Source organism: Heterocephalus glaber, unplaced genomic scaffold, assembly GCF_053883595.1.
Source record: "Heterocephalus glaber isolate CG9 unplaced genomic scaffold, H.glaber_assembly_v1.0 deba00001606, whole genome shotgun sequence".
Lineage (NCBI taxonomy): Eukaryota > Metazoa > Chordata > Mammalia > Rodentia > Bathyergidae > Heterocephalus > Heterocephalus glaber.
This window is the reverse complement of record NW_028258377.1, coordinates 36670397-36902659: the sequence shown is the minus strand read 5'-3', so window position 1 is coordinate 36902659 and position 232263 is coordinate 36670397. Positions and strand designations below refer to the sequence as shown.

The 232263-nt window shown below is 48.9% G+C and overlaps 3 protein-coding genes, 1 long non-coding RNA gene and 1 pseudogene across 15 annotated transcripts; 2 read left to right on the top strand and 3 right to left on the bottom strand.

The window, feature by feature from the left end:
- Window positions 1-8692: 8692 nt before the first annotated feature.
- On the top strand, window positions 8693-11013 carry LOC101699971 (interferon-gamma-inducible GTPase 10-like; annotated as a pseudogene).
- A 9709-nt stretch (window positions 11014-20722) lies between these two features.
- LOC101699614 (SRSF protein kinase 2-like) lies at window positions 20723-22878 on the bottom strand. The gene is given in 3 exon segments (XM_021243207.2): window positions 20723-20969; window positions 20971-21415; window positions 21536-22878. Coding segments are annotated over 3 exon segments (1935 nt in total). The 5' UTR covers window positions 22794-22878; the 3' UTR covers window positions 20723-20737.
- An 18237-nt stretch (window positions 22879-41115) lies between these two features.
- Window positions 41116-127158, top strand: Slc36a1 (solute carrier family 36 member 1). Of its 8 annotated transcripts, XM_021240987.2 has the most exons (12): window positions 41134-41263; window positions 49183-49324; window positions 53320-53464; window positions 58948-59038; window positions 59794-59882; window positions 60300-60395; window positions 62665-62749; window positions 63139-63357; window positions 65623-65721; window positions 68082-68248; window positions 70729-70898; window positions 78319-82220. In XM_021240987.2, the coding sequence occupies exons 2-12, from the start codon at window positions 49261-49263 to the stop codon at window positions 78591-78593; spliced, it is 1500 nt and encodes a 499-aa protein (XP_021096646.2). In that variant the 5' UTR covers window positions 41134-41263; window positions 49183-49260; the 3' UTR covers window positions 78594-82220. The 8 variants fall into 8 exon arrangements, with proteins under 8 accessions (XP_087051064.1, XP_012934285.2, XP_021096646.2 ...); XM_087194938.1 differs by lacking the exons at window positions 49183-49324; window positions 78319-82220 and adding an exon at window positions 125907-127158 and having other exon boundaries at window positions 41116-41263; XM_013078831.3 differs by lacking the exon at window positions 49183-49324 and having other exon boundaries at window positions 41116-41263.
- LOC110345061 (uncharacterized) lies at window positions 62095-63143 on the bottom strand. Its single transcript, XR_002388103.2, has 2 exons — window positions 62854-63143; window positions 62095-62757 (listed from the first exon to the last, which is right to left on the bottom strand). It is a non-coding gene; the product is annotated as an uncharacterized LOC110345061 (long non-coding RNA).
- On the bottom strand, window positions 88511-230764 carry Fat2 (FAT atypical cadherin 2). 5 transcript variants are annotated; one of them, XM_087194932.1, is made up of 26 exons: window positions 230625-230764; window positions 216683-216816; window positions 183754-183860; window positions 154681-157944; window positions 152733-153047; window positions 148482-148540; window positions 146849-147160; window positions 144959-145169; window positions 142904-143043; window positions 142074-142355; window positions 140415-140625; window positions 133092-137153; window positions 131092-131288; window positions 129199-129352; window positions 127155-127388; window positions 124157-124540; window positions 122962-123176; window positions 121789-121926; window positions 121113-121256; window positions 119378-119575; window positions 115232-116042; window positions 112409-112545; window positions 102245-102686; window positions 101714-101864; window positions 93467-93924; window positions 88511-92344 (listed from the first exon to the last, which is right to left on the bottom strand). In XM_087194932.1, the coding sequence occupies exons 3-26, from the start codon at window positions 183767-183769 to the stop codon at window positions 91812-91814; spliced, it is 13068 nt and encodes a 4355-aa protein (XP_087051058.1). In that variant the 5' UTR covers window positions 183770-183860; window positions 216683-216816; window positions 230625-230764; the 3' UTR covers window positions 88511-91811. The 5 variants fall into 5 exon arrangements, with proteins under 5 accessions (XP_087051058.1, XP_021096635.2, XP_004836609.2 ...); XM_021240976.2 differs by lacking the exons at window positions 216683-216816; window positions 230625-230764 and adding an exon at window positions 213410-213858; XM_004836552.4 differs by lacking the exons at window positions 183754-183860; window positions 216683-216816; window positions 230625-230764 and adding an exon at window positions 177627-177937.
- Window positions 230765-232263: the final 1499 nt, after the last annotated feature.

The window sequence follows — 232263 nt, the reverse complement described above, 5'->3', positions numbered from 1 at the left end:
TAACAGGAACTTGTGGGTTCACATAAATCCAGACTGTGCTGGATGTTGTCTGTGGCTGGTTCTGATCCTGGGAGTCTGTCCCTACGGGAAAAGTCGGGAGATTCCAGTTTAGAGTCCAGAAGACTTGGGTGGCACATCCTCCCCTCTTTCTCCAAACTCGACTCCCTCCTGAGACCTCACAATGCCAGGAATATGTAGATGAGAGCCAATCACGTTGCCTTCACGGTGGTGGGTTGGATGGGCTTGGTTTATCAATAATATTGGTGTGCTGTGAGGTTCCTGAAGATTGACAGAGAGGCACCATTAGGAATGCTCCATCAGTGGAAGAGGTCAGAACTTGAATTTCCCTGCCCTGATGTCCGGAGTTCACCTCGGAAGGCTTTATATAAGCAGAGATACTAGCCACGGTGCACCTAGGAGTTATATTTCCTTGCTTCAGAGGGTAAATGTGATCACATATCAGTGACCCCCCCTTGGAAGTCACCTTCTCTCTGCAGAAGGGTCACAGCCCACAGGCAAGGGACAACCCCTCTATAATGGACCCAGACCAGAATATAAGCCCAATACCCTCAGGAAGGACAGGCGGGAGGCTTGGAGGGCTGGCGTCCTCTTTGGAAAAACCAAGAAGCAGGGATTGAATTTCCTTCCAGTCCTTGGTCCATGGCATAGCTCTTGCTAATTCCTCTGCTATTTCTGGATCTGAATGCTGGGGGAAGGACTCTGGTGAGACCAGCTTTCAGTTTCTGCTTCGTGGAAGCCACCGGTTTCCTGCCTTCTCCTTCAGGAGGGGTGACAGAGTTGCACTGCTGGCGGGAGCCCAGCTCCAAGGCTTCTAAAGTCTGCTCATGGACCAGGAGAACCCACCAAAGGTGGCATCTGAGCCCACCTTCTGGCATCTGAGCCCGCCACTCCCCACCTGGAGCCCCCAGGCTCAGATGATAGATCCCCAGCCCCTCCCAGAACTGCAGACACAACTGCTCCTTGTGGTTGTTGTTTCTGCTGACTGCTCCCTCCCTGGGGGGCACCTCTGCTCTGTCCGCAGAGCTATTTGCCTCTCAAGGTACTTGCTCCCTCCAGAATATGCTAATTGCTGTCACTGACCTCAAGTTCTTCTGAATTCAGAAAACATTCACTGTAAGGGCCGGGGATTTAGCTCAGTGGTTTCGCCGCCTGCTACGCAAGCGCAAGGACCTGAGTTTGATCCCCGGTACCTACAAAAAGAAAACATTCACTGTACCTGGCTCACCCTCTTGCTGACTGCATAACTCATGGGCCCTGTCCTGGGCCGTGTGTGTTCAGAGAACCCCCGGGACCACCGACAGGCTGGGTATGGGGGCGTGTCTGCCTTCCCCGAGTCACTGCCTCTCTCTGTGGGTACAGCGATGCATAGCTGCTGGGGTGAGCAGCAGGGCAAGGGGAGAGGTCCTGAGCAGGGCCTGTGGGCCCAGAGTGGTCTGGCTGCCTCCTTGCTGGCCTTGGAACTTCTCTCCCATCTCCACCCCAGCCTCTGGCCTGGGCTTCTGACGGGATCAGGGATCATGTATCCTAAACTTGGTACAGTGGACCCTTGACTTATGAACTCAATTTGTTCCCGAGGGCTGGTTGTAACCCAGGTTGGTCAGTGAAGGCTCAGGCTCCTCTACACAGCCTTCAAAGCCTCTCTTCTGTGTACAGGTAGATCTCAGTGTCCTCAGAGAGACACTGGCCCAGGATTTCTCAGTGAACCCCACACAGGAAAGGATGCTGTTATGCTCCTTCCAGAACTCTTTAAGGGTTAAATCTGTATCTGAGACCATCTGGGAGCACAAGCGGCCGGCATTCAGTTGTAACTCAAGACTTTGTCATAAGTTAATACTAAAATTCCAGTCATAACCCAAGTTGTCTATAGGTCAGGCCGCTCATAACTCAACGGTCCACTGTATACAGTAGCGATATTTGTGTCATCTTTTCACCAAGGAGAAAGGAAAGAGACTCTCCTAGCAAAGGGTGCTGAAGGGGGCTAGAAAGAGAAAGAACATCTGCTCTCAGAGTGTCCAGGGCAGCTCTGCAGCTCCCTTCACCGTCCCGCTAGTGCCTAGTGACAAGTGCTCCTAGGAAATCTGGGTGAAGAGGGCCAGGGGCAGAGAAGAGCTCAGAGCATCCCTCACTCACTGCAGTGGACTCACAGGGGTGGACAGTGAGGGACAAAGGAGTCTCCCACTGGAGAACCTGCTCCAGGGTCCTGAGCACCGGTTGGTTCTTCCTGCTGAGGCTCTGGCCCTGCCCGGAAGTTTGGCAGTGCCGGTGGTCAGTCTCGGAGCCAGTGCCGCCCAGTGGCCAGTCAGTCAGTCCTCTGTTAGGAGCAATAGCCTGAAACCTTGGAACCCCTGCTGCCTTTCACTTTCTCCCTCCTGAAAAGACTGAGCTGTTGAGAAGGGAACAAAAGGAAGCTGTTTTCACTTCCCGGTCTGTGTGAATTATGGATGCTTTGAGTGAAGGCCAGAGCCTCTCTGACTGGTTCCCTTTTTTCTAAGAAGTCAGATTCGCTTTGAAGCTTTAGGAAAAATTAAGCCGCTGTAGATATCCTGCTCATGTCAGGCCCTGCCTTGTGAGACCAGCGAGCCCTCACCTGTGACCCTCCTGATATTTTCTTTTCCTGTTCCTGTTTAACTGGGCATTTGCATTTCCTCGGTAAATCTGCAACCACACTCACCTGGGGCTCGGGGCAATTGGAGGAAGGGCCAGCGCCTCACTCCCGCCTTGTGTGTGTACACGTGCATTTCCCTCCACCTGGACCTGGCTTGTCCCCTGGCGCGTCACCGCCAATTTCTTAGGTGAAGGTGCAGGCGATCACTGTCTTAGCAGAGTAGGAAAGGGCAAGAGCAGGATGTATCAGATTTATTTCCTACCCGGAGGGAGTTTGGCCTTCTTGCTGCAGTTTTGCAAGCCATAATCTCCCTCTCTACACATGCGTACATGCACACGTGCACACTCACACATCTGTGCAGACACGAGGACAAGAGTTGGCCTCGTGCTTCCCCTGCATTTCTGCTCCTGCACACTGCTGGACAAGTGGGAATAATCAGTAACTACCGAGTATGTGGCACGGGGAGAACCTGCTAGTAGCACTCTCTCTGCAGGCCCATAAGGGATGCAGACTTCCCAAGCACCTGTTTCAAACTTACAGCTTCTTCTCTGTTTAAATTTTAAACCATTATACAAAGAAGGGGAAAAACGAAATGAATGCCACTGTGTTCCTGTCTCCCTAACTACAATGTAGGCATGACAATGGTCCCTTCATCATTTTCCACAGAGCCAACAGAAGTGTCAGGCCTCCGTCACACACTGGACCAGGATCGGTGACGGGGTGACTCTTGGGCCAAGTTCCCGGGTGGTGCATCTGCTGATGGTATAAGTCACCCTGCCTGCCTTAGTCACCCTCCTTGTCGCTGGGACACAATACCCAACAGCCACAGTTTATGCCACCTTTTTTTTTTGGTACCGGGGATCGAACTCGGGTCCTCGTACTTGCGCAGCAGGCGGCGAAACCACTGAGCTAAATCCCCGGTCCGAGCCACAGAGTAGAAGAGACTTATTGGGGCTCACATCTCCCTCCAGTTAGCTGGCTCGAAGGCGCCACAGAGCGACCTGGTGCACTGGACGCAGCAGGAAACGAGGAGCTATGGAGGCAGGCCACGCCCATAGCGACTCACCTCTTCCGGTCTCCTGCTAAAGCTCCGCCTAGGGGCGCGTGAGCTTTTGAGTTTATACTCCCTCCGCACAAAAACCCTAATCTAGGCCTTCTGGTTCCTGCCCGAGTACCAGGGAGCTTCGCGGCCCTGAGGCACAGGCAGAGATTAGCTTTCAGGCCTTGGGCTTCTTCCAGGCTCTGCCCTCTCTGCGGGCACTGCCCTTAGCTTCCGGAGTGCACAGTGTGTCTCGGTTTATGAACTTAATTTGTTTTACCATTTTGGGGGAAGATGGCCGCAGTCAGGTTTGTCACCGGATGCGGAAGCAAAATTTTGCTGAATGCTTTTGCTTGCGAACCATGCGGGGCTGTTAGGCCCAGGTGCACTCTGCCTTTGCCTTTTAGGCCCAAAGCCTGTTTCTCAACTTCTGCAGGGCACACAGCTGAGCCACTCACCCCCTAGGTTATAATCAAGACCCACTTTTCACCTACAGCTGAGACTTCAGGGAACGGTCCAGGGAAACCTGAAGAATTTTTGATAGTTCCTCTGCCTGATGTTAATTATATTTGTATTTCTATTAGAAGAAATTATGTCCTTTCGTAGCTCTTGAATTGTTGGGAATTTTCCTATTGCTTTTGCCAAACTCACAAAGGCCAGAAGCTGACTCGGGGCCTGTTGGAAGACAGCTTGGTCAGCCCTTGAGCTGGGTGCTTTGGTGCGCCTGCGCGAGGCTGCCCCACTGTGTCTGCAGCTGCCCTGGGGGTGTCGGGCGGAGGCCTGCAGGTCCACAGCGTTTCCTAAGACCACACGCGGCGGCTGAAAGGCACTGCCCCGCCGTCCACTGCCCCAGGTCAGCATCTGCAGAAGAGGCATCAGCCCCAGTTCCTTCCCCTTTCCTCTCCAGGTCTCCTCCCTAGTGTCTTGCCGCGTTTCCCCAGAGCCCCTCTGAGCAGCCTGACTCCCTTATCATGCATGATGAACTCCCTGGTCGAGGGGTCCCCAGTGACGTGCCAGGGCTGGTAAAGTGGGTGGTCAGCACAGCACTCCTACAGGGGAATCACAACGGGACAGTCCCTGGAGTCCTTTTCCTGCTGGGAAATGCTTCTCCTCTCTTGGAAGGGTTGGAAACTTGCCCACGTGTCCCCCGGGCCCCTCTGGCCCTGGAAACCCATCCCCCGGGGTCCTGGCTGTGACCTCCCGGAGGTCCTGACGAACCTGCCTGTTCTGGTATGAACTTGTCCCTGACATTCTGTCAAGCTCTGAGCGTCTTGAAGTTACATAATGTTTTCTTTTCTTTTCCTGGAAGTGCTTTAGTGACCAGAAATGTTACTGTGGTGAGTTAGTTTTGCTTTCCTTTTGTATAAATACATGTGGAGCCCCAGAATCCCTGCAGCACACAGGGCTGAAGGCAGAGACTCCCTCCTGGCTCACTCAGCCTTCCCCCTTGGACAGCGGCGGCCAGCACTTCAGCGGCTCAGCGTTTCTCCTCCTCCAGTGGCAACTGAATCTGTTCCTCTCCGCCCATCTCTTTGGATCTGGTGAGTGAGAAAACTCCCTGGATCTGCAGTGACTGTGACAGCAAAACATTTGTGAAAGGAAAGGGAGAATTTATCATAAAGAAAACACAGTGCAAGGACAAAGCGTACCCTTAGGTGAAAGCATAGGCAAAAGCCGAGGTGGCAGTTGTACAGAGTAACGGTTTGGGTTTCTCCTTATACCCGGGACAGTAAACCTCCGGGCCTTGGGAACCATAGTGATTAGCATTGCTCTATTTCCATGGTGATAATGCTTATCAGTATTTCATCTTGGAAGTACCTTAGAATGTGTGTGTATGACTTACTGCAAAATGTCTCTTTTGTTCTTTTCACATGGTGAGGTCAGTCTCTGAAGTGCACTGTTATCCCAGGGGATTTAGTCCTATAAGATATTTTCAAAAGAAACTTAGGGAATAAAGTTTCAACCTAAGTCAAGTCCCAGTATAATGTAGGTGCAGTGGCCAGGTCTTATAATGGCACTTCTGTTCTTGTGGGTGTTGTCAGTGGACCAATGGCAGAGGTGCCAGATGTGCGGCTGCCTGGTTTTGAGAACAAACGACCCTGCAGTTTTGGGTGGCCCGAGAGGGTAGCTGTGCACAGTGTCTGACCTTAACGTTCTTTATGCTGTGCAGGGACAATTTTAACCTGAGACCTAATAGTTAGAAATGTATTCCATGGTTCTTTCTTTGCGCAACTGTAACTGGCAAAGCATGCTGCTTTGACATCTTTGTCCCTCAGGCAATGTCCAACTACCTGCCTGTCAATCTGGCTCTGGCTTTGTGCTTGGAGGCCAGAGGGCAGGACAGTGTGGTGACAGCAGCAAGCAGATCGTCATCTTCACTCAGCAGAGAAATTGTGTCTGAAGATGTCCTCCCCCGTTCTCCTCCTCCTTCTCTCTCTCCCTCCCCCTCCCCACCTCTCTCCCCCTCTTCCTCCTCCTCCTCCTCCTCCTCCTCTCCTTTTGAGAAACTGAGATTTAAACTAAGCAAAACATTGGCTGGGTATCCCCCACTGGAAACTGCTGTGTTCATTGAGAAATATCTGGGTTTTCTGACTCTAGCATTTCACTGCAATTGAAATATTTACAACTGTTTTTCATAATAAATAATGCAGCTGATTCTGCTCTGTTGACACATAAATAAAATCTGGTGAGGTTCAGATGACTGCTAGTCTTCCCCACAGGAGACAGCACTTTTGCCTAATTTTTATAATCATGGGAATATACTTGAGCATAAATGTGTTCCTTCTTTAATATTCTCAAAGTACCCTGCCAGTTGTAGCACCTGACATGTTATTTCATTAATAACCAGTTTGAAAATCTTCATGGTGTTCATCTTAGATATATATTTTTTCACTTTTCTTTTTTGGTACTGGGATTTGAACCCAGGGCCTCACACTTGCGGGGCAGGCACTGTGCTACTGAGCTACATCCCCGGGCCTCATCTTATATTTGAAAGTCATGGTTTTTCTTCTTTTGAAAACTGTCTTTGAAGGAATTGTAGGATGTGGAAGACACTGAACATTCCATGTTAGAAAAGGCCTCCCTTCATCGCTGAGCCAATACCATGGGATATAAACTTCCTTAATACAGGGGATGAGTAGGAGGGCCCCCACTAGCACAGTGATAATTACCTGGAGTTGCCTTGGTTTAATCAAAGTTTATGTTTCAAAATTGTGCTGTATTTTACAGGGGAAATCAGATGTATAATTCCCAGTGACCTGGTGTCATGTGTCTAATATTCACTCAAAACTCCTGTGAGTTGTGAGGAAAACCAACATTAATTAAGCATTCTGACCACAGTGATTTATGTGAGTGTTTATTGCTCTTCTCAAACACGAGCAGGCAGGATGCCTGGTGCCCTTGTCCTCAAGACAGATCCTGCCCTGATTTCCCTTAGGGCTTGGCAGGCCATCTGAAGTCTTCCGTACTCATGCAGGGGCTGCTCGGGTGGCTCCTTCTGCAGGACAGAAGTCTGCCGAGCTTTATACGGAAGGCTCAGGAAAAGCAGGAACTGGTCATTGGTTCCCATCGCCGCTGTAGCAATTTGCCACAAACTTTGTGACTTCAAACAACACAGCTTCAGGTGTAGCAGCACCCGGAAGGGGTAATGGAGCCAAGATATGGAGTCAGGTGTACGTATCCACCAACAAATGAGCGACAAAATACAATGCCATCTATATGTGATGGACTGTCACTCACCTGAGTGATGTCCTGTCGTTTGTGGCCACATGAATGAGAACGGAGGGCATTATGAATAAGCCAAAAGACAGATATGTGTGTGGATGCTAAAAAGATGATGTAGGAGAAGTAGAGAACAGAATTCTGGTGTCCGCAGGCCGGAAAGGAGAGAGGGGAGGGACAGTGTGTCAGTCAGCTTCTCAGTGTGACAGGATCCGAAATTACTGTGGCTCGTGTTTCAGAGGCTACAGCTTCGGGGCTGTGGTGTGGAGCCTCTCGAGGCAGGGAGTGCGGGTGCAGCTGCCTGCTCCTCTTATGTTGGCTCAGAAGCAAAGACAAGCAAGAAGGGACTGCCCCAGTTTCCCTGCAGGACACACGCAGTGACCTGACTTCCTTCCGCAGCCCCTCCTCCCGCAGGGCCACCACCTCCCTGCGTCACCGGCCACCGCCGGCACTCGGGCTTGGGGGACACTCAAGAGCCAGCGGGGTGGAGGGTAGAGGGGGTGCTCTTGGGTACAAAACCCAGTTAGACAGGGACTTGAGTGCTAATGTTCGTTACCACAGAGGGCGACTGCCACTAACTCACTGTGCTTTGAAAATAGCTGAAGAGAGGATTTTCAGTGTTTCCAGTGCAGAGATGCCACACGTCTGAGGTGATGGGTGTGCTGACTGCTTTGATTCCGTCACTGACATTATGCATGCGCATGGAAATACACACTGTGAATCATAAATATGATGGGGACTTAGCTCAGTGGCACCACACCTGCCTTACAAGTGCAAGATCCTGAGTTTGATCCCTGGTCCAGAAAAAGAAAAAAGCAAGCAAGCAAGCAGCGCCTCTGGCTTCCCCACATCCTCAGCCCCAGCCCTCTCCCCACAGCTTCCCCACTCCCCCTGTGCCTCATCCTCCTGCCTCCTCCTTCTGTCCTGGCCCTTCTTGCCTTAAATCCTGTCAGGATTCTCTCGTGTTATTGAGCCACCTGGGGACCCTGGAGCGTTGTCACGCCCGAAGAACCTTGACACAGGTTACACAATCACAGGTTCCGGGGCAGGATGCCGCTGCCTTTATAGGCCATCACTCTGTCCAAACTCCTGGGAGACAGACGCCAGCAGCGTGGAGAGTAGGTAGGCCCTTCTGCGGCGGTGGACCCTAAACTCACAGGAGAAACAAACTGGTTAGACTGACAGGAATCAGTGTGAGGGAGTGGAAGGACCAGAGAGCCCCGCATGGCTCCTCAGCTGACCCTGTCTCTCTGTCTGGATGCTTCATTCTCTGTAACTTAGTTCTGTCTCTCCTTTCCACAGACCTCGCCTAATCCACTGCCATGGATGAGTTCATCTCGGCCTTCCCGACAAATTTGTCGCAAAGGAATTTTCAGCAATTGGCTGCCGATTTCGTGCCTTAGTATGCTACCTTAATCAGTGAGACCGGAGGCATCTTCCCTCCAGAAGCCCTGGCCAGAATCCAAGCGGCTTTCAAGGAGGGGAATCTACAGGCTGTGGTGGACCTGATCCAAGAAATACTCGGTGCGGCAGAAAATGCGGTCCTGGAGCTGGCTGTGATCGGGGAGTCCGGGACCGGCAAGTCCAGCTTCATCAACGCCCTGAGAGGGCTTGCTCACGGCGAGGAGGGGGCAGCCGATGTGGGGGTCGTGGAGACCACCATGAAGAAGACCCCCTATCAACACCCAAAATATCCCAACGTGACCTTCTGGGACCTGCCTGGAACCGGGACGGCCAGATTCGCCCCGGACACCTACCTGGAGACAGTGGGGTTCGCCAGCTTTGACTTCTTCATCATCATCTCCTCCTCCCGCTTCAGCCTCAGTGATGCTCTCCTGGCCTAGAAAATCAAGGAATTGGGGAAGAAATTCTACTTTGTTAGAACCAAGGTGGACAGCGATTTAGATAACGAACAGGAAGCCAAACCCCAGTTCTTCAAGAGGGAGAGAGTTCTCCAGCACATCCAAGACTACTGCCTGGCTAACCTCAGCGACATCAGATTGCCTGATGCCCGCGTCTTCTTGGTCTCCAACTTTGATCTGTGTGACTTCGACTTCCCCCTCCTGGAGACGACTCTGCTGGCGGAGCTTCCTGCTCACAAACGCCAAGCCTTCGCACTCATGTTGCCCACGCTGTCTGATGCTTCTGTCGAGCTGAAGAGAGGTTTCCTCAGGGAGAAGATCTGGCTGGATACTGTGAAGTCCTCGGCTTTGGCCTTCATCCCCTTCGTGCCCATCATCAGAGGCTTTGATTTGCCTGAGCAGGAAGCGTGCCTGAAGCTCTACCGAAGCTATTTCGGTCTGGATGATGAGTCGATTGAAGAGATTGCTGAGAAGCTGGGCACTTCTGTGCAGGATATCAAGGGCTACACCAAGTGCTTGGATTTCTGGCCCCTTGTGAAGGATGACAGTATAGTAGCAAAGGCCACGCACTGTGTCGAAACCTTCTGCTCAGTGAATGGAGGTCTCGCATCTGTTGCATGCCAGTTTCTGAAAAACTACTTTCTACGTTTGAAATTCCTCGATACAGTGGCTGATGATGCTAAACTTCTCTTGCGCAAGATTATAAGTGCTCAAGCCTGAGTGAATGAGGTAGAAGAACTGCGCCTGGCCTCAAGGAGCTGGAAATGGACCGCAGGCCTTGCATTGCAAGGGATGGTGGGCTTCCTGCCAATCCCGGGTCAGTGACCCCGAGGGTAGAAGAAGTGCCTGTCTAGTAGAGGAAGTCAAGGGCTTTCACATGATAACACATGTTGTGCATTGGTGATTTGACTGTAGCTGCCTTCAGCATGGATTGATTTTTTTTTTTTTGGTACCGGGGATCGAACTGGGGACCTTGCGCTTGCTAGGGAGGCAGCTGAACCACTGAGCTAAATCCCCTGGCCCCTGGATTGATCTGTTTTGATTGAACCCTGACAGTAACATAACATCTGTTTCAGTTAATCTCCAAGTGTTTTGAGGTAGTCTGCATTTCCATGATTTCCTCAGATAATAATCGCTTTGTAACAATCACAGGGAGGGTTATATATTGTCGTTTAATGATTTTTTTCTCAATGGCCATGTCAATACTCTCCTAACTAAATAAGGGAAGATCCACAATAAGGAAACATCGTTAGGTGTTCAGTAAAATGTGTGTCATTGGAAAACATAGCAAAGCGGGTGGCGGGAGGCCGAGATCTTTCTTCCTGATTTGTTTTTCTTTCATTTTGCTATTTATTTGTACTTTGCATGAGAGAAACCCTAAGGTATTTAAGCTTGTGTGAAGATCTTTTGCAAATGAGAAGGGCCCCAAGAGAGTGAGGGTGAGGTAAGTGGTGGGTAGCGGAAGGGGAGTTAAACAGATTTAAGATGTGTCGTGTGCGTGTACTAAATACCCACAATGTATGCAATCATTATATGTTGCAGACATGATCTAAAGATAACAACAACAATAAATAACAGTAACAATAATAATGACAATGGGGAAATGGGATCTAGAGATGGAGGGAGGGAGCTGGGTAGGGAGTAGAAGGGAATAAGAAGCACTGTGTGTCACACACATGTAGCCGCTCCCTAAGCTGAATATGTAAACTTTGTGTACTGGGAATATGTACTAATAAACTTGAAAAACAGAGAAATGGTCTTGGCTATCATACTTCCAGGCCCTACGTTTTATTTCTGGAAATTTCTCGGCACTGGGTGGGGTGAGCATCCCGTGAATGTAGCAAAATGAAGGTCAGCAGTTAGGAGGGAGAGGTGCCTTAGCAGGGAGTTTGGAAAGCAAAAGTGAATTCAACTGGCAGAAGAGGGAAAATGGCATGTTTCTGCTCTTGCTCAAATGCTTTTTTTTGGTACCAGGGATCGAACTCAGGACCTTGTGCGTCCGAGGCAGGTGCCGGAACCACTGAGCTAAATCCCCGGCCCCTTGCTCAAATTCTTTATCTCAAACCTCGGCAGTGGGACATGGCAAAAATCAAACGGACCTGCCTCAGTGCTCGGGGACTCTTACTGCTGCTGTTACAGTTACCGTGCACGCGGCTTTCTTTCCTCCTTTCCCTGGTGGACGCTGTTCAGTGTCACAGCTGTAAATGCTAGACAGGGTGCCTCAGATCCACCTTCCTCCGCAAGCGTCTCCAGAGTGCAGGGGCCCTGACACATGGAAGAGGGCACAGAGTTGGCCACGGTCAGCCCGACCCCTCCCCGCACCACCACCGTACAGAAGCAGACCCTGTATAAACAGAAGCGGCTCTCAGCACGAGTGTGCAGAGCTCAGTTGTTCTGCACGTTGCCACATGTTTCACAGATGTGTAAAATAGGGAGAGATCTCAAATCAGAGGCAAACCATGTATTGCATTTTTATAAGAGGTCAGTTTCGTTCCCTTACAAACAGTATAAATACAAGGGATCTGCTCATTTGGGTGGTGACATCACAGAACGATTTTGTTGTCTGATTCTCTGAGCTCTTCCTCCTCTCAGTTGTTTTTCTGTTCTGGCCGCAGGAGTCGAGTGTGGCTGGTGTTTAGACAATAGCGATATGGCTATTTGGTATGATTGATTGGATTGCTTTTCAATCCTCTCTAATCCCTCCTAATATCACAGGGTAGAGCAGAGTCCTTTCTTCAGCGATGACAGTAATAAAACCTGGGCAAATCAGCACAAATTTCCAGGGAAATATTTCAGTTGGGAAGTAACAGTGAATTGCAATGGACTTCAGCTTGCGGGGCTGACAAAGATGAAGCTGGACCCTCAACAAAGGAAAGCAAGAGAAAATCGGGAAAGGACTTCAGCCAAGGAGCTGAACGGGGCACGGATCTGACAAAGTAGATCAGACTGACCTGTGAATAAAAGAGTGGGTACCAGTTTTATGGGGTGCTGTGGCGGGCTGGGGTCAAGTTGATCATAATCTCAGTCCTGGTTTTGTAGCTTCAAAATATCCTTTTCGCATGAGGAACAGTGCAGTTCCCATGAGGTGATGGTTTGGCTTGGAGGGCTTGGGGACCATCGTGGAGCAATTGTTCTGGCTTGGGCAGGTGGCCTCAGCAATGGGTAGACTGCATGGCTCTGCATTTCTTGGAATACGAGGTGATTGCAGATTTAGGACAATGACTGGAGATTTCTACATTCCTGTTGCACTAGCACACAATTGAAGTTTGAGATTTGAGCCCTGTAGCCAGTAGGGTGCAGGATCAGCTTTTTCAGAATGGGCATTGCTAGGGATCTGAGCAGGAGACTGGGATGGGTGGGAACAGGAGCCCAAAACTTCCAAATCACTGCTTAAAGAAAAGACAAGAGAGGGAGCCTCTGTGCAGTCCACTGGCAGATTTATCCAGCGCTGGTTTCGGGCATTTTGGTCAGCTGTGCAGATGTCCTTTAGGCTGGATTCTAGAGAATCACTTCTAGTTTTAAATCAGTAAAAGCTCTTGACAAAAAAAAAAAGATCATTAATGATCTTGTAGAAAGAACATCTTATAGCCTTTTGCTTTTGAAATGTTAATTAATTTGTGCTATCTTGCTGACATTGTGGTTTATACACATGGCCCTGTACTGAACAGCGTTTACAGAATTTATAAAGTAGAAAAATTACAGTTATTGAAAAATGTGATTTCTGGCTTCAAAAGTAAAATCATTCCATGAAAATATAGCTTGTACTCCACCTGCCCCAAAACCCCATAACACTTAAATTAATCCACATATTGTAAGCTAAGAGGAATAGGTTTTTAGCATCCACACTTGAAGTGTTCATCCAGGTTTTGCAGTTAGATTAAAAAAAATCCCACTGTCTGACAATATCTGGCAATGAAGGGCAGAGAGACTAATGCAATGCAGATTTTCATGGATGCAAACAGCTTGTTGCAGTTCATAGGCCACCGCAAAATGCTTCCGTATGCTGCTGTTTGTGACTGTTCTAAGTGGTTACAAAATCCAAGTGTAGGGTCGGGGATTTAGCTCAGTGGTTCAGGTGCCTGCCTCACAAGCGCAAGGTCCCAAGTTCGATCCCTGGTACCAAAAAACCCCCCAGCAACTTCAATTACTTGAATAGGTGTAAGACTCCTTCCTCCTCTTCTCATTCTGAGTGACTTTGGTAGTTTGTATATTTCTCAGAATTAGTTCATTTCTTCTAAGTTGTTGAATTTGTGAGCATGGAATCATTACAATTCCCTTATTATCCATTTAATATCCATGAGATGGCTGTTGATGTTCTCACCATTGTTCCTTCTCTTGTAATTTTTGTCTTCTTTCTTTGTTTTTGGTCAGCCAGATTTGAGCCTTATCACTTTTTTTTTGGTTTTGGTTTTTTTGGTACCAGGGATCGAATTCAGGTCCTTGCGCTTGCAAGGCAGGCAGTGGAACCACTGAGCTAAATGCCCAGCCCAAGCCTTATCAGTTTTATTGACTGTTCCAAAGAAATAATGGTTTCACTGATTTTTTTTGTGTGGTTATTTTTCTTTTTTCTCTTTTTGTACTGGGGATTGAACTTGGGACCTTGCACTTGCAAGGGTTTTCCTTTTAACTTGATTGATTTTTGGTAGTCTTTATTTTATTTATTTATTTAATTAAATTCTTTTATTGGTACATTTTAGGTATACAACACAATTACATTTCTCATTGGGAATTGTACCTTTACCTGATGCATCTTGGTTCTTATTTTTTCCCCATTCCTAGCCCTCCCTTCACCCCCACCACCCTTCCCTATTTTCAAAGACTTTGTTTCCATTTTTTCCATTTCTCAGCATTTTTCCTTTTTCACGGGACTGGGGATCAAACTTAGGATCTTGCTCTTGTGAGGCAGGCTCAGTGCCACTGAACTAAATTCCCGGCCCATGGTAGTCTTCATTTCTGTCCATTTATCTGCTTTCACCTTAAGGTACTCCCCATTGAGTCTAAAAGTAGAATGTTAGCTTTCTGATTTTTTTTGTTTTCTAAAACCAACTTTTTTTTTTTTTTTGGTACTGGGGATCGAACTTGGGTCCTTGCGCTTGTGAGGCAGGCGATGGAACCACTGGGCTAAATCCCCAGCCTATAACATAGGTCTTTAATGTACTCTCTCGTTTCTAGTTTTAAAATGGGATAAAGTTTTTTAATACTCATGCATATGTTGTTCTTGTTAAATATACCATCACACTTCGGAAGAATGTGCTTTCCAGTACTGTTGGGTGCAATGTTCTATGAATTTCAGTTGTTTTAGGGTATCTCTTAATATTCTTCAGCGTATCCCCAACCTTAAGGATGTTTCTGCCTACCAGCCTATCTGTCACTGGTGGCACCTGAATCTAAGCAACACTCATGTTCTCTTAGGTTCTCAATGTCCTCACTCCAGGCCCTCAGTCTCGGGCTCTGTCTATGGGATGTTGCTGTCCTCGGGTTGTCCCTGACCTGCCCAGAGCCTCTCTCAGCGCTTACAGTCTGTGGCTTGGTTTTCTGTGTTGAGCCCAGACAAATCTCAGTTCCTGAAACACTGACGGTCTGAGAAATTTCATGAGGCTTGAAAATATGCTTCTCCTAAAGAAAAATAAAATATGCTTCTCCTAGCCCAATTGGAAACAAAGAATTCTTTGAACTTCAATCGAAGGCATCCAAACTGCTTGGGGTGATGGCCAGACAGACTCGCCTGCCAGATGGCAGCAGCAGTGAGCAGCCCCTTCTAGACTGCAGCGGTGTGCGGAGTCTGAAACCTAGATCACTGCACAGCATGAGTGCTGCCTCTCATGTTGGCTCACCTAACAGGAAGCAGTGAGTTTTATCCACTGCAAAATACAGACTCCCCTAAAACAGGGATTCAGGCTGAGGCGGACAAAGCTCTGGGTCCTGTCAGCAAGAAGCCACTGCAGACTCGGGCTCCCCCTGTTCTCTCAGACAAAGCACTGGATAGCTGGAACATTTCAGTTACTGGGATTCATGATTCTAGGACGGTCACCCCACAAATCGTCATGTGGGTATATGACAAACAAGACACCCCACATTCTGCTACTTCCACACAATGTCTAACATGGTCTTCTCCACATTATGGGTGTATTTCTTCTTTCTATTAACTTGGGATCATGTCGGAAAAGGAGAAATAAATGGAATATTTCTCTGTTTTAAAAGTCACGGAATTCCCTTCCGTCCCTTCTTTTGGGTAAGAGATCAACCTCTGCGTTTGTGTTCTTGAGGGTGGTGGAGTTGTGCAGACCCCAGAGGGCACCATCTCCACAGAGAAGGGAGGAGCAGCACTGCTGTGCATTGCAGGGCAAGCTGAGCCCTGAGACAGGGAGGCACAGCAGACCCGTGACACGTGTCCCAAGGCCACAGGAAGATGCTCCTGTCTTTACTCCATCCTTCTTGACATTTCACCAGGAATGTCGAGAGCCCTCCTTATTTTCTAAGTGCTATGATCACTCTGTGGTTGCAGAAGCTGAGGTGTCTGGACAGTGTCACCTTATCAGAGTACACGGGGCTAGGTCATGGATGGCAAACCTTCTAGAGACCGAGGGCCCAAACTGCAGCCCAAAGCCCACTTACTTATTGCAAAGTGCCAACAGTGCAATTAAACCTGAGCACTGAGGTTTTAATTTAGAAAAAACAACTGTTAACTGATGCTCAGTTTCTGGGGCGACTTGGCTCATGTGCCAGCAGAGAGGGTTCTGTGTGCCCGCTGTGGCACGCATGCCATAGGTTCGCCACTCCTGGGCTAGGTTATCCAGTAACAGTAAACAGCTGTCAAATCCAGAAGCTTGAAACAATGCTGCTGTGATTCGTGTTCATTTTCCAGGTGTGTTTGGGGTCAGCCATGAGTTCTGCTCTATCTAATCCTCAGATTTGGGCTGATGGGAAATGCACCACTCCAACAACATAGGTGACAGTGGCAGAAGGAAAGGGGCATTCTGGGCGGTTTGGAACTGACAGTGCAGTACCCCATCCTGGGAGGGCCATATCTACTCCTTAGAAATCATCCAAAGGCAAGAGGGAATGGAATTCGAGCATTCGCTGAGAAGACAGAGGGCCTGGGGGTTTTGGTGACCAGTGTCGGGAGCCATTCTACATAATTTTTGGGAAAAATCATTTCACAATTAAATTATGATCAGGCTTACTTCTCCTGCCTACAGGCTGGCTATGGCATGTTGAGACATAACTCCATTTTTGTCTCCAGTAATAGCTGAGTCCTCAGTGGTCCTGAGATGCCGTGATGCTCCTGGGGAGGATTACATCAGCTAAAGACATCTTGGTTCCTTGAGAAATGAGTAGTAAGAGAAAGGTTTCACCTGGGGAGGGACAGATTCCTTGTCAGCTTAACTCATCCCACCTACTACTGTAAGAACATTTTTGTTCATCTTACCATCCTAATCAACATAAGCTTCTCCTCAACCTATGATCCTCATCAGCATAAGATCCTCATCAGTATAAGATCCTCATGCTCATAGGATTACAGCCACCTTCCAAGTCATCTGATGCTTCCTCTGATTATAAGATTCTTATCAATTTTTGATTATCATTGCCCTCTGGGTCATCTGTTACTCTCGGTGAACCCAATAAATAGTGGCAAGCTTGGGGTGCCTTTGTCTTTGTTGCCCAGAGCAGCACTGATTAGTCCCAGAACCCAATTTCTTCTCTAAGTCTCATCTTCTGTCTTTATTCTCTAGTTCACCTTGTGCTCTTGTGGCTCACAGGAGACCAGGGCCCATTGCAGGGGTTCTGGTAATGTCTCCTTTCCCTGTTCCCTACAGAGGAGCAGTAATAGTGACTAAAATGAGATGTAAAGGAAAAGACATCACTGAGAGATTTAATTCTCATTGCTCTCTGAGGGAGAAATAACTTTCTGAAAGGCAGTAACAGTCTCCATGGGAGGCTGATGAAGTAGAACAGGGTCTTGTCTTCCTTCTGGTCACCAAGGGGGACAACTCCTCACTCCCTGAGAGGCCCTGTTCTCCAGGCCAGTGCCGTCAACTCCTTCTTTGTCTTTCCACAGAGCTCGCTCTTTCCATTCCTCTCATAATTGCTTTTAAACTTTTAACTTCTGTATCATTAGGTATTTGGTGAGGAAAATAGAGCCATTTGAGTTTTTCCAAACACAGAAATTATGATGCTGGTGGTGGAAGGACTGAGTAAGCCAAAAAGGAAGTAGAAGGCATCCAGAAATTAGAAAATCAGGAAGCTATTGGTTCTATTGTGCTTTTCCAAGAATGTTTTGGTTTTATTGATTTCCTCTACTTGGTTTCTATTTCATTGATGACAATTCTCATTTTTCTTTCCTTTTTATCTTGTACTTATTCTTTCACTCATCAGTTTTTGCTTCAAGTGGTCTGAGGGTCTGTATTTGTTGTACCTGTGTATGAAATCACATTATCTTTTTGCTCAGTTGGTTCTCTTGTCATTAGGAGACGTCCTTCTTTATTGGTGGTGGTGCTGGATTCCAAGCCAGGGGCTCACATATGCTAAGCACACACTGTGTCCCTGAACTACATTCCCATCTGGAAAATGTCCCTCTTTGTCCCAAATAATATTATATTTTAAAATTAAATTTGCCTGATATTATTATAGCTACTATAATTTATTTTGATTAAGCTTTACATCTCATATATTTTCCATCATGTTATTTTCATCTTATTCCTGTTAGATGGATTTCTTTTTTTAAAAATTAATTTTATTGGTACATTTTACATATATAATATAATGATGTTCATCATTGGAAATTTGCACCTTTACATAATCTCTCTTGGTTCTTATTTTTTCCCTATTCCCTTGCCCTCCCTTCAACCCCTCCACACCTCCCTCTTTACAAAGACTTTGTTTCCATGTTTTCATTTTCTCATATTAATTCCATTCCCTTCTTTCCTTTTCCCTACCCCTCCCACTTCCCCTTCCCCTTTGCCCCTTTTCTTCCTGGTTCACATTATCTATTATACCTTTTAGCCCTTATTTACACTTTCAGTTTCTCACACTAAAGAAACTATTTGGTATTTATACATGTGTGTCCTATTTATTTCACTTAAGAGTATCGCCTCAATGTGCATCCATTTAGCTATAAATGTCTCTAATTTCTCACTTTTTATGGCTGAGTAGTACTCCATTTTATAAAAAATTCCACATTTTCTTTATCCAGTCTCCAGTTGATATGCAATTAGGCTGCTTCCAAGTTTTAGCTATTACAAATTGTGCTGCTATGAACATGGGTGCACATATATCACTGTGGTATGATTCTTTTAATTCTTTTGGGAAGATGCCCAGCAGGGGAATAGCTAGGTCTAATGGGACCTCTAATCCTAGTTCTTTGAGGTATCTCCATACTGATTTCCACAGTGGTTGCACCAGTCTACACTCCCACCAGCAGTGGAGCAATGTTCCTCTTTCCCCACAGCCCTGCCAGCATTTGTTATTGGTTAATTTCATAATAGCAGGCATTCTTTCTGGGTTGAGGTGGAATCTCAGCATTGTTTTCATTTGCATCTCTCAAATGACCAGTGATATTGAACATTTTTTCATATCTTTATGTGTTATTTCTACTTCTTCGTCTGAGAAATGTCTGTTCATTTCAGATGCCCATTTTTGGATTGGATCTTTAAATTTGGGAGGTCTGACTTTTTAAAGTTCTTTATAGATTCTAGATAGTAGACCTTTGTCTGAGGAACAGCAGGTGAAGATTTTTTCCCACATTGTGGGTTGTCTCTTCACACTGTTGGAGGTTTCTCTTGCTGTGCAGAAGCTTTTTTTTTTTATTTTATTTTATTTTAACAGAAGCTTTTCAATAGGAAGAGATTCCACTTGTTTGTTTGTGCTAGTTCACGGGCAACTGAGGTTTTGTTCATAAACTCTTTTCCTACACCAATGTCAAGAGTTCTACCTAACCTCTGTTGCAGCCGGTTCAGCATTTCTATGTTAATATTTTGATCTTTAATCCATTGTGATTTTAGTTTAGTGCGTGGCAAGAAATATAGGTCTAGTTTTTTTTTTTCTAGGGAAAAAAACCAAAACACTTTAATTTTTCAGACAACTGCAAGCACCTCAAACAATAGATTATTGTTACAACACTTGTTAGCTTTTCACAATCTAATTATTGTAAAGGCATATGGATAAATGTTAATGGACACAGTCAAGGAAAATAAGTAACCTTAATGACTGTAAAATTTAAAATAAAAAGACATTCAATCCACTGACTTCTGAAAGAGGCTAAATATACCTCTATATATTACATTTTAAAATTGTATTGCCTACTAATAATGGTTTGTGTCCTGGATTCTACAGTTAATTTTGGGGAAATGCGTAAACAAAAACTGTGTGCAACCCACAGAGGAAAATCATTTTTCTCATTCATGGAAAGACGATGAGAAAGCTGGTAAAGTCCATGTGGCCGCCATCGAGCTGCCTACGGAATGGATGCGATCGATGTCACCTTGGGGCTGGAGGAGGGGTCTGCCCACCGCACTGCCCCTGCATATACCAACCTCGGGTTTAGACAAACATGATCATGCTTCTCCAAACATATATATATTGTCATTCCACACACTGAACACGTTTCTGTTGTCCAATTTAATCTACGGATTTAACTTACAGCGCTTTGAGGAGGCAACGCCACATGGTACCAGGCCATCGCATTTTTTAAGGGAAATCACTTTTTTTCTTTAAAAGTACTCTTAAAAATATGCAAAAATACAAATGGGACTGCTAAATTACAATGCATGTTAGAACAAGCATGGCTTTTCTTCCTTTAAAGTGCCATATAGGGAATGATGTCTGGTGAGCCAGAGCCACTTCATTTAAAATCCAATGTGAATGGATTCTGAGGGAATGAAAAGTCTGCACAAGTCCTTGGAGCCGTGAGTCTGCTATGAGCAACTTAGCTACAAAGCACTCAGGCCTTGGTAGCTTTTCTGAAACTTGAGTCCCCATCCCATATTTAATGGAAATTAACATTTACAAGGGTGCATTTACATACACTATAATACAGGAATGATGTCCCTTTGCTGGAAGATAAAATTGTACATTTCCTTGCTATTTCTTGGTTCCAACTCGATAATTTCTTAAGATTGTAAATTATATAGTACTCAGTTAAACTATTTCTTCATAAATAGTTACAAATCCTGCCAAAACACAAAGGGGAAAGAATTTTTCATTCAAAATAAAAATGACGTTTGAATGCCACGCAAGAAACAATGCTTTAGAGACATGTTATTGTTTCCAGAAGAAAAATGATTAACTACTTAGCTGAAGACAAAAGACTACCCTTTCCCAGGATCACAGTACACAAAAAGCAAAATATCAAACAACAGTACCTCAAAGCAAAATAAAGGTCTGAGGATGAAGCCAGCTCACTTGTAATCCTGTTAAAGAATGAGAGTCAACGTTTAGGTCCAATGTACTGGAAAACACTTGCTAGCTCAGAATAGTGTATTTGTAGCTTTGCTAAGAATTCAACCATGGATGCCGAAGGCATTGGCCAGCAGACGCTCGATTTTCTGGAACCATTTCTAACATCGGGATGAGGAAATCTGTAAACTGTGCAGCATCTTCATGCTGCCAGCCATACTTTTCCACAAGTACATCGGAGAGGCTCCAGGGCTTCAGCTTGGTGATGTGCTGCAGTTCTCCTCTGTGATTGAAGAATTCCTGAGAATATTTTCCAGATAGAGCAGTGCCTTGGGATATTGCCTAGCAGCTCTATGATGTGGGCTATGTGGTCTTCATCCCTGGAATAGTCTTCCCCGGAATGTGGTTCAAACAAATAGTCTCTGGTTGCAAGCTCAAATGCCATGGATGCTGTGCTCCAAATGTCTGCAGGCGTGCTGTAGCCTGCTCCTATCAGCACCTCTATGGATCTATACTGACACATCTGGATGTCCTCGGTGAAGTGTTTATGCACCCAACAAGCATTTCCCAGGTCAGCAATTTTTACTCTAATTTTATCTGCGTTCCAAGGATCCAGGGGGTTCACCAACAAGTCAGCCGCCCAGGTCTTTGTTTTTGGCAAATCCCCAGTACTGGAGGCTGAAACCGTCCTGCTTCTGTCATGGGAAGGACTGCTTTCTTCCTGCTTGGTAAGTGGCGATCCCTCAGAAAGCACAGAGCCACAGGCCACAGGTTCTAAAGGCCCGGAAAGCAATGCGGTGGAAAACTCTGGATACTGGGACTCTGAAATCTTATGTTGTCCGTTTGGCAATTCACCATTGAATTGTTCATAGGAGCTGCTCTATGTGTAATCACTTTCTGCATTTGGCTCATCAGGGTTATACTCCTCGGGATTTGGGCAGTCATCTTCATCATCCTCTTCATCTTCCAGCTGCTGTTCCAGTAAGAACGGCCCATTCTCAATATGGCCATTTGCTTTGGGTGACTCAATCCATGTAGGGTCTATGTTCCCAAGTTCTTGATCGACATCGTCTTCATCCTTCTCAACATTTTCTTCCTCAGCCTCTTCTTTCTCTTCCTGGTCTTCAGCTTCACCATTGTCCTTTGTGGTCTCTTCCTCGGCCGTCTCCTCTAATACGGCTTTTAGTTTCACCTCCGGGCGGAATTCATCATCTTGCTCGTCGGAAGGTAGAGAAGACCTGATGTTTTCCTCTATTATTTTCCTTTCAGCTTCTTGCTCCAATCCTTCTAGCTCCTGCAGGCGTTTTTCCGATAACTCAGCCTGGCTCTTCTGTTTCTTTTTCAGCTTTTTCTTCTTATTTTTAGATACTTTTCCTATAGGTTTTTGCTGTGGAGCCGTACTCACTTCAGACCCTGAAGGAGGAGGAGCACCTGCTTTCCGCCACTCAGTCGCCTCTGCTGCCATTCTTCTCACATATGCATCATCCACACACATCAGGATGTTTTCTGGCTTTGTGTCAGTATGAATAATCTTGCACTTACTGTGTAGACAATCTAAACCTTGGAGGACCTGTCGAACGATACTCTTCATACAACGTACTGGGAGGCCCTGATAGCTGGACTTGATGATCCACTTGAGGAGATGGTGGCCAAGCACTTTGAAGACCACGCACACATGTATTACATTCATGCCTGAAATCTTGAAATTATCAATGAGCTGTACCACCATGTCTTTGTTTGGGTCATTGGGATCACTTTCTTGAACACATTTGAGCAATTTTATTTCATCCAAGGCTGTCTCTCTGTAATGCTGGGCACTTTTTACAACTTTCATTGCAACAAATCTTTTGCCCTGCATATCCCAGCACAGCCAGACAGTAAAGTTCCCCCATCCTAGCTTTCTAATGACATGATATCGACCATTGAAGAGGTCTCCAATTTTCACTGGATGATAGCCACCTTTACAGTAATCCGCAGGGTCCTCCTGTTCCTCATCGTCTGATCTCAGGATCTCCTCCTCTGGCTCTGGGGGAGTAGGGTCTGGTAGTGGTGGTGGTGGTGGTGGAGGAGGTGGAGCAGGAGGAACTAAAGGAGCTTTCTGTTGAGGCTCAGGCCTTTCTGAAGAGGACGACTTCTTGGAGTTAACTGACATCAGCAGCTCAATCTTCTGCTTGAATTTTTTCCGGATGTTTCTCTCTTTTTGGCCTCCGCTTTCGGGCCTGAATGGCCAGCACTTTCTGGGAGCTCATCTGGCCGGCGGGGCGGGGGTGGGGGTGGGGGGTGGGGGGTGGTGCTTCGCACAGTGGCCACGACGCGGGAGCCCAGCCGAGCAGGGTTGCAGCCTCCAGTCCCTCCGCCTGCCGGCCGGGAGGTGGCAGGAACCGCGCCTGCGCCGCCGCCTCTCCTTTATAGGTCTAGTTTTAATGTTTGGCAAGTTGAAACCCAATTTTTCCAGCACCATTTATTAAAGAGGCTATCTTTCCTCCAGTGAGGATGGTTGGCTCCTTTGTCAAAGAGGAGGTGGCTGAATGTGTCTGGAGTTGTTTCTGCATCTTCTAATCTGTTCCACTGGTCCTCAGGTCTGTTTCTTTGCCAGTACCATGGTGTTTTTATCACAGTAGCTTTGTAGTATAGTTTCAAGTTGGGGGTTGTGATACCCCAGGCCGTGTCTCTGTTACTAGAATTGCTTTTGCTATTCTAGGTCTCTTCTTGTTCCAAATGAATTTTTGGATTGTTTTCTCAAGGTCCGTGAAGTATGCTGCTGGGATTTCAATTGGGATTGCATTGAATGTATATATAGCAGTTTTGGAAGTATGGCCATTTTCACTATATTAATCCTTCCTACCCAGGAGCAGGGCATGTCTTTCCATTTTCTGATATCATCTTCCATCTCTCTTTTCAGAGTGCTATAGTTTTCAGAGAAGAGGTCTTTGATTTCTTTTGTTAGGTTGATTCCTAGGTATTTCAGTTTTTTGGATGCTATTGTGAAAGGAATTGTTTGCCCTATTTCTCTCTCAGTGAGTCTGTCATTGGTGTAGAGGAAAGCTATTGATTTTTGTGTGTTCACCTTGTCTCCAGCTACTTGACTGAATTTGGTGATTAAGTCTAGAAGACTTTTGGTGGAGTTCTTGGGGTCTTCTATATAGAGTATCATGTCATCTGCAAATAATGACAGTTTGACTTCTTCATTTCCTATCTTTATTCCTTTTATTTCTTTCTCTTGTCTAATTGCCGTGGCTAATGTTTCCAAGACTGTATTGAACAGGAGTGGTGCTAGTGGACATCCTTGTCTTGTTCCTGATTTTAGGGTGAAGGATTTCAGTTTTTGGCCATTTAGTATGATATTGGCTGTTGGTTTTCCATAGATGGCTTTTATCAGATTGAGGTAGAGACCATCGATTCGAATTTTTTGTAGGGTTTTTATCATAATTGCATGTTGGATTTTGTCGAATGCTTTTTCTGCATCTATTGAGATGATCATATGGTTTTTGTCCTTGGGTCTATTGATATAGTGTATTACATTGATTGATTTGCGTATGTTGAACCATCCCTGCATCATTTGGGATGAATCCCACTTGATCAGGGTGTATGATCTTCTTGATGATCTTCTGCATTCTGTTTGCCAGTATCTTATTAAGGATTTTTGCACCTATGTTCATTAGTGAGATTGGCCTATAATTGTCCTTTTCGGTTGGGTCTTTCTCTGCTTTGGGGTTCAAGGTGATGCTTGCTTCCAGGAATGAATTTGGGAGTATTGCTTCCATTTCAATTTCATTGGAGAGTTTAAACAGTAGTGGCAGTAGTTCCTCTCTAAATGTCTTGTAGAATTCAGCAGTGAAGCCATCAGGACCCGGGCTTTTCTTGGTAAGTTTTTAATTACATTTTCAATTTCATTGATTGATATTGGGTTGTTTAGAATTTTTAGGTCTTCTTCATTCAACTTTGGTAATTCATACTTATCTAGGAGTCTGTCCATTTCTTCTGTGTTTTCTATCTTATTGGCCTATAGGTTCTCAAAGTAGGTATTGATGATCCTCTGGATTTCTGCTCAGTCCATTGTAATTTCACCCTTTTCATTCCAAATTGTATGGATTTAGGCCTTTTCTTTCCTTTTTTAGATAAAGTTGGCTAAGGGTTTGTCAATTTTGTTGATTCTTTCAAAGAACCAACTCTTGGCTTCATTGATTTTTTTTTTTGTACCAGGAATCGAACTCAGGTCTTTGCGCTTGTGCAGCAGGAGGCAAAACCACTGGGCTAAATCCTTGGCCCTTCATTGATTTTTTTGTATTGTTCTCTTAGTCTCCATTGCATTGATTTCTGCTCTGATCTTTACAATTTCCTTCCTTGTATGAGCTTTGGGTTTGTCCTGGTCTTCTTTTTCTTTTTTTTTGGTACCGGGGATTGAACTCTGGACCTTGCACTTGTGAGGCAGGTGGCAGAACCACTGAGCTAAATCCCCGGCCATGGTCTTCTTTTTCTAGAAGCTTGAGGTTCAGCATCAGGTTGTTTAATTGGGCTCACTGTTTTCCCAATATGAGTATTCACTGCTATGAATTTCCCTCATAAGACTGCTTTGTGTCGCATAGATTCCGATATGTTGTATTGTCACTGTCATTTAATTGTAGGAACTGTCTGATTTCTGAAATCTGTTTGCATCTGTTTTATGGATTCCATTTCTTTCCTATGTTAGGACTCCATCATGTTCCTCAGCTCCTCTATTTTTTTTTTCATCTGTGTCCTCTCTAGATTTATTAATCATGTCTTGCACTATGGGTACAATCTCCACTGTTATCTGAGAAATTATTTGTGATTTCATTTTTTCCAGCTCCTCTTTCATTTCCAGTTCAAGGAATCCAGGTGGTTGAGTATCAGAGTGTTTCATCTAATTTCCCTTTCGGGTTGCTTTAGGTGATCTGGAAGTCTGGTTTTGAGACTTGTTTATGTGTCTTCTCATTTCACTGGGGGGCAGGGGTGTGTGTGTGCTGTTGGCGCCTGCGCAGCTCACCTCCTTTGCACTGGGGGCAGTGGTATGGCAGCCTGAAAGGTTCACCTCCTCTGCACTGGGGGCAGCTCTGCTCCTCACAGATTTCTTATAATTACCTAGTTATGCCTTGATTACTATAACCATTCAGGTGATCTCATCCTCTTTTTAAATCAAAGAGTTGTATCATTGAGCACTTGTTGCAGGTTGTAACTTGTATCTAGATGTCCCCTAAAGCCTCATGAGGCCATAAGTGGGGCTTTTAGGTTGTGGCTGGATCTATGGTGTGTGATGCTGAGATTAACAGTGCCTTCCTCACCGTGGGTGTGAGTGCTAGGGACAGAAAGAGGGCTAGTGTTGCTGTGTTGCTTGTCATAGGCTTGCTGCCTTCTGCCTGCCCTGCTTTGCCATGGACTGTTTCTCCTCTACCATGCCACCCTGCCTTGAAGCCAGCCGACTGTAGACTGAAATCTCTATGAACTGTGATCCAATTGAACCTTTCTTCTTTTAACTTTGAGTGTTGGGTATTTTGTCTCACCAATGAGAAAAGTAACTAAGACAATATACATATCTTTCTCTTTTCTTTTTGTTTTAAAACAGGCCATGCCTGGCATGGTGGCACATGCCTGTAATCTCAGCACTCAGGAGACTGAGACAGGAGGATCACCACAAGTTTGAGGCCAGCCTAGACTACCTAGTGAGTTCAAGGCCAGCCTAACCTACATAGAAAGACTCTGTGCCCCCTCCCTCCAAAAAACCTTAGGCCAACTGGGTTGGGTCTTCAGTTAGTTGTACATGAAAGATACCACCTAATATATCAGTCAGAGATAGAGAACACTTGGAAATCATTTGGTCTAATCCCTTGATACAGAAATAACTCAGGCATAGAGAGGAAAACTCCATTGTCTAGAATGCTGCAGGGCTTTTGGCCATGTTGGATGAGTCTGAGTCTCTTGGTTTATCCAGTCTACCTCTTTCCAGTGTGCAGTGGTGACCTGTCTTCCATTTCCAGGACTTGATCCTCATGCCCAACCTTGTTCCTGAACCCTGACAGGGAATAAGCCAGCCCTGCTCTGGAGCTGAGGGCTGAGGTGTCGGGGACTTCACACTTGAGGTGTGGGGCAGGTCCATGTCTGGTTCCCATAGTCAGACTTGAGAACAGAGGGGCCACAAGCAAGCACAAAGTGGTCCTTCTGTATGTAAACAGCCAGCTTACCCACTGTCTTCTATTCTAAATTCATGTACCTCAGCCATCAAAACCCCAAAGAGAGAATGGAAATGCTCTCCAAGATGTGGCACTAGCCTCAGATCTAATAGGTATAATGAACTACTGATTTAGGACATCAGTTATTAAGAAGACTCAATCATCATACTTGAGTTTCCTCTTTGATGCTTAGAAATATCTTTGCCTCTGAGCAGCGTTGTAGCCCTGGGACGCCCACAATTGTCATTACTGTGGTTGGTTGAGAAAATCCGCAGTTAGAATGTGGAAGCTGGTTTCTTTGCAGGACTTGTAGTTCTGCGATTATCCCACCAGAGGGCGCACCATGCCAATTTGAGGTGGAAAATGACCTTCAGTAGGCAGGTGTGTGGATTTTGGATTCTTTTACTTGCAGGTAGAGAGGAGAATATCTTACATACCAGGACGTACAACTGCTCCGATCAGAGGATGGAAAGCAGTAGAGATTGTATTGGCACTGGCACTGAAGAAACCTCAGTTTCCTTCTTTGTGGCGTGAGTTAGTGTCTAGAAGAACCCCAACCTGTTCCTCTTTTATTTCAGTCCTAGATGCCAGGCATCTAGGGACAGCTGTCCTAAAAGAGCAGAACTAGTTCTGGATTGCATCCGGGGGCATGCTGCTGGGGACTGGGACATCTTGATAGAAGAGACCCAGGAGAAGCGATTACCATGAAACGGGACTCGAGAAAACACAGCAGGAACATAGCAGATGGCAAAGGGGAGCTAGCAGGGTGGTCCCCATGTGCTCAGCTTTCTGCTGACCTTCAGAGGGCAGAGGCAGCAGGAAACCCCCAGACTTGACAAACTGAGAGTGAGCAGGGCCGAGTCCTAGGCGGAAATCACCCAGTCTGTGTGCGTGGGGTTGTTCTGTCCTCTGCCACTCTCTGGGGCCGCACCTGGGGTCAGCTAGAGGATGAGCTACTGGATGACCACCAGGAAGGCTCAGGAAAGGAGGGAGGGCCCTAGGAGCCCTCCGATCAGACACCTGCATGTCATGCAGCAGTGAGTCCTCCACCCAGTGTAGATAACACAAGCCGCTAATATTTCTTAGGTTCTCAGGATGGGCCAAGCCCTGCTCGGAGTAGGTGTTTTGAATGCGTCATTTAATTTAATTCCCACCACAACCCTACAAAATCCTCAGCAATACTGGGGATTGAACCCACAGGACCCTGAGCTACATCTCAGGCCCCTTTAAAATTTATTTTCAGTCAGGGTCTCATTAAATTCTCAGGTTGAGGGCCGGGGATTTAATTCAGTGGTTCTGTCACTTGCCTCGCAAGCGCAAGGACACGAGTTCGATACCTGGTACCAAAAAAAAAAAAATTCTCAGGTTGGCCTCAGACTTGGATCTTCTGTCTTGGCCTCCTGAGCAGCTGGAGTTACAGGTGAGTACAACCACACCTGCCTTATCAACTTCGTCATAGGGCAAAGGAAACAGGCTCAGTTTCCCTCTTCCTTCAAGTTACTCTTTTTTGTTGTTGTTGTTACCTGGGATCAAACTCGGGACCTTGCACTTTTTGAGGCAGGCATCGGAACCACTGAGCTAAATCCCCAGCCCTCAAGTTATTCTTCCTTAAAGTGAAGAAATTGAACTTGGGCAAGTTTATGCAGCTTTCATCACTTACCGTATTTGTGTTTCACCTACATTATTTTTCTCATCAAATCACTGTTTAAAAGTGAAATTGATTTTATAAAGAAACATTATCATCTAATTCTAAGTTGCCATGAAGAGGAGAGAATGTATTAATACAAACACATTGTTAAGAAAAACAGTAAATTCATGACAGGCTCTGCCAGAGGGATGGAGACCCAGAATGAAGATGACTGAAGTCCAGTCCTCTCTCTGATTCTGTGAGAACTGAGGATCCTACAGCCTGGGGAGGCCTGGCGGCTGGAGAACAATGCTCCGAAAGCCACGCAAGCCACAGAACAGTCATTGATAATGATCCACAGGCAAACAAGACCTGCACAAGCTCGGCAAGGCTCCCCGGGTGCTCGGGAGGCTCTGCAGTCCGTCCGGATGCCAGAGTACCTGCCGAGCCAGCGCAGTGGGGTGGGGCGACCCTGTGCTATGGGTGTTTGGTGGGAGGAGACCTCGTGAAGGGCTGCATCTGGCCTCCCCTTCCTCGCCTTGCCTTTCGTGATTTGGAAGAAGAAACAACGGCAGCCATTTCAGCTCAGCTCTTGAGAGGACAGCAGCGTTTGGTCCACTAGCACCACGGTGGGCTTGGAAGCCTCAGCCTATGGGTGGCGGGCGCTTTGTGGAGCTTTGTGGCTCGGTGTGTTCTCTGCAGCACGCAGAACTTTGTCAGGAATGTGTACTTTTCTGCCTAAAATATGACATTTCTGACCCTGACTGCCGCCCGAGAGGAGGCGGGGGCGACAGAGCAGGACACCTCCAAGGTGTCACCTGTCTTTCTGTCCATGACCTTGCGATGATGCTGTCCCACAACAGAAGAAGCAGTTTTCCCCAACCCATTTTATTTTGTTGTTAAACTGAAGGAATGAAGCGACCTGGAGGGGCAAGAGGTGGCCTAGCTCCCAGTCGGCCCCCTGGCTGCGTCTCCCAGCTCTGCTGTCCGGCCGTGGCTCTCAGATACCCAGGGTTTGGGGGCAGCAGGCCAGACTTCAGCTGGTGGGACCATTTCCTCTCGCTGCTTTTTGTGAGCTCTTGAAGAAAAAGCTCATGAAATGGGAAAGGTTGTGACTCCCCTGGGACAGGCACAAAATCCCCAGGACACCCGTACCAGACTCAGAGCCTGCCTCGCCCAGGATGCCGGGGAAACAGAAATCCCAGGCATCAGTGCCTTCTCCACAACACTCAACACCGAGGCCTCTTTTCACCTTTCCAGCTCTAAGCTAATGACCCATGAAAACCCGTGTGGAAATTCAGTCCCCCCTGCAAGGTATTAAGAGGGGGGACCACATGAGACCATTAAGAGGTGATTGGGTCCTGAGGCTCTGCCCTCATAAATAGATCAATCCTTGTGCGGGTTGCTGGGATAATTTGAGAGAGTTTGCTTGCCTCCTGTGTATACATGGTGCGGTTCAGATCAAGGACGGCCCTCCAAAACTCTCCTGCGTTCAGAGGCGGGGCCTTGGGGAGGTGATTGGCTGGAGCGGGGCCTGGGCGGGGCCTGGGCGGAAGAGGGGTCCCGCCTACCGGAAGGTGCACGTCTGTGCTGCTCCTCTGTTGGCTCTGCTTCCTGGTCCCGGTGACGGAGCAGCTTTCCTTAGAAGCCAGCCCTTCACCGTGCTGTTTCTGCGCTGTGCCTGCCAGGCATGGACGGAAACCTCCTAGAACCCTGAGCCCGAGTAAACCTCTCCTGCTCTCATACCGGGAGTCAGATACTGTGTCTCAGTGATGAGGAAGTGGCCACAACAGCCCCCCTCTTTCCATGGGGTGCCCTGTGCTGTCTGGGGCCTCTGCAGACCCCCCCACCAACGAGAGCGCCTTTTCCAGAGGCAGCACCTTGACCTTGGATCTCCAGAACCGTGAAGGGAACAAACCTTCAGTCTTCATAAATTACCCCTTCTGTGGGATTCAGTCATAGCAACAGAAAATAAACCAAGACTGTCTTGTCTGTGTTTTTACAAAGCTCTGAGTCACAGCTTTTCCCCATATTGACAGCCAATTTGACATTCCTGCAACTAGGTTGTTAGATGAATTGGTCACTAAATGAGGAATTGTATATGGTATGTACCTTACAGTATTCAGAACAAAGAAAAGGTCCAAGGAAACTGACAACATGAAACTACAGTACTGTGGTGTGCAGTACAATCAGCAAAAATGACAGCACTGTATAAACGAGGTGTGCTGTACAAAAAAGACATTGAAGCTCTATAAACAAGACGTACAAAGCTGCATGGAAAAGAAAGATGGGCTGTAAGTCTGAACAGTTGACAAAGTCTTCAAACAGGCAGGGTTAACGGAGGAACATCTGTAGCTAAACTGGGTGGTTTTTGGCGTCTTAGCCTCAGGTTATCCTGTAAACTCAAGAGCCACCAGTTCAGCATTCCCTCCCCTCTCACAAAACGCTTGACTTTCCTGTTACAGCCAAGTGCCTGAATACTTCTACAACCTCTGAGCAGATTTAAACCTTAAAACTTCCAGGACAGATGAGAGTTTATCTTCTTGAAAGACCTTTGGGAGTAACACGGGGTTCTTTGGAAATCCCTCCTGAGGTTTAAGTGCGCTCATGCTCAAAAAGCCTTCCCTTGTGTGTGATTTAGGAGATTGACAAAGGAGATCCCTCCTTTGTTTGCAAACCTGGGTGCAGCTCCTTGGGCTCAGGCTCTGTGAGGCTTCCAGACCGACAGAAGGAAATAAGACATGGTCGTCGGCCTCAGGCTGCGAGATCATGCTGGAGTTGGCTAACCTTTTACTGGAGAATTACTATACACTGTGTCTTGCATGGGTTTCCTCAACCGATCCTTATGTCTGAGACAGACACTGCTATCATCCTGTCCTGGCTCAGGCTTGCCCTGTCTTCAGGAAGGAAGCTAGTGCTTGTGGTGCCCCCTACTGGTAAAGGACCAGCTTGGCCTTTGCCATTCTAACTCCAAGTGTTGCTTATTTTTATCATCTGGAGATAACACCTTCCTTTTCTGCATCCAGCTACACCCTTGACTTCACTCTGTGTGGAATTTCGGCTCTGTGTGTACATGTCTTCCCCCAGGCTGTGAGATTCTTGGCTGCAGGGACATGAACAGGTGCTCAGTGTGTGGAGTGCATGGACTTGTCAGGGGGATGTTTAGGATTCAGAGCCTGAATGTCAAGAATGGAAAACAGTCAAGTTTAGTTCTATGAGTTCCTGGAAAGAAAGAGGGAGAAAATAACCACAAAAGTTTCCAGGCACGAGATATCAGGCCTAGAGGGTCCTGTGGGGGAGGAAAAGACCTTCTCAGATGCGCTGACCCACGAAAGCAGGTGTCTAGGGATAGGGGTTTCTGGGCCCTCCCTGGGGGCAGCCGTGGCTTTAGCCTCAGGAGCTGCAAAACAAAGCCCTCAGCTCTTCAGGCTTGGTGGGGTCCAGGAGTTTAAATACATCTCCACCCCACACCCGCCTGGAGTGGCAGACTCTTCCCTTGGGTGGAAGGAGGAGCCAAAAGCACCAGGGGGTGGATAAAAAAGCCTTCTCCACCCACACAGAGAGGAGTGACCGTTTGTTCTTTCCCTTCTCCCTTCCTGCCAGAACACCCATGCAGCACCCAGGGGCCGGGCGCTTTGCAGGGCACTGGGAACCCAGCTGGTCCAGGCAGTGTCGTCCTTGGCTTTGATGAGCTCAGTTGGAAATCATGAATATTCACTGTAACTTTCTATAAACAAGTAAAGAATCAGCTCTGATGAGCAATCCAGAGAAAACGCAGTGGCTGGGGGTGTAGAAAAAGCAGGTGCTCTTGTACAGGTGGCCAGGGAAGGCCTCCTGGGGGAGAACAACCCTCGGGTTGAAACGTCCTCTTCCTCTTCCCGCTCCCACTTAAAATGTGTCTCCCCTGAGCTCATTGTTTTCTCTACTCGCCTCAGAAAGAGGGCTGGGTTTCTCTCGCCTCCCCATACCCCATGCCCCATACCCCGTACCTCCCAGGGCACGGAGAGGGAAGAAGCCTTTTCCTTCGCTGCCTGCAGATCATTCATTATTCCTCTCTCCCCTAAAAACGCCAGTTCCTTTGCAACACAGGTCAGCCGGCCACGCCGCCTCTCCTTGCTGTAGGTGTGCACGGCCCTCGGGGGTACGCGCCTTTCCCCCAAGAGTGTAACACCTGGCTCTCTCCCCACCCAACTCCCCCCCCCCCCCGCTTCCTCCTCCCTCCCCTCCCCCTCTTCCCCCTTCTCCCCCTCCTGCTTCTTCTCCTCCTCTTTAGGGGACCAGCCATGCTATGCCTAGATTGGTGGGGGCCAGATCACAGGCCCTGCCGTCCCGGGGCCCAGTGTTAACTTGTGTTAATTTGCCTGGGGAACAGAGAAGAATGGCTTCCTGGCGGTGTGGAAAGTCATGAACGCAGCACTCCTGAGCCAAGATAACGTTCTGCTGAAGGCAGTATCAAATGCAGACCTCCTGGTGTGTGGAGGGCCCTTAGCTTTTCCCTTTGAGATGCTAAACTTGGTCCCTATTTTGCTACCCTAATCTTCCTAATCTTACTGCAGTAGCTGTTCCTGGGGTAGCGCACTACCCCCTCCCCTGCGGTCCTTACAGACTAAATAGAAGTGGGCCCACCATGGAGTTCGCCGAAGCCTGTGTACTAGAGATAGATTCCTCCCGTCCCCCACTGCACACTGAATATTGTTTCTGTCTCTTTCTTTTATTCCCTGCCATTCTCCCAGCAGGTATTCAGGGGTCTGAAAAGGTCCGGATTCTCCTCCCTCTCTTTCTCTCTCTCCCTCCCCATCTCCCTGCCTCTCTCCCTTGTTTTACTATGGTCTCTTTGATAACTGCAGCAACCATAAGTGAATCATCTGTACTCCAACCTTGACTTTTCAGGGTTTGCTGTTTTTGTTGTTATACTGTTGTTGAATCCGGGACCTTTGCACTGAGCTACATCCTCGGCCCTCTTTTTTCGTTTGTCTTTTGAGACAGAGTCTCACTATGTAGTTCAGGCTTGCCTTGAACTCATGGCAATCCTCCTGCCTCAGTCTCCCAAGTGCTCGGATCACAGGTGTGCACCACCACACCTGGCCAATCCTTAGCCCTCTTATAATTTTTTATTTTCAGAAAGTCTTGTTGAATTGCCCTGGCTGGGCTTGAACCTGTGATCCTCCTGCTTCAGCCTCCCAGAGCACTGGAATTACAAGTGTGGGCCGCCACTCCTGGCCCTCCAGCCTTTTATGTCCTCTGTCACCTTTGCTGCCAAGTTCATTTGTCCATCCTCTGTCTGACACGCCCAGCTCCACCCTTACACGGCAGTCCCTGCCATTACCCCAAACTGCCTCTCATACCTCCCATTTGAGCGTCTGTTCTCTGGGAGGCTCATTAACCCTCTTGACCCAGCTCCAATCCACTAGTTTGACCTCTCCAACAATTCTCTGATTTCATCAAACCCTTCAGTCTACCGATTTCCTCTGCTGCCTGTTCGCTGCTCTTTATCTGCTCATCTTCACTTCTCTATCCAGCAATCGCTCCCTCCAGACTCTCTCAGCCTCCTTGTTCCTGTCCTTGCATGGCTCCCTGCAGATCCGCGTAAGTGATTAGATCCACATTTCCACCTGCCTTGTGCCTGCCCCCAATGACTGAAAGTGGCCAGCGACAGCACACAGACTCGCCAGCTGATTGCATGATACATGAGGAACACAAATCTCAGGTGGGTCCCAGCACTTCAGGCAAAGTCTGCTACTAATCTCCTTTACACCCTTCAAGAGGATGTTTTTCTGCCTTTCTTTGACTCAAGCCTCCATAGCTTGCCCCCTCTCACTCTCAGGTGATGATTTTGTTCTTAATCACTGAGAAAACAGAAACAGTCAGAACGGTATTACCCAGAAGCTCCTAAATCTACCTTCGAGCCCTGTTTGGGTGCAAGTACTCAGCTTTCTCTCTGGTTCTGAAGCCGAGCTGGCTTCCTCCTATCTTTGGTCTCCTGACCTTGTGCTGTGGTTCTCATTCCCCAACTCAGGAGCCTTGCTTCCGCAGTTACCCTTCCCACTCTCCTGTGTCCTCAGGATGCCCTGAGGCATCTGCTGCCTCACCCCGTAGGCTTCTGAGCACATCACGTATCTTTAATCTCTCATCTCGCTGCCGCCTTTCACAGTAAACTCCTTTAAACAATTGCCTCCACGTCCTCCCTCCCATTTCTCACTTTCCATTCTCTCCTGAGTTCATTCCGGCCAACTTTGTCTTTTTGGAATTGCTCTTCCTGAGGCCAAGAATGCCCCCTGTTGCCAAATCCAGTGTCTAATCCTTAGTCCTCTTCTTACTTGGCCTACCAGGAGTAGCCATTTCAGGACCACAGACACGGTATTCGAGGTCCTGTACGTGCCCACTCAAGAGTGGGAGGAACGTACGGCTTGCTCATTGCCAGCGGCATCTGGCAAAGGTGACAGGATGTTACTTCCATAATTACTCTGTGTCATGGAACATCTTACTTTAGGAGGATACTCTTTCTAGAGACTTTAGAACCCAGCCAGATGGAGTGAAACAAGTGGTCATGTTATGAGATCCACAGGGCTAGAAGCCCAGGAAAGCGTCAGACTGACAGCAGGAAGCTGGGGCCCTCAGGTCTGCAAAGGCAGGGAAATGAAAATTCAGCCAACCATCTGAGCAAGCTGGGAGGAGAAGTCTTTATCAGCTGTGCCCTCAGATGAAAATGTCTTACAAGGCCCTGAGTGGAGAACCCACTTAGACCACTCAAGGCCCAAGAAACTGTGAGATGAGAAACTGTGGGCTGTTTTAAGCCATTACATATGTGGTCATTTATTACAGCACAATAGAAAATGAGCACAACCACTCATCTTTCTATGTGCTTTGATTTCATGTTTGTTCCATAGCAGCATTTTAATTTGTATTTTTAAAAAATTCGGACACACTTTATTTTCATATTAAACAGGTAGGTGTTTGCTTCTACAAGAAAACTTGTTTTTCTTTATTTGCTTGTTTGTTTTGTGGTACTGGGCATCTACCTCCCATTATCATTATTATTTTTTCTTTTTTTGAAAGAGAGAGAGAGACAGACAGAAAGAGGCAGGCTGGTAAGTCGCTCAGGCAGGAGGACTCCAACTTCCAGTCCTTCTGTCTCAGCTTCCCTTAGGGCTGTGATTACAAGTGTGCGCCCCCATGCCTGGGTTGACTTTCCTGTTTTTGTGTTCGTTGCTATTATCATAGCACCTAAAGCACATGGCTCACTATATATGCAGAATTAATGAATGAATTAGTAACTTTTCTTGGAAGATGCAGCCATCTTGATCTGATTTTATTTGCTTATATTTTCTGGAGTTGTAGATACCCAAACAATTTTACTTGCCTCTTTACTATAAGGGAAACAACAGTACAAGCGTAATGATACATACGAAATAACTATTTTTCTACCCTTAAAATGAGGTAAATAGGGAACGGAAGGGACGGACTATGACACACCAAGATGGCGGCTGCATAACTCTAGTTGAGGGTTGACTTGGGGTGATTCTATGGTTTGCTCCAAAATTTATGCTGAAATTCCCATTCTGAGATATTAAGAGGTAAGCCCTTTAGGAGATGACTTGAGCTGTACCCTCCTGAATGTGTTGACCTACTCACACAATCAGTGGGCTGACAGACTAATGGGTCAATGGCCTATCTCAAGAGGGAGATAGCTTAGCTGGGTCTCCCCTGTGCTCCTGGTCTCACCACGTGGTGCTCTGTGCTGCCTGGAGAGACTGTCAGTGAGAACACCACCACCGGAAGTGGCCCCTTGAACCTGGACTCGAGCTGTGGGTGGTCCAACCTAAACCTCATTTTTTCATAAGTTACCCACTCTGTGGTATTGTGTTGTCAACAACAGGAATGGGTTCAGATAAATGATATGGGCTTAGTTTTGCCAAATTCTCAATATGTAAAAATGAGAACTAGGGAATCTCCTGAGTTTTAAGTGTTTGATTAATTTTGTTAAAACTTTACCGTGAAAAGAAAAGGAAAACTGCACAGGACAATTTGGTCCCTAGGTCTCCAGTTTTCACTTCTGCAGAGTGGCAGGAACTCTGGCAGTCGATGGGAGACTGACTGGATAAACTGAATAATTGAATTTTTTTTTTTTGGTACCAGGGATCAAACTCGGGACCTTGTGCTTGCGAGGCAGGTGACGGAACCACTGAGCTAAATCCCTTGCCCTAAACTGAATAATCTTAATGTGGGAGGTAGAATTAGAAAGATAGCCCTCCAAGGTTATCCCATCAAACACTAATCAAAAGGGATTTACCATATAAGTAAAATTGACCTTAAGATAAGGAGGTGGTCCTGGAGGGCCCGATTCAATCAGGTGGACCCTTTAAAGACAGAGCTTTCTTGGCCAGGCAGAAGGGGAAGTCAGAAAAAACAGGAGCGAGTGCGAGAAGAATTGGATGTGTCCTTGCTGGCTTGAAGATGGAGGAGACCATGTTATAAGAAGTAGAAGAGGCATTACCAGGAGTAAACGCCAAGAGCAGCCAGCTAACAGAAAGCGAGGGCCCTTGGTTCTACTATTGCTCCAAGGAAATGGATTCTGGCAGCCACCTGCACAAGCTGGGAAGATTCTTCCCCATCAAGCCTACGGATAAGAGTGGACATTGTGATCCCAGCCTTACGAGTCCCAAGCAGAGGATCCACTTAGAGCCGTACCTAGAATTATGACTTACAGAAACTATGAAGTAATAAATGTGTGTTGCTTTAAGATACTAAGTTTGCTTTGCCAGGGGCAGCAGGAGCCTCTGCTCTCATCTTAGTCCCCAGCCCCTTGGTTACCCTTGTGAGATAAAGGCAAGGTCTGGCACCCACCTGGGGATTTGCTCTAGATCTCTGAAACTGCTTGGCATCATGCATCCTGGGCAGAGCCCTCCTGCAATGGTGACATCTCCTGGCACCGTCCTAGAGGACCTACCAGTTGGCTAGGACTTGTGCCAAGGCTGAGAGTAAGGAAGCAGTTGGCTGAATAGGAGATAAGGTAAGGGTCCTGGGAGGGACAGAAGCTGGAAACACGTTTTAGGTGAGCTGGATGCTAGAGCTTTGGAGAACCAATAAGCTTTTGGGAGGGTCCTCTAACACAATCTTTACTTTAAAATTAACATTCATGTTTAGAAATGCATGCCCATGGTTAAAGTAGAAATGGTTTTACCCAAGTATTATGGAATGTATGTAGATGTCCCCCCAAAGCCTCATTTGGTCATAGGTGGGGAGTTTCAAAGGTAGCCAGATTAGGGTGTGTGAATATGGATAAGGACGTGATACTGGGATTAAGGGTGTGGATAATAGAAGCCCGACCCTGGGCATGGGTGGCACCAATCAATAGGCTTGTAGCCTGGATGGAATATAAAGAGAGAGAGGGAAGTCAGGCTGCTGCTACTGTTGCTGCTGCTTGCTACTTTGCTGCCTTCTGCCTGCCACACTGTGAATTGTTTCTCCTCTGTGATGCCCCACTGCCCTGCAATATCTCAGCACCCTTGTGACCCATTTATGGCACCCCACTGACCACCACACACCACTGGGCAGTGTTCCTTATGTTGAAGAAATATAATAGGGCCAGGGATTTAGCTCAGTGGTTCCAGTGCCTGCCTCACAAGTGCAAGGTCCCGAGTTGGATCCCCGGTAGCAAAAAAAAAAAAAAATGTTTAAAGCTTGCTATTTTGATGTACTCCCAGGTGAGCATCGGGGTTGCAAGGAGAGGCATGTGGCTGGGTCTTAGGCATGTATGATGATACTCCTGTCATTGTGATCCTGTCTGTAGGTTAATACAGACGTTGGACAGTATTGTAATGTTTCCTTCAAATCATTTTCACAAATGCCCACCCCCCCAGATCTGCATCCCTACAGAATTTATCACCTCTTGTGCAGCCTCTCAGGCCTCAGAGCATTGGTGTTGGTGGCAGAGCAGTCCTAGTTAATCACGGGAAGGATGACATCTTGAATAGTTTACAAACTTTTTCCCGGGACCTCAGATTGCATATGTCAATTACCTCTGTAATATATTTCTCTATAAATTTTGTTTACCCCTCCCAAATACTATTGGTAAAATCTCTTATCATCCTTTCCTTTGAAATCATCAAACATCACAATTAAGAGTCCAAACAGTGCTTTGGATTAGAGGCACCTTGTAGTCACACTGGTCTGGCACCAGCACTTTTCGTAAGTACTCTAGCTGAGGCTTGGCCTAGGGGCATCCATGTTTAATGGCTGCTTTTCACTTCCTCAGCTCTGTGGCTCATGTGCTTTACAGGATGCTTCCTCCTAAGTCACCAGCATACGTGTTCTGATGTTGTCTGGCCTCTTAATAGCAGTTTTATCTTTTCTAATGTTTTCACTCCCAAATGAAGGATTTTTAAATTCATTTTCAGGACTTGCAACCTTTTAACGAACCCTTATATTATGCTGCTACAGCTTATGAAATATTTTAAATTATAACAATTATAAATGCTTACACTGTAGCAAGTAATTGCGGAAACCACCCACAGAGGTTCCTGGGTGAGAACAAAGACCTTGCTCTCTGGACCCGGATGAAAGTGGAGATGGGCGTGGTAGTGCTTGTCTGTAATCCCAGCTCTCTGGGAGACTGAGGCAGGTAGATTGCAAGTTTGAATCTAGCCTAGGCAACTTAGTGATTTAGTGAGAACTTGTCTCAAAATTAAAAATAAAACAGAAGGGCTGGGCTTGTAGGCCTCTGTGAAGGCCCTGGATTTGATCTCCAATACTGGGATGGGGGTTGGTGGGTCTTTTTGCTCCCTTCCTGAAGTGGCCACTGTATGGCACTAGCAGGCAGACAGTGACTGTACAATGCAGCAGGCAACTCCCACTGTAGCTGGGCAGGGTTGCTGGTGTGGTAAAGGAAGTGAGGATGGGGAACCAACAGCGTCTGCTATACACCTCCTAGGGCTGGCCTGACGATAGAAGTAGTTAACTACAAGGAAGCCTTCATTATACCGCCGCCCCCCCCCCCCCATCAGAGGGGATGGAGCACGATGCCATCAGTCACAGAGTATGCAGCAAGACGGAGCAGGGACCCAAGGGGGCTGGAAAGGAGGGGTAGAGAGGGAGAGGGATATTGGACAGGGTGGATGTAACATCTCAGGGCCCTTACCCTGGAGGATGGGCGTGAGCGGGGTGGAAGGGGAGAGCGGAAGTTGCGCCCCTTACTACTGGGTGCAGAAGGATGAACTATCTGCTTATCGCTGGGCAGCACAAGGCCTCATGGTGTGTACAGAACCTCCAAGGGCCGGATCCCATCTAATCTGCAAACAACCCAAGGAAGGAGGCAGGACCAAGCGGATGCTCAGCTTCTCTTTCCAGATGGGGAAACTGAAGGTGATCAAAAGGTTTGCCCAGGCCACTTGGCTGGGAAGTGATGGGGAAAGCCCATTAAGTGACCCTGGACCACATGGCAGCCGGTGATAGTCACACACAGGTTAGCATGCGCGCATGATTAGTCCGGCAGAAGTTAATCTTAGAGTGTCACACTCCAGCCAGAGGGGGCACGGAGGGATCTCAAAGCACAGGTTGAGGGGCTCCACCCCTGTGGCTTCTGATACAGGAGGTGGGAGTGGGCCTCTGGAATTGGTGCTTCTAATAAATGCCCAGCAGACGCTGGTGCTGCTCGGGAGCAGACTCTGAGACGCCAGTTTAGAGCCAACGGTACAATCTGAGGCAGCTGCCAATGCTGTGGCTTGGGGCAGGAGAGTATACTTAACCCGGCTATGTTACTATACATCAGGGCCTCTCAGAATACCCGTCAAGGGACTGAAAGTCGCCAGGTAAGTCGTCTGGATATTGCAAGCAAAGAACAGACAAGTGGGGAGTAGAATTGGGTGAGACGAGATCACTAGTTTCATACTTTTTCTTGTCTATTTTGCCAGTTTCATTATGCATACAAACAATACAACACATCCCCTCCTTTTTGTACAAAAAGCTGTATCACTGCTCTGTTCATTTGGTCTAAAGTGCAACTCATGCCCAGTATTTCCTTATTAATTTTTTTTGTCTGGTTGATTTATCCATTGCTAAAGGTGGGGTTTTTGTATTATGATTATATCACATCTGGTTCTTTCTTTATGCCCATTAATATTTGGTGTATGCACTTAAGTGTTGGCATTTTGGGTGTATATACACACATATAATTGCTAATATCTACTGATGAGTTATCGTTACTAAATGATGACCTTTGTGTCTTTTGACTTGAAATCTATTTTTTGCATAATTTGAAAGAAAAATCTACAGAAAGAGAAGCCTTGATAATCCATACACCTCGAACATTGTGAAATGTTGTCATCTATTTAAAAAATTGCTTATCGTTTAAAAATGTATTGAAAGATAGTGTTGCCGTGCCACAAATTCTCATTTCCAGAAGCAGCCATAGATGAGGTGTGTGTTCCTGGTTATAAAGCAATACGTGCTCGTTGCGATATGTTACGGAAAATACAGCAAGTGTAGAAATTATGTGCATTTCAAAAACCCACCGCGCACGGAGCTCTGCCCAAGTTCCCCTACGTCAATATTCCCCTTCCCGATCCGGGAACGTGGTCCTTCCTGCAGCCGCAGCGATTAGCCACTAGGTGGTGCTGTGGAGCAGGGGGGCGGAGTGGGACAGAAGGAGGGGGCGCGGCAGCACGTGACCTGGGCCCGGGTTCCCGCGTCACGTGACAGGCCCCGGAAGCGGCTGCCGGGCAGCCGAAAGGATGGCTGGGGCCAGTCGCTGAGCTGACCGGGTGGGCTGTGCCGAAGCAGGAGCTGGAGCCAGAGCCGGACGGAATCCAGGCGGTGAGTGCGGCGCTGAGTGCGGGCCGCGGTCGCCGCCTGGCGGGGCCCTGCTCCGCTTCCTCCCGGCTCAGCAGATGCTGCGGGTCGGGGACCGGACCCGCCGGCTGACCTTCCCGCGCGAGGCGGAGAGGAGCCCCTGGTCCCGGCGCTGTTTCCCGGCGCCTAGCGAGGTTGGGGCTCCCGGTCCCGCCTGACAGGTGGGGAATCTGACGATCACCCAAACGACCGGCTCGGGCTTCTCCCAGCTCCCCGGACCGGCTTGCGCTCTCGGGCGAGCCTCCCTTGCCGGCTGCTGGAGCGGTGCCCCAGACTTGGTAAAAAGGGGACTTCAGGTCACAGCCCCAGAGTTACGAGACCTGGGCGTCACCTGGGGCAGCACCCTCCTCGGACAGTAGGGGAAACCGAGGCCCAGGAGTCGCTGGCCAGAGGCTTGCCTGAGGTCACCCAGAGCGACCACAAGCCCTGTGTCCCTGAGCTCCCCAGCTGTTTGCCTTCCCACACCGCCTCCTGAGGGAAGCTTGACGCGTGAAAGGCGCCGCTCCAGCTCCGCTGAGTCCTCGCCTTGTTTAGCTCTGCCTTCTCCGTGCCTGGGGATTTAGATTGGCTCAGGGTGTGGCTCCCTGTTCGCACACGATTTTTCTGCGAACTCATCATTCTGTAGCTTTGGTTCCTAAATGTCCTGCAATTTTGTCCTATGAAGAATAGGAAATATGGTTTGGAGTGTGCCCCTGGCTCGCCTGTGGTGGAGGAGAGCCTGGGCATTAACTGGAGAATGGGACGAGCTCTGCTTTATTTTTTCTGTAAGTTGGCCGATTTAGAGGAGACTGGTTATTTAAATGGGTGTTTTGCAGCTCTTTGAGTCTTGCTGAAACAAAATAGCATGACATATTGGAAAGAAAAGAGACGCGGCTTTAGGAGATTTTGTTTCAGCTTTGCTAGTTACTCAGCCACCTTAGGCAATTGCCATCCTCTCCCAGATGTAGGTCCTTAATCTGTACGAGGGTAGGGTTGAATCCCTTGGGCTCTGACATTCTCTGCATCTAGATCTTTTCTTTTTTTATCCAGAGTAATTAATTTTTCTTCCTGTGTACACTGTCAGCCTGCAGTACAACAAAACTTAATCCACTTGTCCAGGAAGCAGTTTCCTGTGCTTACTTGACTTGGGATGCTCCTCCTCTTTGTATTATGGTGAAGCTAAGTGCTGACAGCTGAATGTAATTTGTCTTGATCATGATCAGGGCCCTCTTTGGACTCTTTTCTAGCCTGTAGGTTCCAGTGTTACTCACATTTGGCATACTTTTCTTTAAAGATGTTCTCAAGGTTAAAAAGTAAGAGGCTGTGTGCAGCGGATAGTGCTCTGGTGACAGCTAAGTTGCTGCGCTCCTGTTTTTTGGTTGTGCCTTTTATAATTGCCTGCTCTTGAGTCCTTATTTTCTCTTTAAACCATGTAGCTGTTCATTCAGCCTTATCTTCCTGCAGTCCAAAGTGCTCCGAGCTGTCTTTGTCTATTCCTAAAGCTGTGAGAGGAAAGGGTTTCATTTGCTTTGTGATATTCCAGAGACTACAACTAGGAACATCGGGAAGTGGTTTTGGGGGAGCATGAATGCTTTTAAAGAGTTAGTTGTCTCTGGCAAGGGAACACAGGGCCTGGAGCCCCTGTCATGGCGGTCGTGGTTCTGAGTAATCACCTTGGGACATGTTGCAGATCAAATAACTGTTGAGTTGAAGACTGGCCTAGTAGTTTTAAGTTTTTCTCCTTTTTATTCCCTCTCCACCATGAAGATCTCAGTTCTTTAACTATTTCATAGATACGAAATAAGGGTCAGGTGCTACAGGGTCATTGCCGTTAATGAAACATTTCTTTTCTCCCCCTGAGCTGAAGTGAGATCCTATCCTACACCTCAGCTGCGTGGACGGTCTCTTGTTTATGCTTTTGCTGGCCTGGGGCTGAAAACCCTTCCAGGAGGGCGTTGCTGATTAATACTGCTAGCACTTAGAGCAGCTTTTCTTTTTCCCATCAAGAAACTCACATTGAGTGTATTTATCTGCAATCCAGGCCTTGGGGAAATCCTGTACTGCCCTCATTTGGCCAGACCTTGCTGAGTGAAGCACAAGAAATAGACTTCTGTGTAGTAAGTGTGGTGGGGTCCCCTGCCTGGGGCCTCAGGGGGTGCCAGAGTGGAAACCACAAGTTGCTGTGTTGGTGCTGTGCCCTCTCCTGGCCCCCCCCCCCCAACACATATCCCTGGAAGCCTGGACACCTGGGCCAGCTCTCAACGACCCTCTTTTGGGGAAAGGCTCCTCTGTGCTTCCCTTTTCCATGCAGCCAGAAATCTGCCCTCATGGGCTGCAGTGCTCATGGCTCTAGGATCACTGTTTCCAAGGTGGGGCCCTGACTAAGCTTCCAGAGTATTAAATGGAGAAAGTACTGTAGAGTTTCTGTAGTGAACCTCCTGCCTTTCCGTCCAAGAACGTCTCCATAGCAATAATCACAATTGTTTCCATTGATGAGGATCCATCACGTGCCTGACATCATGCCTAGCGTTTATTTATTTATCTTCCCAGCAGTATTGTGATGTAGGAGTTATTAATGATGTCTTTCAAGTGAGGGAGTCAAGGCAAAAGGAGATTAAGTAGCTTGGCTCAGAGTCGCACAGATAGACTCCAAACAGAGATTTTTCCACCCACTATTGGGACCTGAATGAAGGGTCTTACACTGAGTCACATCCCCAGTGCTTTTCTGTTTTTAAGTTTTGAGATAGCATTTTGCAAAGTTGCCCAGGCTGGAGTTGAACTCATGTTCCTCCTGCCTCAGCCTCCTGAGTATCTGGAATCACAGGCAGTTGTTACTGTGTCCAGCCAAATAGAGTACTTCTTATTGTGCAGAAAACACTCTTCTGAATCTCACCCCAGACTCTAGGGCCAGTTTTGTCCTGGAGATTGGAGACGGGGTAGGGAATGGTGTGGTGGAAAGAACATGGGGCTGGGACCTGGTTTGCTGGATTCTGATCTCCCACCTTTCACCAGCTGGGACCTGGATGGACCATCTTCCTCGGGCGGGCCTTGGTTTTCTCCCCTTTAATCAGGAAGCTGCAGCAGGATCTTCTCTGAGGTTACCCAAGGTCCTAACCCCTAGCGGCCTTTGTGATTGTAGGTAAAAAGTGAGGGTGTTTGCCTTCTCAGCAGCTGCCGTGCAGGGGCTGCTGAGGTCAGCAGCTGCCCTGGGGCTGCCCTAGCCTTAGACTGGTTCACGCCTGAGTCCCCATTCTTGCGATGCACCCTGGTGGTAGGTGTGGAAAATTGGTGTAGAAGTCATCGACTTTCACTTCCCTTCCTGCAGACCACAGGTAGCCAGCCCATCTGTGTCCTTGCCTCCGTCTCTAGAATTCTGGCAGTGAGCAAGAGAAAATGTGTGGTGAGGACTTTCTGCTGTTCTGGATTCCAAAGTCCAACTCCGCATCATTGTTTCAAAATAATGGCCAGCACTTGAAGTTTGCAGATATCACCATTGTATTATGGTGGGAGATGAGGCCTGACGTGTACCCATCATAATAAGATTGTATTTTTTTCTCGTGCCTTCTATAAACCTGTTTATAGTTAGCGTCATGTAGAAAGCTGGTTAAAAATAAAATGCTCCTGGAAATGCACCCTGGAATCAGGTTGGGTCTAGAGATCTCTGATATTTTTCCCTTTTCTTTTCGTTTTAATCTATTTAACTCTGTATATGCCAAGGTATTATCATTTCAACATATAATTAGTGCAACATTATAAAGTCATGAAATATGTCACCATTTTTTGTACCAAGTCTTTGAAATCCAGCGTGTAGGCATTTCAGATTTGATGGGCCAGGTTTCACGGTACAGTTTTAGAATATTTTAGCATCTCTTGAGTCTTAATCCTGCTTTATTTTGCACAAACTCAGCCACTGAAAAAACTGAATTTCTGAAATTTTAGAAGTATACTTAGAAATCATGTAATGTAGGCCTCTTAATTCTATACCGAAGTAATAAAATAATGATGGGGTTTGCAGGTCTCTTTGATGGGTAGAGCATGTTCTCCTGAGCCCTGATATACCATACTGGTTTAAAATGGAAACAGTATTTAAGAAAAGAATTTCTGTTTTTTCCTTAAAAATATCACTGCAGAGCCGGGGATTTAGCTCAGTGGTTCCTCTGCCTGCCTCGAAAGCGCAAGGTCCCAAGTTTGATCCCCGGTACCATAAAAAAAAAATCACTGCAGAGTTCTCTATAAAAATTGCACCCTCTATAAATTTAGCACATGACGCCCCCCCCAATTTAGTTTGCAAACACATTTTCTGTACTCTGTCCATTGTGTAAAGTGATTCCATCTGCTCATTTTTAGTGCCAGGCTTAAAAGGGGATAGTTTATAGATTAAAGAGCAACTCTTACCTGCCTGTACATTTGAAAGACAGTGTGTATAATGGAAGAAAGGGAATCTATCAAGGGTATAGAGCTAGTTGCTATTTCAGTGCAATTCAGGCTAAATGTACTCTCACCACCACCACCACCACCCTGTGTACAGACTTTTGTAGCCTAATGTAGGTGGATCGCATATAGCACGGTCCTTGTTCGTTGTCCCCAGGAACCCGAAGGACAAACTTGTTTTCAGCTTTCACATCTTGCAACCCTCATTTTGAGTTAACAGGTCCTAATAAAATCTCCATGTGGAGGAACTGGCAGTTGCAGCAGTAAACTTGGAAACCAGGTGTCATCAAGGGGACCCAAGGGCACGGTGGCCCTGCAGGCCAGAACTGCAGGGCGCAGCTAGAGAACAGGAGGAGGGTCTTGGTTACCAGAGAGCACAGAAGGGGCTGGCTCCCTCTCCGATGTTTAGATGCCTGCGGAACAGCTCTGAGAAAGGGCTCCTGCTTAGACTTCGCAGGGAGAACAAACGCTTTCTCTCCCAGACCTGTCTCTTCCATTTAGATTTTTATATCTAGCCAGACGAGGATCTGCAATCCTTCATTTTCCACCTGTTGTTCCTGGCCCCCAAAGAACAAGTCTAATCCGTATAATGACCTTTAAAGACAGTTTTATATCTCCTAACTTCCTGAGTTGAACCTATTCTCAGTGCTTCCCACCATTCCCCATTTAGTTGCCTGGACCCCTGGGTGTGCCAGCCTGTCATTGTTCTTGTTTTACTGTCCTGCCCAGGAAAGAGTACAGTGCACGGCTAAACTGACTGGCTCTCATCTACCTGGCTGTCTCCCTTCCTGATGTAACCTAGGATTATGTTTCCTTGTTTGACATCTATTATTATATTATTGACTTCTTTAAAGCCCCTAAGTAGCTCTTTTCTCTTTTTTATTTTTTGGTACCGGAGATTGAACTCGGGACCTTGCACTTGCCAGGCAGGCCCTGGAACCACTGAGCTAAATCTCTGGCCCCTCTTTTTTCTTTTTAAATTGGCATGCAGTTGCTAAGTTACCTCACCTGCAACTTGCTGTTATTTATTGCATTTTAGATCTATAGATTTCAGGTTTTTTTTTTTTTTTTGTACCGGGGATCGAACTCGGGACCTTGCACTTGCAAGGCGGGTGCTGGAACCACTGAGTTAAATCCCCAGCCCCTAGATTTCAGTTTTTTTGCATTTTCTTAGCAACATTCTCTTGTGGGTAAGTTCATTGTTTATATACAACATAAACAAGACTCTGTTTTTTTAGGGTTTTTTTTTTTTTTTTGGTACTGGGGATCAAAGTTGGGACCTTGTGCTTGCGAGGCAGGCGGCAGAACAAGACTCTTTATAGTGTTTGGAATACATTCAGCATCTGTACTGAGTAAGCAGCGGTGATTTCTCGGTTGATGGAGAGAAATTGGAGAACTTCAGTAGCATACAGAGTTCACTTGGAAGGTTCTCGTCCTCAGGTGATTTCAGTATGTTGGAAGAGACATTAGCTATTGTTTGCATGAATACATTCACTAGTTTCTGGAATATTAGAACTGGAGAGGAGCTGAGAGAGATTTTAGTCTACCCTCTCCACCCTTTTTTGCCATGTTTGAAAACTAACATCCTACAGAAAGAAAATTGTTCAAAGTTATGCACAAACTGGTGATGGAGGCAGGCTTAGAACTCAAGCCTCCTGACATATGTATAAACCAGCTTACTGGCTTTTGCCTGCATAGCAAGAGGGTTTCAACCTCTTGTGTTAAGATACTTCATAGATTTTTCTCCTTGATTCTCTTTGAAGTTTAATTACCCCAGAGCTGGATGCTATCCTTGAATTCCCCCAGGACTTGAGGAAATGAAGCCCTCTGAGATTTTTATCTACAACACTCTGGCAGTGAAGCTAGGCAGGGTCCTCCCTGAGATTTGCAGGTTCTGTATGGTTTGAATATAGTTTTTCCCCACCAAAACTCATACTGAGCTTGGTCCCCAGTGTAATGGCATTGAGAGGTGGTGGGATCTTTCAGAGGTAATTAGGCCATGAGGACTTGCTTCACCCTCATGAAGGGGTTAATGTAATTTCCGGGAGGATGGGTTGATTATTTATGGTGAGAGTGGGTTGTTATGAAGCAACCTTAGTACCACCCCTTTGTCCCTCTCACCGTGTGTGACCTCTCTTCTTCACGTGCCCACTGGCTTTTCACTTTTCTGCCATGCAACCACGGGGCTCTCAACAGAGGCCAAGCACACACAGGTGCCACATACTTGGAAAGTCTTGGACCTTCAGGACAGTGAGATTTTTCTTTATAAATTACCCAGGCTCAGGTATTCTGTTGTAGCAACAGAAAACAGATGTGGGTCTGTTACTGACTTTCTGCCAAGTACCTTCCTTGTGAGATTGTGTGGGATCTTTCACATGTTCCAGTTGGGTATCTTAGTTACTTTCTCATTTTTGGGACAAAATACCTAATACCCACAAGTTAAAGGAGGAAAGGTTTATTTTGGTGCACAGTTTGTAGAGGTTTCAGTCCATAGTTGATTGGCTCCAAGTCAAGGCAGCATGGCAGAGGGGCGTGGCAGAGGAGAAAGAGTTCATGACATGGCTGCAAGAAGCAAGAAGCGACGAAGGGAGGAGGAAGGATGAGCATTATCCTTGGCAGCACCCACAGCTGCCAACTCTCCCCTCCAGGTTTCACCTCCTAACATCACACTCAGCTAAAATGCATCGGTGGACGGATCCAGTATCATACACCCACAGTCCAGTCACCCCCCGCCATGAGTGCATGAAGGGTTTTGTGGGGACATCTAGACATAAATCATAACATTCTGACCTAAAAGACTCATCTCTTTAAGAAAAATGCATTGAGTCCATCTCTAAGAGTTGCCAAAAGACCTAACAGTTTCAGCATTGCTGAAAAGTCCAACTCAAAATCTCCTCTGAGATATAAGGCAGAGTCTTAGCTGTGAGCCCCTGTAAAAATGAAAAGAAAGTTAAACACTTCCAACATACAATGGCACAAGATAGACATTCCCATTCCAAAAGGTACAAATAGAGGGATAGAGTCAAATGAGATCAAAGCAAGACCAAAATCTAGCAGGGCAAGCATCAAATCCCATAGTTCCATGTCCAACACGAGGACAATCTGTGGCAGGTTATGAACTCCAAAGGGCTTAGGTGGCCTCACCCCTGTGGTACTGCTGGTGGTTGGGTCCCTCATCACTTCTCTTTTGGGCTGGCTTTGGTCACTTCTTGCAGCTTTGCTCAGATGACCTGTGTTTGTGGCATCTTCAAAAAAGGCATCTCCCCTTTTTGGGCCACTGTACTTTCAGCTTAACACTCCCAGTTTCATACACTGCCCTCTCGGGAGCACACTACCTGGCCTTTCAGGACGACTTCTGAAATTTGGGTAGAATTCTTGCATTCTGTGTGTGCCTAAAACCAGCACCATATGGATGATGCCAAGGTCTGCCATGAGCTGAGCAGTAGCCAGGTTTCCTTTTCTCTTGGCTGTAGGGGTTGAATGCCTGGATTGCTGAGAACTATGAACCCAATCCTGAGGAACAAATTCCCCAGGTCCTGCCATTCTGGAGCATGGTTCCCTGGAGCTCTCTTCTCGAAGCAGTCTTTCACCTTTGCAGTTTTGATCCTACAAAAGGTAGAGTCCTGCCGGTTCTTATGATACCCTCAGGCCATCTTTTCTGTTGTCCTGGTCCTTCTCAGCGACCAAGTTCTCCTCTGCTCCATCTTTGTAGGCCATAGCTTTATTAGAGTTTCCTTACCTAGCCAAACTCAAAACTTTTTAAATCATTCTGCTGGGCCATTTGCTCTTGACTTTGAAGGTACAGCTAGCTAATAGCCCCCAACAGTAGCCATGGCACTGCCTCAGCATTAGACTGCCTTGAAATTTCTTCCCCTGGATTAATTAATGTGCTGCCCTTAATCTGTCTCCTACAATTTCTCTGGACATGAGCAAAATGCAGATAAATTTTCTGCCAAAGTATTAATGCATGGTCTGGAGTCCAGCTGCCAATGCAGTCCTTGTTCCCAACTGAAATCTCCTGAGTCTAGTCTTTACCAGCTCTATTTCTGTCAGCATTCTGGTCTTCTGAACTCTGACTAGAATCTCTCATCCAGCTTGGCTCATACCATTCTATGGCTGCTTCTCCAGCTGGCATTTTCAAAACTTTCCAAACTCTTCCCACAAGCCAGTTCCAAAGGCTTCTGAATCACATGGTCATGTACAGTCCCAGTAACAAGCCCACCTCTGGTACCAAAATCTGTCTTAATTACTTTCTCATTTCTGGGACAAAATACCTAATACCCACAAGTTAAAAGAAGGTTTATTTTGGCTCGAGGTTTATAGAGGTTTCAGTACATAGTCAGCTGGCTCCAAGTCAGGGCAGTGTGGCAGAGGGGCATCGCAGAGGAGAAAAAGTTTATGACCTGGCGGCCAGAAGGGAAGAGGAAGGATGTACACCCTAGGCAGCACCCACAGTGACCCACCTCTTCCTATCAGGCTTCAGTTCCCAACATCACACCCTGATAAGACCCATCAATGGACTAATCTAGTATTACACACCCACGGTCCAGTCACCTCCCAAAAGCAACACCTGTAAGTGCATGAGATTTTAGGGGGACATCTAGATATAAGCCGTAACAGTGGGAGAAAGTCGCCTGGTTCTGGGGCAGGGCCACTTTTCAATAGTTTCCAGGGACTGGCCTTGTGGAGCCCTTGGCATAGAGCTGTCCTATGGCATCTGGTGTTGGGGTGTTATGGTTTAGATCTAGAATGTCCCCCCAAAGTCTCATGTGGTTAGAGGTAGGGCATTTGAGAGGTGATTGGATAATGGGGGTGCTACGCCCATCAGTAGATTCATCCATTGATGAGTTCATAGCTAAATGTGGCATGAGGAGTTGGGGACAGGTTGGAAGAGCCATGTCCCTGGAGCTGCCTTTGGAGGGTGCAGACCTTTCTCTGGCTTCTCTCCTCTGCTTCCTGGCTGCCATGGGTTGAGCACCTTTCCTCTGCATTGCGCTTCAGCCAGGCTCTTTCTGTCTTGGAGCCAGTGGAACTGTGAGCCGAATAATTCTCTCTCCCTGTAAGTTGCAGGTGTCGAGTATTTTGTCCTTGCGATGGAAAAGCAATGAATACAGGGTGAATGGGGTGTTGTAATGCTGGTTGGCTGTCTGGTCTCTGTGTCAGATTTCTGAGATTGCACATCAGACTCAGGTGAGGTTCAGCCACATTCTCCCAAGTGTCAGAACTTTTATTTCTAATCTTGTTGTCAATGTACATTCCCCCTTACTTGATTGCATGTCTTGAAGGGCAGGAAGTTGGCTCTTTTTCACTGTAGTATCCCTCACAGCTCCCTGCACTGCTTTCAGTAGATGTTCCCAGTTCAGACGGAGGAGCATCATGATGGATGCACATTTTCTGCTTTGCTGCTCCCTATCTGTAGCAGGGTGGATCCTGCATCCTGGGGGCTCATTCTTCATGTGTAAGATGTGGGGTTGGAGTGCGTTTAGCAGCAGTCTGTAGGTCTCTGGGGGCTTCTACAGCGCCCACAGGGTTCCTCGTCATGTGTCTTAGAGCAGCCCTTGGTCTTGCTTTTCTACAGTAGCCTCAGGGAGAGATTCCACAGGGGACTCCACCCTTCCCAACCTTCAGCCTCACACAACGGGAAGGGCTGCTTCTTTCACCCTCTTTTAAACTTGAGCAAACTCATTAAAATTAAAAGGAAGATGGTGTGGCAGAGAACAGGGGGTGTGATACCTTTCCTGCCCTTCATAAAGGTCACTGCTGACCCTCCTGTTAAAGATGGGTTAATGAGACAAGGGTAACATTTGTTTTATATGACATGGAATCCTTCAAAAATGGACTGGAGCCAGGCATGGTGGCACACGCCTGTACTCCCAGCACTCTGAGAATTAGAAGGTTGAGCTTAGCCTGGGCAACTTAGATGCCTAGTGAGGCCTTGTCTCCAGAGTATTAAAGAGGGCTGGGTCTGTAGCTCAGTGAGAAGGCCCTGAGATCAGTCCTGAGCGGGAAACCCCGCAAGGAAGGCCTGTGTATTCAGATTCTCCTTGGCCTCCCTGGGTAGAATTCCTTCCCTATATCCAGGGATAATGAGGATCTTCCAAGGAGAAGGGCGAAGAAAGTGGCCATTCTACGTTCAGTGGCAGCTTTGGGGGAGAGGAGAAGAATTCTGGTATTTAGGACCTGCTCTGGGCCAGGAGAAGGCTGAGGGGCTTTGCTGCTGAGGGCCCAGTTAGTTAGGGCTGTGGATGGGAGGTAGGGAGATGAAGGCAGGGCTCCATGCGACCTCATGTTCCTGGCCTTTCTCGGAGATGCTCCAGCTGCCATTTCTCACTTTTCAATTTGGCAGCCCCGGGGTGAGGGGGTGAGGGTTTCTGATAGCTTCTTATGCTGTGCTGGGGATCGATCCCAGCGCCTTCCCCCGGAGCTACATCCCCTGATCTTTAACAGTAGCAACAACAACAATTTGAAGGTTTAAAATTTTTTCTGTTTGGTACTGGGGATCGAACTTGGGTCGTTGCATTTGCGAGGCAGGCAGCAGAACCACTGAGCTAAATCCCTGGGTATTTAAAAACATTTAAAAAATAAATTTTATTTTTTTCCATTCCCCCTCCTCTTGCGCCCCTCCCCTCCCTATGTACAAAAGCTTTGTTTCCCCTTTTCCCTTTTATTTTCCCTTTTTTTTCCTGTCCGTTTCTCCCTTTGTCCTTCCCTCCTCTCTTGTTCCCCTTTCCGTCTGAACGTTTTTCTTCCCATTTACCAATAAAAAATTTGAAGTTTTGAGAGAGGGTCTTGCTAAGTTGCCCAGGCTGGGCTCAGATTTGTGATTGTCTTGCCTTAGCTCCCCGGAGTGCTGGGAGGACAGATGTGTGCCTCGGTGCCCAGCTCCCGATAATGCCTGCAGAGGACAGAACAAGCCTGAGGCCACGGCAGAAAGGAGGCGGTCAAGACTGGTAGTTCTTGGACCCAGTGAGGAGTCTGACAGGACTGAGTTGCCCAGAGGGTGGGCCTTTCCCTCTTCCCTCTCCTCTCTTTCCTCCTCTTTTTAAAAGGATCCTCAGGGCCTGTACAGGCTGCCACAGAGCTACGGGGAACAAGGCCATGTATACCAAGATTCTCTAGTGAGGGCAAAGGAAAGAGGGTCCAGTGAGAAATACCCATCCTCTGAGAGCTTGCTCTTGGGAGAGACGTGTGCGTGACTTTTGTTCAAGGAACAAGAAATTGGCCCCGTGGAAGGAGTAGTTAACCCTGGCAGGGGGAACAGGAAGGCTTCTTGGAAGTGCTTCTCTGCATCGGCCCCGCCCTCCCTGCACCCCGCACTGCCTCGTCTCTGCTCTGTTCAGTTCAGGTGCACCGAGGAAAATGTAGGCATTTATGAGTGGCGTGCACCGGGAGGGCTGGCAGCACGAGCTGAGGGAGCTCAGCCTGGCCCCGTGTACTTTGCACCTCTTGAATTTCCCTTGGTACCAGGGACTGTGGCTGTACTTAATCCACAGTGCAACTGGCCCTGTAAGCAGCTGTGACCATGGCTGCTCCTGCCCCAGAGCCTGCCCCAGACTTGGAGCTCATGGGCCCAGCTGCTGCAGGTGTTAACGCTGACCCTGTGCCCCCAGCCACCATGTCCACAGAGAGGCTCCGGAATGAAGACTACCAGGACTACAGCTCCACTGACGCCAGCCCGGAGGAGAGCCCGTCGGAGGGTCTGGGCAACTTCTCCCCCGGTGCCTACCAGCGTTTTGGGGAAAGCAACAACACAACGTGAGTAGCTGCTACCTTCTCCCCCGGGGTGGGAGTCGTGTTCCAAAGTGTGCCTGCCCCTCTTGTCAGTTCCGCACTGTAGAAAGTGAGCTGTGCAGAGTCAGTGAGTGACAGCCGGGTAAGGGACAGCACCGAGAGTCACCCTCTTGCCTGCCACTGTTTCTTACTCTGTGTTTCAGCTGGTAGTCAGAGAACTCGGGTGCTCAGTAAGCGCTTGGACTTAAGCGTGTAGAGAGGACGTTGTCTTATTTCAGAACCATGTGTCATCTGCACTAGAACTTTAAATGCCACAAGCCCAGTCGGAAGCCTCCTTGGCACACCACCCCCACTTCCGCCCCATCCCAGAGGAGCCACTCCAGCTGCTGCAGAAGGGAGCAGAGGGAGCAGTCGCTTCTGAACCTAAACATTCCAGCAGCCGGTGGGGAAGAGGAGAATACTTTGGTTCCTTAAAGAGAGCTTAGGTCTTGTCCCTGGAAACTGAAACCGGAGACCACTCTGGGCTGAATTTGGCACTTTTGGGCCTCACTTTACCCAAATGTAAGAACCAATTTGAGGGGCCTGACCTCAAGCTGTGCTGTGTGGTGATCAGCACTTGAATCGGAAGATTCAGAGGGCGCTTTTTCCTCCACGGTTTCCCAGCTGCCTCCTGAGCTCAGCAGACTGCTGATGTCTCTTGGGACCGCAGGACCCTGTCCTTTGGAGCTCTGCTTCTCATCTCCAATCCTAGCTTTCACCCTTCCTGTGTTCCCTTGTGGGCTGGGGTCGTCTGTGTCCTAGGGTTCTGTCGTCCCGGGACCACAGAAGCTTGTCTTAGAGCCCCGTCTCTCGGACACTCTCTCCCGGGAAGGCTGTTGTCTTCTGTGAACCGGAATGGATCTAGAGGATTTGGTCTGTCCACAGGACCAGCCCCTCGCCACCACGAGCTGCTTTGTACAAAGATTCTGGCTTTGCAGCTCATTTCTCACATGGTGTGCTTTTGTAGATTCCCCTTTTGCATGCAGTTTTAGCTGGCAGAAAAGATTGCTTCGATGGGCTGGGGATTTAGCTCAGTGGTTTCGCTGCCTGCTGCACAAGCGCAAGGACCCGAGTTCGATCCCCGGTACCAAAAAAACAAACAAAAAACCCCTCAAAAACAAAAAAACAAAGATTGCTTCGAGCACAGCTGTCAGCAGTGAGGACCACACTTCCCCTCTGTCCTTGAACCTTGTCCACCCCATTGGCGTCCCCACGCAGAAGGAGCTCCACACACAGCCGTGGCCGGTGTCAGCTGCTCCGGGGGCCATGCTGTCACTGTGAAATTGTGCCTCAAGCTTCCCTCTCTCTGGTTTCCCTTCCACTTTTTGGCCCTTCTTGTTTTGGAGCATCAGCTTATCCATGGTTGCCATAGGAGGTCTGGAGTTTCCTTTTTACGAGGATCTGTAAAGTGCAAAAGTAACCAGCAGGCATTGTCAGGAGAGGCACCGCCAGGCTTTGGAGATTGGACGGACGCCTGCCTGTGAGCTGTTCTGAATTCCTTCTTTCCACATAGGGTTATCACTAGCAGTCAGTCCAAAGTTCCTTCCCCTACCTTGTGACACATTGAGCACCTCAGAAGATGCTTTCCTTGAGCTTGTTTTGGGCCGTTTTCCAGTGCGTACTTGGGTCTGGGCTTCCCGTCCTGCTCTGACGTTGCAGTGTGAGGCAGGGACCAGGAAAGCCTGTCTGTAGCTGATGGCAGGTGTTGCAGCCCCATCACAGTTGGTCTAGGGAGAAGGGCTCCTTTGAGACCTGGAAGACTTGTTGCTTCCTGCCTGGGGCACAGGAATGGCAGATGCTAGCATCTATGTAGAAAACATGCCCAGTGTGAGTCAGTAATGGGTTGATTTGGGGACCCTTGTTAGCCCGAGGGAACCTCTTGATATGTATGCTGTGTTAAGGACAGATTTGAGCTGAGTTCCCTGCCTGCTTGTGCTTGCCCTGCCCTGTTAGGTAGTTTGCTAAGGAACACAGTACATGGAAATACTTATAGCTTCTTGTATACACACTGACGACCCACTGGCTCTTGTGGAAGTTAAAGGTTCAGTTCAGACCCTAATTATGGGGTGCGTATGATGGTGTGTTTAGTGAGACTGTTTCGTAACATCTGATGTTATCAAGCTGTTGAATTCTTTGACGGCAGCCTCAGTGTACATTGTTGGATGCATTTTCCTTCTCGTTAAGTCACATAACAGCAGCTAGTGGTCGTGCCTCGGTGTTTCTGCCGCAGATGGGCAGGTGAGAAACCAGCTGGCTGGAACTGGCTTTCTCTAGGTGCCCTTGGGAGCGGCCCTTTGCTAAGTGTGGTCTGCAGTCATTTTGGGGTGCCCAAATCATTTCACCAAGTCTAAGAGGACAAAACACCTTCATCCTAACACTAAGGTGTCCTTGGCCTTTCCCTCTTTACACTGGTAAGGCAGATGCAGTGTGAGTGAAATGGCAGGCACTGCAGTGTGAACTGAGGAATGGTGACAGATTATGCCCATCCTCACTGTACTTTCTGCTGCCACACAGAAGGAAAAGAAATCCAGGTTCATCAAGAATGTTGAAAATAAAATGAGTGAAATCGCTAATTTTATTAAATCTTAACCCTTCAGTACAGGTTACCTAATATGCTGTATGTCAGAGACTGAAGCACAAATGAAAAATACCAAAGTGTGAGCCTTCTCAAAGCGAAGCCTGCAGTGAGAGCTGTGGCTGCTATTTGAACTAGCTGCTTTTAAAAACACTATTTTTACTAGAAAGAATAATTAAGTATAGTTCAGTCCGAACTGAATAGTTGGCATTTTCTTGGAAATGAAAGAAAAGAATCCGTTTTCTCGGAAATGAACCCATCAACTTGAAAAAAAGTCAACGGTATTTGTTGCCCACAGTGAAATTTGATCTTTCAAGCAAAATTAGAAAAAACAACCAGAAAACCTCCTTGTGTCCAGCTCTGTGAGCTTGACAGCTTCTCTCTACATAAAACTTTCTGGTGAGGGCCAGGGATTGAGCCCAGTGGTTCCACTGCCTGCCTCACAAGCACAAGGTCCTGAGTTCGAGCCCTGGTAACAACAACAACAACAAAAAACCTTTCCAGTGAGACCAGCAGCGACATTAATGAATGTGGTTTTTTGGTATTCTGTAATGAAAGGTCTTGGGCTCGGAGGATCTGCGTAACTTAGGGGACCAGTATCTGTCAAATAACCAAAGTATGATGTTAGAATTGTGCATAGGTAAAAGATCTACCAAAGAGCAAGATCACCCATGGATTTGAATATAATAAAAAGTTCACATCCCTCTTTGCAGCTAACCTCTAAGAAACTATCACTGTTTCATTTTGGAGTAGTGGGACAGAAAAATTCCCATAATGGAATACTACTTCCTTATCCAACTATATGTCTAGAGAGAACAAATTTTCTATCTTTATTTAAGCAAGACATTGAAGACATTAAAAAAAATAAAGTACTGTTTTCACAATTTTTTGGAAAATTGAGTTACTTTTAAAAAATGTTACTTATATTAACATGTAGTGAAATTGTCTTTTTTTAATTATATATTTAAATTTTTTCTGTTACAAATTTTAATATATATCAGGCAGATATAATCTACATAAGAGCTGTTTGGGATCCTTCATTTATCAGAGAATAAAGAGGTCATGAGACCACAAAGAAGAAAGAACTACTGATGGAATAGAAACAGCACTACAGCGGTTTGCTAGGCTTCTCTCTTCCCTTTCAGAAAGACAGTCCAGCCCCTGGGGTTGGTGTTCTGATACTCACGCGGTATTGGGTAATCTCAGTTCAGGGCCATCTTTTGCAAAGAGCGGCTTTGATCAGTGGCTTGGATTCCTGGTTTTCCTGAGCCAAAGGACCACAGAAACCATCCTGTCCTAGTTGAATCCCCTCACTTTACAGATGAAGCAGCAGCCCAGAGGAGCGAAGGGATTTGTTCGTGTGGGGTGGCGGCAGGGCAGAGGGACTTTAGGGGGCCACTGGTAGGCACATGGGTGTGGTACAGCATTTACCTTTGCACCAGGTGGGTTAAGCATTCACCGAGACAGAAGTTTAATAGCCCATTATCCCTGGTCCCTGCCTGCTGCTGCCGTCTCTGGACCCTGGCAGCTCCCATCTGCTTTCTACTCTCCTGAAAATATGGAGCACAGTGGGGAGATCAAGAGAATTTCTTCCTGAGGGTCAGAGCAGAAGGGTAAAATTACTTTCCAGAGGGTGTGGCTAGGTCTTATTAATGGCCTTTATGAGTAACAAGTGTTACTTGTGAATTTCAAACTTGAAAAAAATGTGTGACAGTTTTGAGGGATTTCCAGACATTGACTGTCAGGGGCCAGATCCTGAGTGGTTTTAGACCGAGTGGTAGCGCATTTGACTTGCTTCCTTTTCCTTTGGCGGTAACAAAGGGCAAGAGAAAAGTACTGAGACGCGTGTGCTCCTCAGTTGTCTCCCCTCGATGCGCCCCCACTCCCTGGAGCTGGAGGGGCGCTCCCTGGACGCTCTCCTGCAGCTGCCCGGCACGCCTTGCTTTCTGTCTGGGGCTCTTTCCCCCGGCGCCCTCTTTCCCGGGGCATCTTCTTCCCCAGTGGTTCCTGTACTACCCTGTATGCCCTGCTGCACCCACCTCGGCTCTGTCCGCCCTGCCAAGCCTTAGCTGGGCCTCTTTTCTCTGGGCTCTGTTCCTGGGCTTCTCTTAAGTGAGGATATTTTTTTCCCACCTTGCATGGTTATTAATGCGTCCCCTTATTTTCCTTGAATTACTGATTTTCAGAAGCTGAGCTCCTCGTCTGATTCTTCCCTATTTCTGGTCCTTCAGTACACTGTTTTAACATGGTAGATGGTGAAGAGTGAATAAGGGCATGTGGGGGCTTTCGCATTGCAACTTGAGGGAATACCAGTAGGGCGGGGACAGCTTGGCCCAAGTCAGAAGGGTCACTGGCTACCCAGGTGGGTTTCTGTCAAAGATGGCTTCTGCAGTGCTAGGACAAGACAGTAATTGGCTTCTTCTTCTTCTTTTTTTTTTTTTTTTAAATTCAAAGTGCACTGTGGACCTCCAGCCTCTAATGGTGTTGCCTCACCTTTACTTTGTTCATTTTTTATAAAACGTCCTGTTAGAGGATCCGGGCTCCTCTTGCTGTTTTGGGAGTCAGCTCAGTGGTTAGGAGCAGGCCCATTCTGGAAGGAGAGGGTGGAGGGCCTGGCGAGAGCCCAGTGTCCCTCTGCCTGATGCGCGAGAGGGGCCTGTGGCACAGGGTAAGCGTGCACTCCGGGGCGAGACTCCCTGGGCTGGAGGCCCGGCTCAGCTCTTTACTAGGTCTGTGACCTTGAGCACACTGCTTCCTTATGCATAAAATCTCCCAGGGTTGTTGGAGGAATCCAGTGAGATAGTGCATGTCGGCCTGGATACGGTGTGAAGTGCTTCGTAAGCCTTAGCTGTTGCTGTGGCTCACACGTCCTTGTCTCCTTCCTTCACTTCAGGTGGTTCCAGACCTTGATCCACCTGTTAAAAGGCAACATTGGCACGGGACTCCTGGGGCTGCCTCTGGCGGTGAAAAATGCAGGCATCTTGGTAAGGGTCTGTCCCGTGTGGGAAAGTGCTTTAGGAGAGGGTGTTTTATTTTTTGATTATTTCACTTAAAACACTACAAGTAGAGAAGCTTTTAAAAAAATTCAGCTGAAAAAGCAAAATTGAGCCGTCCATTCGTGTGAGGGTGTTTAGTAAGGGCCATCTGTGGCCAAGCGCTGTCCAGGTTGTTGGACTGTCAGCGAATCAGACAGAGATCCCTGTCCGCAGGCAGCTTACTCTGTGATGGAGACCTCGCAGGGGGCTGGGCAGTTTCCATCATTCACGTGAACTAAGGAGTTGGCGACAGAAGCCTGTGCTTTGTCTCACAGTCCCCAGCCCCATCCCTGAGTGGCTGCCCTGAGAATCACACGTCCTCTCCTCAGGATTCGTCCAGACTGTCTGCCCACATGCAGAGATGTGGCTTGTCCTCAGCTGGGAGCTGTCTCTCTCAGAGCGGCCTTGCCCTAGTGCTGCCTCCCCTTGTCCCTCTGCGTCCCTTTGCCATCTCTGGTCTGCACTGTGCAGCAGTTTCGGAAGGGACTCCCCTTGAGTCATTCTCCACGGGGCTGGCTCTCTGGGAGGCGCAAAGGCTCAGGTAGCGCCCGCCTCACACAGCAGCTCCACCACTGCTTCTCTGTCAGCTGGGCCAGGAGTCCTGTGCCTGGAAAGTGCTTAGTAGCATTTCAGTCATTCGTGAATCGCATCTCCCTTGGACTCACTCTGTTTCTCTCTCTCCTGCCTGTACCACCTGTTCTCAGCTGGGGCCCCTCAGCCTGCTGGTGATTGGCGTGGTGGCCGTGCACTGCATGGGCATCCTGGTGAAGTGTGCGCACCACTTCTGCCACAGGTGAGCGCCCTCTTAGCTGCTTCTCGGGTGACAAACTTATTTCTGGTTTCTTTACCGACCCCAGACGTGGGAATTCACATGGCTTATGCTCAGTCCTTCCCATTGTCGGCTGCTCGTTACTGAAGGACCGCTTTCCCTGGGTTGTCATTTGTGACACTTATGTCTGGTGGACAGAGGCCACGTCTGAATTTCCTGTCCTTTATGGTGCTACTCTGCTGAAACGGTTCTACAGGATGGTTGTGAGTTACTCTGAAAGCAACTGTCCCGGGGACTCAGCGCTTGTGAGCCTTGAAAGCGTTAGATGGAGGACCTGAGTGGCACCTTGTGGGTGACCAGTGGGGACCTGGCTCCATTAGTTCTGTCACTGTCATTGTCTAATCCGCACTCTGCCCTTCCTCTGTCCCTTCCCTCTCCCAGACTGAACAAACCCTTTGTGGACTACGGGGACACTGTGATGTATGGACTAGAAGCCAGCCCCAGCCCCTGGCTCCGGAACCACGCCCACTGGGGAAGGTAACTGCTTCGGCCTCCCAGAGCAGAGGCTTCAGGCCGGGAGGTGGGGGCCACGTCAGGAGTGGGCGTGCTGTTTGGGGCAGCTCTGCTGGCAGAGACCCTCGTGACCCTGGGCTGCGGGCCCTCTTCTCTGGCCTGGGTTTGGGGCCTGGCCTGAATGCTCTCTAATGACCGGTCCCGCTTTGACAGGCTGTGACCAGTGATTATGTTTGGTTCACTTATTTGTTCAGCAAATGTATTCTAAGCCCTCCACTTCTGAGTGGCACAGAACAGCTCTAGGTTGGAAGGAGAGATTCCCTGGGGTAAATCGTGTGGCTCCCACCCTTCCAGAGTGTAGGGAGAAAGATCCATAGGAGAAGAAGCCAGAGAACAAGGTGGGAGAGCGTAATGACTTCTGCTAGGGGAGAGGAGCACGGTGAAGCAGACATCTGGGGTGTTGGAGGGGGAGCTGCAGCAGGGCTCTGGCCTGCCGGTGTGCACGGGAAACACGTCCGAGGTGAGAGGGGAGCCAGCAAGGCCACAGGTCTAGGAGAGTGTGTGACTTTTCAGATGTCTGCGGGGAAATGCACTGTTTCTATTTCCTGTATCTAGATGTTGAGAATTGATACCATCAAGGGCTGAATTTTTTTTTTTTAATTGAATCACTTAAAGCCCCGTTTTCTAGAATCAAGTCCCGTTTTAGAGGTCAGAGAGGAAACTTGTCTTCATTCAGTCGGCTTCTTCCTGTGATACAGATTCTGTCGTTCTGTTGGCAAAATCCATTTCTGTTGGCTGGGAGAAGCCGGATTGCCAGGTGCTTACTATAAGTTGTTTGGCTGGTTGGTCATTACTTCTTCCTCCCTCCTTCTCTTCCTGTCTTTCCAGAGCCCTCCCCTTTTAATAAAATGGGTTCTCATAGGCAAAGCATTTTTTAACAAGATAGAAGGACATAAAGTTAAAAGTAAACACTTTTACACAGTTACATGGGTACCCTTTTGGAACTTTCTATATGGACAAACATTCACACGTTCTGAAAAAAAATTTTGTTTTTGCACATGTAAGGTTTTTTTTTTTGGTACGGAGGATCGAACTCAGGACCTTGTGCTTGTGAGGCAGGCGGTGGAACCACTGAGCTAAATCCTCAGCCCTGTAAGCTATATTAGGTATTGTTTGGAAATTTGCTTTTTCTCCTTAAATGTCTTAGATATTTTTCCATATCAGCACATACAGATTTAATACATTCCTTCCAATCGAAGCAGGATTTTCAGTGCTATGGTGGCAATCTTGGTATATTTCCACCTTAACCTTAATCCATACCGTATGAAGACTTTGTGTCAAAAATATTTTTATAGCCACCATCGTTTGTGATCTCAGGCAGTTGACATAGAACTAAAAAAGTGAATTCACTTGTTTTATTCGCTAATGTGTTATAGATCCATTCCTGTTCAGTACAAGGTCCTCTAGTGCTTGGAAGTAATGCTCAATTTTGAAAGTGGAAATGGGTAATCATGAAACACTGGGGAGAAAGAAAGCCCTGGCTCAGTCTCTTTCAAAATATTTGTTAATGTTGAAAACATGCTAGAAATCCTAATGTTCACTCATTGCCTCCATAACCTAGTTTAGCTTTGAATGCAACCACTTTATCTACTGATATGAACACAAGTGTCATTCTTCCTGTAAATGACAGGGTGAGTTCATTGAGCAGATTGACTATGTCACATAAATAAACAAATTTTATGACCTAATACACTCTTTCCAGCTGCTAAACAGTGCCCCATTTAGGAATGGTCTATAATTTAATTGCTTTCCTGAGGATGGCCCTTTAGGTTGTTGTCAGCTATTGCATAACTGTCCTCCCACCAGCTGTCGGTTTGGGAACATTTAGGTCAGTTTTTGGGTACAGGTTATAGGACGATCCCATGAAGGGTGTTCTTCCAGGTCTTTTATTTGCCTGAAATGGGGCGTGTGGGCAGTGGGCCAGGAGGAGGTCGGGGCTGCACTGTGGTCACGGAGCCCGAGCTGTGCTGTGCTGACTCCCTGTCCTCAGGCAGCAGTCTAGACAGAGGACCAGGAAAGGGACCTTGGGAGCCCAAGGACAGAGCCTCCTCTCCTTCCCCGAAGCTCCAGGCTGGGGGCACGGACACATTTCTTCCCTCACCAGGACATGCTTGTCCTCGCCACCTGCTGGGAAGGGTCTGTGATGACTTCAGCAGCACCTTTAAGTCACCGTCTCTCTGGGGTCTTGCATCTGTGTCGTGATGATCTTTCTACTCCTCCCTCCCGTCTCCAGGCGCACCGTGGACTTCTTCCTGATCGTCACTCAGCTGGGATTCTGCTGTGTCTATTTCGTGTTTCTGGCTGACAACTTTAAACAGGTAGGGTCCTGAGCAAAGCGAGAATGACAAGAGATGCGTCGAATTTCTATTTAGGGTTCTTTCCAAGCTAGTTTTGGTCAACAGAAGAGTTAAGGTTTTAGTACCTCATATACACAGTTTCTTTTGTTTGATTCTCTTGTGGAGTCTAGGGCGCAGAGAAACCCCAAGATGTCTGGTCCATCCTTCTGTCTTAAGAGAGATGTGGTCAAACCCAGCATGGACAGTTGGGTTGCTGTTGGTAACCATGGAGATCTCCAGGGAGGCTCCCGGGCCGCTGGTGTCTCTGAGGCCTCGCTCACTCACGGGATCCTCTAGGCAGGAACTCCTTGTCACGACACCCACAGGCGCTGTCATTGGAGGGCGCTTCTTCTTTCTTCCCCTCATTCTAGGTGGTCGAAGCTGCCAACAGGACCACAAACAACTGCCACAACAACGAGACAGTGATCCTGACGCCCACCATGGACTCGCGTCTCTACATGCTCGCCTTCCTGCCCTTCCTGGTGCTGCTGGTGTTCATCCGCAACCTCCGGGTCCTGTCCATCTTCTCGCTGCTGGCCAACATGAGCATGCTGGTCAGCCTGGTCATGATCTACCAGTTCATAGTCCAGGTACGAGCCCGGACCATCCTGTCCCATGAAATAATACCAGACAGGCAAACAAAACAAAATGGAGTGTAAGTAGTTATGTGTTACTTACGCATGGTGTAGTTAGAGGAGAAGTCCTTAGTATCAGTACTGTTATTTTGGGTCAGATGATTTTTTATTGTGGGACTGTCCTATATGGTAGCAGTATCCGGGTCTCTACCCTGTAGGTGAAGAGATAACTGTGCCCCCAGCTGTGACAACCCAAAATTCTCTAGATGCTGCCCATGTCCTGGGGACGTGCCCTCAGTCCCCTGAGTTGAAATCAAACTGGTTTTGAATGTTTTTGATTCAACTCTTAGTGGATGATCATTGTATACAATTGGAAAATAGGGGGAAAAATTAAGATCAAAATAAAAATTGATTTTTCTAATCTGTGTTTAGATAAGGTAATTCTCCACCAACTCTAGTTTTGCATTTATCTGTCAAAATTACAAATGCACACTGCTTGGTCAGCACTGGTGAGCAGGTCTGGGCTGACGTGAGAGCTTTCTAATGCTCTCACCATAACTAGTCTCATCCCATGAGAATGAGGATTTCTTTATTCCCTCAGAAATTAACCACATTTCATGGTACAGGAGGGATTAGTACCTTTAATGACCTAAGCACCTGTCAAGGGCACAGTACTGTCATGATGGCAGTCAGATTGCAGCCCGAGCTTTGGAGGGGACAAACGGTGTCCAAGCCATGGCCCATTGGAACAGGCAGTTTGAAAGTCGGCTTTTCTTTTAGTCAAAGCAGAATGTATGCACTTGATTTAAAAGCCAAGTTCTAGAAAGGCAGCACCTTCTGAACACACTGCCCCCCCCCCCAATCATTTGCATGGTCTGTGAGCAGTGACCACGGTTCAGTGGTGAACCAAGTAGCATCCCCCGACTGCGGCTCCTTCTAGTATGGCCCTACAGCCCTACCTTGTACCTGCAGTTAACAGTTGTCCCCTTCTCCACTTTGTTCTGAGCCCAGGGTCTGTGCACTGAGCTACATCTTCAGCCCTTTTCATTTTTTATTTTGAGACAGGATCTCGCAAAGTTGCTCAGGACTTGCAATCCTCCTGCCTCAGTCTCCCAGAGTCTAGCTTTACTGGAATGCACCACCATTCCCAGCTAACAATTGCCTTTTATTTGCCCATATTTTAATGTTCCTTTTGCTATGTTTTTCCCAATGTTGCCCAACACGCTTTATGTGCCTCTCAATATTTTCCAAATGTGGAACCTCATTGACAAGAAAAAAAGCCCGGCATGGTGGTGGTGCACACTTGTAGCCCCAGCTATTTAGGAGGCTGAGGCAGGAGGACACGGTTTGAGGCCGGCCTGGGTGACTTACTGAGACCCTGTCTCAAAAAAAGAGGGCTGGGGATTTAGCTCAGTGGTGTCACCACCTGCCTCGAAAGCACAAGGTCCTGAGTTTGATCCCCGGTATCAAAAAAGAAAGAAAGGAAAAAAGGAAAGGAAGGAAGGAAGGAAGAAAGGAAAGAAAGCAGGCAGGCTGGGGTTGTAGTCCAGTGGTAGAGTGCATGCTTAATATGTGTGAGACCCTAGGTTCAGTCCCCAGGACTGCAAAACAGAAAGAGGGAGAGGAAGGGAGACAGAGAGGGAGAGAGAGAAAGGATAAGAGCTAATCTAAAACTTGACCAACATTCCTTCCAGCTTTATTTATGTGGGCTGTTTGTATATCATATCATAGTGATTATATAAATTTAAAAATATTTGCTCAATGTGATTTCATAAGTACGTTTTCATGTTCTATTTAGTTATCCCAATTTATACTTTTTAATCAGTATATAATATTCTGTGATATAGTTGGTGTATGACTAATTTCTTGTCACTTGTTTGGGAATATTTAAAGTGCTGGTTTTCAGTTACTTTGCTAAATAGCTTTGTGCAACTTCCATCATCTTTTGATTTTTTTTTTTTTTTGGGTACTGGGGATCGAACTTGATATTTTTGATTTGCATCAAATTTCTGAGGCCAGGATTATCTAGTGGAAGAATGCTACTCTACGCAAGTCCAACGTCTGACTCTTTTATAGTACTTTGGACTAGTCTTTCCCCAAAGCAAATAAGGTTTTCCCAACCTAGAGAGAAGAAAAAACTCCAAGGCTAAGTGTCCCTAACTCACCTGTCAGCTGTCAGGCGCTCCCCCTTTGTGGGACCTTGGGATTGGGAGGTGTGACCTCTTTCACTTGGGGTTAGCTCTGGGTAGCCTTCCACTTTGCTCTGTCTGTCTCTTTCAGAGGATCCCCAACCCCAGCCACCTGCCCTTGGTGGCATCCTGGAGGACCTACCCTCTGTTCTTCGGCACAGCCATCTTTGCATTTGAAGGCATTGGAATGGTAAGAGCAGGGCTGTGGCTTGGGGCTGAGTGCTCCCCGGTGCCTTAGTGTCCTCCCCCTGCCCTGCTGCTGAGGCAGTGCTGTCAGAAAGGCTCTCTGGAGACTCACTGGCCACTTAGTGAATAAGTTCCCGGGTTCTGAGGGAACTTCCCAGGTCCAGCCTTTGAGTAGAAGTGATATGTAATTTTCATGTGATCTTGTCAGAGCCCCTGACTGCATACTCGCCTCCTGTGTGCGTGGTAAGCAGCAGGACCCGGCAGTCAGGATCGCTGGGGCCAGAGGTGGAGCCTTGGGCCAAGTCCCGGCTCTGCCCGAGCAGGCGTGTGCCCTGAGCATGCCCACAGCTCTCTGAGCCTTACTGTTTGCGTCTCAGAAGTGAGCCTGGTGACGGGTAGGTGTCAGGGTTAAATGACTGGCACATGGTGACATTCTGCAGGTTTTCATATTTATTAATAATATTACTGAGTTAATTATTGAATCCATATGCCAATGAGTAATTCCTCTGCCCTGGAACCTTGGTGTGCTATATTTTCTATGTGTAAGTGAGTAGATTTCACTCCGGGCTTGGCTTCTCCCTGTTATTGCTGTGACCTCCCAAATTCTTTTCCCAAAGAGTCGTCTCCACTCACCTGTACTTATTTTGGTTTTCACTTACATTTTTCGTAGTGGCCCACGACTCTTCTTTGAAAGAAAGTTCTCTGCTGGCCAACAGCCTGAAAATGAGATAACTCTTCTCCTTGCCTGGTATTTCTTTCTCTCCCCGTATGATTTCATTAATACCTTATTTACTTCCAGGCCGGGAATTTAGCTCAGTGCACCTGCCTCGAAAGCACAAGGTCCTGAGTTTGATCCCTGGTACTGGAAAAAAAAACCACCCAAAACCTTATTTACTTCCAAGAAAACCTGGAAACCAGACAGATTTTTTTTTTTTTTTTTGCCAAAATGCTGAGGAATCCCACAGGTGGTGTCTGTGGGAAGTGTTAAGTCTGACCTTCCGGGGTAGGCTTTGTGCTCGACGTGCCTAAATCTCCATTCTTCTGAGGTTTAAACGCTTTCCTGGCACTTCTCAGGCCTATCAGGACAGTGAGACTCACTGTGGGTTCCTGCTGCTGGGCCAGAGGCCTGACCGGGCCCGTTTTGGCAGAAAGAATGTGTTCCCAAGAACTCAGGACTTGAGAGCAGAGGTTGAGATGTGTGGGAAGATCCCCAGGGGCCCTGGAACCTTCGTAAGGAATGTTCCTACGTTTTTATCAGTTTTCCCTAGTAGCCCCGTGCGGTAGCTGTTCTTCGCGTGGTTTCATCAGCTAAGGCTTGCATACAGCATCATTCTAGAAACATTCCCTGATGCTTCAGCAGTTTTTGGTGTTTCCCACTGTGAGACTGGGGAGCCCTGCTGTTTTGATCTTCATCAGATGATGCCTCTTCAGAGTGGCAGGGGGAGTCTCGGCCGGACTCGTCCAGCCACTCTGCTGTCTGCTTTCGGCCAGCCTGGGCCTGCTGAGACCCAGCAGATGGCTCCCTTCCCGTCTCTTGGAGTGAGGCACGCCGACCCCAGTGGAGACTCTGGGTCAGCTGAAGCTTGAGCAGGGCTGGGCAGGTGCTGAAGGCCATGGGGAAATGCAGAGCCTGGCATCCCTAGGAAGGGTTGCTGCGCCCGGGTGTGATGCGTACATGGCGGAGACGCTGTGCCTCCTGGGACGGAGTTATAGGCTGTGATGATCGTCACAGTGCCTCTGCCATGAACGCACCTTCCTGGGGGCCTTTGCTTTTGCCGGAGCTGAGGAAGACCCTGTGTGACGGGGCAGCGGGGCCTGGGTTTGCAGCAGGAGTCTGGGTGCTAGGCTCAGGTTTGCCCAAGTCTCCGGGTGCCTGGTTGAGTCACATGCCTGTTCCTCTGACTTGGAGGTTGAACGTGTCACCTCTGGTGTCTGCCCCTGGAGGAGGCAGGTTGCTGGGGAACGAGAGTGGCAGTCTCTCCTGGCCTGTGATTTGCCTTTTGAGATGGTTGAGCAGGGAGCTGCTGTCTCGGGTTTTGCCTGAGGCCTGCTGTGAGGGACCTGCTGATTGTCACACGCTGCCCTCCTGGTGACGGGAAGACAGGGCCCTCCCTAGCTCTTGCCCAGCCCCACCTGACCTCGTAGGGCTTCCTGGTGAGACAGCCGAGCTCTGCAGTCCCCTCTGATCCCAAGAGTGTCATTTCTGTTGAAATAACTCAGGCTCGTTTGTTCGCCTGTCTAGTAAAGGAAAATGTGCTTTTGGAGAGTCCTGGGGATAAAGAAGTGACTTCTTTCCCGATGACTTCATGGGCTATTAATTTTGCTTCTTCCTGTGCTTTCTCCTTTCTCGCTACTTTCTCAAAGGTTCTGCCTCTTGAAAACAAAATGAAGGATCCCCAGAAATTCCCGCTCATCCTGTACCTGGGGATGGCCATTGTCACTGTCCTCTACATCAGCCTGGGCTCCCTGGGGTACCTGCAGTTCGGAGCCAGTATCCAAGGCAGCATCACCCTCAACCTGCCCAACTGCTGGTATGTGGGGGAGGATGGAAACCCAGGAGCACTGGATGGTCTTAAAAAGTATGGGGGCCGGAAGGTGGTGGGCTTCCTCTTCCTTCCTCTTCCATGAGCTCGGCATTACTGCCATCGTCCTTGGCTGCCCTGCCCTTCAGTTTGTGTTTGGCCGAGTGAGTCTTGTCTGGGCTTATACTGAATCTGTGTGCTGAGCAGCTGACTGATAGACATTTCTCTGGTAATCCTGTGCCCGAAAGGGCCAGGTGTCCACTCTGTGGACCGTAAGTGTTCCAGATGGATGGGGAGAGAGGAGGGTGAGCCAGTATTTGGTTAGTAGCTTCCAAAGTGTACCCCCCTCAGCAGTCACAACGTGACATGCACGTGGGTTGCAACGTGGGCGGGGGTGCTGGGAGTCCTTTGTCGTTAACTGGTGGATGTCTTGTAGGGCAACACCAACGCATCATGAAAGGTTTGCTAGAAAAGTAGATGCCAGCTGGGTATGCTGGCATGTGACTAATCCCAGCTACTCAGGAGGCTGAGAGGTAAGAGGATTGCAAGTTTATTGGCCAATCTAAGATCCTGTCTCAGAAATTTAACGAAACAACCAAAAAATGAACTGGGGATGTAGCTCAGCATGAAGGCCTCGGTTCCAGTACCAGATAGATAGAGAGGGCTGCAGCTCAGTGGTAAAACACTTGCCTAGCACACGTGAGACCCTGGGTTCAATGCCCAGCACTGCAAAAATAAAACAAAGGTAGGAGACACAGAGTGTGTGCTAGGCAACAGTTCTCTTTTGAAGATTCAGATCTCGCTGTGGAGAGCAACTGTTTATAGTTAAGGAGAAGCCTTCTGTGCCCAAAGGAATAAAAATAACCTTCTAGTGCAGCCTGGTGGATCTGCCAGCGTGTGCTTTTAGCTCTGATTGGAGAGACTTTGGACGAGGACAGATGGGGGAAGTTGAGGAAGAGCCCGCTCAGTGGTGTCAGTGTCTAGCACAGGGCAGCAGCAGGCGTCTTGAGGATTGAGTCTGTTGCTCAGCCATCCAAGTGATAGCACTAAAATGGGCCACTGTTGTCAGAAAGTCTGTTCCTCTTTCCCTGCTACCTGTTTGAAATTTCCAGAGAGTCCCTTTGCTTCCAAGAGGGAAAACCCAGATGGCAGCTTGGTGTAGCCACGTCACCTTCCCCTGACACTTAAACCCATCAGTCACAGCAGGAGGAGCCGCGGTTGTCTGAGGACCCGGGTGCTTTGACTCCCCAAGCTCAGCTGTGCCATCTTCTTGGCTTTATTCAGGTGCAGTGTGCTCAGTCTCCCCACGTATGACTCTCCTGATTCCTCGTGTCCCCTGTCCAGAGGCTTCGACACTGCTTCAGCTGTGGAGCCGCCAGCTGGTATTTTTTTCCAAAGCATTTTCATTATCTGGACTGGTACAAGCGAGACTTTTTACCAAACTCAGGCTTTCCCCTGGTGTTTTCTTGGTTAGATGATGTTAGAACATCATGTGGTTATTGAGTTGAGCCCCTGAGAATCTCAGTGCACATTCTGCCTGTAATATGACCACGCTGTGAACTTCCAGCAAGGGAGCCCAAGTCCTCTGGGTGTGTAACTAGGGATCGTCTTGTTAGATGTGGAGCTTTGCGTGGCGCCAGAGTGGCCTTTCCCTGAACATTCACATCATACACATGAGTGATGTTTTCTGCTCTGCCCTAAGCAGGCCCTGGTGTGACCAGGCAGGGGGTCCCGTGATGAGTCACCATTTCTGGGGGAGCTGCTCGTGCTCATGTGCTAGGAAGGGGCCACCGTGGCATGGAAAGGATTCTGCTCCTCTGTGGCTCCTGTGTGGCCACCATCTGATTCTGGGGAGTATGGAGTCAGACGGGAGGGATTTAAAAGGCGTGTTGTATTTTAATCGTATGTTTAATTTTTGAAAGGATATTTGCTCATATGCCTAGGAAAGATTTCCAGATGTTCAGCAGGTGTAGAGTGTTCGGTTTTACTGCCCCCATCACAGGCAGCCACTCTTCTGCTTTCTTGTGTTTTCCCTCTGAGATGTTCAGCTCCCTTGTGGACGTCCTGTGTGCACAGAAGGGATGCTCGACTCTTCCGTGCAGAGATGAGTCGCAGCCCTCGGGAGACACCCTACTGCATCATGGTTTGGTTCACACAGTGGCACATTGCAGGAAAAGTTCCGTGTCAGCACCTACAGTTCTGTTCATAGTTGTTAAGAGCTGCATAGGGGCACCGTGATTTATTTAACCGGTTTCCCACTCATTAACATTTTGTCTTCAACCCTTCATCCTTCAGCAGTGCTGCAAGAGAAATATGTTGAATGTGTATTTTTGTGCACATGTGAAAGTGCCCCTGGGAGAGAAGTTCCTGAAAGGAGCTGCAAGGTCTAAGAATGCGTGGGTTCGTGACCTTGAGCGCCGCCTCCATCTCGCTCTCAGCTGATGTCCGAGCAGCTGGGCCTACTGCTGAAGCGCCCGCTCTCTCTGCAGGCTGTACCAGTCGGTGAAGCTGCTCTACTCCATCGGGATCTTCTTCACCTACGGGCTGCAGTTCTACGTCCCGGCTGAGATCATCATCCCCTTCTTCGTGTCCCGAGCGCCTGAGCAGTGCAGGCTGCTGGTGGACCTGTCCGTGCGCACCGCCATGGTGTGCCTGACGTGTGAGTAGACCTCGCCCTGTGTCCCCCCAGGGCCCAGGCCTGGGGAAGCCACCTGTGCTGGGGGCTCACGCAGACAGTGGGGTGCAGAGCCTGCCTCGGGTATGGGCAGCAGGACAGGAGTGCACGGTGGGCATGCGCTGCCGGGGGCGGGGGCAGCTCCAGGTGAGGGTAAGGTAAAAGGAAAGGAGGCTACTGGACCCAGTCACAGGACGGGGCACTTTGATAGAGGAGATGTGTTATTTGTTTTTTCAAAGAGTTCATTTTGAACCTGGATTTTTTTTTTCACGGTTCACTTCGAGCTGGGACAGACATTTTTTATGTCTGTCTTATGAAATATGTTTCTTAGAAAATGTCTGTTGATTCACCTAGGTGTTTGATTTATTCTTTTTAAATTTTTTTCCTGGTACTAGGGATGGAACTCAGGACCTTGCGCTTGCAAGGCAGGCACCGGTGCCACTGAGCTACATCCCAGCTGTTTGATTTATTCTTTGTGTCTTATCTCCTTTCCCAAAACCACTTGCCAAGGGCTATGAGTTAAAAAAAAGATGTCACCAGGCATCTGTGTGGTCGTGCACGCGCGTAATCCCAGCACTTCGGAGGCTGAGGCAGGAGGATTGCCTTGAGTTTGAGGCCAGCCTGGGCGACATAGGGAGACCCTGTCTCAAAAAAAAAAAAAAGGATGTCACCTCATTTGCTCTTAGTTGAAAACTAATAGAAATTAGTAAAAAATTAATGTCTTCTTGTTGCTTTTATGAGCTAGTAGACTAGGGAATCCCTGGGGGAAAAATGGTCTATAATATCTAATTTAAATTTCTAGGCGATTTGCAGTTGTTTTCCAACTAAAGTACTTGAAGCATATATTTATTTATTTGGCATTTTTATTTTGGGTTTTATTCTTTTGAGACAGGAATCTCTTTGGTTATTATATTGAGAATTCCCTGGGAATTTCCTTATGTAGTCAAGTCTCTTTGGAATAAAGATCGGTCTATATGATTTCTAATTGGACTGGAGTTGATTGTTTTAGTAAAGACAGATGTGAGTGTTTTCTAGGATTTGCTCATAGTCCGGGAAATCAGAAGTGACTTTATTGGTTGTCTGTTAGCAAGAAAAGGGCAACCAGGAGGCTGCCTGTCCTTTCATCCACCCACGCCAGCGTGAGCTGTGGACAAACGCCTGTCCCCTGGCCACTGCAGTTCCTTTCTTTTTTTCTTTTTTTTGGTACCGGGGATCAAACTCAGGACCTTGCGCTTTCGAGGCAGGCGGCAGAACCACTGAGCTAAATCCCCCGGCCCTGCAGTTTCTTTCTTAATTTACTTCTGGGATAGTGGGTGGAAACTTAGGCTCCTGGATCTGTATGTGGAAAGAACTCACCGGAACCACGGAGGGGCAGGCTTCCCGTGACTTTCAGAGTTGGCCCTGTGCGTTTCTCTTCAGGCAAAGGCAAACAGGGCACAGCTCCCCGCAGTCGGCAACCAAGAGTCTGGCTCCTTGCTGTGCCCCAGGTTCCGTCGTGAACAGCCCACAAGGCAGCTAAGCCAGGGCTCGGAGCAACTGGCAAGAAAAGGAATGCAAAGCACCTTGCTTTTGCAGGATTGTCTTCCTGTGCAGTGGTAGCATAGGCTGCTTGCACTGTCGAAATTAACCTTCTGCCCGCTGCTCCTGGTGCTGTGGTTCGGATGCGAGTGTCCTCTGTGGATGCCATAGCTTCGAGGGCTGGGAGGACAGCTGCTGTGTGGACAGTGGTATGTGAGGCCTGATTCTGGAATCTAAAGGGCGTTGGAAGAAAGGGTGGGGTAGTTCAAACCATTTATAAAGTGGTTCCTAGAGGAAAAGCAGCGCTGCCTCGACAGAGCAGCTCCGTCCCCTGCCCTGGTGCGCTGGGGCGGTGACGCTGGCCTCCTCCTTGCTGTCCTCTTCCTTCTCAAGGCTGGCTCAGGCTTCCTGATGCGCGTATGTCTTGCTTCTTGCCAGGTTTGTGTCCACCACACCCCAGAGGAGGCCGAGGTCCCTGACTTAACAGACCTCCAGCTATCCTTAAATGCCTCTTGATTTTTTGCTTCATTCTTCCTGGCTTTCCCTGCCATCTCACCTCCCTTCTGCAGAGTGATGCTCAAAAAGCAAGGCTGCGTTTGATCTTCAAACGCAGGCGGCCGTTTTCCCCTCCCTGTCTTTTGGGACTGAGCATTGCTCAGCCTGAACCTTAAAAGACGACACGGCAGCCCCTTTATCTCCCAGAGCTCTCTGGCTCCTTCCCTTCCCCGGAGACTTTGAAGTGATTACAGGAATCAGGAGAGGCCTTTCAGGGTAGCATCAACTTAATGGATTTATGTGAGCTCATTTTGCCCTCGCTGCTCTGTTCTTTCAGGTCTTTTGGGGCAAGGCCTGTGATTTTAAATCTTTGATATAACCGATTGCTTTCAGTTACACTCATACATCTCAACAGCAGCTCGTGTCACTGCTGTTTCTGGCCCTGGTCTTTTTTTTTTGGTATCGGGGATCGAACTCGGGACCTTGCGCTTGTGAGGCAGGCGCCGGAACCACTGAGCTAAATCCCCGGCCCTCTGGCATGTGTCTCTTTTCCAACCTTTTCTCTGTCTGTTTTCTTGCCCTCCGTCTCCAAGGGAACAGGGGGAGTTGGGTCCAGCCTCACTCCCAGCCCCCACTCACAATTCAACTCTTCACCGGTCTCCCCAGCCCTCGAGGATTACTGTAGCTGACGCCTCCTTTTTGTTGCTTCATTTTGGGCTGTCGGAGACCAGAAGAGGGGAAAACAGATTTGGAGGATGGTGCTCACTGTGTGATCAAGTGGGACAGGATTTCCTTCGGGCTCACATGTGTGGAAATGCAGACTGAACAGGTTGCCTGACGTCTGGAGCGTGTGTAGACGGAGAGCCTGGAAGAGGCCAGCTCCGTCAGTGGCACAGATTCTCTGTGGCATTTGTCATGTGAGACATTTTGCTTCACTTATGTATGAGAATTTCAGAAACCTATTGTAGAGGATGTAATAACGTGAAACCGTACCTGTGATGAGACCTGTTCGGACGGGAATGTGCAGCCTCGGACAGGCAGATGGGTCAGATCAGGAATCGCCCAGCAGCTTCTGGCTTTTCCCATTCACAGTCTTGCAGCTGCAGGGACGAGGCAGCATCATTAACCCCGCGGGCAACTCTGGGCCGTCTCAGGATCCCATGCAGGCCTTGGAGTCCTTGGCTGAGGACTACGAAGTAACTGTGACCTCTGAGGTTTCTCCCGGTGCCAAAGTTCTGTGGCTTGGTTATAAATTTCTACGTAAATATTGTGCTAAAAAAGGAAAGTTAATGTGAAAACATTTGGAGATGAAAGAAGTTCTCTGTCCCACTGACAGAATAATTTTTACTTTGCATTTTATGTTTGTCTTAATCCTCATTGGTACATTGTAAAAATATTTTCAATCATGGGATAGGCATAACTTTGTTCTCCTTTTATTATTATATCATGAATATAGACATACTCTTTAACATTTTCCTGACGTTCTTTTGTACTGGTGGATAATAGTTATGCTACTCCTTTAATAGACAGGTTGTTTCCCTTGCTTTTATATTTTTTCCTGTCTGTACCCCCACCAAGTGAAATGATGCATCTATTCAAGACCCTCACTAATTGTGAAGGTGGGTTGTTAGGTGTTAGAAAGTAACAGGATGGGTTTCACTGGCATTGATCAGAGCAGAAGAGCAGCAAGAATTTCCCGACACCGGGCCCGTAAGAGTCGAGTGCTTCTGTAAATGTGTGTTTGTTCTTTTAAGTGCTTGGCTCTCCTCTCCTCTTGTGCATTATAAGTCAGCTCTTTCTGAGGCTGGTCCAAAACCACAGACTCCTGCATCCCAGTCATTTCCCTTTCTGAACACGACCGTTGGCCTTATGATGGCTCAGCAGTTGCAAGACTGTATTCTTAGTGTGTCTGAACCCAGAGGGAAGATGTTTTGTAATACACTGGAGCCTCTTGACTCACCATGTGGTCAGGGTAGGTTGTCCTCAGTCCCCTTTTCCGCTGCTGCAGTAGGGAGTAGACTCTGGTCTTTCCTAAGCAAGCATTAGGCATTTTGCATGGTGGCAAAACACAGATGCCTGCTGTTGGGCCCTGGGGCTGGTGATGCCAGTTTGGTGTGGGCATCCTGCTCCTCCCTGTCCCCAGTCATCGAAGTGGGGGCTCACCTTTCGTGCTTTCTCCCCGTTGTCTTTTCCCAGTGTCAGGCCCGAAAGCTGTCTGTCCAGCTAGGACAGAAAGAGTGCTTTCTTCTGTGAGGAGAAGTGTCTGTTCCTTTATAAATCTCTGTTAAGGACATTAGGCAGCTTATCTTGCATCTCCTTTGTAGTAAAAACAAGAACAAGGTTTAGATTGCTTATAAAATACCCTGAAGTGGAAGATCTCTGTGTGAAGAGAGAAATGGTTCTGACCCCACAGGCTTCCGTGACCTCTTGTCACGGGTGGAGCACATCTCTGGCCACACTCGCCTCTTCTCGCCAAGTGTCCTTCCAGCTTAGCATGGGGTGGTGAGGTGCCAGCCCTCCAGGCTGGGAGGGACAAGCCACCTGACTCATCCCTGCAGGGCTCTGTCCTCTCTGGTGTGCTGCATGGCCCTTGAGTATCTGCTCACACTCTGGGTACAAGGCCAGGTGGGCCGTGTGTCCTGGGAGAGAGTGCCAGTGCTTTGCTCTGCCCCTTGGTGCTTCCTGAGTATGCTCCTTGTGACCACAACTGGATCGTGCAGTCTCTTAACTTGCAAGTTGGCTGCGACTTCAGTAGTCATCCAGTATCAATGCAGTCACCTTCTGTTGTAGGTGACTAGACTGAGGCTCAGAGTGGGGAGCTCCTTTGCCCTGGGCCACACAGCTCTTTGCAGACTGGAGCCTGGTGATGAGGTTGGCAAACACTTATGCGTGTATCGTGTGGTTTTAGTGCTCGCCATCCTTCCCATGGGTGATCTCATTTGACCACCCCTACTTAGCAGCTGGGGAAGGAATCTATGTAGGAGCTCCCTGGTGTTGGCGCTGGGCGGAGTCTGGAGTCCCACATCCCATACCACCCCCTCCCTGGAGCTCGGTTCTCCCAGCTGCTGCCTCCTGCTATTTCCACCCACCCCGGGCCCTGTGAGCTGTCACCACGAGATTAACCCTAGGCGCATGGAGCCCTAAACCCAGAGAGGGTGCATGTCGCCGTAAAGGTACCCCGCAGATCAGCGCCTGTGAACCTCGGACCACCCCAGTGAGAAACACGTTTTGTCACCAGCGTGCACTTTTCACCTCCAGTTTCCTCCATATTCAACCTTCAAGGTTCGGGGGATATCAGCAACTCTGGTTATTTTAGAAAGAGCTAAGGACTGAAACAGACCTTTTTATTTTTATGTTTTTTTTTAACTTTCAGGCCAAGTTAAAAGCCCGCACTTTTTGTCTGCCCCCAAAGGCTTGAGAGCAGTGGAGGTGTTAAAGGGAACTGCGTGAGGCTGACAAACAGGATAAAGAGGAAGGACTTTCCTGGGGTACAGAGCATGGTGGAGGGGTCTCCGAGGCACCGCGTGCGTCCTTGTTCCCCCTTCGTAATCAGGCTTTGAACCCCCGTCCAGTCCCCTCTGGCAAAGCTGAGGGGTCGGGGCTGCCTGTGTGCCGCGTCCCTGGATACTCCACTCGCATACCCTGAGCGTCTCCCGCTTCATCCCAGACAGGATCTTCCTGCCGACCCCAGAGCCCTGCTCCCTTTCATCTGCCGGAGTCCTGGGCTTCCAGCTCCTCAGTCCTGGAGGCCTCTGGACCAGGGACTCGAGGTCCTGGATTTAATCCTGGCTCTGTCACTCAACTGGGGGCCTCCCAGGCCTCTGTTTCCCTGGGGCCATGAATGATTACAGACCCGAGTATGGAGGCGCAGACACCCCGCCGAGTGGGTGCTTAGCAGTACTAGTGTTGTGTGGTGATGGGAATGTTTCGTGTCTGCACGGTGTGAGGCAGTAGAGTCACACAGCCATCAGTGGCTAGTGGCTGCCGTATTGGGCTGCAGATCTGCAGGGCAGGCGTGAGTCGTTAGGTGCGGATCTGACCCTCCCTGGCAGTTGCTCCGAGCCTTGCATCTCATTGCTGAGAGTGCGATTCTGATTCCGGTTGAAAGGTAAGTGTTTCTCGTGCCATCTGGCCTCCAGATGCCATCTGATCCTTTCATCTGGCGTAGGGATCAGGGATCAGATAAGCCCTGGAGGGCTGACTCCCCACTCAGGACGTCCAGGTGCAACCCAGTGGGGGGACAGACCGCCCACCGGTCTTTATTTGATGAATAACGAGTCGATGTGCTTTTCAGAGCAACCAGATGAACACTGGCAAGGGCATTCACAGGTATTGTTCCTGCCCACGGTACACTGGGCCCTGCATAGCATCATTTGAGCTATGACATCTGTGAGTGAAGGAAGCAGTTGGTCTTCCCATTATGCCAACAGGAAAACTGGAGAAAGCTTGTAAAGGAACCAATACTTCTCCAGTGTTTCCCCTGTTAATTACCAGCATTTGGATGCAGAAGTCGATTCCAGCGCCCGCCCGTAGTCCCCAGGAAGCCCGTGACACATTGGCCTTTGCTCAGCTATTGGAAAGATCAGGGACGTGGGAGCATGGGGACCGGGGATCTACGGGCACAGGGCCGAGTGTAGTCCATGCGGCTCTCTCCTCTCCTCTTCTCTCCTCTCCTCTGTGAACAGCACCAACAGGCTTGCGAGACAGCCATGGTGTGGTGGAAGCGTGGTACGGAGTGCCTTCTTCTTCCTGTCTCCGCTTGGCTGAGTTTCAGGTGTGAGGGGCTTGGCCGGTAGTCAGCCTGCTCCCAGAACTTTTTGCCCACCTGTGTGAAGGTGCTGTTGAATGGATTGCTCATGGTATCTTTTCCAGGAGGAAGGTTTCTCCCCTTGCTTTGTTCTGTTGTTTTTTTGTGGTACTGGGGACCAAGCCCGAGTGTGCTCTACGACCCAGTTACATCTGCAGGCCTTTTTATTTTTAATTTTGAGACAGGGTCTCATTAAGTTGCCTAGGCAGGGACTTGAACTTGGGGTCCTCCTGCCTCAGCCTCCGTCAGCGCTGAGATTGCAGGCGTGCGTCACCACTCCCCACTCCTCGTTTGCTCCTTGTCACTTGAGATGTGTGTGTTGCGCGGACCATCGGTAGTAAGAAAATGAGCACTTGCTTGGAAAGGTTCTGCCCCTTTTCCTCCTGCACAGCCTCACTCGTGTGGTGGAGACCAGAGGGCCCTGGCGTGCAGTTTGGTTCTTTCTTTAGAAAGATGGAAGCCACGCCACCCAGGAGACGCTGGTTGCTCCATGTCTCAGGCACCCCTCAGCCGAGGGGAAGGTCGGTCGGGCCTTAGCGCCGTCCCCGCTCCGAGCAGTGCTGACGGGCCTGTGCTCTCTCCTAGGCATGCTGGCCATCCTCATCCCCCGCCTGGACCTGGTCATCTCCCTGGTGGGCTCCGTGAGCAGCAGCGCCCTGGCCCTGGTCATCCCCCCGCTCCTGGAGATCGCCACCTACTCCTCCGAGGGCCTGCGCCCGCTCACCATCGCCAAGGACGCCCTCATCAGCGTCCTGGGCTTCGCGGGCTTCATGGTGGGGACCTACGAGGCCCTCGCTGAGCTGGCCCAGCCCAGCGCTGCCCCGAACTCCACCAACTCCACCGGTGCCTTTGCGTACTGAGCTGGGTGCCGCTCCGGCCTGCCTGCCGCCCTAGTGTCCGGGACCCGTCCCCAGAGCCTCCGCATCCAGCCTGGGACAGGTGGGCGGCTGTTGGCTTCTCCTCAGCCTGACCGGAACTCGGGGCCGGCGGCATGCGGGCAGCAGGGAGGTGGGTCCCAGGCACAGGGCACCACCAGGGACGGCGGTGTCGCCGCGCATTTGTACTCAATTTCAACCCAGACCGTGTCACCTCGCCCCGTCCTGGTGGTGCCTCCGCCCTCAGCATCTGTCCTCTTGTCTGAGCCGCCTCAGCCAAAGCATTCCTCTCACACAGCTCACTTTATTTAAACATTTCCATGTCCCCACCCCAGGTTTTCTCCTTTGCGGGCCAGGCCTTGTGAGTGAGAGGTGACTCTTCCCCTCTTGAGAAAGCCAGGCCTCCTCATCCTGCCCCGGTGTTGTACCTGAGGGTTCTCCCCTCTGCTCAGCTCTCCAGGGCTGTCTGGCCCTTCCTCGTGGTTAAAAACTGGCCCCCAAACCAGAGGGTTTTTTTTTTTTTTTTGGTACCAGGGATTGAACTCGGGACCTTGCGCTTTCGGGGCAGGTGACAGAACCACTGAGCTAAATCCCCGGCCCAAACCGGAGTTTTTAATCCTTGTTCTCCCTCACTTGCCCTGGGCTCAGACCCCCTCCCCTTTGAGTTCCTCCGTGTGGGTTGTATGTGTCCTTCATCGCATTAGCTCTGAAAAGACATGAAATGCTGCCAAAATGGAAAATATTTATTTTTTATTTAAGATTAGGTTCTTGTTTTTAGATTCTGACTGTCAATCTGGGATGATTAGGAATCAGTTCTTCCTCAGCCAACTTTTTTTTTTGTGTGGCAGTACCAGGGATTGAACTCAGGACCTTGCACTTGCCAGGCAGGCGAGGTGGCGCTGAGCTACATCCCCTGGCCCTTCCTCAGTGAACTGACTCAGCCTGGAAACTTGCCCCAGGAGGTGTGTGTGGAGCGCCTGGACGCCCACACCTGTCTGGCAGGATCAGCTGCGCACCTCTCAGGGCGGCCAGGTCTCACCGCCTGCTGCCCATCCGCTTGATTTCCTACGCACGTGCGGCCTGTCCTGGGCGCAGAGCAGGGGCGGCAGAGGTCTCAGGGCTGCTGATGCACAGGTGCTTTGTGTGTTCGGGCCCACTTCTCAGGCTTAGCCCCTGACAGGCAAAGGGGACAGCAGTTCCTTCGCTGTGGTGCCAGGAGGACCCTTGTTGCTGTGGGCGGGAAGCCATGTTGGGGCCACGGACTGTGACATGACATTGATCACTGATCGCAGAATCCGCCCCAGCTGACCTGCACTGCGCTCAGTACTTGGCCGTTTACAATCTGGGGTGGGGCGGGGCAGAGCCGAGCCGGTCCGGTCCGGTCCACCGCCGGTCCACCTCACGTCGCTCCTTGCCCTGCTCTTGGAGAGGAACCGAGGAACACCAGGGGGACCCACGAAACCTCCCTGCCTGTTCCGGACCCCGGGCGAGGCCACCTCAGGTCAGCCTGCAGACCACAGTAGGGAGCCGGCGTCAAGGGGCAGAGGACGAGGAGGCTGCTCCTCCCTCTGGGGCTGGAGGGGCTCAGGACTCCGCAGCTGTGTGCGGTGCTCGTGTCTAGTGGGGCAGACCCTGGGTCTCCCGCCTAGTCACCGGGCCTTCTCTTGTCCAGAGATAGGGTTTGCCTTGAATGTTGGTGAAGGCAGAACAAGAACATGCCAGGGCTTTGTGTGTGCTTCATCCGAGTTTGTGAGGGCTGTGGCTCACCCTGGCAGCCCAGCTTTTTCTTTTTCTCCTGTTCCAAAGCCAGCAGGGCTGCCCTCCAGGTGGAGGGTTGGGAGAGTGGACTCTCCACGGTGAGTGCTGGCCTGTCTGGCAGTGTGTCAGGCCCGAAGCTGTCAGCATGGGATACTCGTTCTCCCCCAGGAGGGTGAGCCTCTGCGGCCAGCCTTTCTGCTGTTGGGGGTCTGTAACAGGTGCTCAGGTGACCAGGGCCCCAGCTGGGATAGGTAGAGGTGGCGCCCTCTCACGACTCAGGCTCAGACGTGACCACAGTGCGCTCAGAAACAGTCAGCTCTGTCCCACCTGTGGGCCTGGCCGTCTTGCTGTTGCCACCCGGAGAGTTGCTTTCGGTGTGAAGGGGCAGACCCGTGTCCTGTCCCTGGTGCTTCGGTGGAGGCCTCTGAGTTCCTGGAACTGCTGGAGGCACAGCGCAGGGCCCTGGGGAGAGACAAGGTGGCAGAAGATGGGGAGGGAGGGAGGGAGCGGGGCGGCTCAGTCCTGCCGCTCCTGTCTCCAAGCCTGGCACTGCCCAGCACCGCCCAGTGTCTTCTGAGCGCCCCCTCCCGCTGTGCTCTGGCTGCCCCTGTGAGGAAGTGCCGGGTAAGCAGAAGTCTGATCGGGGCAACAGAGCCAAAGGTCTCTGGGTGCACTGAAGGTGCACGCGGGGTTTGTGGGCTCACCTGCTGTCCTGTGTCCTGTGCAGCCTCAGGTGCCCGTGAGCCCAGACGTAGCTCTCTCAGAGCTTTCTTGGTTCTTTCTCCAAATGCTGCTCCTGGGTGGGCCATGTCCCTCCTCAGTGCGGCTGCTTCCTGTGAGGAGCGTGACTGGCATTTGCTCTTCACTCTGCCTAGGAACTGTCACCACTCACAAGTGAAGTTAGTTACTTACATTGTGCTGCCGTCCCTTCCCCTGCACAAGCCATGTATAGGTGTGACCGCAGTGGTCTTAGGGTGGATCCCAAATGCTACAACCTCCCAGCCTGGCTCCCCTCATATTTTCCCTTTCTCACAATATCATCCGTGTCCAACACTACAGGTTCACCTCATCTTTCTTGACAGTGCAGAATCGCAGTGTATGTCCGTTTACAGCATCCTCTTCCCTGCTCACAGCAAGGGCTCTGCGCTTGGGTTGTTTTTTGTCTGTTTATCTTATTTTTCTTTTTCCTGTAGCTGGTCAGCTACTAGGGCAGGCCTCAGGGTCACCCCGGGCCTCAGAATGCTGCTTCCTCCCCCAGGGGACAGACAGCAGGGGTGGCAGGGTGCGGTGCTTAGGAGGCAGCTTCCAGTCTGCCTTAGAATTCAATTTTCCCCGAGTACATTACACGTCAGTCCATTAGGGGAAGGAAGCGAGGCCGATTGTCTGAAATCATGGCCAGTACCTCATGCGGTTACTCGGCAGGCCGCCAGGCTGTTTGCCCTGAGCGCCAGCCTGTTGGGTGACTCCCTTTCCTGTGTACACTGAGCCATCCCTGGTGAGAGGAGGTCAGAGGGAGGGAGCTGGGAATGAGGGTGGGAAGTGGCTGCTGTTAGCTGTTCTTTGGCTTAGATCAAGGTGATGCAGGGAAAGCTATTTTCTTTCGGTGGTCAGTGAAATCAGGTGGCTGTGTTGTAAGCCATGTTAATGGATGTGTGGCTGCGCGGCAGTGAAGAGCTAGCACAGAGTGAGTCTGACGTGAGGGACTGTGCGCGATGTGCATGCTGGATGTTTCCAGCGTGGTGTATGTAGAGATGTGGATTGTGCCAGAGCTTGTAGATCTCACGTGGGTTGTGCACATGGATCATGTGTTAAGCTTTTCTTTTTCAGTAAATAAATTTTATTTTCTATTTTTGAGAGGTTCCAATCTGTGTCTTTATTTTCTCCCTTAAAAAAAAAGTCATTCAGTGCCTGTCATCCCAGCAGTCTGGGAGGCTGAGACAGGAGGATCACAAGTTAGAGCCCAGCCTGGACAACTTAGTAACTTAGTGAGATCCTATCTCAAAAAAAAAGTTAAAGGGCTGAGGGTGTAGCTCAGTGCAAGGACCCTGGGGTCAAACCTCAATGCTGCAGAAAAAAAAAGTACAGTGAACCCTCAAGTTACACCTGGCCTGACATATGAACAAAACTTGGGTTAATTAGGTTAATGGAAGATTCATCCACCTCTTGTTGCCTCTTGTTATCTATAGCATGTATCCAGGTAAACATCCAGATCTCAGCTGTATTGACTTACAGTCAACTTGAGTTACAGTCAGCCCTTGGGAACCGATTGAGTTTGTAAGGGTCTGCTATACTGTAATTCAGATTCCTTTACTAGATCTTAGGTTAAAATATTTCTAGCGTGTGCCAAGAGTTTACACAGGAGGAGTAGCGTGAATGATAGAACCATCCATGGAATCAAGAGGTGCCCAAGAAAAGGAGCAGGAAATGTATTTCTGTCGCCCAATCCTGCCCTCCATAAATCTCCTGCTGCTCTGGAAGTCTTGAGTGGGAATTTTCAGCCCTCTGTGTGTGTGTCACAGGCGTGATGGTTGGTTTCATGTGTCAGCCTGGTTATTCAGCCACTGGTCTAGGTGTTGCTGAGAAGGTGCTTCGGAAATGTAGCTAACATCTGCAGTCATTTGCCTTTGCATAAAAATTATCCTTCCTCATGTGAACGGGCTCATGGGCTGGGGATGTGGCTCAGTGGAACTACACCTGCCTGGCAAGTGCAAGGTCCTGAGTTCGATCCCCGGTACCAAAAAAACAAAAAACAAAAACGAATGGCTTCGTCTGACCAGCTGGAAGACTTCAAACTGAGATGTCTCAGAAGAAACTGGGCCTCAAGACCGCAGCATCAGCTTGTGCCTCCGTTTCCAGGCTTCGGGCCTGCCCTGCGAACTTGATTTGCTGTCCCCACGGTCATGTGAGCAGTTCCTTGGAACCTGTTTTGTTTTACACACACACTCACACACGGGGTGGGGGGACTTACACAAAGTAGGATGGCCACTGTGCCACTGGCTACTTACCAGACCACATTGTTACCAAGTCCGTTGTTGGCGCTGGCTGAAACGCGGTGCATGACTGTGTGCGTGTGTGCGTGCGTGCGTGTGTGTGTGCGTGCGTGTGTGTGCGTGCGTGCGTGTGTGTGTGTGTGTGTGCCTGTGTATGCGCGCGTGCGCACGCGCCCATACTGACCGGACTCAGCACCAGATCTCCCACACGGCGCCCCCTCCGCGGGGGTCGGGCTTTGCTTAGCCGCGCAGTTTCCCCGTGGGTGAGGCGGTGGCCTGCCTGAAGCCTTAGGCTCTCCTGGCCCGCGTGCCCCGGGGGCCTCTGTGGAGGCGGTGGCCTCGCTCAGTTTCGGGGTACAGCCGAGGACCTCTCCCCTTCCTCTAACAGGCCTTTCTCCTAGGAGAGCGAAGGCCTCTATCCCCGGTGCTGACCGCGTTGCGTCGATGCCGCCAGGGGGCGCCCGTGCTCTCCCGGTGGCGAATCCTTTGGCCCCCGAGCGGGACCCCGCGTGGGCGGCCCACGGCTGTGCGTGTGGGAGGGATCGGCCTTGTACACTACCGACCAGACTCGAGCCCGTGTCCACCCGCGCTTCCCATCTGTCCGCGCCTCTGTCCGCCCGGCCCCGCCCAGCCTAACCCTGGCTCTGAAATGATTGTGATGGACAAGGACAGCAAGCGTCCCGGCAGGCCTAGTGTCTCCTTCCGAATCCCCGTGGAAACACCTTGCACGGCTGTAGTACACAATCAGACCGGGAAACTGACGCTGGTGTTCCCTCCAGCCGGTTCGGGTTTCTCTGGTTAAACGTGTCCCGGTCTGTGTGTATGTGTGCGCGCGTGTGTAGTGCTCTGCAGTTTTAGCTCACGGGTTGCTTTGTTATTTTCTGCAATCTGAACAAAGCCTGGCGTCCCCCTAGGGCCGCACCTTCGTGGACTCGCCGTTTTCGCTCCCTGCATCCTGAAACCCTGGCAGCAACTACTCTGTCCTTCATCTTTGAAGTTACAGCACTTAATGAAAGTTACGGAAATTGAATTACTGAATTATTCAGTTCATATCCTTTTGAGATTGGCGGCAGCGGCGGCTGCTATTGCTCCTCCTCCTCTTCTTGTGTTTACAAACGGGGTCTGCTGTGTAGTTTAGACTGGCCTTGAGCTCACTACGTAGCCCAAGCTGGCCTTCACCTTCCCAGTGCTGGGATTACAGGCATGTTCCAGCAGGCCCAGCCGAGGCTGACTTTTTCCAATCGGTATACTTTCCTTGGGTTCATCTAAATTGTTGTTTGTGGCAATACAGTGGACCCTCGAGTTACAAACAGCCTGATATATGAACAACTTGGCTTATGACTGGAATTTTAGTTTTAATTTACAAGCAAAGTCTTGAGTTACAGCCCGAATGCCAGCCGCTTGTGCTTCCAGATGGTCTCTGATACAGATTTAACCCTTAGAGAGTTCTGGAGGGAACATGACAGCATCCTTTCCTATGTGGGGTTAATTGAGAAATCCTGGGGCAATGTTTCTTTAAGGACACTGAGATCTACCTGTACACAGGAGAGAGACTTTGAAGGCTGTGTAGAGGAGCCTGAGCCTCGAGTTGTAACTCGAGTTACAACCAGCCATTGAGAACAAATTGAGTTTATAAGTCAAGGGTCCACTGTATTTTTTTTTTTATTGCTAAGTATTTCATAGTACTAATTTTTAGCCATTCACCCATGGGAGGAAATTTGCATAATTTCTAGATTTGACAATTACAGATACAGCTATTGTGAATATTTGTGCAAAACTTTCTGCATAAATATAAGTTTGCATTTCTCTGGGGTATGTGTGCCACAGTGTATTTGCCGGGCTGTTTCAGAAAGCCCATTTTCAGTTTTAAAGAACTTCCAGACCACTTTCCAGAGTGGGTGTACCAGTCTGCATTTCTGGCACCGGCTACGAGTGCTGTTTGCTCTGCATCCTTGCCAGCATTTGGTGGTGTCGCTAGTTTTAATTTTAGCCATTTATCAGATCCTATACAGATGTCTCAGACATGTCTCAGATGTTTTGCTGGATTTATACCTTTAATCTTCGAGGGAATATTGTAAATGATAATGTGCTTTTCAGTTTCCACATGCTCAGTGGCAGTACATGGTAATGCAGTTGATTTTTCTGCGTTAATCTTTTATCTTGTGAGTTGTTGGTTAGAATTCTTGAGATTTTCTTTGTCGGTAACCATGCTGGCTGCAAACAGGTTAGTTGTGTTTCCTCTTTCCTTCCTGTCTCCCTTTTCCAGATCTTTCGATGCTGTGTTCAGAAAGAAGTGGTCAGAGCCAGCTTCCTGGTCCTGCCTCTGATCCCATGGGAAGGTGTTGTCTTTCACTGATGTCAGCTGTAGATGGTTACAGCAGCTCCCTGCATTCCTTACTGAATTATTATTATGAATAGGTATTGAATTGTGTCAGAGGTGGTGTCATCTGTGTAAACCCAGGGATAAAAGTCACAGAACTTACCCAGACGTGTTTCCGAAGTGGCAGGGTCTCCCTGACTTCTCACCTCTGTCTCGACCTGGGATCTACGTCCTGCTCCCAGCTTCCCTCGTCCCTCACCTTTGTGGTCCCAGAGTCCCCCATATGGGTGTCGTGGAGCCTCCCCTGAGGCCTTCTCCCTGCCCTGGCTGAGGTCCAGCAGAGCCCCCACCCATGCCTTCAGGCCTCTCCTCCTTCCTCACCCTAACTGGTCCTTCTCACTTCAGATGGCTGCTCCTCCCTGGGTCCTGTCTTGTCTGGCAGAGTGTGCAACCCTCTCCTGGGCCGCCAGTGCTGTTGCTGCCTGACCACCCTCACGCCTGGCTGTGTGGGATGTGATCGAACCCTCTTCCCGAGCAGGTTCCTCAGTTGCAGATCCAACTGCAGTTGGAAAAATAACAACAAAATGCATCTGCGCTGAACACATACAGGCCTTTTTCCTGGTCATTGTTCCCTAAACAATTTAGTAGAGCAACTGCCTACTTAGTAATTACATTAAGTATCATAAATAATCTAGCGTGGTTTAAAGTATACGGGAGGATGTGTGTAAGTGACAGGCAAACACCAAGCAGCTTTACATAAGGGGCTTGAGCACCCACAGGTTCCGGTGTGCTTGGAGCCAGTCCCCTGGGGCCACTTCCCCTAGATCCTTGATCCCCCGGGGCCAATCCTGTACCCACACTTGGTTGATTACTGAATGCAGCTTTGTCTCCTCCAGGATGGGGTGGAGAGTCTTGGCCTGGGAAGGAGTTGCCATTATTCTGTTTCCTTTGAATTTTGTTTCCATCTAGCCAAGCACTTGCCTTGGTTGGGTCTCACAGACTGATTGGGGAATCCGGAGAAAACCCCAGAGACTGCATTTTCCTGACCCGAGAAGTCTGCTGCTTTGTTCAGTGAGGCAGCATGTGGCTGTCCTCAGACCCTGCTGTGGGCCTTCAGCCAGCTGTGTGGTCTCTTGGGTCCTCCCTGTCCTGCAGAGGGGCAGGTGGCCCTCCGTGCCCTGGGCTGGCTGGAGCCCAGGATGAGTCTCTCCGCGTCTTCACACTTTACACATGGCATCTTTTCTCCTCCAGCTCTTTTAGAATCTTCATAATCCTTAGTCCTAAAGTGAGCAGGCCTTTGGCTGTGCCCTTCATCCATCCCAGATATTCCTGCAGGTTCTAGCTGTGGCATCAGGCCTCCCTCCAGAGCCCTGCTCTGGTTCTTGGACGACACATTTGCTCTTTCTAGAAAGCCTTGAGATATAGCCACGTTGATGACTGCAAGCCCTCCACCCTGCCCCACACTGGAAGGAAGCGGTTTCTTCCTTCCTCTCTTGCCCCGGGCTTGAGCTGCTCTTCCAGGCGAGTGCAGCTGCCTCTCCTGCAGCAGTGACCTCTCTGCCTGCTGCCTGGAGCTGTTCCTCACGGGGAGCTCGGTTCTTGCCCCTTGCCCTCACTTCTGGTCCTCTTCTGTAGCGGTGCTCAAGGTTGCTGGATGGCGCCTAAGGTGCTGCCCCAAGACTACATGTGGGGCTCCAGCAGAGGCTTGGGGTGAGCCCCAAGGATGACAGCCCCCCTCCCCAATCCAGACGTGCTGGCTCTGTTAATGTCACCTCGAGTCAGAGTAGTGTTCCTGGTTTGTTCTGAATGCAGCCCTCTAAGTCACTCCTGCTGCTGTGCTTAATCCTCTAGTTGTCATTTGTTTCATGAACCCATGTGTCAGGCACAGGGCTGGTCAGGCTGACCTGGCTTGGAACCCTGGCCTTGTGACTCAGACTTTGTGACCTCACTTGTCTAAATTACTGGCGCCACACGTTCTACTCAGTTTCTGTGCCTAGGTTTTGCCACCTGTAAGTGGATACGGGGACCTAACGCAGGATCTTTGGAGGATACCCTGAGGTGAGACGGGTGGCTGCACAGCACCTGGCCTGTTGCAGGTGTGCAGTAAGAGGTGGCTGTGGGGTCCTGGGTGGTGTGATGGAGGCTCCCGTGGTGGACTGTAAAAGCTGCCTCCCTTCTCAGACTCGGCATGTTTGCAGCCAGAGGGCTGTGGCTTGGGATGGGAGGGTTTCCCTGAAAACCTGGGGCCTCCCCAGGCTCAGCCCAGTGTTGAGCTTGAGAGTCCTCTGGTGGCTGATGTGGGAAGGTGCAGGCTCAGAAGGCCCAGAGGAAGACTGCCGGAGGAGAGGCAGAGCTTGGCGGTGGTGGTGTCACTTTGCATCTGGGGACAGGGCTTCGCGGTGCTGGCCGGGAGCCTCCTCTGTGAGCCTGGGGTGAGGAGCAGAAGGGTAGATCACTGTTTGAAGGACTATTAGGGGCGCTAGACAGTTTTTTAAAATCTGAATAGTTATATATTTTCATGTATGTTAGAAAAAAATAGTAACTCTCAAATCCTTTATGGATATTAGCATTTTAAGATGAATAAAATATTTTTGAGAATGTAAATACATTTAAAGAAAAATATTAAGTGAATACTGTACACATGGTATTCTTTTGGGGCAAAAAAAAAAACCCCTGTAAAAGTGGTAAAGCCACAGATTTTGGCCACACTAAACTAGATTATTTGAGGCTTCCTGCACAGTACTTACTGCAGTCTGTTGATTACTGAGTATTATTTCGTATCAGAATGGTCACCATTTATTGTTTGTGCTTCAGTAAGCTCTTTACATTTGCAGTTCTTTTTTTTTTTTTTTTTTTTTTGGTACTGGGAATCGAACTTGGGACCTTGTGCTTGCAAGGCAGGCGTTGGAACCACTGAGCTAAATCCCCAGTCCTTGCAGTTATTTCTTACAGCAGTGTTAGAGGACAGCTATTGTTTACTATCTTCATGTTCCTGAAAAAATAAGCTGAACTGAACTTTAACAAATGAGCAAAGGCAAGGAATAGTGCAGACAGAGTCTTTTCAACAAACGCTACTGGAACAAGGGGACATCACGTAGGAAACACATCTAGACATAGACCTCACACTCTTCACAGAAATTACCTCAGAATGGATATCTGGCCTCAATATGAATGGTAAAACTATAGAATTCCTAGGAGATAACATAGCACATGTGACCTAGGGTGTGATGATGTTTTTAGATGCAACACACCAGGCCCCACCCATGAAAGAAACGATAAGGTGAACTGAGGAAGGCCCATTCGTTGCTGCTGGAAATGCAGAGTGGTAGATACCTTAGCAGTTTCTTACAGCACCACACACACTCTTGCCATAGGGCCCAGTAGTTGTGCGCCTTGTTATTCACCCAAAGGAGCTGAAAACTTATGTCTGCACACAGATGTTCAGAGCAGTTTTAGTACAGTTGCTAAAATTCAGCAGCAACCAAGATGTCCTTTAGTAGATAAGAATAGATAAACTGGCGCATCTGAACAATGGATTATTATTTAGGGCTTAAAAGAAATATGCTGTCGAGCCATGAAAAGACATGGGGGGAACTTAAATGCATATTCCTGAGTGAAAAAAAAACCCAACCCGAAAAGGCTGCATACAGTGTGATTCTGACTTTGGGGAAGAAGACTCAGTGGAGACGCTGAGATCAGTGGTTTCCAGGCTTCAGGGGAGGGGGTGAACAGCGGAGCACAGAGGATCTCTAGGGCAGTGCAACAACTCAGCACGATACTATGGGGCTGGACACAACCGCACACACTTGTCCACATCCACAGAGCATGCAGCGCCAGGGGTGGACCCCACTGTCAACTGTGGGCCTTGGGTAGTGATGTGCTAATGTAGCTTTGCTGATGCAGCCCCTTTACCAGCATGGTGGGGGATGTGGATAGTTGAGGAGATTATAGTCCTGTCCTGTTAACCTGTTTGATTAACCTGCTGGTCAGTGGATTGTCAGGCACTCAGACCCTCCGTTTTTGTACCTTTAAGGGGCTTGTACCACTGCTGACAGTTGATCCAGAGTCAGGGTGTCATGGCTTCTGTCTAGATGTCCCCCAAAGCCTCATGTGGTCACAGGTGGGGCCTTCTCAGAGGTGGCTGGATCTAGTGTGTGATTCTGGGATCGATTCACAGTGCGATGCTAGGACCAAGGGCACCAGGATTAAGGATGTGTGTGCTACCTGTCCCAAGAAGCCTAGATAAGATAGAAGGGATAGAAAGAGCTGTGGTTGGCCCTTGTTTCTTTGCTTCCTTCTGGCCACCGTGCAGTTTCTTCTCTGCGATGCCTGTCTGTTGTGCCACCCTGCTTTGGAGCCAGCTGATTATGGACTGAAACCTCTGCAAACTGAACTAAATACACCTTTCCTCCCTTAACTCGTGGGTGTTGGGTATTTTTCCTCAGGAATGAGAAAAGTAAGATACAGGGGCATGTTTTCCTCAAGTTTCCTGTGCCCTGCCCTCAGGGCTCAATTTTGGGCACCTGGGTAGAGCATGGGGTTCTCTGTTAGCATTTGCACCAGGTTTGGGGATCATCATGCTTGATGATCTGTGATCTCTTTCAGCTCCCAGATTCCTTCGGTCTTGGCTCAGAAGGGTCTGTAGACCCCCATGTCATTCCCCTGACCCAACCTGAAGGAGGCTAGGGACACAGTATATAACTGTAAAAAGTTACTTTATTGTTAAAAAAAAAAAAAAGTACCAGCCAACCACACATCCTACCACTCATGCTCCCAATCACACAACCACAAACAACACACACTGCTACGCCCTCACCCACACAGCCTCCCCTCGCTGGCAGCAGCCGCCCTGTGGGTAACAGTCTCCATTTCTTTTTCTCCACAAACAGCACACGTGAAAAGGCAGTGGACTAGGGAGAGGGACTGCCAGAGGAGGGAGTGGCAAGGCCACCAGAGGCCACACTGGCTTCTGCTCCCTCCACTCCTCGCTACATACACACTACACATGTGTACATGCATACTGTACATGGATGCCCACATGTGTAGTTGCATGCCCACATTGACCCTCCATGCATAGGGCTGAGTCAGTGCAGGTAACACTTGATCGGCAGGCAGCTGTGCTGGAGGGGGCAGGAAAGGGCAGGGCTCAGCCGGGACGGATAATCCACTGGTCAGCTCCCTCCCTTCACCTTGCCCAGAATGGAAGTTCTGAGTTCCTTGTGTCTAGAGAAGAAAAATCCCTTTGGGAAAAGTCCTCAGACAGCAAGGTTGAAAAGTGCCATAGAATTTTTCTTTAAACTGAATCATTTCCTTCTTGCCTTTGGCCAAAAGTGCCTGGGAAACTTGGAAAGAAGAACCCAGAGTTTTGTGGGGTCTGAATTCTTCAACAAAGAAGTTCACGGTACTCCACAGAATCCTGCAGGCCTGAGCTGGTAGGAAGTTGTGTGATTTGAAGAGGTGGAGCAAATTCCTCTTGTGTGGGGGACAAGAGCTGGGCTTCTGGGAGGCTGAGCACCTGGGATACTCCTTGGGGGCTTTTGCCACCCTCACACGGTGCCTAGCACAGTGCCTGAGACACTTGACAAAAATGCAAGAAACGCACGCACAAGGCATGTCTCTGGTGGCTTTTACCTGCTCGCCTCTCAGCTCCTAGGAGGACACCGTGTGGCCCCTCAGTGGCAGATGACCCTCATCTCTGTGGGAGGGCTAGTGCTTGCCTCTTGGGCACAAACCTGCAGCCTCGGGAAGGGAGCTCTGGGCGGCTGCAAGTCTGCGTCCTGGAAGAGCCCACTGTGTAGCTCCAGGCTGCCTTCCTGGGATGGAGAGGTGGCAGGTCCGGGAGACAGCCTGTCTCCTGCCCATCTCAGGTCACCCATCCCTGTTCCCTGGCTAACTGCCCCTGTGCATGCCACTCTCCTGGGGCCCTAGTGCTGGCTTTGGAGCGCTACCCTCAGCTTCCCTCCACCTCGGGGACCAGCTGGGGGACTGGAAGAGCACATTTCAGGGGATGGTAGCCTAGCCTGGGAATGGGGGCCTTCCCTCCTGCTCCCAGCCACACTGGCCTCTTTCGCTACAAGACAGAAAGAAGGTACCAAGGTCTTGGCCTGCTACCCGTCTTCCTCTGAGAGCAGGAAGCTAGAACATGACCTCCTCACAGCTCCCATAGTCACTCTCTACCATGTCAGAGCCCTCATAGTTAGGGGGCGCGGGGGACCGGGCCCTGCCTGCGGGAGACACCCCCTCCCCGTCGCAGTCGGCATAGGAGGGCCCTGCCCTGCTGAGACGCATGCTCACCCCTTTGTAACCCCCCTCTGCCAGGCAAGGCCCACCCCCGCCCTGCTGGAACTGGGAGTGGTAGTAGCTGATGGCCGTGTACTGGTTGAGACAGGGGGCAAGCAGGCGGTCCTGGGGACTCGGCGGGTGCGGGGGCATCAGATCTTCCAGGTTTTGGTTGCTGTAGCGGGGCGGGAGGGGTGCCCGCTTGTTTTCCAGCTCCAGGGGGAAGGGGAAGCCCCCATAGAGGCCAGTGGGCTCTGGGATCCCTGCTGGAGTTGACTGGTGATGAGGTGAGGGCAGCAGAGGCCCCTGGGTGACTTCAGAGCAGGGGTATTCCCAGTGCTCCTTCCTGGAGTAAGAAGGGGGCCAGACCGCAGCTCCACCTGGGTACACTGAAAAGGAACAGCAAGGTCAGGTGAGTTCCGGGTGTCCACGCAGAAGTGTCCAGCTAGCATTCCTAACTTAGCGTGTGGTGGTGGCACAAGGAGCAGGTGGGTGTGTGGCCCCTCTATGCACGTTGTCCTTGGCAGCTTGGTTTGACATAGGGAATCCAGCAGGGCAAGTTCAAAGCCCTGGTTTAACCCAAAGCCAGCCCTTCTTGCAAACTCGGCTACTAATCTGAGAATAAGAGTCTTAGAGGAATGTGGACGCTGAGCAGCCCTCCCTCCCTGCAAGATACAGCAGTTCCACCCCAAGAGCAGGGCCAGCTTCATCTCCTAACGGAAGGAAGCCAGACACACACTTTGGATTGGAGATATGATGGCCTCCGTCGTGGACAGGGATGAAGTAAGATACGGCTTGGAAGAAAATATCAGGGGTCCCTGGCCCTAGTCTCTGCTACTAAAAGCTGGGTGAGTGAGAACAAGTCACTTCATCTTTCTGGGCCCTTCTGGCAACTAGTGAAAATACTTCTAGTAACGACTGGAGAATGTGCCAGAAAAAGAGCAAGTGCTTTATGGATTCACTTCCTTTTGCATCAAAAATAATGAGAGTGAGGGGCTGGGGATTTAGCTCAGTGGTTCTGGTGTCTGCCTCACAAGCGCAAGGTCCCGAGTTCGATCCCTGGTACCCACCCCCCAAATAATAATCAGAGTGAAGTTCCCTCCTCTAAGCCAGCTAAGTCTTACTCAGGGTTGCTGCACCTGCAGAGTGCCTGGCCAGAGACTTGGACCTCTGCTGCTTTTTCCTTTCCCAGCAAAGCACCAATGTGCACCCCTGTTCATTCTAGGGGTTCTATGGAGACCTATCCAGGTCTACAAGTTTCTGCCATGGTCATCAATCCTATGGAGCGGGAATTTAGAGGAGTGGACCCTGGGGTAGCACAGTGAGTCACAGACTCTGGGTCATGAGACCCGGCATCTTCTCTAGCCATAGTGCATGGGGACCTTGAATACATCCCTTCACTCTCATCTCGGGGACTGGACAGAATGTGGCCAAGGAGTCCCTCAGTGGAGTAGACAGGTCCACCCCCCATTCCATCTGTCCCAAGGTGAAGGGTGGCTGGCTGTACTGACCCATTTCCTCGCCTGACCAGGTTCTCTTGATGATGGCCTCGTGGTCAGAGTGGGAAGCGAGTGCAGCTGGAGGGAGCCTGGGAGGCACACTGCAGACCACCGGCCGGTGCTTCGAGCTGGGCCCAAAAGTGATGAGTTCATTCAGAGCCACGGCCTTGCTGGGCTCTTGCTGGTTCGAGTTGTGGCAGGAGCTGGTGCTCAGGGGGTCAAGCTCGATGGCAGCCATGGCTTGGGTGTCAACACCGACACTCCTGGCCAGGAGATCTGGGTCCTCCATGGCCACAGGCTTGTGAGACTTGCAGTGGCGGCAGTAGAAGAGAAGTCCAACAGTGGTTATGACGATGAACAGAGTGGCTGCTGTGATGATCAGGAGCTCCTGCTGTCCCCAGTCCCCTCTCTTGATCTCAGGCGTGACTAGGCAGTGTCCTTCTGAGCAACCAATTGCCTCCATTTCACACCTGCAGGGATAGAAGTAATCAGGGCAGAGACTGAGTCATGACACTGCCTTTCCCCTGTCTTCGCACAAAGTCTGGGATAGAGACTTTCAGCCTCAGGCTTACCAATTACCATCTGATGGATGGATGGATGGATGGATGGATGGACGGACGGACGGACAGTCAGTTATCAAACACACCAATGTCAGAACTTTTTATCCTTCCCTGGGAAAGTATGAGCTTCAGCTTTATCCCTACTTATGACCTTTAGGATGTGGGCTCTGGACCTGTCTATTATTTTCCACCAACGAGATCTAGGCAGTGGATATTCTCTCCACAAATAAGGTAGTATTTCCAACCAACCATACTATTGCAGTGGAGGCATGGGTCATACCCAGTTGTCCCCTAGCAAGAACCTCAGGATCCCAGATACAAGTCAGTGGTTGCCTGGTGATAGTGACTGGGCATCATACGACCTACCGGAACCCAACATGGGATTGTACAGATCAGCCATCTGACAGAGGGTGACTTGCTCAGAAAAAGCACCTGAAACCCTATGACCTCAGATCTTCAGTTTGGCATTTCATGGTGTAAGTCTCGTAGGAAACCTGTGTGGCCAGGTGTATTCACTTTTGAGGAATGCTGTACTGGGAAAGTTCCCCTACCTCACCCGAGGCTAGAAAATCTCCCAGTGCCTGAAATTCTACCAACATCTTATTCTTTTCAGCTCCTTTGTCAAAAATCAGTTGGCTGTGGATGCATGGGTTTATTTCTGTTTTCTTCTGTCCTGTTGGTCTCTATGTCTGTTTTGGTGTGTTTTATTATGGTTATGTAGTATGTCTCGAAATCAGGTACTGTGTTGTCTCAAGCTTTGCTCTTTTTGCTCAAGATTGCTTTGGCCATTTGGGGTCTTTTGTGCTTCCATATGAATTTCAGGATTTTTTCTGGTTCTGCGAAGAATGTCATTGGTATTCTGAGGGAAATTACGTGACTGTGCAGATCACTTTGGGTAGTATGGACATGTTAACAATGTCAGTTTTCCAGTTCACAAACATGGGAGGTCTTTCCACCTTTTACTGTCTTCTTTCTTTCTTTGGAGTTCTGTAATTTCTACTGTGGCAGTCTTTTACTTCCTTAGTTATTACTAGCCCCCCTTTTTCCTTGGGTATGACTATTGTGACTGGGGTTGCTTTCATGATTTTTTTTTCTCAGCAAATTCATCACTGGTGTATAGAAAAGCTACTTATTTTGGGATATTGATTTTGTATCCTGCTACTTTACTGAATTTATGAGTTCTAATAGTCTCTTGGTGAAGTCTAGTTTTGTTCTGTTTTTTTTCTGGTACCGAGGATCAAACTCAGGACCTTGTGCTTGTAAGGCAGGCATGGTGCCGCTGAGCTAAATCCCTGGCCCAAGTCTACATTTTCCTATGTATAGAATCATAATGTGTCTATCCCTGGTACCAAAAAAAAAATCATAATCTGCAAAAGGATAACTGACATCTTTTTCTATTTGTATGCCTTTTATTTCTTTTTCTTGCCTAATTTTCTGGTTAAATTTTCTAGTATTGAATAAAAGCAGTGAAAGTGGGCACCCTTGAATTATTCCTGATATTAGAGGAAATGTTTTCAGTTTTTCTCCATTTAGTACGATACTGGCTTTGGGTTTGTCATAGCCTTTATTGTGTTGAAACATACTCTGCTACTTAATGTTCTGTGCTTTTATTGTGAAAGGATATTGAATTTTATTGCTTCTTTTTTAGATAATGGGGATCGAACTCGGGACCTTGCGCTTGCTAGGCAGGTAGTGGAACCACTGAGCTAAATCTCGGGCCCCTGGGATGTTGAATTTTATCAAATACTTTTTCTAGGGCTGGGGATTTAGCTCAGTGGTTCCGCTGCCTGCCTGGCAAGGACAAGGACCCGAGTTCAATCCCTGGTATCAGAAAAACAAAACAAATACTTTTTCTACATTTATTGAGATGATCATGTGATTTTTATTTTTCATTCTAGTTAAGTGATGTATTAAATGTATTTGTACATGGTCAACCATGGTTGCACTTCTGGAATGAAACCAACTCAATCATGATATATGCTCTTTTTCATGTGCTGTTGAATTCGTTTATCATGGACACTCCTCTAAATTTTATTTTGCTGTGTTGTCAGATTTTGTTAAGAGGATGATGCTGGCTTTGTAGAATGAGGCCCTCAATTCTATGGAAGAGTTTAAGAAACACTCCTGTTAGTTCTTTAAATATTTGCTAAAATTTAGCAGTGAAGCCATTTGGCCCTGGGGTTTTCTTTTTTGAAAGAGTTTTTATTACTGATTTAATGTCATTGTTATTAGTCTACTCTTTTAATATCCTTCTGGTTCAACTTTCATAGGTCATGTGTGTCCAGAAATTTGTCTATTCCTTCTAGATTTTCCAATTTGTTAGCATATAGTTTATCAAAATAACCGGTAATGACCCCTTGTATTTCTGTAGTATCAGTTGTAAAGTCTCCTATTTAAGCTGTAGTTTATCTGGAGTCTCTCTGCCTATCTTTTGGTTAGTCTAGTAAAGATTTGTCAGTTTGGCTTGTTTCATTGATAACGTGTATTATTCTTCTAGACATTATTTTATTTATTTCTGCTGTTTAATTCTGTCTTCCACTAATTTTGGGTATGGTTTGTTCTTATTTTTCCAAGACTTTGAGATGCATCATTAGGTTGTTTATTGCTATAAACTTTCAATACTGCTTTGCTGAACATCCCCACAGGTTTTGATGTGTTGTTTCCATTTACACTGGTTTCAGGAAATTTTTAAATTTCTCTTCTGATTTCTTCAGTGACTTACTATTCATTCAGAAGTGCATTATTCATTCTCCACATAAGATTTATAATTGGGCTGGGGATTTAGCTCAGTGGTTTCACCGCCTGCTGCGCAAGCACAAGGACCCAAGTTCCATCCCTGGTACCGAAAAAAAAAAAAAAGATTTATAATGTTTCTCTTGCTGTGGATTTTTAGCTTCATTCCATTGTGATCAGAAAAGACACAGGTATGATTTCAATTCCTTTGAATTTGTTAAGATTTGTTTTGTGACCTAATACATGGCCCGTTCTACAGGAAGTTCCAAGTGCTAACAAAAAGAAGAACGTGTATTCTGCAGTTGGGGAGAATCTTTTGTAAAGGTCTAGATGTAGTTTAACTCTGAAGCTTCTTTGTTGATATCTTGTCTACATTATTTATCCATCGGTGAGAGTGGGGTATTGAAATTCCCTTTATTATATTGGGGTTTGTCCTTCCCTTTAGGTCTAATAGTGTTTCTTTTATAAAATTAGGTGCCATGCTATTAGGTACATATAGTTTTATAATCATTATATCTTTTTTTTTTAATACTGAAGATTGAACCTAGGGCCTTTGCACTGAGGTATGTAACCAGCTCTTTTTAATTTTTTATTTTGAGACAGGGACTGGCTAAGCTGCTAAGTTGCCCAGGCTGGGCTTGGACTTGCCATCCTCTTGCCCCAGCCTCCCAGAGTGCTGGGATTACAGGTGTGCACCATCACACATGGCCCATTGTATCTTCTTGACAAACTGATCCCTTGATCATTAGTGACCTTCTCTGTCTCCATACAGATTTTCCCTTAAAGTCTGTTTTGTTAGATATAAATACAGCTATTCCTGCTTGTTACCAGATTCCATTTGGTTGGAATATTACTTTCCATCATTTCACTCTAGTTGTGTGTCTTTACTGATGAGGTGCGTTTCTTGTAGGCAGCATATTGGGTCTTGTTTTTAATCCATTCAGTCTGTATCTCTTAACCGGTGAAGGAAAACCATTTACATTCAGAATTATTAGTGAAATATACAGGCATGTGTCCATCATTTTATTAATTTTCTTCTGGTTTTGAATATTTTTTGCTTGACTCATTTATAGTTTGATGGTTTCCTGTATGGATAACGTTATTCTCTTCTATTCCTTGTTTACATATCTACTTTTACAATGGGACTTACACTGTCACATGTGATTATGATGGTGGTTATCTTCTACTTCTGAGTGTTGGCCTCTTTTAAGCATCCTTTGTAAGGCTGTTTTGGCCCGAATTTCCTGAGTTTTTGCTTATCTTGGAAGATCTTTATATCTCCTTCAATCTGAAGGACGGATTCTGCAAGGTATAGTAATCTTGATTCAATAGTTATTTTTTCTTGGAATTTGAAATATTCCATGCCTCCTTGGGTTGTACGATTCCTACAGAGAAATCTGTTAGTCTTTGTGTTTGCACTTAAATGTGACTTGTGTTTTTCTGTTGCAGATTTTTATTTTCGTAATTTTAATTTTATTTTTTTCCAGGGATTGAACTCAGGACGTTGTACTTGCAAGCCAGGCACAGTGACACCGAGCCACATCCCTGGCTCTGTTGCAGATTTTTAAATTCTTTACCCTATACTTCTGACAGTTTGACTAATGTTATGATCAGGAACTTTTCTGATCATGTTGATTTGGATTCTGAATGCCTCCTGCACCTGCATGCCATGTCTTTCCCAGAGTAGGGAAGTTTTCTGCTATGGTTTTATTGAATAGTTTTTCTATGCCTTTAACCTTTATTTTTCCCCCTTCACATATGCTCATGATGAGGTGAATGTTTGATCTTTTAAGGGTGTCCAAATATCTGGTATGTTCTCCATTATGTTTTCTTTATTTCTGTCTGAATGGGATATTGCAAAACACCTTTCTTCAAGCTGCAGGATTCTTCCACTTGCTCTAGTGCATTGTTGAGGCTTTCAACTGAATTTTTTTTATCTGACGTATAGACGTCTTCATTTATAAGATTTCTGATTGGTTCTTTTTCAGACTATCTCTTTGCTCATTTACACCTTGCATTTACTAATTTCTTTTAACTGTTTATGTATTCTCTTGGGTTTCAGTGAGCTTTTTAATCATTTTAAAAATTCTTTGAGGCATTTCACCCACTTCACTATTTTTGGAATCTGTTACTAGAGAGCTATAAACTTTAGGAGGTATCAGATTGTTTGTTTTTTTTAAGTCTATGTTGAATTTGCACATTTGGTGAAGTGGATCTCTGCCACTTTACGGGAGGGCCTTCCTGGTAAGTGGCTGTCTTGGGGACCATTGTTATCCAATGCTGAGTTTTATTTTCAGTTGGATGCTGTACTGTAGCTCCTTAGGCTGTGATTGGTGAGTTTGAGCGGTGTGTACCATGTTGGTGTTGAGGTGCCACTGACTCTGCAGGTTGTAGAAGAGTGAGGACACCTGGCAGCTCAGGCAGGTGTGTAGCTCCCAGAGCGCAGACCCTGGGTGGTCAGTCACTCCTACAGAGGGGGACTGGTGGCCCTACGGGATGATGGGGATTTCCTCAGGCACTCCTGCTCTTGACTTTTTAAAATTTACTTTTCATTTGTATCTGGCTATGTCTGCTGACTCTTACTTGAATGTGTCTCTGGCACTGGTTACACCAGTAGTGGTGAGAGGTGTAAAGCACCTGCCACTGACTAGATGCTGGTGTGGGTCTAGGTGCTTCAGGGCAGAGCTGAGGGCGGGCTCAGAGCCCCCCACTAGGGCACTCACACTCAGTCTTGCCAGCAGTGCGTGACCAGACAAGGTATGGGGGCAACCAGTACCGGGGGCCTGCATAGAGCAGTGGCAGCAAGAGCTCTAATATTCTTCTCTGCTGTCCCTGTGGCCATGCCTGCCTAAGCATGAGGTAGGGATTGGGGGCTTTTGTCCCCCGATTTTTTTTTTTTGGTACCAGGGATTGAACTCAGGACCTTGCGCTTGTGAGGCAGGCGGTGGAACCACGGAGCTAAATCCCCAGTCCCTCTCCCCTGATTTTTTCAGTTTCAGTGCCTGCCAGGGATCAAGTCACAGTTGGGGATGGACATTTTCATCTCAGCTGAGGCACTCGCAGGATGGAGAGAAAGAGTGCAATGTGACTGGCTTTGGGAAACTTTCTCTCCAGCTCTTCTTAGGCTCTGTTCCTGGGGCAGGACTAGATCTAAGCCACCTTGGCATCGCTCAAAACCACCCGGCATGCCTCTCTGGAGACTCAGGTTTTGCTCTGCTGTACTCAGCCCTGGGACATCAGTGGTAGGAACTGCGTGGGCAATGCCCCCAGTCCTGACCCAAGTGAGACCGCAGTCAACTGCCACACTGCTCCCCGATTCCCCAGTTGTGACCGGCACCCTCCTCTCCCCCTCTGTGTCACAATACCTCTTCCCATTCAGTAGCGCACTCAGTGGGTTTGTGTCACAGTAACTACCAAGCCATGTCTGGCTCTTGAGGCAGCCCCCACTGAGCCAGGGCAGCAGAAAGTGTGGGTTCCCAGAGACGAGAACAGGCATGGGCTTCTGACCTCCGAAGTAGTGCAGCCTCAAACTGGAGATACGGCACTCTGGTGGCCTGCTGGGAGGTGAAGCTAACTCCTTTTCCAGAGCCAGACTACTGTGTGGATTGCAGACCTCTTATCTGTTCAGGCTGTCAGTCTGCAAGGACTGTGAAACTTTCAGGATCGCCAGTATCTGTGCTGATAGTGTGCTGGGACTCTCTTTCATCTTTACCCCTTCCTACCCCCGTCATGCAGCCAGCCAGGGCAGCCTGTGACAGGATGTCTTGTTTTTCTTGCTGTGATGCTGTCCCGGGTCTCTGGGTTTTACAAAGTTTCTGTTTGCCTACTGTTGAATGGTATTACTCTCCCAGTGCTGCCCACTCCCTATGCAGCTGTCTAGCTATTGCTTTGGTTCCTCTTTGGGGAGAAGCAGGTGAGTGTTGGGTGCCTCTCTTCAGCTGTCTTTCCAGGCTTCACCTTTGTGCACTTTTCAGAGGGTCTGGGAAAGCTTTCCCCACCTAACCTGAGTCCAAAAGATCTCCCAGTGCCTGAAATCTCACCACCAACAGTTCTTGTGGATTCAGTGTTGTTTTTTCCAAGTTCCTCTGTTAAAATGCAAGCACTGCTTTCCTCATGTGGCACGATGTGTCCCCACCACACATCTGACGAATAGCATTCCCTGTGGCAAACAGGGCAGGGGCTTGGGTGGGAAATGACAGTTGCTGAGAGAAAGGACTCACATCAGCAACATGTAGAGTAACCTTGGGCAAACCCTTTGTCTCTCTGGGCCTCAGTTTCCCTGTCTGTAAAATGGTGGGTGGATTTCATCACTGGTTCATACACAGGCTGTTAGCAAGGAGATCCCTTGTTAAAAATAAAATCCAAGCCCTTTCTTGGAACTTCTGATTTTTTAGTTGGTCTAGCTGGGATCTGGGAAACTATTCTTCCCAAGTCTCTCTCATGACTTCTTAAAGGATCCGAAGTGTGGGAGCCACAGGACCAGCTTATTGTCAACATCTCTTAACCTCTAGGATTCTAAGAACAATTCTTGTTCCCTCACAACTCCCACTGCCAGCATGGTAGGAGGTACGGACAGCTCGCAGTGGGTGTGAGACCGGGCAGCTCCTGTTCCAAGCAGAGGTATTTTCTACTTTCTGGAAAGGCACGGAGCTAAGCAAGCACAGCCACTTATTTTCAGATTTCAGCAAAGATCGGAACTGAGGAGCTGCTGTGGAGTATACATTCCTGGGCCAAGCATCTGACCCAGTGGATTCAGAATAGGGATTGGGAAAGCACCTCTGTCCTCCCAACGTGCTTTGATACAGGTGGTCAGAGGAGAGGGGGAAAGCCTACAGGCCATCTCTCTGCAGCACTCAGTCCCTGGAATCCCAGGGACATCTCCAGGTGTCAGAATGAAAAGGTCATTCCCTAATAGTGCCCCACCCAGAGTGAAGAGCCAGGGGCAGGTGGCCTCTCCTGTACTCACCTGTCCCCCATGTGCGGGTGTGGGCAGGTACAGGAAGCTCCTTCAGAGGAGGAGATGCAAGCGCCCCCTTCCGGGCAGGGCGTGGAAGTACAGTTCTCTCTGTGTTCACAGTGCTTCCCAGAGAACAGCGGGGGACACTTGCAGATATAGCCTGGGAGAAAGAGCAGGAGGGTGAAGGCTCACTGGCCAGGCAGTTAGATGGGACCGCAGGCACGTGTGCAAACCACACACCCGTGCGCCTGTTAATCATCACTGTTTATGGGGCCGCCTCTGGCCGAACACCAGTGGTCCCTGGCGTTAAACTACCTACAGGCAAGGAGAGAAACAGGCATCTGAAGAGTAGCAATGGACAGAATACAGCACTAACAATAATCCACACTTATTTACAGTTAGTCACTGGTGTGAGGATCTTTGTGTTTTAGCTCATTTGATCCTGATTCAATTGGTCTAGAAATCAGGTACCTGACATCGGGTGCCATTATGTCCTTCTGGGTGACATCCTTATCGAGGTTGCTGGCTCCTAGCTCTTACCTGTGCTGAGGGTCTGTGAGCACTCCCCACCGTTGAGGCAAGGGTTCTGGCTGCAGGGGTCTCCGGGCAGACAGCATCGGCTCAGGGCCCATCTGTCCAGTAAGCCTGCTGTCTTCCTGCCATGGCCCAGCAGCTCTAGTCCCTCCCCGTTGACCACAACAGCATCCAGGCAGCCCTCAAAGCCCTGGGAAATGTTCAAGGAAGAACGAGAGAGGACAAGGGCACCCAGCACGAGGTGTCTTTCAGGCCTCAGAGCCTGGCACGTGTCCGGGACAACAAGGGAGACGTTGCCTATGCTGTCGACCGACAGGCGAAGGGAAGTTTCTGTCTCCTCCACCAGGATGGAGTGCCACTCGTGGTCATTCACATGGCGCTGGGAGGAGAGGTTTCCATAGAAACCACCTGCACAGTGGTATTCCAGCCAGGGCACTCCATGGGCCAGCTGCAGAGAAAACCCAGACAGCCGTCAGCAAAGCCAGGAAGTCCTTGGAAACCTGCTAACTGGTTCCCAGTTTAAAGAACACTGCTTCATGTGTAGGTAGGAGGGGTAGTTTTTGGTGATTTTCAAGCTGTTCTAGACATTGCATTTGTGGAACATAAAAACCTTCGGTCTCGTTTGGCTTCACACATTGAATGGGATGGAATGAGGGAATCATCTCCATTTCACAGATGAGGAAACTGAGGCACAGAGATGGCTTACTAAGTGTGAGCCTGTAGTTTGGATTCTTTTTTTTTTTTTTGGTACCAGGGATTGAAATCGAACTCAGGTCCTTGTGCTTGTGGGGCAGGCAGCAGAACCACTGAGCTAAATCCCCGGCCCTATAGTTTGGATTCTTCATGGCCCATCCTATGTTCCACACTTGGAAACGTTGGCATTCAGGGGTTCAGAACAGCTCCCTCCCTCTCCCACTTATTTATTCAGTCATTTATGAGCTCTCAAAGTGGGGCTACAAGACCTTTCAGAGGCGTCAGGGAGGAAAACTGTTTCCATCATAACCCTAAGACATCATCTGCCTGCTTTGCCCTCATTTTCTCACAAGTGTACAGTGCAGTTTTCCAGATGGATGTAATTATTTTGCATAGAAATGTGGCATTTATATTAAAGGAGGTAAGCAATAAATAAAGATACTAAAAATGTTGACAGTTACAACCCATATAAGCATAACTTCCTTGAGATCCTCAGCAATTTTAGAATGTAGAAAGTCTTGGAATTAAAAAGTTAGAGGGCCAGCATAGCCGTGCGGGCAGAGCGGTCCTGGGCTGACTGCAGCCCTACTCTGTCCGGCTCGCCATGCCCACTTGCGACCAGGAGCTGGTGAGGACACCCGGGCATGCCCACCAGCTGCCAGCATAAACAACAGCCCCCCCCCCCCGCCAGCTGTGCAGCTACCTGGTTTCACACTACAGAGGCAGAGGGGGACATAAAGGCCATAGTCCTGAGCTGCAGATGTGAACAACAGAGAGAGGGCCTCTCTCAGGCTCCCTGATGAAAACTGAAGCCCACTGGAAAAGTGAAGGGAGTCTGCAATAAAGGCACACCAGACTACCGTACTTGGTAAGTTGGAGGGATCATCACCTCCCATCGGAACCTGGACTATCTTCAGGGGAAGAGTAGCTGGACCTGCAGTAGAGCCTTGCAGAGTTCAACCCTGCAGGAGGACAGGGAGCTCAACTTGGGACTTGTAGCCAGAAATCTGCCTGAATCTCACAGGTCTGTGACTGGCTTGCTGAGACTCATTGACTTATATCTGCACACTGCTGCTCACATTGTCTATTGTGACAGCAGAGACATACCCTGAAGGAGGCCCTTCATTTTTTTTTTTTTTTTTTTGGTACCAGGGATTGAACTTGGGTCCTTGTGCTTGCAGGCCCTTCATTTTTATCTTTGATTTGTTATTTTCAAAATTACCACTATTTTTTTTTGCTCTTTTTTTCTTTCTTTTCTCTCTTTTCTTTCTCTCTCTCCTTTGCTCCCTTGCTGTCCCACATTGTTCTTCAGCTCCCTCTGTGTTCCTGTTCTGGCCCCAATTCATATTTCTTCTTTATTTTTCTTTTCTTCTCTTTCCTTCTCTCACCTGTGTCCTGTGGCCTCACTGCTAACCTTCCCCTATCCTTCTATCTACCTATCCCTCCCTCCCCAACTCCTTGTAACGCCCCATCCCGAAGGGTAAAGTTGCTATATTGAAGAGTTTATTCACTATAAACATATGTTGGGTTGGTCCACGATTTTGATTTAATTCACACAGTTAAAGGTGATAGATTAATAACTACCACAAATTGTCATTTTCTAAGAGGTACTTGATGCTATGGTGTTGCTGATTGTATCAACTGGGCTAAGGTGTTGTGATTGAGCTAATCGGGTTATCCTTCCTGGTATAATGAAAATGAGACAGGCTCAGAGTCATTAGAGACTCAAAACCTAAAGACCAGCTGTATCTGGAAGACACCTCTGAGAAGCAATCATTCCATAAGGGTTCTAATTACAAGCAACAAAAATACAATAAGCAACTTCAAAGTATCAACCCAGGAACTAAACCAAGGACAGTACCAAAAACAAAAATGAGAAGACATTTAAGCAAGGTACAGACTCAGACTTCCACCCCACAAAAGGCAAATTCTAGGGGAAACAAGGTGGAAAAGTCTGATAATCAACCACCTGGACACCCTGAACTGATACCTCAGGAAGTAACAAAACAGATGAATGAGGCTCTAGAAAAATTCAAAGCAGAAATAATCTCCCAGATAACTACAGAGATGGTGAGCAGAGTGAAAGACATGATTAGAGGCTCTAGAACACAAACAGATAAAAAAAAAATATGAGCTCAGAAATATGCTGGAAGCCATGAATGCCCAGCATAAGAAAGAAATGGAAACCATGATGGCCCAACATAAGAAATGGAATCCATGATTAAAAACTCCATTGAAAGTATGCACATCAGATTAAGGGAATGTGAGGAGAGAATATCAGATATAGGTATAGAAGAATATCAAAAATACAAGATAGGATTGTGGTTAAGGACCATGAAAACAGAGATTTCTTAAAAATAGTAAGGGGAAAAAAAAATAGGGACTATGAGAAATCAATCCAGCAGCTGCTAGATGATGCAAAGAGGAATAACATAAGACTGATAGGAGTCCACAAAAAAACAGGAGAAAGTACAATTGACATAAAAAACCCGTTCACAGAATAGTAGAAAACTTCCCAGACAGAGGTGGAGAAGGAAAGCCCATCAGAATCATGGCAGACTTCTCGACACAAACCCTCAAATCAAGGAGAGCCTGAAGTGAAGTATTTCAAGCCCTAAAAGAAAGTAACTTCTAACCTAGACTGTTGTATCCTGCAAAATTATCTTTCAAAATTGATGGGGAAATTAGATACTTCCACGACAAAGAACACCTGAGAAATTTCATGAACACCAAACCAGCACTCCAGACAATTCTAAACAATATCCTAGAAAAATACAAGGAAGGTCACAACTCCATGAGGCCCAACAGAGGGAAGCCACCAGGCAAGGTAAGATACTAAAGGGAAAGGGGGCGGGGGGGGGGGGAGAAAAGAGCTAACAACACTAAAACATGACAAGGATGAGTCAATATCAATTGTAACTATCAATGGCCTCAATTCACCAATCAAAAGAAATAGACTGACAGAATGAATTAAGAAGCAAAATCCAGCAATATGCTGTATACAAGAAACACACCTAACAAAAAGAAATTCATAAGTAAAAGGATGGAAAACAGTTCTCCATGCAACAGGAACCCAGAAGAAAAGCAGGGAGTAGCAATCTTATTTGCAGACAAAGTAGATTTCAAACCAAAACTGAGAGAGACAAAGATGGTCACTACATCCTTGTGAAGGGAACAATCCAAGAGGAAGAGATGACAATCCTAAATATATATGCACCAAATACGAATGCCCCCAACTATACAAAACAAATATTAATGGACATGAAAAACCAACTAAGCACTAATACAGTTGTAGTGGGGGAATCTCAATATCCCATTTTCACATTTAGACAAAAAATTAATGAAATTCTAGAACTGAACCAAGCTATTGAACAAATGGACTTAATAGATGTTTACAGAGTGTTCCACCCCACAAAATCAGAATACACATTCTTTTCGGCTGCACACAGGTCATTCTCCAAAATAGACCACATGCTAGTTCATAGGACATGTCTAAGTAAATGTAAAAGAATTGAAGTTACCCCCTGTATATTATCAGACCATAGTGCAATAAAATTGGAGATCAATAATTTAAGGAACCGCGAAACTCCCACAAACACATGGAAACTGAATAACACCCTCCTGAACAACCAATGGGTCACAGAGGAAATTAAAGAAGAAATTAGACAGTTTCTACAAGTAAATGATAATGCCAGTACAACATAAAGGAATGTATGGGACACAAAGAAGTTCTATGCGGGAAATTCATAGCAGTGAATGCCCATATTAGGAAAACAGAGAGAACTCAGATAAATAACTTAATGCAGAACCTCAAGCTCCTAGAAAAGAAGAGCATAACAAACCCAAAGCTTGTACAAGAGAGAAAATTATAAAGATCAGAGCAGAAATCAATGCAATGGAGACTAAGGGAACGATTTAAAAAATTAATGAATCAAAGAGTTGTTTTTTTGAAATAATAAAACTGATAAACCTTTAGTCAACCTTATCAAAAAAGGAAATAAAAGGCTCAAATCCATGCAATTAAGGATGAAAAAGGTGAAGTCACAACAGACCCAGCAGAAATCCAGAGGATCATCAATACCTACTTCAAGAACCTGTACTTTAATAAAATGGAAAACACAGAAATGGACAGATTCCTAGATACATATGAATTACCAAAGTTGAATGAAGAAGATATAGAAATTCTAAACACCAATTACAATGAGTGAAATTGAAAATGTAATAAAAAATTCATCAACAAAGAAAACCCCAGGTCCTGATGTCTTCACTGCTGAATTCTACAAGACATTTAAAGAAGAACTATTGCCATTACTCTTTAAACTCATCAAGGAAATTGAAAGGGAAGCAAAGCTTCCAAATTCATTCCTGGAAGCAAGTGTTAGTTTGATTTCAAAACCGGGGAAAGACCCAACCCAAAAAGAGAACTACAGGCCAATCTCCCTAATGAACATAGATGCAAAAATCCTCAAGAAGATACTGGCAAACAGAATACAGAGTGTCATCAAGAAGATCATACAGCCTAACCGAGTCAGATTTATCCCAGGGATGCAAGGATGGTTCAACATTTGTAAATCAATAAATGCAATACACCATATTAACAGAGTCAAGGACAAAAACCATATGATCATCTCAATAGACGCAGAAAAGGCATTTGATAAAATCCAGCACCCATTCATGATAAAAACCCTACAGAAAATTGGAATAGAAGGTCTTTATCTCAACCTGATTAAGGCTATCTATGAAAAACCCATAGCCAATATCATACTAAATGGTCAAAAACTGAAAGCTTTCACGTTAAAATCAGGAACAAGACAAGAATGGCCACTCCTGTTCAATATATTCCTGGAAACATTAGCCACAGAAATTAAAAAAGAGAAAGAAATAAAAGGAATAAAGATAGGAAAGGAAGAAGTTAAACTGTCATTATTTGCTGATGATCTGATACTTTACATAGAAGACCCAAAAAACTCATCCAAAAGACTTCTAGACTTAATTGACAGATTCAGTAGAATAGCTGGATATAAGGTCAACACTCAAAATACAATAGCCTTCTTATACACAAATAGCAAATTCACTGAGAGAGAAATTCGGGAAACAATTCCTTTTACAATAGCATCCAAAAGGGGCTGGGGATTTAGTTCAGTGGTTTCACTGCCTGCCTTGCAAGTGCAAGGTCCTGAGTTTGATCTCTGGAACTAAAAAAAAAAAAAAAAAGTGATACAATAGCATCCCCAAAAATGAAATATCTAGGAATAAATCTATCAGAGGAAGCAAAAGACCTCTACACTGAAAACTACATCACTCTGAAAAAGGAGATCAAGGAGGATAAAAGAAAATGGAAAGACATCCCTTGTTCCTGGGTAGGAAGAACCAATATAGTGAAAATGGCCATACTTCCAAAACTACTATATAGATTTAATGCAATGCTGATTGAAATTCCAACAATATACTTCACAAAACTAGAGAAAACAATCCAAAAATTCATTTGGAACAAGAAGAGACCTAGAATAGCAAAAGGAATTCTAGGCAACAGAGACATGGCTGGTGGTATCACAATCCCCAACTTGAAAGTATACTACAAAGCTACTGTGATAAAAACACCATGGTACTGGCAAAGAAACAGACCCGAGGATCAGTGGAATAGATTTAGAAGATGCAGAAACAACTCCAGACATACTCAGCCACCTCATCTTTGACAAAGGAGCCAACCACCCTCATTGGAGGAAAGATAGCCTATTTAATAAATGGTGTTAGAAAAACTGGATTTCAACCTGCCAAAGATTAAAACTAGACCCATACTTATCACATGCAGCAAACTAAGATCAAAGTGGATTAAAGATCTAAATATTAAGACAGAAACAATAAACTTGCTGGAAGATAAGTTAGGTAGAACTCTTGAAGACATTGGCCTAGGAAAAGACTATGAACAAAACCTCAGTAGCACAGGAACTAGCACAAAGAATCAACAACTGGGATCTCATCTTATTAAAAAGCTTCCGCACTGCAAGAGAAACCACCAACAGAGATAAAAGACAACCTACAATGTGGGAAAAATTTTTAGCAGCTGTAACTCAGACAAAGGTCTACTATCTAGAATATATAACGAACTGAAAAAAATCAGACCCCCCCCAAATTCAAAGACCCAATTCAAAAATGGGCATCTGAAATGAAGACATTTCTCAGACAAAGAAGTAAAAGCAGCAAATAAATATATGAAAAACTTCAACATCACTGGTCATTTGAGAAATGCAGATAAAAACAACACTGAGATTCCACCTCACCCCAGAAAGAATGGCTGCTATCAAGAAATCAACCAATAACCAATGCTGACGGGGGTGTGGGGAGAAAGGAACCCTTCTCCATTGTTGGTGGGAGTGTAGACTGGTGCAACCACTGTGGAAGTCAGTATGGAGATTCCTCAAAGAACTAGGGCTGGAGGTCCCATTTGACCCAGCTATTCCCCTGCTGGGGATCTTCCCAAAAGAATTAAAAGAATCATACCACAGTGATATATGTGTACCCATGTTCATAGTGGCACAGTTTGTAATAGCTAAAGCTTGGAAGCAGCCCAAATGCCCATCAACTGGAGACTGGATAAAGAAGATGTAGTATTTTTTTTCTATAAAATGGAGTACTAGTCAGCCATAAAGAATGAGAAACTAAAGACATTTATAGCTAAGTGGATGCACATTGAGGCCATACTCTTAAGTGAAATAAATGGGACACACGTGTAGATACTGAATAATTTCTCTAGTGTGAGAAACTGAAAGTGTAAATAAGGACTAAAATGAATAATTGATAATTTGAAATAGGAAGCAAAGGTCCAAAGGGGGAGGGGTGGTGGGAGGGGAAGGGGAAAGGAAAGAAGGGAAAGGAAAAATGATGAGAAAAGAAAAAATGGAAATGAAGTCTATGTAAATAGGGAAGGGAGCACAGGGAATGGGGAAAAAAAATAAGAACCAAGATCCATCATGTACAGGTGCAAGCACCCAGTGAGAAATGTAAACATATTGTATACCTAAAATGCACCAATAAAAGAGTCTAAGGAAAAAAAAAGTTAGAGAACTCTGGCTTAGAACATTTTTGTCCACTCCCAAGAAGTAGGCATCCCAATGGCCCAATGTTTTTCTGTTCACGTTGGGCTAGGCAGTTTCCTCTGGGTAAAATTTGAAGGACTAACCCACTGTTTCCTAGAAGTGACCCACTTACCCATCACCTTTTCTATTTCTGTCTGGTTGGACACTAACGATACCTTCATATTAAAAAGGGAAACAGGGCTGGAGATTTAACTCAGTGGTTCCGCCGCCTATTTCACAAGGTCCTGAGTTCAATCCCCGGTACCAAAAAAAGAAAAGAAAAAGGAAACAATATTATCATGTTCCATTAAGAAAAGGGAATAACAGAAATAAATGCAACTCAAAACCTTGCAATTACGTCACCTGGGAACACAAATCTGTTCATCTCTCATCTCTCCCCTCGGTTATGGCCTTGCTTCTCTCCTTATCCAGCTCAAGAACCATAATCATTACACGCATGCTTTTACTCTTGACTTCCTGACGCTTCTTTACTTCACAGAACTCACTTGTTTAACCCTGGCAAACCCAACTCTTCCTTGTTCTACAGACACGGAACTGAGCATGGCTGGAGGAAAAACACTCTCAGTCTCGCCTTCCGGCCGGGAGTCTCAAGTGAGCCTCTTCCAGAGGCTCAGGTCGCTCTCCTCAGACCCAGAGGTCCCCTCACCTCCGGGAGGCCAGGTTCTACTCATGCGCCTTGCTCCTTCCTATTTCTTTGTTTTATTTCTTCATTCTCTAATCTTTGAAACATAAATAAGTTGTATTGAACTTGATCTCTGCGCTGCCCTGAAACCTGTGTCCGCCATTTCCTTCCCCTGCTGTGTTGGAAGCAACTCTGTCCTTCGCATTGCTCAAGCCACAGTTTCACTCCTCATGTTCTCTCCTACCCTTCCTTCAATCCACGGAGAAATGCTGTCGACTTTACCTGCGAAATCTTTTCCAGAACCTGACCCTTCTCCAGTTCCTCTGCCATCCCCCTGGTCTCCACTGCCAGGCTGTCTCGCCCAGATCCCTGCCACAGCCTTCTGACTGGGTCTCTCTGTGCTTCCATATTTTCTCCTCTAAGGTCTCTTCAACACAGTAGCCATAATGACCCCTGTTAGGGTTGGAGTCGCTATGTCCCCCAAGAGCCTCGTGTCCCTGTAGGTGGGGCTTTTGGAAGGTGATGGGATCACTGGGTTCATAGCTGACTTGCTGTAGGAGGTGGGGTCTGGGGTGTGACCGGGTGTGTCTGCCACCCTGTGTAGGAACCAGCTGACCATGCAAGGCCTAAAACTTCTGGAAGCGGTGAGCCAAGATAAACCTCTCCTCCTGAGTTGCAGATATTTTATCCCAGCCTGATGAAAGTGACCGAATCAATCCCTTTACCATACGTCAGATTATTTGATTTGCTGCTATACCCTCCGTTGTGCTCATTATAAAATCCATAGTCCTTACATAGCCTACAAGACCTTTATGCCATAACATGTCTGACCTCAAATCCTACGGCTCCTCCCCCTGGCTCCCTTCTCTGGCACCACGGAGAACTCTATGCCATTGCTTAAGCATGCTAAAGATTATCCCGCCCAAAGGCCTGTGCCTTGCTCTTCTGTCTGATCCTCACAGATGTCCACAGAGCCACCCCTTCACTCTCTTCACACTACCACCAAAGTTGCAGAGCCCCTCACCCCGACCCCTCTTACCCTTTTCTCCCCCTCCTTTGCCTGTAGGATTTAGCACAAACTATTCTAAAATTTCTTCATTTATTATGGGTACGTTCATTGTCAGTCTTCCTCCCATAGAATGAAAGCTCTATCACAGACAGATGAGGCTCGAGCACCTAGAACAGCGCCTGTCACGCAGTATAGATGCCCAGTAAATGTGTTGAGTGGATTAACATCTCATCACCTGCCAGTCAGCTTTCTCTGTAAAAATGGGAGACTGGCACATGGGACAGAAGTATTAAAATCAGGCAGGCAAGCTGAGACCTCCCATGGGATGTAATCACAGCACTGAAAGACTATGGAAAGGAAATAAACTTTTCCTCCCTGTGACTTTATACTGGTTTGGTCACCTTGAGCATTCCTAGCAGCACCAGCCCCCCGGCCCTTGGAGAACACTGGCCAATGCCTACTACTCAACAAAGGCAGGCATAGCACCAAGGCTGTGTGGACCTGCCCATCTCTTTCTATGTTCTGGAGCTCTTACCCCACAGAGCCACAGCCTCACCCTGGGTTGTAAGTGGACTGTGGTACTCCTGGACCGGACGGCCCCATGTCTGGGCCTCGTAGCAGCCCTGCCACCCCTGACAATGATGCAGGGATTTCTTTGCCAGGAATTGGCTTCTTGGACATCATCATGCCATCCTCATGTCCCCGGGCTGGGGTGCCCCCGTGCCATCTCCCAGGCTGGAGCGCCTTACCTTCAGGGAAATCTCGTTGGTGAACAGGAGCACGGCGTGCGGCTGGAGAGTTTTCAGGTAGAAATGGATGTGCCAGTGCTGCCCCGCTATGGGTCTGTACTGCACGTAGCTCTGACCCGAGAACCTTGTGGCAGTATCTGCAAAAGCCACCAGAGGTGTCAGCACTGTGTGCGGTGGTCCCACAGAGCCTGTGGCCTGACGTTGCCTCATTCAGCCTTGGCTGGTTCGCATTTTACACAGAAAGGAGAGTCTTGTCCAGGGCTGGACAGCTAAACAGGGCCATCCATCCCTCTCACGCCTTCCTTAGCCCCAGGGACCACTGCCTTTGGGCCTAGCTTAAGGGTCAGGACTCCTGAGCCCAAATCAGAAGAAAGCAAGAGTCAAGCCACAAACAGAACCAACTGCATGTGCGGATATCAAAATTTTTAGCACACAGTCTCCACGTTACAGTATTTCTGACGTTCCTTGGAGGAGACAGAACTGCAGAGGATTCTGCACATGCGCGTGATTTCCAGAGCACCGGGTTTTTGCCTTGTGCTTGTATCAGTAGGACTGTAATCATTTGGTAAGCCCTTCCCAAATGAAATGCCACCCCGAGTTCCGGGATACCCCATGACCAACAAGGGGGCTAGTGACACACTGTGGCCCCTGCCTTCTGTAAAGTACTGCGTCCTCCACCCCCTTGGAGCAACTACTAAAACACAGTTGCATCGCAAAGGGTCTAAGCATTCACCTCCCCTGGAGTTTTTCAAGTGTATTTGACCCTGGGACAGTCTCATGCAGATACCCTGAGGAAGAGCATTCTGAAGAACTCCCTTTGAAAAATACTGTCTTAGCTTAAACGCTGCCCTCTGGAAGTGAGTTCAGCCATTAAATCCCTAAAAACCCGGTATAAATGAGCCTGCCTTTTGCCGGGGGGAAAGGATGAATGGCACAGGCTCCAGATATCTGGGGAAGAGGAACTGTTGGAGAGAGGGAATGAAGGCCAAAAAGAAGAGAAGGAAGAACAGCCTGAGGCTGCAGGGGTCCAACATCCAAAGGTTCTACCACACCGGAAGCCTAAACCTCTGACATTGGCCATTCCAGCCCAATAAGGCTTCACTGCGTGGGATGCTGAAGATGAGCAGGACATCTAGGGAGCTGTTTATAATACAGAAGCCTGGGCTCTGCCTGGACAGGCTCTGATGCAGTGGTTCCGGGCGGTGCCTAGAAATCTGGGTGTTAAAAATCACCCTATCATGTGTGTGCCTGGAAGGGAGCCCAAGGGAGGCTTTGGAGATGTGGGTCATACTGATTCAGATCTGGGTGCTGGTTACACAGGTCTATCCTGTTTATGAAAACGACTGAGGTTTACACTTATGACACATGGCTTGAGTTTTTTGAGTGTCACATTTCATTTCATTAAAAAATATGTTAACCCTCTCCCCAAATGATTCTGCTGGTCAGTGAGCCTGTCTAGGAATTATCAAGGTGCTGCCCTTGGATCACATGCTTAAAATTAAACACCAGTTGCAGGACTCACCCAAGATCTTAAAAAAAAAAAAGAAAAAAGAATGTGGAGGCTGTAGCCTTGAGCAGGCATCTTTAAAAACCAGGTGGATTTGCAGTGTGGAACTCTAGAATCTCTGCTGTCTGCTGCACGTGGTCGAGAGAGACCTTGAGCTTTTCCCTGAAGCAGGCCACAGGGCCAGAGATACAGAAGAGATCTCTTTGTTGCTGCAATTTAGCCCTCCCAGCCTAAGGCCACTGGCCCTTGGAGAATGGCCGAAAATCTGGGAAAGGATTTCCAGGATGCAAAGAGGGTGGATCGGTAAAGGATAGGCTGGGCCAGTAGAGGGCGATGGTGAGCTGAGAGCGATGTCACTGCTTTTGCGAGTGACAGCTGCTCTAGAGCATTCATCTTAATACCAAGGGTGGTGGGTGAGTGTCAGTCAGAAAACCAAGTTCTTAAAGAGCTCAGTGAAGAGCTTCAGCTTAGAGGAGAACATAACAAGCACTCAAATAACCTGGCCTCATTAAAGGCTGTACAGTGCCAGGCCAAGTAAAAAGCTCCCAAATTTCACTTTCAACTGCAGATGGAGTGAGGACCTGGCTTGGGGTAGGTGGCTTCTACACAGAGCCTGGCACAGGCAGCATCCACTGCTTTCCTGTGAGTGGTAGCCACCATCTATCCTGGCCACCATCTATCCTGGCCACCATCCGTCCTGGCCCTGCTGGGCCAGCTCCCCAAGCCCACTCCAGGAGGCAGGTGGTGTTATTTTCTCTGCTTCATAGGTTAGAAACTGGAGCAAGGAGGATTTTGCTAACCCACCCAATCTAATAAATGACAGAAGCTAGGGTTGGAACCTACACTGAGTCTACATTTTGAGCTGACACCTAGCAGGCTATGGTAATAACAGTAGTAGTATTAGGTACTTGTGTTTATGGAGCACGTTCTTACATGTCAGGGACTCTTACCAGCAAGCACCCTGTATTTCATACTATTTAATCCCTACAGCAGCCAGCCCAAAGACACAGAAAGGTGAAGTAACCCTCCTAAATCACCCAGCCTGTAGGTGGTAGAGCTGAGATTCGAACCTAGGCAGTTTGACACCTGTCTATGCTCTCTGCTGTAATGTTAAAGTGCCCATTGTATTCTTACTGTTATTTTCAGACTTTAGCAAAGTGGCAGAAACTGGCTTATCATTTATGACTAGATTTGGTGAGGCCATGGCGGTCTGTGGCTTTCGGCCTTATTAAAACTTCCCACGGACTCCCCCCCCCAAGCCTCGGAGGGCTTTCTGGGTGAGGCAGAGGAGCCCGGCAGGGAGGCCCGTTCCTCACCATTGCAGACGCAGTTCCTCTCCAGGCGGTGCCTCGGCGTGAGGATGCTGAGCCTAGCTGTGCTGTACGTGGGCCCAACCTTGGGGTCCAGGTGCACTGTCTCTTGGCAGGGCTGAGCCTGGCAGCTTGGTCCCTGGCAGGGCACCACAGGCACGGCTGATCTCATCTGAATTCCCACCGAGTGTTCTATCTCCTTGGCTGAGTGAGTGAGGACGGATGCCAGCTCCTGGAGGTTATAGAAGGTTCCGGAATGCCCCTCAAAGACGAAGAGCACGTCCACCCCAGCCACGGCCTCCGAGGGCTGAAGGCTGGCCAGGTGGATGTTGGCCCGCCTGACATTCAGCTTGTTGCTAAGGAACCGCTGCAGGTTCCGCCAGTGGTCGCTCACCAGCTCCTCTGGCGTGAGCTGGTAGAAGCCCATCCACAGGGCCTGCTGCAGGGCCTCCTGCCCCACATGCCACACATGCACGTGGACGCCCGCGGTGGTCGAGAAGGTCCCATCACTGACAGTGACATTGAACAGATAGCGGCCACGGGGCAGCCCCGGGGTGGCGATAATCTTGCCATCGGCTGCACCTACTGAGAAGCTCCTGCCCAGGGAGGCCTCTCCTGCCAGGCTGTAGGTCAGGGTGTCCTGGGGGTCTCTGTCCGTGGCATGGATTTTACCCACCATGCCACCCTGGAACTCTTCCTCCCCGACGGTGATAAAGATCTCCAGAGGGAGAGCGGAAGGTGGGTAGTGGCTCTGCTCCAGGACGTGGACGCTGATCCATGTGGAGGACGAGAGGGGAGGGATGCCGCTGTCTGACACCTGTGGGCAGAACAAACACTGCCATTACCCAATGGAGGGGACCAGACTCTGGTCCTCTGGGCCCACCTGAGGCCGGCTTCTCTGAGGCAACACACTTCCCTGTCCCTCCTGCCTGAGGGCAGGCTCGCTTTGTTGTCGCTTTCGAGAAAGAGAAATTTAACTACAAAGGCATGGGTATGGACTAGAGGTTTTCTGAAGGTGTGTAGGGAGTTGCCTCGCCTCACCACGGTCACGCACACAATGGCCCCTAGCTTCCTTGTCTGTCTCTTCCCTCAAGGTCATCCAGGTCTCTTAGCAAATCCAGTGCACATTTTTCACTGCACCCCACCCAGCCCAAGGAGATTCTTTTTCCATCTTCCTTTATTATATGACTAGAGTAGGAGTGGGGGGTTTATTCTGCAAGTCAGTCAACAAATATTTCTCAGGTAGCTCCTACGGGCCAGGCCCTCTGCTGTGAGTAGGGAAAAAAAGGAGAATAAATGAGCGACCAAACGAGCATGAGAGTTTCAGACGTGGATAACTGCTGGGAAGGAAATAAACAGCGCACTGTGACAGAGAAGAGAAAAGTGAGGGATGTGACTTAGATCAGGTGGAAGGGGTCGCTGAGGAAGCTCATTTAGGCCCAGTCTGAAGAGATGAGAAGTGACAGGCAAGGGGAGGCACGTGTGAGACCCCGGAGTGCGGAAGGAGGGGGCGGATGCAAGGAAGCTGAAAGGGTACCGGTGCTAGAGCACAGGGCACAGGGCCAGCGGTGAGGCCGCCGCGCTGCGGAGGGAGGGCAGCCTCCCGGACAGGCACAGGGTGGGGTCTGTGTTGGTGACAGGAAGCTCTGGAAGGGTTCAGGAAGACGTCTTTATTCCTCGTTCTCACACACAGCTGGCAGCAGCCAAGCACAGAGCACGTGCGGGGAACTTAAATGCTTTGAATGTGTTATCATAGTTTGTCTTTCTTAGGAGATGGGGACCATTAAGTCTCCCATTTTACAGAATGTATACAGAGGCTCACAGAGGTCAAGTAACTTGGCCAAGGTCATAGCAAGGTCAAGCAGAGAAGGCCCGAGCAGAATCTGGACGCCCATGTCCTCAGTCTGTTTTTGCCTGCTAGCCTGTCTATGCTGCTCTTCAGGGAATGGAGTGGAAATACGGGACCAACCTGAGAGAGAGTGCTGAGGTCACAGTCACTGGGCATCTGCTGGGGCCCAGCACTCTGCCTGGGCTTGACAGTACAGGGGTCAGAAGCTGTCCTCTCTCTTTTGCCCCGGGCAGGCACATCCGTGCTTTTGGCTTTGGGGACCGTTGACATTGGCCCACACTTCCCCTCTGCTCTGCCGGCTACCATTCCCACCACTCACTGGACACCTGCGCTTCTACCGGTTGCGAGTCCATTATCCCCTGTGCACACGGACGTGCACAGCAGAGCCTCAATTTACTCCATAAGCCCGTCTTCCCTCACACCCTCCTAGGGCTCTATTGGGCACTACCACCTACTCCTTACTGGTGCCAGCAGTTTGAGAGTCACCTTGATTCTTCTTCTGTCTTTATGTCCCACATCCAAGCCATCATTAACTCCTCCCTATTTACACACATGACCTGTCCCAGATCAGCCCACTTCTTCCATCTTCACCATCCCTGAGAGTCTCCGCACTGCTGGGACAGCGTCAGCGAGTCTCCGCAGAGCTCCAGAATGAGCCCCCTGAGATGCAGGGAGGTCCCTTCCCTGTTGGAAGCCCTTCAGCTACTTCTCACTGCACTTAGATTAAAATCCGGAAGTGTTACCAAGGCTTATAACGAGAGGGCTGTACCTCCTGGCTTATTCTTGGCTTCTACCGGTTGTGATCAATTATCAATCAATTATTTGTAGTGCCTATTATGGCCTGAATGTTTGTGTCCTTCCAAACTCATTTCCTGACATCTAATTCCGAGTGTAATGGTATTTGGAGGTAGGATGGAGCCAGTTGCTGTCTTTCTGCCTTGCACAGCTTGTAAGAGGACCCCCTGGAGAACCTGACCATAGTTGCACTTTAGCCTCAGATTTCCTGAACTCTGAGAAATAGATGTCTGCTCTCTGACCCACCCAGTCTGTGGAATCTTCCTGTGGCAGCCCAGATGGACTAAGGCAATGCCCCTCAACTCTCAGAGTCAGAGTCCCGTTGCCCACGCCTGAGACTTCACGTCCCCAGAATGCTCCCCAGCCTCATTCCCACCGTTGCTTCCTACTTTCTGACCTTCTCGGCCACAGCACCGATACCTTCCAACTCTCCCCTGCTGCTCTTCTCTCTGCCTGGAACCCGGCTGCCCACCCTTCACATAGCTGGCTCCCGGTCTCCACTCAAACGTCCTGTGTGAAAGTGTTCGTGTCCCCTGCCTTGAGTCTCTCATCACTTCATTTCTGCACCCTCATTTCTAAGGATGTTAACTGTTTCTTGTTATTTGTTATTATTTTTTGAGACAGGGTCTTGCAATGTAGTTCCAGGCTGGGCTTGATGGTGATTCTCCTGCCTCAGCCGCCTGAGTGCTGGGATCACAGGTGTGTGCCATCACACCAGCTGCCTGTTTATTGTTTATGTCCATAATTAGAATCTAAAGCCCATGGGGAGAGCAACTCCCTTCTTTTCCCTGGCTCTGCTTCTAGCAGCTGGCGTGGGGCCCGGCACATGGCAGATGCTCAATAAATACTTGTCGAGAGGCTGAACAACTGAATGGATGAATGAATGAATACATCATTCCAGCCCAGAAATCCACACAATATGAGGATCCGCTGGACTAGAGATTTGGGAAAGAAATTTGGAGGAATGAATTCCCCCCGAGAGAAATGCTTGAGCACCATGTTGGCCACTATTCTTGGCCAATTCCCATATAACCCATGGCAGCACCCCACAGCCTCCTGCATGTGGGCACACAGCCACTTGGCCCACCCAGACCCAGGGCGTAGAGCTTCTAGCACTCTTGGCTCAGAGAGAGATTCTGGACACATCAAGGAGCTGGAGCCAGAGAGTGGGTGTTCTGCAGAGCACAGGGCAAGATTCGGTTTGGGCTCTGCAGTCAGAGTGTTTGGGTTTGGAGCAACCTACCTCTGCCACTTAAGAGTACTTTAAGTCAGTCACTTGACCCCTGCGTGCCTCCGTTTCCTCATCTGTCCAGTGCAGCAGCAAGTGTACCCGCCTTAAGGAGTATGAGGAGGATTTAACGCAGGGTGCATGTGAAGCACTGCCCAGCCCGATACTCCAGTGCTCTGCACACTTTTTCCTAATGACAGAATCACTGGACATGCTTTGGCCAGTGCGTCTGTCCTCCCCACTGCCATCACCACAAACCAGGGCTTGGCACGGCTCTCACCTCGATCTGCAGCTGGTACTCCTCCTGAGCCCTCCTTCTCAGGCCCGCGGCCGTCACCAGGCACCCTTCTGGAGTCACTCGGAAGGTGGAGCCATCGTTGCCCTTAGTGATTCTGAATGAGTAGGGGGGGCCATTCTCCGGGGAGTCGGGGTCGCTCAGGATCAGCTGCAGGACCTTACTGCCGATGGCGGAGTTCTCCTGAGACCGAGAGTAACAGGAAGACAAGCAAAATGAGTCTCCCCAGGCCGCCTCCATGCATCTTTCTGGACCCCTCATCTGGGATGAGTCCCCTAACTCTGACTGCAGCCTTGTGTGCCATTCATTCATTCTGTCCTGCTGCCTTCCAGCTGCTGCCTCTCAGTCCAGACCAGGCACTCCCAAGGGCAGTGCTGGGTCTTAGAAACAAAGTTTACTGGGACTGGGAGGTTCTTAGAGACCAAGGGGGAACCCTTTGTTCTACAGGGAGGTGACTCACCCGAGGTCACACAGCTGATGAGTCATAGCTATAAAGTAGTAGCTGGAGTACATGTGGGAATTTTGTAATTTGCAACATCAACCAGGCACTTACAAGAGGTCTCTTCTTTAGAAGATCGATGTGCTACATTGTTGAGCAAATTTTAAAATGAACAGGAGTTTAACCAAGAAAATATGATTGCCTAAGTATCATTTCAGCCTTTGTTCTGTAACGTGGCAATTCAGTCATTCAGTGTGCTATCGTACTGCAATGGCTGGCTGTTTTTTAAGTTTCACAATCTTATCTTTAAACAGAATCTAAGACAGAAGCTGATGGCTCTGTGTCCGATAGGCATCATTTCCCTCATTCTTATAAAACCCTGCTTTTGTTTAGGCATATACAGGCAATGTCCTCAGGCAAGATGTGCCCCTCTCATGAGGACGTGCATGGTGATTAGTCCAAGTCAGTTAACGTAATCTGATTCCTTGTGCCAGGTTTTGGTGTTGAAAGAGTGAGCATCAAGTGATAGTTCTGGAAAGACTTCTTTGACAAAAAACAGATCCTTCAAAAGAAGTCCCTCTGTGTGCCTTTGAAGATGATTATGCAAGCTTTTGATTCGAGACCCACAGCAGCCATTCTGCAATGAGGGAGAAGGTGAAGGAATTCCATGTTGCTTTCCTACCGAAATATCCAATTCTGGATGGAATTTTCCACCATCTTAATAAATCCTTGTTACCTGACAAACTTCTAGTTAGATATCTGCTATTTGTATCTAAAGCATCCTAACTCATACTCATTCTATATACAGCAGGTGACAGTGGAACACCTCAGGTGACGCCTAGGACCCAGAATTCGCTCTTAGCCACTTCTTTGCCTCCCTAACCACTTAAGGCCTTGACAATTCCCCCATAAAAGCACAAGGCCCTCTTCCAATCCTGTTTGCAAACCATTGCTATGACGAAGATGACTTAAGATCTAGAAAGTCACCTGAGTTTAAGTCCTAAGCATGACATAGGCCAGCTATAGCACATTTCCGCATCTGTGTTCTTTAAACCTGTGGAATAGCTATTATTATGGGTAGAGTCCAGGGAAGTGCTCAGCACAAACCCTCACGTTTTAATTCCATAATCCACAGCCCCCTTCAGCTGTCTGCGTCGCCGTCAGGGTTAGCAGTGGCAGAGTCACAGCTGCTTGGAGAGACTGGTACCGCTGGGGAGCACCTCCCACTATAGGGAACAGCGTGCGGGCAGGCTCCAGGAGCCCTTGGAGGCTCGGACTGACCTGGACGGCAGTGCTGTAGTTGAGCTGGAAGAACCGTGGTGGGTTGTCGTTGATGTCGAGCACCTGGACATCGACGTCTGCGTCTGCATGCAGCGGGGGCTGCCCACTGTCAGTGGCCCGCAGCTTCAGGGAATAGCTGGGTGTCTGTCACGAGAGGCCCCAAGGAAGGTTAGCAACAGGGCCCCTCGCATCTGGCCCTGACTCACGGCTAATGTTTTCGGGAAGAAAAGGTGGAGATGCCGGCCTGGGCCCTCTCACTGCCCGCCCATGGCACTGAACAGCTCAGGTTCTGGAGTCAGAAAGCAGTGGGTGTGACTTCCAAGTCGGTTAGGGGCCTTCCCTTGTGTGCGGTAAGGGCAGAGCCAGCTTCCTGTGATCATGAGGAGGATCGGACGATGCAATGCATGGTAAGCAGTTAGCAAAACGTGAAGCACACAGGGAGGTCAGTGAAGGGTGGCTATTCGGGAATGAACTGCGAGGAAGAACTGAGCTCACCATGAAGGGTAAGAGTCCGCCAGTCCCTCTCCTGCCCCTGGCCTCACAGTGCAGGTGGCCTCACAGAGCAAAGGGGATGCTCTGGGCATGCGGGGTGGGTGCTGGCCACAGTGCATCCGAGAACCTGCAGCAGGGCCACATCTCTGCTCCGAGGAGCTCAGTGCGGATCCCATCTACTCACCTGTTCCCAGTCCAGAGCCTTGGCCACCTGCAGCGCCCCCTTCTCGGGGTGGACGGCGAAGTGCCCAAGCTGATTCCCTCCTACGAGGCTATAGGTGATGGCGCTGTTTAGGGGTCCATCCTCGTCAGTCGCTGTCACCTGTGGTGGGGGACGCTGATTGTGAATGGAGGCACAGGAGGGGCCAGAAAGCAGCCTTGGCCCCAGGAGTGCGGAGGGACAGATTACATCCCTGCCTCAGTGCCTGCCATTGGCGGTCATCTTTGCCAAGGAAATGGCTCTCGGATTTCAGCATGCTGTGCATTCACTCACAGTGACAGGGTGCTAGGGTCTGTCCTGGGAGGCTAGGAGGAAAGGGATGGGCCAGAACGAATATGCCTATGGGAAACTTAATGTCTGATTTCATGCTTGATTCTTTTTTTTTTGGTACCAGGGATCGAACTCGGGTCCTTGCGCTTGCGAAGCAGGCAGTGAAACCACTGAGCTAAATCCCCGGCTCTCATGCTTGATTCTAACTTGGGGCAAAGTCTGATCAGGCTCATGAGGGCACGGAACACACTGACCCATTCCACCCCGGGGAAATCAGCGCTGGATTCAGGAAGCCCTGAAGGACGAGGAGAGCTCCTGTGTGTGCCCAGAGGAGTGACACTGCAGATTGGTGCACCTTCAGGTGCAGCTGGAGTTCCGGGTGCATGGGGAAGTAGGCGGAGGGAAGGGCAGGAGGTGGAATGGAGGGGCCCAGGAACTGTGAATATGGCATGCAGAGTTTGGTTTCACTTCAAAGAAGGAGGGAGCAACTGCATACTCAAATGCAAAGAGGCACTATTTGACGTCTCCCACCGCGTCCTCTACATATGGCATTCTGTGTCTCACTGTGACCGGACTCTTCCCAGGCTTTGGAGCCTCTGGCAGACCTCTGGAGTCCAGTCCCTCTTTTCTCTTTGCCCTCCTACCAAAGCTTGCCAGTCCCATGCCAGTCTATCAGAACCCAAATTTATCAAATGGCTCTGGTACATCCTGTCACAAGAGATGCTTTGGCTGAGTAGTTACCAATCAGAGCCAAATCTACAGCGGATGGACTTGATAGATTAATCCACGCTTACAGATGACTGAGAACGGGGGGAGATAAGAACCCACTGAGTCCGCCCCACAAAGAGCAAAGCTGCACATCCTTACTGTGAGGATGACATCACCCACGATGGCATTCTCTAGGACCCTCGTGCTGTACAGGTCCTTGGGGAACTGGGGGCGGTGCTCGTTGACATCAGTGATGTTGACCACAACTGTGGTCACGTCACTGAGGGAGGAAGAGGCCTTCCGGCTGCACTCGATGGACAGGAAGTACTTGGGACTTGTCTCAAAGTCCAGGCTCCTGTTGACATACAGGATCCCTGAAGGAAATAAGAGCAGAGAGGGGTCCTGAGCCCAGCCCTGGGAGAGGCAGCTCAGGGGGCTAGGAGAGAGGATTTCCTCCAGTGTCTCCCTCTTGGATGTCCCTTCCTTTTTTCCCTCCCCTTTTGTCTCCTCTCATTTTTCTTACTCTAATTCCTAAAAGCTGTGTTTCCCTCATTTATTTCTGTAACATCTCTGAACCTGTGATGCTAAATTTATCTCCTTAAAATCTGTACTGGAGGGATCAGGATGACAACGCCTGAATTCACTGTCAATCTGAGCACTGAAAAACAGACAAACCAGTCAGCTGTTACTGTCTATGATGCAGTTCATACAATGTCACTCACGAAACACTGTTGATCTAAGATTGTTGACTTAACCTGATCATAGCTTTTGATCCAGATATTATTCTCAGGGAATACAGAGGCTAGAGGCATGTGCTTTATGATATTATAAATATGCAGTCAGGCAATCCAAACTGAAAAATTCAACCAAATACCTGACAAAATATTTCATTAAATAATTGGTAGGAAGGAATAGAGGGAGAAGGTTAGAGTTTAAGAGATTTAGGTTGGCAGTGGATGGGTGTGAGACTGAAGAAGAAAGGTCAAACCAGACTTACGTTCATAGTGATCGAACCTGAGGAAGCATTATACTTCTGTTCTGTAAAATCTCCATAATAGGGGCCAGGGATGTAGCTCAGAGGCAACGCGCCCGCCTCCAGGCATAAGGTCCTGAGTTCGATCCCCGGTTGGGGAGGGTGGCCGAGCTGGGAGTAGGGGAGGCAGCTGACGGCCTTGGGTGAATTTCTGTCCAGGCTGCCCTGGGCTGAGGCCAGGAAGCCACCGACTGGCGGGGGAGGGCTCCACAGACACTCCCGGGGCGAGAGGGGCGAGAGGGGCTGGGGAGACGCTGAGCGGGAGGAAGCCGGGCGCCTGGCCCGCCCCGCAGGGGTCCCGGTCCCACCGGCCTCGCTCACCTGTGCGGGCGTCCAGGCGGAAGCGGCCCTGCTCGTTCCCGCCCACGATGCGGTAGCCCGTCTTCTGGGCCCCGGGGCGGGCGAGGGCGGCCAGCGACAACACCTGGGCGCCGGGCGGGGCGTCCTCGCGCACCTGCAGGCCGTGCTCTGCGGCGAGGAACACCGGCAGGTAGTCTTCCAGGCCCACCACGGAGACCGCGACGGTGCCCAGCGTGGACAGCGGCATCGGGGCGCCCAGGTCCGAGGCGCGCACCGTGAGCTCCAGCACCGCCCCAGGCCTCGCCTGCAGGGGCTTCTCCAGCCGGATCACGCCGGTGGCGGGGTCGATGGAAAACTGGCCTCCGGCGGAATCGGCCAGAGAGTAAGCCACCTGAGCGTTGGCACCTGCGGGAGGACAAGGGCTTGATCCCAGGCGCTGCTGCAGCCGCACCGCACGGGAAGGCGGCGAGGGCTCCCAGAAAGGCCAAGAGCGGCCCCAGAAGGAAGGTTTATGTTGGGAGATGGAGCTGCAGTCTACAAACCTACCAAACCACCTGAAAATGTTAGTGAGGATTAGGATCCAATCTCAGTTTATATGTGACAAGTGAGCAAGGCAAAGCCACCTGTAGTGAGCTCCTTGCTTGCGGGAGAACAGCTGTGTCTTGGTGATGGTGTTGGTTATACAAGTCTGTGCACACGATGATATTACACAGAGCCGTGCACATACACACACTGCGCGCACACGATATAAACCCGTGCTGTACGAAGACAATACAGACACAAATGAGTGCCTATAAAACGCGGGGAGATGAGAATGAGGCCCAGGGCAGGGAGCAGTACTGTCCACGGTCAACTCCCTGGTTTTGGCATACCTACCACAGCTGTGGAATATGCTGGGTGACAAGTGCTCTCTCAATACTGTTTTTGCAATTTCCTATGAGTCTATAATTATGTCAAAGAAGTGTGAATTTATACCCATTAAATGCATATGCCACGCAGCTACCGTGTTTATGCATTTTTATGGAGCAACCATGATTTTTCAAGAGAAAGGGAGACATAGGCTCCACCGACCACACTTGGAGTACTCGGGTAGGATATTTGTGTTAGAATAACCAAGGGTTAATGGTAAGCTGGTGTGAGGCCAGAGAATGGGTCGTACAAGGTGGATAGGATCTGAAATCCTGTGGCTGAAGAAACGAAGGCTCTCTCACCCAGAAAGAGCGGCTGAGGCTGGAGCAAGTAGTCACCATCTGCAGCATCAGAAGGACCACTGTAGGTTAGGGGTTTAGAAGAGCTACAGGACTGCAGAGGACTGAGGCCAGGACTAGCAGGTATCAGCACAGAAAAAACTGGCACTTGATAATTGTCTGAGGGACCTTGGAAGGAAGGGGCCGCTTCCTTCCAAATTGGGAGCTTTCTGTCCCTGGATGTGTGACCCAATGGAGCATTTATAGGACCTTGCAGCCATTAGATGAAAGAGTAGATGAAGTGGCTAACGGGTCACTCCAGCTCTGTTGTATTTTGGTCCTGTCTTCTCAGACCCAGTCTGCATCTTAAACAAGTCGACTTGCACCTGTTCCTCCCCCCTCTCAGGTTTCTCAGGCCTAGCTACCTCTTGCCTTTGCCCTTCCTAGGACCCTGCATTCCTCCAAAATCTCTCCCTTTCTTCAATACCAAGCTAAAGCTCATTTCCTCTAAAAGTCTTAAATTTGTGTTTTAAAAAAAGGCAGAATATTTTGACCCTGCTTTTATCATTCTTCTTCATCTTCAGCAGCAGCAGCAGCAGCAGCAGCAGCAGCAGCAGCATCATCATCATCATCATCATCATCATCATCATCATCATCATCATCACCTATGTTAATCTGGTTACTTTGACCCCAAGGGCATTTTTTAGTCTTCTGTGAGTCTACTTGAATTATAAAATTTGATTCAGGAAAATGGGACCACAATGGAATCGTTCATAATGGCCGATGGTATAATTGGTAGACTTTGGAACAAATACCCTTTGATGATTCAAATTTGCTTTATGGTATGGTTTAAAGATGCTCCCCCCAAGTTCATGTATTAGAAACTTAATCTGCCCATTCATACGTTAATGCCATTTGGAACCGGGGCCTCTGGTAGATAACTGGGATTAGATGAGGTAACGAGGTCCCTAGTGGCTTTATAAAAAGGGGAAGAGAGGCCCGAGGTAGCACACTTGCTCTGCCTCTCCATGTGATGGCGTCTGCCGTGTTATGATGCAGCCAGAAGGTCCTCACCAGATGCTGAACAGATGTCGGCACCATGCTTTTGACTTTCCAGCCTCCAAAGCCATGTGCCTAATAAACTTCTACTGTTTATCAGTTATCTAGCCTGTGGTATTCAATCATAGCAGCAGAAAACAAGCTAAGATACCTTCTAAGTTTTAAAAGGGAGAGAATTAACCCCGATGGAAATAATGTTATTAAAATGAAAACATAAAACATTGAAAATGGTTCAACTTCACCATACAGGAATTAATAAAAGAATTTAATAGGCTGAATGAAATTAGTGTCAAAATTTTCTCTTGGGGGGCCACATTAATTAAAGCTGAATAATTCTCATCAATGTCTTTTTTTTTTGGTACCGGGGATTGAACTCGGGACCTTGGGCTTGCAAGGCAGGCAGCGGCACCACTGAGCTAAATCCCTGGCCCCTCATCAATATATTTCTGATTAAATTTATATCTTGAAAATGGCCTTGAGGAAAAAATGCCCCAGAAGTTCAGTGACAGTATTGGAAGTTCTCCAGGTCTAAGTGGCAGGGGAGAAACAATGAGGAGGAAATGCCTTGTATCTGGCTCAAAACGTTGCTAAAATCATTCATCACGTTGCACTTAGGTATCTGCTGTGGACAGATGTTTCCCACTTTGAAGCATGCACACACTCAGTATGGAGGGACAGTCCTGACTGGTGCCAAAGAGACAGGAGAGCTGAATCCTCACCGAGAGTGAGCTAGAGGCAGAAGAGCCGAAGTGACATCTTGTCCTTACACTCACCTTGGTCAGGGTCCCTGGCAAACACCACAGCCACAGGGGTCTTCACTGTGGTGTTGTCGAAGACAGCCACGGTGCAGTGGCTCGGGAAGAACCTTGGCGCGTTGTCATTCACATCTTCCACGTGGACGGTCACATCCGCCTGGCAGGATCGGCCACCTCCATCTGTCGCCTTAGCAACAAAGCTGTACATGTCCTTCCTTTCGCGGTCTAGGGCTGTGAGTGTGGTCAGCTCCCCTGGCCAGAGAAATGATAGAAGCTCAGCTTTCTCTGTGAGAATTCACCCCAGCACGTGGCCTCTAGAGAGCGGCAGAGGAGAGTCCCGGCCATGTGAAGGGAACAAGCAGTCAGGAAAGCCATTCTGCTAGTGTCCCAGCACCCACCTGCTTTGTCCTCCTTCCAAACACAACCACCATCAGCACCAATTTGAGATCATCATCAGCAAGAAACAAACAGGTACTTTAAAAGGCCAATGAGGCAATTTATAATATATAAAATATGTTTATCCTTTGGCCAGTAACTTCATTCCTACAGAATTAACCCAAGGATTAAAATACATGTATTAGGATATTCTCCGCAGCAGTGTTTGTAATAGCAGTGTACTGAAGTCTTCCTATATGTCTTTCAAATAGGGACTAATGAAGTGTGTTGTGACTTAGCCACAAGGCAAAGTACTATGCAAATAGAAATGAATTATGACGGAGCTTTATTTGGGCCTTGGTAATATCTGCAACACACTTATATGTGAATAAAAGCAAGTTCCAAGGTAGTACTCTGTTTTCATGAAACAATGAGAGTTTAGAGATGCTTGGAAAAAGCATTCTGATAGAATAAACATCTGGGCGGACGGGCTTACTGTGCAGTTTCTGCGTAACACACACCTACACTGTTTGAATCCAGTACACGGAGCATGTATTATTTGCATATTTTCAAACACTGCCCTGTTTATTTTTCTTTCAAGTCCTCACTGATCATCCTGCAGCTGAGCAAATACCGAACAGAGGGAGATTAGGTAACCTTTGGAGCCACTCAGCGTACCCGTGCCGGGGGTCAGGAACACAGCATGGCCCCATCTGTCCCAGGACACCCCTCTCCCGGGCCACCTCCCTGCTCTGGAATTTGAGTCATCTTTTGAGCTACTGGATTCAACCAAGTGCCAGCAGCCGGCCCCTGTGACCCGGCCTTCCTCCTGCCCATCCCCTGCTGCCCCTCAGCAGCTGCACCCTGGAAAGCGCATCCTGGGGGCTGGCTGCTCTTTAAAGGAGGCACACCCCACCTGACCTCCCCACCAGACTCAGCCCTGCCTGCCAGGGTGTTCACACCCGCTGTGTGCTGTCACCTAGCTAGTGGTAAGGACAATGGCAGCCACACCCGCTGAGCTACCAGCCAGGGCTCCGGCTCCCTGTGCTTTGTGCTCCTGAGCCTCACAGAAGTCCCATGAATTTGGGTCTCTGCTCTGCAGCACTGCTGTTGTGAGATGCTCTCCTTGATCATGAAGCTTACTGGCTCTGAAGGTGGCATCTGGCTCCCTCCCCAGAGCACCTCATCTATGTCCTCTCCTCCCATCCTCTGTCACTAGTTTCCGGCCCTCTGTCTCACCTTTCCCCAGACTGAGGTCCTTCAATAAAATTCTCTCTAGGCCTTGAATGCCCACCGGGACAGCTCCCTCACCGCAGTTCACACCTATGTGCCGTCATTTCCACACACAATGCCATTTCTTCAGGGAAGTTTTACTTACCTCTGCTCCCTAGCCTAAGTTAATTTTATATCTCAAAGTCACATTCCAAACCGCTGATTCAGTGACTGCCTTTCTAGTAGGGTCAAAAAACCAGGGTCTTGTCTTAGCAGTCTACTGACTGTATCTCCAGCATCTAGTGCAGTGCTTGGCACACGGTGCCAATGCATGTGTTTGTTTGACATATGTTTGCTGGTAGATGGACAGACAGGTTGGTGAATTCCTGCTCCTTCTCCAAAGCCCTCCCATGGCGCTGGCACTTGGCATTCAGCAAAAAGCTCTTAGCTTGATCCTGGAGCTTGGGAAACCCACCTGTGTGAGGGTCCAGCTTGAATTCATGTGCCCCAGGGCCATGCAGGGAATACATGATCTGGGCATTGGTATCAGCGTCCGAGTCTGTGGCGGAAACTTTCAGAATGAAGGCTCCTGGGGACACATCTTCACGCACTCTGCTGATGTAGAGAAGCTGGAGATGGAAAGACAGAGAAGAGGGGGTTTGTGGGAGCTATGCTTAGATCCAGAGAGGGGAAGAGGGGCAGAGATGAGAGCAGCAACAGAGACTAAAAGAATAGAGATGGGCAGAGACAGGGGAGCAGAGAGAGGGAGGGAGGGGAACAGAGGGAAGAAAAAGGTGTAAGGAAAACAGAGATTAAGAGGGATGGCAAGAGAACAAGTCAGAAAAGAAGGGAAATGAGGGTGAATTCCACCACCCAGGAGCCCTGCACAAGGCGGGGGTCTGACCCAACACCTGTGTCCCACAAGAATTCAGATCAAGCCACTCCGGACCACGTTCCCTGCTCTGGGTGAGGCCCAGCTGTCACCTCTCTGCCAGAGTTCCCAGGGTGGACTTGTGGCCTTTGAGCCAGTCTGGACCTCAGTTCCCTGTGGCTTGCTCTAGCCTCGTCTGCTGCAGTGTCATCATGGCCTGCTGGGGGTGGCAGGGGACAGGCTGGGGTCTCTGAGAACTCATGCTCCTCCTTGGGTGGCTGGGGCCAAACTTCTAAGCATCCTGTCTCCACCACAGCAGGTTAAGCAAGCTCGGGCCCCGAGCTCATGCTAGGTGGAAGCGTCAGGCCTGGTGGGCTGTGTGGAGGTGGTTTTCCAGGCCCCTCTTTGGCTCTTGGGAGGCTGTGGGCCTCGCTGGGAAGGCCATGGTGAGCCTGGTCCTGCCTTGCCCACCATGGAGGATGGAGGCTGCAGGATAGCTGGAGGGGAACGAGGGAGAAGACAGCCACCTTTCTCCCCACTCAAAATGCGCTCGCCTGCCATCCGGAGAGGACTTTTTCCATGTGTGCTGTGAACCAGGCGATCTCTTGCTGTGGCGCTCTTATGTGACCGGAGTGTAGAGGAGCAGAGGGAAAAGTGACAGGACACGTGCACTCACGTGTGTTGCAAAGTATGTGTCCACGTGTGTGCATACAAATTGATTTGGATATGCAAGTCCACATGGTAGAATTACGTATTTCATAAAATAACAATGTTGACGGTTTAACGTTACCTGAAAACTTCGAGGTGATACAAATCCCTCCAAAGTTAAAAATTACTATGTTTTGTAAACATATTTAAAAACAAACTGTGACGATGACTCTTAGTTTACGTCCTCTAAAAACACACTTCTTCTCCTGCTAATCTCTCTCAAGTCCCACCACCGACATTTTTCTCCACGGGAAAGTCCTTAGAGAAGTTATCTCTGACCAAATGGAGCCATCCCGCCTGCACGTCGGCGTCTGTGTCTAACGTGGAGAAGAGGTCCCGTGCAGGAAGGTGTGACCGAGCTGACGAGCTGACGTGGCCACGCTCATATGCAAGCATCCTGGGAGGGAGGGAGGGAGGGATGTCGCGGGATGGATCTGGAACAGTGAGCCAGGCTGACTGATGAGCGGCAGGGGTTTGCCCGGTGAGTGGGCGGACTGAGTGCGGAGGGGGTGTGTTAGTCCTGTGGGAGCTGTACAGGGAAGTAGGCCTGGCCTTTGTATGCAGTGTGGGGACAGAGAGGCAGGCCATGGTTCCTGTATACCATGGGGTGGGACAAGGAATTGCCCTGAGTCCCTGGCCCAGGGCGCTAGGCTGAAGCAAGGGGAGAGGTAAGGCAGGTGAGGTGGGTGACAGCCAGCCCAGGAGCTGCTCTGGTTCCTCCTTCTCTCCCCAGCTGCTCATCGGCTTTCCTCGCCTGCACTTCCCGCCCTACTTCCCTCAGACTCTCACCTGTGTGCACTGAGGGCTGTTATCATTGACGTCCAGGACAGAGATCTCTACAGGGACTGAAGTCTGGAATTTGCCATCGGATGCTGTGATTCTGAGCAAGTACTTGGCGGTGTGCTCTCGGTCCAAGGTCTTTCTTGAGGAGATCCTCCATTCATCCCCAGCTTGGTGGATGCCAAACTGGCCCAGGGGGTCTCCCTCTGTAAAGATGGGGCATAGCTTTCAGAAGCCAAGCAAAAGAACAACCCAGACTTTGTGTAAGAGGTGGCTGCCCACCTGACGCTTCTTTTAGGATTGCTGAGAAATGAAAAACATTCTTCTCTCAACTAGGAACCTATGATTCTGTATTAAGTCAATTTTTTGGAATTATGAAGACTCTTCTGACTTTTTAAAAATCTGTTAAATGAAACCATCACTGCAGGAAGCAATACTTCAAAATATGTGAGGGACAGGGACAGGATTCTTACATTTTGAGGACTGGAAGTCATTGGGGAGAGTTTTGTTTGTTTTTTGGTACTGGAGATCAAACTTGGGACCTTACACTTGCGAGGCAGGCGGCAGAACCACTGAGCCAAATCTCCAGCCCTGGGGAAAGTTAAAGGTAAGCAAATTTCTGTTCTATACAAGACAGGTTTAATATTTGCAGCTATTCGGTGTGGAAGGGCAGGGAGTGATCGGTGACACTAAACTCTCTGAGGTTTTATAACTATTGACAGACCCTGTGGAAGTGCAAGAGGAACACTAGCTTCACTTGGAAGTCTTCCTTCCTCAGCACCTATCACTGGCAAGTGAGTGGGAAGAGAGATTTGCACCCTGAGACTCAAGATTCCAGAGTCGCGAGATTCAGCTATTCCAAAACTTCACTGTACACTGTCATTTATTATCTTTTTCTGAGATTTTAAGGCTTTCTGATTTTCAGGTGTCTGATATTATTATAAGGTGACAAGGTTCTATTTTTCTAAGACTCCGTGTTCCATGCAACTCTGACCTGTCTGCAGGAGTCCATGGTTTTTTGGAACTTTAGACTCATAGCTACTTGTAGTAGCAGAAGGACCATTTTTATGGGAATTGGATGAGATGGCACCAGAGATAGGAAGAGAAGAGACTCTGGCCAGGCATGGTGGTGCATGCATGTAAGCCTAGCACTTGGGAGGCTGAGGCAGGACAATTGCCGTGAGTTCACAACCAGCTTGGGGTATGCATTCAGTTCAAGGCTGACCTGCACTACATAGTGAGACCCGGACTCAAAAAAAAAAAAAGACACTCTGGGTGGGGGAAGAAACCACTGTTTCGCTGGCTTACCCTTTATATAACGAGTCGGGCATTTAGTTTTGCAATATGCATCCACTGAGGAAAGCAGCTTGTAGGGTATAGTTTTAATCCCAGCCCTGACCCAAATTCAGAATAGGACCTTGGTTGAGTTTCTCCCCTCATCTGGGCCTTGGGTTTTCCATCTGTGAAATGAGACTGTGCTAGAACCATACCTGAGGAAGGCTGTCATTTCAATACATTGGTCCTCTGAGGGACAAAAAGTAATTTTCCATCATCCCTCAACTGGCCCTGGGAAGGTCACTCTCTATAAAGACAGTCAGTCACCTGGCAGAATTTTCATGGATCACACAACTGCTGGGGCCTTTTCCATCCCCTGGAAGATAGCGGACAGTAAAGAGCATGACCCTTACTTCACCTGAAATGATGAGATCCTCTTTGCAAAGTACTTCCTGATTCACAGGGGGCCCTCAGAGCACCCTCCAGTTACATCTTACCAGCATCCCTGGGAGAAGGACAACAGGCTGTCAATGACAACAGGCTGCCCTACAGATGGGGCGGTGGAGGTCCTAGGGCCTAAGTAATTTGTCCCCCACCACACAAAAAATCACAGTGTTAAAAAGTGGTAGAGCCAAGATTTAAGTGCACATCTTAGATCCACCTCTTAAGCCCACCCCTTGTTGGGCCTTTTTCAGTGCATCCTGGTGCCACCAATCCAAGACAGGTGTCCCTACCTGTGATGTAGCAGGTGACCTGTCTGTTCTGCTCAGAGATGTCAGCATCCAGGATCTTCAGAGTGGCCACAAGCTCACCGGGCTCACTGTTCTCCACCACAGATCCTGTATAGTCTTCAGAAACGAACTGAGGAGCATTGTCGTTTTCATCTATGACGGAGACCTCAACCAGGGCCCGAGAGGCCAGCTGGATGGTCTGCCCATGGTCATAGGCCACCACATGAAAACGATAGGTTTGGTAAGTCTCACAGTCAAGTTCCTTGAGAGTGGTGATCCAGCCAGTTTCACTGTCAATGGCAAAGAGCTCATGAACATTGCTACCTTGCTCCATGGACAGCCGATAGCTCACTTGGCCATCATTCCCAGTGTCCTCATCATTGGCAGTCACTTGAATGACTGTAGTCCCCCCTGGCATATTCTCAGTGAGGAAAGCTTTATAGGGATCTGCCTCAAATATTGGCCTGTTATCATTGACATCTTTCACTTGGATGTGGACAGAGACCAAGGCCACCAGCTCTGTATCCTCATGGGGACAGTGTGCCATCAGATCAATCTGGTACCATTTGGTGGACTCATGGTCCAAAGCCTTCCTCACTTTTAGGACTCCTGTGTCTTGGTCCAAGGAGAAGACACTGTCCCTATTGCTCTCTGGTGTTGTGCCCTGCACAAGACTGTAGATGACTGGATCTTGAGCTGCAGCTGCTTTTACAACCCCAATTTCAGACCCCACTGGAAGGTCTTCAGATGCAGGGAATGTATACAGAGGTTCAGAAAATTTGGGCAAGGAAACTTCATTAGAGACAACCTGAAGCTGGACTGGCACCTGAGAATCCCAATGAGGAGGCCCGCCATCTTGGGCTTTGACTTTGAAGCGAAGGGTCTTGTTTTCCAATCCTACCAGGCTCTCTTTCACCTTGACCACACCAGTGATCTCATTGACATCAATGAGCTCATCAGCCAGCTCCTCCATCGGGTCTACTGAGTAGGTGACATCTGCATTCTGACCTTCGTCTGCATCGTAAGCCAGCACCTGGATAACCGGGAAGTCTTTGCTGACATTTGATGGGATGGACAGAGTGTACCTCGATGCTTTGAACTGTGGAGCATTATCATTTTCATCCGTGAGGATGATCTTTACAGTGCAGAAGGCCACTTTTCCTCCTCCATCCCGAGCCATGACCTTAATAGCAATGACTCTTTCTGTTGAATTTTCCCGGTCCAGCTTTTGCAGTGTGGTGATCTGGCCACTGGGATTTATGGAGAACTTTTCACCAGCCAGCTTATTAATGATAGTATACTCTACAGTGCCATAGGGACCACTATCTTTATCTATGGCTAGCAACTCAATCACCTTCGTTCCTTCCTTGGCATTCTCTGCTAATTCTGCCTCATAAATGTGCTGCTGGAATGCTGGGCTATACTTGTTGGCGTTTGTGGTGTTGATGTACACGGGCACCGTTGCTCGGAAGATCCCATCTGAAGCACCTACCCTCAAACTGTAAGAAGAGGAGTCCAGTTGCTTTTTGCAAAGGTTGAACATAGAAATTACACCCGATGATCTGTTAATGGAGAAGTGCCGGTCCTGATTGCCCGAAAGAATCAGGTACTCCAAGCGGGTGGCCTCTCTGCTGTCTGGGTCAAGAGCTTGGACTTTAAGAACCAGGTGTCCACAGGTGGCTAGCTCGCTGACACTGGCCTCATACTGAGGTTGTCTGAACTCTGGGGGGTTGTCGTTGACGTCGGACACATTGACAACCACAAGGGTCTCACCAGTGAGTGGAGGATTTCCTCTGTCCATGGCCCGGACTTTCACATGAAAGTGTTGCTGGGCTTCGTAATCCAGTTCTTGAAGTGTGAATATCTCCCCTGTGCTTCCATTGATCTGGAAGAATGTGGAAACATCTGAGCCGTCCTCCACGATCTGATAGGAGACATCACGGTTCTGTCCCGAGTCCTGGTCAGAAGCCAAGAGCTGGATCACGGGGGTGTGAGCAGGCAAACCTTCTGAGACCGAAGTGGTGTACACCAACTGGGAAAATGTTGGAGGGTTATCATTGACGTCCTCTACCAAGACTTCCACTGTAGCTTCAGAAAACGACCCTAGAGCTGTGTCCGTGGCTCTGACTGTGAACACATGTTTGGTCTTCGACTCATAGTCCAGAGGTCCTGTCACTGTGAGGACACCAGTCTTAAAGTCAGTGGTGAAGAGCATCAGTGACTCCTCCTCCACAATGTTGTAGATGAGCCTGAGTCCCTCAGGACTCCGGGCCTGGGTGTGGAGAATGGGGGTATAGAGTGCGATGTTTTCAGGGACTCTGACTTTGTAATAAGGACTCTGAAACAGTGGGTTGGATTTATTTCTCACAGTGACAAGTACTTCTGCCTCAGTCTGGAGGGGTGGAGTTCCTCCATCCCGAGCAATGACTTTGAGGCGATATTTATTTAAAGCTTGATAATCAAAGGGTTTCTTGAGTGATATGTCCCCAACATAGGGGTCAATTCGGAAATATGTGTAATCTTCTGTAAATGCATACGTGACTGTCCCATTTGCCCCCAAGTCCTTGTCAGTGGCAGACACCTGAAAGAGGACATCCCCTGGCTCTGTGCCATCTTGAATGATTGTGTAATAGGGCAGATGGTGAAACTCAGGAGGGTTGTCATTGATGTCCTCAACAGAGACTCTGACCAGAGCCTGAGCCACCCGCTGAGGAGCCCGATCATCCCTTACTTCCACCACCACCTCGTGGATGTCCTGCTGCTCTCGGTCAAAGGCCACTCCTCTTGTTTGCAACACACCTGCCGACTTGGCCACGTGAAACAGATCGGTGCCATTTAAGAGGAAGTAGGAAAGGGCATCGTTCAGATGACTGCCCTGGACACCGAGGATCACCAGTGCCTTTCTGTCCTGCAAATTCTCCTTCACTGCTGCCCTATAGACATCCTGATCAAACCGCAAACTTTTGTCAAGGACTTGGGTCAGAGAAATTTTTACCAATGCAGTATCTTGATACAGGCCATCAGAAGCACTAATGGTGAGCTTCCGAGAGAGTCCCAGAATAGCTGGATTCAGCACAGATATGCAGCCGGTGACTGGATGAATGGCAACAGCTTCGTCAGCATTGCCAATTTTGATGCTATAGGTGACTTCTGAGTCATCGTCACTGGCCCGCACGGTGAGGAGCTCCATCCCAAAATGAACGGGTCCCACGACTGCTACTTCATATATCTGCTCTGCGAACCTGGGAGGACAGTCATTCACATTTCTGACATAGATGATGACCTTGGCAGGCTTGGGTGCAAATAAGATGGGGCTCCCTTGGTCATGGACATCGACATTGAACTGGAAGAGGGGCCTGCTCTCATAATCCATCTCAGATATAATGACTAGGGTTCCCATACTAGGATCTATTTTGAAAAACTTTGAGGCCTCTGGATCCAAAATTTTATAGACCAACAAGGAATTAGCTTCCTTGTCCTTGTCAGAGGCACGAATCACAAAGGGATTGTGGTCTTCATCCATGATCATGCTGTACAATGGAGCTGCTTCACTAATTTGGCCCACAAAGGTTGAATTTAAGAACATGGGTGCATTGTCATTTTCATCAATGATGTAAACGAGCACTATGATGTCAGTAAATGCACCCGCCATATTGCTGCCTCGGATTTTCAGCTGGTAAGAGGAGATTTTCTCATGGTCTAAGTTCTTCTGGGTGGAAATGAGGCCAGAATATGAGTTCATGGAGAATACGCCATCCTTGTTTCCCTCTCTTAACTCGTAGGTAACTTCAGAGCGTGTTGTGGCAGAGACCAGGAAGATTGGAGAGCCAATCGGGATTGATTCTGGGACTTCCACAAAGTACTCAGTGCTCGAAAACATGGGGACACTGCTGTCTGAGGGACAGACGTGAACGACCACGGTAGCCAGGTCATGCCTCCGCGGGGAGCCCTGATCTTCTGCCTTCACTATCAAAGTGTGCTGGATGTGATTTGCCTGATTGAGTTTCTGGGCTACAGTGATGATGCCTTGCAGGATGTCGATGTTGAATAAATCCTCACTGTTCCCTGAAACAGAAGGCAAGAGGAAGTGAAATTTGTTATGCTCTCAAGAGAAACCAACTAGGCTTTCTAGACCAATGAAGAGGCTATCACAAAACCAGGACAGAAAAATCTGCCTTCTATGCCACCCTAGATTTACTGTGATATAGCGGACAAGGTAGGTATCCACTTTATACAATTCTTAATATGGAGCACATAGTAAGTGCTTCATAAATGGCAGCTTTAATCACTACGAAATCTCTGGGACCCAACGTAAGCTACAAACCAAAACTGTAATAGGTCTTTGAGGCCTAGAAAGGAGACCTATACTTTGTCGGAAAAGCACATGGCACCCGACTGTAAGTGGAGACTTTCATAGGAAAAGCTTTAGTAAGCTTCAGTTACATTAGCGAGCAGGGTAGCCATCATTTACATAGCTTTGTAATAGCTTTGGTTATCTGGTTATATACTTAAAAGATGAAACTATAAATATGGAGTCACAGACTGCCAAAATGGATAAGGATTTTTAAAACGACCTTGTCTGTTCCCTCTGTGGTGTCTAGTAGGAAAGTCCTTTGCTGGTCTTAGGAGTCTGGGGAGAGAGACTGAAAAGAATACCCAGATCATGACACTTCTATATCAGCACTTTCCCCCTCCTGCCTCTCTCTCTCTCTCTTTCTCTCTCTCCCCCGACTCCCTTCCTCTCTCCCTCCCTCTCTCCCTTCTTTTCTTTTTTTGATACTGGGCATTGAGCTCAGGGCCTTCACACTGCCACTCCCAACCCTTTTTAAATTTTTTTTGGTACCAGGGATTGAACTCAGGTCCTTCCACTTTCGAGGCAGGTGCCGGAACCACTGAGCTAAATCCCTGGCCCTTAATTTTTTTTGAGACGGGGTCTTGGGAAGTCACTAATTGTCCAGGCTAGGCTTGAACTCACAGTCTTCCTGTCTCAGCCTCCCAGAGGGCTGGGATTACAGCTTTGTGCCACCACACCTAGGTCATACTTATCTTTTTAAAATTTAAGGCATTTTGGGCCGGGGATCTAGCTCAGTGGTTTCACTGCCTGCCTCACAAGCGGAAGGACCTGAGTTCGATCCCTGGTACCAAAAAAAAAACTTTAAGGCATTCTCACATCACCTTAATAATTTTTTACCATCCAGCCACTGCTCACATGATTTTATAATATTATTTACTGGATATTTCCTTCTGAATTAATTTACTCTTAAAATTTGATAAATATTTTTAAAAGACAACTTTATATTGCTACTTTAAGAAAATTATCACACATCATCAATCAGAAGCTACCATAAAACAAATCAATGAAAAACATCTAGAAAGAATCTAAAGTGTGCGGGCCTGAGACCTACCCTCTTTCTCTGATAAAAACAAAGAGTAACAAAGTGGCAGAGAAGACTAAGGGAATTCTGGTACCCAACTGAGGCTTTGTCTTTATTTGACCAGGAAGCCTGAAGGAGAATCAAAAGGCAAGTGCGTTCTCCAGGCTGGCTCGCCTGTTCAGTGCCATGGCTGACAAACTCCCAGACCAGTTTGCTCACCACTGGAAGTACAGGTCTTACACTCCAGGAGACATTTTTCATTCCCTTTAACACATGCTACAATTATTTTACAGTTTCTGTGGCAAAGCAGACAGCTGAGCTTCATTATAAAATTTTCAGCCTGACTCTCCCACTTTTCTTGGTTTGTGTTTGGTGGTGTTGAGGAGTGAAACAGAGCCTTCCCATTGAACTATATCCCCAGCCCTTTTTAGTCTGGTATTTTTTTAGATAGGGTCTTGCTAAGTTGCCCAGGCTAAGCTCAAATTTTTGATCCTCCTGCCTCAGCCTCCCAGAATGCTGAGATTAAGGTGTGTGCCACCATGACCAGCTATGACTCTTCTAACCCTTAGAAGTCTTCTCCAATTGATTGGTTAGGTGGCCTGTGACACAGATCCCAAGTTCTGTCAAAGAGCACAGTTCCCATGCATAAAGAGCAGATTTAAAAACAGTAGTTAGCTACACTACCTAAATATAATTCTATCTTCTTTCTCATGTTATACTGCTGAGAGAAAAAACCAACAGCACAAAATTGTAGGTCCACTGGGATCTCAATACCACAAAAGATGCCACAAAAAGATGCCAGGGAAATATACACAGTTGGTATCTCTGGGTTATGACAATTATGGCTATGTGTTATGCTCTTCATTATACCTTTCTGTATAATGTCATGCTTTCAAAAATGAGCAAGAGTTGCTTCTATAGCCAGAAGAATATGTTAAAACTAATCTTATCTATAAAAATAAAGCTATTGTCTCCATAAATGGGGTTGTCAATGAGATGATATAAAAGAGCTGATTTTATAACTCATAAAAGATAAACAATTAATGCATTCTAATTTGTGTTACTCTTCTCCAGGGATGAATAGACTTTTGTCAAATGGCAACCATTTCTTCCAAAAAGAAAATGTCAAACAGCTCTGATTTCTTGACGATGCTCTCCGTGAGGGTAGTGAGGAAGTCATATTCATCTTTGTCCTTCTGTAGCATCTAATTTTAATAGTTGATAATGTGCAATTAGTAGCACTTAATAATTATCTTTAATCAATATTAATTGTACCTTATCAACTATTAAAACCATCACTAATAATCCATTGGACATTGGATATTATCAATTTGTTATAATATTGATTTGTTACATTAACTACTTGTAATTAATACTCATTAATGATATCAAGTAATTGCCCCTAGCATGTGTATAATATTTTACAATTTATAACAGGCATTAACATACATTTTTTCTTTGAATTTTTACAACAATAACAACTTTCTAGGAAGGCTAATATTATTTCCATGTTTGAGATAAAGAAAACCATATAACAGGTATCAAGTTGTTATGTGGCCTTAGTAGGAAATATAGGGTACTCCTAACACCATGCCAGACCCCTAATATTTATTTGTCCATCCCTTCTAACGGATATGCATGAAGTTATCACAATTTACAATGTTACTTGGGGTTCATAAGCATCTTCTGCATGCACGGTCATTGGTGGTTTATATCATATACATGTAAATTCTCCCGTAACTTGAATGGTCTTTTTGTTATTGTTGTTACTATCTTTGGAAGTATGTTAATTTAGGTCACTGTGGTTTGAGGGAAAGCTCTAGAACTGTTTGTGATTTGCCAAAGCTGAGAGAGCCTGGTACTTGGTTAATTTCCAAAATCATGCTTCTGTGGTTTCCTTGATCTCCAAAGCATGTTTCCCCATCTTCTGAACCCTGGCCAGCCGTCTCACCTTTCAGGAGGGAATAGTGGACCTCAGCATTGGCTCCCCGATCAGCATCCACAGCTCGGACCTGAAGCACCTCTGAGCCGGGCACGATGGTGTCAGGAACTCTTGCCTCGTAATGGAGCTGGGTGAAGCGTGGTGGGTGGAGGTTTCCATCCTTCACACGAATGGTCACCCACACAAAGTTCCTCTTGATGGGCATCTCTTGGTCTCGGACCTGTGGGCCCAAGGGGTAAACAGGGAGCAACAAATGGAAAAGGAGGAGGCAGGATTAGAGTAATTCCATGCCAACAAAACGATACCCAGTTGTAGCTCTGTGTATTCCTTTCAAGCTGGCTTCATATTTTATGCTTTTTTTCCTTTTTATAAATAGATTTACCAATTACTGATTATTAGGCTTTGTACTTTACCCTACTTTAGTAGAAAAGATTAGGGTTGGGATCCAATATGTCCCTCAAAGGCTCATTATGTTGAAGGCTTGGCTGCTGATGGGCTTTGGGGAAGTGACTGGTCATGAAGGCTCTGATTCAATCATCCACTCATGACTCAATCATCCGGTCATCTACTGATGAGATCGTCATTTGATGTCATCACTGGGAAGTGATGGAAACAGGAGGTGGGGCTTAGTGGAAGAGAGTGGTTCGTGAGGGTGTGGCCTTGGGAACTACACATTTCCCTAGTCCCCCAGTCTTTGAGTCTTTTCCTCTTTCTGCTTACCTCCATTATTTCCTCCATTATTCCATCCTGCCATGATGTTTCTGCCTTTCCAGGCCTAAAGAAATGAAGCTCGAAGACCATAAACTGAAACTTCTGACACCGTGAGCCAAAATAAACCTTTCCCCTTTAAGTTGATTTTATGTCAGCTGTTTTGTCACAGCAACAGAAAGCTAACACGGGCAGAAAAGTAGCATTTTCTAGATTAGGCCTCAGAGAATATCAGTTCTTCAAGAGGTTAATGTTTTGCAGGAAAACACAAAAAAGTCTGTGGTCAAGTAAATTTGGGGATCACTAAGTTAAATGAAGTTAAACAGTTTTCTTTGTTGCAGGACTTCTGGGTCTTTAACATATATTAATGTGTCAGAGGATGGTACATTAGCTTATGAGAACCCTGACCGAGACAGGACACCAGGCCCTATTTCTGGTTTCATCAAAATGACTGTATGACAGTGAGCCAGTAGCTCTTCCTCTGTGAGCCTGGGTGTAGGACTAGAGAAATGGCTGGGGTCAGGGCTGCAACACCTGAGATAATGCAAGGTGTAAAATTGAAGCTGCCTTTCATTCTTAAGGTCATACAAATGCAGGCACATGACCTGGAGATAAGTCCCCCTTAAATCTTGTATCCTACATGCCTGGCCCTAGGGCTGGCCCTGGGAGGGAGGGTCTCCATCCCTTCTAGTCTGACACTGTGGGAATCCACACTGTAGTCACGAAGTCACAGAGCAGGGAAAGCCCTGTTGTTTGGGAGGAGTCTAGAGAAAGCCAAAGCTGACAGGAATTTCCACCCCATCCACCTGCGCTCTAGGCATCCTTGATGGAAGACGCCGCTGGCCAGCTGTGCAGTATCACCGCTGGGACTCATGACTGGCATCATGGGCTGTGGCAGCCTCTGTGTCCAGCCCGTGCCCTGCATGCAAGCCCACCCTTCCCATCTCCCAGATTGCTCACCATAACCGTCAGCGTGTGCTGGGAGGGCCCTGAGCCCAGGTCCAGCTTCCCCACCGTCACCAGGGTACCAGTGCTCGGGTCCAGCTGGAAGAGGCTGGCACTCCCTGGGTCCTGGCTGCCCTGTATGGTATAGATGAGGCCTTTGCCCTTGTCTTGATCTGTGGCCTGGACTCGAAGGAGCTCGACCCCAGGGAGGGTATCCTGGGGGACGCTGACCTCGTAATGAGCCTCCAGAAACTGAGGCCGGTGGCGGTTCACGTTGGCAATCAGGAAGATGTAGACCTGGGGAGGACAGTACAGGGAGGGTGGGCTGCAGGCTCCGTGCGGCCAGCTGCTGTGAGTGTCTGGATCCCACTGGCATCCACGCCTAGCACTGTGCCCGTACGCAGCAGCCAAGGCTTTTAGACAGCGTGCTTTCTAGTGGTTTTCAAAATGAAACATTTTGTTAACGAGTCTCTTCTTCAAATGCAATGTTACGTCAAAACCTAACACAGAAGACAGATAAAACTGCAGCTGAAGGCAGAGTAGAAATCTAGCAGCTCATTGCCTAACCACCATTCCTCATACCCACGGTAGCCCCTATGGTGTTAAATCCTTAGTTCAAATGCTCATTTGGACGAATCCTCTCATTTTACAGGGATCCAGAGTGGGAGCAAAAATGCTCTCAGGATCACAGAGGTAGAGCATATATCGGCACCTAGAGGGTTGATTCCAGATTTAGTATTCTTGGGAGTAAACCATACCCTCGAATGTCATCACAGCCTCACTCCAGCTGGGGGCAGGGGCTCCCACGTCTCCCAGCCCAGGGGCTGCCAACCGAGGCCTCTAACCTGAGTGGCAATGGTGTGGAAGCCATCGGTCACCTCCACGGTCAAGTTGTAGCTGGACCCTGTCCTCGTATCAAGGGGCCTGGCAATGACAATGCTGCCGGTGGTCTTCTCAATGTCAAAGTCCATGTCCTTGTCCCCACCTGGAGCGGGAGTGGGAGAAAGAATACACAAGCTCAGTGATTGGGGCGGCAGCTGCATAACCCGGGCCTTGACCACAGATCTGCAGCGCGGGGTAGAGACCGACTTTGACTGATGGGAGCGTGGGCGGTCAGCGATCCCAAGCCCATGCAGAAACAGTGCGCTACCTTTGCTATAGACTATTCTGACTCCGGCATGAGACAAGCAGGAGCAACGGAACCCTTCATAACTTCCTACCGAACTATGCAAACAACCTCCAACAGTTCTGTGCCAGGACACAGGAGAAGATGACAGTAGCTCCGTTCAGTAAGAAGAAATTGATCTAGTGAAGTAGAAGAATGCAAAGTATAGAATAGGATGATGCTGTTTACGTGTCTTCTGATAGGATTCTCTTTAGTGCCGTGGAAATAGGTTGTATTTAAAACATACCTCCAGGCGTGGGGGCGCCGGCCTGTAATCCAGCACCCTGGGGGACCGAGGCAGGAAAATCAACAGTGTAAGCCCAAACTGGGGGACTTAGTGACTCAGTGAGTCCGGGTCTCAAAACAGAAAATGAGAAAAGGAATGGGGACATAGTTCAGGGGGAAGGGCCTGAGTTCACTCCCCAACACCACAAAAGGGAAAAGAAAAAAACTCTATATTATATATGTTTCATGTTAATATGTATTTAAAGTATGCTAAAACAATATTTTACCAGAACCCTACATACCCTAGTATGTAGATTATAAACATATACTCTGTATACATTATTATATATATTTTACATATTATATGTGACACATAGGCTATATATTATATATTATAAAATATTTAAATATAATCCTATGTATGTATGTCTGCCTATGTGAAAAGAACACATCAAAATTGTAACAAAAGATTATCTTCTGGTGGCTGCACTTTAGGTAATTTTTGTTTTCTTCTCTGCATTCATTGGTATTTTCTAAATGTTCTATAAGGTACCAGCATTAATTATACATGGAAGAAAACAAACAATTAAAAGAGCAGGAATTGGAACTGGAAGTAAGACCAGGAGGTCAAGAGGATATCCCATCCTGTCCCTGAGTGTGGGCAGAAAACTCTGCAGTAGGATTTCATGGTTCACATGGACGCTGAAACTCTTACAGACTTGTAACTTAAAATCCCTGGATAGGTTTCAGAGAGTCTATAAAACCTCAAAATCTGGATGCAGGTTTACATTTGCGGGTGTGCTCACGTGCATACAACATTCTTAGAGGAAGACCTAAGCATTCGTGCGAGTCCCAAAGGACTCCATGCCCCTCAGATATTCTTTACAAATTTTGATATTGAGACAGGAATCGGAGCCTGCACCCAGGTGTCTCTAGAATGAGGATGAGCATGGGGCTCAAGCAGTGGTGGTGAACCTAGGGCACATATGCCGCAGTGAGCTGCTGTTTGTTATCGAAAGCTCTAAAAGGTTCACCATTGCTGGGCTAGAACGTGTGGCTTAGTGATGAAGTCTGCACTTATAAACATGGGGGGAGGCCCTGGGTTCAATCCTCAGCATCCTGCGCCCCCACAAAAGAACAAGAATGAGATTTTCCCTGATCATCAGAAGGGAACCTGGGACCAGCACACTGAGCACGGTCGCAGGCTCATCATCAACAACAGTTCTACACTGGTTTTGTGCTTTCTCCTCTGGGCCCTCCTGGACCATTCAGCTCCCAGGTGTGTGAAGTGAGGAGACACGCCCACCTCTGACTGGGGTTACCGCTGGGGTCGTGTCCATAATGGAAGGATAGCTTGGCAGAAGTGTCTTTCTTCCTTCCCTCTGACCTGGGGAACCAGGGAAGGGGTCATCACCGTTCAGGGTCAAAAGAAGAGCATGACCTCGAGAGGGGACTGGAAGGTGGTTCCCTGGCTGGCCTGTATGGCTGGGAGGTCCTCTGTGGGCCTCACCTGTGATGTGGAACCAGAAGAGGCCGGGTCGGCCCTCAACACTAAGGACCCCCACCATGTGGTTCACGGGGTCTGTCTCCATGACTGTAAAGCTGTAGGGCATCTCGTCGAAGGCCAGCGGTATGGAGGATGGCCGAGGCTGGGGGATCCATTCCACGTGGAGCCGCACGCTGGTGGAGAGCGGTGGCTGCCCGCTGTCTGTCGCCTTGATCTGAAAAGAGCCCAACGCCAGAGCTGAACTATCGCTAGCGTCTCTCATCCACTCATTTATTCAACTCCCATTGGAGGGCTTGCTGTGAGGCATCCTGCTAGCTGCAGCAGGCACAGTAGTGAGCAAGACATAGAACCTGCACTTCAGAACTTCTTGCTTAGTGAAAAGCAATAAGACGGGCCACTAACTGAAGGCTTACTGGGTGTTAGTTCCCAAAATGGTCTTCACATAATGAGGTTTGATCAAAAAATACAGTGAAGGTATATATTTTAAAAATTATTACAGTACTTTTACTGTAATAATTACTGTAAAATTTCACGTGGCGGCCATTAATCCCCTTTAAATCAGTCCTCTTGCTTTGAACACATTCATCCCATCATTACTGCCACTTTTCTGGAACAGTTCTGGAAGTCTTTTGTGAGTGTCTTCAATTGCACTGTTGTGGCTGCCTCCGTGTTCTGAATCAATTCAAAATGTTTACCTTCCACGGTTATTGTGATATTAGGGAAGGGCCGGAAGTTGTACAGTGCCAGATCCAGTGACTGAGGTGAATGAGGACACACCATCATGATTTTATAGGTCTGCCTTTTTGCTGGATACCATGCAGCAGCAGCATTCACCATATTTGTGATCACATCTTGTAGAGACACTCATGAAAGAGGATATCCAGAACTGCTCCAGAAAATGGCATGAATAATGGGATAAGTGTGTTTGAAGTGAGACAGAGTATTCTGAGGGAGATTAATGGCAGTGTCTTTGTAATTTTTTTTAAAAAATTGAAACATTTACCTCAAACATGTGTTCTTTACAACAATCATAAACACAGTAAGCTGGAATTTATTGAGTTCTCACTGTTATCTGGCCTTACACCTAGAGCTTTGTGGGTAGCATCTAATTTAATCTTCACAGTAGCCCTAGGAGAGACACTATTATCATTTCCCTCTTAAGGGGGAGACCAGGGCTCACCATGGTGAATTCACCTAACTGATCACAAACCTGGACAGCAGCAAAGCTGAGCTTGGATTCAGGCTGTCTGACATGAGAGCCCACTGCCTGAAAACCCACCGATACACGGGCTTCCTACAAGAAAAATGTTCTTATCCCAAGTAGGCAGGTGCTAAAAGGCTCAAAAGAGTTAAATCACTTGTCTAAGGTCACATAGGTGTAGAATGGCAGGGCTAGGGTCAAAACCTAGGTATATCTTGATGCCAAAGCCCTTGTGACTTTCGTGAAATCCTTGTCTATAAGGGCAGAGAGGAGTCAGGGATGGTGGTGCATGCCAGCACTCTGGGAGGCTGAGGCAGGAGGATCAAAAGTTTGAGCCTAGCCTGGAAAACAACTTAGCTTGTCTCAAAATAAAATAATATAAACAGAGGGCTGGGGGCATAGCTCAGTGTGAAGCCAAGGTGCTGAGTTCAATCCCCAGCATCAGCCCCACCACCACCAAAGACACAAACAAACAGACAGAGGATTTCCCAGGCCCTTCCTGCACTCAAAGAGAAAGGCCCAGAATCTGATCCTTTGGTGAAAGCCAAGACTCTCAGTTCTCTGGGAGAAGGCCAAGAAAAAAACGCACCACTTCTACTGTGCCACCTGCTGCCTCCCTCCTCCTGCATCCTGGGATGAAGTCACTGCCAGTGGTGCCCCCCCCCATTTCCGGCCTCCATCCATCTGCTCACCGTTAGGATGTTGTACTTCCCCGCCGTGAAGGTGCTGCTGGATGACACCACACCTGTAACCGGATCGATACTGAAGCCTTCCTCATCACTCTCCTCAATGCTGTAGGTGATGCTGCCATTGAGACCGTCGTCTGGGTCTGAAGCTACCAGCCTGTACACAGCCCCAGGGGACACTGGGCTTGGCCTTTCTGGGAGGCGGACACTGAAGAGCTTGTGGGAGAACACAGGTGCGTTGTCATTGATGTCCAAGATGCACACCACCACCCTGGAGGTGGACTTCAGGGACGGCTCCCCGTTGTCCAGCACGGTCACCTGGGGACAAAATTGAACATGAGCACCTGAGTGGCCAAATGCAAAGCAGTGTCTGGGTACCATCACCCACTGCACCCGCCACTACTGTCAGCATGCAAATCACACTCCATTTGTTCATTCATTTTATTACCATAAGCTCAACCACTTGGATCTCAGTTCTCTACTAATCTCAACCACAGGAAAGCTCCCAAGAAAAGAGAAAAGAACCTTCGAGAACTGGAAGAAGCCAAAGTTAGAGTCCCCAGGTAAGTTCAGAGTCTCAGGCCTTTATGGGGAAGGCCCAGGGCCATTTCTCAGAGACTATTTGCTTTTTATTTGCTTGTAATTCTCAGAAGTTTTGTTCTCTGGTTCCCTTCAGCTCAAGGTTAGAAGGTGTTTATTCAGAGATGAGTAGAACCTTTGAGCCAGACACTCAGCCCAAGGCCCCAAATGAGGGAAAAGGCCCCAAGGCAACTTCAGAACCAGGAGCTGTTCTGTGTAGGGACCAATGGTCCCAGGCATCAGTAGCTGCAAGGGCATGGTAGGCAACGGGATGGAAATACCCCACTCACGATGGGTCAGGATTTAAAAAATATTTTAGTGTTTAAAGGTAAATGTCTGTAACTGACTTTGAGCAATGCTTCAGGCCCTACGAGCCCTAGAAGGCTGTTTATTTGTTGCTTACTAATAATACCCATTCCTTACCTTTACCTTCAGGTAAAGAGAATGTGCTGAGGAATATGCATCCCTCCCTCCTGATGCCTTTAGGACTAAAATAGATACCTGGTCCTCATCAGAGAGGAGGAAAAGCTAGATTCCCCACCTAGCAGCCTTCTCTTCTGATTTAATGCCCTCTACATCACAGACTGAAGCATCCCATTGGAATGGGCACCACGGACGCCTATATGACTTTAAAGATACACTAGAAAAAACACAGACCTAGAAGACAAATGTTTTCATGCTGGCTCCGCTACTACCCTAGTGCTTAACCTTGAGTAATTCTTAGGGGATGGACTGGAAAGCAGACCTGACAAACAGATAGCACATGTATTCTACCCCTCCCTCCTGCACTCCCGTCAGGCATTACTAATCAATGTGTGGTGCCTGCCCAGCCTGGACACTGTTTCAGATTCTTTCCTGTCTCGTTGTTGAGGAGCCAGCAAAGACCTGACAATCTTCACCACCAACCACAGCAAGGCTGAGCTCAAGTACTTCCACCTCTCTGAGCCCAGTTGTCTGCTCAGCCACAGGTATGTGTGTGGCTTGAGGATGCCTCCACCCTGTAAACAATCTGCAACTTGGCCTCAGGAAGCTCTCGAGTGAATTCTGTGACCTTTCTCACCTCCAGGATATGCTCATCCTTGCTCTCTCGGTCCAGCTGCCGGGCCGTGGAAAGGAGACCTGGGGGAAAGATGTAGGAAGAAGACATGAAGAAAGGACTCCCACGGCCCCTTCACTGAGGTGAGTTCAGGATGACGCTCCAATCCCAGATGGGAATTCTTCTGGTCTTTGGGGAACAAGTATGTTAAGGGGAAGTGGAACACTGCGGGGAGGGGAGGGAAGGGAAAATGAAAAAATGGGAGAGGACAACAGCGATAATGCGTTAACTGAAATTCCCACTTACATCCACCTGTCACCATTAGGCAGGGACAATGGGTCAACAACTCAGCAACCAGCAGTATCAAAAACCTGCCCAATGAGATGCTGACCTAATCAGATGCTTGCCTTATCAGATGCTTGCCCAATCAGAATCCCACCCAATCATATCCCTGCCCAATCAGATGTTCTTCCAATCAGATGTTCTCCCAATCAGATGCCTGCCCAGATGCCTGACCAATCAGATGTCCACTCAGTCAGAATGGTGCTCAGCCGGAAACAACGGTTAGAGTTGCAGGTGCATAAAGATGACTATCAGCAATACTAGGGTGCGATTTTGAGATGGCCCTGAAATTCAAGGAGTATGTTTGCACTTGGATATCCATCATATGTTCTCCCTTTCTTTTAATAAAAAGACTCCAGTTCTCCTGAGAGTAAACTACATCACTCCTGATTTCAGGCCTTTGTGATCCGTGTGAGGATGACTTGCCCCATGTCTGAGGCAAGGTGTGCAGCCTAAGCCTGGCCAATCAGCGTAGATTACCCAGCCCTCTTCACGGGTGCCACTGCAGAAAGATGGCTGGTCTGTTTCATGAGAATCAGCTCTGGGACCTCTGTGAAAAGCTCTAGGAAAGACTCTCTTTTGCTGCTGGGCATGCTGGGAAGGTAACGTGGAACCTGAGAGCAAGACTCCTGAGAAGACCGCCAACTCAGAGGAAAGCAGGCAGGGCAGAGCTGACCGACATCCCTTGTCTCACCCCAGCCAGCGTGGACTGGGTTGCTGTCTTCTTCATCTGAAGGCGCCCTGGTGACCGAGTTAATCCTGAGACCAGCTGTTGGGTGGGGGAGGGGCAGGGCTCACAGTGGAGCTGGAGATCAATTGGGCCTTTGGAATCGCAAGGCCTTCACTCTGACAAGGTGCCATTGTCGGGCCCCGCCTCCTCCCTTCCCTTCCTAGGACACTGTGAACTCTCACATCCAGCCTTGGGCTTCTTTTAGGGCAGCCACTCATGCCCTCAGGGCCTTGCCTTGACTCGAGGAAGCTCCTGCCTATTTCTCTTCCTCTTTTGAGGTCCTTCAACCTCAGACTTCCTCCATGAAAGTTGAATTGGGTGAACCTCAAGCTCCTTTGGCTTTAAGTTCTGAACTTCCCATTCCACTTTGAGCTCATGTTACTGTCATTACCGTTCACCTAGCTCTTCGTACCAGCTGTCTCCATGGCCAGCAAGAAGCGGGCTCCTCTCAGATCACCGCAGCAGAGAACTGGCACCTTCTCTCCCTTGCTGCCATAGTTCAGAGCCCCCATGGCTCAACTCATGGAGACTTCCACTTTTGCCTTGGTTTCCCAGCCTCCAGAACCTCGAGCTAAACAAACCTGACTTACTGTAAGTTACCCAGTTTGTGGCCTTCAGTTACAGCAACACAACACAGACTAAGACGTGCTCTGACATAACTTTCTCAAGACCTCACCATTCGGAATGAGAAATACAGCTCAGAAGAGTGACCTGCTTGCTTTATCCTCAGCAGGGGCCTTGTCTTCCTCCTTCCTGGCTACTGTCCATGTCGTCCTCCTTGCCCTCATCCCCTCCCGGGCTGAGGCAGGTCAAATCTGCCCCAGCCTTCAGCTGCACATACCCAGTCCTATTCCGGAAGCCACTGCAGATCCTCCACATTGGATAGCTTTCTCCTCCTCTGACCAGCCACGGCACCACATCCACGCACTTTTTATTTGTTGTGTTCTGCGCTGGTTCTATATTTATATCCAAATACTCATGCTCCTGGTGGACTGAATTCTCTAAGACCAGAAGCATGGTTTATTTCTTCAACCTCTCCACCACGGATTGTTTAAAAGCCTTGTAAGGGCAGACACCTTTAAAGATTTGCTAAGTGCAGTAAGTGAACCTATCTTGAGCTTAATAGATTGTGGACGATGCCAAGAGAGTCATTCATCTAACAATAATTTACTGAGCTCCTACTGGGTGCCAGGTACCGAAGGTAATTCTGGTGGGGAAAATTTTCAGGGGAACCTTTGAAGTCTAGGAGACATGGATAATTAATGGAGTGATGATCCAAATAGGCTGTATCATTAGGGTTACAAAGGGGAGGAAGGGATGCCAGGAAGTGTATTATGGTGTCAGTGAACACTTCCCACAGGAAAGAACAGCTGGGTTGGGATCTGAAGGAACGGTAGAAGCTAAGCAGACCAAAGGAGAGGAGCGGAAGCTCCTGATGGGGGAACAAGGACGGCAAGGGCCTGTGTTGGGAGCAGCCATGTGGCTGGCAGTGTGACAGGGGCAAGGTAAAGCCAGAGAGGCCAGCTGGCCAGTTCACCCGTGAGTCTGTGGGACACAGCAAGCTATGAGTCTATCTTAAGGCACAGAGAAACCATCCAAGCTGCCCTAGCAGGGAAGTGGAGCAGAGCAATGGCAGAGATGAGGAAGGAGGGCTAGGGGCTCATGGCTGATAGATTCTTTCATTTTTAAAAAAGTTATGCTAGGGCTGGGGATTTAGCTCAGTGGTTCCACCGCCTGCCTCGCAAGCACAAGGTCCTGAGTTCAATCCCCGGTACAGAAAAAAAAAAGTTATGCTAATAAAAATCTTTACTCCTCAACTGCAGGAGAATTAGGAACATTTTTGCCATTTAGGGCATTTTGCCAGACTTGCTATCAGGGAACTGTTGATAGTAAACAGAACAGGGATTTGGAAGAAGTTAAGAAGTTAATGCCCTAGGTGAGAGACATCATAGCTCTTCCGAAAAGCAAGGGACAGGGCAGCCCCAGGTAGAGAACCAGCTTAGGCCTATTTTCCAGGGAAAAAGCGTCCTCCTATGACTAATCCATATCCTGGGTCAAAGGTTAACAGGAAGTATCCCAACAAATGTCACTGGGGCAAACAGACACTGCATTCCCCACCCAGTGTCTGTGCCCACCTCCCAGGCTCTGGCCCCTCCCAGTCCCCTCTGTCTTAAGGACCAGTGAGAAGCCCTTCAGGAACAAGAGTAAAGGATGGAATAAGATATTAGGTTCTAAGGAGAAAGTATCAGCCTTCTCCCCCATAAGATTGCAGTTTATTCCCCATGCGGAGGATGTGACGTGGCCTTAGAGAACTGTCCACAGCACTGGGAAGTGGGTCTCCAACATCAGCGCCAACCGGAGGCAGGGAGGTGGCGTACGCAAGGGAGCTGGCTGGGAACAAGACAGTACGGGGCAGTAAGGGCCGTTGGAGACTACAGGATGTGCGCCTGCTCTGCACAGGGAGCCACTGTCAGCCTCTGGTATATTGTGGGACTATGAAGACAGTGTAGCCGGACACTTTCCTGTTTTTAAAGAGCGATCAGAAATCTGGAATGCTCTGTAGAATTTGCCAAGGTTTAAATGTTGGCCATAACTTCAAAAACCATTGTTTAAAGCTTGTGGAAGTCAAGCAGGATCCCTCTGTAGGTTGTACCTGGCTTACTGCTGCCAAGCTGTGGCCTTTGGATTCCTCTAAACCACCCTTCCCCACATGACCTTGGGCCAAGAACAGTCCTGAGTGAGAGGGCTGACTCAGGGTAAAGGTCCCTACTGCCACCGCCTGTTGGCAAGGCTGAGATGGTCTGGTGCTGGATGAGGTTGCACCTGACCTATGGCTTGTGACTCGGGGGAGGAGTGAGTTTGGGAGCATTTGGATGTCTGAGTCCTGTCTCAATCTGTGGGCAACCTAAAGCAAGAAGCTCCAAAGCAAGGAAGGGGAGAATAGCTTCTCCTCATTTGCCCAGTCATGGACTTTGTAGAAAAGAGTCGCAGACTATGTCACTCATCGAAATCCCCTGCATGTCTTGTTAAAACACAGATCCCTGGGCCCTACCCTCAGGATCCTGGTTCAATAGTTTGAGGGTGGGACCTGAGAATCTGAATTTCAAAAAACAATCTCTCAGGTGATGTGGAGGACGCTCTTTGACCACACTGAGAGAACCATCATGGTAGAGATAGCCGTTCCCGCACTTTCCAGGCCTCACCTGTGACAGGATGGATAACGAACATGCCCATGTGGTTCCCACTGGTGATGTTGAAGGTCAGCTTCCCTCTGGAGCTGGAGTCTGGGTCCCAGGCATCCAGCTGAAGCACAGAAGTACCCAGGGGTGCATCCTCCCGGATGCAGGGGTAGAACACAGGTCTGGACATCCGGGGTGGGTTGTCGTTGACATCCATAATCTCAATGTAGACTTCCGTGACAGACGAGAGGGGCACAGAACCCCTGTCGACGGCCAGTACAGTCAACCAGTAGTAGGGTATGGATTCTCGGTCCAGAGCTGCCTGAGTCTGAATCATTCCTGGGACAGAAATCACCAAACCCTAATTAGTTTAGAGTGCAGTTGGCTTCAGAAACCACCAGTCCAGTATTTCCCCTTTCTGTACTGTGGAAGGTTATGGACAGGTATTCCAGGGAAAGAAGGAACAGTTGTCAATATGACATGGGAGATGCTGAGCCGAACACAGGAGAATTAACACCCATACTGCAGAATGTCTCAGTCTTTCTCTGCCCCTGATACGGGTTTATGTAGGGCTTCTGGAAGACAGCATGGTGAACCGACCTTCCTCTGTCTACTTCTGTCTCCTTTCACCCCATTTCTAATACTTAGGAACATTCTGTAAGTGGGATTTCCTTCTGATGTCCTTAAACCCTTTTCCGCATTATTTAAGTCCTGGCAGGTCATCAGCTTAAGAGTTAGTGACTTCATCAGTACATTTCTGACCCCTTTTCCATCCACCTCATGATTGTAGGGGCCTAGCTTCATTCTTTAGCTCACTCACTCCACAAGTGCTTACTATGGGCCAGCTCTGCTCTAGAGCTTGGAGGTCGGATAGGAAGCAGAAGTAGCTTGCACCCTAGGCTCTCATGGATCGCCCAGCTGGCAGGGCCTGAGTGAGGGGGAGGGAAGAGCATGTCAGATGTCAGAGGGAAACTGAGGCCCAGAGAGGGAGGATGACTTGGCCATGATCATATAATACAGCAAGTAAGTGAAAGAACTGGGTCTGGAATTGGCCGAATCTAATGCCTTTTCTACCACGTCATCCTGACCTTTACTTGAAATAAATCCCCCCAAATTGTTGACTCCTTGAAGGCAACACCTGGCTTGGCTCACCTCAGACCTCCCCAAGGTGCTATCTTAGCAGTAAGTGCTCAGTATGAATTTGCCAAATTGTACCTATTTCCTAGAAAGCCTAAAATCAGAATAAAGAAGTGGTTGTCACCCTTTTCAAGGGCACAATGGGAATATCTATAATCATAAAAACACACATTATCAGGCTGGGGATACAGCTCAGTGGCAGGGTACCTGGTAGACCTGTATGAGGTCTTGATCCCCCTTACTGTACACACAGAAGTGTACGTTACCTTTCGACAAGCAACTTCACTTTTTTTTTAAAGTTTTCCTATAGAGACTCACGCATATGAGTAAAAGAACATAAATGAAGATATACATTGTGAAACTACATCATAGAATATACAGATAATTAAAAGGATGAAAATGTACTCACAAATAAGATGTCCTAATCTTACATTACATGAAAAAATAAGTTTCAGAAAGAGCGTCTATTGTGTTCTCATAATAATAAAACGAACCGTGAAAAAAGATGCGAAGAGAAAAAATTTAGAAGACTACAGACCTAACTGTTCATAAAGATTATATCTGGAGAGACAGGTGGGATACAGAAGAACATTTCCTTTTTATATATGGTCATATAAAAATGTATAGCCATCATGCGTTACCTTCATAAAGAGAATGCGTCTGTGGGTACATGGGCCTCCAGCACAGTGAATTTCAAATCAAAGAACAGCAAAGAGGATCCTACTCACTGCCTTCCTTTTCTGCCTGCAGCCCGATTCCTTTCAGAGGAGTCCCTGATTTCCCTGCAGATTTTCCCCCAGGCCCCACCGATCCCACCTGACCTCACCCCCAGTACCTGTGTCTGGGTTGATACTGAAAGCTGCAAGGCTGGTGCCGGCCCGGAGGAAGTACTGGAGCTCCCCGTCCAAGCCGCTGTCATCATCGTGGGCTGTCACTTGCATCACCTGCGTGCCTGGGGGGCTGTCCTCCTGCACCTGGCCCTGGTACACAAAGGAGGCAAAGCGAGGAGGGTGGAGATTCTCATTCACGTCCAAGACTATCACCTCCACTCGGCAGAGGGTCCTGCGCGGCAGGGGCCTCCCACTGTCACTGACCCACAGGCTCAGGTTGTACCCAGCCCGCCTCTCAAAGTCCAACTCTTTCTCCAGACTCAGAGCCCCAGTCCCTGAATCCACCTGGAAGGTTCCATGGAGGTCATCGGACAAGACGTATTGCACTTCGCCCGCAGGACCCAGGTCAGGATCGTAGGCATCCAGGAAGGTCAGGGTAGTCCCTGGGGGCAGGTCCTCTGGCACCCTCAGGCTGCTGAGTTCTGTGATGCACTGGGGAGAGTTATCATTGGCATCTTCTAATGTGATTATCAAGTCTGTGACAGAGAAGAGCTGGTGGCCCTTCTTGGGCTGATCCCTGGCCTCTACCTTGAGTACATACCGAGGTTCTGATTCCCGGTCCAGAGGTCCTGTGACAACAAGTTCCCCAGTGAGAGGGTGAAGGGAGAACTTCTCCGTGGGACTTAGCAAGGTGTAGCGAACCCTCCCGTTGTCTTCTGAATCTGCATCTTTTGTTTTTAACTCTGCAATGGTGGTTCCCACCTCTGTGTCCTCCGAGATGGTTAGCTGGTACCCACCAGGAGGGAATCTGGGGGCATTGTCATTCCAGTCTTTCACATTCACTGTTAGCAGCTTCCAGGAGGACAGCTGGGGAGTCCCCAGGTCATACACTGTTACATTGAGGAGGTAGAAACTGGTGGTTTCATAATCCAAGGGAGCAGCCACAGTGAGCAGCCCCGTCTCCAGCTCGATGTCAAAGCAGCCCGCCTCATTACCATCGGCGATCACATAGACCAGCTTGCCATTAAAGCCAGCATCGGGGTCAGTGGCTGCCAGGCGGGCCAAGGAGGTATCGATGGGGACATGCTCAAGGACGTCAATGGACTGGGGGAAGTGGTCTGCAAACTGGGGGGCATGATGATTGATCTGATATGTGGAAAGAGAAGTGAATTCCTCATCACTGGACTCCTGGTCCTGGAGCCCAATAGAGTGGAGGACCGTCTTGGTGAAATGCGTCAGTACCCCCGTTTTATCACATGTGACAGGAAGCTCAAAACGAGGGTCTTTCACCACAGTGACATTCAGTGTTGTGGGCAAGGCATAGTTTTGGCCATCCGAGGCTGTGATTTTTAGAGAATAGTTAGTGGGTTGACCAGGACTAAGATTTGTGAGAGAGCGTTTGAGGGATATCACCCCTGAGAAATGATTTAGATCAAAATACTCTAGTTCATTGCCTGACACGATCTCATACTTCAGGTTCTGAAGCTCATCCACGTCTATGGCTGAGAACGTCATCACTGACTTCCCCACTGGCCAGTCTTGGCGAACAGACGTGGTGCAATTGACTTCCTCAAACATCGGCCAGTTGTCATTCAAATTCTTGAGCCTAAGAGAAACGGACACTTCCTTCTCCTGGCTAAAAGGGGCTCCCCAGTCTGATGCCCGTACTCGGAAGGTATAAATTCTTCTCATGAGCTCATAGTCCATGGGTTTGGAGGTGGAGATGACCCCCAAAAATGGGTCAATAGAAAATGGCACAGCCTTGGGGCCAGTGATGGAGTAGGTGACGTAGCCATTCTCCCCGAGATCCCAGTCTGTGGCAGTCACAGTTAGGACACTCGTGCCCGGAGGGATGTTCTCGTCCACAGTGCCCTCGTAGGAAGACCTGTGAAAGATGGGAGCATGGTTGTTGCAGTCCACGATGTCAATCAGCACCGTGGTGGAGGCCAGGCCTGGTGAGGTTCTGACGTGAAGTTGGTAGTGGGCTTGGTCACGGAAGTCCATGAGCTTCGCAGTGGTGATCAAGCCGGTGCGCGTATGAAGTTTAAACGCCGTGCTCTCAGGGGATGGCTTCAGGACATACTGCAGGTTGGGCACAGCCGGCGTGACTGTCACCAGCACCACACGACTGCCAGGAGGGGAAAACTCACTAAGCCGAACTCTGTAAACGGGCTGCTCAAACTTGAGCGAAGCCAGCCTGGAAGGTGGCAGGTGAAAGCCCCTGATCTGGGAGTGGAAGGAAGGTCTATTCCCACTGCTGGCCTGGAGGCTGAGGTTGAAGCCATGAAGATGTTCCAGCCAGTTGATGTCTTTGATGGACACCAGACTGAACTCACTGCTCCGGGCGTAGGACCTGATGGCTTTGAAATGCTTTCCAGGGTCACCACCAACGACCTCCAGCAAGTCTACATCTGCCGGTGAGCCGTTGGCATGTACCATCACCGTGGCGTATGTGGTGCCTTCATTACCGTCTACTACCACCGAGGCAATGGCCGGGGGCTTTCTGGGTGCGGGCTCCACGTGGATTGTGAGGGCCGCCACGTTGCCAAAGCCATTGCCCTCAGAGATTTTTCGCATGCGGTCCACAGCCAGCACCTGGAGCTCATACTTCCCTCGCCAGGTGACGTTGAGCTTCCCAGCTACCGTGACCACACCGCTGGTGGGATGGACGGCAAAGATCTTGGACCTTGTGTTAAAAGTGTAATAGAGCCCGGCGTTCTGGCCCAGGTCAGCGTCTGTGGCAGTCACTTTGCAGATGGGGCTTTTCAGAGGCATGTCTTCAGAGATGGTGACTCGGTAGGAAGGTGGGGAGAAGAGAGGCTTCAGGTCATTCTGGTCCAGGATGCGGACCACCACGCGGGTCAGGGCTTCCAACTCCAAGGTCTTCTCTGTGGCTTGGATGATGAGGGTGTAGCTGTCTCGAACCTCCCTGTTCAGAAGCGCCGTGTTGCTGCTCTTTGTCCTTATCCTCAGGAAGCAGAAGTTCCCCACCACGTATTCCTCGGTTTTAAAGACATTGACCACATCCCCAGAGATGATCCGGTAGCGCACTGCCCACTGCGGCTCTGCGAGGTACATGCCCATCTTCACGGTGCTCTCCACGTAGGTCTTGGGGGCAGAGTTTTCATAGATGGTGGCATTGTAAAGGGAGTGTGTAAAGTGCCACACGGAGGAGGAGTCTGTTCCTTCTAGAAGCTTCTCACAGGTCACACAACAGAGCAGCAACGTGGCCAGACCCAGGGCGACAATGGTCATGGTGAAAAGAACTCCTGGCGAAACAGACAGAGAGGGTGCAGTTAGGAGAGAAATGGTTCCTGCTGCTGTGCTCATAACTGGAGGGCATTTTTACCATCTGCAGATACTTGGCAATGTCTGAAGACATTTTTGGCCGCTCCAGCTTGTGCTGGGGGGTTCTATTGGCATCTAGGAGGCAGAGGTAGGTGCTGCTGAACGAACTACAATGCACAGGACGGTCCCCCACAAGAAACCACCATGGGTCCCCACATGGCTTATCTACAACCCCTCTATGACCCACTCTTCACAGGCGGGGCCTGACTCGGCCTCATGTCTCACTCAGAACACAAACAATGTGCAGCACCCTCTCCAAAGCACCCAGCCCATGCAACGCAGTGCTGCTCACTCACTTATTCCTTCTTCCAAAAACTCTCCGTAGCTACCCTGGGATGGTAAGACAGTCCCAGTTCTTAGCAGGAACCCAAGCTTAGCAATAGTCTCACTGTCCTTGCTCCACGGCCCCTCCATCAGGGATGAGCTACCCCCAAATTATCGATACACGTGGAAGAGGAAAGTGACCAGGACCCCAGGGCTGGCATCAGGTTGCCTGGCTCTCAGCCTGGTCTCCACCTTGTTCTAGGTGGGGGCCTCTCAAGGGTTTTGATTTTCTCACCTGTCAGAGAAAAGAGCATTCTCTATCTCATAGAACTGTTGTGAAAATTAAAGGAAAATAATAAAGGCTCTAGCAGGTTGCCCAGTATTATTATTAATAATAAAACACTAAGGCTCATAAAAGGAAGAAGCTGCTCTCCTCGGGTCACAGGCTCGTGAACACCTTCGTGCCACCCATGCCTTATTCATGACCAGAACACCGATGGCTCCTAAACTCCTGGAGAGTCAGCGCTGAAAGGGACCTTGGAGAGGATGGCGCCTGTCCCGGCCCCTCACGCACAGATGGGGCCTTGCCCCAGCTCACACTGGGTGGCCAGGTGGGAACTGTTCCTTGGAAACCAGTTCCGGTTGCACCAGACACGAGTGAAAGCTGAGACTTCTCCTGTCCTCACTCTGTCCTCACTGTTTCCCACAGAGCCTCGCCCTGAGTCCAGCCTGGGCCAAAGTGTGAGGCTCCTCCGGGTCGAGGACTGGGCAGAGGCAGGGTCTGGGAGGCCAGGAGCAAGGCTGGGGCACCGGCTGCTGTCTGACCTCCTGGGAGCTGCCATTCCTAGGAACTTCACGGCTGCCCGCCACACACGGGGAGCATTCCTGGACGAAACAGGCTGGACGTGTTTTTCCAGTTGCCTTGCTTTTCAAAGGCAAGGAAGAGGTTAAACTTCCAGGGCAAAGAGAAAAGGAGAGGCTCAGCACCAAGCCCTCCCAGAGTGCTGAGCAAACGGCTCCAAAAGCCCCAGCCAGCAGCATCCCAGGTAGGAGGCAGGAATGGAAAAGTTCACCTAAATCAGCATCTGAGAGCCTGTGACAGAAATGAATCTAAGTGTGCCCCGCCCCGCCCTTGCAGATTTCCTACCACCATCCAGGGTGCCCCAAGCCCCGCACCTGGGAAAGGAGGGGACCAGCCGGAGGCAGATGTCCACATTTGGGGTCCAAAAGAGCCACTGTGTATTCTCTGCCCTGCCTGCCCCCCGCCCCAGCCTCACCCCTGAATCGCCACAGCAGGCCCAGGGGGGCCAGCCCCGGGCAAATGCACACTCACCCTACCCAGCGTGGCCCTCCCAATCGGGGGACCCCTGAGTCATGGGCTGTGGAAGTCGAGCCCGGGGGGCAGAGTCCTCACCCGGCTCCAGGTGTGTGCTCCCCGCACAGCGAGCCCGGGGTGCATGCCGCCTGCCCTGCCTGCCTGCGTGCAGAAAGCTTCCTGTTCACCAGGTCAGCGTGGCACGGGGCAGGTCCTGACAAGACGGCCCTGGCTGCACTGTGCCACGTGGGGAAGGGAGCTGCAGGAGGGCCGCAGGGCTGGGGTCTCCCTGGAGGGGGAAGGTGCAGATTGAGCGCACCTTTATGGGACCATGAGCTGGTGCAGGACCGGCCTGAGGCCCCGGTGCGGCTCTGCCAAGGGACGTGCTCTGTCAGTACGATTGTTCCGGGCACCTGGTCTGGGAAAATGGGACACCGAGGCATGTGGGGCTCATGCTCGATCCTCCCAGGCTGCAGCACCCAGGGCCACTATTTCAGAACATCTTCAGAAGATATAAATCCATTCATATCCCTTGCTTGCTCAAAATTTTCCAGTGGCTTCCCATAATGTTTACATTAAATCTAAACTCCTTACCCCGAGCATTTGAGCGCTGTGATACCTCCTAAGTCTCCTTTGATACCTCCCAGCACTCTCTCCACTGTTCTCCACACAGCTGTGCATTGGCCTCCCTTCCTCGGCTCAACTGGGACCCGCCTCAGGGCCTTTGCACTTGCTGTCTACCCAACGTAGTGACTTAGCAAGCCCCGTTTCAAAATAAGAAAATAAATACATAAACAAACAAATGGGCTGGGGGTATAGCTCAGTGCGAAAAGCTTGGGTTCAATCCTCAGACTGGGAATGATGTCATATGCTGGAAAGTTTTCATTATCCAAGACTCAACAGTTCACGTATGAGCCAGCCACTGAAAAGGCACAGTTGGGTGCTATCTTGTCGCCGTCTGTTTCTAGTGCACACGTTACTTCCTGACCCCAGTCGGAAGAAGCCTCCCCACCCCAAACACCCTCGTCAGCCCTTCACCCCATGTTCCCTGTGGTGTTCATCACCAACCAGCACGTTCTTGTTTATTTAATAACTGTCCATCCCTCGCCGCTGGGTGCCACGGAGACAGGAGCTCTGTACGTTTCATTCACGGTCAAATCGCCGGTGCTTAGGTCACTGCCTGCACCTCCCAGGCTCAGGTAATTCTTGCTGAGAAGTGGAAGGTTCTGAACTCAGGAGAAGCGGCCACGTAATGGAAATTCAGGTCATTGGCCAGCGCCACAGCCTGAGAACCGGCCGGGGCTTCCGGCCCAGCTGTGCATCTGGAGGAGGACAGGCTGGGCCCCTGCAGAGCCTCTGCTTGTTGCAGAGCTCAGGTCAGTCACTCAACATTTGTAGATTTGTTCTTTTTAGTTTTTAATACCAAAGCAGGACCCAAACCCTGGTCCGGGCCAGGGTGGGGGCCACAGAACTCTGCAGAAGGTCCACCCTGCCCTCCCAGGAGCAGGAAGACGCGGGGTCGGCTCAAGTCTGCGCTTGCCGGCCCGGTTACAGGCGGCCAGCCCAGCAGGTGCTTGCCTGGGGCGGCACCTTGAGCTCCCTCGGTCCCCGGTCCAGAGCGAAGTCTCCACGGGCTGAATGTGCACCTTTGTAAGGGCGCACATGGCCATTCCTGAGGGTGTACCATCCTTGAGTAGTTGTGTGGGCACCCCAGGTGTGTGCATCTGTTCATGAATCAACCCTGTTGGGAGTCACGCATAGATCAAACTGCCTCTGTGTAACTGCCAACCCCATTTCACAGACAGGGGAGTCAGCAGGGGGTGGTTAGCAATACCAGACGCTGTGTGGCCTGGGACAAATAGCTTACCTTCTCTGATCTTCAGTTTCCTGCTTTCAGAACATCATTTAGAAAACAGTCAACACGCGGAAGTGCTGAGCACAGCGTGTGACATGCTTTTCAACACATATGGCCTAGTACCATTTTCAGCAGTGGGCTCATACAGCGGGCTTGTGTTGGGTGTGTGCATGATGAGAACCATCTGACATGTCATTCCAAAGATCGAATCCAAGGCCCGCACACTGAGCCGTATCCCCAGGCCATTTACTTATGTATTGTTTCTTTATTATGTGGAGACAGGATCCTGCCAAGTCACTAAGTTGCCCAGGATGGGCTCAGACTTGCGAACCTCCTGCCTCAGCCTCCCAAAGTGCTAGGATTATAGGCATGCACCACCACACCCAGCTCCCAGTCTGCTCTTGTGCAGGCTGATCTTTCTGCAACTCAGTGCCTCCGAGCTCTACGGAGGCCTCTGGTTTGGCGCTCTGTGCCACTCTCTCCGGGTCCTCACTCTGACATTCAGAAACGTGGTGATTATGGCGTCTGTGTTTCTATCCTAGTCTCTGATGGGTGTTTGCACACCGTTGTGCTGTGAGGTCTTTCCTCGTTATCCACATTAGCCGTCTGCAGAGCCAGCTGGAGTGTGGCAGGGTCTAGGGAGCTCCCCGTTACTGGGGAACCTGGAGTCTGAGGGCACCTGGGAAGGATGCTCCATTCTAGGGGGACATTCGTCCCTGGGGGAGATGAGTAGGGTGCTAATGTCCCTTCCGAGCCATGTGTGACACTTTGCCCTGTGTGGCAGGAACCTCTCTACCAGACTGTAAATGTGCCCCCGGAAGGCTGGAAGAGTCCCCCGGCCATGGGCTGGGCCACACACCACCAGCGCTTCTCAGAGCTGAGGTCGGATCCCGGCCAGCTCTCGGGAGCCCCGGCTCTGGGGTCACCACTCTCTGGGGGTCCTCGGTCTAGCAAGTCACCCGCACCTGTGAGTGGTATGAGGCCTGCTGGGGGTCAGGGCAGGAATGGATCTGAGATTCCAAGCCCCTCTATTGCTTCCGGGGGCAGAGTCTCTGTTTCCTAAGGGAACTGTGCCTGGGAACCATCTACCGACACAGCGATGGAAGTGTCAGAAGCGGGGTGAACTCCGGGTGTGAACAGCTGGCCTGTCCTCCACCGCCTGGGGAACACAGGTTTGAAAACCCAGCTGAATGACCTCAGGGAGCTTCCAGACCCAGCCAGCTGCAGCTCTGGGTCCTCCAGTGAGAACTTCTAAGACACTCGGCCCCATGCGCCATGACTGTGACTCCGTGAGCTGTGTCCATAATGGACCATGCTTAGAGTCTTGGGCACTTTCAGTCGAAGGAGTCTGTGCCTCTACTGTGAATTCTATTCTTTCCATGGGGAACTTGAAGGACTTCAAAGCCAAAACAAACTTCCACTAAGAAACCTCCTAAGATTGATTGTTTCTGACAGTGAAATCCCTCCTCCTCACTCCCAGAGGTGCCCACACAGCAGTGGAGGAAATCTCCTCCAGGGCCAGCACTTCGCCTTCTCCCAGGCACATCACAGATAGTACTGAGCAAGGCTCACCATCCTCCTGGGAAGCCCATTTCTCAGATAAGGAAAACCGAGGCTTGTACGGCATGCCCAGGGCCACCAGGAAAGACTGGCTGAACTGAACATCCACCCAGGCCACCTGAACATAGGTGCTCTGTATCCCCAGGCTGCAGAAAAACCAAGGTGACAAGGTATCTCTTGAAACCCTAGAGAGCCTTTCACAAGAGTGAGCCCTGGATGCCTTTCCCTGGATTGGAGAGTATCCTCCCTGTCCCCCAAATCCAAAGGTGAAATTACAAAGGTTTTAAATGCCACCAATATATGCTTTCTGATCCCCCACCTCTACCCACTTTGTTCTGGCCATTCAGTGTTAGGCCTAGTTTTCAACAAAGACTCCTAAATATTATATATTCTATTTGTTACAAAAGCTTAAAGTGTGTGTACAGAGGTAACCTTAGGAGGGTTTGTGCCTTTGAACCAGAATAAAACTACAAGTCAAAGAATGGTGACATTCCAGACATCTGCTAATCAGGAAGTCTTAGCCACTGAGATAATCTTTCCCCTTCATAATAGGGAGCCACTGAAGGTTTTTGAGAAGCAGCAGGACCAGAACAAGACTACATTTGGGAAGAGTAATCTGACATCAGACTCACAGAGGGATTTTTCTCACTCATGATTCTCCCTCTGGTGTTGACTAGGCTTGAACTCAAGCTCTACTGATTTAAGCTAAATGGCATTTACTGAGGTAGGGAGGCTTCATTTACTTTCACAAAACTTGGATGAATACTCGATTCATTTCTTGGTTTATAGGCAGCCAGTGCTGGGTTCTCACGCAACGAAACAAAGGTCAAAGAACTAGATACGGGCAGTAGGGGACCCAGTGGCTGAGGGACCTAGAACTCTTGGGCTTCCATTTACCTGTCTGTAAAATAGCTACTCCTACCTACTTCCCAGGGCAGCAGGGCAAATAATACAACAGGTAAGAGCACCGGAAGGAAAGACCCAGAATAACACCTTTCTAGGACCAGGAACCACTTGGAAAATGGCAGCCTGACCCAGTAGCAGGACCAAGAGGCCTACTGAGGGGACCTGACTGAAAAAGCGAGAGGAAGGGGCCCCCAAAGGCTAAAATGCGGAGAGCCCTCAAGGTTATAATGGGATCATCTGAAGGAAGCAAAGGCTCCCAGGCACTTAGGTTTGGGAGAACAGAGATGGATAGGAAGGTCCGGAGAAAGTGTTTTGTTGTCTGGCCTCTTCCATCATTCATTACATGTTAGAACATTCTAGAATAGAGAAAAAGATAAATGAGGCTTCTGCTCGTGTGGGGGTTAGTCCAGTGAAGGGGAAGGGTGTTCACTACATCAGGTGATAAAACTCATAGGAAGGAAAGTAACAGCGAAATGTTATTTTTTTAAAGAGTAGCCAAGGAAGTCCTCTATGACAAGGTGACAAATGAGCAGGAAGCTGAACAGGATGAAGATGAGTCACACAGCTACTGTGATGAAGAGAGTTCTAGGCAAAAGAAACAGGGAATGGAGAGCAAAGAGCCATTGGATGAGCTAGAGGACGCAATGGAAAGAGAAATTCTGGTGTGGTCAGACAGGTGGCCAAAGGCCTCAGGCCAAGGAAAAGACTTGCAGTATGATGGGATGCCACTGCAGGATTTATACAGTGGTCACATGGGTGAAGAAGGAGAGAGGGACATGATGCTTGACATGGTATGGTGAAACCCTTCAACAGTGCCCGTGTAGCCAGCTGGCTGTATCAGGCTGATACAGGTACATTTGTCCACCCTTAATATATTGTTTTGCTATTTGATAGTTAGTAGTTAACATAAAAACACTGGGGAACTTCACTCAAGAACCTAATTGCAGTTTGCCTTTCAGAAACTGGAAGACATAGCATCTGTGCTCTCACAGGCCACCAGTTGGTTGGAACTGAGTGGTGGCTGCCCTAGGGACACCACAGACAGCCCCCTGCTGAGTTTCTCTTCCACCCCAGCACTGAGTTTCAGCTTCCATCACCAAGGTCAGTTTGCTAATAGGAGAGAAGCATGCTGGGTGCCACATCCATCCTAACTGCAAAGAACACTGAGTCCAGGGTGTCCACACATTACCTGCCCAGAGTCTGGGCACCGCCAAACACCCCCACCCCCGCCCCCGCCCCCCGGCTATGAGGGCACTCAGGTTCGCTGATGTCCTGATGCTCTCTGAGGCTCAGAGAAAAGAAGACACACACCGGAGGTCTCCTCTCCTTGGGGTTGCCTATATGGATCCATGAGCTGTGCACTGGAGCTGAAGTATCCCCAGGACGAGAGGAACTGCATTAGGAGGACAGTGGAATAATTCTGCAGAGTAAACAAATCCAGCTCCACTTCTTTTGGGGCTCTCTAGAGGGATCTGTAAGATCAAAACTAATTCTAGCTCAGCAGAAAACTGATTGGTATTTACTAATGGGAAGATTGAGGTGTAGGTTAGGATGCCCGGGGCAAGGAGCTCTGGGACTGATCAGGGTGCAGATGTAACCTCAGCATTATGGATGGCAAGCAGGGACATGATTCTCTCTTCCCAACAGCAGTAAGTCAGGAGGTGTGGGCAAAGGGTGCTGTCTCTGTAGTCTGGGGGTGGCTTTTTGGGAGACAGGAAGGTGGTCCCTTGAATCATGAGATAGACTCAAGAGAACTGGAAAATTTCTTTCAGAAAGAGACAGAACAAAATGCAGAGGGCATATTATGGTTTATATCTAGAAGTCTTCCCAAAGCCTGATTTGCTTATAATTATAAGTAGGGCTTTGGGGCAATTGTTAGATCATGGGGATGTGACACTCATCAGTGGGTTAGTCCACAGATGAGTATATAGCTAAATGTGATGTGGGATGTGAAGCCCAGTGAGGAGGTGGATCACTGGGGGTGTGGCCTGAAAGAATCTATCTCCCTCCTCCTCCCTTGATCTCTCTCTGCTTCCTACAACCCTGCCATGGACTGTTTCTCCTCTGTGATGCCTTTCTGCCATGCTACCCTGCCTTGGAGCCAGCTACTAAGGAATGAAACTTCTACAAACTGTGAACTAAAATAAACCTTTGGTCTTTGATTTGTAGGTGTTGGGTAATGTGTGCCAGCAATGAGAAAGTAAGTAAAATAGGTCAGAATGACCCACTGAGTGGGCCTCATTGAGTAGAGCATTTGCTGTCCTATGGTTCTTGCTTCTTTGACCCACTGGAACCCTTTGCACAAGGCTAAGTTTTTAGACATAGAAAGAGGTCTCAATTTTGGTGATCTTGGATAATTTAATCTCTAAGTATGTTTTTCCTCATCTTTAAAAAAGAGATTCTCAAAACCATAGTGAGATACCCTCTAAGATGGTGAATATCAAAAAGACAAGAGATAGCAAGTGTTGTTAAGAACATAAAGAAATATAAGTCCTTGCATGCTGCTGATGGGACTGTAAATTAGCCACTGAACTATGGGGAAAAGTGTGGAGGTTCCTTTAAAACTACCATAAGATCTAGCAATCCCACTCCTGGGTATATATCCAAAGGAAATGAATCAACCTATCAACCTGCTAAGGAGGTATCAGCAGTCCCATATATATTTCAGAATTATTCAAAATAACCAAGATATGGAAACAAACTGTCCACCAATGGATGAGTAGATAAAGAAAATACAGTCTATGTACACAGTGGAATACTATTCAGCCTTAAAGAAGGAAATCACCTCACCTGGAGGAAAGTGAGGTACATTAAACTAAGTGAAGGGAGGAACAGAATCCAAATATGGCATGATCTGATGCACATGTAGGGACTCAAGTAGAAGCAGAGAGTACACCAGTGGTTACCAAGGGCTTGGTTTGAAGAAGCAGGAAACAGTGATCAAAGGACACAAAATTTCAAACTGGGGGAAGAAGTTCAGGAGATTTATCGCACAGCATAGTAATGATAATTACTAATAATGAATTATATACTTAAAAATTGCTATGAAAGTAGATTTTTATGTTGACCACAAAGAAATAAGTGTGTTCATGGATGTATTAAATAGATGAAATTCCATAATATACACATATATCAGCTCATATCATATACCATAAATATGTGTTATTTATAAATTTATGCTATATATATGCAAGTTTTATCAATTTCTGAAAATATTTTTTTTTCTAAGAATAGAGATGGAAACTGAATCCACTCCATAATTGCTCTGCATCTTGGACTAGATGGTTTACATCAAATATGTAACACATGGATGACACCTAGTAACTGCTAAGTAAGTATTACTTTTTAGTATTCTAAAACTATCACTAAAATATGTTAAATAGACTGAAAATATGACAAATGTGAGGGGGATCCCAGAGCCCCAGTCCATATTTACTACCCTCCTTTGCTTTCTTTGTTATCTCTGTGAAATTCCCAGGTCTCCTTAGGGCACCATTTTAAAACTACGATGCAGGAGGCTGGGGATTTAGCTCAGTGGTTCTGCTGCCTGTCTTGCAAGCGCAAGGACCCGAGTTCGATGCCCTATACCAAAAAAACCCACAAGACTACTATGCAGGGCTGGGGTTGGAGCTCAGCGGTAGAGCACTTGCTCTTGAATGCAGGAGGCCCTAGATTCCATCCCATACCACACAATAACATAAAAATTTTAAAAAATTTCTCTCTGCTTTGTGAAGATGGACAAGTTTGGGGCCGGGGATTTAGCTCAGTGGTGCCACCATCTGCCTCACAAGTGCAAGGTCCTGAGTTCGATCTCTGGTACCAAGAAAAAAGAGATGGACACTTATGGGCAGAGAAGGGAAGGATTGTTCTAAGTTGTATACATGTTGGTGGCAGAACTGAAACCAGAACCAGGCTGCTCATCCGGGGCTCTCTGCACTCACTGAGCTGACCACCTGCAGTCCCATTGCCTCTCCAAGCTGGGGGCTCCCCAGGGACCCACAGTCCATGTCCTCCTCCCATTAGGAGGAGAGCACAGGGGAGGAACCCAGCTCAGAGCCAGACCTCTTAGTCCTGCCTCTGCGGGCCTGCGGTATCTGTGCCTCCATTTCCCCAAAGAGTGGCCAGTACACCCACCTCTCTGGAGGGTTTAAGAGTATGTTCGTGGACAGCATCTGGCACAGGGCCAGGCATGCAGAAAGGCACCAACGGTTGTCATTATGACTCCTGCAGTAGGCCCTCAAAGCATGTGTGGAAGGCAGGAATTCTGCTCTATATGTGTCCCTTACCCATGCCTGGGGAGCCCCTGTGGGAGCTCCAACACACACACTCACACGGATCTTTGTGACGTTCCTCTCCTGCCGGAGATTGGTGACAAAGCTCCAGAACTGACTTGAGCAGTGTTAAACAAGAGATATGACCTTCAATCTCCTTCGAAGGTGAAGAGGGGGCGGAAGCGGGTATGAGATGGTCAGAAGGAGGAGGAGGACAGTGGAAACAGAAGGCAGAAAATGTCCTGCTCACCTTGAATAGGGATCTCCATGTCTTTAGTGTTCTGCCACCAACACGTTGGGCTGATTTCTCTGGGCCCCAATTATGCCATCTGTAAAATGGGGTCATTCAGCACAAATCCCCTCTCTGTCCAGCACACAGGCTCTAGGACTGTAGCAAAGTGCATGCTGTTCCTTTCACTTGGCCCTGAGAAGCTACAGGGACAGAAGCTCCTCTCTGTCCCTCGTCCATGAGACCATCAGGAGTGTGGCCACTCCCAGCCAGGTCTGCCTCTCATGTGGACACCTGCAGGAGGCTGAGTGGCTACCTTGAGGCCATGTAACATGCCAGTCGCATGTGCAAGTATGGAGCAAGTTGCCCTACACTTGAGCCCCGCCTCGCTCAGGTTGTGCAGGACCTTGAGCAAACCTTGGGGCCTGATGGAACCTCAGCTTTTCACCCATGCACCAGGGACACATTCACCAGGCTGCTGTGAGCGTCGAGACAGGATGGTGAACACCAGCTGTTTGCACCATGTCGTGCACATGTGCCCTCCTGAGGCTGCTGCTGGTATGAAGATGGCTACTCAGGGAGCACAGAGCCTGTTCCTTACAGGGGGCCCCAGAGCGCAGCCCGGGCAAACCCCTTCATTACACAGGGCCTTCACTGGTCCGTCCACATGGGAAAGAGGACTAACCCTGCCTTGCTGAGCTAACCCTCCACTGAGCCACCATCAAATGACGCCATGGAGACAGCGAGCGTGGGGTACGAAATGCTCACAGGGGTGCATGCACCTGGTCACCGCTGGCATTTATGGAACATTTCCTACGTGCTAGGTCCTCTGGTAAGCACTCGTCACACATCGCCTCTCTAAGCTAGCACACAGCAACCCTAGAATTATCCTCATGTTGTAGATGATGTAAATGAGACTCAGGGCAGTTACCTAATGTTACAGTTGGAATCCAACATGGCCATTGTGTTGAGGGCTTGTCTGCCAGCTGATGGGCTTTGGGGAAATGACCAGATCACAATTAATCCTAACTGGACGAGGCAGGTCACCAGGAGCATGGCTTTGAAGGATAGGCATAGTTTGTCCCCTTCCCTCTCTCCCTTCCTCTCTCCTCTCTCTCTGCTCCCCCCCCCCCCAACCTTCCAGCATGATGTTTCTGCCTTGCCTCTTCTATAGGCCCAAAGCAGTGGACCCAGCTGACCAGGGACTGAAACCTCTGAAACTGTGAGCCAAAATAAATCTTTCCTCCTTGAAGGTGTTTATCTCAGGTCTTTGTCACAGTGACAGAAGGCCAACACATTTAACTTCCAAGATCACATAGCCAGGCTGCGATTAAGACTCAGACACCTGTGTCTAATAGGTACCTGGACTGTCCCCCACACCCATGGCTTGGGAAGACAGATTATGTGACCCCGCACACAAGCCAGCAAAGAGACTCTCAGCAAAGGCTTCATCTCCAGACCTCCTCTCTCATTCCCTTCAGTCTCACCAGCCCAGCCATCCAGCTATCCTTTCCCCTGAGCCTAACAGCCTAGGACAGTGGTGGTGAACCTAAGACACTCATGTAAACTTGTTTTTCTTTTAGGACAAGATGTTCATGGATGAGTTGTTTTTTCTAAACTAAAACCTCAGTATTCAGGTTTAATTGCAGTATTGGTGCTTTGCGATAAATAAGTGTGTTGTGGGTTGTAGTTTGGGCTCTTGTCTCTAAAATGTTTGCCACTGTCGGCCTAGGACAAACCTGGGCAGGTCAGCAGGGCATGGAGGTGGGGCGTGGCCCTCCAGCAGCAGGGCGAGACTGGCAATTGTGCCTGCTGAGCCGGCTGCCTTTGACTGCAGAGCCACAGGCCCGAGAGAGGTTAGGGGTGACTGGGGAGCACCCCACTGTGAGCCCAGGTTGGTGGGTCCCTAGTCTCACCCCTCTGTTTCACAGTCAAGCCCCCGACTCTGCCCACAGGGACCCTCCTGTCTAGGGTAACGGCTCTGCCTGGCCACATGCAGTCCCAGAACCCAGCAGACTATGGGGCCTCTGTTCTCATCTATGAAGCTGGTCCTGGAGTTGAAACAGTCATTCCCACCATCGGGAATCCACTCATGGGGTGGGGGTGGGGACTGAAAAATAAACATTCCCAGCCCCACCCCACATCGACTGACTCTAAACCCTTGGGGTGGGGCTCGGGGAGAGATGTTTAACAAGTTCACTGGGTGATTTCGGTGTGACGGCCTTGGGGATCTGCTGAACAAGGTGACCGTCTATCTATCTCCTTCTTAGGATCTTACTTCCAAATTGAAATCCTTTGTGGGGCCTGACCCTAGGGAGAGGGGAGAGGGAGCATTAGAGAAAGACTGCACTCTTCAGGATTCTTGAATGTCAGTGTGTTGAAAATCAAAGCCTCACCCTTAAGAAGAAAGACTCAGTAGGGCGCCCAGAGCTCCAGCACGTTTCCATTTTCCCCTGCAGGTGCCCTACTGATCACTCTGGGCCCTGGCCGCCAGGGAAAGCAGACGCAGGTTTATCTCCAAAGTCAACTGGAAAAGGAGATGGGAAGGAAACACATTAGCCCTGACTCCCACCCCTGCAGGTCTGAGTCTGCAGGGGTCATGCAGCTTCACAACCCTGAGGTAACTGCTGATCCCCACCAGCATGGTCTGTCACCTCCCAGCTGAAGACCCAGCACCATGACCCAGGGTCTACTTGCCATAAACAGAACTGACCCTGACAACACAAGGCTTTCACCCGTAAGCACATCCCTCATGACCTGTCAGAAGTGTGCACATGTATTCACCCAGATAGTCCTCATAAGAGTGCACGGCACTCAGCTTAGTGCTGTTAGCCCCACATTAAACACAACGCAAGGATCCATCAAGGGCAGAATGCATGTAGTAAATTCTGGTATGGTCAGAGAATGGAATACTATACAGCAAGGAAACTGAACTATTGTTCCAGGCCATGGTACAGATAAATCCCAACACATTATATGGGGTGAAAAAAGCTATACATAAAAGAGTACATACTGAGCTGGTCCAAGTATACAAAGCTTTAAAATAGGCAAAACCAATGTATGGATTAGATTAGAATAAAGTTACCCTGTGGGGTGAAGGTGGTTAGTGGGGAAGGGAGATAGCATTTATCTCATTTAGCTGGTTATTTACCTCAGAGCTGGTTGCCTTCTGGAAACTGCACTGAGCTGCACATTTATGACCTGTGCTCCTTTTCTATCTGCATATTATATTTCATAGGAAAGTATTTTAAAACACTAGTAAAAGAGTTTAAAGAAGACTACGTAAGCTTACAAACATATTTAAATAATAAACATGTCCTGACTATTTGCAAACTGAATGTGATCTCATAGCTATGGGATCCTGGACTCTTCCAGTCCCAAGAACAAGGAAAGAAACGGTTCTCGGAAACCCCAAGCCCTGGAGTCAGGCCAGGCGTCCCAAGGCAGGGAAACCCCGCCCCTCATGCACGCCCTTCCTCACAGCCCCACAGGGCAGGGTGAGCCCGTGTCATAGGCGCCAAGCGGAGCAGAGCTCCAGCTTCTTGGAGTTCACCTCATCTGTGTTTTCTGTCCTCAGAGCGGTTTTGTGGTCCATGCTGTTACTTGATCCCTCGAGGACCTCCAAGGGGAGTAAGTAGGATTTCTGTCTTATAGATGGGAACACTGAGGCCAGGTTAGAAGATGTGTTCCAGGTCTTCCTGTTCACTAGTGGGCAGCTCATCGGGACACACACATACCGCTGCAGGCACCAAACCTGCACTGCCTGGGTCCGTCCCGGATAGGCTCTCCCGGTAACAGCGGTGCTGACCACAGCTTAATGAGCCCCTTCCCTGGGGGGCCTCAGAGCCCTTCAACAACCAAGGCTGCAAATCAAAGCCTGAGGACTAGCAAAGCCCAGCGGCTCATCCGAGGAGAAGACCAGTGAGTGCAGAGGATGCATAGAACCCACTGTCTGTCCTTCGCAGACACAGGCTCTGAACACTAGAACAATGGCTCCCAGGCCCCACATGAACCCCTCCCCAGGCTCATGTTCTGCTTCCATAGACTTAGGCTGGGCCTAAGGAATTTGTTTTATATTAGCCCTAGGCATTTGGGAAGCTTGGCTAAACTAGGGTCCCCCAGAAATAGGATGGTGAGGACAAAAGCAATTTAGAGGTAAAGTTAACTTAGCAACTTCTGAACTAATTCACAGGACCTCTCACTGAGCAGAGCTCTAACATGGTGCACGGCCCTGAAAGCAGAGGCCACGCCATCCTTGAGGTGTTTGAGACCGGCTGGCAGGCTGGGGACAGCCAACCTTGGCAAAGGGGCCCCTGCAGGGCAATGACATCTGCATTTTGCTCTGGTTACTGGTTTGTCACGGTCTGAATTCACTTTATAAAAGTTTATCTGCTGGAATTTCCAATGTGTCCACTCTGATTTTGAATGTTTACAAGGAGAGAATTAAAAGATCGTGCCGAGCCTTTGTCAGACACTGTATCACAGTATCTTTTTTTTTTTTTGGTACCAGGGATCGAACTCTGGACCTTCCGCTTGTGAGGCAGGCAGTGGAAACACTGAGCTAAATCCTCGGACCTGTACCGCAAATCTTGATGCTGAATAAAGAGCATGCCAGGGCTCCACTAGTGTTCTTCTGACCTCATGCTTCCAAGAGTCAGAGACTCTAGGATTTGAATTTTACAAGATGCAGTGGTCTTCAGAGTCAGTTTCCCAGGGCTGCAGAGCTCCCAGATGTATGGCAGCCGCGACCACTCAGTGAGCGCTTGGACGACCTGGTGATGCCAGGCTCTCTCCGTGGAACTCACAGCCCTCAAGAAGCAAAGTCAGGTGTCAGTGGCCACAGAGTTGGAACGCAGTCAGGCCAGGGCTGGGTCTGAGCTCCCGGCCACAACCACGGCCTCAGACACCAGGCCCTCTGTGCCCCCAGCTAAACGTCCAGGCGGCCCAAACGCTTCACTTTACACCAGGCAGCCTTGCGTTTGTCAGGAGGACCGAGGGGAGGGGGTGCCTTGCGGATGGGCGGAAGCTCTGACAGGACAAGTGAGCACAGGCGGCCGACGTGCACGCACACGCCAACGTTACCCCACGGCCGGCGTGTAGTGTCCTGTTCCCCGGCCGCCCCGGCCAAGCTCCCTGGGCACTGGTGCCCAACAGAACACAGACTTCTCCGTGGCGCTCCCCGCCCCCCCCGGGGGGGGGCGGGGGGGGGAAGCCGAGAGCCGCTAGCTTCCGGCCCTTCCTGTCCCAGAAATAGAAGGAGAAGGCAGGGATTTTTCTTTTCTGCAGATCCAAACTGGAAACCGCTTAAGGCCCCCCCTTTCCAGAGGAGGTGGGTTTGGGAAGATGACCTGTTGATCAGGGAGTGACCTCGGAATATCACCCACTACCATCAGCCAAGGCAGGACATTCAACCTGACCCCTGCTGAGGTCACGCTCCGCCCACAGGCACCGCGGGACTTAACCCCTCCCACATTCTCTGGTGGTTACTACGTCCGTCCAAGTCCTTTCCCTGCGGTATATTCTTTACGTTTTAAAGATAAACGTGGGAATATTCTCAAATGCAATCACCTATGTGGGATTTGCTTCAAAATAGAGAAAGTTTATAGGGAAAAATTGGCGGAGGTGTAGAAGAAACAGAATCGTTGAATGTGGTGACGTTATCTTGCTTTTGTATAGCCTATAACTTCCCATTAAGAAAAAGCTATATATAAATTACATTTTTCTAAAAAGCCCTGTTCATTGGCCTCCAACGCTCGTCTGCCGCTTTCTTGTCTTGTAACCTGGGTGACTGCCTAGTCGTCTTCTCTCTGGAAATCTGAAAACAGCCTTCCCTCTCCCCTTTTGTCTTCTCTCCTCCCTCCGTCCTTCTCTTTTGACAGGGTCGTGCTATGTAGCCCAACTGGAACTCGCAATCTTCCTGCCTCAGCCTCCCAAGTGCCAGGATAACAGGTGTGTGCCACCAAGCCTGGCTTCCACTTTTCCTTAACTCTCATTTACTCCCTCAAAACTGATATCCGTGCAGCTCCTTCCTGAAGCCTTCGCTGAGCCTGTTACAGAGGCACTAGGACTCTTCTGAGCCCTGTACTAGCCTGAGTTTGCCCATATTTTTCCGCCTACCTCAAACTATTAAAGCATCCATTTGTGGGTCTGTCTCCCCCGACTGAATTTTTGGGGTCCTGACATATCACACGTGCTCACCGAAGGGTCTGTTGAACTAAGAGTGTGTGCCACTTAGAGGAAGTGGTTTACCTTATGTCTGTCTCTGTCCATCTCCGCCACGGAGAGTGATGGCAACAACACAGGAAACGCTAGAAGATGGTGAGAGTCTTTGAGAGTCCAGGCCCATGATGGGCACATGGGGCCGGTAAACAAGAGCTGTCTCTTCCCCTTTTAAACCCAGTCACAGATGCTCCCTGCCAAGGGCTCACTGACCTAGGAGCTCACCACAGACCAGCACTGTGACTTCAGGCAATCACCCTCTCTGTGGCGTCACCTGTACAACAGGACCCATAATGCTTTGAGGGGGCTTCAGGGGCTCCCGAGGGTCGTTGTGGGTGTACAGTGAGAGATGGCTACTGATCAGAGACAAGAGTGATGGAGCCGTGTGTGTGTGTGTGTGTGTGTGTGTGTGTGTGTGTACGCTAGCAGGCACTGAGGGGGTTCTGACTTGGGAGGGCAGCTTGCAGTCCACTGATCAACCCCACTGCGGACCCCACACTGCCCCAGGGGATGTGGGGCCACCGCCCACCGAAGACAGAGACATCTGAGCTGGGCTAGAGAGAGCGAGGCAGAGGAAAGCCAAAAGATGTGGGTCTTGCGTGTGGCCGGGCCTCCCTGGCAAGGCCCGTGCTGCCATCTGTCTGGCTCAGTGCTCCACGGGGCTCGCACTCAGAGCCCTGAGCAGCAGTCCTCATCTGTGAGTTAATTAGGACTAGAGATACATCCTTCACTCAGCAGACGCGGGACACCAGCACAAGCCATCAGTGAGCGGGACCCAGGCCCAGAGCTCAACAGGAGAGACGATATCACCCAGAAGTGACATGGAGAAGGGACAACAGAACTGTGATCCGCCTTAGGAAAGCACACGGCAGAGATGATAATCATCCAGGAGGAGGAGGGGATCCATTCTCGGATGGCTGGAAACAGGATAAACGGCCTGTGCGTGACGTTCCTGACCTCAGACGCATTCCTCCATTTATATCCCAGTCTGTTTTGAGGGAAGAATGATGATTCTCCCCACATCTCAGATGAGAGACTGAGGTTTACAGAGAGACTATGGCCCGGTCACCCCATCTCTGGGATTTGGACCCACATCCTGCTTGCTACACATGACTGCAAACCTCCACTGCAGGAGTGTTGGTACTGCTGGTCACAGCAATGCTGGTGTTGAGGTCTGGCTAGCTAGGCAGAGGCCATGGGAGGCTGTGCCCACCTCCTAGTGAAAGGAAGCCAAGACAGTGCCAGTCCCAGGCCACAGGAAGGTCCTCATCAGAGACAATGTCATCAGCCCCAAGTGAGCACTGGTTTCTCTAGGGCTCGAACCCCCAGCCCTGCCTGGCCGATAGCAGTATGGTGCCACAGCCTGTCACTGAATCAGTAGCAGGAGAACGTCCAGGCCACCGTACCTTCAGTCACGTCTGGGAGAAGGCACAGGGAGTACAGCATGGCACCCGACTCACGAGGACAAGTGTGGCGGGACTGGTGGCCCCTGCCCATGAAAACACAGGCATATCTTCCGTGTAGCAGGTAAGGAGCGTCAGGGTCCCTCTGCTTCTGGTCCCCTGCGTCCTTAAGGACTAGACCACTACAAGTCACGGAATCAGAGGAAGTCTCACAGACCGGGACTCATTCTGGTTCTTCCTCCATATCACAGATGAGGAAACGGAGGCAGCGGGAGCTAGTGGCACAGGGGACTTGCCATGGCACTCTGTCAGGCTAGCCCACAGAGTGGGTCCAGAGTCTTCCTGCGAGGTCTGGCAGGTGCTCCACACACAACCCCGAGGAGCATCCACGCTTGCCTCTTCCTGGGGTGTGCGACACTGAACCCCTAGTTTCTTCCACACCCTTCCCACCTGACTTCCCAACAGGGCTGTCACGCGGAATCGCTTGAGAACAAATCTCAGCAATCACCCAACACCTGTACTGCATAAGTAGAGAAATTGGCCAGGGGAGGTATGAAACTGCTCTACATCCTATGAGTCACGGACGCATGACCAAGGAGTTCTCTTTTCCCACCGCCACAGAGGCTAGCTCTGAAAAGCTGAAAATTGCCCAAGACCCTGCAAACTCAGCCCACACCCCAAACACAGGAAGTATCCGGTGAGCGGAGCCACAGCAGCCACTGAGGGTGTCTACATAGAGGGTCCCCGTGCCCGCTCCCAGCTGCACAGCGAGGCGGGAGGAGCAGCACTCAACCCCGGGTCTGCTTCTCCACCTGCCTCCTCCACCCAAGCCCAGGCACCAGCTCCGACGCCCGCTGGGGACAGAGGTGCCTTCCGAGCCCTCGGCTCACTTCAGTGAGACTCTGCTGCTCCCACATCAAGGTGGACAGCCCGTCCCCTCCGGCGGAAGCTGAACTCTGGCCCAGGGGTTCTGCGCAGCTTCCCCTCCAGCTCTTCTGCCTCCCCAGATAGCATCAGATTCCTGCTTTCCCGCCACCACCGTGTCAGCACCACCTCGAAAGCCAAGGATCTGACCTGGGTCCCTCTAAAGAACCGCAGAAACGGGCTGGCCAGGTTATCCGCTCATGCCGGGCCCTCCCTCCTCTTCAGGGGTTTTGTCTGTGACAGGGCTCTTGTGTCCCACTGCACATACACAAGAAGTCAGCCCCAGGGCTTCCCCCTAAAACTGTGAAGGAAAATCTCCCCCAGATCCCCATGAAGTTTCGTCCCCAGGAAGCATAAGCAGATTCGATTCTCCCAAGGACAAGAGTCCAGCTTTCCACACGTGCAAACGTGACCTTTCCCCCTCCATGAGGTCAGAGTCCCACCAGCGCCCAGGCTCGGGCTGGCTACATCCGGGGGCCTAGGGGCTCCAGGGCCGGTGGCCCCAGCGTCCCAGCTGCCCTCCACACCTGCCCTGCGGCTCCCGGTTCCTTCCCACCTTCAGGACTCCCCCGAGACTGCCCTGCTCTGGAACCAGGCACGGACATGGATCCGCTGTGCAACCCCTGCCCGCCGCGTCCGCCCTTCAGTAGTTCTTACCTGGAGCCTTGGGGCAGGGGAGGGCGCCCCGAGCGGAGTGGGCGGCCGGGGTGGAGCCCTGCGCCGCCGGCAAACGCTCGGGAGCTGGAGCGGTGGAGCAGGAAGGCGCTCGCTCAGCGCAGCCCCAGCCCTAGAGGCTGCTGAGAAAGTTGAAGTAGGTGTGTCCCGGCCCGGAGGAGCAGGAGGAGGAGGAGGAGGAGAAAGGAGGTGGGAGAACCCGGCGGATCCTCTCCTCCTGCCAGCGCTCCTCTCACCGAGAGGGCGGTCCGGAGCCAACTGGTTTGCGGCCCAGAACCCACAGTGGGGAATCGAGTCCTGGAAAACGACCGCTGGGAGGGAGCCGAGAAATCCGGCCCATCTCCACCTCCCTTCTCGGTTTCACGGAGGGAGAAACTGAGGCTGCAGGCAGTGAGTGCTGTCCGAGGTTACCCGGAGACAGCCAGGGACCGGACAAGGTCGCTGGGCACTCAGGCCAGGGCTCTCCCTGTTCCTCCTCCGCACCCAGACCAGACACGGCCACCACGCCCCAAGGCCCTGCACCTCCAGCGCTTTGGGACCAGAAAGGTTGGCCCCTGACTCTGGCGTGACCTGCCGCCAGCTGTGCAACTCGGGGGGGAGGGGGGAGTTACTAAATCTGAGCCTCAGTTTCCTCTTTTTATGAAAATCGTGGCCAGTCGGAGCTCTTCCCTCACAGGCGGGTCCTGAGGATTACATAAAATAAAGGCTGATAAAAGGCATTTAGCCGACAGAGCCCCCCACAAAAGATAATTCTTCTCACAGTTACTAGGCTAAGCGACTTACCCTCTCCAAGCTCCGGCTTTTCCCACGTATAAAATGGGAGCCGCAGGAACCCCTGCTTTGTGAGACACACACAGAGAGGAGACATCTCAGCTTTGATAGGTTTTATGGGGTGCCCCTGCTTTGGTTCCCCAAAATGATTCCCCCTGGGGGCCTTTTAATCATAGAACACATTCCAGGTCCATTGTTTGTTTCACACATTCATACACAGGGAGTGGAGAGGGATAGGAAATAGCTCCTGCCTCACAGGGCAGTTCCTCTCTTGCCCCCAGGTCTTGAAGCCCCGCTGCAGCCTTCCTAGCAAATAAATGCATCTCTAATTATAGGGCGCTTCTTACCTCTCCCTGCAATCAGTTGTTGTTGTTGTTTTGTGGTACCAGGGGATCGAACTCAGGACCTTGTGCTTTCGAAGGAGGCTCAGCACCATTGAGCTAAATCCCTGGCCCCCGGCAATCAGTTTGGACTCAGCAATTTTACCTGGTGTTCCATGGAGCACCTTGAACTTGGTTAATGAACAAGAATTCTTCATACTTTCATCCTTATTATTATAAGCTGATGTCACCCACAGCAAAAGACTCAAATTTGCCAAATCTGTCTCATCACTGATTGAATGCGGTCACAGTTGTGCCGAGGGCTCTCGGGACAGATCTGCCCTCCTTGTTGTGTGACAGAAGCAGAGGCCTGGCTGCCCTGCTAGGGCTCGGTTGTCTAAAAGTTTAGTCTGGATCCTGTGCATAAGGAGCAGGATTCTGGCCTCGTTGCTTCCACGTGGGGAAGGAGGCTCTTCGCTGTTTCCTGGCTCTGGGTGAGACATTATTCATGGAACTGCTGCATGCTGCAGCCGCTGTGGGGCACGCCTTCAGGGCCCTGTCCCGGGCCGGGGGGGGGGGCACAGACGTGGAGCAGGCTGCAGAGGGAGGCCAGGAGGACCCCCCTACTGGTAGGCATCTCTGAGATCCCCTCCTCCAGGCTGCTCCAACCCTGTCTGAAAGGCCTAGGGGCACAGTGTGAGGAGAGCTGCTGCAATCAGGGGTGGTGGAAAGGCTGCCCGGGGCGCTTATCCACTTGGCTGATTGCCACCCCAGCCTCCACGTCTGGTCTAGTTAGGTATTAACCGGTCCGAGGGTGGCTGGGCGCCCCATCAACCCTTTGACTAGTCATGTACAGAGTGTCTGACAACTATCTTCCTTCGGGGGGCCCTCCATACAGGCCCATGTGGGGCTCCAGCCTGCCCAGGGCAGGGACTGAGGGAAGGAGGAGGACTGGGGTGGAGAGCAGAACCCCACGAGCTGCCAGCATCCATCCCTGCCCCTCTGCTGCAGCTCCCCTGCTACTCTGCTACGCTGGGCCAGACCCTCGTTGCTGCTGGCCCCAGGGCCTTGCCGTGGCTCTTCAGGTCTGCAGTCCCCACACACTGAGAAAGCAGACCCCCTAGAGTGCCCAAGCGTACTTGGAAACTCCTTACCCCCGTGCGCCTCTGCCTAACTTTCTGAACATCTAAACGTCCCGAGACGGCACCTGTGCATCCGGGGACAGGCTATCTCCTCTCCGAGCACCCTGACTATGCCCTGACCTGAGCCAGAAGCAATCAAAACAATAGTTGCTTTTACTATTGGGCGCTCTAGTCAGGGCTCTGCATGATGAACACCACTACATGGATTAGGTGCTATTATCCTTCTCTATTCCTTGGATGAAGTGACTGAAGCTCAGAAAAGCTTTAATTGCTTAGACTAGGCTAAGATTCAAGCCTTGGTCTGTCTGGGCTCCGTAACTGCTGAACAGCACTGCCTGGCTCCCTCTCCGTTCCCCCAGGGCTCTGGCTGAGGCTTTCCTGTCCCTCTCTGCTTTGTGTGTGGCTCTCTTCACTTCTTCAACCTCTTCAGGGACAGAAACCAGCCTCAGAGCTCTTCAGCACCTGTTGCGCATCGGTGTCCCCTGGGGAGCTTCAGAAATCCTGCCGCCTGGGCCCCACCCCAGACCAGTCACACCCCTGGGGGTGGCACAGGGACTTGCACAGAAGAGAGGAATGGCCTCTAGGTCCAAATCCTCCTCCTGGACCTCCAGGTCCTTCTGTCAGTGAGGCAGATGTTGGCCTCTGGCGTTCGCATCCAGTTCTGACATCAAAAGTTCTCAGCCTTTACGGGGCTGTTACAGGTTTCTAATGAAAGAAACCTGTAGGGCTGGAGGTATAGCTCAAGGGTAGAGCTCTTGCCCAGTGTGCCCCAGGCTACAGGTTTGATCCCAGCACTTCGAGGAAGGAAGGCAGGCAGGCAGGGAAAGCTGTCTTCTCCCCTGGGACAGGGCCATTCCCTCTTCCCATCCTCCCTTCCACCTCCTTGGCTGTTCTTTCCAGAGCAACACAGCCACATTCACCACATGAGCAGTGAGGTAAACTCCCCCCATGTGGCAAATGTAAAGTCTGGAAGCACAGATCATATCAGTTTAGTATGTAACCAACTGGACCCCTTTGATTGCTTCTAGGGTGGGCTGAAGGCACAGGCTCATTCAGTGAAAATCAGAGGCAGCGTGCAGACACATGCATAGGGTTGGCTGACCACCCACTCGGGTTTGTCTGGGACTGAGGAGTTTCCCAGGACGAGGAACTTTCGATGACCGGGACAGTCGCAGAAACACGGAACTTGTTGGTGACCGCAGTGGAGGGGCTGCTGCCTTGCTGCATGGCATGTGCTGTGCACGCAGGGCAGATGCCATGTGAGTGGTCCCAGCTCCGGAGGAGACACCTGGCTGATGGACTGGTCCCCCTGGGGCACAGTGCTAAATGAACATGAAATGCAAACTGTCCTTTCTAGGGCTGGGTCCCCTCGGGCAGCCTGGGTTCTCCCCTAGGAGGGTCACACAGCAAGGTCCCAGGGCGGCTAGGAGACACATACAGTGTGAAGACCCGGAAGGTCCGTGACAGGAAAGGGGCCAGAGGCCTGACCGCCAAAGGAACAGGGTGCCTTTAAGGAAGATGAAGTCATTAGGGCTGCAGCTGAGAGGGGGAAGCAGAAGGCGGAAGGCAGGTGGGCCGTGGGGGCCAGGCTGGGGATGCCAGCTCTGCCGCTGACAGACGGGACCCAGCAGGAGTGGGAACGGCCAGCCCTGGCATTGCCTGGGGTGCCCAGGAATGTAATCAAACACTCAGCAGACCCGCTGGTCACGGGCATCTGGGCACCACCGGGCCTTCCAGCCCATCCTGACCCCCAGCCGGCACTTCTGACAGGCTCCTGCCAGGAGAAGTGCAGGGCCTCACAGGCCAAGCCGACGGCCATGAGCTCACCAGCTGGCCATGCAGCCTTCAGGGCGTCCACAGGGTGGGGGTGGGGACCCCAGGCTAAGCGTCCCGGAGCCAGGCTCGCTGGTGCAGGACTGAGGGGAGGTCACCCCGACAAGAAGCCTTCAGGGCGGCAAGCCCCACCCTCACCTGTCCTCCGTCTTGGGGATCTGCTGTGGCCTTGGCTCAGAACACAAGTACCCGCCCCTGTCCCTCTTCCACGGCCACAGCCCACACTTCTAGCACTTCTGCCATTCCTCCCCACTGCGCGGTAACAACAGCAGCGACAACTGCAGTAGCCATAGCAACTTGCTGTCCTCCATTAAGTACTAGGCTGCCTCAGTCATTTTTCTCATCACGGAGACAACACTCGGTACCTACAGCTCATAGAAGGAGAGGTGTACCTCGGCTCATAGTTTTAGACCATGTTTAGCAGGCTCAGGTGCAGAAAATGGCACAGTGGAAGGGCCTGGGACAAGGAAAGCTGCTCCTATCACGGCGACCTGGAAGCAGCGATAGAAGGGAGGAGCCAGGGAGGGAAATAGCCTTTCAGGCCACGCCCACAGTGACGCCCTCTTCCCACAAGCCCCGCCTCCTGACAGCAAGTCAGCTAAAATGTCCCACGATGGAATCACCCTCCCGAGCCCCATCCAGCAGAGCATGAGGCACCCCGGGGACAGTCTTGATTTAAACCACAACAAAGACTAAACACCTCATGTAATCTTCAAACTGCTCCACCCAATGAGGTACTCAGGGCATCATTCTCACATAGCAGAGCAAAGAACTGAGGTTCAGAAAGGTTTAGGTTACTTGTCTAAGATCACCATACCCTTAACAGTACAGCTAGGGTTTGAACGAAGTTTATCTCGCTCCAAAGCTCACGTTCTTAACCACATTTACATCATGCTTCAACCAACTCAGAGGGCTTGGATTGATGGGCACGTCACATACATTTTTAGGAGGACTCCTGTTGGCTTTAGCCCTAACATTTCTCCCAGAGGCTCGTGTGTTCAGAGGGGAGCTTCCGAGGGGGTGACTGCCTCCAGGGCACCATACACATCAGCAGACCCGGGTGTGTGGGCGCACGCCTGTGATCCCAGCACTCGGGAGGCTGAGGCAAGAGGATCGCGTGAGTTCAAGACCAGACTGGGCTACACAGTGAGTTCAAGCCCAGCCTGAACTATGTAGCCAGAACTGTCTCAAAACAAAACAATACACATCAATGGATTAGTCCATTGATGAGTTCATTGCTGAATGTGGTGGGGCCTGGTCAGAAGAGGTAGGTCACGGGGATGGGGCATGACCTGGAAGGGTGTATTTTTTTTTTTTTTTTTTGGTACGGGGGATCGAACTCAGGTCCTCACGCTTGCGTAGCAGACAGCGAAACCACTGAGCTAAATCCCCGGCCCTGGAAGGCTGTATTCTTGTCCCGAATCTGCTCCTCTCTTTCACTGGGTTCTTCTTTGCTTTCTGTTTTCTGGTTGCTATGGAGTAAGCAGTTTTTCTCTGCCATATTCCTGACTTGGAGCCAGCCAACCACGGATTGACATCCTTGAAACTGTGAGCCAGAATAAACCTTTCCTACCTTTACATTATGTACATCAGAGATTTCATCCACGTAACAGAAAGGTGGCTAATACAGCCCCATACTTATTTCAATGTTCTGCTGTCCCTGTCTAGCAGATCTTTATAACTTTTAATCCATTGTTCCCCATTTTCTTTTTACACTGGACTCTAGTCCTACACATCAGCCCAGCAATCATCTGGTACCTTCGTTTGCACAATGCCTATGCTGGGTCTCTTTCCTGGACTGCTATCCCACCCACACCTACAGGCTCGTCACAAGGGTGCCTGCTCAGTTCTATCTCTGGATGCCCTCCACCCCAGGTCTGCTGGAGGAGTCCGTGCCCACCTGGAGCACAGATTGCCCTGTTCTGGATGCCACTCTGTATTCTCATTGCCCTGCTGCACTTGTCAGCAGCTGACCCAGGGAGAAGCGGGGTGGACCTGGATGCCCATCCAGCTCTGCCACCTTTGAGATACCCTGACACATACCTTCTGTGGGCAGCATCTGTCAAGTGAAGTAGTAACAGTTCTTATCTTGCAAGAGGTGTCATGAGGAGTAATAAGGCGATGCATCAGTAAAACACTAAACACTATGCCTGCAGCAAAAAGAAAAAAAAACAAAAGACAAGATAGGTAGCTTTTCAGGATCCATTTGGTGCCTAATCCACCTCTGAATTTCCCATCGCTCTTTGCATAATGCCAATGAAATGTGATAGATGGGATTTGTAGATCCAGAATTGCTCCGGAAGTGCCAAAATGCCACACTTGGGACACCATTTTATGGATGAAGATACTGAGGAATGTCAAGACGCCCACTGCCCTCCCTCGCTTGCCTGGGTCCTGCCCATCACTCCCTGGCAGCAGGGACAGAGGCTGCATCTCCCATCTCCCTGGGAGGAGGGGTTACTTCCTGCTCGGCACCCACCCTGCCTCAAAGGCCAGCCTTGGGGGCAAACTATACCACACGGGGCAGATCCAGGAAGAGGAGGACAGAGAACCGACAGCTCAAGGAAGCTAGAAAGACAGGCAATGTCTGCCTCCCGGCTCTGCCTCCCTTCTCGCCCCTGCTGCCCCTTCACCTGCTCCCCAGGGGCTCCTCTTGGCCTAACTGAGGGGTGCAGAGTCCTGGCTCCTCGCACTCTGGCTCTGGGCTTTACCCTCCATATCTGCTTTCCTTAGCACATTTCTTTCTCTTCTCACTTCACAAGAAACAAGTCAAACGTCCTGGGGTCCCTACCATGCTGTGTGTTCTTAGGCAAGTTCCTCAGCCTCTCTGACCTTCAAGTTACTCTTCTGGATGAGGAGAGGGTGGAGGACTAGAATGGTTTTTCTTTTTTTTTGATACCAGGGATTGAATTCGGGACCTTGTACTTGCAATGCAGGCAGTGGCACCACTGAGCTAAATCCCCGGCCCCTAGAATGGTTTTCCTTAAAGCACAGTTCATGGATCATCTCCAAAGAAACTGTGCTAAAATGCACATTCTGGAACCACCAATCAGACAAAATATGTAAAAAATCTGGATAAATTATACTTACACAGATAATACATGACAGTTTTTCCTTAGGAAATAATAGAATCTCGTGAAGGCTAAAGTCTTCTTTGCTGCTGCCATCAAAAATACTTTCTCCAAATGCAGCTGACACGAGCATTTTGGCATGAAACCTCACTCGACATTTACACTCCTACAGAAATGCAGCAGCAGGAAATAGACTCATGTTGATTTGGTTTGTCGGGGTGAGAGCAGAGTGCTCAACAGTAGCCTGACTGTCAGTCTAGAACCTTCGCCCTCAACAACATGTCTCAGGGTCTGTTCATGGCGAGCATCTGGGTTCAACTCCTCAGGTCACGCTGGGCCTCACTCAAGGCTGAGAACCCCAGGCCAGATAAACTGGCATTTCTGAGCTAGGATTTTACAGATTGGGCAGGGGCAGCAGGGAATCCCCAGGCATGAGGAACAGACCAGCCAACCCAGAACGACCCTGGCCCTTGACCATGGACACCAACTGCTCAGAAACCCCCGATCACGGATGCAGTTCCTGAGCCCCAGCTCGGATGCCCACTTCCCTTCACTGAGATCCTCAGGGTCACTCCTTCCCTCCCTGGCCAGCATCCGATCACCCTGACGTGATCCATGGAGCAGAGGCTGACTCAGGCTCTCCCCCTCCTGCAAGGTGCTCCCTGTGGCGAGGGGTGGGGTCTGACTGGTTTGTCTTGGTGAGGCAGCCCACAGTTTCCCAATATCTCCTCCTGGGGATCTCTAAGCACACACCAGCCAGCTCAGTGAGGAACTCGGGACCTAACTGGGTCCAGAGTATGAGTTTCTCTCTTCTATCATCAAGATTGTTGCAACTGTGGGATGCTGAGGCCCTGGCCTGCTCTGGGCTTCCCTCTCCTTGTCTGTAAGATGAGGTTGTACTTCCTAACCTCCACACCCAGAAAGAGAATCTGGCAAGTACATTCACGCAAGATGTGTTGAATGAATATAAGTTGTAAAGTTTCTTCCAACTCCCAAGGACTGTGAATTTGTCCCAACTACCAGAGTGGATAAAATGCTTATCATGTGCGTAGCACTAGCCCAGAAATGACAGGGCAGAGACCCTGGGAAAGACATGGTACGTACCCTTATGGTACAGTCTAGTTGATAGTCCAGGCATGTTTCCGTGGGCAGGAGTGGAGCCAAGTCACGCTATTCTAGGGAGGATGAAATGGTTTCCATCTTACATGTCAGCCAAGGCTCACATTGCCAGCCTATGGTGCTATTGAGAATTGGCAGAACCTTTAAGAGGTGGGGCCTAGTGGGAGGAAGTGACATCACTGGGGACGTGGTGTTGAAGGAGATACTGGCAGCCTGGACCTTTCTGGTCTCTCTTAGCTTCCCAGACTCCATGAGGTAAGCAGCTTTGCTCTACCATGTTCTCCCTGCCCTGTTATACTCCTTGCCACGGGGCCAGAAACAGCAGAGTCAACTGATCGTGGGCTGAAAAGCCTGAAACCATGAGCCAAAACAAACCTTTCCTTCTTTGAAGCTAATTTTTTCAGATATTTTGACATAGCAACAGAAAGCTGAGTGACACAAGGGACCAGGGATTCACTTACAAGCCATCTGGGAGGGCAGCAAATGAAGAAAGCTCACAGGATACCCGTAAAGTTCAATGAGAAGAAAGCAGCACCTGGGCACATCCTGGTGACTTTTCAAATTTCAGGGATAAAGAAAAACTTTTGCGGGTATCCAGACAGAGAAAGCAGGTTACCTATAAAGAGGCAAAAAGTCAGACTGACCTCAGATTTTTCTCTTGTAATTCTAAATGCCAGAAGACAATGGAACAACATCTACAGAGTTTTAAGGGAAAATAATTTTGAACCAAGAGTTATATACCCTGCTGAGTTAGGATTGGTATATGAAGGCAGCTGCCAAACTGTATGCCAAATAGTCAATGTATTGGGCAGATAAATACTGTTTTATTTGTGGCACATATTATAAAGGTGCATGGTATTAAGCCAGATGTGTGTTAGATAAATGTGCTTTGTCACCATGGGCCTGACAAAAACAATAAGGACATCTTAATTTTTTTTTTTTTTTTTGGTACCTAGGATTGAACTTGGGACCTTCCGCTTGCAATGCAGGCGCCGGAACCACTGAGGTAAATCCCCAGCCCCATTTTAAATGTTAATCTGACAAAATTTGAAAATCGCACGGATTTATTTCCTTAAAAAAACCCAAAAAACTAAGAGGTTCATAATGTTAGTACTGATAATGTAAGGAGAAAATTTCCAAAGGGTGGATATCCATGTTTGAAATATTGATTAGGAAAACCAGTAATTACTGCATCAGATGATAGTTCATATAAGTCAATTTGTCATTGAGTTGGGGGCAAAAACAGATTACACACACCCCAAGTTTCTGGAAAGAGAACAAGTGAGAAAACAAGAAAAAATAGCAAAACATAAATACCAACAATGTGTAAAATTTGCATAAAACATACAGAGGTGAATTATATTCATAAGTGCTTAAATTCTCAATAAGCTTCAAATTGAGTTTTGTTAAAAAAAAATCCACATCTGATCTGAGATACATTTGTAAAAAAACAAAGGTTAAAAGTGTTTAAAGGTAATAGATCTTTGGGTCATAGAAACGGAGAGTAACATCTTTAGTAGGCAGAAATAAGGACATTACATGAAATTTCACATTGAAGAGACTATGTGGCATTTATAAATAAGATTTTTTTCACTATGTTGATGTAGATGGTAGCTTTACTGTTGTAAACTGATATAGGTACATATATCTTAAAGCACATTTAAAATGAGTGATGGGCCGGGATTTAGCTCAGTGGTTCCACCACCTGCCCCGTAAGCACCAGGACCCCAGTTCGATCCCAGGTTAAAAAGAAAAAACAAAAAAACAAAAATAAAAAAATAAAATCAGTGATTTTTATGTACTTAAAATTCATGGAGTAATCCTCCAAATAAGGAGACTACGTGTAACAACAACAATAACAACAAACCAAGCAGTCAGGGAAGAATGTGGGTCAGGAGAGCCAAGTAAGAAGAGTGTGGTCTCAGAGGCCAAGAGTCCTGCACGCAAGGCAGAGGCGGAGGCATTGGTGGGGTCTGAAGCTGCCAGGGAACATGAGGTCAGTGCAGACACAAGTGGACAGGGTGTGTGGCCCGCGGAAGGCACTGAAAAATGCTGCTCAAATCCAAGAGAAGCTTGTTATGGAGACCAAATCATAGTAAGTGGATACACAGAAGTGGAGGAGTGTATGAAATAGAGAAGTCATAGAATTAACTGCTGAAAGGAAGTTAGCAGTGCATGTGTGGATGGACATGTGGACAAGGGCACATGGACACATGGGTGGATGGACAAGGATAAGTGGGTGGGAGAGAGGACAGACGCGTAGTCTTGCTCTAGGAGCACTGGCTTTGAGTCAGGTGTCGAAGTTTAAATTCAGACTCTCTGCTTTCTGATCCTTACCAGCCTTGTGATTGTGCAGGGTTTAGGATGAAAAATAAGCTTTCTGAACCCCTAAACTACTACCAGCTTGGTGTTCTGTCAGTCAGCTGCCGCGTACTTGCACAAGTGAAAGTGTGATGCTGAACATCACGTGCTCCCAGTTGCCAACTGTGGAGGTATCACTCTCCCAGCCTTGTGGGGGCGGGGAGGCCCAGATGCTACGGTGACCCTTCAGATGACCTTGAACTCATGATCTCATTATAATGATTAAAAAAGCATAGGGCTGGGGATTTAGCTCAGTGGTTTCGCCACCTGCTGTGCAAGCGCAAGGACCCAAGTTCGATCCCTGGTACCAAAAAAAAAAAAGGGCATATGCACTGGTACCATGACAGATCCAACCATGCCCAAATAGAATTCCCCCTTTTCCATGAAAACCCTGATGACAGCATGGATCCCACACCCCCCAAACCCCAGCCCCTCCTCCAGTCACTGCCCATGGAATAAGATTTCCTGCCCACTCCCAGAACTGTTGGGGTATTTGTGGACCTTACTCAGTAGGAAAAGAACCTGCAGATTTGTTAATGCAGCCACCCAGGGAACCAGGAGAATCACCTAAAAGAGCAGGTCGGTGAGAGTGCTGCACAGAGCTGCCTGCATGTCAGACACTGGGCATAAACAACTGAACAGACTTCTCAGTCCTTCACGCACAGGAACAGGAGCTGCAAGAGGTTTAAAGCTGGTGGATGAAGAGTGGTGGAGAAGGAGGGAGACTTAGGGGTTAGGCTATATATTACCCAGCAGTAGTCTTACTCTACCGAATAACAGTGGAGAAAATGGGGGGGGGGGGGTCCTAGAGTCTTGGGGCTGCTTGGGCTCTACTGTAGCTTACTCACGTTTGTCTCACCATGCAGAACAGGCCACCGCTCCCCAAGGCCGCACCTCCAGCAATGAAGCTCGGGCTTGGCTTCCCTCTTCAGAATCACTCTGATAAACAACGTCCAGAGCAGTCCACATCAGGGTCACAGACACCCACTGACAATCCGCATACTGGGCTCCATCCTGTCCCTAAATCCAAATATTTGCACGTGCCCAGATTGAAGTTAACCTGCTGGCCTTCTTGTGCATGAGAATTGTTCCATAAATATGTTCTGCAGATTTTCCCGGCTCACCTTCACCGATTCAAGCCTGGCAGGGTTCACACTTGAACTCAGCTCTCTGGCGTCAGTCCCAGAGCCCTTGCTGTGACTCCTGCCCAGAGGCAAGGTCATAGCCCAAATGATCTCTCCACAGCCCCAGGCCCTAAAGATTTCACATTCCTCAGCAGCTGCCAGGCCCAGGCCACTCAAATTACCTGAAGATTTCTAGTTAAGCCCTTGGGCTTTCATCAGGCTGTGGCAGAGATCCTCGTGGAACCAGGGATTGAGGGGGGCCCCACAGGGAGAAGGGATTCTCCTTGCTCGGCCGCCTGGCTGCTGTCCCAATGGGGGCCACACTAATGCCCATGCTGATGCCCCCGGCATGGGGCTGCGGGGGCTTCAAGGGCAAGGAGAGCTGCCAGTTACCCACGTTACTGCCTATTGGCGTTAGCCTGGCAGCTGTAGAGAGTATTGCTATCTGCGCTCCTGCTGAGAGTCCGGGTTCACTGGGATGAGATACAAGCCTGGCGGCATCAGATCCTTAAACTCCCCGGTGAGGCCGGTGGGGAGCAGGATGAGGAAGCACTACCCATGGCACCTCTTACCCAGAGCTTGTCTAGCTTGGGCCCAACCCTAGAATCCTGTCTCCCAGAGGAACTGAGGTGGCAGCTAGGGGTACGGCTCACTGGCAGAGCATTTGCTCCATGTATACGAGCTCCTGCGTCTGGTCCTGAGTACCGAAAAAGAAGAAACAACGTGTGGTGTGAGGTCCTCTAAAAGCTACAGAAACCAGCCTTGCCCATCCTCAGCAAAGGAGAGTTTAGTGCTGAGCCACAGGTGACCCTCAAGGGAGGGACGGGTTCTCGGTGAGCGCTGCCAGGAATGGGCTTGCGGTCAGCTCCGGCCACCTTGGCCTAAAGACACCCTGCCTCGCCACCTGACTGCTGCCCTGGGCCGGGCTGACTTACATGGCTTCCTACCTCGCCAGGATGGCAGCTGGCCTGCACTTGCTGCCCCTGCCCCTGCCCCTGAGTGACCCTGACGCTTGGATCCTGAGCCCCTCAGGAGCTAACTTGTCCCACCCCAGTGCTGTGCCTGATCCCAGACCTGAACTCTGCAGAGCGAGGGTGGTGACAGCTCATGGAGAGCATCCGGTGGCAACAGGGTGGCCCCCAAGGGTGGTTGGGGTGCTGTTAGCAGGAGGCGGAGAGGAAGAGTGGAAAGGCAGGTGCCCCTCCCTGAGGCATTAGAGCCATTAACAGCATGACTGTGGAGTGGGGCAGATCTGGATTTCAGTCCAGGGCCTCCTCTCTTTTTTTGGTACTGGAGATTGAACTCGGGTCCTTGTGCTTGCAAGGCAAGTGGCGGAACGACTGAGCCAGGGCCTCCTCTCACAAGGCCAATTCAGCCTGCTCCTCCCGGCCTCGGGTGGGGTGAGGGGGTGAGGGCCCAGCAGAGTTCATAATGGCACTGGCTGGGGATCTGGCTCCTGGCTCTTGGGCCCACGCTCTGCCCTGACCAGTATTTGCACATTTCTTACTGAGGGCCCCTAACTGCGAGGGAGAACGGGCTTGGGCCCATGGGTGCCGGGAGCAGAGCCCGACACCACTCACAGCCTCTGAGTCACGTCTAAGTCACACCCTCGAGGGCACTCCCAAGAAACGCAGTGTGTGTGTCCACCCCAAGAACGTATACAGGGACGTTCACACCTATGCTACCCATGAAACTCAAGAACTGGACACAGCCTCGGGGGCGTGAAGGATGGCAGAGAAAAACTGAGCAGTCCTGGGGGACCTGGAGCAGAAACAAACCACCGCTTTGCACGACAACTTGAGGGGATCACAGTCAAATGTTAAGAGGCAGCCAGGCCCCAACTAGTGTACCCTGGGCGAGCCCGTGAACGCGATGAAACTGACTCGGGTGACAGAGGACGGAACAGCACTCGCCTTAAGAGGTGGGGCTTGCTACGGGGGGGCATGGATGTCAAAATTCATTCAGCTGCGGCCTTGAGATTTGTGACTTTTACTGTACATGGTACCACAATTTAAAACTTTGCGGTCCATCTGAATCACTTTAACAATGGCTTCCTCTGCACTATTTAAGTGGAGGGGCCCTCTCAGAATGTAGGTCCTGCTTGCCCTGTGGATTTAGGTCTCATACCCCCTCTCAGCAGTCACCCCAGTTGGAAGACCTCTTCCTTCACTCCAGTTTAATCATCTCCATAAACAGCTGAGCCCCAGAGTTGCAAAGTAATGGTCTATGAACTATACCTAAGCCTCCTTTTGTTCTCTTTGACCTATTTGGTTTAATTTTAGATTTTTATTCGTTAACAGAATGGTGGTGCACCCCTGTAATGCTCGCATTTGGGAGACCGACGCAGGAGGGTCAGGACTAGCCTGGGCTACGTAAGGAGTCCCTGTATCAACAGGAAAAGAATATTTATTAACGTTCCACAGGGAAAATGTGGAAATGGTCACAGAGTAAACTGGGCTTCTCTTGAAAGACGAGGTGATCTGTAGAATGGGCTTGTGGGCAGCCAAGACCTGACCTCAGAAGCTCTGGTTTTATGCGGGACACCCGTATTCAGTGGCACGCCTGGCCTGCCTGGCGTTTCCCTGTGACTTGCCGGGGCTCTGTGAGTGGTCATATCTGACCCTGCAGGTTACCTGTGACGCAAACCTTCACTGTACCCCTCCAGGTCCTTTGCTGGCCTCTGTGACCCTGATCCAGAACTCTCTGGGACCAACTACCCAAACCGTCATTAGACCCAGGGACCAGCAAACTGGCCACTGGCCAAATCCAGCCTCTTACTGCAAGATAAGAATGGATCTGACATTTTTTAGTGGTTGAAAAAAACAGAAACAAGTATTTTTTGTGGTGCTGGGGATGGAACCCAGAGCCTCACGCCTCTTGCATGCTAGGTGAGCACTCTATCACTTAGCTACTTCCCCCGGCCTTTTTACATTGTATTTGGAGACAGGGGATTGCTGAGTGCCCAGGCTGACCTCAAACTTTCAATCCTCCTGCCTCAGCCTCTCCATAACTGAGGTTACGGGAATACACCACAGTACCTGGCAAAGCGTAATATTTGAAGTCCATGAACGTGATATGACATTTACATTTCAGTGTGTAAACATGAAGTTTTATTGACACACAGTCACACTTATACCCTGTCACATGTATTGTTCATGGTGTATTAGCAGAGTTGAGTAGTTTTTGCAGGGACAGTCAAGCCTGAAATATTTACTCTGTGGTGAGATAATGTACCTGTCCTTGGCTCTTTAGCGAGATGAGGTCAGATGCCACCTTTGCAGCATCACTCCAACTCTGGGGTTCCCCAGGGTGGGGCAGGGTGTTCTCTGCCTTAGAGGTTGGGGTGGAAGGGGATGGCAGGAACAGAAGAATCTTGGCTTCTTCACCTTTGGAAATGGGCTTTGGACATTTGGATGAGGTGTCCACACTCAATGCCAAAGGACGCAAAGACTTCCTCTCTTAATTGCCCCTGCTTAGAGGAACCCCTGAACCCTTAATCAGTAGACCTGGGAGGAAAGTCAGAGGGACTTTCATCCATCCGTCTACTCACCTATCCATCTACTCAGCCTCCCCTTCACCCTCTCCCTGTGGTCAGCACTCTGTTAGGGCAGCTTGAGGACTAAGATGTGTTCTCTATTCTGGAGAAATACATTTTTTAATCAGGAAGAAAGGCGTCTAAAGAAAGTTATATTTCAGTATTAACATCATTAGAGGGAGAGCTGAGCATGCAGCTGAAAGAGATACTAACTGTAATTTTGCAGTTGAAGAAAAGAAAATGAGTTTAACCAGGAAGGATAAGAAACTTGCCCAAGAGCACACTGCAAGTTTTAGCAACACAGCAATCCTTTCTCCATTCCCATTTCTTTACATGCCATCCTCCCATTCCTTCATTCCCTCACTCATCAACAATTATCAAACCCCTACCAGATGTCAGGCGCTGCTCTAGGAAAGGAGCATCCAATTATGAGCAAGACAGACACACTTTCCACCTTCCAGGGCTGCCTCTGCAGAGAGGGGACAGAAAATAAACACTGGAAATAAAGCCCTCAGATGGTTGGAAGGGTCCGTGTGCCCGAAGGAAAATGAAGCAGAGACGGGGCTGGAGAGGTTTGGGACTGCTTTAGCAGGGGTAGTCAGATGCCATCTGTGGGAATTTCAATCCCCAAAGTCATTCGTCGATGGTACATGAGCGTCAGGGCCTTTGGGAGGTAACTGGGCTGAGTAGATTAATCTGTCCCTCGATTCACAGGTTAATTGGCTCATCATAGGAGCAGTTGTGTTATAAAAACTCGCTCTCTGGCATGCTTGCTCCATGTCACCGTGTGCTGCCCAAAACCATGTTGTATGCTGCAAAATGCAAAAACCTCAGCAGGTTCAAGCAGATGCAGCATCAGTGCTCTTGGGCTTCTCGGCCTCCAGAACATTGAGCTGACTGAGCATCTATTCTTTAGAAATCACCCAGTCTCGGGTATTGTGTTATTGCAACAGAATTCAGATGAAGACATCAGGAAAGCCACTCTGAGCAGGTGAGCCTGATGAGAGGACCCAGCTGTGGAGAAGGGAGAGCCTTACAATGTGCCACCTTCAAGACCCAACCCCTTCCTCCACGCTAAACGAAGAGAACTGCGAACCAGGCAGTGGCTGGGCATCACTTATCTCTGGGGTTCTGCCCTGGTTTTTTGCTTATTTCCTGTCCTCTGTTGTCCTAACCGGAAGCCCCTCGAGAGGAGGCGAAGAGGCAGGTGGATCTTGTGCACGCTTTTTCTCCATTGCCCTGGAGACCCTGCTGACTTGAGCTGCAGGGAAGGGGCGGGAGGTGTAGAAAGTAAAAGGGATTATCTCCACACCACTGAAAGTGAGTGAGAGCCTGGAGGATGCCAGTCGGTTACCAAAAACCAGCACTGCTCCCCAGCCAGCCCTAATCGCTCCACTTAACTCATTATAGGCTTATCCCGGGGGAGGGAGGGAGCGCAGCCTGGGGGTTCTGGCAGCCACCGAATCTCCCCTGAGGCAGCAGGGAGCCCTGCGGACCCTAACTGAGGCAGAAACAACTGGGTCAGGAGTCAGAGTTCCACTGCAGTGTGGCCCTGGGTGAGACACCCCACCCCTGCAGTGAATGAGGGAGGACAGGCTAAGAACTGCCGGGTCATCTATGCTTCCAGGGGCCTTGGACGGCCAGAGAGGGGGTTCTAGGGCTGCTTTAGGAAGAGGGCAGCAGATGGTAGGCAGGACCATTAGAACGGGCCCTGTCATTCAACCGGAACGGCTCTCCTTGGATCTCTGGGGCCCTGGGCTGCCTAGCAGGGAGGTAAAGTGTGCAGTGGCCATGAGACTAAAGCCCGAGCCCACCCACATTGTGAGTTCGTTACCCTCATTAACACATGCGAGCGCTTCCTGCAAGCACCCTTCATGCTATTTGTGTCTCTGCTGGAGAGGTGAAAATCAACCTCTGGGGAACTCAATAACTTGTCCAGTCAGAGCTGGGAGGCAAGTGCTTGCAGCTGGGCTCCGATCATCACTCAACCTTCCTTTGATTAAGAGCACAGATGTTCTGTGTTAAAGGGACAGTGTCGTGAGGGCCCTGCAACTTGGTGACACTGTGGCCTTGAGCACCTCGAGTCACTGCAGGCGATAAAGCACATGAGACCCTTAATATGGCACTTAGCCAATAGTGAACAATAAGTGTTAGCTACCACTGTGATTACTAGTGATTTAGGGTCGTCTGAAGACTCTACAGTGGACCCTCGAGTTATGACTAGCCTGACACATGAACAACTTGGCTTACACTGGAATTTTAGTTTTAAATTACTACCAAAGTCTTAAGTAACAACCCAAATGCTGGCTGCTTGTGCTCCAGATGGTCTCAGATACAGACTTAACCCTTAATGTGTCCTGGAAGAAACATTACAGCGTCCTTGCTGTGTGGGGTTGAGAAATCCTGGGCCAGTGTCTCTCTAAGGACACTGAGATCTGCCTGGACACAGGAGAGAGGCTTTGAAGGCTGTGTAGAGGAGCCTGGGCCTTCACTGACCAACGTGAGTTACAACCAGCCCTTGAATGAACTGAGTTTGTAAGTCAAGGGTGCACTGTACTCATATAGTGTGTCAGAGAGGAACAGGAGTAGATGATTCCTGAACTCTTCCAGCCCAGCCTGTCTGTTTCTCAAGAAGAGGGAGGACTCTGGAGGGAGAACCCTGCCAGCACAGGGGCCCTGGCCAGTAGGGCTATTCTTGGTAGTTTTTAGGAAAGGAGAAACAGAAAGACAGGCTAGGAAAAGGAATAGAAAAACACACCAAGAAAAGGACACGACTTGAAGAGGAGAAAATTACAGTGGGCCCTTGACTTAGGAACTCAATTGGTTCCCAAGGGCTCGTAGTAAATCAAGGTGGTTGTAAGTCAATACAGCTGAGATCTGGATGTTTACCTGGGTACATGCTATAGATAACAAGAGGCAGATGAATCTTCCATTAACCTAATTAACCCAAGTTGTTCGTATGTCAGGCCGGTTGTAACTTGAGGGTCCACTGTACTTCCCCCAAGTCCCTATCCTGGGCCGTCTAATCTTGACCAAAAAGCCTAAGAAGTCTGGCACTTCGTGTATGGTATTCTGCTAACTACATCTGATTGTTGAATATTTTGTTTCAATTGTAATATAAACTGTCAGAAAAGAGACCCATATGTCTTACCTTATTTTTTTACAGTTTTCTAGAATGGGGAATTTAGCTTTAAAATTCTTTGTTCATTACCTAATTTAATGCTTAAAATTAAGAGTGAAATTGTAATAAAGCAAATAACCCATCCTTTAATCTATACTGTGAAATTTTTCTTTTCTGTATTAATTTTTTGTCATGTGCATGGTAAAATTTTATTTTTTTCTTTTAAAAAGGAATCGACATTTGGAATTATTAAATGTTACATAGTTTGGTTCAAGTTTTTAAAAAAAGGAATTGACATTGAAGTAAATAAATGAGCTCTGAATGTAAACGAAAAAAAGGAATGAATGTTGATACTAAAAACCATGATTTGTATATCTTAAAAATAAAATAAAAGGTCAGGCACGGCGGCACATGCCTGTAATCTCAAAACTCTGGGAGGCTGAGGCAGGAAGACTGAAAGCCCAAGCCCACAATTTAGTGACTTAGCAAGACCCTGACTGAAAAGAAAAAAGAAAAAGGCTGAGGGGTGGGGTGTAGCTCAGTGAGAAAGCTCTGGGTTCAATTTCCAGTACCAAAATAAATAAATAGAATAAAATGAATAAAAAGCACGAACTGATTTAAAGGCTAGGGGGCTTTAAAGACCCACTGTGCTCCATTCCAAAGTGTGTCCTTGAAGCAGGACAGAGACCTCTAACAACAAAAGGGGGGGCCGTGCATGGGCACCGGGTGCCAAGCACAAGACACAGCTGTTTCTGCTGCGTCCTAACGGCCCCCTCTACACCATGAACGCCATTTTTAATTGGGAAAGCTGAGGCCAAGCGGAGTCAGTGAATTTTCCCAAGTCTGACAGCGAAATAGAAACAGCTGGAAGTCACCGCAGACCTTGGGACGCCAGGTCCCTGGCCCCGTGTTTATTTCGTGTTTCATAGCTTTGTTGTGGTATAATCTACACGTCGCAAATCCACCCATTAAGGTGTCCAAGTCAATCGGGCACCCATCTCCATGTCTAATTTCAGAACATGTCCACCGCCCCCAAAAGAAACCTCATATCCACTAGTGTCCCTCCGACCCTCCACCCCTCAGCCCCTGCCCCAGGCAAATCTACTTTCTCTACACACAGATTTTTTTATCCGAGACATTCCGTGTAAATGGACCTGTTCTTTGGTGACTGGCTTCTTTCACCGAGCCTAGTGTTTCTGAGCTTCATTCCTGTTCCAGCATGGTATCCTGCTATCGGTGCTTCATCTATTTATACGGCTAAATAAAATTCCATTGTAGGAATAGACACCATTTTGTTGGTCCATGTGTCACTTATCAACATTGGGGTCCTTTCTACTTTTTAGTTGTGAACACATGCAGCTACTCACAATTGTGTATGAGTTTGTCTCTTTCCCTCCTGCCTCCTTTCCTTCCTGCTATGCTTTTATTTCCCTTGGGTGGAATGGCTGAGTTATATCGAACCTCTATCATTAAAGTTTTGAAGAACGGCCAACCTGTTTCTCAAAACAACGGCACCATTCTGCGTTCCCACCAGCAGTGTGTGAAGGTTCCAAATTCTCTACCTCATTGCCAACACTTGTCATTATCTGCCTTGTTAAAGCCATCCTAGTGGTTGTGAGGTGGTCTCTCGTTGTGGTGTTGATTTGCGTTTTGCTAATAACCAGAGATGTTGAGCATCTTTTCAAGTGGTTATTAGTCATTTGTGTATCTTTTTGGACAAACGTCTATTCCAATCCTTGGCTATTTTTGTTTCCAGTATGGGGGATGGAACTCAGGACCTTGCACTTGTGAGGCAGGGGTGGCGCCACTGAGCTAAATTCCTGGGCTCTTTGGTCATTTTTTAATTGGGTTATTAGTCTTTCTGTTGTTGAGTTGAAGGGTTCTGTGTATATTCTGTATATAAAGCCCATTCTGTGGATTGCCCCTTTATTTGCTTGATGATGTCTTTTAAAACACAAAAACTTTCGGGCCGGGCATTTAGCTCAGTGGTTCTGCTGCCTGCCTCACAAGCATAAGATCCCAAGTTCAATCCCCGATACCAAACAAAACAAAACACAAAAACTTTTAATTCATCCACTTCCCTTTTATTGCTTATTCTTTATGTGTTATATCTAAGAAATCATTCCCTAACTCAAAGTTGTCAAGATTTACTCCTATGTTTTCTTCTAAGAGTTTGTAACTCTAATTTAGGTCTGTGACCCATTTTTGAGCTAATTTGGCGGGGGAGCTACCAGGGATTGAACTCTGGACCTTGCATTTGCGAGGCAGGCACGGTGCCACTGAGCTACTTCCCCGGGCATATATGTTTATTCTTATGTCGATATCTCAATATCTAGATCATAGAAGCTTTGTAGTAAGTTTTTAAGTCAAAAAGTATGAGTCCTCCAACTTTGTTCTTTGTCAAGATTGCTTTGGTTTTCTGAGTCCTCTACATTGCCATATGAATTTTAAAATTAGCTTGTCAAATTCTTCAAGACAAGGTCCTTCTTTTGAAAATGTTCCTCTCTTAGTGTGGTGGTGCACACTTGTAACTCAGCACTCAGAGGCTGAGGCAAGAGGATTGCCAGGAACCTGAGGACAGCCTAGGCTATACCATGAGTTTAAGGCCAGTCTGGACTACAAGGTGAGACTTGGTCTCAAAAAAAATCTTCCTCTCTTATAAAATAAGATGTTAGGAAATGGTAGCTGAGGTGTAGTCTCTCTCTCTCTCTGAAAAAAAAAAAATGATCCTGCGTTGAGTTGCAGAGAATTTTATTCATCTATGAAACTCAAAGGTAACTTAGAAAATCCTGAAGAATGGGCCAGACAGCGCTGAAAGGGAGGCAGACGGGGGCAGAGATGGAATCGAGGGCAGTGTCGAGGGGTCTCCTCGGACCCAAGTTGTTGTAGATACACCTCCGAGTGTACAGAGGGCTGCGGGGTGGGTCAAGGAGCCCCTACTTATGTGAAAGACCCAGGAGATGCCTGCGAAAGAAGTCACCCTCAGCAGAGGGAGCTGGGGTCCACCCCCGGCAGGCACCGCTTGCCAAAGCCAGGGAAAGGAGGGATTTGTCACACAGCCCGATGTTTGAGCTTAGCTCTGATTAATATGGATGGGGTGCTTAACATGAATGAAGCGTTTTGCCTGTAGTATCTCATTTAATGCTCACCACAATCTTGTGCCTTCACATGGTGTTTAATTTCCCAGTACAGCGTGGTCCAACAGAAATATCCTGTGAGTTACATGTGTGATTTTACATTTTCAGGACCCACATTTAAAAAAAAGTAAAAAGAAAAAGGTGCAGGGCTGGGGATTTAGCGCAGTGGTGCCGCTGCCTTCCTCGCAAGCGCAAGGTCCCGAGTTCGATCCCCAGTACCAAAAAACAGAAAAAGCAAAAAACAGGTGCAATTCATTTTTGGAAAATATTTTCATTTCAACATGAGATCAGTATTTAAACATTTATTAATAAGATGTTCTTTTTTTCTCCCTCTATCCTTAAAATGCAGTGCATTTTTTGTACGTCAGATACATCTTGATTCAAATGTTCAATTTCCATTGGCAATACTTAAATTGTATTTAGATTTCACAGAATTTATAGTTGAAAAAGTAGCCTCATATTCACAGGTTACTATGAGCATCCTTAAAAGTGAATTGAGTATCAGTCTTTAAATTAATTAAAAGGAGGTGAAATTTAAGATATAGCTCTTCAGTCTTACTTGCCAGCTTGCAAGTGCTTTTTGGCCATGGGTGGCTGGCGGCTGTCATGTGGAACATATGTGCAGGCCAATACTGTGTCACTGTGTCATGAGGCTGTGTCCATGTCGGCTTGGTGACCAGTGAAGCCTTACACTGTATGGGCACGGAGGAGGTATCATGCATTTATTTAATGACACACATATGGATGAACTGATGAGCTGATTGACTAGCGAACAAATAGTTATCATCACCCTCATTTGAGAAAGCTCAGATTCAGAAAAATAAAATAAGTAGGCCAAATGCCTACAGCTAGTCACTGGCATGCAGAGAATACAAAGCCAGGTCGGACTCCTTCCAAAATCTATTGGCTGCAAGAAACAGGTGTGGGCAAGGAAAGGAAGACGCAAGCCTGGGCCACCAAGCCATGGATCACTGGGCGACTACAATGCTCTGCTAGCCCTCCACAGTCCTGCCTTTGCTCACTACCCACCCTGACCTGCTGCTCCAGCTTTGCCCTGCCAAGCTCAGGGATGCTCCCAGAGCCCAGAGAATGGAAGGCTGGTAGAGGCAGGTGATGCCATGGACTCAGTGACAGCGGCCACACCAAGTGCAAGGGTGAAGTCCCAGACACAAGAAGCAGGCACTGGCTGATAGACAGAGCCCTCGTTTGTCTTAGGAAGCCTGATCTCATATCTGCTCACAAGTTCTGGAGTGAAACTTTAGCTTCTGTCACTGGACTTCAGAGTTGGAAAGAGCTGGACAAATTCGCTCATGCAAAACATTCATTTCGTAGGCAGGAAGGTGAGGGCCAGAAAGGTAAGGTCCCTTGGAAGGCTGCGCGGAGGGACTCTTTACAAAGAAAGGCCATGTATCTGTTTTCCTATTGCTGATGGTGCCAGGACTTCCTTTCTCTAAAATGGTACCAGCACAGGGTTCCCACCCAGCTCCCACCAGTGCAAATATCGCACCTTAATGTGCTTAAGGGGTAGCCACAATGCTAGAAATTTTGCTCTGCCTGAGATGCTTCTCCTCTTTTGATATGTTCTATTCCACCCGAGTAGTCTGAGCCTGGACAGATAATAAACACCTTTCAAGGCCCAGTTCAAGTGCCACTGTTTCAATGAAGATGCCTCCTCTGCCACTGAACTTGCGCATCTTCTCATGCCCTTCATCCACCGGGTTCTCCATGGCATAGAGCAGATAGTAGAGAAGACCACAGGCTCCAGGGGCCTGTAGGAGAAGCTATAGGAACCAAAACAGAAAAGAAGTTTGAGGCCAGATGGGTGAACAGGGAAGCTAGGAAGAGGTGAAGTGAGGAGGTGGCAGCCCTGCTCTGTCTGCCCTCACCAGGAGGCAGGAAATCTATTCCTGTTACAGGGACATTTCATGCAGGGCTATGTTTTATCCCATTTTAAGGAGGCATCAAGTGTTTCAAGCCCTAAAAGAAAACAGCTCCCAACCCAGAATAATATTTTCTGCAAAATTATCTTTCAGATGTTCCGGAGAAATGAGAACATTCCACAACAAAGAACACCTTAAGAGATACATAAACACCAAACCAACACTCCAAAAAATACTCAGGAATAGCCTTGACAGAGACTACAAAGCCAAAAATCCAGATGGGATGAATACATCAAGCCAGGTAAGCAGTTAAACAAAAATGGAAAAATAAAGGAGTAGCAACAGAAAAAGAATACAAGGACAGGAATAAGCCAATACTTTCAGTCATAACTATCATTACAAATGGCCTCACCTCCCGAATTAAAAGACACCGATTGGCAGACTGGATCAGAAAACAAAATCTAATGGTCTGTTACATTCAAGAAACTCATCTAATCCTGAAAGAAATTCAGAGACTAAAACTTGAAGGCTGGGAAACAATATTCCATGCACCAAGGCCCCCAAAGCAAGCAGGGCTTGGGTGGTTACCACCGTCTAAAGTGAATAGACAGAGGGGCCTCTGGGGGGGAGGGAACCCTACAAACCCACAGGCCCTAAAGCTAGGGGAGAAAATTGTGACTTCCTGGGTTCCAAGACTGTAGATGTTGGAAAGAAACCACTCATTCAAAACTACAGATGCGAGAATCGAGGTGGTAGGGTGGTGAGCAGCAGCAAAGCTCAGCCTCTCTGAGATCTGGAGTCCAGACACTGGAAAAAAACAACATGGGGAAGAAAAAAGACAGAAGTAGATCTCGAAGAGTCAGAAAGTTAAAGGAACATTAAAGTTATAGACAAGTTTGAGAGGTGGACCGCAATGTAGAGAAGGAAACATAAACAGCTGGACTCTCCCAGGCTCTCGGCTCGTAGCTCATGGGGAGGGGAGCCTGCTTCTGCAGAAGCAAGGTGAGTGCTGGGCTCTAGGCAGACATGGCAGTGGCAGACTGGGCTGGCAGCGCAGGCTCCAGGCAGAGTCCACAGCTGGGATCTGCAGGGACAGCACGGGGGTTTTACTCTGAGGGGACTCCCTCCCTCTGCAGATCAAATAGACAAACCAATCAAAAAAGAAATCGAGTTGAACCAAATCAGATCACAGGGCAATGAAACTAGAAGTCAATGGCAAAAGAAACCACAGAAATTATACAGATGCATGGGAAATAAACAATACTCTCTTAAACATTCAATGGCTCACAGAATAAATCAAGGAAGAAATTACACAGTTCATGCAATCAAATGGCAATGCCAGTAAAATGGAACAGAACCTATGGGACTCAACACAATGAAAGCAGTCCTAAGAGGAAAGTTATACCTGTGAAAGCCACATCACAAAAACAGAGCGAGCCCAAATCCCTAACCTAATCACATCCCTCAGAGGTCCTAGAAAAACAAGAACAATCCAAATTCAAACTTAGTACAAGGAAGGAAATTATAAAGATCAGAGGGCCGGGGATTTAGCTCAGTGGTTTCGCTTCCTGCTACGCAAGTGTAAGGACCCGAGTTCGATCCCCGGTACCAAAGGAAAAAAAAAAAATCAGAGTGGAAATTAACGAAATTGGGACTGAAAAAAACCAAAAAACATTGAATCAAAGAGCTGGTTCTTTGAAAGAATAAATAAAATAGACCAAGGCCTAGTGAATCTTACCAAAAAATTATAATAAAGGAAAGGCTCAAATAAATGCAATTAGAAATGAAAAAGGTGAAGTCACAATGGGCTCTGCCAAAATCCAGACCATCAGTAACGACTTTGAGAACTTGTACTCTAATAAAATGGAGAATTCAGAAGAAATAGATAGGTTCCTAGATATATATGAACTATCAAAGCTAAACCAATCCCAAATCATCCAATATCAGGCAATGAAAGTGAAGAAGTAATAAGAAACTACCAACTAAGAAAAGCCCAGGTCCTGATGGATTCACTGCAAAACTATAAAAACAAAACAAAGCAAAAACTTTACAGAAGATCTAATGCCAGTACTCCTCAAGCTCTTTAATGAAATAAAAAGGGAAGGAGTACTCCCAAAGTCATTCCTGGAAGCCACGGTTCCTCTGATTACAGTACCAGACAAAGACCAACAAAAAAAGAGCACTTCAGGCCAATCTCGTTAATAAACATAGATGCAAAAAATTCTCAGAAAGGTACTGGCAAACAGAATACAGCAAATCATCAAAAAGATCATACACCATGACCAAGTCGGATTCATCCCAGGGATGCAGGGATGCAAGGGATGGTTCAACATATACAAATCAATAAATGTAATGCAGCACATAAACAGAAGCAAGGACAAAAACCAGGTGATCATCTCAATTGATACAGAAAAGGCCTTTGACAAAATCTAACATCCATTCATGATAAAGACCCTGAAGAAAATAGGTATAGAAGGATCTTATCTCAATGTGATAAAAGCCATGTATGACAAACCAATGGCCAAAATCATTTTAAATAGAGAGAGACTGAAAGCTTTCCCTCTGGAATCAGGATCAAGAGAAGTATGCCCACTATCACCAGTCCTGCTTAATATCATCCTTGAAATATTAGTCAGAGAAACCAGACAAGAGAAAGAAATAAAGGGGATCTGTGTAGAAAAGGAAGAAGTCACATTATCATTATTTGCAGATGATATGATCCTCTACATAGAAGACTCAAAAATTCTACCAATACACTCCTAGAATTAATAACCAAACTGAGTAGTGTAGCAGAATACAAAGTCAATACACAAAAATTAATAGCATTCCTTATACCAATAATAAACTCATTGAGGAAGAAATTAGGGAAATTATACCTTTTACAATAGCACCAAGAAAAATTAAACACTTAGGAATTAACCCAACTAAGGAAGAGAAAGACCTGTACAATCAAAACTACAGTACTGTGAAAAGGGAGACTGAGGAGGATATCAGAAAATGGAAAGATATATACCTTGCTCCTGGATAGGCAGAACCAATGTGGTCAGAATGGCCATACCTCCACAACTGATATCCAGCTTAATGCAATTCTGATCAAAATACCAACAGCATTCCTTGCAGAACTAGAAAAAATAATCCTAAAATTCATATGAAACCAAAAGAGATCCACAGCAAAAGCAATCCTAGGCATCAAGAGCAAAGCAGGAGGCATCACTATCCCAGACTGCAAGTTGTACTACAAAGCTACACATTTCTCAGACAAGTAGAAATAGCAAATAAACATATGAGAAAATGTTCAACATCACTGATCATTCAAGAGATGCAAATGAAAATAACACTGAGATTCCGTTTCACCCCAGAAAGAATGGCTGCTATCAAGAAATCAACCAATAACAAATGCTGGTGGGGATGTGGGGAGAAAGGAACCCTTCTCCACTGTTTGTGGGAGTGCAGACTGGTGCAACCACTGTGGAAATCAGTATGGAGAGACCTCAAAGAACTAGGACTGGAAGTCCCATTTGACCCCGCTATTCCACTGCTGGGGATCTTCCCCAAAGAATTAAAAGAATCATACCACAGTGATATATGTGCACCCATGTTCATAGCAGCGCGGTTTGTAATAGTTAAAACTTGGAAGCAGCCCAATTGCCCATCAACTGGAGACTGGATAAAGAAGATGTGGGGTTTTTTTTTTTTTTTTTTAATAAAATGGAGTACTACTCAGCCATAAAGAATGAGAAACTAGAGACATTTATAGCTAAGTGGATGTATATTGAGGCCATCCTCTTAAGTGAAACAAATAGGACACACGTGTAAATACCAAATAGCTTCTCTGGTGTGAGAAACTGAAAGTGTAAATAAGGATCAAAATGTATAATAGATAATGTGAAGTAGGAAGAAAAGGTCCAAAGGGGAAGGAAGTGGGAGGGCTAGGGGAAAGGAAAGAAGAGAAAGGCATCAATATGAGAAAATGGAAACAAAGTCTTTGTAAATAGGGAGGGATGGAGGGGTTGAAGGGAGGGTAGACGAAGGGGGAAAAAATAAGAATCAAGACAGATTATGTAAAGGTGCCAATTCCCAATAATGAATGTCAGCATATTGCATACCTAAAATGTACCAATAAAATTAATGAATAAAAAATAACTTATGCTGAAGGAAAATAAGCCTCTCTAATAGATGATGTTGGGAAAATTGACTACATGCAAGACTGACTCTAGACCCATATCTCTCACCAAGTACTAAAATAAAATAAAAAAGGATCAAAGACCTAAGTATTAAAACAGAAACACTTAACCTGCTGGAAGATAGAATAGGTAAAACTCTTGAAGATATAGGCCTAAACAAGGACTTTCAGAATAGAACCCCAATTGCACAAGAAATAATACCAAGAATCAACAAATGGGATCATATCAAATTTAAAATCTTCTGCACAGCAAAGGAAACCACCAACACACAAAGAGACAACCTACAGAATGGGAAGAATTTTGTCAGCTATTCACTGGACAGATGACTAATGTCTAGAGTATATTGAAAAACTTAAAAAAAATACCGCCCCCCAGAAAACAAAAGACTGAATCAAAAAATGGGCAACTAAAATGAATAGACACTTCTTGGAGTAAGAAGTACACGGGGCCAATAAATATATTTAAAAATGTTCAACACCACTGGCCATGAGAGAAATGCAAATTAAAACATCATTGAGATTCCATCTTACCCTAGAAAGACAGACTATCATCAAGAAATCAAATAATAATAAATGCTGGAGAGGCTGTGGGGAAAGAGGAACCTTTTTATACTATTGGTGGGAATATAAACTAGTATTATTGCTATGGAATCTCCAGTCAGTATGGAGATTCCTCAAAAAACTAAAAGTAGAAATAGAAAAACTAAAAATAGAAATTCCATTTGATCTAGCTCTTTCCCTTCGATATATCTTCCCAAAGGAGTTAAGGAAACCATATTACAGTGATACATGAATACCCATTATTATGGTTTATATCTGGATATTCTCCCAAAGCCTCATGCATCCATAGGTGGGGACTGGGGGAAGTGATTGGATCATGGGGATGTGATATTCATCCCCATGTGGATTCATCCACTGATGAGTCTATAGCTAAATGTGATACTGGGAGGTGAAGCTGGTTGGTGGAGGTGGGTCACTGGGGGCGTGGCCTGGCAGGGATATTGCCTTCCCTCCTCCTCCCTTGATCCCTCTCTCTTCTTCCTGCTCCATGTGTCACATGCTCTTTCTCCTCTGCCCTGCTGCCCTGCCTTGAAGCCAGCTGCCTATGGAGTGAAACCTCTACAAGGTGTGAGTCAAAACTTTCTTCTTTAGAATTGTGGGTGTCCAGTATTGGTCTCAGCAATGAAAAAGTAACTAAGACACTCATGTTTATAGCAGCCCAATTAACAACAGCTAAATCTTAGAAGCAGTATATATGCCCATCAACAGCTGAATGAAGAAAATATGGGATTTGTACCCAATGGAGTACTCTGGCATAATAAGTTTGAGTCATCTGTAGGAAAATGGATGCACCTTGAGATTATAATGTTAAGTGAAATAAATCAGACATACAAGCCTAAATATCACATGGTCTGTTTTATATGAGAAACACAAAGTATAAATAAACTAAAGAGCAAAGTAAAAGACAGATAACAGGAAATAGGGAGATAGATCTTTTACAAATGAGAACAAGATTGAGAGAGAGAAGGGGGAGGGGAAGAGGATATTTAAAAGGAATTAAGATGTGTCATGTGCACGTACCAACTCCCCACAGGGAATGTAATCATTGTGTACCATAAACACGGACTCATAAAAAAGAATAAAATAAAAAGAGCTGGGGATGTAGCTCAGTGGTAGAACACTTGGCCAGCATGTGTGAGGCCCTGAGTTCAATCCCCATCACTACAAAGAAAAAAAAACCCTGAAACATAAGGACAGCTATCTGGGGAGAAGTCAAAGACAAATGTTCCCCCCAAAAGACCACCAGCATGAGCAAAGGCCTTGGGGTGGAAGCGTGTGGTTCTCTGACAACTGGTTCCTCTTCAAGCTCTTTTGTGAGGATTTGCGCACCTAAACCAGCTGTGAGGCCAGGGGGCTGGTGCTGGGAGAATGGATTTTCCAAGTGTTTTCTGTGCTCTGCCCATGATGCTTTCTGGACACTGAGATGCTTCTCCCTGAGACCTAACCCTACAAGGAAGAGATCACTGAATCGAGTGGCATGCCCCCTTTTCTGAAGGATGGTGGGACTCAGAGAAAGCAAGAGATTTAACCAAGGTCACATACAACAATGTGGCCCGTTAGGTGCCAGACTGATCCCTTTCTGGTCCCAACCACAGTGCTAAGGTTTCACTGCACCGCAGAGGAAGAGGTGGTGACTGGTCTCACGAGTCAGATAAAAAGCTGAGGTTCACCAAGGTGATTGTGTCTGAGGTCACACAGCCAGAAACCTCCAGAGTGGTGAAATCAGGCCAGGCAATCCCAGAGCCTACCTTCCTATCCTGTGGAATTGGCAGGTTCTCCCCAGGTTTCCTGACATGCAGCCTCGTGCTTCTGCCATTACAGTAGACATTTGGCCTGCTGCACACCTCTTGGGAGGCAACCCATCCCTGCCCTGGGCCTGACTTCAGATGGGCCTGCCCTAAACATTGCAGGGCCCAAGCAAGAGGGCGTGTGGGGGCCTCCATGGTTCTGGCCCACCTACTTGGTCTTCTGAACCCTTCTTTGCCCAGGAATTCACCCTCCCGTCCCACCTGCCCAAGCCCCATCCACGGCCCTCACACACATCTCCAAGCAAACAACGTGGCCCCTCCTTGAGTCCCCCTCAGGGCTGTGCAGCCTGCCCTGGAAGGAAAGGCTCTTGGAAGAAGCTGGGGCCTCTGAGCTCTTAGGGTCCCGAACGTAACGCAGAAATGGAGGTCACAGGCTTGCATAAGCCACACCCTATTGCCCTATTCCCTCAGCCCACAGGGACAGTGAGGGCGGGGGAGGGCAGGACAGGCCCTGGTAGCTCCAATTTCAGGGAATCCAAACCACTGGCCCCCCCAAACCTGCAGGGTTAACTCCACATTCCCCGAACCTCGGTGCCACACCCAACCTCTTCCTTAGCTGAGTGACTTCCTCCTTCAGCCACCAAATCACCCCATCCCCAGCTCGGGCTGTGTCCTGACTCGCAAACCACAGGCCTCTATGCTGTGCCGAGCTAGGTGAGTCAGAACTCAGGGCGCTTGGCCCTGGGGGGCTGCAAGCTGTGTTCAGGGAAGAACTGAGGAGCAAATCAGGCAAGAGGAGCTCAGGTCCTGGGTCCCCACCTCTCCGCAGCGAATTCGTGTGATGGCAGGGCACGGGGAGGGGCCCAGGTGCCCTGGTTGGGGGTCAGACAGCAGGAAGGAAGTTGATATTTCCAGAATATGTAGATACCACTCCCAGTGCTGCTGAGATTGCAGTTTACGAAGGAGAGTGTGAGAGGGCTGCGTGTGTTTGCACATACTCATCATGTGTGCACACATGTGTACATACACTCCTGGGTGTGAGAGGCACATGTGTGTATCTCACGTGGACACATCGATACACGTGTCTGTGCCCTTGTGCCTACATGCGTGTGCAGTATCTGTGTCATGGGTGTGAGGTGCAGGTCACTCTGCCGTGTGTCACACATCTGTCCTTGGCCCTGTAGTGTAGGGTGTGTGTCACGGAAGCAAGCAGGGGGACCTCAAGTTGGCCCCTACCAAATAACTGCAGGGCCTCTAGCCCTGCCCGCTGCATGGACCCTGAGCCCCGCGGGGGACAGACACTGCTCACGACTTCCTCACCGCTTCGAGGATGGAGCAGACAGTCAACACACAGTTGTCAGACCAGCAGCTCCCAAGAGGAAGCCCAGGTTGGGCGAAGACCTGCAGCTAGGTCGAGCCCACTGAGTGCTCCAGGACGCAAGCTGGATGGACCTTTCCCACGCCAGGGGCTTGGCTCAGGGTGCCCCCTGCCCTGGTCAGAAGGTGAGAATGATGAGGCGCTGAGCTCTGCCACAGCACTGCTGTTTAAAGCCCTTCCTTCTCTGCCTCTGTTTCCCCATCTGCTAAGCAAGCAGATTGGATGAGTGGGTATCAAGGAGCACATCCAACCGTGGCGTGGTGTGCTCTTGACCCTTGGGTCCCTTGCTCAGCGGCCCCTGACCACCTAGACCCTGGGCAGGTGTCACCGCCCCCCTCAGATCTCTGGACAACTCTGATCCCAGCTCAGACCGCACGCAGAGGCCCCAGCAGGTCTCCGTCTCTGCCGCGAGTGCCTGCTGGTCACCTCCAGGCATCACAACTAACATCACCTTCACTGAAGCCAGGCTGATTGACGTTTATAGGCTTGGGAGGAGAACGTGTGAGGAAAATGGTGATGAAAACCACAGTCCTCTAACACCTTGGCCTTCGGGAAGCATCCTGTGAACTGAGTTTTCCAGAGCTGGGTTGGGGCGGGGTCAGGGAAAGTGCTGATGATGGCACTGAGCTTCTCCTAACCGTTTCAGGGGACCCGTGCCTGGCTTTCTGAGGTTCTTCCCCGCTGTCTCAAACAAGAAGAGCCAAGCATGATTTTGCCTTTCCTTGATGAGTCAGGGCCATAATAAAATCAGTAATGACTGGGTCCCATCTTCATACAGAGGGGTCCTGGCTGTGCTGTGGATTGAGTGGGTCCCCAAACGTTCATGTGTTGCAATGAATCATGCATTTCAAAATAGCTACTAGAGTGGACTTGGAATGTCCCCAGCACAATGTTTTGAGATGATGACCCTGATCTGACCATTCCACATTATACACACGTATTAAAGTATTACGTTGTACCCCATACACACGGACAGTTTTTATGGGCAATTAAAATGTTAAAGCATGTCTGTTGGAAACATGATCCCCATGTCCAGGGTGATGGTACTTGGAAGTGGTGCTCTGGGAGGTGATGAGGGTTAGAGGAGATTACAGGGTGGACAGCGCCCCCACAAAGGCATTAGCACTGTAGGAGAGGAGGAAGAGCCGCCCCTCGGGATCCCTGCTCTTCCTCGACAGATGATGGATGCCCTCTGCCGTGCTACAACGAGGCATGGAGCTCCTCCCTAGGTGTTGGCACCATGCTCTTGACCTGCCCATCCCGAGAATAAATAAACTTTTATTCTTCCTAAGTGAGCTGGCGTCAGGTAGTTTGTTAAAGCAATAGAAGCTGGAGTAAGACAGGCTGTGAAGAGATCTCGAGCTATTTGCCCCTCACTGAAAAACCTGGTCTTTCTCGTGTTTTCTCTTTTCTCATTGACGCTGGTGGCCGTCTCTGATTTTCAGGGGCCCTTGTCTCCTCTTGACAACAGTGACTGTTAGGTAACTTCAGGTCTGCATTGTAGATCAAATGAATCGATGCCTCCTGGGAAAGGTGCTGTCCTAGAAGTATAGTTCATAGTAGGACCACTGTGGCTGCTCAGAAGGCTTCTGGTCTGCAGCGCTTATTAGCTGTGACCCTGAGGCTGTTTTCTGATCCATAAAATGGGACAGTAATATCTGCCTTATAAGGTCATTACAACTAACCATAAGGGGCTATATAATTAAAGCACTTATCATACTGGCTGGCAATAGTAGTTACTGAATAAATGTTATTTACTTCATTCTTTAGCATTAGTCCTGTCTGAATTTCAGATCAGAGATGTTGTTAGGTACCAACATTCTAAATGACTGAAATGACTCATTTCCAAAGAATGCTTTGAGTTTCAAATAGCAGAAATTCCCACTAACAGTGACTTAAACAAACAAATATTTAAAAAGTATATTACAGGAAGCACACAAGTGAACAACTGTTGACATTTTTTCAGTGGCTCAGCGATGTCAGGACTAGTGTCACTATAATGCCTTTGGCTTCTGCCTCCTGGTCACAATATGGCTACTGCAGTTCCAAGATCACATTTACTTTCCAGGCAGGAAGAGGGAGATAGGCTATCACTGGCTGTGTCTACTTTCCTAGAAGCACCTTATATTTCCTTTCCCAGTACATTCCCCTTATGTTTCAGTCTGGAACTAGGGCACATGGCCATCACCAGCTGTAAGAGTTAATGTAAAATAAGAAACAGGGTGTGGTGATTAGCGTGGCCCACCATCACATCTCTCCTGAGACTTAGCGCTGTCTTTTCCTGTCTTCTTTGCCCTATCCAGGGTTCTGTTACTGGCAAGAAGGAGCTCGAAGCTGTGCTGAAGGGTTGGTCCCCAGCCCGTGGCACTACTGGGAGTGGGTGGACTCTTCAGGAGACAGGCCCAGTTGGAGAAAATGACACCATGGGGGTACTCTGGCCCCTTCCTTCCCTTCCTTTGCTCCCCAGCCTCCAGGAGGTAAGCAGCTTTGCTCCACCTCACCCGCTTCACCAAGATGCCTGCCTTACCACACGCCCAAAGGCAGGGGCCACCCGACCAGGGACTGAACCTCTGAAATTGTGAGCCAGACTAAATCTTTCCTCCTCATAAGGCAAATATCTGAGGTTTTGTAATAGCTACTAAAGCTGACCAACACATCCAATTAATATTTATTTTTTGGCCTTAATTTGGCTTAAGCATAAATACATAAGTGGATAGATGAAGAAATATAAAAAAGGAAAGAAAACAATAAGAAAGTAAAATTGACTCATCTCCTTGAGAAGTCCAAGAATGGTTTGGTATTAGGTCTCAGTATGAGGCCAAATGGTCAAACAATAATGTCAGGAGACCACTTTTCTGTGTCTTTTAGCTTTTTCTTTGTGTTTGCTGCAATTATCAGGTAGATTTTCCTGATGGTCCCCGGGAGCTCTAAGCTCACAATGCCCCAGGTTCTTATTTAGCAGGAGGGAGGCACTTCTTCCTGCCAACGTAAGACAAAGTCCTAGGACAAATGCTGATTGGCTGTGATTGGGTCCAGGCCTATCCCTGAGCCAATCACAGTGACTACAGGGAATTCAGTGCTCCATTGGCAAAGCCAGGTCTCACACCCAATTCTGGAGCATAGGCTGGGTCAGCTGCCCCCAAGCCAGTGGTTAAACCTAGAGTAGGATGGATCCCTCAAGAAAATCAGAACAAATCCAGAGGAAAACAGAATATAAAGCTTTGCCGTATTTTATTCCAGGAAGACATGTATGAATTAGCTCAGAAAGCCAAAGATAAGGCCCTACCCAACTGGGAGGAGTGACAGCCAGGAAATGCTGTCATTTCTCCAGCACCCACTGGGTACTCTACCCTGCATGATCTCATTCATCGCTCGACACCACAACGGAAAAGACACCGTGAACACTACCGTTTTACACACAGGAAGCTCAGGTTCAGAAAAGTTAAACAACTTGCCCAGGGTTACTCAGTTAATAAGGAGAGGAGGGCCAGGGATGTAGCTCAGTGGTGCTGCGCTCGCCTTGAAAGCGCAAGGCCCTGAATGGCAGGAGAAAAAAAAAAAAAAGGAGAGGAGCTGGGGCATAAGGCCAGGCCTGTTTGAAAAACTGAGCCCTGGACTGAAGGGTTTCCCTCAGAGCTGGGTTCTTGGTGACACTAGACTTGCCACCATCTGGGGCCCCTGGTCAAGGCAGGGACAGCGTCAGGAAGGCAGCCAGAGAAGCCGGCCCTCCGGCCTTGGTGACACCCATAGTCATGCCCTCTCTGCTCCTATTTTATCTATTTATGACAGTTTTAGCCCAAAGGACTGTCCCCAAACTCCAAAGATCAGCCCAGGAGAAGGACTTGGAACTGGGAATTGGGAATTCTGGGAATTGGGAAACCTGCATTTGAAGTCGTCCCTAACCTTTTGGGTGAACCTGAGAAATGTTCCCTTCCAGAGCCTCAGTTTCCCTGTCTGTGAAAGAACTGATTGGACTCAGTGATCTCCGAAGGCGAAGGCCAGTCTAGCTCCAGCTTGTCTGCGGTCTCGGGTTCCAAGATTTCTCCACCCCTGTGGTAGCTTCAGATTTCTTTCCAGGGGGTAGAGCAGGGCAAGTTGCTACAGTGCTGCTCCCTCTGCTCAGCGGAGAGGCTCTGCTTGTCCCAGGGTGCAGCCTTGCCTAACCCCAGCTAGCTAAGCAAATCCCTGAGAACAAAGGCGCGACAGGTCTTGAGGAGGGAAGGGCTGGGCCAGGGCTTCTTCCTGGTTCAGTGGTTTTAACCCTTCCACGCATCCCCCAGAAGCAGGCTGGCAGCAGGGTCTGGCAAAGCCACCCTAAACAACTGTGGCCTTCCAGGAACTGCTCTGCCTCCACAGCCAACTTTCCATACAGGAATCCTCCTAGGGAGCAGCCAGGCTCAGTGGGTCGGAGGCAGAAAAGGGCCCCACTCTGTCCTTTTGCCATTTAGGAAGCTGCCGTCCAGAGATGAGAGGGAACTTACCCAAAATCACACAGCTGTAGCCTCACAGGAAGGAGCCAGGATTAGCACGATGCCAGACACATGGAGGAATAAATGTGTTGAATCCAGGAACCAAGACTCCTTGTCTAGTGCTCCCTCCTCTGTATGACAGTGCCTTTGGGATTCTTAAATGAAAACTCCCATCCCCCAGTTAGAAGCAGATTGTTGAGGCCTGTCCAGAAATTCCTCACCTGAACCTGCAGTGACTAATTTTCTCAGCAATGTGGGATCAAACCCACCACGGCTGTTAAACATTTAATACCAAGCCCCAGTGCCCTGGGGCTGGCCTTTCTGATAAGCCCTAGAACAGGGCAAAGCCTGCAAAGGCGGCCCACTGGGCCAAGAGGGCAAAGCTGGAGTCCCTTCCCTGAGAATATCTCTGGGCAATACCGTTCTCCTCTGGGGGACCCTGGGGGTACCTTCTGGCCAAGGAATCTTTTTCCTGCGTGGGCCCTAACTACAGATAAGAGGAGGAGTCCGTCCCCCCCCCCCCCAGAAGCCTGGATTAATCCAGACCCCTCATCCTGTAGCCCTGCCCCTAACGTTTACCACGTACAACTGACATTCTGCCCTTAGGTAGAGCAAACAGGTCCCCAAGGGCTCTGTGAAGGCGGGTGTGACCCCCAAGGCAGCAGGGCGGCAGAACTCTCGGTGAATTTTAAGCAGTGTGCATCACTTTCAATCTGGGAAGCAGCATCACAAGTGGGACTCTGGGCTCCGGTGTCCAGGGAGGACGCAGAGACCTAGGGGGAGGGTTCGTACTCGCGGTGATCCAGGCACGGTGGTGGGTGGTGGGGCAGAGCCTCGGCCACTCCGGGGACTGCTCCACTGCTAGCAACCCTGTGGCTTGGGAGCGCAGGGGCTCGGCCTCCCAGCCCACCTGGGAGACACAGGCTCCAGGGACAACTCGGCGACTCTCAGGAAGGCCACGCTGTGCCTGCCACTGCGCTGAGCACTGAGAGCAAAGTGACGAATAAAGCTATGTGGCTCTGCCCTTGAGGACAGTGACAGGCAAGAATATGGAGGTCACCCGCGTCATTGCAGATGCACCCAGAGCCCGGGGCCAGCACCCACGGGCTCAGAGTGACTCGGGGAGCTGACCAGACGCGGCTCTCGGCACCGCATCCCCCTCCTTCCCCTCCTTCCCCCACAAGCGCATCCGACGCCGCCTGCAAAGCCCGTGGCCAGTCTGCCCCCTTCTCCAGCCCGGTGCCCGCCAGCCAGCCAGCCAGGAACTCTTCCCTGGGCAACTGTCCTCCAGGGAGCGGCTGCACACTTGCTGTAAGATGAAGTCCCTCCCCCGCACAGCCCCTTCCAGCTTCCGGCCTGTGCAGGAAACACACTGGGTACCTCAGGAGGCGCCCTCGGCCTCTGCCTCCAGAGCTCTCGTGGGCTCCTCCTCTCCATCCTTACGCACAGGCTTTCGGGTCACTCACGGAAGGTGACGCTGGCCCTCCATTCCTTCCCCTGGGCCTCTGCAAGAGCTGCCCCTTCTTGGATCACTGGTCCCCAGCTCCTGTCATTCGGGTCTCAGCAGAAGTCACCTCCTCGAAGGAGCCCTCCGTCTCCAAAGCCCGGGCCCCAGTCCCCCGTCCTGGCTTTCACCTCCACACCGCTCTGGAGCCACAGGACTTGCCGTATTCTTGCGCGTGTCGGTCTCCGCCCCCTGTCCCTCTGGGACAGTTTGTCTCATTTCCTTACCTCTGTCTACCCAGCACCCAGAACCCGGGATCAGTAGGGTCTCCAAAACTCTCCGTAGCCTCATAAAGAGCTAGCACAACACTCAGACAGGAAATGTCCATTTGCAAAAGAAACGTAGAGGCCGGGGATTTAGCTCAGTGGTTTCGCCGCCTGCTGCACAACCGCAAGGACCCGAGTTTGATCCCCGGTACCAAAAAAAAAAAAAAAAAGAAACGTAGAGCTTGGATAAATCTGCCCATCTATCGGATGAGTAAATGGAGGTCCAAAGAGGAGGGAGACTTTTCCAAAGTGCTACAGCCCCTCTATTTATCATGTAAACAGACGCAGGTAGCGAAAGAAACCATGTGATCATAAGGGCGAGGGCAACGCCAAGGGCCTGAGGCAGCACCTTCACAGCTGGGAGGCAAGTGGGACAGGGCAAAAGGAGAAGACAGCGGGAAGTGGAGCTGACTAGGCGGGGCTTAGGTTTTATTCCCTTGGCAGAATTACTGTGCGCCCACGGAGAGCGCTCAGATAGCCCTGGCCCCGGGAGACCTGCCGGGCATGCGCGAGGAGCTGCCGCGTGAAGGTTGGAGGTTGAGCAAGTCCCGCGCGGGGCCTGCGTGCCAAGACATCAAAGGCTCCGGGGACAGCGGCCGCGCCCACCTGGGCCCGACACCAGAGAGAACTGAACCCGAGCCAGCCCAGTTAGCCAGGCACCGGCCCCGCCGCTCCTCCCCACGTGCCAAATTGCTGCACAGTTCTCTCTTCATGCCACAGGCTTTGAGCCAATTAAGTGAGCAAAGAGGGTGGATAACGAGGAGCAGAGTCCCGATGCCCGTAATTACACCCAGGCTTTGCTCCCATACATCTGAGCCAGGAGGGGGCTGGGGCGCAGGGGAACTCGGTCTCCTGAGCCTTGTTCCCTGTGGTTTGGCCCCTGAAATCTCTTCCACCCAGCCCATCCTGTTCACGCTCCGACACAGCTGTCTGCTGGGTTTCTTTTCTTCCCTCCTTGCTTTAAAAAATTTTTCTTCTTTTGTGGAGAAGCTCTGAGCACTGAGATAACAGTTGAACAAAGCCAGGTCTCTGCTCCGGTGGAGCTGACATTTTAAAGTCAAGTCACCAACAGGTCGTCCGGTAGCTACAGAGAAGCCTGGGGCAGGGGAAGGCAGAGCTGCTGCAGCTGGATGCCGGGCCCTGAGGGGTCTGAAGAAGGCTTGTCTGATACATGACAGAGGCCCGCTGGAGGAAGTCAGCGGGCAGCCACCTGGGAAAGAGTGACCCGGGCAGACGGAAGGACCTAGCCAGGCCGAGAGGGACCCTTCAGGCCTAGGCCAGTGTGGCCAGAGCAGAATGAGCCAGTGATGTTTCAGGACACAGCTGTAGGGCAGGGTGGGGACAGGTTCCAGGTCGGGAGAACAGCCTATGAGAGGCCTCAGGAAAGAGACAAGGGCTTTCTGTATTTCAAAGTATTTCACCTTATTTGATCCTCAGAACAATGCTGTAAGCAGAAGAGAGTAGATTGCTTTTTGCTGCTGACACCTGAGGCCCTGTGGCTCAAGAATGACTTACAGTTCTGCCAGGGTCACGAGGGAGTATGTGGATCAGGAGCAAGAATCCGTGGCCGGCCAGATCCTCTCAGGTGGGAGCAGGTCATTCCTCTGCCATGTGAACTTCCAAAGCAACGTCAGCTCTCGGGCAAGCCTCTGAAAGGGTTGAAAAGTTCAAAGCTGAGCCAAGTACAGCGGAGTTACCAAGTGTGCTACAGGAGAATCTGTGGGTGACTATAGAGAATCAATGTGTCCCCTAAGGACTGCAGTCATTTAGCCAATGTGGCAGGAAAATGTGGCTTCGTCTTTTACAGGGACCTGTACAGACCCGCTGCGTGGTAGAACAATGTCTGTGTCAGACTGTTTTCTGGGATGAAATCCTTCTGCAATACATGCCCTTCAGAGTTCCAAAGAGAGCAACCGAAGAGTGAATATCAAAGATCAAGCCAGGAATCCCATCTAGAAGACCAGATTCCCTTACAAGGGACACTAAGAGCGATTCTGTAAATGCTTTCACAGGATTTTCTTCCGATCTGCCGCAGTGTGGCCTTGGATTCCAAGCCAAGCGTGCTTACAGAATTGCTGACTTTATTGTTGCTGTCACTTTCATTTTTCAGCTTCTAGTTGTCACCACATCAAGTGAAAGTCACAGAGCAAGTTGGCCCCAAATCTAGAGGGAATGCTTGTGAGCATTTTGTATAACACATAAGCAGTGTAGGAAAACAAAATGCATTTTTAGGGGTTCGGTAGGGGGCATCTCAAATGGCATGGGAAACATGTTAGAAGTTGTCAGGAAGGATTGATTGTTGGTGAGGAAAAGCTGGAATGGGGGTGCAGGTCAGTGGTGGCCCAGGTTTGAACCCCAGCACTGCAAAAATGAGGGGGAGAGGGAGGGGATGAAGTCATCGCTCTCAGGAAGCCAAAGAAAGAGAAACAAAGATTTAAAATTTAAGCCCCAATCAAGAGATGGAGGGAGGGAGGAGGAAGGAGGAGGACTGAGAAGGGGACATAAAAAGAATCAAGATGTGTTGCATACCTGTACCAACTCTTTGGTGTACATGTAATCGTTACGTACTGCAAACATGTACTAGTAAAATTTTTAAAAAATAAAGATGCAAAAAAATAAAACTTAAGCCCCCCATGGCAAGTCCCGAGGGTAGATGCCCTCCATCACAGGTGATTACGATGTGGTTCTCACACGGGCCACCCCATGTGGCACAATCCAGGGCCCTGCGACCTGGCGGTGTCAATGGCTCTGGCAAAGCACGTGAGGACCGCAGCTGGAAGGACCTCGTCGGAGGCTGCCAAGTGTGTCGAGGGCTGGGGAGTAGTTCTGCCTAAGTTTGTGCAGCGGCCCCCACGCTTTTTGGGCTCAGAACCCCTTACACCCTGACCTTATTAGAAAGTAATGAAAGGAACATTTTAAATACGTCCATAGGAATTGGTGTGTAAAATAACAAGTCCACCATGTGTTCACACACAAAAAATCTTATGAAAAGTATTTTCAACTAAAAAATTACTGAAGGGCAGAGATTTACCTCAGTGGTTCTGCCACCTGCCTTGCAAGTGCAAGGTCCCGAGTTTGAGTCCTGGTACCAAAAAAAAAAAAAAAAATAGTGAAAAGAAAGGTGCTGTTTTACATTTTTGCAAATCTCTTCCCAGATTTTCCCGGCCGTGGAATCACAAGCACATGCCCTGTGGAAAATTCCACCGAGGACGCAGCAGGGATGGGAGCAACAGGTACACAGGTCTCAGCGTTACTGCTAAGCTAGCTTGACATGTGCTATGGGGACCCAGGCTGAAGCTGAACTTTTGGCAACTCTGGGTACAACACTGAAGCTGTTGGGTCTCAGTTTTCTTGCCTGCAGACGACGGGTCATAATGACTGTTTTGGGGAAACAGAATGACTTCGTATGGGTAGAAGCAGCCCACATAGTGTCCGCTCAGTGAATGCTGGCAGTTATTGTGGGAAACTTGAGATCCGTCCTTTCCTCCTGTTTAGAGCATAAGCACGTGTGTGAGGATGCCTTCACGGACACATCGGGACACAGCTGAGCAGTGACTGCCTGCGAGGAGCTTTGCAGCCCTTCTGGGCCTGGGTTGTCCGCTTGTCCTGAGCAAGTCATCAACATCTCTTAGCAAGTCCAGCTTGTCGCTGCTGATGAGCTCAGAACAGCTTCCCCTGACCATCCCCCTCCACATCTGTCACCTGCACCCCTGGAATGGAGACCCTGACCTTGTCCCCGGGTGCAGTGGACCCCATGTGTTGACTCACAGCCCAAACCACACCCACAGGACACCCCCTTGTGGGATATCCAGGCCCTTTGCCCTCCCTCAGGCCGTGGAGGACGCCCTTCCAGATCCCCATGCAAAATGACTGAGGAGGCTATTCGCTCCTTTTCCTGACCATCGGGGTCTCTTCTGTTTCCATAGCTGCCATGCTAGGGATGTACGGGGGCTCTATCAATCTCCAGATGTTTGTTGAATAAAAGGAGAAAGAAATTAAACCAAGTCTTTTTTTTTTTGGTACTGGGGATTGAACTCGGGACCTTCTGCTTGCAAGGCAGGGGGTAGAACCACTGAGCTAAATCTCCGGCCCAAAACTAAGTCTTTTCATTGACAAAAAGGAAACAAGGCAAATAGCAGACGACCGTTTTCCTAGGTGATGAGATGTTTTATAGTAATGGGCAGAGGAGGGGAATGGTGACATGTTAACATGGAAAATAAAGCAAAGACAGCTCTGGTTCTGCTTTGCTTTGAACAGAAAACATCTCTAACAGACTCCCAACTTCCGCCCCGAACAGGTCCCCCGCAGAGAGGGTGGCGTGGGAAGGTGGCAGGCCTGCGTGGAGAGAAGTGGCAGGAATGAGAGGTCCGCAGGGCAGGACCAGGCCTGCAGCAGCCGCCTGGGGCTTCTTCAGCCCAGAACAAAGTAGGGTTAATGAGAGCAAATTACAGGGGCCTCGACAAAGCAAGGGCTTTGAGGGCTGTGTGGGCCTGGAGCCCTGCCCTGCTGCATCCTCCTGTCCAGCCCCCAGGGCCAGGGAGCAAGCTGGCGCAGGATGGCATTATAGACCCATCCTTCGGCTTTTACAGAGGAACAGTGGGAAAGCTTTTCATATATGTGATGCAACGGTCTCCATGCCTTAGTGCTGTGAATTAAAATAAAGTGTGGAACAATAAACATAGAAAACTACCATCTGTGTAAAAGGGGAGGGAATAGATAAATAAGTTTATTTATACACTACACACAACCTCTGGAAGTTAGGAACCAGCAACACAAAGATCTCCTGGAACTGACTCCAGGGACAGGAGGGGGCTTTTCCTAAGTGGTTTTGAACCTTTCGCATGAATTTCCCACTTGAAAGATAGAGTGCAACTGAAATTTCAAAGAAGACAAAGAAAGGGGACAAGGAGAGGGCTGTGAGGGCGGGAAGGGGTGAGGACCAGAGAGTAGAGGGCTTATAAAATACCCCTCTCCCTGCCTCTGCACTGGGCTAAATTCTGTACTTACACTACCTCTTTAACCTCCTCAAGACCCTTTTGAAGTTGTTACTGTTACTTTCAAAGCCGCAGAAAGGTCAAGTGACTTTCTCTAGGTCACAGAGCTAGCTAGTGGCAGAGCTGTATTTTTTTTGGGTAACAGGAATCGAACTAGGGTCCTTGCGCTTGTGAGGCAGGGCAGGCAGCGGAACCGCTGAGCTAAATCCCCGGCCCCTGTTTTTGTTTTGTTTTTTTAATGAGACAACGTCTCACTATTTAGTTCAGGCTGGCCTTGAACCCAGTGTGTAGTTCTGCCTGGCCTCAAACTCTTGGTGATCCTCCTGCCTCAGCCTCCAGAGAGATAAGATTACAAGCATGCATCACCACACCCGGCCAGAGCTGTAATTTAAACCAACATCTATGTGACTCCAGAGCCGAAGCCCTAAATCATTCTATTATTGTGTTTGTAAGAGGTCGTTTAATCCTCCAAACTGCCTTTGGAGACAGTGATGCTATTTCCCCTTATAAGAGGTATGATCAAAAAATTTAGTGTATGTTTAAATAAATTTATTACAGTAAAAGACACATGGCCATTATTCCCCCTCACTTTGAACACACTTATCCCATCATTCTTGCCACTTTCTGAAGCAGTTCTGGGGTCCTCTTTTGTGAGTGTCTTTCGTTGTGGTATCGTGGCTGCCTTGATATCCTGAATCAATTCAAAATGTTTACCTCTCGCGGTCATTTGGACCAGAGCTACTTCAGAAAGTGTCAAGAAGAATGGTGTAAGTGTGTTGGAAATAAAGGGGAGTATTTTGAGGGGAATTAATGCAATGTGTCTTTTACTACAATAAACTTGAAGCATACACTATATTTTTGATCACCCCTTGTACACAACAAAGTAAAGGCCCAGAGAGATAAGGCAATTTGTCCCAGGTCACACAGACCAACTGGAAAAAGAACCCGTAGAAAGGATGTGCGAATATCGAGGTCCATAGTTTCAAGTACATGTTGGACAACTTGTCAGTCACAACAGCTATTCTTTTAATTGTAAACATATTGAGCCTGAGTGCATACAGGCCTCTCTTACTTATCACAGGGAAATTAATTGTCCCTGATCTTTATGGGGCTTTTGCTGCCCTCCCTGCCCGCAGGGAGCACTTACCACGTTCCTGGCTGAGGTGTCTGCTTCCCTCACTAATAGCTAACTAAAGGCTATGAGCTGTGCATTATTCCTCAAATGTAAGACACAGTGATGAGGAAGGAGGGACGGAGGGTGGGCAGATGAGGGAGGGAGGGAGGGAGGGAGGCACCAGGAGAGCTCCCGGAGCTCGGCGGGGAGCGAGCAGCGAGTGAGCTGCGGTGGACAGAGCACCGAGCTGGAGCCAGGCGGAAGAGGAACGGGAAAGGGCGGTTGGAACCAGCGGCAGCAGCCTGGAGGGTTAGGGCAGCGTCTGTGCCCATCCGCTCCGCGGGCAGCGCTCCACCAAGGAGGTTGTATAAGACGTAAGGGACCTGCTCTGCCCTGTGCTTGCTGGGGCCATGGCGAAGTCCAGGCAGGGGGTCAGGCCTGGCTCTGCGAGGGGCCTCCCCATGGCCACTCTCTGCTAAGCCTTCCGGAAGATCTGCTTGGGTGCAGCAGGACGGCGGCTGGGGGCCCCTGCCAAGGAAGGCCTCCCCTAAGAAGCGGCAGGATCAGACTCCCAGCCTTTTGGGCCTGCTGAGTACCCAGAGGGACTTGCTCTTCGCATGCCCCGAAGCACCCTCAATTGCCCTGATTGCCGAGAAATCCCTTGGCTCTGGGTTCAAGTCCTAGCTCTTCTAGTGAGCTCGAGGCTGGGATCAATCCCTGCCCCTCTCTGTCGGCCGCCTCACGCAGCTCCAGGAAGTCTCTCACGCGGCAAACAGTGAAATGATGCACTCAGGTTCTGCATAGCGCGGGCCCTGCCCCCAAGCCCAGGGTCCTCAGCGGTACAAAAAGGACTAAGGTCAGTGTGGCTCAACTCCCAGCACCCACCCAAGCCTCGCCTGGCAGCAGTCTGGGCAGAGAGCAGAGCGCAGGGGAGAGAGGAGGCCAGGAGCAGGCCTTGGTCCAAAGTCAGAGCGGGTGCTGGGGGGGGCGGAGGATGCCAGACCCCCAAGGCGACGGTGACTTCCGGCTCACAGTCAGAGCTGGTCTGCATCCCCGAGCCCTCTGCTCCTCTTCCCACCAAGCACGATCCGACCTCTCCCTCCAGGCTTCCCGCAGGGATGAGTCAGGGAGAAGCTAGAGCCCTAGCCGAGTCCTTATGAGCATTAAGAGAAATAACGCACGTCCTGTACTTAGCAGGCTACCTGGCCCAGGGTGACTTCTCAGTAAACTTTAGATTCCTCACTATGTTTGCCGCAGGTCGGCAACAGCTCCAACGTGTCTGCCCTTGGGCATTCTCGCCTTCATTGCAGTGGGGCCCAGAGCAGAACGCAGATGACCGCTTGAGAGGCACCAAAGGAGGCCTGAGGAGTGAGAGTGAGGGAAACAGGACCCCTTCTGTCCACACACAGAAGGCCGCCAGCCTCCGGTGGACTCATTCCCCGAGAGGTGGACGTGCGGCTCAGGCACTGTGGCCAATCCCCATGTGAAAGCAGGGAGCGGAAACTGCAGGATTTCAGGTAGGACAGCGCACAAGGGGGGGCATCATCCTGCTCCCTGAGTCAGGCTCTGTGGGTGGCAGGCATGGTACTTGGCTTCTGAGCCGGCCCCAGCCCAAATTTCCACGGAAGGATGAGGAGGAGCCAGCAGGAAAGACATGGCCTGGGTGTTCCGCTGACTGTCAGCTGGGAGCACAAAGCTGCTCCTGAGGCACAGAGGTAGGCCTCCCACCCTGCCCTGCCCAGGCTGCTGGGATGGAAGCAAGGGGCCGGGTGTGTTACCCGAGGGCATAGAGAGAGCTCCCTCTGAATTCCAGAGACTAGGAAAGCGTGAAAACCAGCAAGGAAGCCTCTGATTATGGCTCCTCGGATTTGTCTATATTTTCAAATTGTACGTGTTTCTTACGTCATTAGAAAAAAAAATTACATATTAAAGACCAACCTTAGGTTGGCCTGAAACTCAAAACACATAGCCTGCAGATTTGACTGATCCTGCCATCAACACCCTATGTGACGTTGACCAGGCCACCCTCTCTCAGGCCTCAGTTTCCCCAGTATGTAATAGTGGGGTTTCCTTTCTGTTCTGACAGTCTCTATGGGACAAAAATCAGTGCCATCATTAGAGTAGTAGAATTACAGATGGCTTTGCCATTTGCTTATTATTTCCCTATTTTCAATACTTTAAAATTGTCTAGTTGAAAAAAAAAATTAATTAATTAATTAAATTAAATTGTCTAGTTGGTGTGCAGTGGTGTGCACTTGTAGTCCCAGCTACTCAGGAAGCTGAGGCAGGAGGATCATTTGAGCCTAGGAGTCAGCCTGGGCAACACAAGAGTGACCCAGGGTTAAAAAATTGGGGGTGGGGGGTGGGGCTATAGCTCAGTGACACTGTGCCTACATTGCAAGCGCAAGGTCGAGTTCGATCCCCGGTTCCACAAAAAAAATTTGTTTGCCCTAGCAACCTGTTTTATATGGTATTTGAATCTGGGGAGAGGCAGACATTGGAAAATCACCCTCTGTCCTCCCCAGCAAGAACCAAGTCCCATCCCCCAGGCAACACAAATGGGAGGGCTAGAACAGAGGGGAAACTCACTCCGGGAATCACCTGTACGATTCCGATCCCATAAATCCAGAGCCTTGGAATTCCAGAAAGCCAGAGCTGCCTGGTACTCGGCCTCCTCCACACAGGAGAATCTCAGGACAGAGAAGAAAGGTGGAAAATGCCCAAGGTCACACAGGTCAGGAGTAGACTGGCCCAGCCCGAGAAGCACCTCAGACACCTTATAGTCTGTAACTACATCTTACTGTAATTTCAAATCGACTTAGAAGCTGAAAGGTTAATATAGAGAACTCCCTTGCGTGCAGATTCACCACTTATTTACATTTTGGCCTTGTTTTGTTGACGGTTTTGTCCACTCCCACATATGTGCACATGCCTGTTTTTATCTGAGCCACTGGAGAGTCAGGTGAGGACAGTGCCTCTCTATTCTTCAGTGTCCCCCCAAAGAACCATCTCTATGGTTACATAGTGTAATGATCAAAATCGGGGAATGTAACTTTGATAGTGTCTTATGTAATCCACTGTGCATATTCAGATGTTTCCCCATCGTCCAAATAGCTGACTATTGAGCCCTCCCCACCCTGGCTGAGAAGCAGGGATTATTTTCATCCATCGCCCCTGTGCTCAGGGACCCTGCCCCCAGCCCCTGCCTCTCCCGGTGCCTCCCTCTGTTGCTCTCCTCTCTCCAGCACACCCAGACCCGATGGGCAGGAGCGAAGCCCTCCTCCTCTGGGACCCAGACATGGGGATGCCTCAGCCCCTGTCTCTGCATACCCACCAGCCCTTGCTGATGGCCACTGGCTGCCCTGTCCTCTAAGGGTAAGGGGGGCACGGGACACACACAGCCCACAATGTTTCAGTTGTGAGGATCCCTAACCGGGAAAGGGCCAGACGGAATGCTCTGCGACATCAGCAGTTCCAGGCCGATACAGTGACCTGCTCCTTCCGTGTTCTTCTCTTTAGAAATTTCTATACAAATACTCTATATCTGAGTGGTGGCTGCATGGCTGTGTATGTGTGGAAAAATTCATCCATCTGAACTTAACAGATGTTACTCTTCACTCTATCTCAGGAGTCAGATCTATGTACCTTTGTGTGTGTGTGCATGTGTGTGTGGGTATGAAGGAAGAGTCAAGAATTTGTAGTTGGAACGCAACATAGTAGAGAAAAGCTGTGAGATCTAAGAGGAAGGGACGCTGCTGGTTTCCTCCCCACCTGGCTGGGGTAGTTCATGCCTGATTCTTTGTAGACACTGAATCAATACTATGGAATAAATAGGTGAATTAATTGAATGCTGTGATTATATTTCTTAACATGAAAAGATGGTTATGATATCTTGCTAAATGGAGTATGATAGGATAGCAGCTAAGAATGCTCTCATTTTTGTAAGATTTATGTTCCTTTTAATTTCTAGTCTGGAAGAAGATATCAACATCCTAAGAAAGGTTTGTTTGAGTAGAAAAATAAGGAATTGTTTTTATCCTTTGTACTTAAAAATATTTTCCATAATAGATATGAACCGTTTGGATAAAAAAGCAAGTGTCCTTTTGAAAAGTTATCAATAAAAATCTCCGCTCGAGGACTGATTTGTGAGTCTCTAGAGAGGGGTGATAGTTCATAGTGTGTCCCAAACTTTTCTGACCAGACACCCTTTGAGGAAACAATTCCCTAAAGAGAAAAACCTAGAAAAATCCAGAGTCCTCAATAATTACGTGAGACCATACATCAGCCTGAAGCGATCACATCCAAACCTCCTTCACATGTGACAAAGCAAACCTTCCGTGGAAGTGAAGGATTTTTAGCCTTTCAGCAAGGCTGTTGAACTGGCTTTTAGTGGGTACGGGGGCTTCACACAGAGATGGATGCTTAGGAAGTGGTCAAAGACTTCATCGCTGTTGCTCCAGTGGATGCCAGGATCTTACGCCCCATGGAAGCTGCTGCCCTAAGCCTTCTCCACAGGATTCCTGAGGTGGAACTGAACACAAACCAATTCCTCTGTTCTCTCAGTGCCAGCCCAGTGAGTTCGCGATAGAATCAAGCTCTGGGGCTGGAAGCTCAATGCCTGGAAGAAATCCCAGGCTGGGCATGTCACAACCGAAGTGTGTGAGGACTTGATGGATCCTGGGGAATTGCTGAAGCCACAGCTGCTCAGCTCAAGTGGGGAAGGCTCCTACCACGGAATGAACACTACAGGATCTCACAGCAAGAAGAGACCTTTGAAGGCTTCACTCCACTCCCCAAATGAAAGCAAATTCCCTTCCCAAGCAACCCCCTCACGTGACCTCCGACCTCTCTCCAAGCATCATTACTTCTGCAGGCACCTAGCTGCTTCCTTGAATGGCTCTAGAAAAAGCTCTTCCTTATGTTGAGCCACGGTTTCTGCCTTTGGCCCTGGTCTACCCTCCAGGACCACACAAGAAAGATACTAGCTCAAAATCTTTCATGAGTGTTTCTCCTTCATTAAAATAATCATAATAATAGCTACCATTAAAGTGGTATTTACTGGTGCTAGACATTTTACACGCCTGATCTCATTCAATCTTCACTGTGGTCCAGTGACAGAGGGATTGGTGCTGTCCCCATTTTATGGATGAAGATCCTAAGTCTTAGGAGAAATGAAGAAACTAGCCCAAGATGGCTTAGCTAATAAATGGCAGAGCTAAGATATGGGATGGAGATTTTCCCTGTTCTAAAACCCTTGATGCCGGGGATTTAGCTCAGTGGTTTCTTCGCCACCTGCTGTGAAAGAGCAAGGACCCGAGTTTGATCCCCAGTACAAAATAAATAAATAAATAAATGAAATCCTTGATGGTCACTACTGCAATCTGTGACCTCTTGTACACTCACACACACACAAGCACAAACATCCCATACTGAGTCTTCTCCAGTAATATCCACACTGTAAATTGTGCAGTACAGCAATTAAAATTCCCACGTGGTTCCAGGTAGTGGGAGGGCTAGACCTTCTAGGTTGTTCTTCCAACCCCTCTTCTGCCCTGCCCACCTGGCTCCACCATCACCACTGCCTAATCCTTGGTTGCAGCTCCCTAAGTTGCTCTCCAAACATTCCTGCTGTGGAGCCCGTGAGCATTCACATCCAATAGACTTTCCTCCCCTTGTCCCAGAAGACTCGAGGAGCCCATCAACCAGTGTCCACACCCGAACAGCCACCTTGGGCACGTAATCCAGGCTTGGCTCGCTTTCTTTCCCCTGGTTTGGCACCAGGACTGGTACCATGAGAGAGAATCCCTTGAACTCATTGTAGCCAAAGACTATCTTTCTCTGAGAGTCCAATAGGAACTTTGGAACAAGGAAACTTCTTCCACCCCTGTGGATTAGTAATTGAGAAGATATAAACCTGGAGGTATGAGGCCATTGTATTGCTGCCATGATAGATTACCTCAAACGCAGTGGTTTGAAATGACTTAAGCTTACTAACTTACAGCTCTGGAGGTCAGAAGTCTTGACACTGAGAGGTGACAAGGCCACGTTCCTTCTGGAAGCTGTATGGGTGCCATGGTTTGGATAAGTGTCCCCCAGAGGCCTATGGGTTGAAGACTTAGTCGCTAGTTCATGGTGCTATGGGAGGTGGTGGAATCTTCCAGAGGTGGGGCCTAGTTGGAACTTTCCAATCATACAGAGCTGTGCCTTTGAAAGGGGTATTAGGACCCTGGCCTGTTCTCTTCCTCTCCTTGCTTCCTGGCCACCATGAAGTGTGCCGCTTACTTCACACCAAGGACTTCCTGCCATAATGTTCTGCTTCACCACAGGCCCAAAGGAAATGGAGCCAAATGACCATGGGCTGAACCCTCTGAAATCATGAGCCAAAATGAAGCTTTCTTCTCTGTATGATGGTCTCAGGTATTTTGTCACAGTAACAGAAAGCTAATATAATCAGAGACTCAATTTCCCTGATTTTCCAGCACCTAGAGACCACGTTCATTCTATGGTTCGTGGCTCCTTCCAACATCTTCAAAGCCAGCAGGTGTCTGCCTTTCTCACCTCTGCTTCTGTCACTGCATCTCCTTCTATTCTGACTCTTCTCCCCTCATTAGAATACTTGCACTTTTATTGGGTTCATCTGGATGACCCATGATAATCTCTTCACCTCAAGATCCTCACCTGAATCACTTTTTCCCTGGAAGATAACGTGTTTGTGGGTTGGGGATTAGGACAGGGACATCTTTGGATCCATTACTCAGCTCACCACACCCATCCACGTGGTGGAAACTCATCAGCCATGGAGAAAGAGGCCAACATGCAGAAAGAACAGGGCGAACAATCCACTCCCTCAGAAGGGACTCTGTAATTGTTAATTGCCCAGACCAGTGAATTCCCTTTGTGCTTAAGCTAATTTGACATCAGTCTCTATCATTTACAACCCAATTAATTCTACTTATTGGTCAGGATTTCCCCAGCCAGACTTGGCTTTTCAAGAGCAGGTTCTCTGCCACAGTGACCGCAAATTCAAAGTTGACTCCAATAGCATAAAAACACACATATATGTTCGAAGAGAAATGGGTTACCTTGGGAACCTGAGTGTCTGGGGAGGATAGCACGGGGGGCAGGAGACCTGAGTTTAATCTGAGCCCGGGTGGGAGACATTCCAGGAAACCCCGAAGCTGCCTGGGTCTTCCCCATCTTCATCCACAGGAGGGGTTTCCTGGCTAGAAAACCTAGGGTTGTGTGCCCCACGCTGACCTTCTAGAATGTTCACAGAGATCTTAGTGCTGACAGTACCCTGGTTGCTCTGTTTCTATCACACACAAAAAGTAATGAGAAAGCGGAGCTTTTATGGTACATAATCAGAGAAAGCACCCTATGGCCCATCTCCTCTTCATGCAGGTTTTGGCAGGAGAATAATGACTACAGAGAAAGCCAAGAAGGGAAAGGAAAGCAGCAGCTCTCTGCTTCAGCTGCTAAACACACACACACCACACAGAGTTCATCTGCCATGTAGCCTCTCATATCCTTGACCAATTCACAGTCCAAGCAAGAGAGTACTCTACATTTACCGGGTAGATATTTTTAGAAATATTTTTAGAAATATTTTTCAATAACAACTTAAGGAATATTAGGAATAAAACTGTAGTTTTTCTTTTACTTCTTTCTTTGAAAGCAAGCCATAAGGTGAGAAGATCTCTAGGGAGATCTTCATGGGAAGCTCCTGAGAGTGGTCAGTTCAGAAGGCCAGCACCTGGACTTCTGGCCCCTCCCAGAAGGATGCGTTCTGGGGGAGAAGTCACTGGCCTTTCAAGTGTGTTCCTAATATAAGTAGCGGCAGAGCTGTGAACTTTATCCTCCTAGGATGGTCTTTCTCCCTGCTGGACCTTAGTTGAGTGCAGAATAAAACCACTGGATTAGGGCTGGGGATTTAGCTCAGTGGTTCTGGCACCTGCCTTGCAAGCGCAAGGTCCCAAGTTTGGTCCCCGTTACCAAAAAAAAACACAAACCACTGGATGAGAAATCAAAGCACTGCCCAGCTGGATGCAGGGTCTTTTGGAGAACTGGTGACATTTGTTTCTGACACTGGGGACAGGTTCCACAGATGTGCTTGCTTTGTGAATGTACACGGAGCTGTCTGCTTATCATGTGCACACTTTTCTGTATGTGTGCTTTTCTTCAACAAAACACAAATTATAAAAAGGATGGAAAGGGGAGTGTGTGTGAGTAGAGACGAAAGGAGTTTCGATGTGAACTGGTCGTGGCTGGAACAAGAATCGAGGGCCTCGATACCAGGTACAACTGTGTATATGCTTAACATTTCCCAGAGTAAAAATTTACAACAAGAGCTCGTCTAGCTGTAAAATACCGTCACCTGCGGAGCTCCCCGATTGTGCTAGGGTGCAGAAAGCACAAGGGAGTCACAGCTCCCCTCCTCCTGAAGAAGGGTGTTTCTCAGAAGAAAAAGAAACCAACCCTACATGGCTAAAACAGCCACCATAAAATAATTTTTAAAAGTATTTCATGTTGGACACAGTTGTTTTGTTTGGTCCTAATTTCAGATATAGTTTGATATATTCATACCTAACAGAGGAAATGAACTGAGTGTTTTGGGATATGGCTGTTTAAGTTAGCCGTAAGAATATTAGCAAGGTCTGGGGCTGGATGGCTTCTCAGTTGTCACAACCTACGCATGGTTGGCTCCCTTGCCTTGGCATGAGCCGGGCCAGTTCAACTGTCAGCAGGAAGCTGGGGAAAGGGCAAGTTGATGAAGACCCTTCAGGGTTTGGCTTGACCTTCAAACAGTGTTTGCAATGCCACCCTGGCACTTGAAGAGGTTGTGAAACATCATTGCAAAGGAGCTGGAGGTGGAGCTGGAGCTGGGCAGGCACGGTGGCACACACCTGGAATCCCAGCGCTCTGGAGGCTGAGACAGGAGGATCACTGTGAGTTCGAGGCTAGCCTAGACTGTATAGCGGGGCCCCACCTCAAAAAAACCAAAAGCAAAAAAACCACCCCAAAGTAGCTAGATTTCACACACTGCATAAGTATGTACTGAACGGTAACCACTCCATGCCAGGTACCACTCTAGGGACTAGGAGTACAGCAGCACCCAAACCTGACAGAAATCCCTGCCCTTGGTGAGCTTCTAGGATTCTGTAATTCACATAATGGGCTTAAAGAAGTCCAAAAAACTTACACCATGATAAAGTATACGTAACATAAAATTTTCCACTTAAGCATTGAGTGGGGGGAGAGAGAGAGAGAGAGAGAGAGAGAGAGAGCGCTCATACACAGACCCTGGGTTCAGTCCTGAGTACCACTACCAAAAAATAAAAAGTATATTTACGTTGTTGTGAAACAGATCATATAGCTGAAGGCGTCCCCTCTCCCTGTTCGAGGTGCCAGCTGTAGGAGACCCACTGTTGCTGTCCGCGTTCTGGGACCTGGACCTGCTACTTTGTTGTCCCTGACCTGGGGTGAACAAGCATGAATGGCAAAGAGACACAGAGTCAGCTTAACATGCAGGCTGCCGGGGGCTCGTGCCTCTATTCACCCAAACACGGGCACAAGCAATCAAGTAACACCAGCTTCATCTGCTTTTCAGTATCCACTCGAGCATACTCTGAGAATCAACCTAACCTCAGCCGTCTAACTTTTCCCTGATATGCAATACGCAGTCACTCCTGAGCGCAGCCTTTCTCCTTTGTGCTCATGGAGGAGCCCAATTAGGCTTCAGTTCTCCTCTGGTCTCCTACAGGATTGTGTTAGCTTTTCATTACTGCAACAAAATACCTGAGAAAAATCAACTTGAAGGAGGAGAGCTGTATTCTGGCTCATGGTTTCGGTCCTTGGTCGGCTGGCTCCATTGCTTTGGGCAGACTCACCCCGGCGGAAGGGTGTGGAGGGAAAGCTGCCTGCCTGGTGGCAGCCAGGAAGCAGCCAGGGCCTGGGGCACGACACAGCCTTCAGAGGCAGCTGGCAGTGACCTGCGCCTTCACCTCAGCAGTATCCCAGTAGAACTCAGCAAATGTCGGTCTCAGGACCCAGTTGCCTCTCTCCCACCTCTGAGCACTGCTGTAGGGAACCGAGCCTTCAATGCACGAGTCTCTGGGGGGCACTGCATATTTCAACCATAGCACAAATCTCCAGAACTTTATCACTGTGCAGGAACAATGCCTGTTAAATAGCGACTCCCCTCGACCCCTCCCCCGCCCCCGGTAGCCTCCCTTCCGCTCTCTGTGTCTGTGAGCTTGACATCCCCATGGTCACGTGGCGCTGTGTTCTTGTGACTGGCCCGCTTTGTGTAGCATCCCGGCTTCAGGTCTGTCTGTGTGACAGCCCCTGGCAGAATCTCCTCCCTCTCCCTGGCTGAGGAATGCTCCATTGTATACAGAATCACATTTGGCTTCTCTGTTCATCATCTGCTGATGACCACTCCGGTCGCTTCTACTTTGGGCTACTCTGAATAGCGTGCCTATGAACATAGGTCTACAAATACCTCTTTGAGATGCTGCTTTCCATTCCTTTGAGAATATACCAGAAGTGGAACTTCGGGGTTAGCCGGCATTCCTCTGTTTAATTTTTTGAGGTTCTCCCGCCTTATTTTCCGTGGCGGTTACACCATTTTGCATTTCCGTGAACAGTGCCGAGTTTCTGTTTTCTCCACATCCTTGTCAATACTTGTTTCTTTTCCAACTATAGCCGTCCTAGCAGGTGGGAAGTAAAGACTATTTTTTAATAAAATTACCCGCACCAGCTTAAGTACAGAATGCAACATCGGGCTAAATTCAGAGAGCTGAAAGGGCAGGCAAAGAACACACTGCTCAAGCTCAGCTCTTCGAGGAGTAAATGGAGACGACGTCTGAATAGCTCTTGCTCAAGCCCAGGCCATGAGGGCCGGGGTGGGCCGGCATCGCTGTCTGGACCCGGGACCAGCAACCTTCTTCTCCAGTAGGACCCAGGGTAAAGTGCCCTTCCCTAGCGCT

Coding starts and splice junctions, on each gene's coding strand:
- Slc36a1 (XM_087194933.1), top strand. CDS start 41,958: ATGAAGAATAGGAAATATGGTTTGGAGTGTGCCCCTGGCTCGCCTGTG. Junction 60,396..62,664: donor AACCACGCCCACTGGGGAAG/GTAACTGCTTCG, acceptor TCCCGTCTCCAG/GCGCACCGTGGACTTCTTCC. Junction 63,358..65,622: donor TCTACCAGTTCATAGTCCAG/GTACGAGCCCGG, acceptor TGTCTCTTTCAG/AGGATCCCCAACCCCAGCCA.
- Fat2 (XM_087194930.1), bottom strand. CDS start 177,574: ATGTCCGTGCCTGGTTCCAGAGCAGGGCAGTCTCGGGGGAGTCCTGAA. Junction 142,356..142,903: donor TCCACACCATTGCCACTCAG/GTTAGAGGCCTC, acceptor TGTCCTCCCCAG/GTCTACATCTTCCTGATTGC. Junction 124,541..127,154: donor TGCCAGGGACCCTGACCAAG/GTGAGTGTAAGG, acceptor GTCCTCCCGCAG/GTGCCAACGCTCAGGTGGCT.